This window comes from Stenella coeruleoalba (assembly GCF_951394435.1).
Source record: "Stenella coeruleoalba genome assembly, chromosome: 12".
Lineage (NCBI taxonomy): Eukaryota > Metazoa > Chordata > Mammalia > Artiodactyla > Delphinidae > Stenella > Stenella coeruleoalba.
This window is the reverse complement of record NC_137158.1, coordinates 53,831,504-54,085,778: the sequence shown is the minus strand read 5'-3', so window position 1 is coordinate 54,085,778 and position 254,275 is coordinate 53,831,504. Positions and strand designations below refer to the sequence as shown.

General features: G+C 37.2%; 1 protein-coding gene and 1 pseudogene across 4 annotated transcripts; both read right to left on the bottom strand.

Annotated features, from left to right (window-relative positions):
- Positions 1-27,419: 27,419 nt before the first annotated feature.
- Positions 27,420-158,932, bottom strand: RNF217 (ring finger protein 217). Of its 3 annotated transcripts, XM_079939171.1 has the most exons (6): positions 157,913-158,932; positions 76,218-76,451; positions 64,261-64,425; positions 38,126-38,327; positions 33,372-33,443; positions 27,420-31,977 (listed from the first exon to the last, which is right to left on the bottom strand). In XM_079939171.1, the coding sequence occupies exons 1-6, from the start codon at positions 158,786-158,788 to the stop codon at positions 31,904-31,906; spliced, it is 1,623 nt and encodes a 540-aa protein (XP_079795297.1). In that variant the 5' UTR covers positions 158,789-158,932; the 3' UTR covers positions 27,420-31,903. The 3 variants fall into 3 exon arrangements, with proteins under 3 accessions (XP_079795297.1, XP_079795298.1, XP_079795299.1); XM_079939172.1 differs by lacking the exon at positions 33,372-33,443; XM_079939173.1 differs by lacking the exon at positions 38,126-38,327 and having other exon boundaries at positions 31,905-31,977.
- An 86,341-nt stretch (positions 158,933-245,273) lies between these two features.
- On the bottom strand, positions 245,274-247,300 carry LOC307195274 (inositol-3-phosphate synthase 1-like; annotated as a pseudogene). Its single transcript has one exon. The product of its transcript is annotated as an inositol-3-phosphate synthase 1-like (transcript).
- Positions 247,301-254,275: the final 6,975 nt, after the last annotated feature.

Sequence of the window (254,275 nt, the reverse complement as noted above, 5' to 3'; positions counted from 1 at the left end):
CTACTGGGCATGTGGGATAAAAATAATGTGTACGTTTAAATCAAGGGAAGGGTATCAATCATCAACAAAAAGAAAAATTATGAATTAATATCCTAGGTGAAGAAAGTTCCACAGTTGACACTTGGTGTCAGAATACTGGAGATGAACTTTTGTGTGTGTGTGTGTTTTGTTTTTGTTTTCATGGGACAGTTTATTGTGAATGATGTTGCTAGGCCAATGGCGAGATCCATGGGCTGCAGCACAGTGGGCCAATGCCCTGGGGAGAGGAAGGGGGGTGGATTTACAGTAAGGAATCATTGCTCCTGGTAGAAATACAGAAATGCTAGGTTCCTCTGACATTCTGGACCCCAAATTTTTGTCAACTGATCAGTATATAACCGTTTTATGTGTGTTTCTGTTTAACGATACATCACTTAATACATGCTGTTAACTCATTAACATTGAGCTCCCCGGTCAACAGCCCTATTAAGCTTATTTAACTTAGGAAACCTGAATGAAACTTCTTAAGCTTATTCAATGGATGCATTTCTCCCTAAGGCACAGACTGCCATCTGGCACTTAGGATACCTGACAGCACTTCAGCACTAGGCTTGGGGATCGTTTTAAATAGCAAAATCATCCTCCATAACACACAAAAATAGCCTGTTTATAGTCTGTGAAAAGGGCACTTGTTTCTAATCTGAGTGCTGAAACAAGAAGGTGGAGCTTAGCCTTTTTAGACCTTTGCTGGGAGGTGTGCACATGTTTACCCAAGTTTTTCAGGCCTCTACCCCTGTCCGGGAGGGACCATGAAAGCACTTTATTGATTCTGGTGTCACAAATAAATTTTTGTGGGGAGGCAAATTCACAGATATGGAATCTGCAAATAAAAAGCATCAACTGTGGATATATTTTCTAATCTGAAACCCATGGGTTGTATCTGTAAGTTGATGAAGCAGTCATATTTTCAGAGAAAAGACTAGAAACTCACAGTTCTCTTCTTGGCCTGACCTGGCAATGTGACTAGAAAGCCTGGCAGGGACTAAGAAATATCACCTCCTGTCTCACCTCCTCAGGTCCTTAGCTGTCACAGATCTTCCCCTTTTCTTCCCATCTATACCATCCTCATCTGCAAAAGACAATGTAGTATTTACTTACATTTGCTCTTGAATGATTTGCTGTATTACTCAGTCTTTTTTCTCTCTTAGATGGTAAAGTCTGTCAGGGTCCAGTGTGGGTCTTATATTGAGCCTCTCATATTTCCTGCCAAAGAGCCTTATACAAATTCATAGCTAAAAAAAGATTTATTGAATAAACAATTAACTAACTAGTAGGTTCTATAGTTACTCTCAGAATATAGTCTAATAAACTTAATAGAATCTTACATTTTTGCTTGAAAGAAGGAATACTCATGATTGCCTGGCACATGTATAAACACATTAGTGTTTTTTGTTATGTTGAAGATGTCCTTGATTTGTAATCAGTGCCATTAAAATTCCTCTATAGGGCTTCCCTGGTGGCGCAGTGGTTAAGAATCCGCCTGCCAATGCAGGGGACATGGGTTCAAACCCTAGTCCAGGAAGATCCCACATGCCGCATAGCAACTAAGCCTGTGAGCCACAACTACTGAGCCTGCGCTCTAGACCCCATGAGCCACAGCTACTGAGCCCGCGTGCTGCAACTACTGAAGCCCACGTGCCCTAGAGCCCGTGCACCGCAATGAAGAGTAGCCCCTGCTCTCCACAGCTAGAGAAAGCCCGAACGCAGCAACAAAGACCCAATGCAGCCAAAAATAAATAAAGTTATATAAAAAAAATTCCTCTATAGATCACTAGGCATAGGTGATCTATAGAGGAATGGTTTTTGGTGATAGTGACCATGGATGCACAAAGTGATGAATCAGAATTGGTGATTAAATCACTTTTTAGAGTCTATTCCGTCGTTCTGGTCCTCTCTACGCTGGAAATTAAACACCAGGTTACAGCTGACTCTTAGCTGTTAAAAGGAGCTAAAAATAGTTAACGATGTTCTAGCTTGAGTCATCTAAACTTCTTCTAAACTCTGACTTATTTTTCTGATTTATGAAATTTTAAGGTCTGCCCTCTTAAACTCTTGTATCATTGTTCATAATAATGAAATATCGATATTGATTCAGAAACAGCTACTGAATATCTTCTATGTGTCAAGGACTGTGCTAGATGCTGAGGATACAGGCAGAGCCATGATCCTTTCTACCCGGGGAGTTTATGGTCTCGTGAGAAGGAGGGGTAAAGAGATGCTTTATAAAGCAGTGCAATATAATAAGTCTGTACCAGAGTTAAGTCGAGTATGCATGTGAGAAATGAGGGGGGTCTCCTAACTCAGACGGGGGAGGAGATAGCTTGCCTCACCTGAGTCTTGCAGGATGAAGGAATTAACCAGGTTTGCGGTGTTATTCCCCACATAATGGTTTAGGCCAGGAAGACTGTGCTATGTCCTTCTTTTTCCTTGCCACTTAGGATGATGAATTTCCTTCACATCTTTAAAGCTTAGGAGAACAACCATCTTCAACCTCTTGTTCTTTGTTCCTGTAGATACTCCACATGGAAAACAACGGGAGGGTGTTTGGTTAAGTCAATGAAAACCTGGTTCGCTCCTCCAGAATTGATCTTTCTACAGAGGTGGGGATGCAGTGGAAATCTTAAGTGTCCAAAGGGAAGGTGTACTCAGCAGTCTTGCCTAAACGAGTCCTGGTTACTTATAACAAAGATTAAAAAAAAAAAGTAGTAATTTTCTAAGGTCTTGATACAGAGTTTCTTAACCTCAGCACTGTTGCTATTTTTCACTTGCTAATGTTTTCTTGTGCTATAGGATGGATAGGAGCATCCCTGGCCTTTGTTCACTACATGCCAGTAGCAACTCCTCAGTTGTGACATCAAAAATGTCTCCAGACGTTGCCAAATGTCCCCTGGAGGGCCAAGTTGCCCCCTGGTGAGAACCATGACTTTAACTCTTTCCTGAAGGTCATTATGAATAGAATCATATGAATAGAAATGCTTACCGTGTGTAATATAGGGAGGCCCACAGTATACAGAGCCCTCTGCACCTAGCCAGGGAGGGATCCTTACCCAACATTTCCGCACACAGCTGCTCCGGAACTTTCCTGTCATCTTTCTTCTTCCCTTATCATCATCACTCCTCATCTGCAGACGCCTTATCCGAAAAAGGACTAAGAGGGGCTTTACCTCGTTCCTAAAGAAAGAGGGGAAGAGAAGGAGAAGGCAGAATGATCCCTGTGGTTTTTCTCTGTAACTCTGTATGAGGAAAGTGCTAGAAGTTCGTTCTCTTTTTTTTTTTTTTTTTTTTTGCAGTATGCGGGCCTCTTACTGTTGTGGCCTCTCCCATTGCGGAGAACAGGCTCCGGACGCGCAGGCTCAGCGGCCACGGCTCACGGGCCTAGCCGCTCCGCGGCATGTGGGATCTTCCCAGACCGGGGCAGGAACCCGTGTCCCCTGCATCGGCAGGCGGACTCTCAACCACTGTGCCACCAGGGAAGCCCTCGTTCTCTTTTTTGAGGTTGAACGTGTTCATATAAGTTCTGCCCAACTACACACTTGACCTTACAGTGACAGTGTTCTTAGCCCAATCTCTTTTCCTGGGAGACGGGTAACAAGGAGGATGGGGAAGACATTACTTATATGGGCCCTCAGGTTGGTTCAAAGGTGCAATTTCTTTACAAAAGGCTCCAAGATGGCTTGTTGCTGATTAGATAGCTCTTGTGGTTAGTGGCTGTGTTTCCAGTGGCCGCCTTAGCCAGGGTTTGACCTCTAGATAAATGGATATGACCACACCATTCTCGTAAAGCAAAAGTGGAAAAGCAAGTATCGGCCCCGCTTTTTCAAACACAATGTACACTTCTGGCTTTGTTGTTTACAAGTGACATTGAAAAATTAGAGAAAGGTTAAGTAGAACGTCACAGAGATTATTGATAAGGTCTTACAGGAGCCAGGAGGCTCGTTCATTTTGTTAACAGAAATCTGGGTGATATCTTAATGACAGCCCACGTCTCTCATCCACGGCCACAGGATAGACCACAGACAATGCCGCAAATGGCAAAGGATTGTTTAGTGACCACAATAGCTATTTTCTAAAACTTCAAAGTGACTTTGACACTAATCTAAACTGGGTCTTAAACAAATGTGATAGACAATACAAATTGATCATTAAAATTGCAATAAGTCAATAAGAACATGTCAACGTAAACTGTTACATCAGCTTATGTCAAATTCAAGGACCTGGGCTGGTAGGTAGGCTTGTCTCAGTTTAAGACTCAATCAGAAAATCAGCTCTGCTAGGGTTGTGAATGAGTGAATAGTATTAACTTTTCATTTTGCAAACTATAAAATGGAATAAAGCCATTTAAATTTGATTTGAAATGCTGTATATTGCCTAGTGTATATATAATATACACTGTATAGTGCCAACATATTTGTGGAAGAAGAAAAAATAAACCCCAAATTAGTAATTATTAAAAAGAATCATTTTGGAGTTGAAAACTTCTTAAAGCACTATAAACTTCAATTGATCAAATATTCTAATGATAATATTTAAACTTTTGAATAAAAATGAGCATATATGAATTGTTCAGAGGAAAACATTTTCATGAGCTCTCTCTCAGAAGTTTTTGTTTTTTGGTAGTAAGACTTCCTCATGAGTGAGGAGAAATCTGTTTCTCCAGGGAACTTTCCTATAATAAGCTGATGAAGCAAATTGTACAGGAAAAATTAGCAAGTCAAATATATCTCATATAGTATTAACTTATAATTAACTTTGGAATTAACTGCATTTTACATTCACTAATTTCAATCAAACACATAGTTTATGTAAAAAAAATCTGTAAATTTTCTTTTTTTGTTCACATATACAGTTGTTCTCAGTTAATTTCAAAACTTAAAAAAAAATCTATTATGAAAATCTGTGAAATGGTTTTACCAAGACTAAACAAAACATTTTTTGAAGTTTACTTTTAAAATGGAAAAAAATCCAAGAGTTTTTAATAGTTCTTTTAAGGTTCTGATTAGGAAGTCTGACAATTTTCAATTTATACATCACCTTATACAGGTGTATAAGGTGTATAATTTTCACCTTATACATCAAAAGTAATTCCACAGAAATTAAAATATCAAATATTTCTAAGCCATAGAAAAGCTAAAAGAAAATATAACTGAGTATTTATTAGGTTGTGCAGTTTGAGAAGTACTTTCAAAGTTTAGATATGATAGAAAGGGAAAAACGAACATATTTGGCTTCAAAAAGTAAAACTTCTATCCATCAAAAATAATCAAAATTAATAATATGGAAAATAACTTACAACACCAACAATAGGAAAAGGGATGAAATCTCTAGACTCTAAAAGACCTTGTACAGCTGTAACCTTGATACCCAAACCCAACAAAGGCAGTCCTAGGAGAGAAAATTATGAAAAATTATTACTATCAATGCAAAATTTCTAAATAAAATGAAGGCAAATAAAATACAACAGTATATTAAATGTGTGTGTGTGTGTGTGTGTGTGTGTGTGTGTGTGTGTGCTTATCACTTTATCAATCAAGGTTAAACCGAGCAATCCAGGATGGTTTGACTTTAGAAAATACAGTAATGAAACCAGTGGAGTACTGTAGCTGGCTTGTACTGACTTGTGAGATTGTCGAATCTTCAGGAAATAGGAAAGGATGTTATTCAGGAAAAAAGAAAATGAATCTAGATGTAAGGTCAGAAATGCAGAATGGAATGGAAAACAAATGGTGACTATAAGGGGTAAAGCATAAATACAATTTAAAAAAATGCTCAAGTTTAGAATAATATGGAATTTAAAGATATTGCACAATTGTGTATATATATGTGTTATATATATGTGTTTTATATATATATATACATATATATATATATACACAGAGAAAAAAATATTCACAAAAATGTATTTGTGGAAAATGATTATCATAAATTTGCAAAAATCCAAAAGATCTGAGTGAATTATTAAATAAGTTGATTTCTTTACTTAGAAAACATTAAACGTCCTTTAAAGTTATGATTCCAAAGAGTGGATGATAAAACAAAAAATATATGGTACTATGAAAAAGAATATGTTATAAGGTTCACTAAAAAAATCAAGGTATAAATTATATAGAAAAATACATTTCAACCATGTTTAAAGGCAGGGGACCTATGCTTTTAAAAGACTGAAGGAAATACGACATGTTAATAATAGTTGCTTGAGTTATGGAACTAAGAATGATTTGATTTCTGAGTTTTTCCAGTTGTGCTTTAATGAACACATATTACTTTTCCATTGAATAAAATAAACATTTAACTTTTAAAAATTATGTTAAGGAAAGGAACACATTTTTGTCGGACTAAATACATAATATAATTTATGTATCCATCTTCCCCTCAAATTTTTTGAGTCGTTTCCTTTTTTTGCTATCATAAACCAGGGCTATTATGCACATTGTTGTAAATATATTCAGGTGTAATTGTGCAACATTTTTGTTAAAGTGTATATCTAGGAGTGGAATTGCTGGCTTGAATGGTATCAAATATTCAATTTTATGATATAATTATAAATTATTTTTAAAATTGTTTCTATTTTGTCTCATACTCTCTTGGTATATAAGAATTCTTCTTGCTCTGTACCCTTGCCAACATGTAAAAATCCTTTGTAAATTTTTAGGTTATACAATGAAATGGGCTAATGTGATCAATATTAATCTTTATAATTATCTGCACAAACTTCATCAATATATGTTTTTCTTTATGAACTTTTTACTTAAATAGAATGTTTCTTAAGTGTTGCCAATCTAGTGTGTGTAAAATTGTATTTCATTGCAGTCTTCATATGCATTTCCTAGAATGACAAGATTAAGTATATTTTCATATGATTATTTACCATTCTGTTTCCTCTTTTGTAATATACATGTTTTTTCTTTTGCCCACTTCTCTACTGGGTTGTTTTGCATTATATGGTTAACATTTGGGAGCTCTATACACATTCTACATACTAGTCTTTTGTCAGTTACACATATTGCAAACATTTTCTCCCACTTTGTAGCTTCTCTTCTCACTTGTTTTCTATATTTTTTAATTGATTGGCATTCTAATTTTAATATGGTGAACTGTTCTATTTTCACTTACTTTTTGTGCTTTTCTGTTTAGTAAGAGAGAGCATTTATTGCTCTGGAATCATAAATATATTCTCCCTATATTTGCTTCTAAAGGTCTTAATATTTTGTCTTTCACATTTAAATAAAATATTCTTTCAATTTAAGTGAATTAAATTTTGCTTATAGTGTGAAGAAAGAATCCAAGTGCATTTTCCTCCATACCGTTCCAGGTCAATTATTAGTACACCTTTTTTTTTTTTCCAACAAATTTGCAATGCCAACTCTGTCATATATGACATTCCCATACATACGTGGTTTAATTTCTGGAATATCTATTCCATTCCACTGATCAATTTATCTATCCCTAGGCCGATATTACAGAATCTTAATTAATGATATTTGATACTAAATTGTAAATCTGCTCAGGAACAGCTTCTAGCTTGTACTTCTTCAAATGTGTCTTGGCTACACATAGCTCTTTATTCTTTCACAGACATTTCAGAATTAGCAAGACAAATTCTACAAAAACTGCTACTAGAATTTTGATCAAAGTATCATAGAACCTATAGATAAATTTTTAAAAATTTGAATCTCCCATCCATGATCAGAGTAACTAATTCCATTCATTTATGTCTCCTTTAATATCTTTCAATTAAGTTTTATCGTATTCTTAATACAATAAACACCTTGAACTTCTTTTGTTACATTCATTCCTAGGTTCCTTGTATTTTTTGTTGAGTCTAAACTTTATGAAGACTATTCTTGCATTTGACTCCCCATTTTTTTGTAGTTACAAGACCTTTTTTCTTATTTCTTTCTGAATGGAAATAAGAATCTGCATATGCCTCCAAGGTATCTTACTTCCCCAGATATCTGCTCATAATTCACCCCTGTCCTCATATCTCCCTTACTATTTTTTAGCCTCTTCTCTTCATTTAAAAAGTGTATTTAAAGTTTTCAATAATTTAAGAATATTTACGTTTTTATCTAGTGGGGTGGTATCAGGATCTCTGGTCTATCATATTATGAGAATTAGAGATTTGAGGTTTTCATTTGCCAAATGTAAATATACTAATGCAAGGTTTTCTCATTCCTAGTTTTCCTTACTTTCTAATCTTCGAAGGAGCAATAGACTTCACATGTAAGTATTATCCTGTTGATCTATGATGATCTTATGCATGGGCAGAGTGGACAGGCAACCACTTGGAGCTGTCAATACAGCCTTTTGCCAAAAATTACTCCTGACTCTTGATGATTGACATTCTCCCACTAGGCAGTTTTCTAGATAACTTGAAGGCAGTTGTTAAAAAGTAAACGTGTTCTGACAAATGGTTAATATACTAATTTATGATCATATATATGGATACCTTAAAAGAGAATTATGGACCTGTGCGTGTTGACTGGGAAAAGTGAAGATAGAGTGCCACCTCTAGGTGACCATCCGGTTGGAATCTCTAGAAAATAGAAGTTAGGAAGGCTGGTCAGTAAGACCAGCCACACAGGAATGGTGGGTTAGTTCTGGGAATAAGTTGTAGATAAGGTTGGATAAATCAGTGGAACCCAAGGAGAATCTGAGATGCCAAATTGTTCATACTATTAGAGGTCATGTTCTAATTTTCATTTTGAAAAATGAAACCCAAAGTAATAATATTGATTTAAGTTAATATTAACAATTTAATTTTAGACTGTGCCACAATGATAAAATAATCTCTTGCACACACATAAAGTCTCTTTGAAGAGAGGTATTTTCATTCACCTTACAGACAAAGAAGCTGAGTCTTGGGTTGTTTAACTGGCTTAGATCAGACAGCTAACAACTGTGGAGCTGAACTATGAACCCAGATTAAATTCCTCAACCTGTGTTCTTAACACAGATGCCAGACTGCCTTCAGTTTCTAATTTTCTTTCCCTCCATTCCTGGGAACAGTTAAAAAAATTACAACCACAATTCATTCTGTAATAAGATTAGGGAATATTCAGTGAAAATATAAGTTCAAAAAAATTTTAATCGATTAAATTCTCCTGAAATAAATGTTGCATAATATCAATGGAAGAATTTGAAAAAAGAAAAAAATTATGTTGACTTTCTCTTAAAAACATTGACTTACCTCTATACCAGGATGCTTCACTTTCTGCATATCCAGCAATATCTGTTACCCAATCACCTGTCTTTTTCAGAAGAGGAAGAAAAGGGCTGCTCTATTTATGAGCTGGGTCAACAGTTTAAAACATTCACTAGAAAAATGAAGAAAATTAACACAATCTGACAAGCTGAAGGAACTCTCAAGCAATGTGACATTTCAAACCAGTTCAGTAAGGAAAATGTGTAATTATTCCCCATAACTGTCAAATGAGTAGAGCAGCTGCTTTAAATGCTAGTTAATAAAATCAATTTGACAGCAAACAGGATCCATCAAACTGCTTGAATAATTCAATATCCTCTGGAAAAAAGATTTTCCTCCCTTTCTACTTCTCTTAAATATTCAAGAAGTTTTGTTTTCTACTTATGAGATTTAAAAAATAATTCCACCTCTCTTTATCTCCAGCTCACTTTTGCCAGAGTACTACCCTGTACTAACATACATATGTTCACAGTCTGGTTTTGAAAACTCATAATGCTAAGAGTCACAATTGATTTCTATTTCATAAGCTAAAGTGTTCCACCTACATCTGTCATTTTCAATAAAAGCAGCAAGAAACTTTTGAAGTACGCAATATAATTATTCAAATAGAAAGGAAGTAATTTTTTCTATAATTTGTTACTGTTGAGCATTTATCATACCTTTTATTCTATCCTCACGATTATTTTCTGTTACTCAGATTTGCCTGCCATTGTACTAATTTCTTGGCATGGGATATTCCTCTATTTTTCTAAGAATTCTCTCCTTCTGTCAGTTCTTTATGTCTCTTAGGTTTTGTCATTCCTTCCAATAAGCTCCATTACTTTATTTAATGTCTCTTTTTTTTAAGGCATAAATTACTGCTTTCAAATTTATACTGCCCTAAAATTATTTTTAGCTATTATAGTTTAAAATTCATGACATATGCAGTGATTATGTTACATTTTCTACATGTACTATGGGTGATCCAGCCATAATCTAACTCATTTGGCAGCCTCTAGTTTTTTTTTTCTTTCAAGTCCGCCACCATACTGTTACTAATGATTCTTCTAATCATGTTATCACTGTCTTTATAAAAAAAAAAGAACTCTCCATAACCCAAGGAAATTTCTTACTTGCGTTGTCTCACAAGTAAGACAACATTTAAAAAAATAAACTACTCCAAGATCAAACATGTTAGGAAATCTGCATATTATAATGTCCTCTTAGAGTTTTACAGTGCTGTGACAACCTCTGCAATAACAAAATACTGTGTAATTTGATTTAACTCAGCTTTTGGCAAACTCGACACCACATACATACACATAAACACTTTTGAGGGGTGATGAGGAGAAGTATTTACTAAAATCTCATGGAACTCAATTCTTGGGAAAACGATGACTCTACAGGAAAGGAGTCCACCGTCTTCCCCACGACCCAGGAGGCCTTCCCTGATGTGCCCACGTCCACCTCTCTCCCTGTACCGGCCAATTACTCACTTGTACTCCGGGGTCCGGCTATTTGTAACCGCTTGCAGTTTCCACCATGAGGCAAGTGCTTCCACAGCCCTCTGCATTTACATGTACTTTAATCTCTGTTGGGAAAATCCTTTGTCCTCTTGTCCATCAAACTAATGTCTCATAATTCTTTGATTCAATTTTTAAAAATTGCTTCCTCTTTTGAAAACTCTCCTAACCCTTCATATAATGAAATCTATTGATATAAAATAATGTTTCTCAAGTGCTGTATGAGGTATAATTCTGGTTGGTACCCAAAGTACAGTTTTCTATATTAACAGTTATGTATCTAACAAATGTTAAAAACATACTGGTTTAACATTTATCATAATGATACAAAATTTATCATAATGATACAAAACTGGTTTTGGAAATATATTGATTTTCCCTTAAGAAATAAGTCAAGTTAAATAAAAATATTAAGTAAGTAACAGCTCTTTTGGATTGACAAAATAGTATGTAAATGATAGTTTGAGGAAATACTGATCTAAGTTAGCTTAACACTACTAACTGATTCAAAATTGCAGTGCCCAATAGGACCACCAGAGGGCTCCAAATCATAAGCACTTTAAAACATAAGCATGTACAAGACCTTATTTCAGCGGCAACAAATCCAATGATGATAATAGCTATCATTTCTTGATTATCTATTTTGTTTTAAGCATTTTGCTAGGCAATTTACATATATAAACTGATTTATTCCTCACTATATCCCTTGAAATGAGCTATTATTATCTCCGTTTTCTAGGTGAGGTTATTTCTGATAGTAACAATGTTTTGTTTCGATTTGGTCTTTTGAATGTAACATTGTTCCATGCACTGTGCAGAGGTTTTGATATAGGTCATCTTAGTTATAATTTTCAAGAACCCTGTGAGTTAGGTTATATTGCATTCCTTGTTTATAGTTGAAGAAACTGAGGCTTAGAGTGATTAATTAATTTGCCCAAAATTACACGGTAAGGCAGTTTTTGGTGAGACACGTCTGTCTGAAACTAAAGCTTCTGATTTCATGAAGTCAAACAGCTTCTCAAGCATTTCACAGCACATCTTTCTCTTCATGTGCATTGAATACATAACGTTTAGCATATTCATTACATCACTCCCATAACAGTGTGGTATTAGGTTAAAGTGTTAAAAGCAATCATCACACAAGGTATAACAATGTTGATACAAGTGTTGGATGTTTATTACAATATTCTTATGTATATTTATCAGCAAAAATAAAGAAGCAAGGGAACGAGCAACTTAAGTAAATTCACCATTGTATACTAAATGCATTTCATGATTTAATAAAGTGACACGTATCAAGGTAAGAATAAATCCTAACCTAAAGCCATTGTTGGCTACGTGACTCTGGGTCATTTTAGAAATGCAAGGGTTATACACCTTTGTACCAGTACCAAGAGAGTTATCTATTAAAAAAGAGATAGAGACCCAAAGAGAGATTCCAGGGTAATCACTATAATGATTATGGCTTTAATAACCATGTCTTGGTTCAACAAATATTTATGCTGCTGACAGCATTTCACCAGCAGCTGAAATGCTGAACACTCACCAGAGTGTTCCCCACAAGAATCTTCTATTTTAAAGTTTATACTAAAGTGGAAGCATCATGAAAGAAATTTAAATTGTGAAATTTCAAATGCAATAGTAAGGACCTGCCTGGTTAGGAATCCACCTGCCAATGCAGGGGACACGGGTTCGAGCCCTGGTCCACGAAGATCCCCCATGCCGCTGAGCAACTAAGCCCATGTGCCACGACTACTGAGCCTGCATTTTAGAGCCCACAAGCCACAACTACTGAGCCCATGAGCCACAACTACTGAGCCCGTGTGCCACAACTACTGAAGCCCGTGTGCCCTAGAGCCCATGCTCTGCAACAAGAGAAGCCACCGCAATGAGAAGCCTGCGCACTGCAATGAAGGGTAACCTCCGCTCACTGCAACTAGAGAAAGCCCGTGCGCAGCAACGAAGACCCAATGCAGCCAAAAATACATAAATAAATAAATAAATTTATTTTTTTTTAAAGTGCAGTAGTAGTCCTACATTAGAATATTTACTTTAGTAATAAATCACCTGGGATAAATGTAAATAGAATAGCCCTGGTTCCTGACAGCAAAGATAATCACAGAACTGAAGCATTGGCTTTTGCAGAAGTTTTCCCCTTGTGTATGTTCTGGCCCTCTGAACAAATACTTCTCTGTGACAAGCTTTGTTATCTTTGGTCACCAGATTGTCCTCTAAATTGGTTGAAGCTTGTGGATCCTAAGTTATAAGTAAGATCTTTCAAACCACAAGAAGTTATAAGTAATATGATGAGTTCAATAGTTTGAATTTAGGCCCCAAATGGCTGTGTTTGAATTTTAAAACACACTTGTTTTTTAAGGGACTTTGAAATGATTGGAGGACTACTCGTGTTACGTGGCCCTGTTCTTGAATGTCTGATAAATTTCATGCATATGCTGGTCAGGTCATAACAGATTGTCATATGGCTACTATCTCAGCTAGAGGTCTTTTCTTTCTTCCGCATTTAATCTGTGGGTTGGTAGGTGGTGGCATTAACATTTTGCTCATGCTTTCAAGTTTAGTCCTTCACAGAAAGGCTCCTGTGATAGTTTCTATTTTGGAATCAAGATAGTACTATTTTTAAATTTAATTGATTTTTATTATTTCACCAAAATACAATTTACAAATAAGTTAAACCTTTGTCATGTGTGTCTCTGTATAGGCACCCACACATATATATGGGTACATACACGTAGTAGTCATGTGCTGGCAAACCAGCTCTCTGCCCCACTCCCACCAAACAAACAAACAAAAATGCTCTGGTGTGTAGAGACTGCCAATTTCTGTAGTGTAAACACACATCTTTGCTGATTTGAAACTACTAACTTGCCGTTACTGAACGTAGAGTCTGGAAGAGATGAACATAATTGATTCTTGAAATCTGATGGAAGCCAGTGTCAAGACATGCGTGCGTGCGCACGTGTGTGTGTGTATCAGAGGCTAACGTGATTAGCCTAACAAACTGTCTTATTTCTCTTCTTTGTTGGTATATTTATCCCTACAACGCTGCATTGCTACCGCTTATGCTCTCACGTCTCCTCAGCCCGGGCTTTTACTTTGGCCGCACAGAGGCAATCAGTTGCTGGCAAAGGTAACCTGGCAGCCCCTTCCTCAGATTTCCATCTTGGGAGCTCTCTGCCTCTACTTCACTGGATGCCCTGTGCAGACTTCTGAGCCCTTGAAATTCATGTACATGGAAGTATGAAGGAGTTACTGTTCCACGGAGCAACCCTCAACTAATGGGCATCAGAGCAAGTGGATAAACTTGTCCTCTTCTGTCTTTGGGGTGGGCAATTCTGAGAAACAGATTACATGGCTATTCTCAGGGACCTCGAGGATTGATTGAGGTACAGTTCCCACAGAGACAACTGTGCCTTGATAATGCATCCTTAGATAAGCCTACAGTCCTTTCCTGTTTCATTCTCCCAGCTGTTCACTTGGGTTCACTGTTTCTTGGGTTCACATCCCAAATTAAATGATTACCTTCAAGCAAGATCTTGGGCTCTGCTTTTTGGAGGGCACAGCCTGAGACTCTAGGCTTATTGCTAAGGCTGTATGATGAGAGTGAACTGATGAAATGTAATCACCACCAGCAACACCGAATAGGTGTTTTTTTGTCTACAAAAATTTTTGTCTACAAAACACTTAATTTGCTTTCTCCTTAGTTTAACTTCAAATTAAGATCATCTGGCTTAGACTGTAACTTCTAACTAGAAAAAAGACAGTTATGTGATAAAACCCAAATGGCCTTATAAAAAGGAGAAAATACTTGCAATACAATGGTTTACAAAATTGCCTTGGGCTTCTTCTATTTAAGGTTTATATGTCAGCAAACTATCAAAGAAAAAGAAATATACATTTACTCAGTAAACTATCTATTTCTCCTGCCCACATTCACAAAATATGAGTTCTTATAGTCATATACCAGAAGTAATATGTTTAAGAACGCACAAAATTCTTATGCAGGGTTTAAAATGGTTATGGAAACATTGTCATAATATAATAGCAAAACATGGTGACTATGCTGATTTTCACATCAGTAAGTAAAAAAATTAATAATGAACTCAGAAGGTAATTTTAACCCCTACACATCCTGTGTTATAAATTGGGTTATACTATTTTTAGCTTAGGTTTAAAACATTTAAGTATGGTAAGACAGCTATTTTTGATTTATACATTTCTGTGTTTTCCTTCTCTTTCAAATAACCACAAATCAAAACTTAATAGGAGGCATTCTCATTCAAATAAAATGAAAGAAGAAACACTCTAAACACACAACATATCCAAAAGATAAGACATATATAAAATTTAAATTTTCTTTAAATCTTTAATAGAAAGTACCCAAATACATAACAAGATGAGTAATACTATATTTTACCTAAGTTACTTATTTAGAAACAAATAATTTTAATTTTTCCCAATTTTAAAACATAGAACTTGAACACAAAAAAAGACGTGTATATAATGAGAATTTAGAAAATACAAAAAAGACTATTAAAAGAAAACCAAAAATCTTATTTGAGTGTAAGAACATTTCATTTTCTTTTCTTCCTTTTTATTTTGGTGTGTGTCTGTAATTAAAAATGTTAAAAACCATTTCATTGATGTACAATTGACATTAAACTTTTATATTTAAATTTAAAATGTACAATTGAATGAGTTCCCACATGTGTATAAATCATTACCACAATCAAGTTAATGAACATTTTCCAAAAAGTTTTCTTGTGTCCAATTGTAATCTATCCTCCAATCTCTTTCTTCTCTCTGTCTAGGAGTCCAAGTGCACATGCATGAGAACTTCTGATATTGTCCCACAGATTCTTAAGATTTTATTCATTTTTCTTCAATCTTTTCCTTTCTGTTCTGCAGATAGAATAATTTTTACTGATCTAGCTTCAAGTTTACTGACTCTTTACTCTGCTATCTCCATTATACTTTTGAACTCTTCCAGGGAATTTTTCCAGATATTGCATTTTTCAAGTTTAAAAAATTTCATTTGATTCTCTTTTTTTTTTTTTTGCGGTACGCGGGCCTCTCACTGTTGTGGCCTCTCCCGCTGCGGAGCACAGGCTCCGGACGCGCAGGCTCAGCGGCCATGGCTCACGGGCCCAGCCGCTCCGCGGCATGTGGGATCTTCCCGGACCGGGGCACGAATCCGTGCCCCCTGCATCGGCAGGTGGACTCTCAACCACTGCGCCACCAGGGAAGCCCTCATTTGATTCTTTTTAAAATAGTTTCTATTTCTCTGCTGAGCTTTCCTCTTTTCATTCATTTCTCCTTCTCCACTCTCTCCCCTCCACAACTCCCCTCCTGCCCTGTCTTCTTTCTGTGGTTCTGAAGGCAGGTAAAGGTAGCAGAGGGTTCTACTGGAACTTTAGCAGCTGTGTCCTCTACAATCATGCCTTTGGAGCAAAACATTAGAGGTAAACAACAGAGACATCCCACCATGGGGGTTGCTTCTCCACGTTTGATTTTCGACCACAACCTGCCTGTTCTTGTTTATTTTAACCTTTTCTGGTACATGTTTTTTGTTTTTGTTGTACTCACAGGAAAGGGTCAGCTATAGGGGGTTTATACCACCATAGCAGAACAAATGCTCCCTAGAAACATTTATTTTTGTTTTATAAAACAAATTTTAGATGAAATAAAAGCAAAGAGCTAGACTTTTATAATAAAAAATGGCTACCTGTAGTTTTAAACACATTTGTTAAGCCCCAAAGACATTTGGGGGATAAAGACTTGGAGCCTTTCTTGGCTTATTTAATAGTAATAATACCAAGTTAACATAGTTGAAATAAGTTTCAGATGGTTATTGTGCTGTACTTGATACTTCCTGGTTCTGCTCCTGAACCCATGCCTAATGAATCAGATTATTGCAATTTTCCAGGCCTTTATTAATTCATTTGTAGAGAAAATATGCAACAAGAATAGTGTTCTTAAGGGCTCTTAGCAAAGATGAGAGATGTTTGACGCTGTTTCCTAATGACCTGGTAACTGTTTAGCAATGATGTGTGAAGTGTTCCAATACAAACCTCTTACTCCCTCCAGGCTTTAAAAAATGATTCAGCTTTCTCTTCACAATTACTCTTAGTCTAATACTGAGCAAAGTTTGAATACAAAGTCATGGAAGATAAAAACTGTGGGATCATGCAATCCTGTTTTTTATGCTTTTCATTTAACAAAACACCATCAGCATTTAGTCACGTTGTAGATATTTGCTCGTCATTCTGAAGCAACTCCAAGAATAATGGAATGATTCTGAGTGCCTCTGGTGGTTACAGGAAATGTTGCAGTGATGTGTGTGGTGTTTAGCTCACAGATTTCCTCCTCAGAGGACCAAATGGTTCTAGCAATGAGCTAGCAACATGACTCCAAAAGTTCTTTGAGCAGCCTTTATTCATGCTGCTTGGGACTGGGCTTATGGCCTCCTGGAGTTAATTGCAGCTGCCAGTCTTTCCTGCAGGGCCAGCTGCTTTTTATGGTCAGAGGAGATAAACAGAGGCTCAATAGGAGATCTATTTCTGGATGTTGAAAGGGCCTCTGTGCTGCTGCTTGCAGGGGTGTGTGTGTGTGTGTGTGGGGAATCATCCAACCTCCCTCATGGAATGCCTCGATGATTTCTCGGGCTGTCCTCATGCAGGCACTTCCTGTACCCAATTTAAATAGTTGATCGGCTAAGAGAAACAAGTGTTAAAGCATCTTACAGTATGCAATGGTGTCTAACTTGGCAAGCCAATACGTTAATTCAAGGTTGAATTAATGACCAGGGTAAGAAGCTTACTAATTTGGGGTCACTATTACAACCCAGCAATTGTTAAGGACATTCTCTGGGTCAAGTGTGATTTGCTTGAGGGAAGGGAGAAGGGAGATTCCATTCATTGAACACTACTTTGAACCTCCTGCATGAACAGTATCCACAGTATGTTTATTCCCATTGTGCAGTTGTTACAGCAAATTTAACTTTATACAATTGTGAAAGAGGTTTTTAACTGCCGTAGTTTAACTTTATTACATATTACTGTTCATATAATGTGTGTGTTAGCGATCTGGTCCCCCCACATTCAAGGAAGGGAACTTGGCTACAGAAAGATGGAACACCTCCTCCAAGGCCAGGCACCCATGAGCAGGCAGTAGAAACCAGGCCTTTGGACTCAAGTCATGCTCTTTTCATTACCCCAGAGCACCTTATTCATGTGATCTAAGTTTCTTGGTTAAGAATGCAAGTCAACTGGAAGTTTATACCTCTTTGCGAACTTCTAGTTGCAAAATAAATGAGTCACAGGTACGAAATGCACAGTGTGGCATATATAGTCAATAACTGTGGAATATCCTTGTTAACATATGGTAACTAGACTTACTATGGTGATCACTTTGAAATGTATAGAAGTATGGAATTACTGTGTTGAGTAACAGGAACTAACATAGTGTTCTAGGCCAATTATCCTTCAAAAACAAACAAACAAACTCATAGAAAAAGAGATCAGATTTGTGGTCAACCAGAGGCGGGGGGTGGGGGGGAGGGGGGATTGGATGAAGTCATTCAAAAGGTACAGACTTCCAGTTATAAGATAAATAAGAACTAGGGATGTCATGTGCAATATGATAAATATAATCAACACTGCTGCATGTTATATATGAAAGTTGTTAAACACTAAATCTTAAAGTTCTCATCACAAAGAAAAATCGTTTTTTTCTATTTTTAAAAATTTTGTATCTATATGAGATGATGGGTGTTCACTAAACTTATTGTGATAATCATTTCCTGATGTACTGATATGTAAATCAAAACATTATGGGGGCTTCCCTGGTGGTGCAGTGGTTGAGAGTCCGCCTGCCGATGCAGGGGACACGGGTTCGTGCCCCGGTCCGGGAAGATCCCACATGCCGCGGAGCGGCTGGGCCCGTGAGCCATGGCCGCTGAGCCTGCGCGTCCGGAGCCTGTGCTCCGCAGCGGGAGAGGCCACAACAGTGAGAGGCCCGCGTACCGCAAAAAAACCCCAAAAAAACAAACATTATGCTGTACACCTTGAACCTTTGCCTAGCACTGTCTCCACTAGACCAGTGTTGGGGCCTGGCCTTCTCCTAAATGCATATACGCTATATTTCTTATAACATAGGAGGAGCTCAATACACGTTTACCAAAAAACTAATTAACTGAATAAAAAATATCAAATAGATTTGCAACAAATGATTAAATCAAAGAGAAAATAATTGGCAATATTCTGTGTGCTCGCAGACATGCTGTCTCATTTGATGGGAGCCTCAACTCTCTATGCGTGATTATTCCCTATTTCCCAATGTTCCTTCGTAAAAAATTGCAGATGTTGAAAGACTGCTTGGGTAACTTGCCTCGGATTCCCTGGTTAATAAGAGGAGATGGAGAAGCAATCCACTGCTGTGGCTCAAATCTCAGCTCTGTCCCTGACAGGCTGTATGACGGGGCAAGTTATTTAGACTCAGTCAATGCTAACAAATAATGTAACAGTGGTAATTCTAATGTTTGGGGGGAACCAGGACACGCTAATGTAGAGGAAAGAAAATTGCCTTTGGGACTGAAATCAGATGGGGTTTACAACTGTCTTGACTTCACTTCTCCGGCTCCTTTTCCCTATTCTAGCTTCTTAAATGTCCCTTTCTTTCCTCTTTCCTTTCCCTTCTCCCTTTCATCCCGTTCTCCTTCTGTTCCTTTTCTTTTGGGTAACGTTTTTAATGAGATGTAGAAACTTTAACAGCCAGGTTCATGAGAAGTGATCTGGCAAATGGAAGCTGCGATCAGAACACTGCAGGCAACTGTCTTCTAGCCTCCCCATAAAATTAGTTTAATTTAAAAATTCACCTCCTCAATTAAAAAACAAACAAAACAACTTTCTTCCTTTAAACATGCAGGCATGGGATGTGTTGCTGGCGCACAGACGTCGCAGCCTCGCTGTCCCTCCCCTTGTGCTCGCGGAGGGAGACTCGCTTCTCCCAGAACCCCTGTCCAGAGGAGCGGGCAACAGCTGAGGTTGGCGGGGTGAGGGAGGCGGCGAGCAGCGTCCGGGCCGCAAGCGCCCCACCCGTGTCCCCGCCAGACGCCCGGAGGCAAGGCGGTCACCGCCCGCAGCCAGTCCGACTGCCTCGCTCAGGGCAGCCGGCGGCCTTGTGCGGGGCTTGCTGGGGACCAAGATGCTCGTGGGCACTGGCTCCGCCTCCCCCTAAGGAAGGCTTTTGCAACCCCTGGATCCCAGGACTGTAGTGGTCCTTGGGGCGCCTCCCACTGGACCGGGTGTACCTGGTCCCGGCCTGCGCTGGGAGAGGATGCGCGGAGCGGGTCTCTGAGTGTAAGCTCCTGGCCGGAGACGCCCACTCTGCTTTGGACAAAGGCAACCCCAATTTGTTTTTGTTGCGGATTGGGGAGAAGGATGTTGAAACTGTGAAATGGTATTTCCCTCTCCCTTCCCCTTTCGTCCTTCCCTTCCTTCCTGCCCTCTCTTTTCTCTTCTCTTTCCGTCTCTTCTCTCTCCCTCCCTTCTTTCCTTTCTTCCTTTCCTTCTTTCTTCCCAAAAGATATCAGAATTTTCCCAGGGGAAGGAACTACCTACTTGCAGGCAACAGCCTGGAGTTTGAATGAAGGCGTTGCTGCATGACTTCAAACAGATCACTGAACTTTTGGTATTTTTAGTTTTGTTTCATTTGTAAAACTTACAAAATGGGGATAACATAACACCACAGGGTGGCTGTAAGGATTATATAAGAATACATGTGAACATACTGGATGAACAGAGATCCTGTATGAACACATAACAGGTTCATGTCAAGCATTATCCATTAAAATAATTTGCCTTTTGGCAAAACACGATGTCTAGGAATGATACCAAGCTAGCATATTCCAGTACTTGTGAGTGATATCAATGAATCATATTGTATGGGCCAATGTGTCCATAATGAAACGGTCACTAACAATAATAAGCGCTAACGTTTATTGAAAGCTTGTTAAGAGCAAGGTACTATTTTAAGTGCTTTACGTGTTTTTAAAACTCAGTTAACCCTCACAGCTCACTTGGAGGCATGTGCTGCCCTCCCCAGTACATAAGAGAAAACTGAGCCACAGAGAAGTTAAGTGACTTGGCCAAGGTTACACACCCTGCAAGAGGCAGAGTTGGGGTTTGAATACAGCAGCCTAGCCACCCAGCTGTGGTCTTAACCTCTTTGCAAACCTACTTCAATTGCGATCTGAGGATTAAAACCTGGCCTATTGTAAGTTTCATTTCTAATAATCTGGTTATTTTATATTAAATTCCTAATAGTACCTTGTCTAACACCCACATGAAGTGATACAATATTTTTTTATCATCCCTTCCTAGTCAATAACCTGCACCTCTAAAGTAACGAGCGTTGTGGCTTCTGTCACCATCGATTAGTTTTATCATCATATAAATATATCCCCTTTTGTGTCTGGCTTCATTTGCTCAACAGGTCTGTGAGATTCAACCATATTTTTGTGCACTGCTCTGTAGATTTTTAAGAATTATTTTTTCATTGTTGTTGCTCTGTAGTTTTCCATGGTATAAATCGACCCCAGTATACTTACCCACTTTACTCTTGATGGGAATCCTTATACATGTCCTTTGGTCAACAAATGCCCTTGTTTCCCTGATTACAGATCTAGGGAAAGAATTGCTAGGTTAAAGAGAAGGCATATATATTTAGCTCTAATGGTTTACTGGTTTCTACTTTCCCCACTCCAGTCCAGCCTCCTCTGTCTAAAGAGCAGTCACCACCCTAAGCCTAATTCCTAATTTCACAGTATTTGCTTCTTTATCGCACCCCATGCAGGAATTAAGCCTAATTCCTAATTTCACAGTATTTGCTTCTTGATCGTCACTGTTCTGTGCGCTTTCCTCAAAACATGCCACAGCAACACAACACAATCCACCTTCCAAAACACACACTCATGAATTTCTAGGCATTCCTGCTTCTCCATTCTTAGAATCTAGCGCAGAAATGACTTCGATAACTTTCCAAATTTACTTATGTACATGTAACTTTGGCACTGCCAAATTTTATCTTTTAATTTCTTTAAATTCCAAATCTATTGGAAAAAAACCCCAAGAGTCTTCTCTTTTAAAAACTTTTATTAGGCATTGCTAGATGACGCTGCACGATGTCTTGCACACATCATGCGAGTAAACAGCACTCCACAGGAATCCATACAACAGTTCATACAGTGACAATCAAAGTAGTTGATTCCCATCATAGTTTGCATCCAAGTAGAGTGAATGTCCTTACACCCCTCCATGAGATCTGATCTCACAATTAAGATTACCGTTCCATTCTAAAACAATCAACCAAAAACAAACAAACAAAAAAAAAATAGAAGCCCAACCACAACAAAAAGCCATAGGGATGTTACTGAAAGTCCAAAATTGGACTCCAAAATTTCACAAAGTATCAATCTTTTGAAAGACTAGCCCCTAAATTTTAGGGTAGCCCCTAAAATTTGTGTGATCTGACACTTGGGTTGCTTTTACCGCCAGCAGCAAGTGAGATTGTATTTACGAAGAAGGATCATTACACTGATATATATCCACTGAAAATTCTTGAGGTAATAGATTTTTAAATCTCATTGCATAAAAAAAAAAAAAAAAATCTGTTAATTTCCATGTCCTGTCCAGCAAGACATATCTGTTGGCAGGAAGATTCTTTTCCTCTTTTTTTCTTTGTCAAATATTTACACATATTTGCATATACAACCTGTGTCTTTGTCTTTTCTAAGCACATGATTTATTTTAATTATTCACTATACATTCATCAGGAAACATTGAATTGCATACTATAGTACATAAAGAAGACAACAAAACAAGCTTTTTGTATAACACAAAAGGCAAAGACCAAGAAGAGCAAGGTAAAATACTGTACAAAATGTCTCGATGTCGATAAAGCCCACTGTGAGTTAATAACTCTATGTAACTAGCAAACACCATCATTCTTTAGCATCTGTGTGGAAGTAGATTACAGACGAAATATTACCAAAGACAACTGGTAGTGAACTGGCCGAATTCCTGAAGTACCATATAATTTTTTATTTTTAATGCTTTTTGTAGAGTAATTTTGCCCTAATTGGAGCTATAGATAAAGACTGATAACCATTTCAACTCCTGTTTTAAACTTTAATAATCAGCATTCTTTTTGGTGGTTTAAAAATACATTTCAATTATAATGGCTTCAATTTATGGTGTTTACGATCCTTTTTAAAATACTTTAGCTTAAAAATGAGCAATGAATTTAAGAAAAATATATTGGCTAACCTGTTGTTCTAGAGATAATACAGTGAATGAAAGTAGCAAATGCAGCCTATATATATATATATTCCTAGAGATACACTGTCTCATCAGCACTTTAAATAGGACAAAAGAACACTCACAAAAAATATATGGCTCTTTAGATAAGAAATAAAGTCAAGTGAAAAAAATAAGGCACTAAGAACATATATAAATGTTTTATATTCTCATCACACAAAGCACCGTATGGAAGGTTAAAGGGACTATACATTAGTGCTATTGGAAAATGGTAATAAACCCAGTTTCCCTGACTTTTATTCACTAATTTCTTCTTTTCTTATAAGTGATTAATGTATAAACACTAAAATGGTGGGGGGAAATTATATATTCTGCTAAAAGCACAATTCATGGAACCAACAGCATGAAATAATCATTTGGAGATAAGAAGCAGATTGCTCTAAAAACGTAAGAAATTAAGGTCTTAAATACTCCTGATTTTTCAACATTTTCATCACAAAAGAATTTGTTTCCTTTCCAGTTTTCTTTTAGGAATTTCTACAAAAGAGTATTAATATTTTCTATTTTCTTATTTTATTTCTACATGCCTCTTCCTTAAAATATATTCATAATGGTTTCCTCCACATAGTTTTATGAATACCAAAGTTAACAGTATGACTAATGAAATGTAGACAAAGTTAAAAAGTAAAATTATATAAATACTTTCAATATCATTGAAAATGTAAAGAAAATCTCTTTTCAACCAGGCTCATATATAAATATGAAAAGTAGTATGACATTATTTGGAAAATGGCTACAAGTTTTACAGAAAATGAAAAACGTGTAATGTAATGAAACTATGGACAAGATCTAGTACAAACTACTAGTGAAAGTCATTCATCTTAAAATTAAGAAATTCTTCTCATTTGCCATTGTTTGTGAGGATGTAATTATTGATAAAATGGGATATATTCTGGTAATTCAAACAGGAAGTAACAATTATTCTTTAGAACTGCAATTTCTAAATATACAGTAATGACAGCGTAAACACCCAAATGTTTTTCTTTTTAGCATTTTACATTCTTTGAGTAAAAGGAGAATGTGAATACAGTAATTTAATAGGCCCACAATTTTGCAATATATATATACATATAAATAAACTTGTTTCATGAATATATCTTATAACCAATTTTGTTTACAATAGAAACAAAACAACTAACTGTTGTGGCTTCTTAATAAATAATGTGTTGTTATGTTATGTTAAAATGTGTTAACATAACAACATTTTTATGCCACTGTTTTTGTGTTCCTTCTACACAGAACTATTTCTGTTCTCTCGGAATTTACTACTTATTAAATTAATAATTTCTTTCATAAGCAACATATATATATCATATATATATACCAATTAGTGTTCTAGGTTTCATACAAAACATAAGGTTGGTTCACCTTTTTCAAGACCATCTACAGAATTTAAATTATGATGAAAATGATCAAATAACAAAATTAAGCTGTTGCCACGTGGAATAAAAAAAATAGGTCTTATGCAGACGTAGAGAATGGACATGAGGACATGGGGAGGGGGAAGGGTAAGCTGGGACGAAGTGAGAAAGTGGCATGGACATATATACACTACCACATGTAAAATAGATACCTAGTAGGAAGCAGGGGCATAGCACAGGGAGATCAGCTCGGTGCTTTGTGACCACCTAGAGGGGTGGGATAGGGAGGGTGGGAGGGAGAAGCAAGAGGGAGGAGGTATGGGGATATATGTATATGTATATGTATAGCTGATTCACTTTGCTATAAAGCAGAAACTAACACACCATTGTAAAGCAATTATACTGCAATAAAGATGTTAAAAAAATAGGTCTTAGAGAAAGGGTTTGTAATCAGTTGATAAAGTCATACTTTATCTAGAATTTTCTTTATAAAGGAACATAAAGCATGCTAATTTTGTTTAAACTGAAAAATATTCAGATATTTCTATCAAATATTTAGACAGTATTTACTCTAGGGAAACAATAAAGTTATATTTGGACATAGAGGAAGTAATATATTAATGAAAAAATATTATTTTTAAGAACTTGACTGGATTATTGACATGATTTCTCCAGCTGGGGCATGAGATGAACACCTAACTTTACAGGGAACTGATGACCGATGTGGTCTGCCAGCTACAAGGAAAAATCTGAAGTAACATCATCTCAGCAATTTGAGGGGATTTTTAACACCCAAGTTTGACTATCCCTTGAATTTTTCCATATCATGTAATAAACCTATGCTAAATATATCTTGAGTGTGGCTTATATCTAAATCATATCAATGAAAAAGTTGAACATTGGCAAATGATGCATGGTTTCTCTAGAATAGGGCTGCTATTAGTTACATGTAATACCACCCACTTTAGATTATCAGGAAGTCTAATAACATTCCCAGAACTAAGAATCCAGTCAAGTACAAATGCGACAATATATTATAAATCCAGCCCTAAGTCCAAGCTGTGCTACTTTTTGTTGAAACAAAGACCCCCAAACCACACATCTGGTCATTTTGGATGAATCAAGGACGATCTGGGGTCAGACTGGATCAATGTCCACACGTGCTTTCTGTCCAACTAATAGGCAAACACAATATTGACCTTATAATAATCATGAAACAATTTCTGAAGCTTGGTTTCAGAGTATTTCTATGCTCTCTGATTCAAATAACGTCTCATTCATTTTACTTCTTGTCAGAGGGCTGGGCAGTGTTCTCCAACTCCTATCAGGAAGAGGGACGTGTTCCAAGTATTCCTGAGATGTTTTAACTTACAGATAAAAGAAGCCAAGGTATATTATGTTTACTACCAGGGCCAGATTCTGGAGTCCTTTCAGTTTGAATTTCATTTGAGTCAAAAAAGTTAATGGTGAGAGAATTTATCGCACACTTCGTCAAGATGGGAAGGGGACTGCAGAGGGAAAAAGCAAGATAACCAGGAAATCTAAAAAGAAAACAGAAACTTGATGTTGAAGTATGTGAGTATCACTTCACAAGCAGGGAAGAAAGTCATTTAATATGATGGAACAGAGTGACAAAAATGTGGGATAGACCTGAAAAACAAAAAAAATTTTTCTATGCTAATAAGTCTGTGTAATCTAAGTAATGCAGTAAGTAAATATACCTAATGAAAGTTCTTTTATAAGCTAAAAGGAAGTGGCCAAAAAAAAAAAGGCAGTAGTAATTTTTTATGTTTTCTTTTAAATTTATTGCCTTTTAAGTCCATATTGTTATTCTCAAAAGTCACTTCTTTAGTCAAAAAAGAATATAGTTTTTAATATGCATAATTACATGCTGCTAAAATTGGCACTATGTATGAGAAAATGTAAGGTATGTGATATATGAAGACTTCAGCTAATGCCCCAAATAGACAATTACAAGTCTCACACTTCTGTGACTCTCTGCTTCTTGGATTTCGATAAAATGACTACAGTCCAGCCTCAGAACAGTGATGTACAATAAAAGCCCCACTCAACAGTTGGCTATGAAATGAGTATTAGTTCCATCCTCTAAACCAGAGTTACAAAGGAATGCCTTTCTCTTATAAAGGTTTGCATTGAAAAGGTAGCATTTCACAATCTTGAATACTCCCCAAATTTGGAACTTTGATTTTGTTCAGACCATAGTTTAATGCCTCTATAAAATTATTTCAGTTTTATTAAAGTAATAATTATAGATATTCATATTAAAATGGGACTTGCAACTTATTTTCCAGAGCAGGAAAATGTCATAATTAAAACACAATGATTTGAAAAACAAAATATGCTCAAACTGGCTGTTGATGGTAGTTTTGATTTACTATGTTACTAATCAGTGGAATTTCTTTTATAGATTTCATGAAAAATAAAAATGCTGCTAAAACTTTCAGTAGAAACTAACTTAATATTTTAAACAAACATTCCAACTAGGTTATTAGGTAACATGCATTAATTACTTGCTACGTTTGAGCTCCTAATACCAATTTCTAGGATTACTATAATTTCAGAAACTTGGCTACATCTTTTCCAGGTATGTTTTACTTGTTTTAAATTTTCAGCTTGATTCCACCCATCCCCCTCCCTGCCTCCCCCCCCGCCAAATTTAAAGAGGTGACGTATATTTGCTAATACTGTTATTCTACTGTGTCTCCATCAAAATACTGCAATTAGTTTCCTCAACTCTGTCAAATTGCTTAAATGGCACAAGTATTTTAAAGTGCATTATTGGATCTTAAGGCTATATTTATACTAAGCATTAACACAAAACAATAAAGTTGACCACAGGAAAGATTACTTTCAATAGTTGGGATAGATTTCAGCCACAAATATGAAAGGTTAAGCATACGATCCAATGGGAAGACTCACATTAAGGCATACATGCAGTCTGCATATAAAATTCACATATAAAATGGCGTTTGCCATGAATTTTTATTTTGGTACTTAGTGAAGTTACCAATGGATATTATTCAGGCCACTAACTTTTTATAATTATGAATTTAACAGAGCTCATAAAAGTCTAGTGTTAAAAACAACTGCATTGTTTAACACGGGAGAAAGCAGATCCATCTGGCGGCACGTGTACTCAATCTGACAAAGGTCTGGAAGGAATGCTAGTGCTTTGCACGTGCCTGAGTGAGTTTTTAACCCACTCCTTTCTCTCCTCCTCTTTTCTAGTGTAGAGGAGCTGGTTAGAATCTCAAAGGAGTGTAGAAAAATGAGGTTGCATTGTTTGGGGACTGGAAGAGTATTTTGAAGGTCCTTTAGGGGATCCACGGGCCATGTATTTGGGTGATAGGATTGAAAGATAAAGACTACCTGTGGCCTTGGGACTCAAGAGATGGTGGGTGACACAAGACAGGGAATTTCCTGACAGGCACCACTGAACCCTGATATTACAGCAAGGAAAGTACAATTAAAGGTACCAGGTTGTAACCCGACCAGTGTTTAATTTATCTTTGATTGTTTTCCAGTCTGTTCTACCTTTAGGATACAATAGCACTTATCAGAAAATCAAGGTTGGTGGCAACAGAATGTTGTTTGTGCCAAAAGGTTTGACCCCTCTTTTCTTAACTTCACATACAGAAGTTCTTAGGGAAATGCTGGGATTCATTGTAAAATAAAGGTTTCATGTTATTCCAAGTTTATGAGCAACCCAACAAACCACCAAACCTCACATACAGTCAAAATTATTTTTCTGTGGAGAATGTGGTCATTCATAATCACCAACATGTTGCTTCCTACTTTTCACAACGGCATAATTAAGTTCCTCTGTGGAGCAACATGCATGAACATGGAGAGTGTTTTAAAAACCGTGACAAACATGATCACTTTGGCTATTTCATGTAAATCCCTCAAGTTTTAAAACTAGGCAATCCAAATGTCAATGCATCTTTCTCACATTATCTTATAGACATCTCATTGCATTTTATTTTTATTGGAATAAGGTGAATTTTCTTTTGTAAGTGTTGGCAAGATATTTATTTGGCTAATCAAGCATGGGGGGGAATTATCCTGCAAAAGATGCTTTTCTTTAAAAATGATGCACTTTTACACAAGTCTTTCTCCAAGAAAAGGGCCTTAAGTATATCATCTCTATGATCTCATTCATTGAAAGTGCATTAAAATTTTATTACTAATATAAAAACCGAATTTAAAAACTTATGAAAATGTTCACACAGTGACAAAAATATATGTAAAGCATCTTCACTAATGCTTTGTAATAGAGAAGTGAAAACAAACTTGATGTTCATTCAGTAGGAGACTGATTAAATAAAGTATAGCCCCACAATGGAATTTGTAGTAACTGACAAAAGAATGAGGTACATCTATTTAAACTCTTATGGAAAGATGTCTACCAATTCATAGTAAAATGAAAAACAGTCACAGGACAGTAAGCATATTATTATTCTATTTATACAAAATGAATACACACACAGATACACACACACACACGCATACTTATTTGTATATTTATAGATAGTATCTGGAAAGACACATACCAAATTATTAACAGTGGTTACCCCTAGAAAATAAGGGGTGGGGAAAAGCAGAGGAAGTTGTATTTTATAATTCAATATAGTTGATATTTTTAAAAGGAGCATATATTAAATTTACAATGAAAACATATCAAAAAATGACAAGCCTTGGATAAAAAGATATTCATCTTACATGCATGCTGCTTTTGTTAAAGTCGTTTTTAGAATTTACCCCAAAAGGTGCGACTGTTTTACCTTCAAGTTAGCACTAACATATAAATGATCTTTTATTTTTCTCCCTTTTTAAGATCTTAATGATACTTAGCAAAAAAATTCACAAATAACTATTTTAAGTCACTAGCAGGGAAAGGCCTGATATATACCAACTTTGAAAGCGAAAAATGCATATGTTAATTTTTTTAAATCTATGCAATAGAAAAATGAAAATCCTGTGAGCACTGTGCACACTATCGCGAGTGCTGATGAAAGAGCCTTCACTGATAACAAACGCCGCTCTGTAAGTGGAAAATTGGAACATTTCCAAATAATATAAAAATATCTCCAAAAGATAAATTATTCAAAGAAAGGAATAAAAATCCCTGAGTAGGCCAAAGACAACAGATACAATAACCTAAGAAAATAGATTATCCAGGACCAGAGAGTATATTATTTAGCTAGATGGTATATATGTATTCATATACAGCTATGTATATGTCTAAGTATATATACATACACATACATAAACACATCCACTAGATTTAGAATTAATCATATTCACACATTGTCAAACTAACACCCAAGTCTAGGAAAGGGCAATTTACATAAATTAAGCACTTTTATAACAGAATTACACGGATTTAGGGCTAGAAATTCCCATTCTCTCAGTTTTAATACTAGAGCAAGTAGAATAGGCACTCAATAAATATTTGTTGGATGGATAGATGGTTGGATGAATGGAAAGAGGAATTTGTGAAACTAGATTCTTCTTGTATCATGTTATGCTTTAGAAACATGCTATTCCAGGCCATAAATGGCACACCCTCCTCTAACTGGAAATAGACTAGTCCAAAGTATGGCTTTTCTGAGCGTTACTCAGAAAAGGATGGAAGTGCTGGCTTGTTATCCATGAAAGCAAACTTCACTATTACAGACTTTCCAGATCAAATAAGAATGATAGATGTTCTTATACTCTGGAGCCCAACAAGACAAACTATCCATGTTAATGCATGTTTTATCACATAATCTATTTCAATTCAGAAAAGGTTGTTGAAGAATAAATGCTACATCTACGCCAACAGCTAATGTTAAGGATCTGGAGACAAGTGGAAACTTTAAGCTTCTTAGAGGTCTTTAATTCCCTTCTGCTGATGAACATTCGTGATGAAAACAAAAAAAAACACAGTTTAGTTACTTGTCCTTTCCTTATTTTTAAAGATTTCTCAGCTTGGTAAAACATCCTGAAAATATTTTTTTCATTTTTTTTTGTTTCCTTCTCCAAAAGCAGTTTATATTTTAGATAAACCCAGGAACACAAAAAGTTTTGTTTTAAATCACCCCTCCATAAGAAGATACCAACACATTATTATGCATTTGAGCAATAAACATAAGAAAAATCCTTCAAAAACAGTATTTGTTTTTATGAAAAACGAGGAGTAAAAGAGAGAGAGAGAGGGAAAGGAGAGGTGAGAGGGTGGGGTTTTAAACAATATCATATGCTTAACCTAAAGCATAATTATTGTAATCACAAGTTGGTTAAAAAATTAGCAGAATAGGGATATGTTTAAAGGCCTCAGCAGTTCTCTCTACAGCACACTTATTTAAATTAATTATAGAGTGAAGCAAGTATGCCAACATATAAGAAATCTGAAAAAGAAGACAGAACGTTCAGGTCTTGAGAATTTCCTAGAAGCAGCCTATTAGTTTTATCAGTTTATAAAGTTTGATAATCCTTGAGGTGACACTGCACAAATTTCTGTGTGTGTGTGTGTGTGTGTGTGTGTGTGTGTGTGAGAGAGAGAGAGAGAGAGAGAGAGAGAGAGAAAGAAACAGAAATGGTCAACATCAAAATAGCCTGTTGTGTACGTTGACTTTAATTCAGTACATTACCAAATTATGCCCACAAAGGAACAATCATTTTTAAATATGTCTATGAAAATGTGGAAAAATAGTGTAGGCATGGAACTTGACAAGTACAAGGTATTGGACCTAGTTTTAATACAGATATGTATATACACACACATTCACACCCCTACACATATACACTTCAGTAACTATGATTCTTCTCATTCGTTTAGTTTCATTAGTTCCCTTTTGGGCATTGAGATTTTTAACAATTATAGCATCTGAAGGATGAAGGAATTATACTGCTTGGGTCACGGATGAAAATTGGTGCATATGGTGAGCCTTCATCTTCTGAAAAGTGGCCTTGCTTGTTGGTACAGGTGGGACCTTCAGTTATTCACACCAAGTCTCAGAAGAGGGCATGGAGGGAGATTCAGGTACAAAGACGGTCCAAGCAATGCTCAGGAGATGCATGCTCAGACAGTTGTGAGGATAACTGGTTCTAATTAAAATACTTTCTTCCAAGAACCATTAAGAAGATCAGAGTTATGATATAGATGTTTATAGTCTATGAAAGTGACCATTTTGTAAAAGCAGCAATCTGTATAAGGAAAGGACAGGATACCATGTCGGGAATGCACCGGAGCTAGAGGCATTGTGGCCTGCACAGAACACAGGAGAAGAGATGGCAAAAGGGTCCTCTTGGCAGTTTTCAAGAAGTGACCCTCAGACAGGTGTATAATTCTGTGTAGCTCCTACCCGGACCAGCGTAGTCAGATGAAATCATCTGCATTTACCAGTGCATTCCTGTCCGTGATCGTTTTCTCTGTTTTTTACAAAGGCAATAGATAGGAAATACAAATAAACCTGGGGATTAAAAAAAAAAAAAAAAAGATTAACGCTAATTAAGAGGACAGGCTTTTAGTATCATAGATTTGAAAATTTTCTATTTTCAAATTTTTATTTTGCAAGCTATTTATAAATAATCATTATTTAGTAATACATGAAAATGAAAAGAGGGAAGACACCTATGCTATGAAATGTACTTAGTTCTTCAAGATTTCATTCTTTATTATTTTTCTTCAGCTCCTTCTCCCCCTTTTAATGAAGTCTGTGACACCAGTTTGGATATGAATGTTTTTTATCAAAATATCAAAACTTAAATCTTCTTTATTATCCCTAGTCATATCACTTGCACACTGATATTCATGCTTCAGTTTCAGGCCATATAGCATGTTACTTAAGAAAATGGGCAGTGGAGCAAATGTCAGCTTTGATTCCCAGTTCTACCACTTGTGAGGTCCTAGTAAAGCCTTAATTTCCTCAACTGTAAAATGCAGATAATAATAGTATTTACTTCATAAAGCCTCATTCACCGTAAGAACTTAAATGTTAGTTACCTTATAATTCTATCTGTCCTGCACATGCAAATTACTTGCTAAACAGAACTTTACATATAAAAATCAATTTACTTAGGAAACAAGAGAAATCCCATCTACTATGTGGAACAATCATCAAAGCAGCCTTTAGCTCTAGTGTTTAATTTTAAATCCTCTACAGCAATGGTTCTCAAAGTGGGATCCTTGGACCGCCTGCATCAGCATCACCTAACTTTTTAGAACTAGGTCCCTACACTGAATCAGAAACTGTGAGTAGGAACCAGGAACCTGTTTTTTAACCAACCCTCAAGGTTCTTATAAAGCACTCCAGAGTCTGAGAACCATTGCTCGAAAGTACGTATTTTAATATACTTGTATGAATAAAACTATATTTATCACTGATACATTTTCTATTTGTTAGTGCTCAAGTATATGCTGGGTACGTGTTCCTATCCACATCAAAAGCATCTTTTTGACCCAGGGAACCCTTTTACTAGAACTAACTGAAGACCCAAAGGTGTAACAGAGCCTCTTTTCTTCAATGTTCCAACCTGAACTCAGAATTGGAAAATCTGGGTTCTTGTCTACTGGAATCTTTTGCTAAGATACTAGTTACATTAACTTTTGTATTAAAAGGGGACTAATAATGCTTTATAAGAAACATGAATCAAAGTGTTCATGGACTGAGAAAGTGTCACACAAATACACCCTGTACGAAACACGCTCCTCTCAATCTATAAATCATGTGCTGATTGCTTATTTCTAGCAAGCATGGAACAGGTACCATCTACACTTAATACTGACTCACTATTACATTTACACTCATATTCTCTCTGTGGCACTCAGAGAATTCTCATCTCAGATACATTAAGTATTTCTTACCGATTACAACTGCTATGGCCCCTAGTGCTAATCCCAAGACCAGAATTAGAGGTGCAATGAATAATTTTCCAGCTGGAAAACAAAAGGCAAACCATTTAGAGAGTCTTAAACTAAAACTAAAAACAATTTCAGCAATGCTTTTTAATATCACAACGTATGTTATTTTTTAAGGAGTCATTAAAATTCAGGCAATATTTCTCTAAGGAAATGTATCAGGTGTAGAACAGATACACATATGTAAGTTCAGTAACTTCACTCAAGTCCTGGGCACACGTGTCATACATCACATAAATCATCCTTTACAAGCAAGAAAATACCAAAGCTACTGGTTCACTTTATTCCACCAGGACCATTCATCTTTGTGTTTTTCCTTTCGATCTCTTCCATTTTAAATTTTTTAAATTCTGAAAGATTAAGAAAGGAGTGACATTCTGAGCCGGCAGGAGGAAATCTAATTAGCTCACAAAATGGAGAGCTAGTAGGTGCTACAGAGGGCTGTGCCCAAGTCCACATCTGAAAATGTGATTTATTTATTTCCTGGGTCCAAAATAAACTAACTATATGAACACCTAATACACTGAATTACAAATGGGATGTTTCAATACCATTGTTAGAAAAAATTCCCAATAAACATACAATATATTGAAGGTTTTTCAAATGAATCATTTTAACAAACTTAGAAAGGAAGCACTTATAAGGATGCCAAATGGCATCAACCAGCACTTTTTTTTCTAAATGAATAACTGAGCAGTGATTACAATAAACTCTAGTTATAGCACAGAATTCACAACTGGAATCCTACTAGCGTTAAAAGGCACTAGCACAAAAATAGAGGCTAGTAGTTAATATCTTGTCATTACATAGTAATCTTGATCTTAAGACATGTGACAGCAATAGCTGTACAACCCAAACACAACAAGAGAAGAGGAAGGAATGGAGGGACTTTGCAGTAGACTCCCTTAGCTGTTGAAAATAAAGCAGCAACACCATTCTATAAATAAGGACAGTAATTTGGAATAACCAATTACATTAAAAAACAGAAACATAATGCAGCCATCTGTTGGAAATGTGTCAGAAAAATATTAACTTCTTTATTCTTAAGAAAGGGGCTTTGGAACCACAGAAAAAACATAGATTAAAAAATACAGTTTTTAATATCTAATTTTGAAAAAACTGCCATTCAATTGACACAATGTCTAACCATGGGGTTTACTTACATTTTTCACCAATGACAGAATCAATCAAGTAATACTAAATCACATTGAACAATTACATTTTGTACATTCTTAAAGCTACACTTGAGTTTATACTATATTGATTTGCATATTGTAAAAGAATCTGGTTTTTTTCCTACACACGTAGCTCAGTGAGCTCATTCATGTTTCCTTTTTAAGTAATTATCAATATATTTTCATAATAGTGATGAAACATGACTGCAAAGTAACAGCACTATTTTTTTTTATTTTCAAATATCACAGAACTCAAATAACCAGATATGTGCTCTTTCTCTTTTGGAAGTAATAAACTTATTACAATCATGCAATCAATGTTCAGTACACGTTAAGTCTACCTTTGAAACTGTCTTGAGGACATTTAAGCACAGATTCTCTAATTCCTAGCTCAATAATAATTCTTTTAAAATACCATTCTCAATAGCTGAAATAGTATTCTATTATATCCATATATTCTAGCTTATTTAAATATTTTAGTATTTATTTTTTGTTCCCTTTTCTGCTATTTAAAATTATACTTGCAAATAAACCATTGTCAACCTAGATGTTTTATCATGTTTTAAAATATCCTTCACATTATTATCAAATTTCTTTGTAAAAGAATTGCACAAAATTTCCAGTTCGTTCAATAGAGTATGGATGTCCAGCATAGAGTATTAACTCGACAAAATATTTGCTAATCAATATCCAGAAAAAAATTTCATTTTTTACATTTCTCTGACTACTAATAACACTGAATCTTTTAAAACATGTTTATTGGCTATCTGTATTTCTTCAATTCTGGTTCCAGACTTCTTTTCTTTTTTTTTTTTCTTTTCTTTTTGAAAAATGTGATATTTATTTTTGGAGGGGGGCCTCCATTGCTTTTGTTCATATAAATTATTTGCCAACTAGAAATCAGTTAAGGACCTGTATGTTCTTTATTATTATATGTTTTAATGTAATATTTTCAATAGTTGTATGGAAGTATATGAGAACAAAGCATTCTTTCTGTCACTTTTATTCCCAACACCATTCACTGAATAACCTAACTACTCCCTACCAGGGAGATACCTGCATGTCAGAGGCTGCTAATTACCCTCAAATCGCTGTTCTCCCTTATTCTCTAGAGGCAGAACCTCTGATCTATGGCTGGGCAGATGGTCACATGACCATCCTTGTTTTCCAACCTCCAGCTGTGAGAGGAGGGCAGGCCCTTTCTCTGTCTCTGTCCAAGGACATCTGCAGGCTGTGGTCCCAAACTGAGGAGCAAACTGGGTTCCATCATGCAAGGATGGAGGGCAGGAGGGCTTTGCTGTCATCCATCTACTCTCTTCCATGGCAGGGAGAAGGTAACCTTGGGACTTACAGAGTAACACCTTTTCCTACCTTTTGTAGGGATGAGATGTTTGAAATTAAATTGCTCTTTTTATTTAAAAACATTGCTTATAAAATCATTCTGTCTGATTTTGTAAAATGTAATGGGTAACATGAATTATTGTATTTTTTCCTTGTTTGTCCACAGGAAAAAAGTCCACATTTCCCTGCTATACTTGGAGTGATGGTCCAACAGCAGTTCGAGGCGGCTGTGCTGGAGGTGCAAAAATATGTGTAGGAGGGAGAGCTTATCATAGGGCCAGCTGCTCCCTCCTTTGTCAGGTTCATCCTGACACACACGAGTACACACACATACACAGAAAAGAAAATGGGCCCAAAAGAAAACCATTTATAGAAAGCTGACCATAAAATTAAAAATAAAAACAGAGAAGACTGTACAAAGAAAACACTTCCCTGCTGACAATGTTTATGGGCTGTCCATTCTACAGTCTGTTAAATATCTTGACTCTATTTTATGACCTGGAAAGAGAATTCTAGTGGCATCTAGGCAAATGGTGAAAGGACTCAAAGAGAATGCACCCAAAATATTATTGAACAAATAGGGCAGGAAATGACTTTCCTTATTTAAGAATGACTGAACAGAAAAACGAAAAGGAAAAAAAAAAGCATGGTCAAATCAAAGATTATTTAAAACAAAAATGGAAGGAAACACTTTGCCACAAAATGGCATTGAAGTAGGAAAGGAAAGGACTAACAGTGCAGGAAATGTAAGGATTTTGGTTTTTAGGTTGCTTTCTGTATGTACAGACTGACTTACAAATAGGTTACAGCTCAAAACTTAATTTTGCAGTTAGTTTTCTCATGGTAATATTGTTATAAATAGTGGTTAGATTCCCTAGCTATCCCTCTAAAGTCTGTTTAACTAGTAAGTATATATTGGTTATATAAATATAATATATACCGTTATAAGCAACTAAACAGAAAAGCACTGAAAATCATTAAAACCAATCTTGACTATATTGAATGCTGTTGGTTGTGGGAAATTATGTTTAATTAAAGCTCAGTAAGGGTGTTTTTATAGATATCATATAAGATTTTAGAAAATGATGGCACTGGTTTCCTCATGATAAAATGAAATTTAAAATATATGTTCTATTGTTTACCTGACAGAAGTATATTATTACCATCAGCTTTGTTCTGATTAGCCTGACATGATTCTAGCGAGGACAGCGGTTTACAATAGTAATGAAGTGATGGAGGGCTAAAGAGTGATATAAAGATAGGCTCACAAAGTAACCAGGCACAAGTAAGTAGAAAGCAAGAAACGTAGACAATGTTAAAAAGTATTGTGTATACATGAGAAAGACTGCCAGAGAAAGAAATAATGGAGTTCTGCATGATGAAAAAGAAAGAAATCTCACAGTAGGTATATTCCAGAGGAGTAGGGAGCCATTGGAAGAACTATTAGGCCAGAAGAACACTGCATCACTCAGAGGTGGTGACACTAGGCCAGAGCAGGAATCCGTGTTTATCTTTGCATATTTGTATATGAGACTGTGTGTTGTTGAGGACGAAGAAAGGGGTAAAAAATTCAATCCATAAAAGCATTGCACTTGGATATTTAAACTTGGGTTTGTATGCAATGAGGGCATTTGATGCTCATTTAATTAACTGTTAGCTATTAATATTAACTACTAATACAAGAGAAAATATATACAAATATATACAATGGCTTATCAACTATATAGGTACAATGGAACTCCATTACAAGACTCTGAAACATAGGGATTTTTAAAATTGCATTGTTTGTCTTCCATGGATGAATAGAGGATATGCCTAAGACCCACTGCTAGGTACTGTCACTACAAAAGAAATGTGACATTGTCCCCTTTCATCAAGTGGCTTACAATAGGTAAGTGGCTTACAGAAGACTAATGACTTCATATTTCTGCAGTGTAATAAATTATTTGTTTTTTGAACAAAATCTGCTTGCTCATGTAAGCAGTGCCCTGTTAACAAACAAGTTTTTTATTTTAAACTCAAAGGGAGAGAAAACATTCTTCCTCCTATTTTGAGCTAAAGGCTCTACTAGAATACCTGGCAGGTGCTGAGATGCGTCATGGCTATTCTATTACATTCCTAAGTTCTATCATCATCACTGCTTCCTTCCTGGGGAAGATTGTGTAAGTCACGTCAGACACTCACCACAGACTGACCCTCGCACTAGTCTCCTTAGATGAGGTCTCTCTGGGAGGTAGCGGTATTTGCATCCAAATATACTGAGGTTTGATGTGTGGTCTCCAAAGAAACGGAGCTGGCGGTATCTCTCCCCACATCGATAACAAAAATTAGTGTTACATTGTGAACAAGTCATATGGTCACACCCTTCCGTTCTCTGGATGTGGATCTGTACCAGCGAAAGAGGGAAGGAAAAAAAAGGTTACTAAATTTTTTATAAAGTAGAATCTGGCAAATGTATGGAATAACAGTTACTAGTTTCACCAAAATAAAAGCCTTACAAAGCATTCCTGAGGCTGTAAGTTTGCTTATTATCATGCTCTCCCAGGCCACCTTTGTATCAAACATTTTAAACATGTGTAAAGCTCAATAACATTTCAGGTGCTCAAGCTGTTGACTTATTTTGAATAATACAGATATAAACAAACACATCCCAAAGAAAACTCACTTATCTTTCCAGACATGCATCGAACTCAATGATTAGGAGGCAATTTAAAATGCTGTGAAGGTGAGAAATGCAAATCAAAACTACAAGGAGGTATCACCTCACACTGGTTAGAATGGGCATCATCAGAAAATCTACAAACAACAAATTCTGGAGAGGGTGTGGAGAAAAGGGAACCCTCCTGCACTGTTGGTGGGAATGTAAATTGATACAGCCACTATGGAGAACAGTATGGAGGTTCCTTAAAAAACTAAAAATAGAACTACCATACAACCCAGCAATCCCACTCCTGGGCATATACCCAGAGAAAACCATAATTCAAAAAGACACATGCACCCCAATGTTCATTGCAGCACTATTTACAACAGCCAGGTCATGGAAGCAACCTAAATGCCCACTGACAGACGAATGGATAAAGAACTTGTGGTACATATACAAAATGGAATATTACTCAGCCATAAAAAAGGAAAAAAATTGGGTCATTTGTAGAGACATGGATGGACCTAGAGACTGTCATACAGAGTGAAGTAAGTCAGAAAGAGAAAAACAAATATCATATATTAATGCATATATGTGGAATCTATAAAAAATGGTACAGGTGAACCGGTTTGCAAGGCAGAAATAGAGACACAGATGTAGAGAACAAACGTATGGACACCAAGGGGGGAAAGCCGGGGGGGGGTGGTTGGTGGTGGTGGTCGCATGAATTGGGAGATTGGGATGGACATATATACACTAATATGTATAAAATAGATAACTAATAAGAACCTGCTGTATAAAAAAATTAATAAAATTCAAATTAAAAAAATGCTGTGAAGGTATGTTTTGTTGATGCTATGATCAGCAAGAACGAGGTGGCTTGGGGAATAAGAAGAGATGAAGAGGATTCCTTAAAAGAAAAGATTATGTAAAATTTTTGTAAATAAATGTCAAGGAAAAGAAATCCTGTTGTGGAAGGAAATGATAGCAGGTGTAAGTGTATTTGCAGTACCATTTTAGTTTCCAGCTCTAATTTCATTTGCAAATGCTTGTACAGGACTGTGTATACAATGCTACCTGTGCAACTAAGCACCTCCCTCTGTTGTTGCTGTCAAGTTACAGGTAAGTACGGAGGTTACTTCTTATCTCCCAAGCTACAATTTAGATGATATTACTTACATGAGAATAAAAATGTGATAATATACATACAGTGACTAAAACATTTTGGGGGCACATATTGAGTCAGATCAGTATAATATTGGTTCCATCTATCCCTTCCCCTTCACCTACCTAAAAATGTGAGAAACTAAATACCAGGGCAATGCAACTGACACTCTCTGATTGCCAGGTGATCTCCTTTCTCACTTCTTCAATTGGGTGATTCTTAGGCTGATGCTAGACTAGAGTACCTTCCTGGATAGTTGAGGGCTAGCTTGTGGTTAAGGGCATATAAGCATCTGTGGTCAAGGGTAACTACCAATCAATATTTGGTCAGTAGAAGCAAAATTTGTTTTTTCTGCTATTGGCCACCTCATCTTTTTCAATTACGTTGAATTCTTTTACCTGACAGTCCAGTGAGAGTCCACCCAGGTTTTGTTGGGCCTGAAGGTTATCTAATTGGGGGGCCCTCTTAAAGGAGAAGCATGTAAATTACAAATGCAAATTAGATACAAGGCCTAAGGAGATCTGAGTAGGTGAAGGTCTCTGCAGCTTGAGTTCTTTAGCTTCCTGGTAATTTCTCCCTTAAGTCTCCCCATTGCACTTGTTTCTATGAATGATTCTGAAGAACAATTCCTATGACCACGTCCATTTAGCACAGCAGATGGCATTAAGGAATGAGGTAGGCTAAGGCCCTACTGAAACTTTGAACTATTTCTCATCCTTTAAACTACCTGAGCACTAGGAGAAAACGTGTTCAGAGACAGCAGCTGAGCACCCAAAATAAAGGCTACTCAATCATATGCTCAACTTTTTGACTGTATACTGTAATTGCTCTTAATATGGAGGTAATTAAAGCTTAACAGATTTCCTGGCCACATAGCATAGTGTTGTATGTGACCTGTAAAGGGAAAAGGACTAATATTTGTTTAGAGCCTATTAAATGCCAAGCACTGTACCTAGCTTAGCGCCTTTAAGCCTCATGACCACACCATGAGACTGGCATGCTTATTCATAACCAGAGCTCAGAAAAGTAATCTGCTTGAATGAATGGAGAAAGTATTTTGATTCTTGTCTGTTTCTTTATTATGCTAAGCAGCCTCTTATTATAAACTTTAAGATAAAACCAGAGGGTCAATTGTATTCTTTGCTAACTGACAGAGTAGTCATGTCTGCCCTTCTGTACGAGACATGTTCGAGTCTTTCTGCTTGTTTTAGCCGCTCGGGCCAGTGCACATTCTTCCTTTAAAATAATGTCAAAAATTTTTCTGACAAGAAACTTGCTCTAATAAGTTAAACCTGTCACTGACAGTTCATTTGCCTCAAAATTTCACATATCATTTTTACTGTCATTTTTATATCTGCTTGTAATATTGTTTCATTGTGTTCTAAAATCTTTACATGGTATACTTATTACTTCATTTAAATAGTGAAGACTGCAATTTTTAGCCTCTTTTAACAGTCTTTCCTCATTTCTAAAATAATATTTGAAACACAGCAGGCAACTAAAATACTGTTAGTCCAAAAGTATTTCTGCACAAGAAGTGATAAATTCTAAGTTCTGACAATACTCTACAGGAACCTTGTACGTTGCAGGATTATATAGTTCTATAGATTAATTTGAATATTTTACTCACATAATGGCGATGATTTAATCATGAAAATGGTTTCATAATTTCCAACTATCAAGTACACAGTGCTTCCTTTAATACTATTGCAAATATATATTGATTATGTATGAATATTTTATAACTTCATGCTAAAAGAGAAATGAATTGACATAATGCAAGTTAACTTGTAACAGAAGACATTACTTTTCACATTTGCTAAGAAGCAAGTTGTAATTTTGAACTCCTAACACCCAGAGGCTAATAAATTTCATATGATAAACGACTTCCCTGAATATATCTTTAAAGGTCACACTTTGACAATGCCATTTTTGTTTTTAAAACATAGAGCCTTAAAAAGTAGGTTTAAATTACATTTATGTAAAGTCCATTTTATTTCTCAGTGAAACTTTAAAAGTTTTTTTAATTATAGCTTCAAAACATTCATCAGATTAGCTCTGCTAAAAAACATACCAATCACCCAAGTGGCTGTAATTCAGCATCAAAATTCTGTTCTTGGGCTTCCCTGGTGGTTGAGAGTCCGCCTGCCGATGCAGGGGACGTGGGTTCGTGCCCCGGTCCGGGAAGATCCCACATGCTGCGGAGCGGCTGGGCCCGTGAGCCATGGCCGCTGAGCCTGCGCGTCCGGAGCCTGTGCTCCGCAACGGGAGAGGCCACAACAGTGAGAGGCCCACGTGCCGCAACAACAACAACAAAATTCTGTTCTTACTTAAAGGATGGAGACAGAGTAAGACAAATGAGATATCTCTAACCCATTAAACAGACGATCCATAAGCCACAAACATCATTTGATTTGTTATCACTAACAGGGTTTCTTCTCTCCATCTGCACCAAATAAGGATGGCTGATATGTAAGGAGTTGAATATTTAAGCACTAAATGTCGCTTACATAGCTCTACATTTACGAACCATGAGATAAAATGTTCAGGATATACCAGATATTTCTTTAATATGAGATTGATATTAAGTCCACATAGTAGTAGACAGAAATGACAGCACGGATCGTTTTTGGGCCTATGACATTCTTTATAGTACATATCAACACCTGTAATAAGAGAGTAATCAATATATGTATCTGCCCTCTTCAAGTTGTTTACATTTAGTTTAATAAAATGCCCACAAATTATCTTAAAAAATAGAACTAGACCATTTAGGGGGAAGATGGCGGAAGAGTAAGACGCGAAGATCACCTTCCTCCCCACCAGAAATACATCTACATGTGGAACAACTCCTACAGAACACCTACTGAACGCTGGCAGAAGACCTCAGACCTCCCAAAAGGCAAGAAACCCCCCCCCCCCCACGTACCTGGGCAGGGCAAAAGAAAAAAGAATAAACAGAGACAAAAGAATAGGGACGGGACCTGCACCAGTGGGAGGGAGCTGTGAAGGAGGAAAGGTTTCCACACACTAGGAAGCCCCTTCGCGGGCGGAGACTGCGGGTGGCGGAGGGGGGAAGCTTCGGAACCGCGGAGGAGAGCGCAGCAACAGGGGTGCGGAGGGCAAAGCAGGGAGATTCCCACACAGAGGATCGGTGCCGACCAGCACTCACCAGCCCGAGAGGCTCGTCTGCTCACCCGCCGGGGTGGGCGGGGCTGGGAGCCGAGGCTCCGGCTTCGGTCGGAGCGCAGGGAGAGGACTGGGGTTGGCGGCGGACTGGGGTTGGCGGCGTGAACACAGCCTACAGGGGGTTAGTGCACCATGGCTAGCCAGGAGGGAGTCCGGGGAAAAGTCTGGACCTGCCGAAGATGCAAGAGACTTTTTCTTCCCTCTTTGTTTCCTGGTGCGTGAGAAGAGGGGATTAAGAGCGCTGCTTAAAGGAGCTCCAGAGATGGGCGTGAGCCGCGGCTAACAGCGCAGACCCCACAGACAGGCATGAGACACTAAGGCTGCTGCTGCCGCCACCAAGAAGCCTCTGTGCGAGCACAGGTCACTATCCACACCCCCGCTTCCGGGGAGCCTGTGCAGCTCTCCACTGCCAGGGTCCCGTGATCCAGGGACAACTTCCCCGGGAAACGCACGGCGCGCCTCAGGCTGGTGCAACGTCAGTTGGCCTCTGCCGCCGCAGGCTCGCCCTGCACTCTGTGCCTCTCCCTACCCCCGGCCTGAGTGAGCCAGAGCCCCCGAATCAGCGGCTCCTTTAACCCCATCCTGTCGGAGCGAAGAACAGACGCCCTCCAGCGACCTACACGCAGAGGCGGGGCCAAATCCAAAGCTGAGCCCCTGGGAGCTGTGAGAATAAAGAAGAGAAAGGGAAATCTCTCCCAGCAGCCTCAGAAGCCGCGGATTAAAGCTCCACAATCAACTTGCTGTACCCTGCATCTGTGGAATACATGAATAGACAACGAATCATCCCAAATTAAGGAGGTGGACTTTGACAGTAAGATTTATGATTTTTTCACCTTTTCCTCTTTTTGTGAGTGTGTATGTGTATGCTTCTGTGTGAGATTTTGTCTGTATAGCTTTGCTTCCACCATTTGTCCTAGGGTTCTATCCATCCTTTTTTTTTTCTTTTTCTTCTTTTTTTAAAAAATTTTTTTCTTAATAATTATTTTTTATTTTAATAACTTTATTTTATTTTCTTACTTTATTTTATTTTATCTCCTTTCTTTCTTTCTTTCTTTCTTTCCTTCCTTCCTTCCCTCCTCCCTCCCTCCCTCCTTTCTTTCTCTCTCTCTCTCTCTCTCTCTTTCTTTCCTTCTTTCTTTCTTTCTACTTTTTCTCCCTTTTATTCTGACCATGTGGATGAAAGCCTCTTGGTGCTGCAGCCAGGAGTCAGTGCTGTGCCTCTAAGGTGGGAGAGCCAACTTCAGGACACTGGTCCACAAGAGACCTCCAAGCTCCACATAATATCAAACAGCGAAAATCTCCCAGAGACCTCCATCTCAACACCAGCACCCAGCTTCACTCAACGACCAGCAAGCTACAGTGCTGGACACCCTATGCCAAACAACTAGAAAGACAGGAACACAACCCCACCCATTAGCAGAGAGGCTGCCTAAAATCATGATAAGGCCACAGACACCCCAAAACACACCACCAGACGTGGACCTGCCCATCAGAAAGACAAGATCCAGCCTCATCCAACAGAACACAGGCACTAGTCCCCTCCACCAGGAAGCCTACACAGCCCACTGAACCAACTTTAGCCACTGGGGACAGACACCAAAAACAGGAACTATGAACCTGCAGCCTACAAAAAGGAGACCCCAAACACAGTAAGGTAAGCAAAATGAGAAGACAGAAAAACACACAGCAAATGAAGGAGCAAGATAAAAACCCATCAGACCTAACAAATGAGAAGGAAATAGGCAGTCTACCTGAAAAAGAATTCAGAATAATGATAGTAAAGATGATCCAAAATCTTGGAAATAGAATAGACAAAATGCAAGAAACATTTAACAAGGACCTAGAAGAACTAAAGATGAAACAAGCAACGATGAACAACACAATAAATGAAATTAAAAATACTCTAGATGGGATCAATAGCAGAATGACTGAGGCAGCAGAACGGATAAGTGACCTGGAAGATAAAATAACTACTGCAGAGTAGAATAAAGAAAAGGATGAAGAGAACTGAGGACAGTCTCAGAGACCTCTGGGGCAACATTAAACGCAACAACATTCTAATTATAGGGGTTCCAGAAGAAGAAGAGAAAAAGAAAGGGACTGAGAAAATATTTGAAGAGATTATAGTTGAAAACTTCTCTAATATGGGAAAGGAAATAGTTAATCAAGTCCAGGAAGCACAGAGAATCCCATACAGGATAAATCCAAGCAGAAATACGCCAAGACACATATTAATCAAACTGTCAAAAATTAAATACAAAGAAAGCATATTAAAAGCAGCAAGGGAAAAACAACAAATAACACACAAGGGAATCCCCATAAGGTTAACAGCTGATCTTTCAGCAGAAACTCTGCAAGCCAGAAGGGACTGGCAGGACATATTTAAAGTGATGAAGGAGAAAAACCTGCAACCAAGATTACTCTACCCAGCAAGGATCTCATTCAGATTTGATGGAGAAATTAAAACCTTTACAGACAAGCAAAAGCTGAGAGAGTTCAGCACCACCAAACCAGCTTTACAGCAACTGCTAAAGGAACTTCTCTAGGCAAGAAACACGAGAAGGAAAGACCTACAATAATGAACCCAAAACAACTAAGAAAATGGGAATAGGAACATACATATCGATAATTACCTTAAATGTAAATGGACTAAATGCTCCCACCAAAAGACACAGATTGGCTGAATGGATACAAAAAGAAGACCCATATATTTGCTGTCTACAAGAGACCCACTTCAGACCTAGAGACACATACAGACTGAAAGTAAGGGGATGGAAAAAGATATTCCATGCAAATGGAAACCAAAAGAAAGCTGGAGTAGCAATTCTCATATCAGACAAAAAAGACTTAAAAATAAAGACTATTAGAGGAGACAAAGAAGGACACTACATAATGATCAAGATATCGATCCAAGAAGAAGATATAACAATTGTAAATATTTATGCACCCAACATAGGAGCACCTCAATACATAAGGCAAATACTAACAGCCATAAAAGGGGAAATCGACAGTAACACATTCATAGTAGGGGACTTTAACACCCCACTTTCACCAATGGACAGAGCATCCAAAATGAAAATAAATAAGGAAACACAAGCTTTAAATGATACATTAAACAAGATGGACTTAATTGATATTTATAGGACATTCCATCCAAAAACAACAGAATACACATTTTTTTCAAGTGCTCATGGAACATTTTCCAGGATAGATCATATCTTGGGTCACAAATCAAGCCTTGGTAAATTTAAGAAAATTGAAATTGTATCAAGTATGTTTTCCGACCATAACGCTGTGAGACTAGATATCAATTACAGGAAAAGATCTGTAAAAAATACAAACACATGGAGGCTAAACAATACACTACTTAATAACGAAGTGATCACTGAAGAAATCAAAGAGGAAATTTAAAAATACCTAGAAACAAATGACAATGGAGACACGACGACCCAAAACCTATGGGATGCAGCAAAAGCAGTTCTAAGAGGGAAGTTTATAGCAATACAATCCTACTTTAAGAAACAGGAAACATCTTGAATAAACAACCTAACCTTGCACCTAAAGCAATTAGAGAAAGAAGAACAAAAAACCCCCAAAGTTAGCAGAAGGAAAGAAATCATAAAAATCAGATCAGAAATAAATGAAAAAGAAATGAAGGAAACGATAACAAAGATGAATAAAACTAAAAGCTTATTCTTTGAGAAGATAAACAAAATTGATAAACCATTAGCCAGACTCATCAAGAAGAAAAGGGAGAAGACTCAAATCAATAGAATTAGAAATGAAAAAGGAGAAGTAACAACTGACACTGCAGAAATACAAAAGATCATGAGAGATTACTACAAGCAAACCTATGCCAATAATATGGACAACCTGGAAGAAATAGACAAATTCTTAGAAATGCACAACCTGCCAAGACTGAATCAGGAAGAAATAGAAAATATGAACAGACCAATCACGAGCACTGAAATTGAAACTGTGATTAAAAATCTTCCAACAAACAAAAGCCCAGGACCAGATGGCTTCACAGGCGAATTCTATCAAACATTTAGAGAAGAGCTAACACCTATCCTTCTCAAACTCTTCCAAAATATAGCAGAGGGAGGAACACTTCCAAACTCATTCCACCAGGCCACCATCACCTTGATACCAAAATCAGACAAAGATGTCCCAAAGAAAGAAAACTGCAGGCCAATATGATTGATGAACATAGATGCAAAAATCCTCAACAAAATACTAGCAAACAGAATCCAACAGCACATTAAAAGGATCATACACCATGATCAAGTGGGGATTATTCCAGGAATGCAAGGATTCTTCAATATATGCAAATCAATCAACGTGATACACCATATTAACAAATTGAAGGAGAAAAACCATAAGATCTCAATAGATGCAGAGAAAGCTTTTGACATAATTCAACACCCATTTATGATAAAAACCCTGCAGAAAGCAGGCATAGAGGGAACTTTCCTCAACATAATAAAGGCCATATATGACAAACCCACAGCCAGTATAGTCCTCAATGGTGAAAAACTGAAAGCATTGCCACTAAGATCAGGAACAAGACAAGGTTGCCCACTCTCACCACTCTTATTCAACATAGTTTTGGAAGTTTTAGCCACAGCAATCAGAGAAGAAAAGGAAATAAAAGGAATCCAAATCGGAAAAGAAGAAGTAAAGCTGTCACTGTTTGCAGATGACATGATCCTATACATAGAGGATCCTAAAGATGCTACCAGAAAACTACCAGAGCTAATCAATGAATCTGGTAAAGTAGCAGGATACAAAATTAACGCACAGAAATCTCTGGCATTCCTATACACTAATGATGAAAAATCTGAAAGTGAAATCAAGAAAACACTCTCATTTACCACTGCAACAAAAAGAATAAAATATCTAGGAATAAACCTACCTAAGGAGACAAAAGACCTGTATGCAGAAAATTATAAGACACTGATGAAAGAAATTAAAGATGATACAAATAGATGGAGAGTTATACCATGTTCTTGGATTGGAAGAATCAACATTGTGAAAATGACTCTACTACCCAAAGAAATCTACAGATTCAATGCAATCCCTATCAAACTACCACTGGCATTTTCCACAGAACTAGAACAAAAAATTTCACAATTTGTATGGAAACACAAAAGACCCCGAATAGCCAAAGCAATCTTGAGAACGAAAAACAGAGCTGGAGAAATCAGGCTCCCCGACTTCAGACTATACTACAAAGCTACAGTAATCAAGACAGTATGGTACTGGCACAAAAACAGAAAGATAGATCAATGGAACAGGATAGAAAGCCCAGAGATAAACCCACGCACATATGGTCACCTTATCTTTGATAAGGGAGGGAGGAATGTACAGTGGAGAAAGGACAGCCTCTTCAATAAGTGGTGCTGGGAAAGCTGGACAGGTACATGTAAAAGTATGAGATTAGATCACTCCGTAACACTATACACAAAAATAAGCTCAAAATGGACTAAAGACCTAAATGTAAGGCCAGAAACTATCAACCTCTTAGAGGGAAACATAGGCAGAATACTCTATGACATATGTCACAGCAAGATCCTTTTTGACCCACCCCCTAGAGAAATGGAAATAAAAACAAAAATAAACAAATGGGACCTAATGAAACTTCAAAGCTTTTGCACAGCAAAGGAAACCATAAACAAGACCAAAAGCAACCCTCAGAATGGGAGAAAATATTTGCAAATGAAGCAACTGACAAAGGATTAATCTCCAAAATTTATAAGCAGCTCATGCAGCTCAATAACAAAAAAACAAACAACCCAATCCAAAAATGGGCAGGAGACCTAAATAGACATTTCTCCAAAAAAGATATACGGACTGCCAACAAACACATGAAAGAATACTCAACATCATTAATCATCAGAGAAATGCAAATCAAAACTACAATGAGATATCATCTCACACCAGTCAGAATGGCCATCATCAAAAAATCTAGAAACAATAAATGCTGGAGAGGGTGTGGAGAAAAGGGAACACTCGTGCACTGCTGGTGGAAATGTGAATTGGTACAGGCACTATGGAGAACGGTATGGAGGTTCCTTAAAAAGTACATATAGAACTACCATATGACCCAGCAATCCACTACTGGGCACATACCCTGAGAAAAACATAATTTAAAAAGAGTCATGTACCAAAATGTTCATTGCAGCTCTATTTACAATAGCGCGGAGATGGAAACAACCTAAGTGTCCATCATAAGATGAATGGATAAAGAAGATGTGGCACATATATACAATGGAATATTACTCAGCCATAAAAAGAAACGAAATTGAGCTATTTGTAATGAGGTAGATGGACCTAGAGTCTGTCATACAGAGTGAAGTAAGTCAGAAAGTGAAAGAGAAATACCATATGCTAACATATATATATGGAATTTAAGAAAAAAAAATGTCATGAAGAACCTAGGGGTAAGACAGGAATAAAGACACAGACCTACTAGAGAATGGACTTGAGGATATGGGGAGGGGGAAGGGTAAGCTGTGAGAAAGCGAGAGAGTGGCATGGACGTATATACACTACCAAATGTAAAATAGATAGCTAGTGGGAAGCAGCTGCATAGCACAGGGAGATCAGCTCGGTGCTTTGTGACCACCTAGATGTGTGGGATAGGGAGGGTGGGAGGGAGGGAGACGCAAGAGGGAAGAGACATGGGAACATATGTATATATGTAACTGATTCACTTCGTTATAAAGCAGAAACTAACACACCATTGTAAAGCAATTATAATCCAATAAAGATGTAAAAAACAAAAAAAACAAAAAAAATAAAACTAGAATTCAGCTTTCTATTTTCATACAGATTCTACTTAATTATAAGGTGGAAGAATAACAATAAATGAACTGCTACATATCCAACCTCTTTTATAACTAAATCAGTACACATCTGCCCACAAGTATTTATCTCCATTTTCACCAAGAATTGAAGGCTTATTTTATTCTTTAAGCAGGAAATGATAAGTAAATTAACTGTTATGTATTATTGTTCCCAACAAATAATTTACTCTATGTATAAAATTATTTTAATATATGTATTTGCCTCAATGGCTTTGATATGGGGCGAATTAATTAGAAGCAATAATTATGAGGAAAGTTTTAAAAAATCCCATGAGTAACTCTCAGTTCCTTACTTATCTCACTATACCAATTTTCCATAACACAGGGATTTTTTTTAACATCTTTATTGCAGTATAATTACTTTACAATGTGTGTTAGTTTCTGCTGTATAACTAAGTGAATCATCTATACGTATACATATATCCCCATATCCCTCCCTCTTGCATCTCCCTCTCCCCCTCGCTATCCCACCCCTCTAGGTGGTCACAAAGCACTGAACTGATCTCCCTGTGCTATGCGGCTGCTTCCCACTAGCTATCTATTTTACATTTGGTAGTGTATATATGTCCATGCCACTCTCTCACTTCGTCCCAGCTTACCCTTCCCCCTCCCCATGTCCTCAAGTCGGATTCTCTACGTCTTCGTCTTTATTCCTGTCTTGCCCCTAGGCTCTTCAACACAGGGATTTTTAAAAAGCAAACATCTACACAAAGCCTTCAAAGACCTCATTAAAAATATGAACTTAGAATTGTTGTCCAATTACAAAATAATTAATATATGGGGGTAAAAATGAAACAATTCCAGAGATGCTAAGACTCCTCTGTTCCTTTTCTGGTGCCATGACTTAAGGAACCACTTCATTAAGTGAATGCGCAAGTCAAGAAAAGACAGTGTTACCACATACCAAAAAAGTTGTAAGAAATCTCAGCAAAAGAGCTGAAAAGCAGTCAGTCCAATTTAGAACAGGAAGTCAGCTGGTTTCAAGAACATCTTCAAAAAAATAACAATGGAATATACACCAAGCAATAAAATTCCTGAGGAGCTAAATATTAAATAACATGAGAAATAAAGTGGTATTTCTATTCCCAATAAGGAAGAAAGAAAAACAGTAAGGGCTTTCAGGAAAAACAAAACAAAATGAAAGGCATGTAAGTTCCAAATATGAGGCGTAACAAACTACAGCATGATTAAGTAATTGACAGTGAGCAAAGATGCAAAAGGCATTTTTCCTAGAAGTTGTGATCTCATGGAAAAGGAAATGTAATCTTTGCTCCATAATTATATGTTCTTGATTATGTAAATACCCAATTGGTTTTCCCATTTTAGAATTATCCTTTAGAAATAACAGAAGTATTAAATATTATATTAGAATAGAATGTGAATGTTATTAAATTTGACAATATAAAAACAAAGTTACAGCTTACAGAAAATGGGAAATAGAGAAGTGGAAAGAGTTGTAGGAGGGCTAGATCCTCCTATATCACCTAAAATTGTTAGACTATTGAACCAACATTAGAGTATATTATTTAAAGGTAAAAGATAATCAAAAGAAGAGCTAAAATAATAATTATCAAAAATTAGAAGGAGAAGAAAGGGAAGGGATAGATAAGCAGAATGAATTCTCATCTTCATGTCAAACATGGTGGCCTCTATTACGGTAAACTATATTGCAAAGAATATATAAGATGATTTCAAAATCATTTGGTGTCTCCTGCTATGTTAGCTTTTTAAAGCCAATGCTCTAATTGTCCTCCAATGTCCTGGTTTTCTTAGTTATAGGAAATTTCGTACATATTTCAGTCTCATGATTGATTTATGATGACAAATTCTTTGAAGAAGTGTAGAATACTGTCAAATTCTCATTCCTCACGGTAGAGTGTACTACAAATTAGCCCCTCATTTTCTTCCTTCTTCTTTACCGTACTTCCCTTAGCCCCACACCCCATGTTCTCAGAAATCTCCAGATGTGAGTTTTCCCCTCCTTCCCGTTCATCTTTCCCCTTTCCCCTCTGTGACTGCACGACTTAGCCAGCTAATAGCTCAGGTGTCTCCCCATCCTAATAAATCCTTCCTTTAATTCCACATGACCTTCTAGCCTATGATTACTCCCACTCTTCCATTTTAACCAAGCTTCTTAAAAGAATATTTTCACTGCTTTTCTTACTCACCTCTCAATTCTTCCTCAGTTGACAGCAACCCCATGTTACTGCAGTCAAATGTTCTACTGCTGAGCTATATACCGACAACCCCATGTTACTGAAACATCCAGATCAACTGTCTTTCTCCGGGAAACATTCATTCATTCACTCAATAAATATTTATTTGTCCATTGATAAAATCTGACATGGCTTCTGCCATTAAGGAGATATTAGTCTAAGCTGTAGATAGACATAATCAATTCTGCAAATAAATAGACACTCATAAGTTATGAAGGAAAAGGATAAGGTATGAAGAGAATACTTAAGAAGCTTGATCTGGTCTAAGGGTCAGAAGAGGCTCCTCTAAGGAAGTGTCAGTTGATCTGAGAAATTAAGAGTAAGTTAAGTTCACCTGTTAAGAAGACTTGGCGGTAGGGAGACCATTCCCAGCACAGCATATTCAAGGCACTGTATCCATGAAATGAGAAGCAAGCTGTACTTGCTTGAGTGAGTATTTCTCACTCTCTATTTTCAAACTCTTTAATTATATGTCTCTGCTCAAACCCTCTCCCAGTTGATAAGATCTGAAAGGGCCCAGATCATGTACATCTTGTTTGTTATTTTATTAAAGGGAGTTGCACTGATCCTGTCACATAGCATGTTCTCAATAAATATTAAAAGAACAAATGAGTATTATCCATGACCCTCTAATTGCCAAATCCAATGAACGTGTTTTTAATTCTTATCTTATTGTATCTCTGTGTCATTTAATCAGTTGACCACTACTTTCCTCTGACCTTCCATATACTCTTGCTTCAGTGACACCTTTTTTCCAGGGGCTCCTCTTACCTCTCTTAGGTTCCTATTTCTTCACTTATCTTTTTTTTTTTTAACATCTTTATTAGAGTATAATTGCTTTACAATGGTTAGTTTCTGCTTTACAACAAAGTGAATCAGTTATACATATACATATATTCCCATATCTCCTCCCTCTTGCATCTCCCTCCCACCCTCCCTATCCCACCCCTCTAGGTGGTCAGAAAGCACCGAGCTGATCTCCCTGTGCTATGCGGCTGCTTCCCACTAGCTACCTATTTTACATTTGGTAGTGTATATATGTCCACGCCACTCTCTCACTTCATCCCACTTACCCTTCCCCCTCCCCGTTTCCTCAAGTCCATTCTCTATGTCTGCATCCTTATTCTTGTCCTGCCCCTAGGTTCTTCAGAAGAATTTTTTTTTTATTCCATATATATGTGTTAGCATACGGTATTTGTTTTTCTCTCTCTGACTTACTTCACTCTGTATGACAGACTCTAGGTCTGTCCACCTCACTACAAATAACTCAATTTCGTTTCTTCACTTACCTCTTAATCCCATCCATGAATCACCACTTTGCACATACTCTTTGGGTGATCTCTTCCATACTCAAATGGCTTCAACTTCCCTCCACTGGATCTCATTTCCTAATTTCCACTGCAGACCTGGCTCCTGAGCTGCAGAGTCATGTAGCAACTGATTGGGGGTCATATGCACCTGTATGCCTTACAGCCATTTCAAAGTCAAATAAGCAAAACCAAACTCATAACCACTCCAAGGCTCCCTAGCCCAACAACAAGAAAACTCCATCTCCATGATTTTATCACAGTTTATGGTATCACCATCTATTTAGATACTCAAGCTAAATACCCTGTTGTTATCCTCTTCTCACTTCTCACCTCCAGCCACTGAACAAAATCAGACAGTTTTAGCCACAAGATATTTATCGAATACTTCTCTTCTCCAGCCTTTGACCATTACCTTAGCTCATACAATCACCATTTCCTTCTAGATGTCTACAACCACCTTCATATAATCAACAGCAACCAACCTAAAATATAAATTGGTTACCACCATTCCCTTGTTTATAACTTTTCAGTCTGGAGGATGTAATCCAAGTTTCTTAACATTGCATGCAAAGCCCAGGCTTCTGTTTGTTTCTACAGCCCCACCTTTCACCACTTCCTTCTGTGAACCCTACCCTAAGGGAACCACAAAGTGCTTGTGGCTCTGGTACACAGCACTCATTTCCTGGCTCTGTGCCCTGTCCTTTAAGTGTAATACTCCCACTCCTGGATACCTTTCATCATGCCAAATCCACCCAACAATCCTCAACAACCTAGCTCTCCCTGCTTTCCCCGAGATGAACGGAGATATCCCCTTTACCATGAACTCTCTTATAATACTCTACGCAAAGCCCTGCTGAAGTGCAACAGTGTTTTATCGTCTTCCGTGTAACCACTGCATCTCCCCTTCTGTGGGTTTCAAGAGAAAAAGGACCATGCTGTACAGAGCACACAATGGATTCTCACTAAAAGTACATATAAGGAGGAAAGAAAAATGACATTCATTCATTCAACCATTTTCTGTTTAGTGCTAAACAGTGCCCAGAACTGCTCTAAAGGCACAAGGTACCTCAAGGATCAAAACAGATTAATATCCCCGCTCTCATGATGCAAAATATATCCACTATTTTAAATAGTGATAAGCAATATGGAGCTATGGAAAAAAATAAAGCCTATAAGGAGCATATTACCTATTGAGGTAGGGGAAAGTGATTACTGAGAAGTTGAATTTTGCTCAGACATGAAGGGAGAGAGCTGGGTGTGTAGATATCTGGGGAAAGAATATTTCAAAGGGTAGAGCAGGCATGGACACCCTGAGAAGGAAACATGCCTCATGGTTTTTTTTTTTTTTTTTGCGGTATGCGGGCCTCTGACTGTTGTGGCCTCTCCCGTTGCGGAGCACAGGCTCCAGACGCGCAGGTTCAGCGGCCATGGCTCACGGGCCCAGCCTCTCCGCGGCATGCGGGATCTTCCCGGACCGGGGCACGAACCCATGTCCCCTGCATCGGCAGGCGGACTCTCAACCACTGCGCCACCAGGGAAGCCCATGCCTCATGTTTTTAAAGCACAGCCAGGAGGGCAGTGTGGCTGGAGGAGGGTGAAGGAAGTAGGAGATAAGGTCGGAGGAATAATGGGGTGCGGGCGTGAGCAGAGTGTGATGGGGCACATGGTCACTGTAGGGACTAGCTTTTGCTTTGTGTGAGATGGGAGCCATGGAGGATTTTGAGCAGAGGGGTACGTAATCTGCCTTAGGTTTAGCAGTCTCGTTCTGGCTGCTGGGCTGCTGGGTTAGGAACATTGTGAACAGTAAGAATCCAGTCAGGAAGCTATTGCAAAAATCTTAGAGGGAGAAAGATGATGATGTCCTGTACCAGATTAGTGACAGCAAGGGTGCTGAGATGTTGTCAAATTCCACATACATTTCAATGGTACAATCTACAAAAGTTAATGACTGACAGTATGTGTGGGTGTGAGAGAAAGAGGTCAAATTCTTGACTCGAGCAGCTAGAAGGTTGCAGTTGCCATTTACTGAGATGGAGAAACTATGAGAAAGCCCATCTTGGGGACAGGAGAGTGCACTGTGCTGGAGAAGCTCACTAAGGCAAATGAAGACATTGCTTAGGAATTTGGATATAGACCTTTTCTCATAGTTCTCCAAACTTTGTTGATCTGCCTACTGATTGCTGCTACCAGCAAAACTTGTATCCTGTTTGGAATTCTAAGTTGAGTTTGCTGCAGAAAGAAAAAGCAATTCTTAAAGCGTGAAATCAAATGAAAAGAAAAATAAATGAACCATCTTAGAAAGCTTTAGATCCTTTAGCAAAACTGGCCCCATAGGTATCCAAATGGAAAATGGGCAGATTTTTACTCAATTATTCCCTGTCTACACAGCTCATTGGCCTTCATTCCTCTCAGAAGTCCTCATCTCTAACAGGGGCTCTCCACAGGATCTCTCAGGCCCCTGGAGATGCTTCAGAATTTCTTTGGTAGGGGAATGTTCAGTTGTCACAAAGGTGGCTGATACTGGCATTTCGGGCTGTTCTTCAATGTTTGGGACATCCCACACAGAAGAGATTTAGGTTCCACCCATACAATTTTCTGACACACTAGACATTCATATAGGTGAAAAGCTGTTTATAAATATCTGAACATGTTACCTAATTTCATTTTATATATAAACGCAAAATAATGTTTGTACGGTTTTACTAGATAATTTTTTAGTTACTGTATAACTACGGTGTAAACTGAGAAAGAGTGATTGTATTCAGAATCTAACTTCATTTTATATATAAGCCCCAAAGAGGTATGTATGATTTTTTTTTTAATTTTTTTTTTTTTTTTTGCGGTACGCGGGCTTCTCACTATTGTGGCCTCTCCTGTTGCGGAGCACAGGCTCCGGACGCGCAGGCTCAGCGGCCATGGCTCACGGGCCCAGCCGCTCCACGGCATGTGGGATCTTCCCGGACCGGGTCACGAACCCGTGTCCCCTGCATCGGCAGGCGGACTCCCAACCACTGCGCCACCAGGGAAGCCCCTGTATGATTTTAATGTATCTTGAATTTTCTAGCAATAAAATTGTATACATTCATATGTACATATGCATACATATATAAGCATACATATATATACACACATATATATATACATATACACTAATTTTGTCCTCATTTTAAAATGTCAGATAAAAACGATAGCTATTGATAATATTTAGGCTTCACTTCATGGTTTCTTAAATCCAAATTTATGCATTTTAAATGGGTTCAAAAATCTGCTACTTTTTGTCTTTTAATGTCATGGTACCTGAACATTTACATGTTGAAATACATATTATTTCATTATATTTGCACTTATTTTTATTCTGTATTACGAGGACAATATATTGATTTTTAATGAAATGTTATATGTACTCACATTATACATTTAATCTCAGACAGTAAACAAATATTGAAGTTATTAGTCATAAAAATGGGGCATTGGATGAAATACAGTTTATATCCTATAAAACATTTGTCACCAAACAATCAGGCTCTTCTCACAACTAAGGTCTAGGTTTTGGCACTTCAAGAAAACAGTAGCAGTGATAACCGCTGCTTCAAATTTAGTGATTTCAAGCAATCTGGAGAGTTAAAGTGGGTAATTAGTGGTCAAGGAGAAGCTATTTTATTTTCTGCAACGGGCACTATTTAAAAGCAGTCACCAGCTGCTGAACATACTTTTGCAGCGATGTGTGAAGTGCTAGAGAATTGCAGGGTTATCTATAAAATCCAACATTAATACCCTAAGTTCTTTCCTCAGTAACCATAGGCTCTATAGCTATAGCTCAGATATAAGAGCCCACAGACAGGGTTTGTGCTAATTTGATGTGAACAGGAGCAAATTAATCTTTTCTCTGAATCAATACATTTTTGCCAAAAGCATCCTATTATAGGATTTAAGAGAATAAAATATCTGAAAGGAAATCTTTTGACGAGCAAATTCCTTTAATTCCAAATTCTCAATAAATTATGAATATAATGTACTTTCCCCTGCCTGACTTTTGGTTCAGTTACTTAACCTCTCTGAAACTGTTTCTATATCTTTAAGTGGTGGTAATTACCCCTTTCTCACAACTTTCCTTTGAGATTTAAATGAGACAACAAATGTAACTCACATACTATTGAACCTATCATTTTATTATTACTGTGAAACACCTTCAAGTTTTATCAAAAGGCATTTAATAGTTAAGATTTGGAGGGCACATTGGAACTTAGCATCTTAGTATCACATCTGAGGATCTGATGAGATAATATGCGTGTGAAACTGCAACGGAGAGTAATATGTAGTAAATATCAGTACATGTAGGTAGTATTGCCATTATTATTACTGTGCTAACACTACAAAGAAAGACAGAGCGTTGTACAAAGGCATTTTTATGAATAAAATAAATCTGGCATATTAGAACTCAGCACTCCCTGCTCATATCTTGGCATTTCTTAAAAAAAAAAAAAAAAAGTGACTGTCCTGTCTCCTAAAAATAGGATATATGTTGACCTTGGAATAAAATAAATGACTTAATTACCCTTAATTCATAAATCACATTACTTATATATTAGCCTATGAAAATGTATAACTTCCTAATTAATTATCCCTATTCAATGTTTTGTAAAATGTTCTAACTAGAGATATGTTATTACTTATATAAAAGAAAAATTAAAGTGGTCAGCTGCATGTCATCTAGTTGGCTATGACTATATTTGTACCACATTATATAAATGTTTACATAAGTATTTCTCTTATCTGACATTAAGGAAGAAGGTAGTTTGGGGTAGGGATGTTTGAGGAATTCCCCTTTAATTTTCCAAATTATGAAAAGCTAACCATTTTGAGAAATATTAACACCAACTTTGCTTTAGTAAGCCCAGTATTCTTAGAAACATTGAACTTTTACCTGAGGAAGGAAAAAGAAAATGTAATAGTCAAATCCTTAGAGATTGCAGAGGCAAACAGAGATGTGTAAGCAGCTCCAGAAAGCTGTGATGTTAGAGTCCTTCTGTTCTCTTGTTAGGTTTTACTTATTTTTACTCATGAAGTATTTCCAACATTTAAGATTTAAAGATGATAGTGTAACAGACATGCATGGATTTACCACTGATATTTAATAATGTTAACATATTACAATATTTCTTTCAGAAATATTTTTGAAGAGATAAAATTTTCTTTATATACTGCCTTTTTTATAAAATTGTTTCTTAACTTTAACTTCCTGCTGGCTTTAAACTGGCTCGCCTCAAATTATTGGGTAAAAGGGCCTGAAGGTGTGTCCAGCTCTCTTTTGAAAGTACGTATGTTAAAAAAAATATACTCAGAGGGCAGAAATCTGGCCTTTGTCGAGTTTTGAATGTTAAAACCCCATTTTAAAAAACATTTTAAATAGAAAAACATGATATAGCTAAAAGATAAAACCTGGTTAACTAACACTAATTGACTAGTATTAAACCTTTTGAGGAACAATCAGAAGATTGGATCATTAACCATTCTTACAGAGTTCTCATTCACATTCCTGAAGGTTCATGATTGTTTTTATCTTTAATGATGCTTATTATAATATTAGACAATAATATTAGAGATTTCTAATTCTTCTAAAATCTAAAATTGTTCAGGCCTTTAGAATCATCCAGCTGGGGTTTGCTATGACCTAACACACATTTATTAATAAACTAAAATAAATAATAAAAAGACTTTCGGGGAGTTCCCTGGTGGCCTACTGGTTAGGATTATGGGCTTTCACTGCTGTGGCCAAGGTTCAATCCCTGATTGGGGAACTGAGATCCTGCAAGCCGCACAGTGCTGCCAAATAAAAAAAAATGACTTTTTATAAAGTATGCGTTGAACAATAAAATTATAGGTGGTCGCCATTTTCTGGAAAAAAGGAAATGATAAAATAATTTCTTTGTTTTTTGCTTTTAATTTAGTTAGTGGGGTATTACTGTACCATTTAAAGAACTATCAATGTATACTTTGGAATAGTTTAAGTATTTCAGGCTTTCAAATGATAATATATATTAAAAAAAATTTGCACTTAATATTGTTTCCAAAAGTTTTTATGAACAATTTAAATCTAAAGTATACAAATGAAACTGCTTACAACTGCTTACTTGTTTTGTATTGTATAATCTCATGTTTGTTAATTTTTAGGTGTGCATCTCACTTTTCACTTTCTTTGACAATTTTTTTTCATATTAACTCAGAGTTTAGTATCTAATCTGTGCTATAAGACACAAGTCTCAAATGAATTTTTGCATAAAACTGAACAAATATTCTAATACCTCCAACAAAATTTAAATCTGCTATTTGCTTTAAATTTAATTTAAAATTATCATGAACTAGATTTAGTCTTGTGGTAACTATTTTCCAGAGAGACATTTTAAAATTAGCATATATTTCTGGTAGGTTAAGAATTTATACAAAATAGAAGACACATTTTTAAGATAAAAATTGGTGTCTCACAAGTGACTGAAGAATACTTGAATTAAGGAAGCAATGAGACTCAAAAAAAATGGCTAAGAAAAGTTGATCTTACTATGCTACTATTAATTTTTCATAAAAATGTCCTATAAATAAATGACTTCCATAAATGCTTGTATATTTTTACACTAGTATTAAAAAAACACACTTATGAATAAGTATCTTGATTGTATATGGGAGAAAAAATGTTTTAATACTCATTCTGATTATCTGCCAAAATTCAATTATAAATAATAATTTTGATTTCTCAGCATAAGTCAAATCTCTTCATAATATTATACCATCTATTAAACTGATCTTTCCACTTGAGATAAAGATAAAAACTCATTACAGGATAAATAATAATTATAAGCTAATGAAAGAAAAGTTGGTTTATTTGGAATACTAATTGAAATAATGAATTGATTATCAAACCTTGTATGGATGGGAAAATTTTACAAAAGCATAATCATTTAACACTCACCGGTACAAGCACAGAAGTTTTTTAAAAAAATTAGCAGCTACAAGATTAGGGAGCTCAGAAAAGAGCTCTTATATATATTAATTTAACATATGTTTAGAGAAAAATTACAAATCAATGGGTAAGGGGACACATTTAGATTAGATGTTATTAATTTGGAAAAAATTAGTGTATGTATCCAATGCATAATAAACATCAAAATAAGTAATGGGTAGATCAAAGAGTTAAAATATTTAGAAATTAAATACTAAAAAGAAAGAAAGAAAATAGACCATTTATCAAGCTTCTGGATGATAGATAACTTTTTAGGCTTAGTAGTAAAATATTTATAAAAGATATATAAATATAAATATATTCACATATCATATATATGTGTGTGTTTATGTGTTCTTTCTTTCCAAAAATAAAAAGAATGATATATTTGGTCAAACACAAATTTTTAAAAATTAAAAAAATGCACACACATAAACCAATTAAGTTTAAAACAAATTATCACTGATATAAAAGAAAGTAATAAAAGATACGAAAAAATATGTCAGAAAAGGAATTAATATTTTCAAATAGAAAATAGAGAGCTCATATAGTTTGATAATAAAAAATATCCCCAACCTGACCTAAACAAGTGGGCAAAGGATATGAACAGTTAATTCAAAAAGGGGCATTTCAAACTCAAAAATACATGAATTCGTACTCAATCTAAAAGCAAACAAGACAATTCAAAATAAAAGAACAAAATATTTTTAAAGTATTAAATATGCATTTAAAAATACTTGAACTGCTAATAAGAAATGATCATACAGAAATAGGTTCTCAGATTTTTCTGGTGGAATTATAAATTGTTTCAGTCTTTTTAGAAAGCAAATTGGCACTATGTACCAAATACTGAAAACACTGATATCCTTTAACCTAGTAATTCTGTCTTCAGGAATATATGCTTTTAAGGGTCCAAAATATGGAAAAATACATATTCAAGATGAATATCAATACACTATTTATAATATATAGATATTTTTTAAAAAACCCCGAACACCAACAAAGCCAGCTTTGGTAACTAATAGCAGAAGGATATTTAAGCAAATATTACTTAGTTAATAAATGTTACGAAAACTATTTAGTAACATAAGAAAGGTTTGACATGTTAAATGGAAAAACAAAGCATATCAAATTATCCCCATACTACGATTCTATTTTTTTTAAAGCTACTTAAATAGGGGAGAGACCGAGGAGACACTAATATGTTAACAGTGAGTATATTGGAGTGGCAGGATTCTGGTGAATTCTTTCCCTCTCTTTTCCAAATTTCTATCATATGTTATATGACCTTTATGAACAAAACAAACATTTAAAAATCAAAATAGGGCTTCCCTGGTGGCGCAGTGGTTGAGAGTCCGCCTGCCGATGCAGGGGACACGGGTTCGTGCCCCGGTCCGGGAAGATCCCACATGGCACGGAGCAGCTGGGCCAGTGAGCCATGGCTGCTGAGCCTGCACGTCCGGAGCCTGTGCTCCGCAACGGGAGAGGCCACAACAGTGAGAGGCCCGCATACCACAAAAAAATAAAAAATAAAAATAAAAATAATTATTAAAATTATGAATCAATCTAAGCAAATATACCTGTGCAGGGTACATAAATATACCTTGGTCACAACAAAATTTTAAACATATTTGATCATTACTGAAAACATATTCATATGAAAATATACGATAATTCTTTTGTTCACCTGGAAGCACTGTGTGAAATTTTTTTCATAAATTCCTAGCATCTTCCTTTTTCATATTTATAAATTTTAAAAGATTATTTATAAAAATAAAGCCTTGGAATATAAAATACTAATACACTGAATAACATCTCCTTGTGGATTTCTAGTATTAGAGAGGCTTCATGGGCAAAAATATAATCTTATGGTCCAACAACAATGACAAAAAAATCACAATTAAGAAAGTGCAAAACTTTAAAGTCATATGCTTATAAAAGCCCTGAAACTATCTGTATTCAAAACGAGTCATAAAATACGACTTAAGCTGACATAAATTTTATGGAACCTGGATCTCACCAGCAAGTAGATTCTCCACTACAAGGTAGTCATGTAAACTCATTCCAGGGTTCTTTGGCTCCTTCCCCTTCAGCTATTTAAAAGGTAGTTCATTTTCAAACCCCAACCTTTTAGCTATTATTTCAAAAGAGAACCAGCATGTATGCATCCTCTTAGCTGTTTATCTATATTTGTAAAAACTGTGGGAGCTGTTAGTGCATTCAGTAAATTCCTTACAGCTGGGTGCTTTTTCTTTCAATACATCGAGTTCATTTAATGTTAGATTGAGGGATTACAGTAACAAATGTATGTTTTTATGTATTACCTCAACTCATTCAGAAAATCCCTAACATATAATGCTGCAGTAGTCCTCATTTAGCGCTCATTCTTAGAGCCAGGCCAACTGGTAATTGTTTCACAGCTTTCCAGAGGGACATAAAGTATACTTAAGAACAAAGTGTCAAGCAGAATGACTTAAACAGCGCTCCTGAATTCCTACTGGCCTTTATTTAGTTTGAAACTGAGCAGTACCTCTGAGTAAATTGGAAAGGCAACACAAAGGGGGAAAGGCCTCATCTTCCCATTGTTCTTCAATGGGTAAAAAATAAAAATCTAAGGAGCAATTGATGCAGTGATCTGAAGCAGCCTTACTAAAACACCACTGTAAAGCAATTATACTCCAATAAAGATGTTTAAAAAAAAAATCAAAGGGATAATTGTAAATGAATTTGCCTTCTACATGGAAAACAAAGAAAGCTTTAACTCAAACATCTGTAGACGTCACTTTTAAGAGAGCCAGGCCATCCAAACTATTTCAAAAATTTCTTCCAATTGCTAAGAACATAACATGTTCCAATTGATAAGAACATAACATGTTATTTCAGGCAATGCCTTACTTACTATACATATAAACTAGTATGTGAATTTGGTGTAGTGAATCTGTGCATTATATTTATTCTCATTTATAGGCTTCAGAATATACTTCTACTACTTCAAGCTTCATTCACATGATTAATTTAAAAAATTTTCCTGATAATTCAAATTTCATTTATCTTGGTGCTAAGCATCCTGGAAGGAATTGCAAAATTATTCTTGAAAGAAAATTAGGCCCGGTTTAGACATGATTATCAAAAATAAATTTGGCACAAAATGGAAACCACACGTGGTGGAGTGTACATATGCATTTACATACATATAATTTTCTAAAGTGAGCTTTAAAAAAAAAAAAAAAAAACTTCAAACTTCAACAGACCCCTATCCTGTAAGAGTCAAATCCAAAGTTTTCTGGCTGGATTTACATGCTGATTTGTCTATAGGAGATCGTTCCCTGGCTGTCTGCGTGGTTGACTTTCAACATCTAGGTCTCTGCTCAAATGCCTGCTAACTCTCGATTACTTGCATGAAAGTAAAATGGGATTCATAAAGTCCTGATTTTAGCTCTTAGCTTCTACATCACTGGATTTACAAAAAGGGAAATGACCAGTTTAATGTAATCCTAAAGTGATAAGCAATGGCAGAGGGGAAAAATCCCAAAGGATTACAAGGATTCAGAGCCTACCTAATTGAGAAGTGATTATAGTACATGTTGGCAAACTAGAAATAATACTTTATATCATTTTTATATGAGCTTTTTCCTGTACACACATCTCCATTTTTAAATGGAAAATTAGAATTTTGAAGTTTAAGATCCATATTTATACGTAGCCTCCTTAAATTCTGAAATGTAATGTAAGAATATACATTGTTTATATATAAAAATCTTCATTTTAGTTATGTAATGTAATTACTCTTCTAAAATGAAACAGCAAATATTCTTTTTCTCCACCTCTGCATTAAGAAAGTTATACAGAGACTTCACTTCAATATTGTAAATAGTATTGTTCAGCGATAGCCAGATGCACGTGTTTGTTTCCTTCCCTCCCGAAGTTTGTCTCACCTTGCACTTCGGACACTTCTGGGCGTTCCTCTGCCCATGCTCAATTTCGCTGGCCCAGTGACGCAATAATTTGTCTCCTTTTTTGTACTCCTTGCAGTTAACACCTTCATGCCAAGGAGAGTGGCACTTAAAACACCAGACGAATTGGCAAGTGGGGCACTGGATCTGCATAAGGAAAAGTAATATTAAGTACTAGTAGATATATTAAATTGTCTAAAAAGATAAGAATGGTGATGCTTAGGGAAATTAGCTAAAAGGCTATAATTGGTCCAAATTTAAAATACCTCCCCCTATACAAAACTGAAACTAGAATAAGATATGACTGTTCTGTTATTAAAGGAGGAAAGAATTGCTTTGGCATGGGTGATCTGACTGTTTGTAGACCACACTAGAATTAAACCCTTTGGATATTCTGGAAATCAATTTGACCTTAAGAAAACCCCCTAGACTGAAGCACAGAGTAAAATCTGAAGGCTCACAATGCCCCAAATCCACACTCAGGCTTCTGCCCTTGAACTCGCCTGTCCCTTGAACCAATTTTCCAGGCATTTCCATCGCTCTTCTTACCAATGGCTTCATTCACTTTTATAAAATCAAAGCTCCACAGATGCTTCATCAAATGAAAAATGCACTGGCAAATAAACTACTATACCAGCATTTGCTATGATAATGGATATCCATGGTTTGCTATTAATCTAAGGGAGGTTAATTATAAAAATAATATAAAGGATCTTATTAGAAATATATACGTATGGTGGTCCTGTGGCCTGTACCTAGGAAACCATCAGAAGATGTCTTCGTATGTTCACTATGTGGAGGTGTATGTGAAAAATGCATGTGTATGTTTTGAAAATATCTGTCTTCCACTTGACATGAAAGACACTTTATCTGACTTCCTGTATTTTGAATAACAGTGCAGCATCCCATTCTCTCACCATATTTCTGGTCCTCACTCTCTACAAACATAAGAGCATAACTTGACTTTCCCCGTTCTGTTTGATTAAAGTGAATTAATAAAATGTCTCACTATAAACAACTGACTATTCTCTGTGCTCCTGCAAATCACTGAGCATGACTGAATTTACTGACTACACTTTGAAGATTAGTTAGAATTTCTTTTGGTAAACTGTATACAATATCACTACTTTCTTTTTCGGAAAACCACTTTTTTGACAATGGTGGTTCCAATCTATAGATTAACTGAGTGGCAATTACAATCAGCTCTTATGTTTATACCTCAAAGCACGGCAGTATTCATCTATGTCAAGGATAGATAATGTTATTCCTATGCAAATATGAGTAACAAAAATACTTTCTCTTTTACTTTATATCAAAACAAAATAGTATTTTGTCATAAAATTCTAAAAATCTTCATGTTTATTTATTAAAATGCTGTTATATGGTAATGTTTATACTGCTGCATAACATGCATAATTTATCTTTATCAACGAAATAATGCTGTAAGGTCGATATGAACATCATAAGTTTACAGATGAGGAAACTAATGCTCACAGATATTAAATAACTTGCCCAAAGAAACATAGCAAGTAAAGTTCTCTGACTTCAAGGCCAGCATTGTTTTCATTGGCCAAAACAATTCCTCATACTAAACAGCATTCTTGCTTTGATGACTGAAAACCAAAGTGTAAAAGTCAAAGAAGGTCATGTGGTTAATCTATTCAGTAAATCAGAATTCTATATGACTATCAACATAAGGTGAATTTTGAAAATCCCTTTCAAGATTTTACTCCCATAAATTAGGAGACCCCTTGTTTTTTTTTTAAAGGATGATACTATTTAGTCATTTAAAATAGCCATTTTTGCCTTTTCTGATCATTAAAGTTAAAATAAGTTATTTTTAAAGTAAGAAGAATGAGTCGAAGCGGGTAAACTCCAGATAATAAAACAATGTAAAAAGATCACTTAAAACAATGAAGAATACGTGTGAATATTACATGGGGGCCTACGTGAATGTAATTTTTGAATGTAATGAATGAAACGGGGAAGTCGAAAAGACTCACTTTTCCTCCTGCTTCTGCCACTACGTCAGAAGGGCTGGAATATTTAATTCAGTTCTCTTCTATTAGACATTATACATAATTCTAAATTACTGAACTCTAGCATTGTTAAATTAAAAAAAACCAAACCTCTGGTTTTTTATCAGTCAGTCTTAGATTATACTTATGAAATGAATAGTAGAAGAATGACTGTAATGGGGGCTTTGAAACTGGGATTAACTCAAAGGATGTCAGACATTATAATGGTTCAAGGATCTCTGTGACCAAGTGCTGAACTATCGTATCTATGGATCTCTAATGAAGACAATTAGAAATGTAGGTTCTCCTAAGAATGATAGGGAATCTAATACTCGGTGTCCTTCCCAGGGACTCTGGCTCCCAACTTCACATAATAAACAACTAAGTTTCACTGCCGATCCTCACAGACAACACAGACTTGGTTGCAAACTATGAAAGGAGTTTTGCAGCAAGCTCTCAAGTGAAGATAAATAATTTAAATTCAGACTCGCCTGCTTACTGTCTCACTGAAAACATTAAAATAACTACTGCCTTGCTTTGGATTAAAATAATACAAGGACTAATCACCAATCCCAACCACCTTGTTATTCAAAGACTGCACCTGAATTGTTTAAATACTGACTTTTTGGTTTGAAGATGCCTTATTCATTCCAACCGTAACCATATTCAAAATTGTAGACATGAACACTGCATCTTCCTCCACACGAAATGCCGTCTCACAGCCACAGCCCTCCCACACAGAGTGCCTGCCTCCTGAGTCATTATATTCACACAGCGGTCACCACACTCTATGCTGGCTACTCAAAGTGTAGTTGGGGAAGCGGCAGCATCGGCAACACCTGGGAGCTTGCTGGAGACAAAGAATGCATGTCACACCCCCGACCTACTGAACCAGAGCCTGCATTTTCGTCCCCATGTTAAAGTCTGAGAGCATTGCTCTGTATCATGTGACCCCACAGCACTGGCCACAACTGATTACACCAGGGATGAGTCCCCAGGCTAAAAGCAGAGATCTACTTGTGGGCAAGAAGCCTACGAGGTGGCTGGCAGGAGCTTTGGGCAGAGCATGTTCCTTGTTGAACAGAGATTAGCCAAGACAGATTTTCTCTCTTGTGGAATGAAAAAGGGATACACGTGCACTCTACCTTGGCTGCAGAGGCAAAGACAGAGAAAAGCTAAGTGAACACAGTGCAGATCACTGGAGAAGGGAACAGCAGTCATTTTCACTTCTAGTAACACAACAGAGGGGCTCTCATGACCTCAGAGCTAGTGTCTGGTTCTCCACGAGGCCCGCCTGGGTGGCAGCTGAGACTGCTTTCTTGCCCTTCCTACTACTTCCCGTGCAACCTTATAGTAAAACGCGTTAAGTGAGGGGGCTTGAAAGACAGCAAAGCTCTGCTTCTTGTAATTGGAGAAGGTCCAATGAATACAATCTGTCTATTGAAATCTTAACCAGATGAAATGCTACTTGCTCCAAGATGTCTTCACTATTTCTCCCAACCAGATTCAGTATCTTGCAGAACTTACATTACAGCTACATTACACGTAGCTATCTAATCTCCCTAACAGCCTACAGGTTCACTGAGGGCAAAGGCTGCTTCTCATTCACTCTGTTTCCTAAGTAACACAGAACTTGTGGCACATGGTAGGCACTCAGTAAGTTCTTTGTAAAATGAATTATTTTGCACAGAGCAAGTACTGCATATTGGCTAACATTACATAAATTCCAAGAAAACCCAACATGTCTAATTTATGACCAGTGGCTGAGATGGTATCATTGCTTCTTAGATTACCAAATGATGTTTACTAAATATTTTACCCACATAACATTTTACTGAACATCATGATTAATGTGCAAACTCTTCTACAAGAGGCAAGGCTAAAAGTGTTTCAAAAATAAAGTTATCAGAGTTAGGACTCTTGGCTAACTTGTTCTATAATCCGTCAACAATAAAAGAAACTCATATTACATTTTTTTTACTTTTGAATTCCCTTAGTTTTTCTAGAATTCTGGGCTACAGTGACACTCAGATGACAAATTAAACCAACCCACTTGCCCGAAGCAAATGGTATTTTCTCTTGACAGTTCATCATGCCAATAAAGAAATAACCCACATAACAAAAACAGAATTCAAAACCAAAGAGCATCCCAAATAAGTCTTTTCTTGCCTAAATACTATACACTCCTATATTCATAATTATTTTAAATAAATCACAAAATCATTACTTATCAAACTCAAAATATTAGACAACATACTCGACAAAATCGAGTACGAATTAACTCGATTTTCCAAGAAGAATCTGCTTTATTAGAAATTCAGATTAAGACAAATACTCAAGAATGAAACGTTCATCAAATCATTTGACTATTCAACAGATACTTATTGAGCACCTTCAAGTAACAGATACTGAGTGTACTGATTTTAGGCACATCGAAAAGAATGAAAATACTGTCCTCAAAAAAATTACTGAAGGCAGACAGATATAATAAACCGCAAGAGCTATAAAACCATGTAACACCTGCTAGAGTAGACGCTTGGACAAGAGCGTGCCATGAGAAATGTGCCTCAGGGAAGGCTAAAGAGTAGAAGTCAGAGAGAATACGGCCTTGGAAGATAAGTGGGATGTCACTGGGACAAGTGACAGGATAACACTTCAGGCAGAGTCCAGCCTGAGTCACCATTGAGGCCTGAGAGCACACGGTGCATTGGGGAAATAGTAAGTGCTCCAGTGGGGCCCCAACAGAGGTGTCACCTCAGCTGGGTCAACCCTGAGCCTTGTAGACGTGCCCAAAAACAGGGTCCAATTAGTCTTACATTAAGGTTCCTATACTCCTGATGTGTCTTTCAAAACACACTGTGGTCTAGAAACTTCTTATACGAACCATATAGAACTTATGGCTGTCTGACTAGTATGTCCTAAAGAAACTGATCAATATACATGTAAATAATCACGACATCTTGTAGTTATAAAAAGTTTTGTAACAACTTAAGGAGGTTTTCTTGAAGAGAAGAATATTGTGAGGAAGTGCTGGGTGTTACAGACAGGAGAAAGAAGTCTCTTATGCGTGACTTCAAATACTTTCAAGGAAGCACGATCTGCTCCCTTATAAGATCAAATGCTAGAGCAAGAGTGGCAGTGGCGGAAGGTTCCCCAAGTGGGAAAGATGACTTAACTTCTTGCCTTGATTTTATTCCCTAAGATTTTACCTCCTACTTGGGAACCTCTCCCTGAATGTAGTGCCAATAACACATGGGCTTCATGAGGCACTGCTCCCTAAACATAGTCCAAACGTGGTCAAGTGAGCCTTCCCTTAATTTCTCACAGCATAGCTTAAACTAAACTGGAAAATGAAAGGGAAACTTTCCTAAAGGTTGGGGACCAAATAAGGACAAGAATGCATAGTAACTCATGACAAGATAACCTAAATGGAGATAGAGCGTTTATTCATATAAATAACCTTACCGACATCCCTCTTATGGTTCCCAGGCTCCTTTTACATGTGCAACACACTATTTATTGCACAATACATTCACTTCAATACTAGCTTTTATTTTCAACGGAGAGGCATGCTTTCCTAGGGCAGTATATCGGAACTTGGGAATGGGGGTTTTGTTCTTTGAAAAGGGTCCTTCCTCTCTCCCTAATTTGAGAATCACTGTTCCATACTAACCCATCTTGCTTGTATTGCCAGGAATCATCTTTAAGCATTTATAGACTCTTCCTCCAAACCTAGAGAGCAAGGCCCAGAGGAATATCTGAGTCTATTTCTTCCACCTCTTCATAGATGAATATAAAGTGTACTGGAAGATTCTGCTCTGATTTGCATAACCCAAATTCACCAGCCAGAGCAGGATGGCATCATCTGGTTTTCAAAAGGACACGCTATTCTGAACACAACACAAAAGGCTAACATCTCACAGAGATACCCACGGAAAGAAGCAAGAGGGCTAAGTACAGAGTGTACATGAGAAAATGGGAGTATTCTCTGTAGCCAATAGGTGAAGCAGAAGAAAGAGATCTCAGCCTGAAGGTAACAATGAATCTTTCAAAATGGAAGGGAATGATTTTATAAGTAGCAAGTTTCCTAACAATGGAAGTGTTCAGTGTCTGAATGGTCACCTGGTAGGCATTTAGACTAATGCATGGGGTTCCCTTACAGTTCTGAGATGGCAAATATGGAAAAGTAGAAATACAGAGTCAAGTAGGTGAGAAATGCACAGTCCTAACATCTTCCAGATCATTTTATAATGGGCGCAAGGCTTGGCTTACTTTCACCCACTATTCAGCAGGTCGTCAAAGAGAAATGATTCTTCACTTGTCTCCTGTGCTGAAGATACAAGGGATGATGTGATGAAGTGAAAAAAACAGACAGTTCTCAATCCCATGGCTGGTCAATTTATGGTAGCCATGAGCCTCTATTATTACAATTATTGTAGTTTTTTCTTTTTTAAGGTCAGATGAAGGCTAAAATTTCAAATGAATTCCAATATTTGGCTTTTGTTGCTAGAAGTTCCAAGTACAAGTAAAGACTCTATCAAATATTACGGCTAACTTATGCATCAAGACAGGAAACAAAGAACAACTTTAGCAAAGCATCTCATTAGTAACTAGAGGGAGAAACGCATCCTAATAAAACTTAGTAGGCTTGCATCATAGCTGAGTGCTATACATTTGTTTAGTGGAAACATATATAACACAGCCTTTGTTTAAGATGGCTTCTTTATTTTTTTTTAATTTTTACTTTCTATTGGAGTATAGTTGATTTACAATGTTGTGTTAGTTTCAGGTGTACAGCAAAGTGATTTAGTCATACATATATCTATTCTTTTTCAGATTCTTTTCCCACTTAGGTTATTACAGAATATTGAGTAGAGCTCCCTGTGCTATACAGTAGGTCCTTGTTGATTATCTATTGTATATACAGTCGTGTGGATATGTTAATCCCAACCTCCTAATTTATCCCTCCCCCACAAGATGGCTTCTTTAAACTGGGCTAGAGGACTTTTATCTTTATCTCCCTCACAAATCTATGCTAGCAACAATCATTTAAGAAACTACACTTGTTTTCTATCGGCTCCTGACATCAATGATGCATTACTGCCAAGAGAATTCACTGTGTGTCGTAAGCTAAACTGATCTTGCCAGGCTGATGCACAATCTGACTCCCAATTTGTAAACACTGTCAACCTAAAGTGATGGTGTCGAGGGAAAACAGAAGAGCAGAGCAGCATGCTAACTACACTTTCATGTGAAAGCTTTAAACATTTTTATAGATGGAAAAAATTCCTCACATCATGTTTACAAGAAGGAAGCTTAAGCACATTTTATTCATTTATTTTTTATCTATTTCTATATAAATGAAAATTGCTGATTGGAAGTACAACTGAAGAGGTACAGCTGGGATTTGAATAAACAAAGGACAGGCAGGCCCCCAGAAGCAGAAATAGTGGGAAACCATTGCCATCCCTAGGGCCAAAGAGACAAGGGAAGAAAGAATTTTCTGGAGCCCAGTGAGAATTAGAAACATGGGGTGGGGGACTATCTAGGGGGAAGCCACAGTCATGGAGGGACATAGCTACTGCCAGAGCTTTGGCACTGAATTAGGAAGGGAGTAAGGAAGTAATGCATCAACTATTCTCCTTTCCATCCTCCCTGCCAATGCCAACCCTTGGTTGAACCCAAATAGAGACTGAGATGGTAAGGGAGTTGGGAGAAGCAGTCCAAAGAGGTATCTTTCTGGAGTTTAGGACAGGTCATCGAGGTTTGAATAACTGACAAAGGAAGAGGGTAAGCTGGGTATTACTAGAATTCCAGCCTTTCACTTAAGCATATTTTAAAGTACACCAATTAGGAACAACAAACCCACCGACTTGATTATACTCTTAAAGACCTTAGAAAAGTTCTTTTCCGCATGAGGAAATAATGTATTTGTGCAGTTTTATAATATAAAATGTGATTTCAACCCAGAAAATTTATGATTACAAGAGAGAAAAAGTAATGCATAATATACAAGGTAAGAACATACAGGGAGTTTCCTCAGGACATTTTATTGGCTTTTTTCACCTTATGATGAGTCAAAGCACTGTTTTGTGAATTATCAAGGTTCTGCTTAATATTTGTGGGAGAAGAGTGGGGATTATTATTAGTTTTGCCTCAAGGAAACCATAAAGAGGATTATCTCCAACATGTTCCCTGTGTTGATTTATGCATGCCCTTCAACTTACTCCAAATCAATATGAAAAGGGGGATCGTTTCTTGGTCTACACTTGGAAATAAGAAGGAAACCCAGAACTGCCCCTACCTCAGTAAAACTCCTAGGAGTAAAATAAGTACATTTAAGTATCTGCAATCCTCTCCTCTCTCCCGTGAGAAACTGTAACTTTTCCCACCTCCCAAAACATATATTTCTAATTTCTGTGAATTCAGGGACCTCCTCCCCTCCTCAAATATTAATGCTTTCCATCAGATCACTCCTAGCGTTAGATCCATGCTTCTTGGATATCTCTTTGATGCCCCAAAGGGTCTTCAAAATTAACTTTATCCCACATTTCAAATGAATTAGTTTCCTATTCCCCAAACCTGCTCCTCTTTCTCAAGACACAGTCTGTTTCACCCCCCTTTACTCTGACCATCCATCAGTCACCCCAACTTTTATTCCACCTCTATTCTTTTTGACTCCTCAGTCCCTTCCCTAATAACCCAGGGTGGTTCATTCTGCTGCCTTTGCCTGATAGTGATAATAAGCATAATAATTTCTAGCATGTGTTGAGCACTTAGGATATATCAGACATGGTGCTAAGCACTTTATATGTGGGAACTTGTTTAATCCTTATTACACTCTTATGACAGGTATTATTACTACCACCAGTAAAAGATGCAGAAACTGTACTCAGAGTTACAGAGCTAGCATACGGCAGGCTGAGAATTTAAATTTGGTTTGAAGCCTGTGCTCTGACCCACCTTTTCTAGCATAGCAAATTCAACATTTCAAGGCTTAGTTTAATGTGTTTGCCCTTTACTGAAGCCTTCCCAATCTCTCCTGTCTTTTCTTCTCCTGTGCTCTCAGCATATTCCACCCACATTTATTAGGCATTGGCCCATTTATTCGTTCCCTCAAGACATATATTTTGAGAGAATACTCTACCAAAGTGCTTGACACAGGTTATCAGCAGTAAGCAAGTCTGGACCTGGTCTCCTAGAGACCAGTGGGAGAGACTTTAAGCAAATAACCACACGAATACATCATAAAATCTTAGCTGATAATTACCATGGAGAAAACCTTCAGGTGCTGGTGATGTGTCTGTCTCCAGGCATCACCTGAGAACCATTACAACCATAACTCCAACATTTTTGTTTTCTTGATGCTAACTTGTTCTCTGTATTAACATTCACTTTGAGCTGCATTAATAAATTACAGGAACTGTTTAGGTTAGAAATTAGATTTCTAAATGGAAACTGAAGTCAATCGTGTAGAAATGGAGTCGTAAAACTTTTTGGCTTCATGAGTTGCAGGGATGAGAAGGCAAATGTTACGAATGAAAAAGACTGGATTTGACCAAAGGCAAGGTTGTCTCAATGTAAATTTCTCAATTCAGGAATATGCTTGTACTATTTCATATAGTAAGAGTTTTATTGCGTTCAGAACATAATGGAAAGCTCTATTTACTAAATTTTTGCCAGAAGATGTTGAGTGAGGGAGATCAGTTTATCCTAGAAGGTTAAACTGGCACCTAAAAGGTCTTGTTACTGCTTGTTGATATATTCTGTTTATCCCTTTTCCACCAGCAGTGTACAAAAAATTTACAAAAACCTATTCAAATGAAGTACCCAAACATGATATTTTATATCTCAAATTTCATATGTGATATACTCAAAGGTATTTCCTGCTATAAAATAGCTATAATATTTTCAAGCAATTCTAACCTTGTATGTTAAGTGCTTCTGAATTGACAGCAGAAACCATAATAAATGCTCAAAGAAGGACATCTTGGACCAGGACATTATAACTCGACTCACAAAGAATAATACTGAAATATACATTACAAGGGCTTTATTAATAGATACAAAACACAATTTAGGCTCTAAGCAATATTATGAAGAGAGTTTAAATTGCTCAGACATGTTAGACATTAGCAGTAAACTTTTTTTCTATTTCTGTTGCCTTATGACTCAATTTATTTTATTCAAGTACTTGAATTCACTGCTCTTAACGTTATGACAAACTATACCAATTTGGAAGTGGGTTCTGTTATTAGGAAAACTGAATTTTAAAAAATACAGCAAACCTAAAAAATATCCATTGCTTAGCCCCAAAGAATGATGATATTAGTCTCAGTTTAGGGTGCTATACTGTAATCATGAATATCACAGTGGCTTTGCTGGAGTATCCATGCCTGCGCTCCCTTTACTCATAATATCCAGACAGGTATGGGCATGTGAATCAGGTAGTTAATACTAATCTGAGAACTTGGAGTTTAATGATGAAAATGCTATAGAAACATTAAACTAAACATATAAACTAAACACTAAAAATCATTGCTTCAGGAATTGTGTAGAACTATGTAGAATATAGAACAGGGGGATGGATAATTTACCTCTTCTGTTATAGATCATCTTTTCTGTAAGAGTAAATAAGAGTAACAACAATAATCATCCCCAAGTTCTGCAGTAGCTTTATTTTTCTTGAGAGCTGCTTAATAGTTTCACTTTAGGTTGAGATTTTTCATCCCTCACCTATTACCAACGATTTTAATTGCTTCATGATCAACAACATCTAGTTTGTATTGATTTCTGCTTCATTTACTGCAAAGGTTCCCAATTCTGCTACATATTAGAGTCAACTGGTAAGGTTCAAATAGTTGCAAGACAGTTCTGGGGTGAGAGGGCTGTGGGCTGGAGACCAGGCACTGGTGTGTCTAAAAGCTCGCCAGGTGATTCTAATGTACAGTTAGGGCTGTGAATCAAGGATTTGCTCCCACAGTTGTTGCCATGGTTGCCATGCCTTCAGTCTTGCCCTCCTCTGACATCCTCTATATGCTGCCAGAATGATCTTCCTGCAATGCCCACAGAATTAAACTCAAGCCTGAGCACAGTGTAAAAGACTCAACATGATCTGCTCTTAAATACCTGACCAGCTGCCTCCCCGCTACTCTCTCTCCCTAGCTCTATCAAGCACTCATTTCCAACACGCCTGCCTCAGCCTCCAGGCCTGACGCTTACTCATCCCTTGCTCTGAAATGCTCTCCACTGTTTATCTGCCTGGAGAACTGCATCTTCTCCATGAAGCCTTTCCTGACACGCTAGCCCCCCTCCTCGGTCAGTGTTCTCAAAGCACGAGTGTATTGGGTTTCACGTTTTTGTTTTTTGACTACTCATATTGAACTGTCATTTTAGAACATGTCTCTCTCACCTTCATTAGACATTTTTATGAGCAAGGACTGTGTCACATTTGCCACTGTATCCCCAAAACTTAGCACACTGCCTAGCATATACTGGCATTTTGTATTTGCTGAATAAATGAATAAACAGCATATTATACTATTTTCACTTATTATAGACAGAACCGGAGGAGGACTCACATTGGGTTCACTGAAAAATTTAAGCTTGTACTAAATTTTTTTAAAAGACTTAGTATTTAATATTTAGTAATAGCAATGATAATTACTTTAAAGATTAGTCTTTCAGTTAGTGAATTTTACACAGGTTAAAGCCAAAGAAGTTTAATTAAATCCTCAATAGTGCTCTAACGATGATAATCATAGCATCCCCAAACCATACATTTTCAGAATCATCGCCATTGTATACTCACCTTGGACTCGATAAGGGAAGGAAGCCCACTTAATGCCTACCACAAGTTGGCCTAATTTGGCTGTTCCCACCATGTGCCATCTAACCCACAACTCTGGTGAACATGCTTACTTTGTATTTGCTTTCTGATCTGGAAGGGGTGGGAATATGTCCTTTTTTCTTGAAGGTTGTAAAGTGCTTGCACTGAGGACATGGCTTGGTGCTGGAATCAATACGGCCAAGTTCCAAGAAGTACTTGTATTTGATGGAGTCTTCATGCGTTAAGTTATAGATAACCGTTGTTTCTTCCAAGAATTCAAAACATTCTGTGATAGGGCATTTGATTTCCACTTGGCCAAGTTGTACCTGTGTGAAAGAGCAAATGGGAGAGAAAAAAGGTGCCAGTTACTAAGCTTCTCTTCTTTTTTCTTTTTCTGTTTTCATACCGTACTGCTTATTTCATGATTACTGTAAAGGATTATCTGTCATTTTTCATGATTCCTAACATAATAAATGATAATCACTTTGGTACCTATATCAGACAGTACCAAATAAATAATACTATATAATGTTTCCAAAATGATTGATAGCGTGTTTAAGCATTCTCTATCATTAAATATAATGATAATCAAATATGAGAACTTAAATGGGCCTAAGCCACAGGCTCACCTAGAAAGCAAATTCTCATTCCATCCTCTGGAAACTGCAGGATGAGATAGCATTCAGACAATGAGCCAACTAAAGGAACAGCTAGGATGAAAATGTGTTTCAGATTTTTCAACCTTACTACAAAGTTTCCTTACTACAACCTTACTCAGCAGTAAACCTAGGGCACATTTAACTACTTTAAAAAGACAAAAAAAGAGGATTTTGAAAGTACGTATATATACTACATCTAGTAGTTTAAAAACATTGCTAGAGGGCTTCCCTGGTGGCGCAGTGGTTGGGAGTCCGCCTGCCGATGCAGGGGACACGGGTTCGTGCCCTGGTCCGGGAAGATGCCACATGCCGCGGAGCGGCTGGGCCCGTGAGCCATGGCCGCTGGGCCTGCGCGTCCGGAGCCTGTGCTCCGCAACGGGAGAGGCCACAATGGTGAGAGGCCCGCGTATCGCAAAAAAAAAAAAAAAAAAAAAAAAAATTGCTAGAAAAACCCTCTATTTTCCCTGACTCTTCCAGGCAAAGAACATATAACTGTTCCCATGTCCTCAGAATCATAGGAACAAGTAAGAAAACTAAACCAATCCTAATGCTTTAAAAAAATCCCTATGAGATCTGGCTACTACTGAGGTAATTTATAAAATGAATTTCTTCAAAGAACTGCAGAGTTAGATTAGGAGAGAGGAGAAGGAATATACTGGAATGCTGCATTTACCATTTATTTGGTAGGGGATTCTACAAACGGTTAGCATTAAAAATTACAGTATAAGATTCAAGTACAAAGTGTGGCCACAATTCAATTTTAAAAGATGAAGAAAATAAGCTACTTTGAAAGGAGGAGGACATGGAATTGTTTTCCACAAGTAGTGAGCAAGAACTCTTTATATTCATAGCATCATAATCTCTTTTTGCTCATCTTAGGGTAGCAGAGGGAGGTAGTGAAAGCTCCAAAAGGCAAACAACACTAAACCATTTCTTTTTCACTTGGGTGAACCTGACATTCTGAGAAGGCAAAACACATTGGCCTTAATGAGAAAAGCGTGCTATGAAAATGGAGGGAGGAATGAGGAAAAGCCACGTGATCCAGGGAAAGAAAATCTCTGCAGTGAGCAATTAACAAAACCCCTAAATTCATAGTAACTTTTCTTTTAACTTTGCTGTGTATCTGGCACAGACTTGAGGAAAGGTAGAGAAGAAGCTACAGGCTGAAGGATGCCTGGGAACAATATATTTAATACTAGTAAAAAACATGAACCAGAAGGATAATGAAATGAAAACATCTGGCTTTGGGTAAACCATTTTATTAGTACTGACCTGCTGAAATGTAAGTTGCTCTATCATCTTATGCTACAATTGTACAAAACATAGTCCAGAGAGGTCTTTCAAATATTAGCCCAAAGCAATTTTTTCTACTTTTTTTGATGAGTCTGCTTATAGTTACAATCAGATTTTATTTTTATACTTGTTACAGAGTTATTATAACCCAAATTATGTTTTGTAATAAATTATTTTCAGTTACGGCTGAAGGCAGAGGCTGTACAGATGAACTGGGCTCAGAGCAGGAGAGCAGAGCATGCAGCCATGTTAGGAGTCTGAAGTAGACACCTAAGAAAAGAGAAAACTTCCGTTTTCAGCATGTGAAAGACAAGTTCTTTTCACTCCATATAGAAGGAGTCCACTTGGATCATCTCAAGGGACTCTCGCTTATTGAAGAGCTGCATACTTTGGGGAGTAAGAGCTGGAATATTTTACTCCCAGGTCAATGTTTTAACCTGGCCTCCCTTGCCTCTAAGTTTATTTATTTTAAGTATATAAATAATAACAATGGAAGCAGTAATTTCACAACCACCCAGAGAGTCGGGTCGTATAGAAATGGACCGTGGTATAGGGACCAGAACCATCCAAGGCAGCTCAAGGGAGAGAGTAATCTGGTTACTCTTCCTGCAGTGGGTGTTCATTACCACACCACACTGGGACACCTACCATCTAACGTCCAACCAAGTGCCTTTTCTTCTTCAGTGTCTCTCAAATCTGCCTGTAAGTCTATTCTATTTCCATAGCACACACAATTTCCTTATGCTTCACACCCTCTGCATTTTGCGTATTCCATACCTTCTCTTCTCTCTGAAAGCTCCAAAATCCCTACCCCACTACACTGAGCCAAATGATCTCGTATTTTATTAAACAGACAGAAGCAATATGATCACATTCCTTTATCTTCCCACTACAAACTCTCCCAATCTATGTCTGTCTCCATCTTTTCTGTCTTCCCTCCTTTTTTTTGTATTCTTCCCTGTTATTTTTTTTAAGGATCATACAGCTTGATCTATTCTCTTCATCAGATTTTTTTACAGCTTTTTAAAAAAAATTTATTTATTTATTTATTTATTTGGCTGCTTAGGGTCTTGGTGGCAGTACTCGGGATCTTCGTTGTGGCCTGAGGGATCTTTAGTTGCAGCATGTGAACTCTTCGCTGCAGCATGTGGAATTTAGTTCCCTGACCAGGGATCAAACCCAGGCCCCCTGTATTAGGAGCGTGGAGTTTTAGCCACTGGACCACCAGAGAAGTCCCAAGTCTTCCCTTTTTTTCAGCTTTTATGTTTTTCTTTCTTTGTTTTTAATTTTTATTTTATATTGGAATATAGTTGATTTACAATATTGTGTTAGTTTTAGGTGTACAGCAAAGTGATTTAGTCATACAGATACATATATCTATTCTTTTTCAGATTCTTTTCCCATATAGGTTATTACAGAGTATTCAGTGGAGTTCCCTGTGCTATACAGTAGGTCCTTGCTGATTATTTTGTATATAGTAGTGTGTATATGTTAATCCCAACCTCCTAGCTTATTTCTGTCTTCCCTCCTTTTACAGCATAAGGCCTGAATCTACTTCCAGGACAACTGCATGAGTCTCTTGAAGTGTTTGTTGAGAATTCAAATTTCCTGGCCCACCTACGGCTTATACAATTTGAATTATTGCTGGTAAGCTAATATTTGGCAGTTTGGAACAATTACTCATACAATCCTTTGAATTACTCATACTTCTTCATACTAACAATATCCCCTTTTTCATAATAAAATGCTACTCATGACCTATGCAATCTCTTGGCCTCTACATGTCTATCTTTTCCAAATAATTTCCTCAATTTCCGAATAACTTCCTCAAAAGATCACTAAAAACCAATAATCATGATTAAGCAAAGTGCATTCATTTATTTATTCAACAAGGTACATATTTCATCAATTCATAAGTATTTCAGTATGGGTCTAAAGAAAATAAGAAATCTTTAAAAAACATAATCACGATACTAAATATTTCCTAAAATGACAATAATTCTTTAATTTCAATTTAACAGTTTCAATAACATCATCTAACTTCTATTTATAGGATTTTATGTACTTAACATCCTTAAAACAAAGGTCTAAATTTCTGTTGCGGTCAATGCTAATACTACTATTTATATCACTGAAAAATATGCTCTCTAATTCTGAACAAAAACATGTCCATTCTTGTAAGACAAAATTACTTAATTCTAAAACAATCTCCAAGGGTGTTAGTAAGAGACACAATTATCCACTAGATAATTATCCACTACCTCAAGCTAGATGGCTAATTTGTCACTTGGGAGAACTCAAAAGTAATTTAATGCCACAGCCACAGGTGAGAGAAACCACTGGAAAAGTGACAGATTAATTAATGAACTCTTTCAAAAAACAAAAAAAGAGAGAAAATATAAACCTTGGATTCGAAGCTCAGTTTATCAAGTGCATGGTTTATGAATTTGATCTTGGTTTTAAGTGTTGATCATGATAGTTTACAGTGTGCCTTGGCCTTTTGTTCACTTAATACCAAGGGATTTCAGATTTCCTCTATCATTAAAAAGGAACATATTAGTATGGCAGAGGAGAAGAGAATACCACAACAAAAGCAATAACAATAGTCATGAAATGTATGCAGCACCTCCTCCATGCCAGGCACTGTTAGAAGCACTTTCTGTGCATTAATTACTTTGTGGCAGAGAGGCACAGTCATTTTTAGGTTCTACATTTCTCCATAAGGCTGCTTTACTGATAAATATGCTTCTTTGTTTACTCAGCAGGTATTACAGAGCATTGTGCTGGATGCCTTTGATTTTTTTAAAAAACTAATGAAAACCATCAAGTCAAATATCCCAGAAGTTCTCTCAACCCCAAGCAAGAAAAATGTAAGGAAAATCCACTTAGGCACATCAAGTAAAAGTGCCAAGTACCAAATACAAAGGAAGTATCTTAAAAGCAACAGAGGAAAAAGACATTCCCACATAGAACACTTCAGCCCCAGGTCCCTTGCTGGTAAATTCTACTGAGAATTTAAGGATGAAATAACACTGATATTACAAAACTAGTCTTAGTGAATAGTGATAAAAAGGGGGGAAAAAAAAGGGGGGGGATCACTATTCAGGTTGTTTTATGAGGCCAGCATAATCATGATACCAAAACCTGATAAGGACATTTCAAGAAAGGAAAACTACCGACTAATCTCTTCGTAAACACAAATGCAAAAATCCTAAACAAAACATTAACAAACCAATCTAGACAATACATGAAAAAGATAATATATCATAATCAAAGTGGGCTTATTCCAAAAATGCAAGATTGGTTTAACATTCAAAAATCAATTGCTATAACTCACACATTAATAAAATAAAGGAGAAACATCATATGATTATCTCAATAGAAAGAGGAAAGGTTATCTGATAAATTCAACATTCATGCATGTTAAAATCTTAGCAAACTAGGATGAAAATTCCTTAATCTAATAACGAGTATATATAAGAAAATCTACAGTAAACCTAACACTCAATGGTGAAATATTGAAAGCTTTTTTCTTAAGACTGGAAATTGGGTGAGTACGCACTGCCACCATTACTAAATATTGACTAGAGCTAGCCAATGCAAGAAGAGAAAAAGAAAAATGAAAATAAAATAATTAGAAATGAAGATATAAAATCCCCCATTTTTTGCAGATTGCATAATTGTATATGCAGAAAATCCAACATAATCTACAGATAAACTATTAGGATAAACAAGTGAATTTAGAAAATTTGCTGAATAGGTCAATACACAAAAATCAAACTTACTTCCATACACTAGTAACAAGCAATTTCAAAATAATATTTAAGCAATAGTATCACTTATAACATTAAAAACATCAAATATGAATAAATGCAACAAACAATGTTCAATACCCCTGTACAGAAATATCTGAAATATTTTTGGGAAAATGGAAAGAAGCAAATTAATGGAGAAATATATCAAGTTCTTGAACTGGAAGATTCATTAAAGATGTAAATATGGTCCATATTGACCTACAGATGCCAAGCCATCTTAATAAAATTCCCAGCAATTTTCTCTCTCTCTTTCTCACTCTCCCTCTTGCTCTCTCTCTCTCTTTTTCGAGGGGAATCATCTTCTAATTCAAAATTAGAAGATGATTCTAAAACTATATTAATTACAATAGTGTGATGCTGGCACAAGGATAGATAAGGATAAATATCAGAAAAATAGAACAGAAAAAGAGTACAGAACAGAACCACTTACATACGAACACTTGATGTTTCGAAATTATAGAGCAGTGGGGACAATGTTATTCTTCAATAAAGTGTGCTGGGTCACTTAAATATCTATTAAAAAAATATGTTTGATTCCTACCCCAAACCAGGTAGACTGTAGCTATAATTATAAAAGGTGAAACAATAAAATTTCTAAAGATGGTCAAGAAGAATATCTTCATGTCCTTAGGGAAGGGAAAGATTGCTTACACATGACACTAAAAAAACTCACCATTTAAAAAAAGTGATAAATTTGACTAAGTAAAATTTAAAACTTCTGTTCATCAATAGATACTGTTAAGAGAATGAAAATGCAAATAAGAATTGGAAAAGATACTTGCAATATGTAAAGAATAAGGTTTTGCTTATCCAGAATACATAAAGAGCCCTTCCAAATCAGTAAAAAAAGGCAGACAACCAACCCAACAGATAAATGGTCAAGAGGATGTTCAAGTGACCAATAAACATATGAAAATACGTTTAACTTCATGAGTTGTCAGGGAAATGAACATTAAAACCAAAATGACATGGAATTTTGAAGGAATTAATTAATTGAGCTCTCATAACTCTCAAAGATTCAGCAAAATAATGTTTAAATAGTTAAAACAATAACTATACAATTAGTACAGTATTAATTTTCTATTCAATCATGCCAAATGTATTTTTCTATAGACAGTCCTCCTTTATGTTACTTAAACTTCTTTCTTCTTTCCTCACTACCCAAACTTTCATGCTCCCTTATCCACTTAAGTAAAATTTTATCCAATAGGTGAATTGCACGTTCAGATTTGGGAACTCAAGCAGTAAAAACTGTTTCTTAATATGTGGAAAGAATTATAAACTTAATCCAATTTTTCTCCTTGAAAAGCACACTGAGATATATTATTAGGTTTAAGCAAACAATTTTTTAGGATTCTATAGCTTATCTTGATTCTTTAAGAAGATAACACCCAAATTATAATCCATCCTCAAAGAATATTAATAAGGAGGGCTTTTTCAATGCAAATCACTGAGTAAGTATTTAGACTGAGAGAGAAATGCATAGTGTGTGCTCAGATAAACAGAATGTGTACATATTCATTTAACTATAATCAATTTTACCTTTTGAAAGGTAGAAATTTTAGAACAGGCTAGATATTTGGATACACTAGAGAGGGAAATATTTCTATAAGAAAAAAATTTGAGCTTACTTTGTTTAAATGTTGTCCACTCTTTTTCATCATTACACTCATTTAAATCAGATATTCCAATTTATTACAATCAGAAAATAAAGATACTACATAGGTAATTTATGAAAAGAACCCTGGAATGGAAATCAGATATAGGATTCTGGTGTTATTAGTATTTATGTGGCTGCATGTCCTTGAGTTCCAGGGACACACACAACCAAATCTCTTAGAGATGGACTGATTCACCTTTAGGATTCCCTACTGGCGCTAAAATTGTATAATTATAATATATGCTCTAACTGACAAAAAGTGTATGTAAGCTCTAAAGCTTTAGCTCTAGCTTAAAAAGTTGTAGAGGTTAATAGTTAAAAGAGTAGATTCCAGACTCAAATTGGCTCTGCTCCTTACTACTGGTTGCTAAATCTTTCTCTTGCCCAGCATCTGTATCTGTAAAAATCGGAATTTACCAATCAAATTTGGTTGTTTAGAGGATTGTACGAGTTGACTTACATAAAATACCTGGAACAGTACCTGATAGGGATACTCAATAAAAGTTTGCTAATATTTACCTTTGTTGATATTCAGAAAGCATTATTTCACAAAATTAATTTCAGAAATTAGAAACTCTTTTATGCTTATTTCTTATACAAGGAGAACATTTTAAATTCTGTAATCATCCGTAATTCATAATTCAGTACTCTCATTCATAATTCAGTGTTCTTCCTCCAAAAGCGTATATGTAAAGGAAGATAACTAAAAGTACAAATTACATGAATATACTGTAGAACTGAATGCTGAGATACAAAAGAAAAACAAATCATATACATTTACATCAAAGGTGTCCCCATTTTAAAAATAAATTTAACCAAGAATGGAAATACAGATGCATAATTATGGAAATGTACATATATAGTTCACATTAATAGACATAAAATAGCTTTGGAAATATTTTAGTCAATCCAGTACCACAGATTAATAATCAGTATTACTCTAGTGGGAGAGGGAAACCTTAAATTTTGTTTTACTCAGAGGTTTAATTTCAGTTAAAAGTGGCAAGTGAAAATTTCAGAGACTAGAAACAACTTTGGAAGCTTTAAAAAAATATATTACAAAGCTCACAAGAGACCTTTTATAACTTCTCTCTCCCCCTCTTCATTGGTGTCTTTCCCTTGGCTTTCAAACTATGCTTAAATATCCTAAAAATGCCAAAAGCAAACAAAAGCAAAAGCCATCGGTGGTTTAGTTATGGAAAAGTATTTTGCCCTTCCACAAATCATACTAAATTCGTTTAACAAGTCTGAAAAGTGACATAAGAAAGCAAAATTTTGCAGATACAGGTGATTTTGAGGATTTACGAGTATTAGTGCCCAGTTAGAGCCACTGACTCAAGTGTGGGTATATTTAAGGTACTGGATTCAAGGAAAATTATTGCAAAACAGACATGTCAGCCCAGACATGGGTAATGTAGTAGCTCCTCCAGTTTTTTCCCCTGTACACACCAAGGTAATTTTAAGTCTCTCTTGGGTCTTGTAGCATGTTTACCCACTGTTCTTGGTAAGGGACTGTTAAATGCTCGAAGATAGCTGTCGTGTCCCTTCAGTCTTTTTTCTCAGGAAAACATCCCACTTCTTTAACTATTCCTCACCTATTGTTTGAAGATTTTCCTTCTTCCTACGTTGTTGGTTTGTAAAAGTGTGATACCCAGAAACCAAAGCCATCATGCAGGTGTGGTCTGGCTACTGGGGAAACAGGATTATCCTCAACCACAGTAAACTGAAAGAAAGGAAAAGGAAAAGAAAAAAGTCCTCAGGAATTATAAGTTACCAAAATGAACCCAAGAAGAAGTAGAAAATGTGAATGGGCCAAGTATAATAGAAGACATGAGGGTATGTCTTCTTCTAGGAAGGCCATCTATTTCCTAGATTTTCACCTTTGTTGCAATTGAATATTCTCTCACTGAGAATATTCTTGATGAAAAATAATATTCTCTTTCTCTCTGTGGTTTTTATTTCTTTCCTTATCTTGTCTCTTTCTCATTTTCATTACTTTTACTTTGGTCCCTAAATCAGGCTCCCCAAACAATTAATCTTTTGTTTCTTAAAATATTAGCTTTGGGCTTGCTTATCCTTCATATTGCTTTTCTCTCTTTTAGTTTTCCTTTCTTTTGATTTTTACATTTAGTATTATGCTCTCCCTGATTCTGTCTCATTTTGTTACTCTTTTTCTAGTTTCTTATGATCACTTTGTTTTCTGCTTTCTCTTTAGTAATGAATACAGTTTTTGCTACGTTCCAAAAATTTTGGTATGAAATGTTCTCTCTTCATTATTTTCTAGGCAGTTTATAGTCTGTTTTTACTTCCTATTTAAGTGTTTCTTAATTTCTATGCAGTTAAAACTTTCTTTGGTAACTTTTTTTCTAAAATTTACTTGATTATAAATAGAGTAGGTAGACTGTAAAAACTATTAATTTTGATGTATTAAGGTTCTTTTCTAGCCAATTACATAATCTTTTAAAAGTGTTTTTTGGATATTAAAAATATTTAATCAAGAGAAGTAAGATTCTATATAGATTTCTATTAAATCACAGCTTTGATGATTTAAGTCAACTTCTCTATAGGCTCATTAATTTATCTACTCAATCTGATTCTGAAAGAGGAATATTGAAATTGCTTACTATAATTTTTTTCAAATTATCTTTGCACTTCTAGTTTTTATATTTTTGGTTTATATGTTTGACTGCAGTGTTTCTTGGTGCATACAGGCTTGTGACATATCTTCATAAATAGTCTTCTCTCTATCTGGTGTTTTTACATTTAAATTCTACCTCAACCTCATCAGAAATTAATACTACCACTTCCTCTTTTTACTGTCATTTTCCTCCTATGGCTCTGCTCATTTCTTCTCACCTCAACTTCATTTTAAATCACTTTGCTGGAAATGATTCTATGGATTAATTAAATACTCAAATATTTATTCAGTGTCAACCATGGACAAGACACTCTACTAGCTACTGGGGGGAATTTAAAAATGAATAAACTACCTTCAAGCAATTTTCAGTTTATTAGGGGAGAGAGACTTGGGCATAAATAACCACGGTTCAGGCGGAGAAGCACAAAGGAGAATTGGGTTTGACTGCTCATGGAGAAGAAGGTATTTTAGTTAAACTATGAAGAATGAAAAGGATCGCAATGAGTAGATTTGACTATGTCTTATTTCCTAAATAGAAAAAAAATGAAAAATAATATGAAATACATATCTGATAATGTTAGGTCAGAAAACATAATAAACATTGCATTTGTATATTATAAATATGTAAAAGCATATATGAAAAAACATATAAACTGAGAGGGAAGAAGAAAGAATTACTAAAACGATTTTTCAGGTTGTGGAATTATTTTTTTCTTATTTAATGTTCTAGTATTGGTTTTTTTTTAATAAATTTATTTATTTTTGGGGGGCGTGTTGGGTCTTCGTTGCTGTGCGCGGGCTTTCTCTAGTTGCAGTGAGCGGGGGCTACTCTTTGTTGCGGTGCACGGGCTTCTCATTATCGTGGCTTCTTTTGTTGCGGAGCATGGGCTCTAGGCGCGCAGTCTTCAGTAGTTGTGGCATGTGGGCTCAGTAGTTGTGGCTTGCGGGCTCTAGAGTGCAGGCTCAGTAGTTGTGGCACACGGGCTTAGTTGCTCCGCGGCATGTGGGATCTTCCGGGGCCAGGGCTCAAACCTGTGTTCCTTGCATTGGCAGGCAGATTCTTAACCACTGCGCCACCAGGGAAGCCCAATGTTCTAGTATTTTTGTTACAATTTTTATCATTCAGTAATTTTTTTTTGCATCAGTGTTTTCTGACTCTTAATAGGTGACAGATACAGAATAGATAGCAACACCAGTAAACCAAAACTTTGCACTGGTCTTGAAAACAAGAGAGAATACTGAGAATTATGGGTCCAGGATTTTACTTATCAAAACTAAATTATGAACATTATTTAAGTTTGTTTCTGAACACACTTGGTGGTCTAAGTTTATAGCCTCTACCATTGCACTGATGGATTCTGGGCTCTGTCCTAACCCTCTGCAGGGTGCAGTGGAGAAAGCAGACATTTCGTAAGTCAACTAAACCCTGTGGGAATCTCATTCCACACAGTCCTGCCATCATCACAGCTACTTCACAAAAAGCAACATTCCTTTCACGGAGCTCATGTCAAAATAGTTTGTTTTTTGTTTTTTTTAAAAAAAAATAATATCCAGAAACCTTTCTTCTTGAAACTTGTTTAACAAATAGAACAACAAAATCACTCCTTACGATACTACTTGTAAACCTGGAGGTAGTCCAAGTTTGACAAACTTTAAAAATACATGTTCTGTATTTTTATTCACAGCCATTTCAATATTTGGTGGGGGTTTTTTTCCCCTACAGGTTTTGGTCTTTCAATACTGGCAAGCATCAGTGCTTTCCTAGACTTTAACCCAAGTTAACATCATTTTTTAACTTAAAAAGAGCAATTTCAACAGAGCCTTTTCATGCCAAAAACAAAGTATCTTTGTGCACCATGCACCCAATTCTAGGAATAGTCTGTTCATTACCTGGAGTTTTTAGATTCGAGAAAGAAAAATATAATTCCATTCTTGGCTTCTATTCATTATTTCCAGATACAAAACACTGTTTAGTGTAGAGTGACCAAATTTTCCTTTCTGTCTCCCAGGAATAAAGTTAAAATGTATATGAATATGAAAAGAGGAAAAAAATGTGTTTTTTTTAATAAAAAGTGTCTTCTCTTTCGATGTTTGAATTTTAATACCTCCAAAGTAGGGAGAAATCTTTGCCTAGGAGTACAGAAATCTCTTTTAAAAATATGATTGAGCTAGAGAGGTATCCTAAAAGGCTAGCCTGGTGAATGAAAAGTTTTGTGGTTAGAGTGAAAAAGGGTTGGAATACCTGGTATACCCACAGTGTTAAATGTCTTGATTTACTGCACATACACTTGAGAAAACCCCATCCTGCTTCAGCTGAGCTTCTTTTCTTTAGGAGACTACAGTACAATGATGAAAACCTCTTGACTTTGCTGCTGGCCAACGAGGTAAATATTGCTCTTGCATTAGAACGGAGACTGCTCAAATGAGATTGTTTTCATTGAAATAACAAATCACTTAAGAAAATTAGCTAAGATAAAGTATAGAGGAAGATGGTAAAACAGAGACCACAACAGAAGACTGTGAGCTATACGGAAAGAGTAGAACACATCACCATATTCTAACAGAGAAAATAATCATAAGTAAAAATGAAATTCAAGTTGTTTTTAAAAACCCTTATACTTGGGCTTCCCTGGTGGCGCAGTGGTTGAGAGTCCGCCTTCCGATACAGGGGACGCGGGTTCATGCCCCGCGGAGTGGCTGGGCCCGTGAGCCATGGCCGCTGAGCCTGCGCGTCCGGAGCCTGTGCTCCACAACGGGAGAGGCCACAACAATGAGAGGCCCACATACCGCAAAAAAAAAAAAAAAAAAAAAAAAAGGAAAAATTGTAAAGGGAGAAAAATAATTTAGAAGTTTTTTATAAAGCACTTATGAATACTATATAAAAATACTTTATATATATACTAATACTGTTTTGTATTAGTACTATTTCCAGTTTTATTATATGTTCTTACCTCATTTTTATATTGAATTACAATAAATTTTGCCATTATATTCCAGAAGTTAAATCCTCTTAGAACTACTCAGAGTGTATATATATATATATATATGTATATCAGGGGATCCTAACCTGGGATCCTGAAATTATCTTTTACTATTACTATTACTCTACTGTTACTCTTTGCATGTGAAAAAAATGCTACTGTACTATGAGTACATTGTGGTTCTTTTGTATTTGTTTTAATTTTTTTCATCTAGTAAGGGAGACAGATTTGGGCAGTTAAATCATTTACATACCCACCTGTTCTTCCATGAAATCAAGGGTCATCCAGGAAAGCAATGCGATTCTTAGAGAGTTTAGGGATTGCATACGGAAACCTGCCTACTAAAAAGACTCAACTGATAAACATCTAACTTTGATTCTTTTTTTGTGAGAAAGGTTTTTAATATTTGTTTTAGTTTTGTCCTCTCAAAACAGGAATGCCCAGTGCCTTTTGTCATTCTTTCTACCACAGAAAAGTGGAGCTCTGATGACATGTTCGTGCTCTATAGTAAAGGCTTAAATTGTAAACCTTCCTGAAACTTCTGGTATTGTCACAGTGAACTGAATGATGGTGATGATGACAGCAGCAGCTAATACTTATTGAAGCTTTAATCCAAACCCAGTCACTGCCAGAGCCTGGACACATTGTCACTAAGCAAGCCCCTGCAGACGCCTCTCCAGACTTGGCAAAATTAGTCACCTGGAATAATAATGCCATGTCGCTAGAGGCCACCCAGAATTCTTAAATGCCTAATGAAAAGCAGTACATGCCTTTCGAAACATGATACTTGGATGAGCATAAGCAGTCTGTAGACAAGCAGATGGTCCCAAGCGCATCTGGGCTGTCATCATTGAGCAGCAGCCTTTCTCTGGGTCCCTCTAGGTCACTCCTTCTTTACCTATGAAACAGTTTCTAATTTCCACCTCCTCCTCAAGTCCTCACCCCAACCTTTCCTTTCAGGTGACTGATACACACGCAATCAACAACCTCACTCCCACTTGACACGGTAAAATATAATGTGTTCAGCTGAGAACCCCTTCAACTTTCTGTTCCCCATACATTCTCTTCCACCCTTCCTTCCTCTTTGGTAGAAAGCAAGGCCTTCCAAGCTTCCCAAGATGAATATTTCTACCTGCCTTGTCAGGAATCTCAACTCTCTCTGGTAACTTCAGACAATCAAGCATGTGATTCAAGCATGTGAATCAAGATGTGCTCAAGTTTCTCCCATCAAAAAAGCAAAATGAAATAAAAACTCATTAGGACCCCTATATGCCTTAGTCTCTACATCTTAGTTTCCCTCCATTTTTCAGCCAAGCTAACTGAAAGATTATTTAATGTTCTTGTCTCTGTGTCCACATTTAAAAACCCACTACAATCTGTCTCACCCCTCCACTTTAAGTCACTCTCTACAAAATTACCAATGACCTCCTCCTTCCTAACTGCCCTCATGAATCCTTATCTTACTTGCCTCCTCTGCAGCACTGACCCTGCTGACCTCTGCTCCTTTCTTGACCCCTAGGACATCACATTCTCTTGGTTCTCAGTACTTCCTTCTGTCCCTTTTGTGAATTCTTCCTATGTCTATCTCTTAAAACTTCCGGGGTTTCCAAGGCTCTGTTTATTACAGATTGTTCTCTGAGAGTTATTCCTTCACCCCTATGGTTTCAAGTCCACACATATGCAGAAGGCTTCCCCACGTAAACCTCCAGCCCAAATCTCTCTACTGAGCTTCTGATATCTACATGCAATTACTTACTTGATGTCTTCAGTCACATACCTCAAACTCAGCCTAAAACCAAACTCATCACCTCCCCATCTCTCCCTGACAGCTCACTGTCCTTCATGTTCCTTATTCCTGTGAGTGGCACAGAAACCAGAAAACAAGGTATTCTCCCTCCTGACTTTTCTTTGCCTGTCGCTCCCTCAACCAATCAATCAACAAAATTCCATTTTATTCATACTTCAAAGAACCATTTATATCTTTTGATCTCCACTGCCATGAAGTTAGCCCAGGCTCTGGAGTACTCTTTCTAAAACACAAATCTGGTCATGATACTCCACTAATTAAAATTTCAATGATGATAACTTTGTGCTTCAGGATTAAGTGAAAACCCCTTTGTATATGAAATAAAGATCCAATTAATGATTTGATGGCTTTTCTGGATTCCCTATTGCCATTGCCCCATCGCAAGCTATGCCCCAGTCATACACTAGTTTGCCTCTAGAACCTGCTGTTCCTTCTACCTGGGACATGATTCATGCACATGCGTCTTGCCTAAATTCTGCAGGTCTTAGCTTAGACGTCAAATCTGTAGCAGCCTGTGCTCATTCCTGTCATTTTATTTATCCTATTACAGACTGATTGCTTGTATTTTCCATTATCCTATAAATTTTTTTGAGGGCAGAAACTCTGCCTTGTTTATTCTTGCATTTCATATACCTGACTCACTACCTGGCACAGGATAGGTGCTTAATGAATATTTGCTGAAATTCCAAAAGAGGTTAACATAACTAGTGTTGGTTTTCCAGGTAGTTTTCAGGTAATGGATCTCTAGCCACAGAAGGCTAAGGGTCAAGCAGGGAGCACAGATAGAGATGATAAAGGGGAGCACGGGGCCACTAGCCCAGGGGAAGCACTAATTATACGGGAGGAAATGTGATTTTATTTGTTTTGTCTAGTGTATACTGTAGGCTTGTAGGAAGAATAATTAATGTGCTGTTCTGGATCATTCTAAGGGGTTCTGGGAGGGAGGGGGGTGACAGTCAAATTAGCCTTGATCAATAGCTCTAAGAAGATAAAAAGATCAGTTATAACTACCAGGGCAGAGAACTCACATGGGCTGGAAGCCCAGCCTTCCTTAAGGGGAAGAGACACATCCTTGACTGGACACAGGCTCAACTACTGTACCCAACATGTTAATGGAAAGAAAAAAGGCTGGGAGGTAGGAAAGGAAACACTTCTGGGCCTCTCTAATGGTCAGCCCATCCTTCCTAGTCCAACTCCTCTAAAGTGTCCCTAGGCTGCTCCGATTAAGGGGCACTGATTTTTTTTTTTTTGCTTTTGTTTGAATGCGCTAGCTGCCAGCAGTGTTACTGGCTGACCAAAATTTCACTAGATCCTTACTATATACAATGGAACCATGTAAGTTTTGTTAACTGTTGAATAATATCATCATTTTGAGGAAGAACAGAAACATATTTTTTCTCCCTAAACGAAATAGGTCTGGTAGACCTATTTCTCACTTGCTAGAACTAACTGGAAATCAGATATCAATCATACTGGGGCCCTGGAGTGTAGGGAAGTGTTTGATAATAGTCTTGGGGTCTCTTGTGTTTGTGCATAAATGATTTTATAAAGGAAATGTGGAAAACAGAAAAAGGGGAAAAATTAGGTTTTGTCTTATCATCCAAATGTGAACAATATTAACACCTTCATATATATCCTTCTAGAATATACTGTATTTATTCTACACGCACACTAAATTCAATTTGGCATCCTGCCTTTCCATATAACACAACATGAGCATTTTCCATGTTATTACCACTTATAATCATCATTTCAGAATGTTGTATAATATTTCAGAAAGTAGAGGACCCACAGTTAACCTGTGGAGACTCCTTCCAATTTTATGCTATTATAAATAATGTGGTGATGAATAACTTCATGCATGAAGCTTCTTCTGTATTTCAGATTATTTCCTTAGGATAGATTCCCAGAATTGGAATTATTGGGTCAAAGAACATGATTATTATTAAGACTCCTGACACATACTGCCAAACTGCTCTCCAAAAGCCGTATTTATTTACAGTCCATGATAGTAACCATTTCACCACAACTTGCTCTGATTAGTACCATCATTAAAAAAACAAGCATGCAAAGTAAAACAACCAAAGAAAACCTCTGATACTTTTGCCTTTAATGTGATAAGCAAAAATGGCAATATTTTTCTTTTTTATATGTGTGGTTTAAACATCTTTTTTTACTAATTGTAAGCTTTCGTATATACGTCAGTATATTTATTTGTTGTTTTCTCCTTTCCTGTGAATCTTCTAGCTATGTGCTGACTTGAAACAGTTTGATGACCTATACATACTATTCAGTATTCATGAAGATTATATAATACTCCATGTGAAGAAAGAATAGTTTCCAGCAAGATGAGCCAAAGCAACAAGCCTGCATCCAGAATCCAACCCTGAACAGATGTTTGCTTGGCAGCCTAGCTGCAATAATTAACATCAGAAAGCAGGGCAATTAAAAAAAAATACAACCAGATCTCACATCTATGAATCATGGTTCTGTAAATGTCCCAAACCATCTGGATGACTGGGCTCCAATGCTCCATTTTGAGAAAGACCTGAACGATAGTACTAAAGACAAGGGACCTCTGAATACCAAATGCTCATAGGATATTGTTTGTTGCCTCTTAAATCACTTCTCATCCCCTACCTTTTAATAACGGATATTGATGTAACTGTCTCAAGCCCTCTTTCCCTGGATTATATACTTCTCTTAGGCACATACCACATGTGATTTATCTTTATATCCTAGGGAGCACCAGGACCCTGCCCTGCATACAGTAAGCACTTTGTATTTGTTTGTTGAAGTAAATTGAAATAGAATAATCAAAGCCTTGGCAGATGTCTGACCCCAAGCCAGAGGGTGTCTCTTAATTGCACTGGTAGTTGTTTACCATTACGATAAACAGCTCTGTCTAAAGCCCCGCTGATGGTGGGAAGTCGGCACAGGAAAGCACAGCAGTGCTGCGGTGAAAAGCAATGTAAAGACAGAACAGCCCTTGGCTTCTGAGGCAGGTGGAGCGCCTTCACAGCACGTATGGTGCTTGCCCAGGTTTGCTGTGTGGTTCTTCACAAAGCTGACTGAGCTAGGAGGCAAACAGTGATTCAATTTCATGTGCAAAATGGAAATATACTATTATTTTAATATACATTATTTTAGCTAAGGATTATTCATTTTCCCAATAAACAGATGGTGACAGGCAATTCTCAAAGGGAAAGAGAGGATTGCCCACCTGAATTACCAACTTAGAGAGATTTTCATTTAAATTTCTCAGTATTATTTGATCGAATATTTTCAAAACATTTAACTAACATCTCTCCCGCATTTTAGGAAACATGCTAATTGCCTCCAATCCACATCATTTCTTTTGCAATATTAAAATCTTCACTAAATCTGTTCTGGCAAAGAATTTACTAAAGCACTTTTTAAAAAAAGAATGCATGGCATAATCTGTTTCTCAAATTATTTCCTTCCAGCTTTCAATTAATGAAACATTTCAAGTCTCTGCCTCTCTCTCTCTCTCTCTCTCTCTCTCACACACACACACACACACACACACACACACACACACACACCTCTTACTTTTTTCTTCTTTTTTGCTTAACCACTTAAGAGAATAGGGGCATTATTTTACTTAATCATGATATAATCATCTGATCAGGAAACAGCACAGGTAAAATATTCCTACCCAATACACATTCTATATTCATATTTCCCTAATTGTCCCCAAAATGTTCTTCATAGCTGATTTTTAAAAATCACTCAGGATCCAGTCAAGGATCATATAGTACATTTTGTTGTCATTTCTCTTTCATCTGTTTTAATCTTTTAGTTTTTTAAATAAAATAATTTGTTACTAACATTTTAAGAATCAGGCGAGTTGTTTTGTAGAATGTCTCACAATCTGGAATTGTTTGCTATTTCCCCATAAACGAATCTGACTTAAACATTTTGGGTGGTGTGTGCTTCCCATGGTGTCAGATCAAGAAGCTTGTACTTTCAGTTTTCTCCATTGTTGACGGTGACAGTTTTGATCACTTGGTTATGGTGATGCCTGTGCCAGCTCTCTCTATTTTAAAAGTACTTTTCCCTCGTAATTAATCAATAATCTGATTGATACTTGACTATGGGACTATATTTTATTCCCCCAAAACACTTTACTCAGTAGTTTTACCACTGAGTATCAAAAACCACTGAGCATCATTGTCTCTAGGCCCTTTCAGTCATCAGACTTATTAAATATATATATAATTTTATACATGTATATATTATAAATTTAATGTATTTTAAATACATATATTATTAATTTTTTTTCCTTTATTTTAAATCAGCATTTCATACTGATGCTTCCACTTATAACCCAATGCTACAAGGGTTCTTTCTCACTTTCCCTCATTCCGTACTTATAACTCTCTTCTGCCATGGTTAGAAAACTGATATCAACATATTTATTTATTTGCTTTATCTTCCAGTAAAGAATTTCCTAATTACCGTATCAACAAATTAACAACAATAAACCACTACAGAAAGATAAAGATTTGTCTGAAATTCTCTTTCTGCTCATAATATATCCTACTAAGCATACACTCAGAGTACTGTGTTTAAAGTTGCCTGAACTCATTCTTCTGTGTCTATGCAATTTGATAAATAGTTATACCCTTTGCTTCTGTTCATACTCTATCTTCAGGCTTACTTCTTTAAAAAATTTTTTTTAAAGTTCTTTTTGACTGAATTTTATTTTTGATAAGTAGAACATTAACATGGTTCAAAAGTCAAAACTACATTGAAAGGCATACTCAGAGTATGCCTACTCTAGCTTCCACCCCATTCCCACCGCCTCTATAGGTAACCATTTCACTGTCTTGTGTATCCCTCCTATGCTTCTTTTTGCAAAAATAGGCAGATATATTCATATATTCACATTTTTTTTGTATTTTGCCCTAAAGTGTTTTCAGTCTAGTTGAAGAGATACAGCATTCCCAAGTAAAAAGTTAACTAAAGAATACAAGGCAGAATATTAGTGACAAAATAGTCCAGAAAATACATGCGCTAGTACTAAATGCTCTGGAGGTTTTCTTCAGTACATCTTCAGAGACAGGTTTTAATAACCTGTTTATTCATGCACAGGATTAAAAAAGCTATAAACATCCAGAGCTTTGCATTGCCAAAGATATAATACAGTAAGAATAACATTTTCAAAATTAGCTAAAGCAAGCTGTAGTCATTATTTGCACTCATTCTTCACCATCAAATGAGCATTCACAATCTGTCACGTACATGACAAGAAGGAATAGTTATCATTATACAAAAGACAGCGGAAATCATGAAAGTCCACCTTAGAATTTTTAAACATTTAGCAATAGAAGTCGATATACGCTAAAAGCTTTTTATTTTTTCTATTTTAAAACAGAATACACAAGCTAATTCTTCACTTTAAAACAGCAAACTTAAAGAGTTCTCATAAATAACTCTAACTGGCCTTAGAAGTAAAAACTTTATTAGTGATAGGACCTTTGGCTAGAAATTGATTAAATATCCAGACATGATCATTTCTGGTTTTAAAGGTTAATTAAGTAACTATTCAGTTAAGTGCTATTCAGATGTAATCTGCTTTCCCATAGCTTATCAAAAACTTAATGGATTAGAGAGGCAAATACATCTGTATTAAAGTAGTATTAATAATACCCAACATGGACAATACGTACCAAGCACTATACCAAATGCTTTGTATGCGTCATTCTCTTCTCTCTTTATAACATTCATATGAGGTTATTTTTATTGTTATAATCATCGTCATCATCTCCATTTTGCAAATGAGGAAACTAAGGCTTCTCAAAAGTTAAGTAGCTTTCCCAGGGTCATAGAGCGATACAATACTGTCTATGCAACTGAAAAATTAGAGTTAGGTAAGTCACCTATATGTGATTGTTCACTCTATTTTTATCAATATCATACTTGCCTGTTATTTTAAAAAGTCAAATGATTCTTACAAGGTAGGTAATAACAACAGAAACCCAACTCTAACCCCTATTCTGAGAGGGAAACAGTTTTTAACATAACTTTCTTCTGTTACCTTTTTGTTTCTAGAGAATATGCTTATGCTCCTAATATTCGAAGATTAGAATTTAGAACTCTCCCACTTTTCTCATCATTTTACTTATTTCCATCCTCTCTGTAGTTGTAACACACGTTTTTGTTAATTAAAAACTCATTTTAAAATATTGTGACTACGTAAGTGATACTTACTATTTACTAGTGAGCCTAATATTATATTCAATGTCATTTCATTTCTCACATAAGTCTTTTTTTTTTTTGTAGTACGTGGGCCTCTCACTGTTGTGGCCTCTCCCGTTGCGGAGCACAGGCTCCGGACGCGCAGGCTCAGCAGCCATGGCTCACGGGCCCAGCCGCTCCGCGGCATGTGGGATCTTCCCGGACCAGGGCACGAACCCGTGTCCCCTGCATCGGCAGGCGGACTCTCAACCACTGCGCCACCAGGGAAGCCCTCTCACATAACTCTTTAACATTTCTAGGGCTTATAATTTTTATTTTTATTTTTTAGCTTTTTATATCCCTATTACTAATATTTCTTAAAACTCTGCAACTGAATTACAAACTTCTCTTGAAGATTATTTTGCACATAATCAGATGAACTAGTTTATCAAATTCCATTTCTTCTTTCTCAGAGCATACTTTCTGGAGCCCTCTGTCCTGCTCCAGTATGGACTGTTGCTAAGCCTAATACTTTTGCCTTCTGTTGGAGCCCATAGCTTCCTGGAGTTCATGTTAACCACTATCTTGCTTCATTTCTCCTGTTTCGCTGAAGAACATCTCCATGGGGGAGTCATGCAATCCACATTTCAGAGTGAGAGAGCAAGAAGCTGATGGGAACATCTGTGAGCCAGCCTCACTGGCTGACTGCACTGCTAAAATCAGGTGGCAAGCTGGCCTTTTTGCTGGGAAATCACCAAGTACCAGTAAGCTTAGGTATTTTCCCTGGAGCTATACACATTCTCCAGGGAAGAATCCTCTGGCTTTATGCCTGGAAGCGTATGTCCAACAGCCAGTGCCAGAGCATGTGGCCAAACCGGGTGTGGGGGATTTGTTGCCTTTTGTGTGGACTTGCCCAGATCCCTACTGTCAGTGCAGAGCCTCTATCTCATCACACTGGGCCTGCAGCATCCCTGCTAGAAATCTTATTACTCTGGAGGAGGGGCAATCACCTTGCTGTGTAAAGTTCAGAAAGGTGAGGGGGGTGGAGTTCCTACTCTTCATTCAGATTTTCAACTAATCCTGCTACCTTCAGCCCCACAATACACCACCATCTTAAAAATATTCTGAGACTTCCCGTTCCAAAGACTTTCTGAGATTCACTGGTGCAGACTAACCTCTTTCCTTTTTTTAGTCATCCAAGTTTCAACTAGCTCTAAGTCAGTTATCCCTCCATCCATTTTGTCCTTCTGAAAATGGGTCTGGATTTCTGGTCCACTGTTGTCTTCTCCCTAGTTCTCATTGTCTTTCTGAGTTGAAATCCAAGCTTTGTGAATGCTAATGTGTTTGGAAAGCCTTCAACTAAAACAAACAAGATGTTATGTTTTCAATGAAAATTCTTCTACTCAAGGAGATTTGTCCTTGAAATAATACAATGAGCTCATTCTGTTGTATCAAAATGAGGTATGAATTAGACCAAGTTTTGGAAAAAAAGGGTAAATAATTCTAATTTTTAACACAATACCAGTGACCCCTGCATTTCCAGTAAGTCACTTGATCTTATGAAAATAAAGATAATTGTAACTTTCCTCAAGTGTAAAATGGAAGGCTTGAGTAAGAAATTATTAAAAACGCTGTACAAAAACAGATATAATGCAGTAGCATTTTTCGGTTCTGTTCTTCATTAACTGATGCTAATGCCAAAGAAAGGAGCCAATTTACCATGCTTCTATAAAGAATATAAAGCTTTTCTTTAATACTTACAAGTTACTCTATCGTAAACTTTTGAATAGCCAGCATTAGAAATGACTAGTGGTTACACTTATAAAAACTCTAATTCTACTGTGTACTATTAGAAGATTGCGTGTAAACATATCTTTAAATGCATCAGAAAATTTGATTAAAAGAAATAAGTGGTAACCTCTTTTGTAAAGTGAATAAATGCTTCTCTGTATCACTGGCTTTGTAATTCTACATGTTTTATCTTAACCTTTTACCACTGAATGTGTTAATCTATTTATAATGCTTTGCTTGTGCCAAAATAACCACTGAATACAATTTGAATAGAAAGATTAATGTGACTGATGCCCACACTGTAAAAATATACACTCAGCTAAAATTTAATAATAACTTCCCAAAAAGTCAATGACATTCATATATACATAACTAAGGAAAGAATTTAATCCCTATTTCAATCATAGGATTATATACACTTGAGCTTAAAGGTCTACAAAACACATGATCGTAGTATCAAGTAGAGGGAAATGTGTACACTCCCTAAAGCAACATTACTTACCCAGAAATCTCTTTACTCCATGTAGGTTATTTTTATCCTTTTATGCCTCCATGTACATGTTTTCTATACCTAACTTATAGCTTATGGTAAGACATACAAATAAAATAAAGCTGCAAAATAAAGGCAAAAGAACCCCTGTCTATGGGCTTCCCTGGTGGCTCAGTGATTGAGAGTCCGCCTGCCGATGCAGGGACACAGGTTCGTGCCCGGTCTGGGAAGATCCCACACGCCGCGGAGCGGCTGGGCCCGTGAGCCATGGCCGCTGAGCCTGCGCTCCGCAACGGGAAAGGCCAAAACAGGGAGAGGCCCGAGTACAGCAAAAAAAAAAAAAAAAAAAAAAAAAAAAAGAACCCCAGTCTAATCTTGCTCAGGACAACTCCAATTAATCCCGAAATTTAACTCCGTGTTTCCCAGTGCAAAGACAAATGTGAAAAGCAGTGGGGTGAACGTCTGTTAGTGTTCAGTAAAGAAAAGCATACCAACTCACTGAAACATTTTTTTCTACATGAAATTCTAAGAAAACCTGTATGACTCTTCATATAAAACACTGAATACCATGAAAGGCAGAGTCACCAAAGATATTTTTTGAAAGATGTTTTCACGTGGCCATGTCTTTTTTTCTCTTTAGTTGTATTCACAGCTAAGACTTATTTCAGTAAAAGGGAAAATAAACAAAGGGAAAAGGCACATGGAGTGAAGTCCAGAGGAAAACAGGTGCAAGTTTCCAAAAGTGCTCTCGCAGTGGAGTCACACAGAGGGCAAGTAATTCTGCCAGTAACAGACAATGCATGTGAAGTCTCACAGTCCATTAGAGATTCAGGGCCCAAGGTTTTACTGGGGACTGCTCATGTTAGCTGCCTCTGCCTAGCACAAACCTAAATTCCAGACTCCCAGAAGACAGGCAGGCTTTCAGGATAAATTGTACTCTGTGCACAAACAGTTTAGGGACAGTGACCCAACCTTACCATTTGGGCAAGGTTTTACTTCAGTGTAGGAAAATGTTTCCCACTCAAGTTCCCATATGTCAGCCAAGGGTCCAACTTGCAAGTCGGACTTTCTAAGGATGGTGGGCTCAAGCCTGCTATGTTAACTCCTTTCTGCACAGACTCCATGAAAATGAGGCACTAATGACCCACTAAACTGACCTACAACCTATTAATGAGTCATGCCAGTTTGAAAACACAGTTTTAATATTTCCCATCTTAAACAAAGAAACAAACAAAAAATCCCTTTCTTGACACCCCATTCCCCGAAACCTTACAATTTTTTTCTTCACTTTCCTTCACTGTAAAATTTTTAAAATCTAGAAAAGTAAAAGAATAATGAATGAAACATATTCCTGTCATCTAGTAATAATAATTATTAAGATGTTGTATTTGCTTAGACTTTCATTTATGTGTGTGTATATGATTTATTTAGTTAGCTATTTATTTATTTAAAGAAAAAAAATAGTACAAATACTGAAGTCGCCTTTAACTAGCCCCATTTTCTTATTTCTTCTCCCAGTAGCATCAACAGTCATTAGATTGGCAGGCCTCCTTCTAGTCCTGTTTACACTATTAGGTAAAAGTGTTTTATTTGCCTATATAGTCAACATGTATTGTTCTATATTGTGCCTTTTTCCACTCAGCATTTTTTGAGACCTACTTATGTTGGTAGATAAAGATTTAATTTTTTGGCTGAAATGCTATATATAATGTTTTATCATACGATATGTCATATTTTATTAATCCAATATGTTTTTAGCAGACTCAAGGTTGTTTCCAAAGTTAGTTCTTAGAAATAGTATAGCAGTGAAAATGCCTGTACATGTTAATATATCTGTGAATGAGTATCTTCAGAATTAAAATTCTTGGGTCTTGGAGGAACTATGGCTTTTTTTACATTACTATTTTTTTTAAGATAATGTGAAAATATGGAAAATACAAAAAAAAGATATATAGTAGTATCTATAATTTTATAGCATTCATATTTATAACTCTATATGATTATATGCATATATATTTTAAATAAAATACAGATCATACTATATACACTATTATGACTTGCTTTTATACTTATTATATCATATTTCCTAAAATATTTTAAGTGTCTGCATATATGGGTGTCCCATTATTTAACCAACATCTACGATTCAGCATTTAGAGTTTTCCACGCTTTCTCTATTATATAATATAGTGATGAATATCCTAGTGATAAGTATTGGTGTGTGTGTGCATTTCTGACTGTTTTCTTACAAAAAATCATAAAATTCCTGACTTTAAAAGTATGAATTTTGAGGTCCTGGGATCAAGATGGCGGAGTAGAAGGACGTACTCTCATTCCCTCTTGCAAGAACACCAGAATCACAACTGGATGCTGGACAATCATCGACAGGAAGACCTGGAACTCACCAAAAAAGACACCCCACATCCAAAGACAAAGAGGAAGCCACAATGAGATGGTACGAGGGGCGCAATCACAGCAAAATCAAATCCCATAACTGCTGGGTGGGTGACTCACAGACTGGAGAACACTTATACCACAGAAGTCCACCCACTGGAGTGATGGTTCTGAGCCCCACGTCAGCCTTCCCAAGCTGGGGGTCCAGCAACTGGAGGAGGAATTCCTAGAGAATCAGACTTTGAAGGCTAGTGGGATTTGATTTCAGAACTTCAACAGAACTGGGGAAAACAGAGACTCCACTCTTGGAGGGCACACACAAAGTAGTGTGCCCATCAGGACCCAGGGAAGGAGCAGTGACACCAGGGGAGACTGAACCAGACCGACCTGCTACTGTTGGAGGGTCCCCTGCAGAGGCGGGCGGTGGCTGTGGCTCACCATAAGGATGAGGACACTGGCAGCAGAAGTTCTGGGAAGTCCTCCTTGGCGTGAGCCCTCCCAGAGTCCGCCATTAGCTCCACCAAAGAGCCCAGATAGGCTCCAGTGTTGGGTTGCCAAAGGCCAAACAACCAACACGGAGGGAACCCAGCCCCACCCATCAGCAGTCAAGGGGATTATAGTTTTACTCAGCTCTGCCCACCAAAGCAACAGTCAGCTCTACCCACCACCAGTTCCTCCCATCAGGAAACATGCACAAGCCTCTTAGACAGCCTCATCCACCAGAAGGCAGACAGGAGAACCAAGAAGAACTACAATCCTGCAGCCTGTGGAACAAAAACCACATTCACAGAAAGAGAGACAAGATGAAAAGGCAGAGGGCTATGTACCAGATGAAGGAACAAGATACAACCCAGGAAAAACAACTAAATGAAGTGGACATAGGCAACCTTCCAGAAAAAGAATTCAGAATAATGATAGTGAAGATGATCCAGGACCTCGGAAAAAGAATGGAGGCAAAGGTCGACAAAATGCAAGAAATGTTTAACAAAGACCTAGAAGAATTAAAAAACAAACAAACAGAGATGAACAATACAATAACTGAAATGAAAGCTACACTAGAAGGAATCAATAGGAAAATAACTGAGGCAGAAGAACGGATAAGTGACCTGGAAGACAGAATGGTGGACTTCACTGCTGAGGAACAGAATAAAGAAAAAAGAATGAAAAGAAACGAAGACAGCCTAAGAGACCTCTGGGACAACATTAAACACAACAACATTCGTATTATAGGGGTCCCAGAAGAAGAAGAGAGAGAGAAAGGACCTGGGAAAATATTTGAAGAAATTATAGTCGAAAACTTCCCTAACATGGGAAAGGAAATAGCCACCCAAGTCCAGAAAGCGCAGAGAGTCCCATACAGGATAACCCAAGAAGAAACACGCCGAGACACATAGTAATCAAACTGGCAATAATTAAAGACAAAGAAAAATTATTAAAGCAGCAAGGGAAAAATGACAAATAACATACAAGGGAACTCCCGTAAGGTTAACAGCTGATTTCTCAGCAGAAACTCTACAAGCCAGAAGGGAGTGGCATGATATACTTAAACTGATGAAAGGGAAGAACCTACAGCCAAGATTACTCTACCCAGCAAGGATCTCATTCAGATTCGATGGAGAAATCAAAAGCTTTACAGACAAGCAAAAGCTAAGAGAATTCAGCACCACCAAACCAGCTCTACAACAAATGCTAAAGGAAATTCTCTAAGTGGAAACACAAGAGAAGAAAAGGACCTACAAAAACAAACCCAAAACAATTAAGAAAATGGTCATAGGAACATACATATCGATAATCACCTTAAAGGTGAATGGATTAAATGCTCCAACCAAAAGATACAGGCTTGCTGAATGGATACAAAAACAAGACCCATCTATATGCTGTCTACAAGAGATCCACTTCAGACTTAGGGCCACATATAGACTGAAAGTGAGGGGATGGAAAAGATATTCCATGCAAATGGAAGTCAAAAGAGAGCTGGAGTAGCAATACTCATATCAGATAAAATAGATTTTAAAATAAAGAATGTTACAAGAGACAAGAAAGTACACTACATAATGATCAAGGGATCAATCCAAGAAGAAGATATAACAATTATAAATATATATGCACCCAACATAGGAGCACCTCAATACATAAGGCAACTGCTAACAGCTATAAAAGAGGAAATTGACAGTAACACAATAGTGGGGGACTTTAACATCTCACTTATACCAATTGACAGATCATCCAAAATGAAAATAAATGAGGAAACAGAAGCTTTAAATGACAAAATACACCAGATAGATTTAATTGATATTTATAGGACATTCCATCCAAAAACAGCAGATTACACTTTCTTCTCAAGTGCGCATGGAACATTCTCCAGGATAGATCACACCTTGGGTCACAAATCAAGCCACAGTATATTTAAGAAAATTGAAATCACATCAAGCATCTTTTCTGACCACAACGCTATGAGATTAGAAATCAATTACAGGGAAAAATACGTAAAAAACACAAACACACGGAGGCTAAACAATACATTACTAAATAACCAAGAGATCACTGAAGAAATCATAGAGGAAATCAAAAATTACCTCGAGACAAATGACAATGGAAACACGACAATCCAAAACCTATGGGATGCAGCAAAGGCAGTTCTAAGAGGGAAGTTTATAGCTATACAAGCCTACCTCAAAAAACAAGAAAAATATCAAATAAATAATCTAACCTTACACCTAAAGGAACTAGAGAAAGAAGAATAAACAAAACCCAAAGTTAGCAGAAGGAAAGAAATCATAAAGATCAGAGCAGAAATAAATGAAATAGAAACAAAGTAAACAATAACAAAGATCAATAAAACTAAAAGCTGGTTCTTTGAGAAGATAAACAAAATTGATAAACCATTAGCCAGATTCATCAAGAAAAAGAGGGAGAGGACTCAAATCAATAAAATTAGAAATGAAAAAGGAGAAGTTACAACAGACACCACAGAAATACAAAGCATCCTAAGAGACTACTACAAGTAACTCTATGCTAATAAAATGGACAACCTGGAAGAAATGGCCAAATTCTTAGACAGGTATAACCTTCCAAGACTGAACCAGGAAGAAATAGAAAATATGAACAGACCAATCACAAGTAATGAAATTGAAACTGTGATTAAAAATCTTCCGACAAAAGTCCAGGACCACATGGCTTCAAAGGTGAATTCTATCAAACATTTACAGAACAGCTAACACCCATCCTTCTCAAACTCTTCCAAAAAATTTCAGAGAAAGGAACACTCCCAAACTCATTCTATGAGGCCACCAACACACTGATACCAAAACTAGACAAAGATACTATGAAAAAAGAAAATTACAGACCAATATCACTGATGAATATAGATGCAAAAATCCTCAACAAAATACTAGCAAACAGAATCCAACAACACATTAAAAGGATCATACACCATGATAAAGTGGGATTTATCCCAGGGATGCAAAGTTTCTTCAGTATATGTTAATCAATCAGCGTGATAAACCATATTAACAAATTGAAGAATAAAAACCATATGATCATCTCAAGAGATGCAGAAAAAGCTTTTGACAAAATTCAACACCGATTTATGATAAAAACTCTCCAGAAAGTGGGCATAGAGGGAACCTACCTCAACATAATAAAGGCCATATACGAACAACCCACAGCAAACATCATTCTCAATGGTGAAAAACTGAAAGCATTTCCTCTAAGATCAGGAACACGACAAGGATGTCCACTCTCACCACTATTATTCAACATAGTTTTGGAAGTCCTAGCCATGGCAATCAGAGAAGAAAAAGAAATAAAAGGAATACAAATTGGAAAAGAAGTAGTAAAACTGTCACTGTTTGCAGATGACATGATACGATACATAAAGAATCCTAAAGATGCCACCAGAAAACTACTAGAGCTAATCAATGAATTTGGTAAAGTTGCAGGATACAAAATTAATGCACAGAAATCTCTTGCATTCCTATATACTAATGATGAAAAATCTGAAAGAGAAATTAAGGGAACACTCCCAGTTACCACTGCAAGAAGAAGAATAAAATAGCTAGGAATAAACCTACCGAGGGAGACAAAAGACCTGTGTGCAGACAACTATAAGCACTGATGAAAGAAATTAAAGATGATACAAACAGATGGAAAGATATACCATGTTCTTGGATTGGAAGAATCAATATTGTGAAAATGACTATACTACCCAAAGCAATCTACAGATTCAATGCAATCCCTATCAAATTACCAATGGCATTTTTTACAGAATTAGAACAAAAAATCTTAAAATCTGTATGGAGACACAAAAGACCCCGAAGAGCGAAAGCAGTCTTGAGGGAAAAAAAAGGAGCTGGAGGAATCAGGCTCCCTGACTTCAGACTATACTACAAAGCTACACTAATCAAGAAAATATGGTACTGGCACAAAAACAGAAACATAGATCAATGGAACAAGATAGAAAGCCCAGAGATAAACCCACACACCTATGGTCAACTAATCTATGACAAAGGAGGCAAGGATATACAATGGAGAAAAGACAGTCTCTTCAATAAGTGGTGCTGGGAAAACTGGACAGCTACATGTAAAAGAATGAAATTAGAACACTCCCTAACACCATACACAAAAATAAACTCAAAATGGATTCGAGATCTAAATGTAAGACCGGACACCATAAACTTCTTAGGGGAAAACACAGGAAGAACACTCTTTGACATAAATCACAGCAAGACCTTTTTTGATCTACCTTCTAGGGTAATGGAAATAAAAACAAAAATAAACAAATGGGACCTAATGAAACTTCAAAGCTTTTGCACAGCAAAGGAAACCACAAACAAGACGAAAAGGCAACCCTCAGAACGGGAGACTATACTTGCAAATGAATCAATGGACAAAGGATAAATCTCCAAATATATAAACAGCTTATGCAGCTCAATATTAAAACACAAACAAACCAGTGCAAAAATGGGCAGAAGACCTAAATAGACATTTCTCCCAAGAAGACATACAGATGGCCAAGAAGCACATGAAAAGCTGCTCAACATCACTAATTATTAGAGAAATGCAAATGAAAACTACAATGAGGTATCACGTCACACCAGTTAGAATGGGCATGATCAGAAAATCTACAAACAACAAATGCTGGAGAGGGTGTGGAGAAAAGGGAACCCTCTTGCACTGTTGGTGGGAATGTAAACTGATACAGCCACTATGGAGAACAGTATGGAGGTTCCTTAAAAAACTAAAAATAGAATTACCATATGATCCAGCAATCCCACTACTGGGCATATACCCAGAAAACCATAATTCAAAAAGACACATGCACCCCAATGTTCAATGCAGCACTATTTACAATAGCCAGGTCATGGAAGCAACCTAGATGCCCATCAACAGACGAATGGATAAAGAAGATGTGGTACATGTATACAATGGAATATTTCTCAGGCATAAAAAGGAACAAAATCAGGTCATTTGTAGAGATGTGGATGGATCTAGAGACTGTCGGAGTGAAGTAAGTCAGAAAGAGAAAAACAAATATCGTATATTAACACATATATGTGGAACCTAGAAAAATGGTACAGATCAACAGGTTTGCAGGGCAGAAATTGAGACACAGATGTAGAGAACAAATGTATGGACACCAAGGGGGGAAAGCAGCCAGGGGTGGGGATGGTAGTGTGATGAATTGGGAGATTGGGATTGACATGTATACACTGATATGTATAAAATTGATGACTGATAAGGACCTGCTGTATAAAAAAATAAATAAAAATTAAAAATTTAAAAATAAGTATGAATTTTCTAAAACATCTCATACATCTAGTATATGGCTATTTTAAAAATCAACACTAATTGTATGAAGAGATTTTTTACAAGGACATAAAGTAATGCAGTCCAGGTTTGTATCTTTCTGAAGATGTGACTTCAGACAGGACACTTAATGTGTCCCTTTGTTTCCTTTTCTGGAATATCAACATATTTTGCTGACCTTCTAATAACTAGCTAGCATACACATTGATATCAAGAAAACTGCTATGTGGCCATTAAGTGTTAGGTGAAAGTCTGTAAATTTGGACACTAGGATTTAAATGGTAATTTTGATGGCTTTCTGTGAGAATAAAAACACACTACTAATAAACATATATAGTTGCAGGGCCAGTCCACCTTAGGCCACAGGTGGCCTAAACAATATCATGAGCAGGGTTATGATTATATGATTCATCAGGAAGCAGCTCTGGATTTGCTCAAAAGTTCAATCAAGCAAATGACTAAGTTCCCATCAATACTATACTATAACATACGTCAACAGATGACCTTAATCTGAAATAGTATTAGTTTTTAATTAAAAAGTAATTTCCCTTCATTACAAAAATGATTCTTCAGAAAATTGTACCCTAGGTAAATGAAAGATTCATTGGAGGAATGAAGTCTTTGTTACTGTCCATCAGAATGCCAAGCATCTAACCAACATGAAAAGCTTAGTTTTGGTGTGTTTGATTTTTGAACTGTTTCTGACAATAATTGACTGAAAGATTGAGTTATCTTTCAAGACTAATTATTCTACCTATAGTTGGATGATGGAATCTGTGTAGAGAAGAATTCATATCCTGTTTCCATCATCAGAAAGGATACTGTTCAATTAATAGCTATATCAAATAATTTAATCCTAATATTAACTAGTGAAAAGTAGAGCTTTATAGCAATTATAATTTTATTTTTCTATCTGTTCCTTAGTTTCCTCATCTGTACATACGTCACAGAGTTTTTCCAAGGATTTTGTGAGCTAATCCATGCAAGGCATTTCGAGTACAGCCTGGAATGCAGTATAAACTCAACTAAGTGTTAGTGATTATCATCATTATTCAAAATCTTTTCCTATCTACTCTACAGCGGTATTTTGTTAAAAGCACAGAAGAGATTCCAATCTATTCGGGGATCACCTAGTTTAGTCAGGGCAATCCATTTTGCCCAAAGCCAGGGAATATGTTATAAATGTACTACCTGGGGCTGTCTACCTAAATAGCACTCTCTGGAGTTGTGTAACACATTAGCCTTGAATTTGGTCCAGAGACAGTTCCTATTTAGAAAATAACAAGATGATGAGTAAAAAGGGTTGGCTGACTTAGTATAACTTGCATATGTAGCTTGGAGGGCATTATATCTCTAGGATTTATCCTAACATTTCACAAATGAATTTTCTATCTTACAGCAACAAATAATAACTGCTTTTACTTCTTGGTGCTGTTTTGTGTCATTTATCTTATAAACATTATCCAGTAGGTAAATAACAGCCAAGTAGTGATTTGAACCTTGACCTGCTAGGTGAAAAATACTGTGCTCTCTTCCAGTTGCCACTCAGTGAGATGACACACGGAATTATTAAAATACAGTGAGTATACATGGAGTATTCTTGTTATGTCCTTTCTTTCAGAATCCATATACTTCTCTTTTACTATATTATTTAATATGAATTAGATATGGTAGATGAATAAGAACTGTGCAATGAATAAATTGGCATTAAACATAGCCAAAGCTTTTAGACTTTTTCTTTTTTTTTTAGCACAAATATACTCTGGCCTCAGCACTTTTGTGCCTGCTCACCCTTCTCCCTGGGGAAGAGTGAGGTCTCCTCCTCTGGGTGTTCACATGCCTCATTCGCCTGCTTCACTCAGGGCTCTTCTGAACCATCCCATCACGCACAAAGCCTTCCAAAAACAGCACATGAGCTCACACGTGTGCGCGCGCGCGCGCACACACACACATTACCTACATCTACCTATCTACCTTTCCTCTTACCTTGGTTCTGTTCTTCTGGCAATAACCATTATCACCACTGTCCTGCTACGTATATTTATTTATTATCTGTTGCTTCCTATGAGAATGTAAGCTCCAAAAACTGCTATATCCCTAGAACCATGACCAGTCTATGCTATATATAGTAGGTGCTCAGTAATATAATAATGCTGAATCAGTAAAAACATCAAAATTAAATATCAGTTATTTAAAATATTTTTCTTTTTTTCCCCAATTGGCTTTGAAGAATAATTTTTAAGAAATGGTAACTTTCAGGAAACAAACATTTAATATTCTATATCTGAAAAACCACCATGACAAATGAATGTGTTGCTCAAAGATATTTTACTCAAAGCTCTGAAAAGATACTTTCAACTTGAGGTATGAAATAGGCATTTAAAAAGGACATGGAATACAGTCATCAAAATATAATGAACATTGAATGAGAAATTCAATGATCAGTGATTAGTCAATAAAGCCAAAAATCAAATTAAACTAAATCATTATTTCTAATTTATTCAAATATTAATGACACAAGCACATTACAAAAGTCAAATATAACTTGAAATCTCACAGGCTGTCTGCTACCATAGTTTTGCTAAGGAGCACCAAAGGAAAACATGGGACAAATTCTTGGAAAATTTCAAATAGAAAAAATTTCTGTAAAACACAAAACTAATGCTTTCTAAGAATATAAAATACTTGAGTTATAAATCTACCTTTATCAATAAAGCTCATGTTAAATTACAGTAATTATCAAAATATATTTTAAATGGAAGCCCAAAAGCAGTGTATACAATTGTGAACCACTAGGCAAAATGGATATATGCAGTGTTAATACAATTAATATATGAAAACACACTGCAGAGATGATGGAGTACACTTAAAATGTTATATTCATTATAGATACCTTATATTTATCAGTGAATGTTAAGTTACAAAAATTTCCCGAATTCTGTCAGGTGAGCTATTCAAACTTAAAAGTCCTCAATCTGTTCTGTTTACCAGGATAGGTCTTTATAATGCTTTCTATTTTAGTATTATATATATTTAAATATATTTTAAATATTTAGAAACATCTAGAATGCCTAATTCCTTTCTATTCTTTGGAAGTTTCTTATTGCTTCTTTTTAAGGATGCTTTAAAGAACTAGATGCCAAACTACCTTTGATTACCTCTTTTGTTTAATCAAGGCCTTTAATCAAATTCAATATCTATTTGTTCAATAAGTGTCCTTTTAAAAGGAGAAAGTGGCTTGATTTAAAATTGACCTCTGGCCAGCACCTCCTGATGTGACCCTTTCAGCTCCCACTAAAATGCATATGAAGACAAAGGAAAAAGACAAGAACTCAGTAGCAAAAGCTAGGGCTGGCAGTTAACACCCTACCAGGAAGAATTTCTTTAAACACCAGGGTTGAGGAAGGAGATACAGAGGAGGAGGAGTAAAGAAAAAACAAAACGCAAGGACAAATAGAGAACTAAGTGGAAAATACCATGAAAGAAATAATATTCGTTCCGATTAAACGCTCATTTTTAAATTAAAAGTGACTTTTTCATAACCTAACATTTCCTTGTTCTCTCATGTAAAACTTTTGGATCTAATTCAATGGAAGACGCATCCACACTAATGAATGTTGGCAGATGCTTTAAGACATTACCTAACCAAGTGATTTTTGAGTAATTACATGAAGAAAATTGTTAACAAGGCTAAGATAATCAGATCAAGAAACTGAAAATCATAGACAATGGCATCTGACAGACACAGTAGATACTCAATAAACAGTGGCTATTATTATTACCTGTATCATTGAAGGTGACAGGCCATTTAACACTCAGGATTTGCTTTTAGTCTTTAGCAGTAGTCTACTGTCCCTGAAGATTAAAGTTTTTGTGGAGCAAAACCTAGGCAAACTTTAAAAGAAGAAAAGTTTGTCTTATGTGTTCTGCCTCCTTCCCTTTTATCTTCCCCTTGTCATTTCTTGAATTCTTGGTTCCCTTTTATCACCACCATAAGTATACCTTCAAAGTTATTGCTTTCCAGAGTGATTTAAGTCTAAAGAGCCTGTGCTAATGTGTCTGAGATGCCAGTAGCTTAGTGTGTTAACCTTGCCAGGTTTTTACTGAATTTCACCCCCTGTCTTTTTGGAGACACATCTTAATTGAAATCATGAATCTAACAGCAAAACTTTAGGTTCCATGGCAGACCAGGGAGGGGCAGACGTGGGAGCTGGCAGATCTTAGATCATTTCTCAGATCTCTTTTCTGCTGCACCCAAACATAGCAGGCTAGGGAGACTACTAAAGGCACTTGGACCCCAGAGTCTCTGGCTTAACTGGGATGTCATGGGGTGGCCAGGAGCAAAGAAGCAAAATGCACTCTTTCTGTAAATTTTGCCTAAGATATTAAATAGTTGGGGTAAAGAGCCAGTATATATTTAAACAAAAGCAGTTGCTGTTTTCCTTAAATTCTAAAAGGTACACTATTTTTTACACAGCAAACTTTTTATTGAGTTAAAAAAAACCCCTCAATTGAAGCATTTTTGAACATTTCCTAGAGATTCAATGTGAAATAGTTTGTGCCAGAAGAACAGAAATTGGTACAGGCATTCAAATCTGCAAAATGCAATTCTCCCTTGAGCTACTTTGTGAACTGCTTATTTAGAGGGCAGTTATAGTAATGTAGACATTCAATTAAATATTAAATATCAAATCGGTTCATACATTAGACTTCATTAGCACACTCCAACAAGGAAGCTCAACTGAAACTAAAGTTAAACATATACGATTACTAATAAACCAAGAATAATATAAACAAAAACTTGGTAAATCATTATGTTCTGGCAGTTCCTATCTTAAGAGAAAATAATTTCTAGTCATACTAGTAGTTTTGTGCCTGTTACTTAAACACCATCCTCATTCATTTAGAGCAAACACTCAAGAATAATAATTCAAGAAAATGCTTTTCATTTCAATTATGTGAAATGTATGAGATGCAAAGAAGACAGTACACCCGGAGGGCAACTGCTGTCCTTTCTTCTTTTCTCTGTGAAAGCCACACCTATCAGTCTGAAAACCTGTCTGACCCTTAGATTGCATAAAAAAAAAAAATTGCTAAGCTGTTTTTGCATCAGCAAACAGAGGTGGAGGAAGACAAGCATGAACCAAAAAAGCTATTTACTGAAACTAGTCTAAAATAACTGGAGCAATAGAGAAATCTGATCATTTTTAAAGATTCTATAACAAGGGTAAGATCAACTGGAAATAAAATTGCAAGGATATAAACAGTTTTTTCAGAAATTTCTCCCAATGAGTATGCATGGAGAGACTGCAGCTTGTAGCAGTTTATGTCTACTAGTTAGGAAGACAAAGGCTTTTATATTTGTCTATATCTTTCAGGGGAATAACACAATAGAAATGATAGAAAAAAAGGGAAGGAGGGAAGGAGGGAGGAAGGGAGCGATGGAAGAAAGGAAGGAAGGAGGGAGAGAGAGAGAGGAGAAATAAAAGAGAGAGTAAGAAAAGAGAGAGAAAGACAGTCAATATCAAATTATTATGCCAGGAGAACAGTCAGCTGCCATGAACCAAAGTCCTGTGGCATCATGATGCATTATTACATGGATATAGCTCTCCATGGCATATATTCATATTCATTCTCTCTCTCTCTCTTTCTCTACCTCCCTCTCTCTCTGTCTCTTGCCTCCTTATTCTTTCTAGAAAGACATGGCATCATTTGAAAGACAATCACCTCTGCTTCTAAGAACGTGAAAAAAATTTACTGTCCATGTCTGTGAGAGGGCTTGACAGGAGATGTTTTGAAGAAATCACAAGGGCTCCTGCAGCACAATTAAATGTGCCCTTTGTCTACATAACCTACCTTTATCCCTTTCTTGGACTGGCTTGTGAAGGTGGATGAGAAGAGAAAAAAAACTAGTTACGCAAGAGCCTTGATTTTCATCCTATGCCTTTACCCAAGTTCTGGCAACAGACCCATGAATACAAATAGAGAAAAAAAATGGTTCAAGGTCAAAGAACATATCCTCTTATATGTACATTTTGGACACCTCTGCTCAGGGAAGCCCACTCTACCTACTTTTTTATTCTCTGTGAACTAATTATATAAAATTACATGCAATGTGGTATAAAAGTACATATAATAAGGTATCATTTTCAACCATTAAATCAAGTAAAAACATTTTAATTGATAACAGTGAATGTTAATATCAGTATGAAGAAACTAATAGTCTCATGTATTGCTAACGGCATAGTAAATTATAAACCATTTTTGCAAATAATTTAGTGACTCCCGTTCAATATGATGAACTCAGTTGATATGCAAAATTTATCATACACAAACACATAAAAAATACTGAATGAAATGAAATATTTTTGCTGTCTAATTAAGCTTGAAACCAAGAGAGGGAAGTCACCAGGATCCAGAGAAAGAGGGGTCTCCAAGGAAGGGGCCAGATACAGGCTATAGCTGAGGGCAATCGAGGGAGGGGAAAGGATCCAATCACAAGGAGATCTTGATCTGAGCTAAATGCACAAGGCCACAGAGGGCTGCTCCATTTGCAGGACTAAACAATACCCCACCAAAGGTAAGAGGGGAAGCCATCAGCCTTGATGGATGGTAGAAAGAGAATCATTCCAAAAAGTTGGAAACCAAGGCTTAAACTGTGCTCAGGACGGGGATGTCCAGACTCATAGCACTCTGTGATTCGTGGACCCCGAGCAAAAACTGGATATGATGACTGGTCTGGGATTAGGTAATGCTTAGCTTCTTTGTAAGTATGGCTCTCTAACCTGGAGCACAAGGGATGTTTGTGGAACACAATCCCAGTAAGGATGCATGTAACCATAAGAAAGTGCAAGGTTAAGAACAAGGAAACATACATGCACGAAACAAGTCACCACAAATGAGATTTCTGCAGCCCAAGCAATGGACACAGCTGAATACATGAAAAAAGACTTTAAGGTAAGTAGGTTTAAAACCTTCAAATTTAGTCAGGGAAGAGTAGAAACTATTAGGCAAGGATAAGGTTGCTGCAGGAAAAAAAAAGTAAAAGAGGTCAAAATGTAGTAGATAGAAATTCTAGATGAAAAGCACAATCACTGAATAACTCAACCAACAAGTGGATTTCTAGGCTCAACAGAGTTGAAGACAAAATTAAAGAATTAGATGATAGATCTCAGAAAATTATCTAGAATTTAATTTTATATATATGTTGAATATACATATATTAAATATATGTATATATTCAATAATTGTATTTATCGAACAAAATAATTGTAACATACACTGATAAGACTACGAAGTTGTTATAAATCCATTTAGTGGAATAGTATGCTTTCTTTAAAATTAATTACAACGTCTGTGGAGCAAATTGGTAAATCCATAAAAAAGAAATCTAAGTGAAAGAAAGGATAGTAATTTCTATGCAATAATTATGAGTATATAACATATATAGAAATATATATAGCAATACAACATCGTACTAGTGACTGTGCTAGGGAAGTGAGGTTATATACTTTAATCTCTTCTATAGCCCTGTAGTTAGGAGTTGAGTATTACTAATCACCTGTATTAGATAAGTCCTCTAAAATTTCTCAACTCCCAACATCACAGTTACAATGTAAATTTTGGAATCTAGAGAAAAAAGTTCAGGCCTCTTTTCTCTTCATTAAATACGACTTAACATCTCCAACAAAAGGGGTACTCTACTTCTATGCCCCATTCTTCATTCACACTTTAAATGACACTGTTATGGGAAAATGGCCTCTATAAAGAAGCAGGAGCTCTCTGGGAAGTGTGCTCAGACCTCTGGTCCTTTGCAGGAACTGCCAGAGATGATGCAGACTTTGACAGCTCTTTCCTGGACCTGGCAGAGTGCCTCAGAAAATATCTGTTGAATCAATAGACCATTATTGAGTCCTTAGAAATGGACACATTTTCTTACTGATTTTTCAAGGCTGTAGGACAGAGTAGAAATCTTCTTTACCTGCAGTTTAAATATTACTCCTAGAAAGTGTGATATAAATCAAGCCTGAATTTGCTACATAAATAACAATTTCCCATAATTCCTAATTATGCTCCAATGCCTTATGCTCTAGAGAAAACCATATTTAATTAATTAGCAACCTATACTTGAAAGCTTTCTACTGCATACAGTTCAAGGAGAATAGCATAAATTCGTATTTTTAGAATATAACATGACACATGAATTTCTAGCATTACATCCTAAAAATTCTTAAAGGTTAAATGTCTCTTCAAGATTGCAAAGATTTGGATTTAAGAAAAAAATTCTTTCAAAAGATTTTCAAAGGAAGCTTTGAAGATCTGTTATTGGAAGCTTAGGCAATGACCGCTTGATGACTGAAAATCCTATCCAGATATCTGCTTTTATCAAGAAAGATTTTCCTGCAAAGATCAAGTTTCTCATTCTGTTGCCTGCAAAACAGAAAGTCTTTCTGCTTTCTCATCATCTTTAAGAAGTTTCACCTTATACCCTTATGTTATGCAAGATCTATCTGTCTTTAAATTGCAGAGTCAACATTCTTGCATGGAATTTTTTATCCTTTGATGTCTCAATATGCTGATATTTCAATGTCAAAAAGCTTCAGATACTTCCCTGAATGACCTGAGGCACCAGGTTTGAGGCTGAGTTTACAAAATCAATCCTTTCCTTTGTGGCTATAAATCCTACATACAAGCCCTTAGAAAATACCTTTTATTTTTCTTCCTTTTGTCAACTACTGAAAAAAACCTGAATATTCATGTGACTATAGAGTAGTGAGATCACTGTAGTATATACAGAAGTCGAAATATAATACTGTACACATAATCATAACAAAATTTCATTTAAAAAAACAAACAGGGAAAGTCTGAAAAACTGTCACAGCCAAGAGGAGCTGAGACATGATGACTAAATGTAAGGTGGTAACCTGGATGGGATCCTGGAAGAGAAAAAGGACATTAGGGAAAAACTGAGGAAATCTGAATAAGGTATGTACTTTGGTAAATAACAATGTATCAATATCGGTTCATGTGACAAATGCACCATACTAATGTAAGATGCTAATAATAGGGGGTACTGGGTATGGGTTATACAGAAACCGTACTATCTTTGTAATAATTCTGTAAATCTACAACTGTCCTAAAATAAAAGCTTATTTAAAAAAATAAAAAAGAGACTAACTTTCACAGGAACAAGTCAGAATTAACATTTCAAAATGAGTGTGGCTCTTGTCCTTTGTGTATATAGTTTGCATTTATAATTTTACCTTTCCCTTTACACAAAAGGCTTGTAATCAACACAACAGAGGATCATAAAAAAGATTCAGACCCTCACAGAACCTCACTAAGAGCTTTATTCTTCTTCTACCGATGCTATCATGGCTCAGAACACTTCTGTACCTGCCTTTGGGGACAATTTCCTAGCCAGGCAAGAAAATCATTCTCATTATCTTGACTCTGCCAGGCATTTATTCTCCCCAGGGCTAGGGCCTTGACTGCACTGCTTATCTCCCCTCAACTTCCACCCCCATACCTCTTGCCTGTGATTCACCAGCCACAGGAAAACTATCCTATCTGAATGCTGGTGGGTGTGGTTTGAGGGTGAAGGCAGAGGAAAAGGCTAGGATGCAGGCTAGAATTGCAGTGTGATGACAGCCATTCCTACACCAGCAGCCTCCCACTCTTAGGCACACAACTGGACCTTAGTAACAGGGTTAAGACAGGATGTAGACCGTAAGTCAAAAGAGAAATACTATCATTGGTATATCTTGTTTCTTTTAATAATTGGTTTTAGATCTTATTTATACATTTCTCTAGAACTTTCCTACTGGATTTTTTCTAAAACTACCTCTGAGAAAGGTAACCTTATCTGATTGCTGAATTCTAAAGAAAAAAATTTTAACTCACCATTAAAGAAAAAAGATCAGAAGCAATTTTAAAACATGCATTTCACGTGCAGAGTTTTGCAGAGCTTGAAGTCATTTGGCTGCTGGACAATGAAACTAAACATAGATGTTGGGATCAGTTAGTTCTAAGTTGCCATCACGGGCCTTCCCTAACTTCTCTGACTGAACCTCAGTTTCTTCCTCCCAAACCATTTACCTCACAAGGAGATTTCAGGACTAAAAAGGACAGCATAAGTGAAGGGGCACAGTGTGAGATCTGACAACAGCTACTCACAAACAATAAACATTTAGCTTTTCCTTTACTACAATTACCTTTCATAACGATGATGATGACATTGCTGTCTACCAATCCTCGAGTGTTCATTATGTACTAGCTACTGTATCTCCATTATAACATGAGGACCAGGAGACTTGGGGAAGTTAAATACCTTTTCCAAGGTCACAAGTCCACAAGCAGCAGTGCTGGGAGTTTACCCCATATCTGCCTTAATCCGGAGCCAGTCCTGTTCGCACTACGATGCTTACTCCCTCTTCTTAACAGTTGCTGTAGAAACATGTAGGCTCTCCACTCTGCTTCTTACTGACCCCGCCTTGAATAAACCTATCGTATGTAACGATGTATTTTAGTTTGATTTTAAAAGAATAAATCCTGGATTGCCAATCACAGCTATGTATGCCACATTTTGGTAACAAATACAGAAAAATATTAAAATAAGAGGAAATGATGAAAAATGAGAAATCTGTTTCATTCCACTCAATTCATTCTAGACTAAACACCAATGCTAATTGCTAAATCATATGATCTCAACACTGCAAGTCAAGACTTTAAACATCACCTCCTATACCCACATATCTGATTCTTAGCCACCTTTACCTGTCTAACCACATGTGCATATGTGTGTGTGTGTATAAAATGATAGGAAGCTCACTAGTAAGGCAGGCCACTCAGTCTTTGGCCACCGCTGTTACTAAATCAATCTTTCCAATATACAACCAATTTTTTTCACTTTCTCCTTATCCTACAGTAAGGTTCCCAGACTCCATGGCATGCTGGTTGCTCTTATTCATCTGACATATCTGCCTTATACCATGACTCCAGAACTATAACAATATAACGAGTAGCCTCTTCTGACCAACAGAGTCCTCAAAACGCCTCTACATATAATAGAACAAAATAGATTCTACAATATACATCAAAGTACTCAGTTACAAAATAACATAATAGGGAAGATTCTACTATAATGAGGGATATGAAGCCTCATAAGCCAACACAAAAGTCACATGGACACTGGCAGAAAGTAGAGAGGAGGAGGGAGACTGCCAACAGGAAAGCGTAGGGCCAGGGTTAAAATGACAACAGAAAGCAACAAAGGAAAATAGGGGGCAGCAGTAGGTAGGAGTCAATAACAGGGTCAAAAGAAATAATAACTTTCGGGATGAAAGTCAGGGAAGGGATCCAGATTGGAAGTAAATGAGGAAATGCAACCAAAACAAAGCACAGAGAAGCAAGCAATTCTTCTAAGTCCCATAGGGAGGTGAGGAGTGGCCAGGAGAGCATTTAAATATTGAGATGGAGGCAAAAGTAGGACAGTAATTCAAAGAGACCTGGGCCAGTTAGAAACCTCATCACCTCCAGTGAAGAGGAGGATTAGAAGACTTAAGGTCATCGATTACTTAATCCACAAATGAGCACATTGTTGCAGTGCCTGGAAAGTGGCAGCTAAATTCCTCAGCAGCCAAGCAAGCTTCCTCACACTCAATAGTGACAGACCAGACAGAAGGACACTTCATTTAGAAGCTAACAACTAGACAAAGACGTTCCAATTGGGATAATCAAAGTAGGCCACTGTAAGGATTGTTATTCTTTTCAGTATTTTACTCTCTGACAATACCAAAATAATTCAACCCTTAGAAGTTTGGAGTTTATAAAAACTTGTCATTAAAGATCCTATTTCATATTTAGAATACAAAAGCACTTAAAATATACCTGCACAAATCATTTTAGTATGCCCTGCCTAGCTGGAAACACGGGAATTCTAGAGGTCGGCTTCAGATACTCCCTCATCTGTCAGAGATAATTGATGGCAGTAACATTTGTTCTTCAGCTGCTGTGCATTTTTTCACTTATCGTTGCTTTGAATCACACCACTGAGGATTAAAAGATAATCACGTCGTTTCCCTCTCTCAGCACAAATAATAAGGAATCCATGCAGTGATGCATGGAGGATTCCGTTACAATGTATTCCTATCACACGAGGAAGAAATCCTATGCTTCATTCAAAATTGTAAAATTAAAGGAGAAAACCAAGACAAGTGTGTGAATTCTGGACTAGTAAGTAAATAATCCCTAAATTTAATGACTGTGATTCAATTTTAACTGCACATTTTAACACTAAAAAAGTGTATTTATAATTAGGAAGAAACTAACTTATTTCAATTTATTTTTATTGTCATATTTAATTACTAGTTGAAAATGTATTAGTACATCTTTATCATAAGATACTAACAGGTGGTAACATTAATATGGGATTCTGTGTACCTCAGCTGTCACTAGATCCTTCATTCTATAGTTCTTAAATTAAGTCCAACAAGCTTAAAAGCACAGTTCTATTTATTGCTGACCTCAAAGGCATAGCCTCTAAAAATAAATGGTAGCAAGAATGGAGTATAGTAGAAGAATAAACACACAGGAAGACCAATAACAAGAAAAAAACACAGTGAGAATACTAGAAAATTTATTTAAAATTTCACATCAATACTAGACTCAGCATTCCTTAACAGAACTCTAATCTTCAGAATACTTTTGCCTTCTTTTATTTTCCTCATGAGAAAAATCTCATAAATAAGCAGTAGGTGCATATTAATTAATAAGGAAATCAAAGGACAATTTAAAAATTAATAGTCTGCAAAATGCCAAATCAATAAGTAAAAGGTAATCTCTGAGTTGACGATTGAAAATTTGAGACTCTATATTCCAAGGTCTTTTTGGAATTTTTAAATTATGTGTAACTGAAGTATAGTTCTCATACATCATATTTTTATACATATGAAACGCCTTATAACATTAAAAGTAAAAGGAAGAACAAAAAATGCTTAGCAAAAGCATGTTACTGTTTAAGTTTACCCTATTTTTAGAAAATCTTTTTACATAGTAATCCGTTCAGGACTCTCTCTTCCCATTAGTGGAGCATGTTGCTGGACTACAAAGCCCGATTCAAACTAGAATATGAAAAACTTCCTCAAAATGTATTGGGTCACAAAATTATTTCCATTCCCTTTAAAACATACTTCAGTCAATATATTTAGATAAAATATATTCTAGAGTGTCTATTTCTCTAATGAATACAAATCTGAAATGCACCAGGTTTTCCTAGAATATTTGATTAACATGAGGACCAAAATTTTCTTAGGAAATCAAGACAGAATAATATTTAAGGGTAAAAGAATCAATAGTTGTGTTTTTCAAAAAATAAGAAAACGTTTTCTTTACAGCATTTACATTCATATAAAATGACAGCGAACAAATTGTAACTGTTGTCGGATACCTCTAATACCCACCCCTTGCATTTATACATTATGTGTTATATATAACACCTCATATATTATAACATTATGTGTTAGTGTTTCTGAAACTGGAATCCAGTACACAGTGATCATCACTATACTCGGAGTTTTTTTAAAACCCGGTTTTAAAGACAAAATTCCTTTTTGAGTGATTATCCATGTCTTACACCATTTAATAGAATATGTCTAGCTTCTAGATTCTTAAATAAATTAAAACACTGCTTTAAGATCAAGATAATGGTACAACATGGCAAGGTTTTGTACTACCAATTGCCAAGGGCTAAAGGGAAAGGAACAGAGATGTTAATGTAGAAAGTAAATATTAAATGATGAAACCCCATTATATAACCAGGGTTTCTCAGTAGTCTGAATGGAGAAAGGCTTGAGAGAATTGAGTCATCACATGACCAATGGCAGACTAACAAGGATAACATTCATCTACACTGATTTAGTTTCAGGAAAAAAAAATATTCATTGCATTAAACTGATCTTGTAAATTTGTAGTTAAGTTACTGGTTGTGTAACTGTGTTGGGACCTATGTTAAAATTTGTTTCTGTTTTATAGCTGTAGAACTGCATGAGGGGAATACGTGTAAAGCATGTGGAAAGTATAACTGCGTGTTTATGTATATTATAACGTTAAGTCAACAGCAGGGAGTCCATGACAATTTTCTCCTTTCAAGGTGGTCTGAGTATTTCTCAATTTTAAGAAATACTGCTGCATACTTTCCTAAGCAGTCTTTATCATTTCATCTGATCCTCAGAGCAGCCCTGCAGGGCTTATCTCAACATTTTCAAGATTAGGCAAATGCGGCACAGTTGGCTTACCTGTCCTGCCTGCAGTTATACTTTCGGCTTTGGCTAAGTACAGTGCTTTCTCCATAATACCACAAACATATCAGTGAGTGTGAACTACAATTTTAAACCTTGGGAGGAAAAAAAAAGTTTGTATTTGCTATTTTTCTAAGAGAAGTGGGAGAGATGAAAGAAGAGATACACTTATAGGTATTCACAAGGCAGAAAGCATCCAGTGAAACCGAAGAAGAGCTCTGCTGGGCCTGTCAGCTGAGGAAGCAATGAATCCCTGCCAGCGCCAAGCACCAACTTCCCTGTGCACCTGCGGTTAGCCACTGATATCACGAGCAGGCTAAAAATGGAATGGCGTTTCTACAAGAGGAAATTTAAAATAAAATATCCCAAGACCAACCACTCTCAGGACTCGAATAGGAGACTCAGAACCAGAGCTAATAGGAGCTAGCAGGCCCTGCTTGCCCTCATCGTCCTATGCGCTGTGTTTTTCCTTGTTCATTCATCAGAGGATCCAAGTCACCCTGAAACAGGAAGGTGTGTTTGATGTCAAATTCTGCTATACACCAACTGCAGGTTCTAGACCATAGGTAAAGGTGTAAGAAGACATGTTTACACTTGAAAACAAAAAGTGGCAGCAAAAAGCACTTTTGAAGGACTCAATTCAACATCTACTTATTTAGTGCCTGCTATATGCAAGGCATTGTTCTTCACCAAAATGAGAATATAGATTCCTTGTCAACTACAAGTTTATAATCTCATAGGCGTTTATAATCTTATGTTGACAAATAATTACTATAAATTTGATAAGGGCTATGACCAATATAAACATAATATGTATGGAAAATGGTATTTAGAGAATTTAGAATTTTGAGATGTTGGGCAAACTGAAGATTTAGGTAAGCTAATGGATTTACATGAGCATTTAGGAAACCTCCTGTCAAATGAGACTTCACTCCCCCTTGTCTATACCCCATGGCAGTTCTTTTCCTCAGCTCCTTTCCCCTGTTTCAGACTGAGGAAGAAAAGGCAGATGTAGGTGACACATAAGGTGTCATCCACAGAGTGGGATAACAAAGGTGCAAAGGGGAAAGTGACGTGCGAAAAACTGAGGTAATAGTCAGAGATGACCAAGATTTGAGGCTAAGCAACTAGGAGGATAGAGATGACAGTAACTGAGAAAGGAACATAGGAAGATGAAGTGGTGAATGTTCTGGAGAAAACATAAAAACTTTCTTTTTGGACATATTTAATTTGAGGTATGTCAGAAGCAATGTCTCTTAGGAGATGCCCCCAGCTCACAATCAGAAAAGGGACTCTGGAGCCTGCAAGAGAGATCAGGGTTAAACACAGAAATTCTGGAGTCACTCCTGCATAAGGGCAGCTGAAGGGATGGGAACAATGAGGTCAAAGGAGTACGTACAGGGTGGAAAAGTGTGAAGGCAGATCATGGAGAAATACACTAACTGAGAAGACAGGGTCCAGAGATGCCATCAAGGGCGAGACAGCAATAAAGCTAAAGGTAGAGAGAATGGAAAGACAGCAGGGACAGCAGTGTTCAGGGCTGTAGAGGGTGAACAGATAGAAGGCAGAGCATTACCTTGAAAACAATGTCAGGGTTTCTCATGTGCACTGGCTCCCTTCAAGGTCCTAGGAATGTACTCAAAGGGTCACGTTTTTGCAGAAATAAGATATTTCAACTGCAACTGGTTAACACCACTTTCTCCTTCCACTCTGACCTCTCCCCATCACTGGGTCAGCTATTGTTATTGCAGCTATGAGTGAACATTTTTCAGATCTGAGAATTTGAGTTGGTGATATAAGAAGTGAGAGTTTGGGGGGATATGTCGATGAGATTTACCGTCACTTTTGAGTATAGTTAACTAATTGGTAGGGCCCCAGGGTAGGAACAACTTCCAGGAATGTCTTACTTCCTCCTGAAATGACTCACCTGGATCATGACATAAGGTACAAGGATTGTATCACACAGCGTCATGTCCTACAGAGCTCAGGGTGGGAAATATGCATGCCATGCAAGAGAAAACAGGTTTGAAATGTAGGGAGGCAGACATTTATCTGTAGAAAACTCCTTCTCATCATCAAACACAAAGCATTTAAACAGGGATTTTATTCGCTATGCTTAGGTCAAAACGGAAGTTCTCTTCAATCAGTTTAACAATTAAAGACACATCATACTTTTTTTTTATAGAAATATGACATAGAATTTATCAGCATGCCTTTGTCTATAGGACACAAATTTGTAGGAGTGCTACAGGCAAGTTTGTATGAGAGACATGTTTCACACATCCCAACTATCAATACTAAAAACATATTACAGATGTATGAAGCAGTTAATACCATATTATATTTTAAAATTGTGTGACTTTGTAGTGTTTTTCAGCTTTCTAAATTTGTAATTTGTTTTGATTTTTCTAACCATTTTCTTTTGCACCTAATTTTATATCCACAATTTATGGTTCTTTGTCTTAAAGACTACACCCACATGGCATAAGCTTCAGAGTCCAAAAACCTAGGTCTACCCCTGATTACAGATCTTACTTTCAAGACAGCTGTATCAGTAGAATGGTGGGGGCAGAACTCAGATTGCAATGGATTAAAGAGATTTAAAACTCTTCATAAAAAGAACATCATAAAAATAACAAAAGGAAAACCATGAACTGGGGAAAGATATTGGCAACACTCATAACTAACAAAGGATTAGTACTGTGAGTATAAAACTACAACTTCCATGAATCAATAAGGAAGAGACAAGTAACCCAAGAGACAAAGAGAAAAAATGTGCTAGACCTGAAAAGGCACTTCAAAGAAAACATGAATGAACCATAATGTAAAAAAAAAAAAATGTTCAACCTCATGCACACATTAAATTACGAGATTTTTTTTCATACCCACCAGATTGGTCAAACACTTAAAGTACTACAAAGTGCTCTTGAGGTTATGGAGCAACAAGGACTTTCATCAGTTGTGAGAGCAAGTATAAACTGGCACAATGACTTTGGAAAACAATTTGGCAACACCAAGCCAAGCTAAAGATGCACATTCTTATGAAGCATCATACCTTCCTGGATATAAACCCTGGAGAAATTCCAGTACCTGTGTGTTGTAATAGAAACAGTAAACAACAACATCAGAAACAATGCAAATGTTTATCAATAGTATAATGTCTGAGTAAATTGGGGTTTATTCATACAATGAACTACAAAACAGCAATGAGAATGAGCAAATTGCTGTCATGCACTTCAATATGGATGAATCTCAGGAATTTAACTTTGAATTTAAAAAGCATGGCATAAAAGAATATACAACAGGGGCTTCCCTGGCAGCGCAGTGGTTGAGAGTCTGCCTGCCAATGCAGGAGACACAGGTTCCAGCCCTGGTCTGGGAGGATCCCACATGCCGTGGAGCAACTGGGGCCGTGAGCCACAACTACTGAGCCTGCGTGTCTGGAGCCTGTGCTCCGCAACAAGAGACGCCGCGATAGTGAGAGGCCCGCGCACCGCGATGAAGAGTGGCCCCCGCTTGCCGCAACTGGAGAAAGCCCTCACACAGAAACGAAGACCCAACACAGCCATAAATAAATAATAAAAAAATAAATTAATTAAAAATTGCAACCTCCCTTTAAAAAAAAAAAGAATATACAACATATGTTTTCATTTATATAAAGGTGAAATTAGGCAAAAATAATCAATACTGTTTAGGGATACATATATTTGTGGTGAAAATATATTAATAAATGATTCAATAAAATCTGAGATATTAATTATCTCTCAAGGAAAGAGCACAGGAATGTTTTGGATGGGTATCACGAGGCAATAAAACAATATTAACTTAAAAAATTGTGTCAAGAAGATAAAGGTATAAATAACAAGTCCCAAACATCTCCCTATTCAGGGTTCTAAATACCATCAAGAATTAGCAGTAATCTTGTTTCAATTCTTTCTTAATGGATATATAAGTTTTCCATAGGTAATATTTGAGTACCTAGCATCACGGTTTTGCATAATACTAGCAGCCGGGATTTACAAATGATATTTTATACACCTATACCATCAGAAATTCTTGTACTATATCCTTGACTATCTCAGTGCTCTCTCAGACAGTGAGCTCCAAATCCCTGAGGCTGTCAATAGTCAGCCACAGAGCTATAAAATTCAGAGTCAAGTAGAAGATGTAAATTTTCAAGGATAATTCTTACTCCTAAAAAGATGAAAGCATACTTAGAAATATAATGCCACACAACTGCCTACTGTAGCACTGTGAGCACTGAAGGAAACACAGGGCAGCTCAGGATACATTAGTTTCAAAATACATTTAAAAGTTGGTTGTAGAAATTTTTGTTACCTACTTAAAGTCATGCTAGTAACTATCTTCTTTCTCCAAATTGGAAGCAGCAATTGCAACTGAGGGAGGTTTGGAGTCAGAAGTCTGGGTAATCTTGGTTATTTCACTTACAAGCTTGTGAACTATGGCACTTATGAGGCAATTGGAAATTTTAACACTGACTAGATATATGGTGATATTAAGAAATTATTGTTAATTGTTTAGGTGCAATAATATATTCTGGTTATGTTTAAAAGAAAATCTTTATAGAGATACATACTGAGGTATTTGAAGATGAAATTATGTCAGGAATTTGCTTCAAAATAATAAAGAGAAGGGAAATTAGTGAGAATAAAGATGGAACAAAATTGGTCACAGGTCACTGACTATTGGTAGTTCCGTGATGGGCATGAGGGGATTACACTACTCTGTCCATTATTTTATGTTTGAATTTTTCCATAATAAAAAGATGCATACACATATTTATAACACACACATATCCCTTACATACTTTTTTCTCTAGGCTAACACTTAAAAATTACCATTTCTTCTAGTCTCACTTTTTCCTCCTCCTCCCATGATGATCCCCTCCCCTTCTCCAACCTTTACACTCAAGGAGAGCAATTCATTTTCTAAAATGTAAAAACATTGTTGCTTCAATGACTCCTCACTGCCTGCAGGATAAAGGCCCAAATTCCCTGCCCTTGATTACAGATGCAGAGCTTTGTGGCTGAGTCCTCTTCACGGATCAATTGTGTCTTCTGCTTCTACTAAAGTCACTTCGATTCAATGGAAGAGCTATGTTTTTGCAGTCGTGGTTCTCTCAGGCCTGGAAACTCTTCAGTAGCCCCTTCCACATCTGGCTAATTCCTTCTTACCCTCAGATCTCACCTGAAGCCTGACTGGGTTCTTAATAAAACCCTTCCTAACAAATAGCCTACCTATCCCTCCTGTGTGCTGTCCCAGCACCTGCACCCACCTCTAATGTAGCAACTACTACACTGCAAGACAAGGGCTTTTACTTATATGCCTATCTGTCTAGTCTGTAATTCCTTGACTTAAAAACATCGTATGTTTGCTTTGCGTCCCCAGGACCTGGAATAGTACGTGTAGTATCTAGAAAGCACTCAGTGAATATTTGTGCAATTAGGGAATAATCTTATTCTCTCATAGTTCCTTAGCCTTTTCATCAAAAAAAAAAAGGAGAGCTAAGCAAATAGTGGTCAAGATGGGCTAAGGATAATAGTTTTAATTATAACAATAGAAAGGTGGGAGAGAAGACGAGCTAATATGTATTAGTGCTTACTACCTGCCAGTTATTGTTCTAAGCATTCTATTTATATTAATTCATTTAACCAGAAAACCCAAGCCTCTTGTTAAAAATTCAGATTCCTGGGACCATCCCAGAATTACTGAATTACTGAATCAGAATTCCTTAGGGGCTGGACTCAGGAATCTATTTTTAATAGGTGCCTCATACATTTCTGATGTTAAGTCAGCTTTAGGAATAACTAGCAGTACAGAGCCAAAGAAAGTTCGTATGATAGCATGTACACTTTTCATTTTGAAGTTCACTGTTACATAATATTTATTATTCCATGATATTCTATAAATTTGTGAATAATCCTAGTGTAGGCAGAGTCAATGACATTGGTTTCTCAGCCTGTAAAATGGACAAATATTCTGTTAAATTGGAGACTTTAAGAGGCTTCACAGCAGTGTCTTTTTCTGATCTCTAATTATGACATCATCAAGGAAACAAATTGTTTTAGGTAAGTGATGGCTGGTCGTTTAGCAAGTAAGGATAAGATTAATAAACTTCCAATTGCTTTAAAGTTAGAATTTGACAACAAATTATATTATAACAAAGAATAATATCCTGCTGAATAATTTACAAAGACTTGGAATAGAAATCCCGTGTTTTATCCTTCAAAAGTTAATTTCCAACTTCCTAAAACCAAATACAAATTCTGAACAAAAACAAAAACCATGCCAATTTCAACGAGAAAATTCTTCTCTCCTCCTACTATTCTAAACTTTCATTATTTTGCTCTAGGAATCAGCAAACTGGCCATTACTTTACATCTACACACCATTAGAAATATAAAGCAGCACAAAGCATCCTATGGCAAGTCCATTCTTAAAATGAATATTCTACAGCTTCTCAGTTTCTTGCTTGTTCCTGCTTGACTATGTATTATTTATGAAGCTTTCATCTGAGAACAGGGAACACATTTTAATATATGTAGCTGTCTGTGAGACCAGTATTTAAGATACCAGCTCGTTTTATTTAAGAAACATCCTAATTACAAAAGTACACCTTTGTGATAATAATAAGTGTTCTACTAAAATAATATTAAAAGGAAGTATTTCTTCACATGTAGAGGGTACTCTCTAGCCTTACTACTGAATATGTGATGTTCCACACCAGCAGCACTGGCGTTCCCTTGGAGTTTGGTAGAAATGCAGAACTTGAGCCCCATCCCAGACCTACTGAATCAGAATCTGCAATGTTAACAAGATGCCCTGGGCCTTGAAAGTGTTGTTTTATAGTTTTCATAAATCATTTGAGTCCCCTGAGTTCCATCTCAATTCTGGCAACCTGTGTGGCCTTGGAGGAACCCACCTGACTCTGAGCTGTGCTATCCAATAGAGCTTTCTGTGAACTTTCTGTGATGATGGAAATGTTCTATCCCTGGGCTGTCAAACACAGTAGCCACTGGTCACACGAGCACTTGAAATGTTGCTATTGAGACTGAGGAACTGAATCTTCAATTTTATTTAATTTTCAATTTATATTTAAATAGTGCCATGTAGCTATTAGTACAAATCTAGAAAGTACCGATAGTATAAAATCCCTTCCAGCTCTAACTTCTTACAAACTAGATCCAGAAAAATGATTTACAAAATCATATTCAGGACTGTATTTAAAACAAATATCTGTTGAGTTCCTACTATGTGTCAAGCACTCAGGCTTCATTAATGAACAAATGGAACAAAATCCTTGTCCTCATGGCTTACAACCTTGCAGGGAGAGAAAGACAATAAAATAAATACAATAAATAAAATGTAACATTATTAGAAGATAATAAGGCTATGGGAAATAGAGGAGAAAAGAAAGGATGAAGAATGGTGGTGCAGGGATGAGAGCTGGTAGCATTTCATGAGGTGCTTGCAGAGAGGAGGCCACCAGGAGAAGCTGACATTGGAGCACAGCCTGGAAGCAGACAGGAGTTAAACATGTAAATATCAGGAGGAAGAATGCACCCATAGAGAGTAAGAAGCTACTGCAAAGGTCACAATGTGAGTAAGGGCCTGATGTGAATGAGAAACAGTAAAGAGTCTCCGGAAGCTGGACCTGAGTGAGCCATGGCAGGAGTAATGGGAGATGGATCAGAGAGGTAACAGCAGGGAGGAGAGGGTCATGGGTCATGCAGGGGCTTCAGGCGACTATAAGTCTTTTAACTTTTATTCTGAGGAGCCACTATAAAAGAGTAATGTGTCAGATCACAGTTTTTAAAATGATCTCTCTGGCTTCATTCTTGAGATCATTCCACAAAGGCTCCAGGGCAGAAGCAGGAGGAATCGTTAGGCTATTATTGCTGGATTCCTGGTCAGAAATGATAGTGGCTTGGTTCACAGCAGTAGCAGGAGAAATGGTGAGAAATGGCTGGATTCTGGATATATTTTAAAGGTAGAACTAACAATAGTGCATGAAAATTAAGAATGTAGTATGATAGAAAGAGAAGAGTCAAAGTTGTTTCCAAAGTTTTTGTCTAAACAACTGGAAGAATGGAATGGCCATCAACTGAGATGGGAAAAACTATGGGTGGAACACATTTAGAGGGAAATATAAAGAGTGGAGTATTTGACATGCCTATTATACATCCAAGTAGAGAAGTATTACGCAGAAGGATAAACCAGTCTGGATTTCAATGGAACAGCCAGAGCAGGTGATATAAATTAGAGAATCCATGGTATGTAGAGAATATTTGCTAGAAATTGAATAAGATGACAAGAGCAGTGAACATAAACAGAGAAGAGAAGAGGACCAAGGCCGTTCAGAGTTAAAACAAAAGTTAAGAAGTAACTCAAAAAAGGAGGAATTAAGAAAGAATCATACAAGAAATATCCAGAGTAGAAAGGAAAAAAATCAAGAGACCATGGTGTCCTTGAAGTAAAGTGAAGAAAGTGTTTCAAAAGGGAGTGATCGATTATGTCAAATACTGTTAAGAAATTAAGTAATGTGAGAGTGAAAAAATTACCGTTAGATGAAGCAATATCAAGGCCAATGGTGACCTTTATAAGAACAGTTATAATGAAGAGGTAGAGGGAAAGCTTGACTGAAGTGTGTTCAAGAGACAATGAAAAGAAAGGAAATAAGAAATGGGGAATATAGACAACTTTTGCAAAGAACTGGACTGTAAGGAGACTGGAGGAAAGGAATGCTAACTACAATGGAAAATGGGGCCATATGAGGGTTTTTGTATTTATTTTGTTGTTGTTGTTGTTTTTAAAGAAAAGAGCAATAACAGAGAGTTTGTATGCTGATGAGAAAGATCCAGGAAGGGGAAAAATCAATGATGTGGGACAGTGTTCAGCTAACTATTTGACACGTGGGCCAAATTTGGCCCATTGACTATTTTTACAGCCCATGAGCTGAGTGATTTCTACATTTCTAAATGTTTGAAAAGAAAAATCCAAAGAAGAATAATATTTCATGAAATAAGAAAGTCACTTCAAATTCAAATTTCATTGTCTACAAATAAAGCTTTATTGGAACACAGCCATGTCATCATTTACGCATTGTGTATGACTGCTTTTGCTCATTATGGCTGAGTTGAGTTGTTGTGATAAGGGATTATATGTGACATTTTCATTGATTCCCACTGTTGCACAGAGCTCGATGAATCACAATGATAGTTACTGTTATAACTTAACAGTATTTCAAGTGTCATATATATCGCCATACCGTGCACTTTATTTTCTTATTATGAATGCAAAAAGAGATAAAATGAACTTGGAATGTCATGCTTGGAAGGCACAGTGCAGTGTGGATTATTTTGCTATTGAATTAGATGGCAAAGCATTTTGTTATGTAGTAACATGATAGCTATGCTAAAAGAATACAGTATATGTCAACATTACCAGCCTATGCACTTATCACAATACTCCCAACTCATAGGAAAGCAATAGTCAGTCAAATTAGAAGATTTAAAACAGAATATCCCATTACAGCAGAATTTCTTCACAAATGTAAAAAGTAAAATGAGGCTGCAACAAAACTTAATTTTGCAAATGGCATATTTGTTAGACAAGCCAAGAAAGCTGTTTACCAATTGCATATTAATTAAATTATATTATACTGCAGTTGCCAAAGATATGTTTCTAGAGAGAATAAGCTTATTTAAGACTAAGCCTTTTGGTAAGAACACTGCTCCAAAGAGTTGAAGAAATTGGAAGCAACATCAACAGTCAATTAATTTAAAAACAAGGCAAATGATTTCAAGTCATTTTCCTTAGCTCTTTACATGTCAATAGATGTACAGATACTAATTAATTGTTGTTATTTTTTTGAGGAGTCAATGCTATTTGAAGTGATAGGAAAATTAGCCTCATATGAATAGTCTGCATGAAATAAACTACAGGCAAGAATATTTTTAAAGACGTTGAGAAAACATAAATTCAGTATAACCTGAAGTGGAATCTGTTAAGATATATTACAATGGATTTGTGGTAAAAATATACGTAGAATAGAAAAAGGTTTAGTTTGTCAAATTCACAAAGCTAGTGAAAATTTAATGTGTTTAAAGGTTAGGATTACTCACTGTTTTATTCATTAACAGGTACTTTATGAAAAATATTCAAATCTATCATGTTATTGAACGAGTAGTGTTAACAGTGGAATTAATTTGCTTTCATGCAGTGAATTATGATTAGCTCTGTGCATTTTGTCAGCAATAGAAGTTGAATATACTGACTTACCTTACCACACAGTACACAGTAGTGTGATGGGCTATTAGTGGTAAAATTTAATTGCAATTTTTTTAGCTCAGATCAGTTTGAAATTTTTCTGAATGACAAGAACCACCTTTAACCACCTTTGGAAATTAGATTTTGCTGAAAACCTTATGTTTATTAATGAATTCAACCTAAAATCACAGACAAGACAGCACTTGTATTCAAGAGTTATACTATAGTAAAATCATTTTGACAACTACCATTTGAATCACAAGTAACGTCAAGCTGCTCTATAAATTTCTTGAACTGTTAAAAATTAAAACTAGAAGTAAAATATCCATTCCCACACAAATTTGAAGCTGATATTCTTTCTGAGCTCAAACTGCAATTCAGTCAGCATTATTTTTGGACCCTGATTGCAATGCAACAGAAATTTCATATTTCAAAATTCATTTCAGTCAGTCACAAAGGACCACATATTGTATGATTCTATTTACATGAAATATCCAGAATAAGCAAATCTATACAGGCAGAAAGTAGATTAATGGTTTCTTAGAACAGGGAGCGATGTCGAGGGGGCAGGGAGTGACTGCTAATGGGTGTGGGATTTCTTTAAGAGAGAACTAAAATGTTCTAAAATTAGATAGTAGTAATGGTTTTACAACCCTGTGAATATACTAAATAACATTTAATTATACACTTTAAATAGGTGAACTGTATGATATGTGAAGTACATTTCAATAAAAATGTTTTTAAAAATCCATTTAATTGTGCATCAAGGAGCTTCCACCCAACCTTTGATTGGAAGTAATCAATTTGCAACGTAATGACATTCCAAATGCAAATAAAGAGAAAAATCTACTAAATCCTATAAAGGACTTCCAAAGATAAATAGAATATATATACAGGCCAGTAGCTTGATACCAGTGTTTGACAATGCCTATCTGTGTGAAAAGACATTTTAAAGATGAAATATGTAAAATCTCAAGACAGATCAACATTGACAGAAGACTTATTTGCAATTAATACTGATGATAGGGGACACTAACTTTGAACCCCAATTAAGCAAACTGTTATCCCAAAAGAAAAATTCTATTCTTTTTTTTTTTTTTTTGCAGTACACAGGCCTCTCACCATTGTGGCCTCTCCCATTGCGGAGCACAGGCTCCGGACACACAGGCTCAGCGGCCATGGCTCACGGGCCCAGCCGCTTCGTGACATGTGGGATCTTCCTGGACCGGGGCACGTGCATCGGCAGGCAGACTCTCAACCACTTCACTACCAGGGAAGCCCCAAAAATTCTACTCTTATTAGTAGATCTGTATGACATATAAAAAATCCTCTATTATTTTTATTTTTAAGTTTGTCAATAAAAATGTGGAAATTTGTTTTATATTCTTGGAAGTTCTTACATAATATTCTTGAATTTGTCTCTTGGCCTGCAAAACCTAAAATATTTACTATGTAGCCCTTTACTGAAAATATTTGTCAACTAATGATATGGAAGAAAGAAGATACAGATGTTGGAAAATCGTTTTGAGAAAGCAAAAAAGGGGAGTTCTTATACCACTGGAGAGACTTAATTCAGCCTTTAAAAAAATCTATTAGAAATGATTAGGTACAATGACCTAGCATGAAGGTAGGACTTACAATAATCAAAACAGATTACAGCAAAGGTCAAAGACAACTGGGGGAAGAAATCAATGGTGGAAGCCATGCATACAATATCTTTGTAAAATTCGAAGGATATGTGAGATCAGTAGTTGAAAATAATATCAAAGAAAGTTTGTGGTCTGATGGCTGTCCCCCTTTTCTGCTAACCACAAAACTGTATCTTTCTAAATGTGAAAAAAATATGCCAACATGGCAATACCCAGAAACAAGGTCAAAAAAGAAGGTAAGGCATTTATAGAAGTAGTGATCTTCAGCTTTATAAAAAGAGATAGTTTAAGATTAAGAATAATGTCAACTTGGCAGTGAAGACAGATGTGTACTTCCACTTAGACGAGAAATTGAGAATTATGCTCCTTTAATGGAGATGATTATTTCTACTTTTGTAACCTATCTAGAATTCATTTTAAAAAATGAAAGAACTGAAAGCAGAGAAGAGTGGAAGATACAGTTTTCATTAAAAACATGGTGAATAATTATGGACTATCATCCATAACTTCTATCAGAGAGGTCTCCAGAGCTTTTGCAAATGCACAGTCGACAGTGGTAGGGCAAGAGACCCAAGAGGGTGAGTTTAAACCCAATTATCTCTATGGTGATACCCTACACTGTATTTTGTAGATGTGTGCTATCTACTAAAAAAGTGCTAGTTTGGTCCCTGCAGTGAGCCACAGCCACCCACCACCTCTGCAGGATACCCTCCAATACTAGCAGCCGTGTGGCCGACAGGGTCTTGGTGCTCCAGCCTGGGGTCAGGCCTGAGCCTCTGAGGAGAGAGAGCTGAGTTCAGGACATTTGACTGCCAGAGACCTCCCGGCCTCACATAATATCAATCGGTGAGAGCTCTCCCAAGATTTCCATCTCAATGTTAACAAGCTATGCATCAATGCTAGTAATGGATTAAATGCTCCAGCCAAAAGACAGAGACGGGCTGAACGGCTATGAAAACAAGACCTGCATATATGCTGTCCACAAGAGACCCACTTCAGACCTAGGGACACATACAGACTAAAAGTGAGGATATGGAAAAAGATATTCCATGCACATGGGTATCAAAAGAAAGCTGGAGTAGCAATTCTCATATCAGACAAAATAGACTTTAAAATAAAGTCTATTATAAAAGACAAAGAAGGACACTACATTATGATCTAGGGATCAATCCAAGAAGAAGATATAACAATTGTAAATATTTATGCACCCAATACAGGAGCACCTCAATACGTAAGGCAAATGCTAACAAGCCATAAAAGGAGAAATCGACAGTAACACAATCATAGTAGGGGACATTAACACCCTACTTTTACCAATGGACAGATCATCCAAAATGAAAATAAAAAAGGAAACACAAGCTTTAAATGATATGTTAAACTAGATGGACTTAATTGATTTTTATAGGACATTCCATCCAAAAACAACAGAATACACTTTCTTCTCAAGTGCTCATGGAACATTCTCCAGAATAGATCATATCCTGGGTCACAAATTAAGCCTTGGTAAATTTAAAAAATTGAAATAGTATCAAGTATCTTTCTGACCACGCTATGAGAGTAGACATCAATTACAGGAAAAAAACTGTAAAAAATACAAACACATGGAGGCTAAACAATATGCTACTAAATAACCAAGAGATCACTGAAGAAATCAAAGAGGAAATCAAAAAACACCTAGAAACAAATGACAATGAAAACACGATGACCCAATACCTCTGGGATGCAGCAAAAGCAGTTCTAAGAGGGAAGTTTATAGCAATACAATCCTATCTCAAGGAACAAGGAAAATCTCAAATAAACAACCTAACCTTACACTTAAAGCAATTAGAGAAAGAAAAACAATAAAAACCCGCAAGTTAGCAAAAGGAAAGAAATCATAAAGATCAGATCAGAAATAAGTGAAAAAGAAATGAAGGAAATGATAATAAAGATCAATAAAAATAAAAGCTGGTTCTTTGAGAAGATAAACAAAATTGATAAACCACTAGTCAGACTCATCAAGAAAAAAAGGGAGAAGACTCAAATCAACAGAATTAGAAATGAAAAAGCAGAAGTAACAACTGACCCTGCAGAAATACAAAGGATCATGAGAGATTACTAAGCAACGATATGCCAATAAAATGGACAACCTGGAAGAAATGGACAAATTCTTAGAAAAGCACAACCCTCTGAGACTGAACCAGGAAGAAATAGAAAATATAAACAAACCAATCACAAGCACTGAAATTGAAACTGTGATCAAAAATCTTCCAACAAACAAAAGCCCAGGACCAGACGGATTCACAGGTGAATTCTATCAAACATTTAGAGAAGCGCTAACACCTATCCTTCTCAGAATCTTCCAAAATATAGCAGAGGGAGGAACACTCCCAAACTCATTCTACAAGGCCACCATAACCCTGATACCAAAACCAGACAAAGATGTCACAAAAAAAGGAAATTATAGGCCAATGTCACTGATGAATACAGATGCAAAAATCCTCAATAAAATACTAGCAAACAGAATCCAAAAGCACATTAAAAGGATCATACACGATGATCAAGTGGGGTTTATCCTGGGAATGCAAGGATTCTTCAATATTTGCAAATCAATCAATGTGATATACCATATTAACAAACTGAAGGATAAAAACCATATGATCATTTCAGTAGATGCAGAAAAAGCTTTTGACAAAATTCAACACCCATTTATGATAAAAACTCTCCAGAAAATAGGCATAGAGGGAACTTATCTCAACATAATCAAGGCCGCGTATGACAAACCAACAGCGAACATCATTCTCAATAGTGAAAAACTGAAGCCATTCCCTCTAAAATCAGGTACAAGACAAGGATGCCCACTCTCACCACTATTATTCAACATAGTTTTGGAAGTTTTAGCCACAGCCATCAGAGAAGAAAAAGAAATAACAGGAATCCAAATTGGGAAAAGGAAAAGTAATGCTGTCACTGTTTGCAGATGACATGATACTATACATAGAGAATCCTAAAGATGCTATCAGAAAACTACTAGAGCTAATCAATGAATCTGGCAAAGTTGCAGGATACAAAATTAATGCACAGAAATCTCTGGCATTCCTATACACTAATGATGAAAAATCTGAAAGAGAAATTAAGGAAACACTCCCATTTACCATTGCAACAAACAGAATAAAATACCTAGGAATAAACCTAAGGAGACAAAAGACCTGTATGCAGATAACTATAAGACACTGATGATAGAAATTAAAGATAATACAAACAGATGGAGCAATATACCATGCTCTTCATTTGGAAGAATCAACATTGCAAAAATGACTATACTACCCAAAGCAAACTACAGCTTCAGTGCACTGCCTATCAAACTACCAATGGCATTTTTCACAGAACTAGAACAACAAGTTTCACCATTTGTATGGAAACACAAAAGACCCTGAGTAGGCAAAGCAACCTTGAGAAAGAAAAATGGAGCTGGAGGAATCAGGCTCCCTGACTTCAGACTATACTACAAAGCTACAGTAATCAATATGGTACTGGCACAAAAACAGAAATATAGATCAATGGGACAGGACAGAAAGCCCAGAGATAAACCCATGCACATATGGTCACCTCATCTTTGATAAAGGAGGCAAGAATGTACAATGGAGAATAGACAGCCTGTTTAATAAGCAGTGCTGGGAAAACTGGACAGCTACATGTAAAAAAATGAAATTAGAACACTCCCTAACACCATACACAAAAATAAACTCAAAATGGATTAAAGACGTAAATTAAGTCCAGACACTATAAAACTCTTAAAAGAAAACATAGGAAGAACACTCTTTGACATAAATCACAGCAAGATCCTTTTTGACCCACCCCCTAGAGAAATGGAAATACAAACAAAAATAAACAAATGGGACCTAATGAAACTTAAGAGCTTTTGCACAGCAAAGGAAACCATAAACAAGATGAAAAGACACCTCTCAGAATGGGAGAAGATATTTGCAAACGAAGCAACTGCCAAAGGATTAATCTCCAAAATATACAAGCAGCCCATGCAGCTCCATATCAAAAAAAAAACAACCCAATCCAAAAATGGGCAGAAGACCTAAATAGACATTTCTCCAAAGAAGATATACAGATTGCCAACAAACACTTGAAAGGATGTTCAACATCACTAATCATTAGAGAAATGCCAATCCAAACTACAATGAGGTATCACCTCACACCATCAGAATGGCCATCAACAAAAAATCTACAAACAATAAATGCTGGGGAGGGTGTGGAGAAAAGGGAACCCTCTTGCACTGTTGGTGGGAATGTAATTTGATACAGCCACTATGGAGAACATTATGGAGGTTCCTTAAAAAACTAAAAACAGAACTACCATATGACCCAGCAATCCCTGTACTGGGCATATACCCTGAGAAAACCATAATTCAAAAAGAGTTATGTACCACAATGTTCATTACAGCACTATTTACAATAGCCTGGACATGGAAGCAACCTCTGTGTCCATTGACAGATGAACGGATAAAGAAGATGTGGCATATATATACAATGGAATATTACTCAGCCATAAAGAGAAACAAAATTGAGTTATTTGTAGTGAGGTGGATGGACCTAGAGACTGTCATACAGAGTGAAGTAAGTCAGAAAGAGAAAAACAAATACCTTATGCTAACACACATATATGGGCTATAAAGAAAAAAATGCTTCTGATGAACCTAGGGGCAGGACAGGAATAAAGACGCAGACGCAGAGAATGCACTTGAGGACATGGGGAGGGGGAAGGGTAAGTTGGGACGAAGTGAGAGAGTAGCACTGACATATATACACTACCAAATGTAAAATAGATAGCTAGTGGGAAGCAGCTTCATTGCACAGGGAGATCACCTCGGTGGTTTGTGACCATCTAGAGGGGTGGGATAGGGAGGGCGAGAGGTAGATGCAAGAGGGAGGGGATATATGTATGTGTATAGTTGATTCACTTTGTTATACAGCAGTAACTAACACAACAATGTAAAGCAATTATACTCTAATAAAGATGTTAAAAAACAAATTATCACAATAAAAGAAAAGTGCTAGTTTACTTACAAAATAAACCTATTTTACCTGTCACCAGGGATGCCATAAGAGGACAATGATTACAGAATACTAGAGCTAGAAGAAATCTTGGCAATTATAGTATTCATATTCCTGAGTGTTTAAAATGAACTTAAAAAATAAAAAATATCAACCAAATTTTATAAAGTAGATTAATGTAACATACATGTTTTCACAACACCCATTATTAACAAATGCTAACATTTTATCATTCTGCTTCCTATTTTTTATACAAAAAGATAGAACATTACAGATAAAAAGTACTTACCATTCTTCTCTCCTGCTGCAGAATTATGCACTCTTATAAATCTGGCTTATGTTTATTTTTTAATACTACACTAAAAACATATCTTTGAACAACATATCATGACTTTATATGTTTTTTAAAATTTCATTGCATTGAAACTGCTTGAATTCTGAAATTTGGTTGGTTTTTACTTAATATTGCATTTTCAGTATCTATATTTATGTTAATACATATAGAGAGATTTAGTTGATCAAGTTTAAGTGCAGTTGAATAGTGTACTTATGAATATACTAGAATTCACTCATCCATTTCCTAATGATAGAAATTTGCTTCCAATTTTTCAACTATTATAAATAATGTTGCAATACATACCTTGTACATACCTCTCACATATGTGCAAGAGTTTTTTGGGGAACAAGCAATGTCTAAACGTCCCTTTGCCCCATATCCTAACCAGCACTTGGTTTGCATCAGACCTTCTGATCTTGCCATTTTTAAGATCAAAATGTTATCTTGTTTTGTTGTTGCTAATTTGTGTTTTCCTCATTAGTATAAATTGTAATGCGTCTTAATAATGAGTATGAACTTTTTTGTATACATTTACTGGCCATTTATGTCATTAAACTTTGCATTTTCCAAGAGTAACTAGTCTTTTTCTTATTGATTTCTAAGAGTTCTTCTGTATAAAGGATAATAATTCTTTATGACTTGTATATTTTATTTTATTTTATTTTATTTTTATTTATTTTTTTTTTTGCGGTACGCGGGCCTCTCACTGTTGTGGCCTCTCCCGTTGCGGAGCACAGGCTCTGGATGCGCAGGCTCAGCGGCCATGCCTCACAGGCCTAGCCGCTTCATGGCATGTGGGATCTTCCCGGACCTAGGCACGAACCCGTGTCCCCTGCATCGGCAGGCAGACTCTCAACCACTGCGCCACCAGGGAAGCCCTATGACTTGTATATTTTAGAAAATGATATTTGCAGGATGTGAATTGACTTTAACCCTAATTTATAGTATCATTTTCCTCCCTCAGAGATTTTTCACTTAGATTGAAACTTCTTACTTTTAATTTTAATGAATGTATTTTCCTCACCTATTGAAATTATTGTATGGTTTCTCTCCTTCAATCTATTAATGTGATAAATAATATGAAATAGATCTCTCAATGTTAAATAAAGCATTTTGCATTCCTGAGATAATTGATCATGATGTAATTGTGGTTTTTAAAAATGCATTTGCTGGATTTTATTTGCTAGCATTTAGTTAGGATTTTAAAAATTAATGTAAATGATGTAAATGGGACTACAATCTCCTTTTTCTTACTCTTATATTTGTATTCTCCCAGTCTGCCTTTATTTATCAAGCTCATATGAGCTTCATAATATAAACATTTTACAATGTGTAAAGGTTTCACATACATCATCCCATTAATTGACTTTTCTAATAGTCATAGGCTTATAATATAGCAAAGATTGAAACTCAAATATTCTAACTCTAGACTTCCTTTTTACTGGTCCAGTAAGAAGCACTACATTTGAAATAGGTCCACAAAGCACTGCAGGAGATTAATTAATTAATTAATCGGTTTACTAGGGGTGAAAGGTCACTATTATGTTCACCCACACACACACAAAAGTGAGGGTTAGTATTTTTTACTGGTCATCTCTGTTCACATAAGTGTATGACTGAAAAGAAGGTAGCTTTGATACATAGATATCTACCTCGAATTAGATGACCTCTAAGGTTCTTTCCAGTAGTGAGAGGTTAGGACATAAATCCATTAAACCACCAGTCAGGCTCTAAATTTACACTTGTCCTGCTCATATTCCATCCACTACCTCAATCTTCTACTTATTGTGCCTTCCTCTGTACACTAAATAGACTGAATATTCCACATATTCATATCTAGCCCATATCTTGGTTATCATAAATACGAACACCAGAATTTGTCTTTAGCTCCCAAGATGTGAAAATCTTTCAAAGTTAGTAGCTCTAAAACCTTTTTTGGGTAATGGTCTAAAAACCAGTAAATGTTATTAACCTAATCACAAGAGAAAATGGATTTTGCATAGGATCTCAAGGCATGTATAACCCTTCTGAAGACAATCCATGAACTATTATGACTACCAAGTTAAGAACCCCTATTTGGAAAAAGGGATGCTGAAGTGATGTTGAACAGAAAATACATAGAAAGCTTTTCTTTTCCTTTAAAACAAAGTACTCTCTAAAGTGGCCCTTCCACTCTGACAGTTATATCTGTTTCTTCCCTTTTCTCACCAGACAACAAACCTGCAAGCCAAGGAAGGATGAATGACTTCCCTTTACAGTTCTTCAATCTTATTCAAAGAAAACATTTGAGTAATACAAACCCATTTTCATTCTTCTCACCAGAAACTGAGTAAATAACTTTCACATACTATAAAGTCATCAACTTTTGACACTTTCTCTTTAAAAATTTATCAATGGTATACCCAAGGTGACCTGGTAAACAAGTGTTTGCATACCATATAGAAATTTTTAAAGTCTTGAGAGAGTAGGTATGTAGGTAAAACAATTTTTTGTTTTCAGGTAGAATCTACCATAGCATCATATATAAATAGATTATTAATGATAAATAGTCTACAAGATGGCAATGGTTATAAATTATTATGTGAAATGTGTTTATACAAAACGCAATGCAGGAATATATATATTTTGGTGGTTGGGGATAGGGTTTTGACTATGGAATTTTTGAAATATCAACCACATTTTTTGCTATGGAAAATATCAAAGTATCTATAAAGTGAGATAAACATTGAAAAAATATCTTATATCACCTCATGAACTAGCTTTTATTTTTTAATAAAATCGATACTTCTGGGACCTCCCTGGTGGTGCAGTGGTTAAGAACCCACCTGCCAATGCAGGGGACACAGGTTCGATCTCTGGCCCGTGAAGATCCCACATGCCGCAGAGCAACTAAGCTCGTGCACCACAACTACTCAAGCCCGCACGCCTAGAACCTGTGCTCCACAACAAGAGAAGCCACCGCAGTGAGAAACCCGCGCACCGCAACAAAGAATAGCCCCCATTCTTCACAACTAGAGAAAGGCTGCCGCAGCAACGAAGACCCAATGCAGCCAAAAATAAATAAATAAAAATTTTAAAAACACAAATTAATTGTTTAAAAAAATAAATAAAATAGGTACTTCCAAGAAAATATGTTAAAGTGTTGGGATACAAAATTAAATCCCATTCACATTTATAGAGGAAAAATAATGAACTGACTTTGAAATGAGCTGTTCTTGACAAGAAGATTAATACAGAGGGAAAAAAAGAGCTAAATTCTTTGCAAACAATTTAAATGAAGTATTACAAACGTAATGGATGTTCTAAACATAAACTATAAAGTCCAACTTTTCTAGCTACTTAAATTTTTCTCAAATTGTTTTATAAACAAAGTACTCCTAGATGCTACCCAGTATCTGTGATTGCTCACACTACCTAATTTGAAAATATTTTAAATTTAGTAAACACTACTGGTCTTTAAATCACTTTTATCCAGCGGTGTTACATGGCAAGACAACTGAAAAACCTGTCATGATACAAATGCATAAGGTTTATATTCTTCTAAAATTTACACAACCCACACATGGAACAAATCTATTTTAAAGATAAATACTTGAGGTTTTCTCATAAATACTTTAAAAAATCGATATTTTATTACCTCCAACTGAAATATTACTGGTTCTATGATGAATAATAGAATGTAATTAGAGGAAACACTTCAGGACTCTGAAATAAACAAAGGACGGTTCATAGGAGAGAGGGGAAACTCAGTTACTCAGCATAAAATCAACAAAGCAAATCTTTGTTTAAGTAATTACTTTATCAGTGTACCCTTACTAAAAACAAAGAAAAGGACAACCACAGTCAAAATAAAACAGCCACTGTACAGTTAAGCCATGACCCCAGGGCCTTTCCCATTAAAGGTAGAGGAAGTGGAACTGACACCCAAATAGAATACTGTTACAAAAACAAGAATTAGGAGTAAGAGAGTGTAATAAAGTAAGAATTAATTGAGGAAGCAAAGGACAATCATTCAAAACAATGCAAAACCATAAGGACAAGAAATGAATAGAGTTATGAAATAATCCTAACTTCCTCTCAGAACTTACTGGTGGACCAGTGAGACCTTCGCCATCTGTGAGAAGGGGAGGGTGGGAGTTCCTATTTGTTTTAAGTAATGACATAAGCAAACTGTTGAGCATAAAATGAGGAAAGACTAAGAACGGCAAATTGCAAAAAAGTAGGTAGCAGAAAATAGCTCAACTTCTTTGATAAATTGATTCTGACAATCAGTAAAATAACAACTATGGACACCTATTCAAAAGATGTTTTCATATTTTTCGGTCAGTGATTTTCTACATGGTGTCTCTGGAACCAAACAATTAAAACCAAACAAACAAACCCATTGCAGACAGACAAAATGCAAGAGGGAATCAAGCTGAACAGAGGTTGATCATACACTGCTTGAAAGATAAAGACGGCAGCTGGTCCAGAGTTATACAACGTGGACCTCTGAACATTAAAGGCTGCAAGAACTGGCAGGACATTCTGCTAGACCAAAGGTAAAGCACTCCCTGCACCTTTTAAAACCAAAAGCCCAATAAGTGATAGGACAGGAGACAGAACCATTTCCACACTAGCGCAGACCACTGTCATCTCTGCCCTGGACTGCTGCAGACGCCTCCTAACCCTTTTCCCTGCTTCTCTTCCTGCCACCTCACCCCTCAAACACAGTTTATTCTCCACACTGAAGCCAGGCTCTTTTCGGAGCATTAATTATCGTTTGACAGCTCTACTAAATTTTCCAATGGCTTATTATTACAGTTGGAATAAAGTACCAGTTCCACAGAGGGGCATCACAGCTGTACGTGATCTGACCCACATCTCCCTCAATAAGCCATCTCCGACCAGGCTCCCTCCGTTCCCTGTTCTTGAGACACAGCACACCCGTGGGTCTAGCTTTGCAGAGTGATGCTCTGTCCAGCTGCCTGTGGTGCTCTGCTCTGTACTGAGGCCTCTGTTCCACAGACTCCTGCTCACCATTCAGCTCTCACCTCTTTACCTGTATTTGCATACTGTCCTTCCCAGCCCCTCTCTCTAGCCATGGTGGCTTGCACGCCCTCCCTCTCTATTTCCACAAATGTAATTTTTTTTTTTTCTTTTTGCGGTACGCAGCCTCTCACCGTTGTGGCCTCTCCGGTTGCGGAGCACAGGCTCCAGATGTGCAGGCTCAGTGGCCATGGCTCACGGGCTTAGCCACTCCGCGGCATGTGGGATCTTCCCGGACCAGGGCACGAACCCCTGTCCCCTGCATCGGCAGACAGACTCTCAACCACTGCACCACCAGGGAAGCCCCACAAATGTAATTTTGAGTGTGTATGTGTGCTTGCTCACCCCACCTCACTTGGAGACACGCCCCACCCCTAACTCCCTTCTCCTACTCCCCCTGTACATCAACAACCACTTTTTAGATACTAGCCAAGTTCCAGCTTTTTCTACTCCGATAAACACAGCTTTCTCTTCCCAGAGCCACTTAAGTCAACAATCAGCATCACACAATGTAATTATAAACTTTCCCTAATATTTGCTGGACAGCTTACTTTTCACCTATTGAATTTCTAAACTCGCTGAGGATGGATCATAGACTACACTGTCTCTTATCATAGTGATCAGCATAGCTCTAAACAAATATTTTGTGCTCTGTAAATGTTTTTAAGAGAATAAGAATGCTCTAGTTCCCCCTCCCCTTTGATTCCCTTAAACCTACTGAGTACTAGAGAACAGATCTTCTACAGTGTGACTACAGTGAAAGAAAGGAAAGCCTTGTCCACTTGAAAAGATTTCTCTATATAAAGGTCTCTGCAACTCACTAATTATCTAGTAGAACTTTTTTGGTCGTGTGTTTTTCCAGAAGTGGTGATGAGATGATTAATAGTAATCCTTCCATCTTGTCTCAGCTACAGTCTTATGAGCAGAAGCATACACTTTATATGTGACTGTGCAGGGTTAAGGGTAGGGTTATGGTCCCAGATCAGTGTCCTTAACCAGCCTGTGATGAGACCTCCTGCTTTACCTTGACCCCTGAGCAAACCAACAAGGTTTTGTCCAATCCATCTAGACTATAACAAGCCAAAAGAATCCAAAAGTTGCAGTGATTTTTTTAACATCTGAATCTTATTGTATTAATGATACAAAACATCTAATCATCACTAATAGAATGAATAATAATTGTGAAAGCAATGTGTTAGAACCAGCTTTCTTATTTTTAAAAATCTTTGTTCAGCATTTAGTGACACTGAGTCTCTAAGGTCTATGTTCAATTTATTTTGATATATTGCTTGAAAAAGCACCACACATAGACACAAGAGAGGCAAAACAAAACAAAACAAAACAAAAAAACCCTGTTGCCTGGGCTTACTAAATCATTATACTTATTTTTGCATCTCATCTACCAAGTATTCAAAGATTGTTGATGAAATTCAGCTAGTAGATGTACATCTTCCCTAATGTCAATCAACTATTCTTGCAGCTGATCATAAAGTGCTATTTTTTAAACAAGTGGGTCAAAACTCTCTGAAGCAATTCATTTGCGTAATTTTCAAGCAAGATTGAAAATTCTATTTCCAAATTTTGTAAGTTTGTAGTGATTTTTAAAGAGAAAAGTATATCTGGACAAACAGTATTTTTCAGAAATCCTAAAACCTAAAAAAAAAAAAAAAAGGAAGCAAACTCTTGGGAAAAGAATTACTATTGTTTCAAATATTTTCTTTTCAAGCATTCCTCTAAACTCTCCCTTTATCCTAAGGGTGAAGCCCTCAGTGACTCACAAAGTGACATATTAAAAACTAACAACAGAAAAAAGGTAAGCTCAAGGGACATCTATTTTAGGTTGATTCAAACTAAACCTGAAATACATGAATTTACCTGAATGACTATACTCAGATTTTTACAAATCAAGATCAGCAAATAATCTTCTTGTAACACACAAATAAACTTGAGACGTTCACTCACACACACACACACACACACAGGGTTTTAACGTAAAGCACCAGCACACTGAACACACAGAGTATTTCTTTTACTTTTAGGAGCCTATTATTTTCAAAATGTTTCTTTCACAAACAAACAATCTTGAGGAGGAAAAATGGTAATATAAGAAAAAAAAACACTAAAGTTAATAGTAAGACTAGTTAAAAGCAGGATTAAATTAGAACTCTTGGGATTGCACCTATCATTTCCCACCAAGGGCATCTCTAGCAGAAGAATAAAAACCCCCCTACTTTCTACGGAACTAATGAAAGAAACTCACTTTCCCTACCGAGGTCATATGCTCATACAAACATGGTACACTAAGATCTAGCCATATCCAAGTCATTTCTGATTTGACCCAACAGCTCTACTTAGACTTAAACTAATAATAAACTAAACTGTAAACATTAGGAAAAATGGCATTATCAAAGGAAACAAAACACTAGTGAAACACTATGATCAATTGTTTTATTTTACCTGCTGTTTTAAATTGTTAAGCAACCAGAGGAAAAAGCTGCGGTGATCTAACTTGCGTCTTACATCTTGGAGATTCAGGAACACTGAATATGTCCAATAATCAAGTGAGGAAATAAGGCAAGAATCAACACCACAAAAAGGGAAGTAATTTGCTAGGTAGCCTATAATTAGCCTCTGAATCTTACAGTAGAGAATATCATTGAGGCAAACAGCTTAGAAAGATTTAAAACGGGATCAGTCATTCACATGAATGCATAAGCACAGAATTTAGTTACCTCAGCTGGGGGAAAAGAAAAAGACCCATCATAAAAGCAATACACCTCCTTTGTTTCAGGGTGCACATATCCTCAACAAGGAAGAGATTTCTGAGCACAACACATTTGGTTCTGGAAACGCAAGGCTTACCTATTTGAGAGGACGCTAATCAAATGATAAAATCAGCCAAACTGGAATATCATAAACAATAAAAAACCAACAGTGCATCAATTTAACAAAGGTTAACTAGGGTGGTTAATTCTTAGGTATCATTAAATATAATATAATTTCTGTATAGAATATCCCTGGACTACAAAAACTATCTGTTACATCAACTCTCTTTATTCAGCAAGGTATTCAATCTTTTCAAATAATATTTTAACCTCTAATGAAGCTAAAGTTTTGATATAATGTAAATTACATTATGTAGAATAATTTTAAGTGGTGTTAATAATTAGAAGCTGACCCTGATCTCAAGATATTTCAGTTACAATGGAATTATCTAAAATATTTAATTTTAAAAGGGAACAACTTTTATGTAAGCTTTACTTAAAACTAAATGAAGCTTTATTGTTAAATTATTCAAGGATAAAGCATAAAAAAACCCCACAACACCAAAGTAGAAAATCAATATAGTGATATGAATAGGAAATATATAATTAAATGATTGAAAAGACATGAAATTTAAAAAAAAAAACAAATTAAAATTCAGGCTCAAAACCTTTATTACCTAAATTCACAACATTCCTGATTTTTGTCTGAAGTAGTGTGGTGGATTAAAAATATGGCCCCAAATTCTTTTACATGTTCACAAAAAAAGTTGAGGTCTAAGTCTCTTCCCCCTGAATCTAGGCAGCCTATGACTGCTTTGCCCAGGTGATGCTGAGTGACTTCCAAAGTTAAGACAGAAAAGATCACGCAGCTTCCACTTGGCTTACTTGAGACTCTTGCCCCAGAGGAAGCCAGCCTCCATGTAAGAAGCCCACTTCCCTGAGACTATCTTGCTGTCAAGGCCACATGTAGGCACTTCTGTACACAGCTGCAGCTGAGTATCCTGACAAAGGCCAGCCAGCATCAGCTGACAGCCAAGTGAGCAAGCTGACATCTGACTACAACTGCATGAGAAGCCCCAAGTGTGAACTGACCAGCTGAGCCCTTCCCAAATTCCTGACCCACATGCCATGATCAAAAAAAAAAAAAAAAATGGTTGTCTTAAGTTCCCAGGTTCCGGAGGAATTTGTTAAGCAGAAGACATAGTAACCAGAATAGGTTTTATAATTAAAGAAGCATTTCAGTGATAGGTGGGATGCCAGGATAAAGACTCAGGCCATAGCATTCTGTTGCATTAAAAATTTAAATCTATTGTGAAATAAAATATCAAAAATTCAGCTTCAAAATCCTACCTTATTTTTCCTACCAACCTAAACTTACTATAATTTACAGTCAATCATTCACTCAGTCTTTTAACAAATACTTATTGAGCACCTATTCCATTCTGGGCTTCATGCTAAATGCTAGTTATAAAAGCAGCTCAAATAATAGTGGGGAAGGGGAGATAATTAATCAAACATCAAATGATCACACAAACATATAATTACAAAAGGGGATAAAGATACAATGGCTGCAGAGTAAAAAGGACTCTAAAAGCATAAATGGCAGGAATGATTCAGTCTGGAGACTCAAGGATGGCTGACATCTGAAAGAAGAGGAAAATTAACAGAGAGAAGGCTACACGCCTGATACACGTCTGATATAGAGCTGGAGGGACAAAGAGACTGAAGAGAGTAGAGGCCAAACCTCATCATCAGTGTTATGAACTGGAATCTTTTTGTGCAATGGGAAGGTCTTGTAGGTGTTTAAGCAAGATAATGAAATGTTGAGATTTTCATTTTAAATACCACCTTGGCTATCTATTCTCATACTCTGTATATTGACAACTAGCATCTGATTTATTAATTATTTATAGACTACGTAAGTCCACTACACAAATACTCATTTCATGTGTACAATATGCCAAGAGCTAAGAAATCAATCCAAAAAAATGAATAAGATTTCTGCATGCATCAAGCTTTACAGTCTAATGGGAGCATAGAGCAGGAAACAGGTGATTTAAATATAGTGAAATGAGAAGAATCTTATAGTGAGTCAAAGCGTTGTCACAGAATATAGAAAGGACGCTTAATCCAGATATAGGGGGTCAAGAAGAATTCTCAAAGGAAGATATGTCTAAGCTAAGACTAGAAGAATGAATCAGTGTGAAAGAGGCAAACAGAGGTTGGGGGAGTGTGGGAAAAAAAGTAGCCCCCCCCCCAAGACAGAACCTAATGTCACTAAACTAAAGGATCATAATTAAGAGAGTCATAGAGTGCTCAAGGAACAAAAAGAAGTTTAATATGGCTAAAGGCTTAGGGGGGCACTTGATGAGAAACAAAGTTAAGAGTGGTAAACAGGAGTTAGATCACTCAGGCACATGTAAATCATGTTTAGATTCTATTCTACAGCAACAGCAGACTGAAAGGCAAAGAAGGGGAACGCTAAGACCAGTCGTGCATTTTATAAGACAATGCTGACTGTAGTGTGAAGGACAGACTGGAAATGGTCAAGATTGGAGCACTAGGACCAAGCAGGAAGCTGTGGCTGGAATCCAGGAGAGAAATGGTGGAGGCCTCAGCAAATGCCAGTAGAAATGAAGAAAAGTAGAGTTGAGAAAATATAAAAATAATTTCAGGAGGTAGAACTGAAAGAACTAGGTGATTAGTTAGATCTGGGGGGTGAGGGAGAGGAAGAATTCAGGGACGATGCCCAAGTTTCTGGCCTGGGTATAACTGATGGAAACACGGAAGCCCAAAGGAAGGGCAAAGCTTTAGGGGTGTGGGAAGGAAGAGGAGGAAAGGGAGATTTCATCCCGAGAGGTTTAAGGTGGCTGTGGGTAGTACATGCAGGTGGCAATGTCGAGGAGACAAACAGCTACCTGGTACTGCAGGTGAGAAGAGTCATCCAGGCTAGAGACAAAGATTTGGAAGTCAAGAGCATATAGGTGTTACCTAAAACCATGGGAGTGGACGACATGACCCCACTACTAGTACACAGTGTGAGGAGAGGAGAGAGAGGGTTTAATATAGGACCATGTAGACACCAACATTAAGAGATGGTAACATAAGAAAAAGCTCAAACGGAAACAAAAGGAATGGCCAAGAGAATCAGGAAGAAAACGTCCCGTTTTCTGCCATTAAAACTTAATAGTAAGTCAAATCATAGCTCCTCTACACTCCTCTTGATTTTCGTACACGACGATGAGGCTGACTTTGGTAGAAATCTTCCTCTGGATCTAAATCTGGGCAAGAGACTTCCACTTCCTCAAAACATGTAATTAAGTTTCTTCTTGGACTGGAAGACTTGTGATTCTGTACAATATGGATATAAACTTAAAAGAAAAATGAAATAAATATATATTTAACCTATAAATAAGATAATAAATGCAAAGACTGTAGAAAGACCTTGGGTTTTAGAGCCAAATCCTGAATTGAAATCCCACCTTTGCCATTTCCTAGCTGTGTGATTTAGGGCGAGTTATTTAATCTCTCTAACCTTGAGTTTCCTCACATAACATTCTGCTACCTATAGTACAGAAATTGAGCTGTTCCTGTTTTCTTGAACCCATTCTAATCAGAAAGCCAACCCCACCAGTGCCAATGAAAACAGCACTGTTCACACTTACAAATAATCTCCTTGTTGGGAAATCCAGTGGTCAATTTTAATCTTTATCCTGCTGAAACTATCGGAAGCATTAGACAAAAATGATTACTCTTTCCTTTTTAAAACATCACCTTTGTTTGGCCTTTGGGTAACTACTCTGCCTTGGTTTTCTTCTTGCCTATCTGGCCCTCTCCCTTTCAGACTTTTTGCTGGTTCTTTCATACATCCCAGACTTTATATATCAGCAAACACTGGTAGGCCCAGACTCAGTCCTCAATCCTTCCCTATCAACTATCATGCCCCAGGTGACCTCATCTGGTCTCATGGCTTTAAATATCACCTATATGTCAAAAATATTCAAATTTACATCTTCTGTTAAGATCGCTCTGCTGAATGCCACACACCAACTGCCTATTCAACATCCTTTCATGAATGTCTAAATACCTTTTCAAACTTAGCATGAACTCCTGATTCTCCTTAAAACTAGTCCTCCTACAGTATTAGTATTCCTCACCTTATTAAATGACAAACCCATTCTTCTAATTGCTTGGGCTCAAAACCTGAGTCATCCTGGACTCTTTTTTCTCTCATCCCACACCCAATCATCAGCACATTCTGCCAGCTCTATTGTCACAATATATTCAAAATTCCACCAGTGCAAACCATATTCACCTCTATCACCCTAGTCTGAACTGTCACACCTCCCCTCTGGCTTACTGCCATCGTCTTCTAACTGGTCTTTTTACTTCCATTCTTGACTCCCATAGTATATTGTCCACAGAGAGCCAGAGTACTTTCTCATAAAGGTAAAGTCATATCTGATTAGCTTAAAATCATCTTACAGCTTCCGATCTCATTCAGAGGAAACGCAAATTCTCTATGGCCTTAAAGCCCTTTCCGATCAGCTTTTCCCACTCTTCCTGCTGGTTTCTTCTTATCGCTCACCACCTCATTCCCTATGCTTCAGCCGCATGGATCTTTTTGCCATTCCTGGAACCCCCCCAAGTATGCTCCTGTCTCTGGAACTTTATACTTGCTGTTCCCTTAGATATCCTCATGGTTTGCTCTCTCACGGCCGTCAGAAAGATCTCTGCTCAAAAGTCACCTTGTAAAATAAACCCTCCCTGACAACTCCTAAAAACACTATAAATATATAAAGAAAAACCTCCTCCCCAATATTTCTTATCACCCGTCCCTTGTTTTTCTTTCTCTATAGCCCTTATTATCTCCTAATATACTAAATAATTTACTTATTTTATTATCAACCTCTCCCCAGCCTAGTATATAAACTCCATGGAGTAAGGGGCTTTATCTGTTACTGTTCTCTGTATCCCCAACACCTCCAACAGCGTTTCACATGTAATAAGTATTTAATATGTAAAGGAATTAAAATTAAATAATGAAACGTGTAAAAATGCTTGGAATATAGATGTTCAATTAATGGTTGTTATTATTTGTGGAAACTCAAGTGTAATTACCCAAAATTGATAGGGCAAATAGTACTGATAACATTGAAAGAGAATATTATTCTAGGAATTTATTGTCCTGCAGACACTGAATTTTTGTTTTAAGACAGAACTTGATTTGGGAAGGTTCATTTCGTTTATCACATAAAACCCTTCTGACACTGAATTTAAACCAAAAAAACCAATTCTCTGAAAGTATCATAACTTTCAAGATTTGCCACATTGTCATGAATGATCCAAAACAAACAGCAAAATTATGTTTTCTTTTAAGCAAAGGTAATAAATATTTTGAAAGAAGCAAAGTATTAACTAATATTCTATTTATCACAATTACAAAGAACTCTGAGAAATATGTTTATTAAGAAACAAGTAATGAGTGGATTTATTACTTTGAAATAAACATAATAGGAGAAATAGTAATATGCTTACTAAAAGGTTAACTGGTATTCCAGAATCGGCTTAAGAAAATCCTCCCAGAAAGGAAGCAGAAGAGGGGAGACCCACAGCTGTCTGAGAACTTAAAGAAAAGCTTACTTATGCTTGGAAGACAAAGCTTGGAAGAAACACTGCCAACTAGTCTCTAAGATGGCTCCTTGGGGGCACTTAATACATTTAAAGATTATCTCATGGTCCTTGCCACACAGGTACTCAGTAAATGTTTGTTAAATGCGTAAATGGTATATTAACAAATGAAAAAGTTAATTATAGGAAATTATGACTCAAGTATCTGTCTACAACCCCATCACAAACTCTTAATGAAAAGCTGGGAGCTGAAGTCCTAACGTTCTCCTTTTGCCGTCTCTCATATGAGGAGTAAGGAAGAGCCTTCAAGTGTAAACGCTGAGCTCTATCTACTCTAGGAGAAAAAAGAAAAAATCACCACTGTAAAGGTTTCAGTTGACGCATGAGGTAAGTAGTACTAGTCATGTTATTTGAGATCTTGTAGGCAATGGAGCACAATGCAGGGTTTCTCCACGTGGCGTCGTCATCTCCAGATGCTGGAAGCGACGGGAAGGAAGACACTCAGGCAGTGCCTGGACCAGGTCCTGCTGGCCCAGAGATGAGCCCCTGATAGGGGATTGATTCCTCTGTAGAAATAAAGTGCTACTTAAAATCAAATTTTGAAAAGTAAGAGAAAAAAGAAATTATTAAAGAGAAATGAAGAAATTATTAAACGAGATATCATTAAAGAGTCAGAAGAGGAAAATAAGTAAGTGCATGAGTCAGGAAGGTATAAAAGCAAATGTTACCACAGCCCCCCAATACACATACACACACACACACACACACACACACACACACACACACACACTCATTCTGTACACACACAAAAAGCTTACATATGCCTGAATTCTCACTTTTCAAATTCCCAGAGTGATTTAACAGAGTTCAGTCTCTTTTATTCTTCACATTTTTAAGACTACCAAAATCACACCTGGCATGATAGGATCTGTAAATCACCTGTGTGAAGACGGCTGCATGCAAACTCCATATTGAACAGGACAGATTCTAAAACTACCCAGGTTGTTTTAAGGTTTAAAGGGAAAAAGTAGGTTACACTTTTACCCATAAAAGTCTGGATGACTCAGAGTTTAATAATAGGATACAGAAGCTTTCATCCCTAGGTCACTGATTCGAGGGTGACTATGGTAGACAGTCATTCTAGGACATTACCATCTAGCAGCTGTTTTGTTCACAAACTGCAGAAGTAATGTGTTGCTTGTCTCTATTAATACTCATTTGACAGGTGTATACATTCCAAGTCATGCATCTGCCAATCGCGAGCACTTTGAAGCAGAGTGATGAAAGCGGCAACAGCCCTTACCTTTAGAAAGCCCTTAGGATGCCCAATTCTCTTCTTTCTTTACGTAAAGGACTAAATATTAATATTTCACATCATAACAGATTTTACTGTCTCAAAGCAAAATCATAAAAGAAAGATACCTGTGGAGGATTTTTTGAAATGAGCGCAATATCATTCTATGAAACAAGGAAAGCAACAATCTTTCCTCCTAGAAAACGTGGTAAAGGCCAAACCAGCTGAGGTCAGTACTCAGAATGGCCCTGTGACCTGCAGGAGACTGCAGACATCCCTGGGACTGTGCGCTCTAAGCCACGGTCATACGCGCACACACAGCTTGCTAGGAAACGTACTTCTAAAATTTATGTACCAAAGATTTATGTACCCAGGCAACACAAACCAGTTAAACTCCCACTATCTCCGTCATGGTACTCTACAGCCTTTAAGTAACTCCCCTATGTAAGTGCCAAAGATGATAATGTATCAGTTCAGTCCTTCACCATGGCAACTGGAAACTGGATGGTACCTATCGGCCAGTAAAGTCATTCTACTAAGAAGGATTCTCCAACAGCCCCAGTCACAGTGATAACTGAAGAAGAATTATGTTTTGAAAACCTAAAACTATCATTTTTAAAACACAGTATGGAAGTATTTAAGTCACCACCCTGCTATGTCTGCACTGAAATAATGAAGACACCTATATCTATCAGCCTTTGCCACATATTCAGTCCACGGCACTAATGGAAATAAGATTTATGATCTAAAAACCTGCATTCCTGTCTTCCAACTTTGTACCTTCTTTGAAAGAACTCAGCATCTCCTTTTAGAAGAATATTAATTTAACCAGGCAATATTCCAACTCACATTTAGTATGCATTTTTAATGTCTGCATAAAATGCTTAACAGGGACTCTGCTTTGTTTTCTTAAATGATGTTAAATAATACACTAACTATTTGGCACAGATCCAAAAGATGAAGAAGTCACTAATAACTTTTTATTTCAAATATATCATTTTACTTTAAAAGGTCTTAAAAGAGTCTTGCACGTTCAAGCTTGACAGATTTACTTCTGTCAAAACCAAAATGCCTTATAAAATGAGAAAGAGGGCACTCTCCATGCCCTTTGACCTGGTTCAGTAATGCAACAAAACAGTTGATTTGTTGTCAAACTAGGCCTGCAGTTTGATTTTGTTTTGCTTTAGAATTGGTGTGTCATTACAGATCATGGTCTGCAATCCCATTTCATTGATGAGGAAATTAAGACACAGAGAGGTTAAGTGATGTGGAAACACAGACTCTAAGTAGAAGGGACCTAATCATTAACACAGACCAGAATTATAACCACAGGCCTAGTTTTATCCAAGTGAAAGAAATGCCATTTTTGTATAAGCTGAAAGTTTGTTTAAAAACTCTTTAATTCTAAGTTTAATAACAAACTTAGCAAAGCTATTATTTTTGTCTACTTTAAGTCTTTGTCTTTTGTCTTAAACATCGAGAATCTCAGAGTAGAATTCAGTGCTCAAGCAGATCACCTCCTTCTAGCCGTGGTTTCTGGGGGCAGTTTCACCCTCTCTTTGTCGCTCAGCTCTTCATAAACTCAATAACTAATTAGTTGAGCATCTGTATGTGTCAGACAACATTCTAGGTGCTAAAGCCACAGTAGAGAATAAATCATGTGAAAACTCCTGTCTTCATGGAAATCAACTGCATAAGTACAAGGCAGAATATTTTTATCACTAGGGAGAAAATAAATAGCTGGAAAGGAGATCTAGAGTGGGGGGTGAGGCTCAACTTTGGGTGACCACCAAACAGGTGGACAGTGAAGGTCACACAGGTGACATCTGCATACAGACCTGAGAGGGAGAAGGGGAAGGAGTAAGCAAGGGAATGGGGGGTGGGGGGGACTCCAGAGGGATAGTCCAGGCTCAAGGAACAACACACACAAAGCCCTGAAGTGGAAGCATGCCTGGCCTGCATGATTCATCTTTTTGTTGTTGTTTATTATTTCAAATAAAGTGTATTTTTTCTTTATTGAAATTCTGCCAAATACTTCAGAAGAAGGTCAGGAACATACATACAATCCTAAATACTGCCGACAACCTTCAGATACTACGTTCCTTCAGAGGAGCTTTTCCCAGTTGTGCATGGCAATGATTCTTCACTCACCTTGCCACCCTCCACTCCCCACCCCCATTCCTTCTCTTTCTCCACTGGAGATCAAAACACTGACTTCCTAAAACTAACTTATGGTGGCAAAAAAAATTTTGCTTTGGGGAAAGGGCCCACCTTAAAGGAATCAAACTGCAGAGTACCCCAACCTATAATGACCAGCTCCCTTGAACTTCTAAACCCACTGCATCTGTATCCAGCCCTTAAGAGGAAGTGCTACATGATATTGTTACTCCGCTTACATCTTATTATATGCTACCTTGCATTGTTCTTGTGTACACATCTTGTATACACACCAGGGGACTTCCTTGGAGCAGGGCCCATACCTTGGGAATGTCTGAATCCCACCACAGGGCTTTGCACATGGATGGCACCGGTATCTGTTGGGCTGTTTGACAGTGATGTTGTAGAAACTGACACGATGGGCAGCAGGCTTTCCTCCTTTTTCAAGCATCTGTCTGCCGATAACGCATGAAAGAGACATCATAGTCTCTCACAGGCGTTTGGATAATCTCAGCCATCTTGGCCAAGTCACTGTTTGTGTAACATTCCATTCTGTCTAAATTCCCCTTTGCGTTTGCCGTTGAGCAGGTTACACACTTTCAGTCTAGACACAAGCATGGATTAGCCACAATACACAGAGCAACTGCACCATGTGAAATCCTCTTCAGTTCGCTTCAGCCAATGTTATTCAACACTATTATGGGAAAGGATACCAACATGAAACTACCAGACACAGGGGCTATAAAACCCTGTCCATACAGTCTAGCCGGACAAACAGACACATATGGAACAACCTCAGCGCATGCAAGACATGCAGAAGTATTTTGAAAGTATACAAGCAGTGGCCTGGAGGGTGAGGTAAGGCTTCACGGAAAAGTTGGCACCTGAACAGCCAGAGTTTTGAAAGATGAATAGGCGTCGGACAATCAGACATGGGATCAAAGGGCATTCCGGATTGTGCAAAACACTGGCAGAAACATAACAGACTGAAAACTGCGGGAAGGACGCATTCACCACCAGGGAAGGAAAGCCGGTCTACTGCACTCTTAAACTTTCCAAGAAAAAAAACAAGTTTTCAAATAAGGAGCTGAGGAGGAAAGTTTCACCAGCACTTGTTTTGTTAAGCCTCTTAGCCTTGCTTTGCTTTGTTTCGCTCTTTCTGTTTTGTTCCCTCTCAGAGAAATAAAGCACTCTGCTGGCATAAAACTTCAGTGAGAAAAAGTACTTCAACTTAACTGAGAAAAAGGAAACTGAAAAGCGGACCAGGGCCAAGGAATAAATAAATTAGTAACACTTTTTCTGGATTATCTAAATGGAGCAAAATTTCAAATTCGGTATCATTCATTGCAACTCTTCTCTCCACCAACTCAATACATATTTATTTTCTGCCCACTATTTGTTAGTTTCTGGGATACCAGGCCTCTGAGGCACTCTCATTGCCCTCCTCTTTGAGCAAGCTCCTTGCTTGCAATCTAATAAAAGAAATAGCAGAAGGCAATTCACTTGTACCCTGTTCCTTCTATGGTTGCCAATCAAAGCTCGAAGCTCAAGCAGAGTTAAATTCCAGTCAAGTTAACCAGCGAAGACAAACACACTTAAACCAACAACCGAGATGTAAGAAACTGACAGAGGTCCTCCATAAGGGTGTTCATCACCTCTTCCTGTGAGCAGGGAGCTGGCGAGCTGTACTTCCTGGCCAGTGATTTGGAATGCTGAATGGGGGACAGGGGAGGGACAGAGGGGCTGAGGTTACCTGGGAGCTCAGGTAGACTTTGAGGCACTCCTCGCACACGGCCTTCTTGCAGCAGGGCAAGGGCTTGATGGGCTTGTCTTCCAGGCACACCCGGCACATCAGCACCATGAGGGGCGCATAGGGATCCCCGACCCCACCCAGGCCAGAGTAGGGTGGAGCTCCCAGCAGGCTGGGCACGGAGAACGGCTCGGGCGCCAGGTAGAACTCCAGCTCGATGCTGCCGCCGTCGGGGGACAGGGTGTCCGCTGGGAGCGACAGCCGGGGGCTGGGGAAGGAGGAGGGGGTGCTGGGAGGGTTGGTCACCGGCGGAGCCCGGGGTGGCGACGCGGGCAGCGAGAGCCGCTCCGCCGAGGGGACCTCGGGCAGGTCGTTCTCCACGCAGAACACGGAGCAGAAGACTTGTCTCTTGGCGGGGGGCGGGCGCCGCTGGCCCAGCACGTCCAGGACCAGTCCGTCTGGGGCCCCGACGCGGGTCCGGGGCTCCGGCTGCTCGCCGGGGGGCGCCTCCTGCTGTTCATCCCCTCTCTCGCTTCGGTCCCTCGCTTCCTCCTCCTCCTTTGCCAGCTGCTGTTGCAAAGCCTGGGGGTTGAGGGGCCCGGTGTAGGCCAGTCCTGCGGGCTGCGCCGGTGCCTGGTTCTTCTTCCAGCTCGGGGCCCCCCGGCTTCTCGCGGGCTCCGGGACGCTCGTGTCCGCGCAGCCCGAGTCGCTTCCGCAGCTGTCGCCGCTCGGCTCGGCGGAGGAGGCGCGCGGCCCGGGCGCCCCGGTGCTGTCCCCCGGCGGCCTCGGGGGCTCGGGGTGGCCCGTGGCGCCGCCAGGGGGGGTCCGCGCCTCCAGGGGCCCGCCGCTGCCGCTCACCGTGCTCTGCTCCTCGCCCATAGCCGCCCGCGGCCGAAGCCGCCGCCGCCCATCCAGCCGCCGGGACCCCCACCCGGCGCCGGCGGGCAGCGGGGGCAGCGGCTCGGCTCGACTCGCGGCTCCGCTTCTGCTTCCGGGTCCCTCCTCCGGGGCTGGGACGCCCCGAGCTCCCTCAGGGGAGCCCGTGCTCCCGGGCGGCGGCGCGCGGGGAGCCCGGCCCGGCCCGCTGCTCCTCCTCCTCCTCCTCGTCCTCCTGGTTCTCCCGCGCGGCCGGGCACCGCCTCGGGGGCGCCGAGGGCCGCTCGCTCTGGCCGCCGGCGCGCCCGCCCCACATGCAGGTCGGGGCGGCGCCGCGGCCCCCGGGAGCCCCTGGAGGGACAGAAGGGTCCGGAGGGAGGAGGCCGTCAGTCCCGCGCCATCGCCGGTCCCCGCTGGGGGCCGGGCGGCCGGAGGGTGGTGGTCAAAGGGTCGAGGGGCCTGTGGCGCCGCCGCGGCGCGCACCAGGAGGGGCAGCCGGAGCGCGAGCCAGCCGCCGCGGCCCCTGGGGGAGAGGCCGGAGCGCGCGACCTCCCGCTCCCGCTCCTCGCGCTTCACCTAGCGCCCTCCTCACCGCCCCTCACCCCACCCCTTTGGCACACACCTCCCCACACGTACACACGCGCGCGGACACCGCGCACTCACTCACGCACACACCGAGTGGGTGTGATCTCAGACCAGGATGCGCTCTCGCCCCCAGGGTTCACGCTCGGCCTCCACTAAACCCTCCAGAGCCGGCAGGCTGCCCTTCGGGCTACGCTTTGAGCAGAACTTCCTACAAAACTCCTCTTTACTGAAAGCTAGAACTAGAAAACCCTGGCTAGTTAGGATTTTGGTTTCGCTTGTTTCTCTTGCGTTCGTCCAATTTTAAATCCTCCAGAGAGGGAGTTCAGAGAATTAACGCTAGGAATCATTAGTTCAAAATGCTGTGTATACAACTCTCTGCTCTCTGCTTAATGAGGTAGGAAGGATGTTTGAAACCCACAAAAGTGCCAAAAAGCACGTTTAACCTACTCATTTAACTAGAATCCTTATGAGAGCTGGTAAATAATGAATTTAAGATTTATCCCCCTTTCCTCCTTTTCGATGTCCTCATAGGAACTTTTTTTTTGTTTTAACCCTTTGAATATTCCAAAATGGGTAGCATTAAGGTAGTAAGATGGTCTGGCCTAATTAATAAATCGGATCGTTGGAAATCATGAAAAGTTTCATTAGCACAACCATATTTATCCCCAAAACCGTTTCCAAGACAACAATTATAGTTGAGCCAGAGCTTAATTATGTGTTGATCTATCTTTATTTTCCAGGAAGTATTAGTCACCCAGACTGGTGCATGTTAGTTCCCTAAAGCCAATGAAAACATTTTTGGGAAGCCAACCTTTGTTTTTTTCATCGAGAGGGAATTCAATTTACACATTCATGTAATAGGAAGGAGCTGTGAAGTGTGTAGAAATTTTTATCTTGAAGTTGATATTGGGTTGTTCTAAAATATTTTCCGAATCAGATAACAAATGCTAGAAAGATGACTATGCAGTACGAAGAAAGGAGGGTAACACCAAAGAACATGTCCATCATGTATGTCTGATGTTCAGCGGCACCACAAATGGATGAATCTAATCAATTAGTCTAAATGCCCACCTCATTGATCAGTCTGACCCAAGAATGAAGAATTCTTACTTGGAAGATTAAATGCTATTTAGGGATTTTCTTTTTTCACCTTGGCTAATTGATTTCCTAGTAACTTATTTTTTTTCCAAATGATCCTAGTGTTTATTGTTTTAAAGGCAGGGACAAGAAGCCTACATGTTTGTGTCTTTTTTTTTTTTTTTTTTTTGCTGTACACGGGCCTCTCACCGTTGTGGCCTCTCCCGTTGCGGAGCACAGGCTCTGGACGCACAGGCTCAGCGGCCATGGCTCACGGGCCCAGCCGCTCCATGGCACGTGGGATCTTCCCAGACCGGGGCACGAACCCGTGTCCCCTGCATCGGCAGGTGGACTCTCAACCACTGCGCCACCAGGGAAGCCCTGTGTCTTTTTTTGTATGCCATCTGTTAACTACTTTTCTATTCTTTCTAAAGGGATATAAAAATAATCCGTGTTTTCTGGGTGACAACAGTGAGAGTAAGACTAGAGTAACCATAATGGATACAAAAAAGTATATCTCCACAGTGTCTGTAGGAATCAAACCCCTCAACGTCTTCCCATAGTTTGGGGACTCCCTCCTCCACACATATTTGCCATAGGTGTTCCAAGAACTTGTTCTTGCAGTGCCCACCATTTTGTTCCTTATCCCTCAGATTTGGTTCACTGAAAGTGGCTTTCCTCGACACTGAATCAAGTCACTGGTGGGATTTTTGAAGGCTGCCCTATAGCTCTGCAGCTGCCCTATAGCTTTTTTTTGAAGGCTGCCCTATAGCTCTGCAGCCCTTCTCCTTACCATGACTTCCTCCCCATGGGATTCATCTGGTGTTTGTGAAAATAGAACCATGGCATGCCATATCTCCAGCCTCCAGACAGACTCAGACTTGCCTCAATCCTGGGCCCAGCACCCCTGGTGTTCAATCTGGGACCCATGGGACACCAGTAACATGGAATTAAAATGCAAAGTTAATATGGTGATCCTACTATCAATTTCCCCTAAAATGAAACACATGAAGCACCTATGATAGTTGTACTGATAGGATTCATTAAAAAAAAATTGGTTGAAAATATAGTTACTGTAGCAAAAAATTTCACTTATCCGACACAAGCTTAATATTCTCAAAACTCAGACCATCTGCTCCATGTCAGGCTGTATACAGTTGTTAGTACAGTATAAACGCTATCACCAATATTCTGTCACTACCAGTTTCAACTTTCAATGTTTTGTAATTTGCAATGGGCTGTGCACATTCCCTAAAACCAAGACGCGAATACTGAAGACAATGTCAAGTTTGAGAATTGTCATAGTCAATTACTTTTGGTCATTACTGAACGTTATTTTTTCTATTACCAACTTTCCTATCCTGGCGTCCTGGCGTTTAAGCATGACTTGTTTTTGCTTCCCTGGAAAATTTTTATTCAGACTTTAATTCGATAATTAAAGAGCCTAGATTTATTAATTTATTTAAAAGTGTTAATGAAAACTCAGAAAAGCTGTGAATAATTTTAATTTTACATACTAAAGGTAAAGCGGATTTCTTCATAACTGTTGTGGAGAAAAAATACATAATGTTTAAATACCATGAAATAATTATACAGCAAATACCTGACTTGTTTTCCTATCAGTCCTTCAACTATCAAATATATATGTGTGTGTATATATATATATATATATTTTTTTTTTTTAATTCATTTCCTGAAGAGGAATGAAAACAGTGGAATGAATTTCTAGGTCTGCTTCTGAAAGACACAGTGGAATGTTGGTCCTCACTCTCCTATTTTCTCTCCTCTTCACCCATGGAGGGAGAGAACCTGGAATCATTAAGGAAAAGGGGCATTAGTACAACACAATTGTTTCGCTTATTTTTCCACCCAAATTTCCTAAGGAAAATCCAAATGAGATAAGGTTAAAAATAAAATGAAACAGTATATTCCTTCAAATTATAAAATTAAAGCCCAAATGCTTTGAAAACAGAGGAAACCAAGAATAAAAAGGAAGATGAGGAAGGAAAATGAAGACAAATGGAAGGGAGGAAGGGAAAAAAAAAAAGGAAGGAGAGAAGGAGAGAGGGAAGGAGGGAAGGAAGAAAGGAAGGGAAGAACTTTATTATCCACTACCCAAAATAACCACTTAAACTACTTTAACATATTGATAAACTTCATTCTACTGTTTACATCTGTGTGTATAAAAAAATATCAAATGATACATGCTCCTTTTCCTACATTTTTAAAATTAGTAATATATCCTGACCATTTTTCACACTATTAAGATATCTGTATATCATCATGATTTGTGACAATATAGAACTTTACTATATAGATGCATCACAATTTATTTAACTAATTCCATTTTATTTTAAAAAAGTAGATTATTTATGATTTTAAGAAAACATACATTTAATATATATGAATATGTATTATAACCTTTGTGTACATTCCTAATATACCATAGCATAAAGTCCTAAAAATTAAATAGCTGCTCAAAAGAGTAGATGTAATTTTGAGGTTTTGGCACACATATCAGAGAAACTTAGCACCAGTTTATAACCCCATTAACAGTGAGGGTATGAGAGAGTCTACATCCCTAATCCTTCTAAGGAGATTTTTAAAAATTAAAAATGCTGTAAATAACATGTTACTTTTAAATTAATGAGCACATTCTTTTAGATAAAAAGGGGAAAATCAAATATTAACTGTCAATTCCCTTTGGATATATATAATTTAGCATCGCATGTTATGGTTCTCTATTCCTGAGGTTATGGTTCTAACAGCTTTCCTTCCTCATCTTTTTAAAAAATTTCCTCATTACCTCTTCTAGTGACAGTAATGCTCTAAAAATACTCGAAGGTAACCTCAGTCATAGGTAATACTTCTAAGTCTATGATACCAATTCCTCATTTCCTAAATACAGGTGCACCTAAATACAGGTGCACTTATTTGAGTGCCCCAGACTCATTCCCAAATGAATACGGTGCCAAGGAAACCCCATCTTTCAGCCCTCACTGTGGAAGCTCTTTGAATTAAGACAAGAAGAGATCCACTAATAGTGCAAGATCGACTCTTCTTGACCTGAGAAAAGCCCGTTCCCTCCCCACAGAAAAAGTCACCTTGGAGTTTAAAGGCAACTTAGAGTTTCTACTATGGTGGCTTTGGTTTACCAGAAAGATGTCAACCCTGGCTCTGCATCTAGAAATCCCTGGTCTCCTCTTCCCAAGGTACAGAGTGACACAAAGAGAGAGATGCATTCTTTTCTCTCTGTTTCCCCGCTTCCCTTTCTGAAGGGGGTGTCAAGTCACAGCCTCCTCCTGACAGGCTTTGTTTATAGCAGGAGTCAGAAAAATTTACAGCCTGGCTCCTCCCTGGCCCTGAGACTGGAATGCCTCGTTGGTTCGGTAAGCAAGAGCAAGATAAATCTCTTCTTATACAACTCTCAGTACCCAGTACCTCCTTGCTGAGTAATTCACAGTAAAGGAAATCATTTTGTCCAAACTAAAGGGTAATCAAACATCAATGTAACAGAACTGAAGATGCACTTTTACAAAATGACACTTTAATTCTGAAAAGAGTAGAGATTTTCTTAGCAAAAGGAAAAGCAAATCTCTTCCAAATTAGGGAAGAAGTAAGAGGCAATTTAGAGAAAATTTATTTAGAACAATGGCAAAGTGCTTACAAAACTATGTTAAATGAAAAAAGACAAGAAAAATCTAATATATATGATTACAGCTGTGTTGGGATGTGTATGATAAAATAAGGACAAAAGTAATAGGAGTTATTGTATAAGGGTGATGTGGTTATGATTTTTTTTCATTTCCTAAAATTTCTAAAATATTATGTTGCTTTTATAATGGACAAAAGAGAAAAACAAGATTTTTTTTTTAAAGAGTGAAACAGTTTCATCCTAATGAACAGGGAAATAGATTTGGTGTTAATAGATGTTATTTGTATGTACACTCGTGATAGTTAAGGTAAGCAATTCCTCCCATTTGTGTTACAATTCAGTCCAACAACCATTTCCTGAAAGTCTATTAGATCCTGTGTCAAACTTTGGAAAATTCAATTTACTAATTTGTTCCCCAAAATTTCCTTCAGTTTTAACTTCATAACATCTATGAAACACTTTAAGCTGTCCAGAGCCAGAGCATATCTTGGCTATATGTGGAAGCCCAGTTCCTAGCATTCTACACATATTTAGTTCTCAACAAAACATTTTTAAAGGAAAGAAACCATGAAAAAATGATCTTCTGTAGTGACTTAATTGTTATATAGAACTATGGTTCTCAAATTGTGTGCCAAGGGGCCTTGAGGCACAGCAGTAAACTCCTAGTTTCTAATTTATTAAAACTCTTAGGATATTTAGAATTCTTCAGGGAATCATGGCATTACCTGTTGGACACCATGTAAACTACTGCTATTGAGTTGTCTGAACCTAATTACTATTAGGAATTTCTTTTTGCCTAAATTAAAGGGCACCATGAAAAATAACTGAGACACGAGAGTGCCACAATCTGAGAAAGTTTGGAACCTCAGGGTGGAAACCACTGGTATAGAGCAGAAACAACAGGATCAAGATGCTAACCTCTTAGAGATTTATATTTTAAATGTATGAGACACCTATGTCATAAAGGATTAACCTCGCCTAAGAAAAGTTTTGGTCTTTGCTGCCAGCTCCTGGAAGGTAAGTATAGGCCCTGACTACAGGAATGAGTCTCTCTGTTTATGTGAGGACCTTAGACCTCACATAAACCATGCCACAGAGTCTTTGCTAACAATGTCATGTATGGGGTGGCGGAGGGTGTCCTTGGGTCACGTGGTATCAGCTTGACCTCTGGAGGGGCTGGGAACTAAGCTGAGCCACTTGCGTGGTCTGCCATGTCTACATCACTGACTTCCCATAAAAAGCCTGGATAGCAAGGTTTGATGAGCTTCTGTGGTTGGCAAAATTCCGTGCATGTTGTCACACATCATTGCTGGGAGAAATAAGCACTGTCCACACAACTCCACCGGAAGGAGACAACTGGTGGCCCCATGACCAGCCTCTCCTGGACCCTGCCCGTACCTTTGCCTGTTACTGATTTGAATCCGTGTCCTTTCATTGTAATAAACCATAGCTGTGAGTAGACATTTTTGCTGAGTTCTGAAAGTCCTTCTAGAGAATTATTCAATCTGAGGGTGGTCATGGGAACTTCCTGAAATACACCACTGCAAAAATGGAAATCGACTAACTTTTGTGAGTTTCCATTTCCCCAAGCAGAAAGATGTCATTGAGAAGGTACGGTATCCACTAAGGCAAGAATAAGACAAGTTTAATATAAAAACAGAATAAGAGAAAATTCATGACCTTGTTCTTGGCACACAAGAAAGTTGATTGTCTCAGAAAATATAGATAATTAAGTGACCCTTTTAATTTATGAGGTGCTTGAACTTCATTTTGACATTTCACTTGACAAAATCTAGGAATATATTAAATGATTCTGAAATGTTCTAAGCTGACAGTTTAAGCCATTCAGTTACATTTATTTTTAAATTATGGCAAATAATTTTATCTATTTATCCCTTAACACACTTGCTACCAAGTTGGAATGGGAGAACCCAGCTGCCTTTGGAGGATGTTAAATACCACAAGCTGTTTCTCAAACACTGTGGAATCAATAAAGCACAAAATATTTTCTCAAATACTTTTAAAAAATTTCTCAGCATGTATCTTAAAAAGCTTTTTATTCACAAATTCCTAACTCATTTATATTTTATTTTTTCTTATATTTATAAGACTTTGGAGTTGTTATTATAAGCCTTATGAGAATAATGCTTTATTCCATAATTATATAATAGAAAAAGCACAAGACTGGGTAATTTAATATCTGTATCGTAGTCGTATTTTGCCATTGTCTATTTCCGGGCCTCAGTTTTTACTTCTGTAAAATGGGCAGATTGAACTGGATGACTCTAAGTTTCATTTCAATACTAAAATTATCATTTTCAATTTAACCAATAGACATTAATCCCTATTTTGTGTACACAGTTGTGAAATATATAAGGTGTATAAATGGTGACTGTAACTCAATCCATGCCTGGATGGTATAGAACCGTAAATTCAGGATTATGGGAGTTGCAATGCAGGGGGGATTTCTGCCTTGGTGGATCATAGAAAGTTTTATGAAGAGCCTGGAAGATAAATTAGATTCTTACAGATGGAGAAGTTAGTGAGGATAGTAAACATTTCAGTAGGAGGACTAGATGAGCAAACATGATGGCAGATCACATATGGTGCCTTGGGTGGCAGCTTGTGGTCCTGGGTGTCTGATCATATGTGATGCATGGAGAAAGGACAGGAGGGGAGGCAAGAAAGATAAGCTGACACAAAATTATTTAGGGATTTGTACTGGATAGTTCTATTTGTCCTTTAGATCCACTCTCTGCTGTTGTCTACCCTCTCTGCCTCTGGAGGCTGAGGCATAGGGGCACACATCAATGTCCTCAACCACCCTCTGCCTTCCAAAGCTGCTCAGCCAGGGGAAGGCACTGGCAGGTGACCAGAGAGTTGGTGTGTTTATTTTTCTAGCTCTCCATCTGCCAGTTCCCTGCATGCTGCATGCTGTCTGTGCCCCTCTATCAAAGGCCATAGGTGCCATCATCTCTGGGTTCTGAGAATTTCTTCCTTCAGATCAAGAGGAGGTGTGTTAGTTTCCCAGGGCTGCTATAACAAAATACTGCAAACAGGAAGTCTTAAAATAACAATAATTTATTGTCTCATAGTTCTGGAGACTAGAAGTCTGAACTAAAGCTGTCAGCAGGGCCACGCTCCCTCTGAAATCTGTAAGGGAGAATCCTTCTTCGCCTCTTCTAGCTCTTTGCGTTTGCTAGCAATCTTTGGCATTCCTTGGCTTGTAGAAGCATCACTGAAATCTTTGCCTCTGTTATAAGAAGATGACATTCTGAAGTCCAGGGGGTTAGTACTTCACATATCTGTTTGAGGGACACAATTCAACTTATAACAGGAGATAAGGCTCCCCGCAGCTGCTAATACCGAGGTACTGTGCTATCTCTTATGCAAGTCCTAAACCCTATCCACACCTTTGTAATTGGTCCCAGGACTAAGCTCTACTATGTTACCCAGTTTGTTTGTACAGTCTGTTTTCTTCAGGGATTCTGATTGTATAGATTCGAGTTCCCTGACAATGATTGGACAAAGAATTTTGTTTTGCTTTAGACAGTGGGATATATTTAATAGTTTAAGTTCTGGGTTTAAAAAAAGATAGATACTGTAGCAAAGTAAATATGCAATAGAGGAAGGAGAGCCAGGGGACAAGACATGAGGTAGTAGCTTATTGGTATGTTGCCATGTTGGGTTCCGATGGGGTCTGAAGTGGGAAGGGGCACCAAAGGCTTCCTGCATCCCAGAGTAAAATCCGAAGTCTTCCTTAAGGCCTTTCATATGGTTTCACCTCTTCCTACCCATGACCCTCATCTCCCCCTCATTCATCACACAGACTCTCACTGGCCCTTTGCTTTTCCTCAAATGTCCCAGTCATACTCTTAGCCCAGAGCCTTGATCCATATTCCCTCTGCCAGGAGTGCTTTTGCTCCCTGGCACAGGCATGACCCCCTCTCACTTCCTTCTGGTCTCTGCTCAAAATGTTCCTCTCCCAATAGAGACCTTCAATAACGGACTTTGGTAAAATACAGTCACCTTCATATACCTCAACCCCAGTCGTCTCCAACCCTTTATTTATTTTTCCTTACTGTGATCACCAAGTGAGGTAGTATTTATTTCTTTATTTGTTAATTATCTCTCCCTCCTTAGAATTTAAGCTCCGTGAGAAAAGGGATATTTTCCGTTTGTCTCCTATTCTGCCCTAGTGGATAGAACTGTACCTGGCACAACAACACTCATTAAATGGCAGTCACCATTAGAGGCAGAATCTGTGGGATATGGTATAGATGTAACGTGGTGAAAAGGATGACCGAAAGGAACTGAATATGGCTCCAAAGGGTGTTTTTTCCTCTTAGGTAGACCTGATTTCACACAAGTTAATTTTAATGCCTTTCAAAGACGGGAGTGTGTGGTAACCCAGTTTAGTTATTTTTTCATTTTACATTAAAAAAAAAGTTTCTTTTATTTTCAATGTCATTTTAAAAGTTCTAACGTTAGTCATTGAAATCAGTAATTCTTACGAGAAATGTGAGTAAGTTGTGACTCATAAATACATTTTTAAGATTGTGCTTCCGATTTGTACGCTGTTATTCTATTATCAGATTCTATTGATACGATTCTGTCTGTGGGTTGTGGCGGAAAGTTCTAGTGCTTTTTTTCCCCTTTCCTTTAACTTCATGTAACAGTCTTACTATGCCTATGCCTCACCAGCTGACTCAATGCTCCCTTCTTTACATCAAATAGTCAAGTTAAAGAATTCGTCAATATGTTTAACATGATTATCCAGCTTGCTCTGTGATGCATGACATTTGTTACTTAATTACTTGCTTCCAGATTTAGGCATGACTAAGAGATATTGTGAAATTACAACTCAACAATGCTTTATGGGACAGGTGTTCCCACACCTAAGAGACTATCCAGCATTGAGCCAGCACCTCGCAAAATGGCGTCAAGCCAGCACTTCTCAAAATGGCGTCAGTGGATGAAATTCTGCAGGCAGATGGAGACGCGATCTGTCGACCTCTAATTGTCTCAGTGAGTCACGAATCTGCAAAACCTCTCAGACGCTGGGCTCTAGAGACTATTTATGCTATTATTTTAAGAATCCTTTTAAATTCATAGGGACTATGAAGTAATAAAATTTGGGTAATTTTAAATTTACTAGTGATAAATAACTGTCAATGAACTTGAATCAAACAAGACTTAAGGGCTTCCCTGGTGGCGCAGTGGTTGAGAGTCTGCTTACTAATGCAGGGGACACGGGTTTGAGCCATGGTCTGGGAAGATCCCACATGCCGCAGAGCAACGGGGCCCGTGAGCCACAACTACTGAGCCTGAGCATCTGGAGTCTGCGCTCCACAACAAGAGAGGCTGTGACAGTGAGAGGCCCGCGCACCGTGATGATGAGTGGCCCCCGCTTGCCACAACTAGAGAAAGCCCTTGCACAGAAACGAAGACCCAACACAGCCAAAAATAAAAAAATAAATAAATTAAAAGAAGGCTCAACATTAAAAAAAAATAAGACTTAAGTCAGGGAAAAGACCTTCTTTTTTTCCCACTAGAAAATATTATGATTAATAAAGTATTTTAAAGTCTAGATATAATTCCTACTTTTTATGTTCACTAAAATGCAGCAGTGAAGACTCAGAGTATATAATCATTCACTTTTTAATGTATAATATTCATTTGAAAGACAAATAAAAGTTAAAACTAGGAACTTGGAAATTCAAGTTTACTTCAATTGTTTACTGAACAGTTATGTTAAAATCAGATTATGAAGAAGTCAAAGTATATCACCATCCTGGCTACGGAGGATTATGACTGTTGATTTTATGCCATTTTTCTCTAATTCCAAAGCAGCCAGATTATTCTTGCTAAGGTTAGATTTGGAAAAATATTGTGAAGTGAACAATGTGTGTGTTGGTGTACCTTGCCTTGCTCATGGTGTAAGTGGTAGGGTCTTATGCTGGTAGTACCTGGAAAATAATGTTGCCTGCCAAATTCATCTGGCAAGACTCAAAACATTCCTTTATCATTCCCTTCATCAAAACTTAACCTTACCTATGTCCAGTTCCCTCAGACCTTTGTGTTGCCCTCAAAATGACAAGGGGTAATTATTATCATTAATAATAATATCACTTATCTATAGCATGATTCACAACATATTTTCACATGCATTATCTCATCCGATTCTTCAACATTGTACAATAGGAATGTCTAATACACATAAACCAGCAAACTACCGTCCGCCACTTGTACAGCTTTCAAGCTAAGAATGGTTTTAATATTTTTAAGGAGCTATAGAAAAAAATAAAAGGGGCCATGAAGCAGAATGTTGCCACAAAGTCTACAATATTTACAGTCACTTTACAGGTAAAGTTTCCCTATCTCTGGATCAGCATTATAACATTCATTAAGAGATGACTAAACAGAGACAAAGCTGCATATAGGTTAAAAGCTAGAAGCCTTTGATTTTAAATCTATTTTTAACAATGCCAAGAAACTAGTGTGCTCTGTCTCTCCTTTTCTTTTTAAATTTTATTTATTTATTTATTTTTGGTTGAACACAGGCAAATTTATTTTGTTTTGATAGCTATCCCTTTTAATATGTATTAGAAAATGCATACTTAGCACATCAAACCCATGGTTTCACAGTAATCGCTACTCAGGATGAAACTGAAGTAGATAACTATATTAGACCTAAGACAACCTCAAGAAAAATATTGAGTAAATAGTACAGGAAGGAAATTTGGAAGTATCTGTTGAAAACAAAAATATAAATAACCTACGATTCTGCAATTCAACTTGTAGGAATCAACCCTCAGTAAATTTTCACACACACACACACACACACACACACACACACACACACATGACGCTCCTGCGAAGTATCCTATAACAACAAAAACAGAAAAGTCTATCACATGAGAAATGGGTAAATAAAATGTGGCAGAGTCACATCATGGCAACCTACATAACAATTACAAAGGATGAACTGCATCTAGCAACATGCTAGATCTCAAAAACATTGCTAAGCAAAGAAAGAAAACTGCAGAATGATTCAATATACCATCTGCATTAAACACAGTATTTTCAATAAACTCCCTTTCTTTCTCTCTCTCTCTCTCAATTTATTTTGCTTAGAAAGGAGTGAGAACAAGTACTCCCTTCTCACTAACCACAGCCTGAGACCCTGCTGACCTCATCCTCCTTACTTATCTGTCTCTTTGAATCTGTAGTACGGTGAAGACAATGAAATAGTAGGGATAAACAAGACAAGGAGAGAAGAAAGGATGGGCATATGGGAGAGTTGCATTATTTTAGAACAGGAATAAAATAAAAATTCCAAATAATAATAAGAGCGCTACTTTCCCTTGCTCTCCCTGAATTCAAATGTATCACGAGGGCATGGGCAATTAATAAGAAAGATGAGAAGTAGAAAGATGAAGAATGAGTACTTACTGACACTTATTTTGTACCAAGAACTTATGATGTGTTTTTCTTTTTTTAACACCATCTAACTTAATTCTTAATTTATCCACTATTATCCTATGTATAACAACTACTCAGGAATCCTCTCTGATTCTTAGCAGCTCAGGAAATAACACAGCCCTAAGGACATCCAACAGAGGGATAGAGTAGATAGAGTTAAGAATATGTAGTGACATACCACAGAAGTATAATCCCTAGGGTATGATACAAATAGCTCTTATTGGACATGCAACATCAGGAAACTTTGTCTAATGCCCATTTGTGTTAATGTTTAAATCACGTAATCATTTGGTCTTCAATTTCTAATCTGCAAAATTAGAGGGTTTATCTGGATACTTGAATCTGTTCCATCTCTAAGGCCTGCAAGTCTGAAATGCCTCCACTGGCTAAACTGTAGAGAATTACATCCTTCCAAGTCCAAAATATACCATTAGTTAAAACAATAAAATGTTGCAAGGGAATTGTATCATTGTATCAATTGTATATCAATTGTATCTCCTGAAGGCTCTGAAAATAAACTGAGATTGAGTTCAATAGGAAATAAAACTTTTTGAAATACCTACTTTCTTTGACATTTTAGACACTATTATTGGACTTTTTCTCCTAGAGACTTAATAGTTCTATATGATTTTAAAATTTCAAAAACTGACAATCAAGTTCTGCTTCTATAGTCATGTAAGTGCTTAGGGGACTGACTCTCCCTCATATAGCAGATATAAACTCTGAATCAAAACCAAAAATAAAACAAACAACAACACACAGACCAAAAAACAAAAACAATTACTGAAAGCTCTGGACAGTGAGCAAAAGCAGGCAGATTCTGGAGGAGAGTCAACCTTGAAAGAAGGAATTGGCTCAGGATGAGACTCCTGTTTCTATAGCATTATCCATAGGACAGACCATGGTCTGCGCTGCACAGGGTGGTAGGAAACATGTTAGAAAACTCAGAAGTTTGAATGAAACTCAGAGGTTTGAATGACTGGAGGAGAGTTTGGACAACATCAGCTGCCAGAAAGTAAGGGGGGAATCTCATAAAGAGAGAGGCAATAGGCTAAGACACAGACTCTATGTATTAGTTCTGCCAGAATCTCTGGCTGACTCTGAAACACACATGAATGGGGCACACTGTAAGCAGTCCAGCTAAGGATAAAATAGTTACAATGAGATGAAAGCTGCTACAAAGAGACAACATTTGTAGTTTAAATCCAGCCAAGTTAATTGCGTGTTCAAACAAAATGAATAAGCAGTTAATAAATAGCTAAATCCAAATATCATTAAATATCAACAATTTGGAGAAATATAGAGAACTGATAATCCTACAACACATCATTCCCAATGTCCAGCATACAATCCAAAATTATTTGACATGAACAACAAGGAAAATATGACCCATTTGCATAAGACAAAACATCAACAGAGAGCAAACACAAAATAACCCAGATGTTGGAATTAGCAGACAAGGACATTTAAAGCAGATATTATAATTATGCTCAATGAGGTAAAGGAAAATCTTCTCATAATGAATTTTAAACTCTCAGCAAATGTACAGAAACTACAAAATAGAACCAAATGGAGATTTGTTCAAGATGGCGGAGTAGAAGGAGTGCTCTCACTCCCTCTTGCAAGAACACCAGAATCATAACTAACTGCTGAACAATCATTGACAAGAAGACACTGGAAATCACCAAAAATGATACCCAACATCCAAAGTCAAAGGAGAAGCCACAATGAGACGGTAGGAGGGGCGCAATCACAATTAAATCAAATTCCATAACTGCCAGTTGGGTGACTCACAAACTAGAGAACACTTATACCACAGAAGTTCAACCACAGGAGTGAAGGTTCTGAGCCCCATGTCAGGCTTCCCAATCTGGGGGTCCAGCAATGGGAGGAGAAATTCCTAGAGAATCGGACTTTAAAGCCTAGTGGGATTTGACTGCAGGACTTCGACAGGAATGGGGAAAACAGAGACTCCGCTCTTGGAGGGAAAGCACAAAGTGGTGTGCGCATCAGGACCCAGGGGACAGAGAAGTTACCCCATAGAAAACTGAACCAGACCTACTTGCTAGTGTTGGAGGGTCTCCTGCAGAGGCAGGGGGTGGCTGTGTATCACTGTAAGGACATGGTCACTGGCAGCAGAAGTTCTGAGAAGTACTCCTTGGTATGAGCCCTCCCAGACTCTGCCATCAGTCCCATCAAAGAGCCCAGTTAGGCTTCAGTGTTGGGTCGCCTCAGGCCAAACAACCAACAGGGAGGGAACCCAGTCCCACCCATCAGCAGGCAAGTGGATTACAGGTTTACTGAGCTCTGCCCACCAAATCAACAGCCAACTCTACACAACACTAGTCCCTCCCATCAGGAAATTTGCACAAGCCTCTTAGACAGCCTCATCCACCAGAGGGCAGACAGAGAACCAAGAAGAACTACAATCCTGCAGCCTGTGGAACAAAAACCACATTCACAGAAAGAGAGACAAGATGAAAAGGCAGAGGGCTATGTACCAGATGAAGGAAGAAGATAAAACCCCAGAGAAACAACTAAATGAAGTGGAGATAGGCAACCTTCCAGAAAAAGAATTCAGAATAATGATAGTGAAGATGATTCAGGACCTCGGGAAAAGAATGGAGGCAAAGATCGAGAAGATGCAAAAAATGTTTAACAAAGATCTAGAAGAATTAAAGAACAAACAAACAGAGATGAACAATACAATAACTGAAGTGTAAACTACACTAGAAGGAATCAATAGCAGAATAACTGAGGCAGAAGAATGGATAACTGACTGAGAAGACAGAACGGTGGACTTCACTGCTGAGGAACAGAATAAAGAAAAAAGAATGAAAAGAAATAAAGACAGCCTAAGAGACTTCTGGGACAACATTAAACACAACAACATTTGCATTATAGGGGTCCCAGAAGGAGAAGAGAGAGAGAAAGGATCCAAGAAAATATTTGAAGAGATTATAGTCGAAAAGTTCCCTAACATGGGAAAGGAAATAGTAACCTAAGTCCAGGAAGCACAGAGAGTCCCATACAGGATAAACCCAAGGAGAAACACACCAAGACACATAGTAATCAAATTGGCAAAATTAAAGACAAAGAAAAATTATTGAAAGCAGCAAGGGAAAAATGACAAATAACAACAAGGGAACTCCCATAAGGTTAACAGCTGATTTTTCAGCAAAAACTCTACAAGCAAAAAGGGAGTGGTATGAAATACTTAAAGTGACGGAAGGGAAGAACCAACAACCAAGATTACTCTACCCGGCAAGGATCTCATTCAGATTCGAGAGAGAAATCAAAAGCTTTACAGACAAGAAAAAGCTAAGAGAATTCAGCACCACCAAACCAGCTCTACAACAAATGCTAAAGGAACTACTCTAAGTGGGAAAGAGAAGGGAAGAAAAGGACCTACAAAAACAAACTCAAAGCAATTAAGAAAATGGTCATAGGAACATACATATCAATAATTAACCTAAACATGAATGGATTAAGTGCTCCAACCAAAAGACACAGGCTTGCTGAATGGATACAAAAACAAGAACCATATATATGCTGTCTACAAGAGACCCACTTCAGACCTAGGGAAACATACAGACTGAAAGTGAGGGGAGGAAAAAAGATATTCCATGCAAACGGAAATCAAAAGAAATCTGGAGTAGCAATACTCATATCAGATAAAATAGACTTTAAAATAAAGACTGTTCCAAGAGACAAGGAAGGACACTACATAATGATCAAGGGATCAATCCAAGAAGAAGATATAACAATTGTAAATATTTATGCACCCAACATAGGAGCACCTCAATACATAAGGCAACTGCTAACAGGTAAAAAAGAGGAAATCGACAGTAACACAATAATAGTGGGGGATTTTTACACCACACTTACATCAATGGACAGATCATGCAAAATGAAAATAAATGAGGAAACAGAAGCTTTAAATGACACAATAGACCAGATAGGTTTAATTGATATTTATAGGACATTGCATCCAAAAACAGCAGATTACACTTTATTCTCAAGTGTGCATGGAACATTCTCCAGGATAGATCACATCTTGGGTCACAAATCAAGCCACAGTAAATTTAAGAAAACTGAAATCATATCAAGCATCTTTTTTGACCAAAATGCTATGAGATTAGAAATGAATTACAGGGAGAAAAACGTAAAAAACACAAACACATGAGGGTTAACAATACGTTAGTAAATGACCAAGAGATCACTGAAGAAACCAAAGAGGAAATCAAAAAATACCTAGAGACAAATGACAGTGAAAACACGATGATCCAAAACCTATGGGATGCAGCAAAGGCAGTTCTAAGAGAGAAGTTTATAGCTATAGAAGCCTACCTCAGGAAACAAGAGAAATCTCAAATAAATAATCTAACCTTACACCTAAAGGAACTAGAGAAAGAAGAACAAACAAGACCCAAAGTTAGCAGAAGGAAAGAAATCATAAAGATCAGAGCAGAAATAAATGAAATAGAAACAAAGAAACAATAGCAAAGACCAATAAAACTAAAAGCTGGTTCTTTGAGAAGATAAACAAAATTGATAAACCATTAGCCAGATTCATCAAGAAAAAGAGGGAGAGGACTCAAATCAATAAAATTAGAAATGAAAAAGGAGAAGTTACAATAGACACCACAGAAATACAAAGCATCCTAAAAGACTACTACAAGCAACTCTATGCCAATAAAATGGACAGCCTGGAAGAAATGGACAAATTCTTAGACAGGTATAACCAAGTTCCAAGTTCCAAGAACCAAGTTCCAAGACTGAACCAGGAAGAAATAGAAAATATGAACAGATCAATCACAAGTAATGTAATTGAAACTGTGATTAAAAATCTTCCAACAAACAGAAGTCCAGGACCAGATGGCTTCACAGGTGAATTCTATCAAACATTTAGAGAAGAGCTAACACCTATCCTTCTCAAAGTCTTCCAAAAAATTGCAGAGGAAGGAATACTCCCAAACTCATTCTATGAGGCCACCATCACCCTGATACCAAAACCAGACAAAGATACTACAAAAATAGAAAATTACAGACCAATATCACTGATAAATATAGATGCAAAAATCCTCAACAAAATACTAGCAAACAGAATCCAACAACACATTAAAAGGATCATACACCATGATCAAGTGGGATTTATCCCAGGGATGCAAGGATTCTTCAGTATATGTAAATCAATCAATGTGATAAACCATATTAACAACATTGAAGAATAAAAACCATATGATCATCTCAATAGATGCAGAAAAACCTTTTGACAAAATTCAACACCCATTTATGTAAAAAACACTTCAGAAATTGGGCATAGAGGGAACCTACCTCAACATAATAAAGGCTATATACGACAAACTCACAGCAAACCTCATTCTCAATGGTGAAAAACTGAAAGCATTTCCTCTAAGATCAGGAACAAGACAAGGATGTCCACTCTCACCACTATTATTCAACATAGTTTTGGAAGTCCTAGCCACGGCAATCAGAGAAGGAAAAGAAGTAAAAGGAATACAAATTGGAAAAGAAGAAGTATAACCTTTACTGTTTGCAGGTGACATGATAGTATACACAGAGAATCCTAAAGATGCCAGCAGAAAACTACTAGAGCTAATCAATGAATTTCATAAAGTTCCAGATACAAAATTAATGCACAGAAATCTCTTGTATTCCTACACACTAATGATGAAATATCTGAAAGTGAAATTAAGGAACCACTCCCATTTATCACTGCAAGAAAAAGAATAAAATAGCTAGGAATAAACCTACCTAGGGAGACAAAAGACCTGTGTGCAGAAAACTATAAGACACTGATGAAAGAAATTAAAGATGATACAAACAGATGGAGAGATATACCATGTTCCTGGATTTGAAGAATCAATATTGTGAAAATGACTATACTACCCAAAGCAATCTACAGATTCAATGCAATCCCTATCAAATTACCAATGGCATTTTTTATGGAACTAGAACAAAAAATCTTAAAATTTGTGTGGAGACACAAAATACCCCGAATAGCCAAAGCAGTCTTGAGGGAAAAAAACGGAGATGGAGGAATCAGACTCCCTGACTTCAGACTATACTACAAAGCTATAGTAATCAAAACAGTATGGTACTGGCACAAAACCAGAAACATAGATCAATGGAACAAGGTAGAAAGCCTAGAGACAAACCCACGCACCTATGGTCAACTAATCTAGGACAAAGGAGGCAAGGATATACAATGGAGAAAAGACAGTCTCTTCAATAAGTGGTGCTGGGTAAACTGGACAGCTACATGTAAAAGAACGAAATTAGAACACTCTGTAACACCACACACAAAAATAAACTCAAAATGGATTTGAGACCTAAATGTAAGAGCGGACACTATAAAACTTTTCGAGGAAAACATAGAAGAACACTCTGACATAAATCACAGCAAGATCTTTTTTGAACCACCTCCTAGAGTAATGGAAATAAAAACAAAAATAAACAAATGGGACTTAATGAAACTTTAAAGCTTTTACAAAGCAAAGGAAACTACAAACAAGACGACAAGACTACCCTCAGAATGGGAGAAAATATTTGCAAATGAATCAATGGACAAAGGATTAATCTCCAAAATATATAAACAGCTTATGCAGCTCAATATTAAAAAAACAAATAACCCAATCCAAAAATGGGCAGAAGACCTAAATAGACATTTCTCCCAAGAAGACATACAGATGACCAAGAAGCACGTGAAAAGCTGCTCAGCATCACTAATTATTAGAGAAATGCAAATCAAAACTACAGTGAGGTATCACCTCACACCAGTCAGCATGGCCATCAACAAAAAATCTACAAACAACAAATGCTGGAGAGGGTGTGGAGAAAATGGAACCCTCTTGCACTGTTGGTGGGAACATAAGTTGATACAGCCACTATGGAGAACAGTATGGAGGTTCCTTAAAACACTAAAAATAGAATTTCCATGTGACCCAGCAATCTCACTACTGGGCACATACACAGAGAAAACCATAATTCAAAAAGACACATGCACCCCAATGTTCATTGCCCCTCTATTTACAATACAGGTCATGGAAGCAACTTAAATGTCCATCAACAGATGAATGGATAAAGAAGATGTGGTACATATATACAATGGAGTATTACTCAGCCATAAAAAGGAATGAAATTGGGTCATTTGTAGAGACGTGGATGGATCTAGAGACTGTCAGAGTGAAGTAAGCCAGAAAAAGAACAACAAATATCGTATGTTAATGCATATATGTGGAACCTAGAAAAATGGTAGAGGTGAACCGGTCTGCAGGGCAGAAATTGAGACACAGATGTAGAGAACAAACGTATGGACACCAAGGGGGGAAAGTGGCAGGGGGTGGGGGTGGGGGTGGGATGAATTGGGAGAATTGGATTGACATGTATACATTAAGGTGTATAAAGTGGGTGACTAATAAGAACCTGCTATGTAAAAAAATCAATAAAATAAAATTCAAAAAAAAAAAAAAGAACCAAATGAAAATTCTACCTGAAAAATACAATATCTGAAATTTAAAAATTCACTGTATTGGCAGAATAACAGAATGGAGATGATAGAGGAAACAGTCAGTAAAACTTGAAGATAGATAAAATTTTTTAATCTGAAAAAGAGGAAAAAAAGTTTTTAAATAGCAAGAGCCTCAGGTATCTATGAGACAATACCAAAATACCTAATCTGCAAGTAACTTAAGTCTCAGAAGGAGAAGAGAGGTTTGGTGAAACCTCTCTCTTAAGAGAAAATTACTTAAGGAAATAATATCCAAAAATTTCCCCAATTTAGTAATCAACTATTTCAGCAGTCGTCAAGCAGGGTAAATAAGAACCTTGGCTCATTATAGTCAAATTGCTGAAAGCCAAATATAAGAGAAAAAATTTCAAGCAACCAGAGAAAAATGACATGTTATATACAGAAAAACATGGCTTCCATTGATCACTGACTTATCTGAAACTAAGGAGGCCAAAAGGTACTGGAACAACAGTACCTTTAACCTTTGAAGTGTTAAAACAACAATAACAACAATAAAACAAAACTGTCAACCTAGGATTGTATAACCAGTGAAAAGATCCTTCAAGAATAAAGGTGAGGGTTTCCCTGGTGGCGCAGTGTTGAGAGTCCGCCTGCCGATGCAGGAGACATGGGTTCGTGCCCCGGTCTGGGAAGATCCCACATGCCGCGGAGCGGCTGGGCCCGTGAGCCATGGCCGCTGAGCCTGCACGTCCGGAGCCTGTGCTCCGCAACGGGAGAGGCCACAACAGTGAGAGGCCCGTGTACCGCAAAAAAAAAAAAAAAAAAAAAGGTGAAATAAAGACATTTCAGAGAAAAGAAAAAAGAGAAATAGTTACTAGCAAATAGTTACTAGTTACTTCCTGTACTATGAGTAGTGCTAAAGAAAGTTCCTCAGACTGAAAGTTCCTCAGGCTGAAGGGAAATGCTACTAGAACAAAATCTCTATACTAGTGAAGAAATTAAGAGCAGCAAAAATGTGAAGTATTATGTAAATTAAGTACAAAATAGTCTTTCTTTTTAACTTCGTTAAACTACATATGAATATTTAAAGCAAAAATATAACATTGCTTTCTGAGAAATATCTTTTGTTTTGAGCCCTTTTTCATTTTTGGTTTTAAAGTGTCCTATATTATAAGGTAAAAGTGTCCACCTTTACTATTTCTATTCATCATTAGATAGGAAATCCCAGTTAGTTCAATAAGAAAATGAGGGATATTAGGGGGAAAGAAGAAATTAGTTTGCCTTTATTCACAGATGACAAAATTTTTACAAAGAAAATTCTACAGAATCTAAAAAAAAGTTTTTAGAGGTAATGAGCATATGTAGCAATGTCATAAGATACAAGGTTACTATATAAAATGTTGTTGTATTTTTATGTATTAGCAGCAAACAATTAGAAAATGAAATTAAAAATCATTTTAAATAGTGTCAACATAAAATACTTGGCAGTGAATTTAACAAAAAATGTCAAAGACCTCTACATTGAAAATTACAGAATATTACTGAGGGAAATTAAAGAAAAGCTGAATAAATGGAGAGATAAAACATGTTCATGAATTGGAAGACTCAGTATTATTAAGAAGTTAATTCTCCTCAATAGATCTATAGACAATACAATTCCAATCATAAACCCAAAGTCTTTGTTTTGACTAAAAATTAACAAATTGATTTAAAAATTTATATGTAAATGCAAAGGATATGAATATCTAAAGCAATCTTGGAAAAGAGAAACAAAATTGGAGGACACATATTGCCTGACTTCATGACTCACATAACTTCATGACCCTTCATAAATCAAGATGGTGTGGTATCGGCATAAGGATAAACCAACAGAGTAAATGAACAGAACGAACACCTCAGAAATAAGCCCATGATTTATACAGTCACTTGATTTTTTACAAAATCCCCAAAGCAATATACTGAAGAAAAGACGGTATTTTCAATAAATTGTGCTGGAATAACTAGATATACATTTGGAAAAAATGAAATTTGACCCCTAATCTCACATCATACACGACAATTAATTGGAAATGGCTCTTAGACCTGAGTGCAAAAGCCTTAATCATTGGGCTTTTAAGGAAATCATAGGAGAATATTTTTGTCACTTGAACATAGGCAAAGATTTCTTAGATTATGAAAAAACAATAACTATAAAAAATGAATTGCTAACTATCAATTTATCAAACTTAAGACTTCTCATTGAAAGACACACATGAGCCATCAAATTGAAGTCTGGGAGAAAATATTTTAAAAACATGTATCTGATAATAATAGACTGGTATCCAAGTTGTAAAAATAACTCCTATGACTTGATAATAAGAAAGTCAAACAATCCAATAAAAAGTGGGCAAAGAATTTGAAGAGAAAATTTCACAAAAGAGATATATGAATGACCAATAAGCACAGGAAAAAGTGTGTGCATCATTAGTTGTCAGGGAAATGCAGATTAAAACTTCACGGAGATACCTCTACATAACCATGAGAGTGGCTAGAATTATAAAGACTAATAATAGTAAATGTTGGTGAGGAAGTTGCATGACTGCAATTCTCATACATACTTGCTGGTAATGTACAAAGGTATAACTACTTCATAAAAAGTTATGTCAATTTACTATAAAGATAAACATTTTCCTATTTTATGACCCAGTACTTCCAATCTTAGATATTTACCCAAGAGAAACAGAAACAAATGTCTAGATAAGGACTAGCACAAGAGTGATCATAAGAGCTCCATTCATAATAGTCAAAAACTTGAAATAAAAAAGATTGTATTTTAAAATCTATGGCATATTTATATAAATTAAAAAAACATAAAGAATGAACTATTGATACACACATTAACATAGATAATTTTTTAATATGCTAAGTGAGAGACACTTTACACAAAAAAGTACCTACTGTATTATTTCATTTACATGAAGTTCTACAACAGGCAAATCTAATACATAGTAGAAAACAAATCCGAACACTAGTTGCCTTTTGGGATAGAGGAAGAGATTGCTTGGGAAGAAGCATGAGGAAATTTTCTAAGGGGGTGGTAATGTCTTGGTAAAGGGTTGGATTATACCAATATATACATTTGTCAAAGCTCATAAATAAAAAAGTGACTGTAAATAAATTTTGAACTCTAAATATGCAAGCTTAAGTATTAGAGGGAAACGTATAAATGTCAGTAATTTACTTTGAATTGCATCAGGAACATAAGAACAATTAACAAATGGATAGAAAGGTGGCTAGATAAACAGGTATGTGATAAAGCAAGCATAATAAAATGTCAACGGTAGAATCTAGGTGGTGGGTACTGTTATATTCTTTCAAATTAGAAAAGTTTCATAATAAAATGTTAGAAAAAAAATCATAACCAGGAATTATACTGTGGGAATGACCAAGAGTTCATCTTATTTAAAATTCTTGAGTTTACTTAGAGGCACTTTGGAAAGTCTCTTTATATACCAGGCATCTACTTGAGGGAAAATTAAATTCCATATTAATCTACAGAATCTTAAAGTTAATTCTAATGGTTTTGTTCTAAAATTATTAACAAACTCCTCAGTAATTTACAGGTAAAAACAGAATGAATGTTTTATAAAAGGGAGAGGAAAGTGCAAACAAGATGCTATAGACTGCATGTTTGTGTCTCTTCAAAATTCACATGCTGAAATCTATTCTCCCAGTGTGATAGTATTTGGAGGTGGGGCCTTTGGGAGCCCTCATGAATGGGATTATGAAAGAGACCCTAGAGAGCTGTCTTGCCCTTTCTACCACCTGAGGTTATAGTGAGAAGACAACCATGTATAAACCAGGAAACAGGCTCTCACCAGACACAGAATCTGCAGGTGCCTTGATCTTGGACTTCTCAGTCTCTGGAAATGTGAGAAATAAATTCCCATTGTTTATAATCTATGATATTCTGTTATGGTAGCCTGAATGGACTAAGACACTAGGCCTAATTGCTTTGTATAGAAATTTAGACTTAATCCAGAAATTTAAGAAAACTTGAGAAGATGGGCTCTGGGAGAAGTGTGTCCAGACAGGCTCCCATAAGAAGAGAAAGCACAGAGCCCCTGATAGGCATTGTCCAGTAACAAATGTCTTCTTGCTGTATTTGGCTAGCTACAGGAATTTAGACATGAAAGATATTCTGTAGTTTTTAAATATAAATGTTTTAATATTTGCATCTGTGCAGCTCCTTTGACCACTTTCCAGGAAAAAGGAATTTTCCAGCTATTACTAAACTATCTTACTATTAGCCTTGAATCAGAAGACAATGAATGATCTACTAAACAGATGGCATAGGCCCACAGCACATCTCCAATGCCTGAGCAGTCACAGGAGCATTTTCAGTGGAATCAAACCAACATTCACCATGGTGCTGCTACTGACTTTAGATACATTTTTTTCTCCAAATACATATTTCCTGGAAATTGTTTAACTGTATTACATTGCATTTTAGTATTTATCAATAGCATCCTATTGTTAGTTTTAAGGAAAGAAAATTTTCATGAGTTGGAATAATTGTGTTTTTGGCTAAGCAAAGAGTCCCCTTATTTTTCCTGTCCTCTCTAGCTTGATTTGAAGTTATTCTTGGGTTGTATTAATATTCGCTTTCACAGCAAAAAGATTACAACTTGCTGAAGACTCAGATGATGGTTAGCATTTTTAGCAACAAAGTATTTTTAAATTTAGGCACATACATTAATTTTTTTAGACATAAAGCCATTGCACACTCTAGACTACAGTATAGTGTAAACATAACTTTTATATGTACTAAGAAGCCAAAAAATTAGTAGATTCTCTTAATTGCTATATTTGCTTTATTGTGGTGGTCTGGAACTGAGTCGGCAATATCTCTGACATACGCCTGTATTGCCCTCTCAGTAGTGAATGTGTGTTGACTGTTTGATGGTGGTCCATGCAAGGGGAGATGCCCTCTAGACAGCTGGAAATATGGAGCTACTCTGCTCTGAGGAACAGGGCATTCAGATTGGGATGATCACATAGGGATGAAGCTATGGGGAAAAACTCTCATGGACAGTTGGGTGCGGAGAGAAAAGAGCAAAGAGGCCTAGTCAGGAACTCTGTGGAGGTAAAGTAAGAGAGGTAAGAAGCAGAATAGGAGCAAACTCACTTGGTATAAGAGAGCTGTTGGGAAGGGGGAAGTAGGATATAAAGAGGCTAGGATTTTACAGAGTAATTAATAGTGAATTGGCCAGAAGAAATAGTTTCACTAAAGCTGTGGGATCAAATCATGATTACAAAGAGTCTGGAACAGGGAGAGTGTTTAGCCATATTTTTGGCATTAAAAATTCCTTCTTTACTTCCTTAGCAAGCAAAATATTGAATAAATTATTGTGATTTAATGGACTAAGTTGTCTGACCTGGTTTTCCAGAAGGAACATCCACACAAATGTATTTCTATTTCCTTAGATTTATTGGTTCCAACTGTAATTGTATCTGGATGTTCTCCATTTATCTGTGCTTTATTCATTTCCTTTCTTGATAGCCTCATACTTTTTACTGCCTTTCCTTTTGCCTCTAGACCACTCCTGAAGTCATTTTAAAATGCCAAGTGAGGACACCCTACAGAATGGGAGAAAATATTTGCAAATGATGCAACAGACAAAGAATTAATCTACAAAACATACAAACAGCTCATATAGCTCAATATTAAAAAAAAATAAACCAATCAAAAAATGGGCAGAAGATCTAAATAGACATTTCTCCAAAGAAGACATACAGATGGCCAATAGGCACATGAAAAGATGCTCAACATGACTAATTATTAGGGAAATGTGAATTATATTAGAGAAATGTGAATCAGAATGGCCATCATCAAAAAATCTGCAAATAAGAAATGCTGGAGAGAATATGGAGAAGAAACCCTACTACACTGTTGGTGGGAATGTAAATTGGTGCAGCCACTATGGAGAACAGTATGGAGTTTCCTTAAAAAACTAAAAATAGAGCTACCATATGATCCTAGTAGATCTGTTATAAATACATAACCAACAAGGGCCTACTGTATAGCACAGGGAACTATACTCAGTATTTTTTAATAAGCTTTAAGGGAAAAGAATATGAAAAATAATATATATATATATAAAATAACTTTGCTGTGCACCTGAAACTAACCTGAAATTAACACAACATTGTAAATCAAGTATACGTCAATAAAAAAAAATAAAATGACAAGTGGGATTGATACTTAATGTAGATAGAAAAGGAGGTAAGATATAGTAGATAACATAGCTCCACCGTCACCTTAAGAAGGGGAGTGGGATGTGTCTACTGAAGAGCTACTCAACATATGTTGGGATGCCCTTGAGAAAGTGACTAGGAGGAGAGCAAAGCTTTCCGGGAATATTAGACCCTTGGAATGAGTGTGAAAAAACTTTGTACCTCTCTTTGAAGCAATTAATTTATCAGTCCAATCAAGTTGGGGTTCTAGTGCCAAGTCTGTCATGAACTGGTTAGATGAATTAGACCAGTCATTAAGCTTTCACTTCTTCAGTTCTCACGTTTGAGTGAAGAGGGGTTGGACAATGTGACCTCTAAGGTCTCACTGAGATCTAACATTTGATGATTCCTTGGGGAAGAAAGCTGGAATATGCCAAAATAAATAATAAAATAAGTAAGTGGAAAGATCAGCCTGCTAGCTTTCCTATGTAGATATAGAGCTCACTGAATAATCTTTCTTTTTTTGGTTTCCACATTTCTAGATCACTTAATAATTTCTTAATTACTCAATTATTTTCATTGAGAAATTTCATATTTCTTCTCTTTTCTCCCAGATAAATAAAACATATAGCACACTAAAAAGAATCCTCAAAAACAAAAGGATAAGATAAATGCCTAATAAAATTTCCCAAGTTTATTTGTAAGTTTATTTATTGTTTAAGACCAAAACTTCATAGTCAAAAGAAAAGGGAGAATTGAGACAAGAACTGATTTTGGTTCCTATAAGGATAAGAGGAAAAAAGATTCCACAACTGATGTGACATAGTATAGAGAGACACTTGTTTCTTCTGTCTAAGCCCACAAACAAACTGTGAGAGAAAGACCTGCCTCCCTTTTTAATTTACGAAACCCCTCCTCCCTTTCCTAAATAGCTTGTAATTCTTTGATTACTAGTAACATTGAAAGTCTTAGCATATCTTTATTCACTATCTGTAGTTCTCCTATCATAATCTTTGGTTATTTTTCTATTTATTGACATGTATTTTAAAGATATTAAACTGTTTTCTACTATAAATATACTAATTTGCATTGTAGATCAGCAATGTAATGATAGCTAATCACATTTTATTTTATTCAAAAATTATTTCTTATAGGCACCCATGATTTTATTGGTGCAACAAATCAGATATCAGCCTATAGGTCAGTATTCATAGGAAATATCTCTAAAGGTCTCATACACATTGTGTAGCAAGTTACAGTTTTCAAAGCCTTCAATTACTAACTTGAACCAGTAGGATTATAGCACAGTATTTTCACTGCAAATCCAGTTAAGCTGGCCTCTTCTGTCTCCATATACCTCATAGCATCTTCCCAAATAATCATGTTTAATGTGTTATACTTACTCTGTGAAAGCTTTCCAGCATGCAGAACTTTATTCTTCAAGAATTTAGAAATACTAAGAGTGCCAGAATTTCAACAGGAACCTGAGAAAAGTAAATGAAAGAGAGGAACCATCGCAGGCAATGAGGGCAAAGAAATGGAAAACATTTCTACAGATGCGTTGTCTTGACTTTCTGTCAACTCTAAAATAGTCCAATAAAATGAGAGCATAGTTTTAGAACTAGAATTGTAAAATCAGAATGAATAGACTTTGCTTAGTTTTATGTTCTTTGTAAAAGCTTTTGGAGAAATCTAAAATGATAATCTAATTTATTGAGAGTTGCAATCACATAAGAAGAGGAGGCATACTAAGAGGAATTTTTTGTTTCATAAACACTGGGCAATATATTTTTTATGCTATAATGAAATTAAGAAATATTTTCATAGTATTACATGACAAACAAGAGGCAGATGAAAACTATAACCAAGAAACAAATGAATTATAGCAGAAATCATTAAATTAACCAGCTGTTCATTCTAATATACCAGTGAATGTTGGAATAAATTAAGACTAAGTCACTGTATTACCCAATTAGATTATGTATAATTCTCAACAGAACAGCTTATCATTTCCCTCTTTTCTTTTTTTCTTACTTGAAACCTTATTAAGCATTGAACATTGGTAAGAAAATAGACTGGTGATATTACAAGGTCCATTAAGAATATGAGTTTCACAATGTTAATAATTTTAAAATATTCTAGAAGTAATCAAATTAAGCAATTAAATACGATCGATCTATATGGATACATGAAATGGCTCAGATTTTCCATGTAATTGCATTTCTCTTTTCTTCCAGGCAAAAATTTGAGAATTAGATTTTTTTTTTTAAAGCCTTTAAGGCTTCCGGGAAGATGGCGGAAGAGTAAGACGCGGAGATCACCTTCCTCCCCACAGATACTCCAGAAATACATCTACACGTGGAACAACTCCTACAGAACACCTACTGAACGCTGGCAGAAGACCTCAGACCTCCCAAAAGGCAAGAAACCCCCCACGTACCTGGGTAGGGCAAAAGAAAAAAGAATAAACAGAGACAAAAGGATAGGGACGGGACCTGCCCCAGTGGGAGGCAGCTGTGAAGGATGAAATGTTTCCACACACTAGGAAGCCCCTTCGCGGGCGGAGACTGGGGGTGGCGGAGCGGGGAAGCTTCAGGGCCACAGAGGAGAGCGCAGCAACAGGGGTGCGGAGGGCAAAGCGGAGAGATTCCCGCACAGAGAATCAGGGCCGACCGGCACTCACCAGTTTGAGAGGCTTGTCTGCTCACCCGCCGGGGCGGGCGGGGCTGGGAGTTGAGGCTTGGGCCTCGGTCAGAGCGCCGGGAGAGGACTGGGGTTGGCGGCGTGAACACAGCCTACAGGGGGTTAGTGCGCCACGGCTAGCCGGGAGGGAGTCCGGGGAAGAGTCTGGACCTGCCAAAGAGGCAAGAGACTTTTTCTTGCCTCTTTGTTTCCTGGTGCGCGAGGAGAGGGGATTAAGAGCGCTGCTTAAAGGAGCTCCAGAGACGGGCGTGAGCCGCAGCTAAAAGCGCGGACCCCAGAGACAGGCATGAGACACTAAGGCTGCTGCTGCCGCCACCCAGAAGCCTGTTTGCGAGCACAGGTCACTCTCCACACCCCCCTTCCGGGGAGCCTGTGCAGCCTGCCACTGCCAGGGTCCCGGGATCCAGGGACAACTCCCCTGGGAGAACGCACGGCGCGCCTCAGGCTGGTGCAACGTCATGCCGGCCTCTGGCGCCGCAGGCCCGCCCCGCCCTCCGTGCCCCTCCCTCCCCGCCCCTCCCTCCTCACTCCCCGCCTGAGTGAGCCAGAGCCCTCGAATCAGCTGCTCCTTTAACCCCGTCTGAGTGAAGAACAGACTCCCTCCGGCGACATACACGCAGAGGCGGGGCCAAATCCAAAGCTGAGCCTCTGGGAGCTGTGAGAACAAAGAGAAAGGGAAATCTCTCCAGCAGCCTCAGAAGCAGTGGATTAAATCTCCACAATCAACTTGCTGTACCCTGCATCTGTGGAATACATGAATAGGCAACGAATCATCCCAAGTTAAGGAGGTGGACTTTGAGAGAAAGATTTATGATTTTTTCCCCTTTTCCTCTTTTTGTGAGTGTGTATGTGTATGCTTCTGTGTGAGATTTTTGTCTGTATAGCTTTGCTTCCACCATTTCTCCTAGGGTTCTATCCGTCCTTTTTTTTTCTGTTTTTAAAAAAACTTTTTTTCTCTTAATAATTATTATTTTTTAATAACTTTATTATATTTTATCTTACTTTATTTTATTTCACTTTATCTTCTTTCTTTCTTTATTTCCTTCCTTCCCTCCTTCCTTCCTTCCTCCCTCCCTCCCTCCTTTCTTCCTTTCTTTCTTTCTACTTCTACTAATTCTTTCTTTCTACTTTTTCTCCCTTTTATTCTGAGCCGTGTGGACGAAAGGCTCTTGGTGCTGAAGCCAGGAGTCAGTGCTGTGCCTCTGAGGTGGGAGAGCCAACTTCAGGACACTGGTCCACAAGAGACCTCCCAGCTCCACATAATATCAAACGGCGAAAATCTCCCACAGATCTCCATCTCAACACCAGCACCCAGCTTCACTCAACGACCAGCAAGCTACAGTGCTGGACACCCTATGCCAAACAACTATCAAGACAGGAACACAACCCCACCCATTAGCAGAGAGGCTGCCTAAAATCATAATAAGTCCACAGACACCCCAAAACACACCACCAGACGTGGACCTGCCCACCAGAAAGACAAAATCCAGCCTCATCCACCAGAACACAGGCACTAGTCCCCTCCACCAGGAAGCCTACACAACCCACTGAACCAACCTTAGCCACTGGGGGCAGACACCAAAAACAATGGGAACTACAAACCTGCAGCCTGCGAAAAGGAGACCCCAAACACAGTAAGATAAGAAAAATGAGAAGACACACAGCAGATGAAGGAGCAAGGTAAAAACCCACCAGACCTATCAGATGAAGAGGAAATAGGCAGTCTACCTGATAAAGAATTCAGAATAATGATAGTAAAGATGATCCAAAATCTTGGAAATAGAATAGACAAAATGCAAGCAACATTTAACAAGGACCTAGAAGAACTAAAGATGAAAAAAACAACAATGAACAACACAATAAATGAAATTAAAAATACTCTAGATGGGATCAATAGCAGAATAACTGAGGCAGAAGAATGGATAAGTGACCTGGAAGATAAAATAGTGGAAATAACTACTGCAGAGCAGAATAAAGAAAAAAGAATGAAAAGAACTGAGGACAGTCTCAGAGACCTCTGACACAACATTAAATGCACCAACATTCTAATTATAGGGGTTCTAGAAGAAGAAGAGAAAAAGAAAGGGACTGAGAAAATATTTGAAGAGATTATAGTTGAAAACTTCTCTAATATGGGAAAGGAAATAGTTAATCAAGTCCAGGAAGCACAGAAAGTCCCATACAGCATAAATCCAGGGAGAAATACACCAAGACACATATTAATCAAATTGTCAAAAATTAAATACAAAGAAAACATATTAAAAGCAGCAAGGGAAAGACAACAAATAACACACAAGGGAATCCCCATAAGGTTAACAGCTGATCTCTCAGCAGAAACTCTGCAAGCCAGAAGGGACTGGCAGGACATATTTAAAGTGATGAAGGAGAAAAACCTGCAACCAAGATTACTCTACCCAGCAAGGATCTCATTCAGATTTGATGGAGAAACTAAAACCTTTACAGACAAGCAAAAGCTGAGAGAGTTCAGCACCACCAAACCAGCTTTACAGCAACTGCTAAAGGAACGTCTCTAGGCAAGAAACACAAGAGAAGGAAAAGACCTACAATAATGAACCCAAAACAATTAAGAAAATGGGAATAGGAATATACATATCGATAAATACCTTAGATGTAAATGGACTAAATGCTCCCACCAAAAGACACAGGTTGGCTGAATGGATACAAAAAGAAGACCCATATATTTGCTGTCTACAAGAGACCCACTTCAGACCTAGAGACACATACAGACTGAAAGTAAGGAGATGGAAAAAGATATTCCATGCAAGTGGAAACCAAAAGAAAGCTGGAGTAGCAATTCTCATATCAGACAAAAAAGACTTAAAAATAAAGACTATTAGAGGAGACAAAGAAGGACACTACATAATGATCAAGATATCGATCCAAGAAGAAGATATAACAATTGTAAATATTTATGCACCCAACATAGGAGCACCTCAATACATAAGGCAAATACTAACAGCCATAAAAGGGGAAATCGACAGTAACACATTCATAGTAGGGGACTTTAACACCCCACTTTCACCAATGGACAGAGCATCCAAAATGAAAATAAATAAGGAAACACAAGCTTTAAATGATACATTAGACAAGATGGACTTAATTGATATTTATAGGACATTCCATCCAAAAACAACAGAATACACATTTTTTTCAAGTGCTCATGGAACATTCTCCAGGATAGATCATATCTTGGGTCACAAATCAAGCCTTGGTAAATTTAAGAAAATTGAAATTGTATCAAGTATGTTTTCCGACCATAACGCTGTGAGACTAGATATCAATTACAGGAAACGATCTGTAAAAAATACAAACACATGGAGGCTAAACAATACACTACTTAATAACGAAGTGATCACTGAAGAAATCAAAGAGGAAATTTAAAAATACCTAGAAACAAATGACAATGGAGACAGGACGACGCAAAACCTATGGGATGCAGCAAAAGCAGTTCTAAGAGGGACGTTTATAGCAATACAATCCTACCTTAAGAAACAGGAAACATCTTGAATAAACAACCTAACCTTGCACCTAAAGCAATTAGAGAAAGAAGAACAAAAAAAAAAAAACCCCAAAGTTAGCAGAAGGAAAGAAATCATAAAAATCAGATCAGAAATAAATGAAAAAGAAATGAAGGAAATGATAGCAAAGATGAATAAATCTAAAAGCTTGTTCTTTGAGAAGATAAACAAAATTGATAAACCATTAGCCAGACTCATCAAGAAGAAAAGGGAGAAGACTCAAATCAATAGAATTAGAAATGAAAAAGGAGAAGTAACAACTGACACTGCAGAAATACAAAAGATCATGAGAGATTACTACAAGCAACTCTATGCCAATAAAATGGACAACCTGGAAGAAATGGACAAATTCTTAGAAATGCACAACCTGCCAAGACTGAATCAGGAAGAAATAGAAAATATGAACAGACCAAACACGAACACTGAAATGAAACTGTGATTGAAAATCTTCCAACAAACAAAAGTCCAGGACCAGATGGCTTCACAGGCGAATTCTATCAAACATTTAGAGAAGAGCTAACACCTATCCTTCTCAAACTCTTCCAAAATATAGCAGAGGGAAGAACGCTCCCAAACTCATTCTATGAGGCCACCATCACCCTGATTCCAAAACCACACAACAATGTCCCAAAGAGAGAAAGCTACAGGCCTATATCACTGATGAACATAGATGCAAAAATCCTCAACAAAATACTAGAAAACAATCCAACAGCACATTAAATGGATCATACACCATGATTAAGTGGGGTTTATTCCAGGAATGCAAGGATTTTTCAATATAGGCAAATCAATCAATGTGATACACCATATTAACAAATTGAAGGAGAAAAACCATATGATCATCTCAATAGATGCAGAGAAAGCTTATGACAAAATTCAACACCCATTTATGATAAAAACCCTCCAGAAAGTAGGCATAGAGGGAACTTTCCTCAACATAATAAAGGCCGCGTATGACAAACCCACAGCCAACGTCGTCCTCAATGGTGAAAAGCTGAAAGCATTTCCACTAAGATCAGGAAAAAGACAAGGTTGCCCACTCTCACAACTCTTATTCAACATAGTTTTGGAAGTTTAGCCACAGCAATCAGAGAAGAAAAGGAAATAAAAGGAATCCAAATCGGAAAAGAAGAAGTAAAGCTGTCACTGCTTGCAGATGACATGATACTATACATAGAGAATCCTAAAGATGCTACCAGAAAACTGCTAGAGCTAATCAATGAATTTGGTAAAGTAGCAGGATACAAAATTAATGCACAGAAATCTCTGGCATTCCTATACACTAATGGTGAAAAATCTGAAAGTGAAAACACTCCCATTTACCACTGCAAGAAGAAGAATAAAATAGCTAGGAATAAACCTACCTAAGGAGACAAAAGACCTGTATGCAGAAAATTATAAGACACTGATGAAAGAAAATAAATATGATACAAATAGATGGAGAGATATACCATGTTCTTGGATTGGAAGAATCAATATTGTGAAAGTGACTCTACTACTACCCAAAGCAATCTATAGATTCAATGCAATCCCTATCAAACTACCACTGGCATTTTTCACAGAACTAGAACAAAAAATTTCACAATTTTATGGAAACACAAAAGACCCCAAATAGCCAAAGCAATCTTGAGAACGAAAAACAGAGCTTGAGGAATCAGGCTCCCTGACTTCAGACTATACTACAAAGGCTACTATAATCAAGACAGTATGGTACTGGCACAAAAACAGAAAGATCAATGGAACAGGATAGAAAGCCCAGAGATAAACCCAGGCACATATGGTCACCTTATCTTTGATAAAGGAGGCAGGAATGTACAGTGGAGAAAGGACAGCCTCTTCAATAAGTGGTGCTGGGCAAACTGGACAGGTACATGTGAAAGTATGATATTAGATCACTCCCTAACACCCTACACAAAAATAGGTCGAAATGGATTAAGGACCTAAATGTAAGGCCAGAAACTATCTAACTCTTAGAGAAAAACATAGGCAGAACACTCTATGACATAAATCACAGCAAGATCCTTTTTGACCCACCTCCTAGAGAAATGGAAATAAAAACAAAAATAAACAAATGGGACCTAATGAAACTTCAAAGGTTTTGCACAGCAAAGGAAACCATAAACAAGACCAAAAGACAACCCTCAGAGTGGGAGAAAACATTTGCAAATGAAGCAACTGACAAAGGATTAATCTCCAAAATTTATAAGCAGCTCATGCAGCTCAATAACAAAAAAACAAACAACCCAATCCAAAAATGGGCAGAAGACCTAAATAGACATTTCTCTAGAGAAGATATACAGACTGCCAACAAACACATGAAAGAATGCTCAACATCATTAATCATCAGAGAAATGCAAATGAAAACTACAATGAGATATCATCTCACACCAGTCAGAATGGCCATCATCAAAAAATCTAGAAACAATAAATGCTGGAGAGGGTGTGGAGTAAAGGGAACCCTCTTGAACTGTTGGTGGGAATGTAAACTGATAGAGCCATTGTGGAGAACAGTATGGAGGTTCCTTAAAAAACTACAAATAGAACTACAATATGACCCAGCAATCCTACTACTGGGCATATACCCTGAGAAAACCATAATTTAAAAAGAGTCATGTACCAGAATGTTCATTGCAGCTCTATTTACAATAGCGCAGAGATGGAAACAACCTAAGTGTCCATCATCAGATGAATGGATAAAGAAGATGTGGCACATATATACAATGGAATATTACTCAGCCATAAAAAGAAACGAAATTGAGCTATTTGTAATGAGGTGGATAGACCTAGAGTCTGTCATACAGAGTGAAGTAAGTCAGAAAGAGAAAGACAAATACCGTATGCTAACACATACATATGGAATTTAAGAAAAAAAAATGTCATGAAGAACCTAGGGGTAAGACAGGAATAAAGACACAGACCTACTAGAAAATGGACATGAGGATATGGGGAGCGGGAAGGGTAAGCTGTGACAAAGCGAGAGAGTGGCATGGACATATATACAGTACCAAACGTAAGGTAGACAGCTAGTGGGAAGCAGCCGCATTGCACAGGGAGATGAGCTCGGTGCTTTGTGACCGTCTGGAGGGGTGGGATAGGGAGTGTGGGAGGGAGGGAGACGCAAGAGGGAAGAGATATGGGAACATATGTGTATGTATAACTGATTCACTTTGTTATAAAGCAGAAGCTAACACACCATTGTAAAACAATTATACTCCAATAAAGATGTTAAAAAAAAAAACCCACATTGTAAATCAACTACACTTGAAAATATTTTTTAAGTGCAAAAATTTTTTTAATTAATTTTATTGTGTGTGCGTACCACAGTTTCAGTATATAAATTATGTCAAATTGATTTCATTGTTTTTCAAAATAAAGAATTTTTGATATTTAGGGAAAAAAAAAGCCTTTATACTTACATGAGTAGATGAAATAAAATTTCCTTTGTTGCCTGACTTCATATAATCTATTTGTTTCCTAAAGAATTTCACTTTATTCTCCAAAGCTTTTCTGTTAATTATGGTACAAATCTTCAAATAAGGTAGTAGCTAAGCTTCAATAAATTTGAAATTAATTCCTCATGTAATACAAATCCAAAAATAAAATTATATTTGAATAATAAGGAAAAAATTGTAATTTATGGACTCACTCCTATTTCTTATGAAGAGTTTAATCCCCAGGACATATTGTCAATGTACCTTTTATATTTCATTTAAAATAATCCAGTGATATCTTTAAAACTGGCCAGATAATTACAGTTATATTAATCTCAATGTTAGAAATAATTTTTTTTTAAACATCTTTATTGGAGTATAATTGCTTTACAATGATATGTTAGTTTCAGCTTCACAACAAAATGAATCAGTTATATATACACATATGTTCCCATACCTCCTCCCTCTTGCTTCTCCCTCCCACCCTCCCTATCCCACCCCTCCAGGCGGTCACAAAGCACCGAGCTGATCTCCCTGTGCTATGCGGCTGCTTCCCACTAGCTATCTACCTTACGTTTAGTAGTGTATATATGTCCATGCCTCTTTATCGCTTTGTCACCGTTTACCCTTCCCCCTCCCCATAGCCTCAAGTCCATTCTCTAGTAAGTCTGTGTCTTTATTCCTGTTTCACCCCTAGGTTTTTCATGACATTTTTTTTTTCTTAAATTCCATATATATGTGTTAGCATACGGTATTTGTCTCTCTCTTTCTGACTTACTTCACTCTGTATGACAGACTCTAGGTCTATCCACCTCATTACAAATAGCTCAATTTCATCTCTTTTTATGGCTGAGTAATATTCCATTGTATATATGTGCCACATCTTCTTTATCCATTCATCCGATGATGGACACTTAGGTTGTTTCCATCTCTGGGCTATTGTAAATAGAGCTGCAATGAACATTTTGGTACATGACTCTTTTTGAATTATGGTTTTCTCAGGGTATATGCCCAGTAGTGGGATTGCTGGGTCATATGGTAGTTCTATTTGTAGCTTTTTAAGGAACCTCCATACTGTTCTCCACAGTGGCTGTATCAATTTACATTCCCACCAACAGTGTAAGAGGGTTCCCTTTTCTCCACACCCTCTCCAGCATTTGTTGTTTCTAGATTTTTTGATGATGGCCATTCTGACTGGTGTGAGATGATATCTCATTGTCGTTTTGATTTGCATTTCTCTAATGATTAGTGATGTTGAGCATTCTTTCATGTGTTTGTTGGCACTCTGTAGAAATAATTTTTAGATAATATTTTCTCAAAAAAAAATTTTTTTTTCTCCAGCACATGTAAACAATTCTGGGAGGGTCTTGGTGGTCAGTTCTGCTGGGGAATGTATCAGAAACAGGGCCTAGAGTGATGCTTATCTCCTTCACCTCAAATTAAAATAACTCTTCTTGGTCATTGCTTCAGAAACTTTTTTGTATTTGAGACACCCTTTTGAATACAAAATGTTCAAAATTTGGAACAATTAAAATTCTCGAAACAAATCTGCAAAATTTACAATAAAGCAACCTGTGTGTAACAAGATCCCACAGAGTTTAGAAAAGCATCTATAGAACTACATTACGTCTTTGAGAGCTGACTGAAATATGCCTTTGAGAAAAATTCTTTACTGCTCTAAGCTCTGTCATATACTCACAAAGCAAATTTCATGGATATCCTTGTAAATATATGATTTTTCCTTAAAACCAGTTGGATATTATAATATGCTTTCTTCCTTAGAGCCAGCTTTATATCATTTTGTCAAACTTACTCATCTAAATGTTCACACGGTAATATATGTAGTTTCATTTCTAACAGAAGTGATTTTCCACACTATAAAAAATTTCACAGCACTCTATAAAGCACTGTGAAGTTCCAGTAACTCCATGGAACACAGCGTGTATGGTTGAGAAATACGCTTCTAAAATCTTGTCTGCTATGAGTCCATTTCCTTTTCTCCTGATTTATGCTTTTATACGCCATCTAAATTTCCTATTGTTCTGCATCATTTAATATTTTCCAGGCATGTAGTGAACTTTGCTTCATTTCCTCTTTTTTGTTGCCGTTGAGCAGTAGCCTTTTTAATTCTTTTTTCTAAATCCACTACCAATGATTACTTTTCTTTGGACTAACTCCAACTCTTGTAGCTGGTTTATAATAGATGTAGAAGGGAAATCAAGAAATCCTTGAAATCTAGGCTCCTAGAATAGAGGCAGAGAAACATAGCAGTGTTTGGGCTAAGGTTTTCTCTCCCATTCTTGACAGAGTCTAAAATCTAGACCATTCGAGTGGCTCTGGAGGGAGTACCATTTTGGGGCTGAGAGACTTGGCGGACATCCAAAACCACAGTGTTTAGGAGCATCCTGAGTCATGAGCATGACCCATCTTGACAATGAAACTGTTCCACTATACAAATACCAGCAGTGTCTGGGCTCTAATCCTTTCACTCAAGCAAGGGCCATAGTGTATCTTGCTTGCACTGACTGGAAAAAAAAACTGTGAACAGCTTGAGGTCTGGATGATAGTCAACCTACAACCTTTCTAAAACTGCCAACGAGCTCACTGTTTTTGCAGAATTGTGTCTGTGGACCCACAATTCCATTAGACTGGAGGACCTCCAGGTGTTTGCTTAAGGAAGTCATTGAAATTCAATGCAAATTAAGGCCAGATTTCCAGAAGAAGAAATTCAGCAGTAAGAATTTTTCAAGCACAAGATTTCAAGACACTATTTAGGTGTTCAATATGTGCTTATAATATGAGGAGTTAAAATAAGTTTTAACTTTTAAAAATACAAGCTACTTTGCAGTTTGGTATAAGGAACATTAGGTTGGAATATACAGAAAATTTTAGGTTCAGGCGAAATTTGTTGATTTAATGGTAATAAGATACCATTACATCATTTCCCAGGAGCTTGTTCAAGATATAATTTTCCACTGAGAATTTAAAAGCAACATATTATCATATAGAAAAATCAAGAAATATTAATTTGTGTGGAATGTAATAAAGATCAATAAACAAATAATTTTAATTTTAAAAATTCATTTTCACTCTACATGGAGCTAGTCAGATGTTACCTAAGAAAGAAGCCCCTATATAAAAAGTTAAAAAAACCCTTTAAGTTAAGGGATACATTGGAAAATCAGACTAAATGAGAAGATTAAATAATAAACGACATGCTGTACATGCTAAGTTGAATGTTTACAACTTGCCTAGATATAACATTCATAGAAAAAAACCTATCATCTTCTATCTAGCATCCTCATTTTGAAGATGAGAAAACCCAGGTAGTAAGTGGGTAAGAGATTCACTTGCTGTCACACAGCTCGTATGGTTGAATGGTTGAATTGATTTCTTGGTCCCTGATCTAATGCTAACTAGAGCAGATAATAAAACAGTATTGTAATGTCGGATCTTAACAAACGGCACCGCAAAACAGAGGAAAGTTTCAAGTGAGCTTTATTAGGGAGCGCTCCCGGGCGAGGTTCACTGGTCCGAGTGAAAGGGGCCAGAGAAGTCGCACCCGGGCGAGGGTTGGGTGTGGTGAATCTGGGAGGGCGCAGGGTATTCCTTATTTGGTGGTCTTTTCGGGTATCCTGGGGGACCGTTAGTCCCGCCCCTCGAAAGGTGGGAAGGCTGGGCTGGGTTCAAAGTCCCCAGGTCAGTTCCTGGAACTGGGTGGTCCGGAATGTCTCCAGGGCAGTTTCTGGAACTGGGTGGTCCGGAGAATTTTGGTCTGATGCAACCTGCGAATCTGATTGTGTTCCCCTGCCTCGGGCCAGTTGGCCTTACAAGTATATATTAAAAAACAAATTCTTTAACCAATAATGTTAAAAAACAGTTATAAGAGTTATAAATTTGCAGCATTTTGATTAGAGAACATGTTTTTTACATGTAGGATTATAGTAATTAGCTTCCAATAACATCCTAATTAATATATTCATATGAGTATTTGAGCAAACTTGTAAATATTAGTAATAATGTAGAGAAAACACATAAAAAAACTTTATTAGGATAACTAAAATGATCGGTTTCATTTAAAAATGTTAATGTAGCATATTCGATGGCAAAAAAATGCCACTTCTTCCCAAGACATACCGAAGCCAAGACTATTTCCCCATCTGAAATATGAGTTTATTTTCTCTTGAAGTTATTTTGAGATAGAAACAGGAGTCTTTTGAGAAAGAAAATAGGTGCTCAGGAAAAGGCTCATAAAGGCACGGGAAAGATCTAAAGAAAACAGAAAAACATTCAGTTATCCTTTGTAATTGACTAGTTTAAGGAAGCCACTAGAGTGATTTTAAAAAATAAATCAAATCAAGTCTTGCTTTTGCTCAAGAATGTTCGTTCATTGGCTTTTTGAAGCCAAATAAACAAAAAGTCCTCGCCATGGCCAACGAGGTCAACCTGCCTCCTCTAAGATGACCTTTCTCTCCCCCTCCTCCACTGCGGACACCTTGTCTCTTTTTCCCAAAGTCATTTCCTCCTCGGGGCCTATTTTCTTTGCTTCCTGCTGCCTTTCTTGCTGTGCCCCTAGATAACAGCATGGCTGACTCTTGCATGCCATTTAGATCTCTCGACAGATGTCACCCTTGCAGAGCAGACTTTCCTACTATCTAAAACATCCTCCCACACAACTTTGATATCTTTATCCTATTTTATTTTCTACCCAGCACTTATCACTATCTGGAATTAAGTTATCTATTGCCTGTCTCTCCCATGAGAATATAACCTTCATAAAGGCAGAAACGAACACTTATGAGAATATATATGTTTCCACTTACGAAAGAAGAGTAAGATTTCTTTTGCATTTACTGAAATCCCTGCATTATAAGTGCTTTACATTCATTGTCTCATTTTATCTTCAAAATAACCACACTAGAAAAATACTGTTATCATCATCATTTCCAGGTGGGGAAGTCAAAGCTTGTAGACATTAAATAATTTGCCTTAAGTCACGTAAGTATTAAATATTTGGTACGGGATTCAAACTTTGGTCTTTTTGGCTTTAGATCCTGAGCTGAAAACAATATGAGAAATGGAGTTTCAAGGCAGATAAGTGACATAATCATTCTTGTATATACAAAGTGATAGAATTAAAGCAGAATGTAGGTAGCGTGGCTCTCAGGGAATAGAATCACAAAGAAATTTTGCACAGACCAGGGGAAAAAAAATATTACAAGGTCTATGATAAGCAAAGCTGAAAACATAGTAAGCTCTTAAAAATATTTGCTAACTTGATGCAAAAAATAGTTCCTGCTACTATCAAGTCAATTATACTACCATGTCTGAATATAGAATTATAGATTCTTAGAAGTGGACAATGTTTTAAGATCTCCTCATGCCCGGGGTTCCTGCCTCATTGAGGCTAGTATCTAAAATATGAGAAAGAGACTCTCTTCATATATTAAAGATTCCTGGAGTGGATTTTTCTTTTTTTTCTTTTTATCAAATAGATTCTTCCCTCTTTTTACCTGTACTTAATTTTTCTGAACAAAGTTTCTTTTTTTTGGTGTTTTTGTGGAGTTGGGAGAACAATAGGTCTGTGTTTCCTCATCATAACGCATCTTGGTTATAAATGTCCTTCTACCTGCTAGAACTTCTATCCAGTTCTATTGACAGTAAAGAGACCCTTTGATTACTTAGTAACCAATTCCTCCCTTTACATGAACCATGAAGGCTTAAGAGCTGGCTGCAAAGTGTTAGAGAATTTCTCTTATCTCTGGAGCAGTTGGGAATTGCTAACTGGTTTCTGGAGTGAGCACGTTTTCTCGATTATCCCTTCGGGATCCTCACGTATTCTGGGATACATCTTCAGAAGACTAAGTCCTGGCAACACAGGACTGCAGTATCAGCTACCAAAGTCACCAAATTATAAGACTAGGATGGAAGTTGAATCCATTTTGGTTGAATAAGTCTGATCAAAGCTAGTCCCACCAAGTCAGCCTTCTGTGTAAATGCACAGATTATAAGCTAATTATTCTACATGAAACACAATTGGCTCACTTGCCTTTTGATGCTTAAAAAGAAAATCAATAGTGTAGACTGGCTCAAATTAACTTCGGTGAACCGGGCTTCCTATGGAATTAATCAAACAACTGTATCTTGCTGTGGCCCAGACATGCTCTCAGGGATTTTTGGATAGATGATGTAGTGATTAAGAGTGGGAGTGAAAAAAAAAAAAAAAAAAAAAAAAAAAAAAGAGTGGGAGTGATAGAGCCAAACTATGCAGGCACATCTATGCTAACCACAAATATTTCTTTTCGTAAGGCACAGAGTAATTTTTGTCTTTAAAATCTCTAATGAAATCCCTAAGAGCATGGCATATAATTAAATTCAGAGTTTTTCAGGTGATGGAGGGTGTCTGTGTGAATAAACATGCGGTTCAGCTGGACCCGCTTAAAAATTCCTTGGTTGGCTTGTCTGTATTTGCTTTTACTGCTCGCAGTGCTTTAAAACGGTCCAGTTAAATCAGACTGTCAAAATGGTGAGGTTCCCTGTTCGACTTACCCATGCCACACAAACCCACGCAGACTGTTATGAATACGCCACATTTGAGAAAACCTCCCGTTTGTGAAAACATATTGGGTCACATTAAAAAGGAGTTAAATGAATCCCTTTTTCAAAAAGTTTTTGGTAGGTAGAAAGGAATGCTGAGGTGACGCCTGTGTAATGGCAGAACTGCAGATGTCTCTTTCTCGTGGAAATATGCTCTGTGGGCTAAATTTCATCATATTGGGGGAGGGGAGAGCTATAAGAAGCATGTTTCAAATTACCCTGAAATGGAAGGCTGGCAACTTAAATCCTGACCTTCTGCAGGGTATTTAGAGTGCAGAGCAAGAAGCAGCCCACACATTTTCAAAAGGAACCCCGTTGTGAGCTGTGCTATACCTCAGCACTGCCAGGAATGCCTCCTTCACCGCTCTGCACTGTAGAATGCTGGCGGTCATGTGTGTGACCCATTTATTTTACTGCTACAGCATTTACTGCAGGCACACTTTGTTTAAAAGGTCTCAATTCTGTTGCTTTTTTTTTACACATTTATTGGAGTATAATTGCTTTACAATGGCGTGTTAGTTTCTGCTTTATAACAAAGTGAATCAGTTATACATACACATATGTTCCCATATCTCTTCCCTCTTACGTCTCCCTCCCTCCCACCTTCCCTATTCCACCCCTCCAGGCGGTCACAAAGCACCGAGCTGATCTCCCTGTGCTATGCGGCTGCTTCCCACCAGCTATCCACCTTACATTTGGTAGTGTATATATGTCCCTGCCTCTCTCTCGCTTTGTCACAGCTCACCCTTCCCCCTCCCCATATCCTCAAGTCCATGCTCTAGTAGGTCTGTGTCTTCATTCCCGTCTTACCCCTAGGTTCTTCATGACATATTTTTTTTTCTTAAATTCCATATATATGTGTTAGCATACGGTATTGGTCTTTCTCTTTCTGACTTACTTCACTCTGTATGACAGACTCTGGGTCTATCCACCTCATTACAAATAGCTCAATTTCATTTCTTTTTATGGCTGAGTAATATTCCATTGTATATATGTGCCACATCTTCTTTATCCATTCATCTGATGATGGACACTTAGGTTGTTTCCATCTCCAGGCTATTGTTCTGTTGCTTTTAAATGGAATTATATAAGCCAGTGGATTTAAATGCATATGTAGGTGCATTATATAGATGTGTCCTAAATTAGATAAGATGGGGTTTTACAGAAGCTGGAGTGTCTTCCAGAGTGGAGTGTGCACCAATGTCCAGCAAGATGCATGTGAGAGGATAGGATGACTAATGACTCCTCCCGGGGGCCTTGATTCATGGGGAGCAATGAGGATGAGAAAAGGGATGGGTGACTAACCACACCCTTCAATTTAATGACCCTCCATGTAGGACTAGAGTCGGGCCCATAAGGAATGAATCTCAACACTACTAGCTCTGCTCTAAGTAAAATGATAATGATTGGAGAAATAGCTTCAGTTCTCTTGAAATAATTGCTTATAATCCTGAAGCTGAAGGATTTTAGGTTGAAAGATAATTAACAGAAGGGTGAACAAAATTGCCATGTATTTTTGGTTATAATTTCACTGCTTCTGGACAAATTTCACAAACAATGAAAAGGTTTAAAAGAATGCACCATTTACTAAAGTCATTCCTTTGCGTCCTTTAACATAATTTGCTTATCAGTTGAGTCCTATTGGAGTCATATCACAACTGCAGTTCCCAACCATCACCACAATCACTGTATTGATGGAATTTAATGGGATAAGATGTCCACGTTGCTCTTTAGGAGCTCTGTTTGGTAACCCCTCACACTTAATTTGGCTTCTGCCCCTTTAATATTACAAATCAAGCTATTTTTCCATCTGGTCTAACATGTCATTTAAGGCTGATATCTTCTTATTGATTTTCTGTCTGGATGATCTACCCATTGACATAAGTCAGGTATTAAAGTCCCCTACTATTATTGTATGGCTGCCTATTTCTTCCTTTAAGTCTACTAATATTTGCTTTATAGGTGTTCCTATGTTGGGTGCATAAATATTTACAAGATATATCCTCTTGTTGGACTGACCCCTTTATCATTATGTAATGCCCTTATTTGTCTGTTATTACAGTCTTTGTTTTAAAGTCTATTCTGTCTGACGTAAGTATAGCTACTCCAGCTTTCTTTGGGTTTTCATTTGCATGGAATATTTTTTTCCACCCCTTCACTTCCAGTCTGCCTGTGTCCTTACATCTAAAGTCTCTTGTAAGCAGCATATAGATAGGTCTTGCTTGTTTTTCCATTCAGCCACTCTATGGATTTTGACTGGAGAATTTAGTCCATTTACATTTGAAGTAATTTACATTTAAAGAAATAGCAAGGTGTGTACACATTGCCATTTTGTTAATTGATTTCTGACTGTTCTGTAGTTTCTCTGTTCCTTTCTTCTTCTCTTGCTCTCTTCCTTTGTGGTTTGATGATTTTCTTCAGTGGTATGCTTAGATTTATTTTTCATTATCTTTTGTGTATCTAGGTTTTTGCTTTGTGGTTACTATGAGGGTTACATATAACAACTTATATTTGTAACAGTTTATTTTAAGTTGATAACAACTTAAGTTTGAACACATTCTAAAACTCTGCATTTTTACTCTCTCTACCATGCTTTAAAATGCTGTCCTATTTTACATCTTTTTATCTTGTGTATCTCTTAGCTAATTATTGTAGTTTCAGCTTTTTTACCACTTTTGTCTTTTAACCTTCACACTAGCTTTAAGTGATTAATCTACTAAATTTACTATATATTTACCTTTACCAGTGAGACTTAGACTTTCATATGCTTTCTTGTTACTAATTAACATTCTTTCTTTTCAGCTTAAAAAAAAATCCCTTTAACATTTCTTGCGAGGTTGGCTTAGTGGTGCTCAACTCCTTTAGCTTTCACTTGTCTGGAAAACTTTTAATCTCTCCTTCAGTTCTGAATGATACCTTTGCTTGGTAGAGTACAAGAGTCCTCCCTTATGCACAGGGGATACATTCTAAGACCCCCGGTGGATGCCTGGAACTGCAGAGAGTACTGAACCTTGTATATACTGTGTTTTTCCCTTAATACATCCCAATGATAAAGTTTAATTTATAAATTAGGCACAGTAAGAATTAATGATAATGAGCAAAAATAAAATAGAACAATTATAACAGTATATTGTAATAAAAGTTATGTGGATGTGGTTTTCTCTTTCTCTCTCTCAAAATATCTTATTGTACGTACTCACCTTTCTTCTTGTGATGATGTGAGATGATAAAACGCCTACATGATGAGATGAAGGGAGGTGAAAGAGAGATGCTAGTGCTCTGGATATGACAGAGGGAGAGTGTAAAGATAGTGCCCATCCTCCCAGGTCTCAGAGAAGGTTTACAGTCAGTCCTTAGATATGTGTTTAATTAGAATCCTGCCCCTCAGGCTGCAGTTATGATAATAAGCTAATAGGCTTCTTCCACAGAAAGACTGAGCTCCTGGATTGGTTGCCTCTAGTGCACTAGGGGAGGTAGCTGTTTAAGAACACTTTCTTCACTGGATACAGCCCTGTAGGACCCATGAGCATAAGCCCCGCTGGCCACCAGAGCCAGGCAAAGTAGAGGTGGTCCCGGCAGCAGCTGCTTTGTTGTGATTTCCCTTTTGTTTGCCCAATGCGAAGGGGTCGCTCTGCCAGTTTTAAGGTTTTTTTCTAGAGGAAATTGTTCCATAGATAGCTGTTGATTCAGGGTTTCTGTGGAAGGAGGCAAGTTCAGGTTCTTTCCAAATTGCCATCTTGAACCAGAATGATCAAGTTATTTTCAAACCCAAATACTTAGTGTTCAAAGCACTAGTTTCATAGAATAAAAAAGACCTAAGTGAAAAGAACAAGCTAACTTTGTTTATTGCTATTTTCCCTCTCAGACAGGAAGAGAATAGAAGACTGTACTTAGAACTGGAACGAAAACAGTTCTACCTGATCCATTTGTAAAATCCTTTGCACTCAACTTGTTTTAGAGCCTAGGTGAGTTGAAAATCCAATATATATGAAGGCTATGTTTCATTTGTTGAGTCTCTGGGATTGTGTCTGCAGGTCCCTAAACATGTAAAAAAACATATGTGATTGAGAGTAAACATAGAACATTGGAAGGTGTGTCTGGAGGGTGGCCAAACATAGCAAAAACATGATTGGCCAGGGGCTGCTTTAACAGTAAGGGCTGCTAGCCAGGTAGATTCCCTTAATAGGGCTATGAACTTGGCCAACATGGGGACTGTCTGGAGCTCAGCATTGTATTTCTAAAGGCGATCAGGACCTTGTGATGACACTCCTTCCTACAGAATAGACTTTGGTTTCATTCCAATCAATATTGAGCCTTATCCAGGAAAGTACTATGTAGATTTATCAAAGAGATTAATTTGGTTTTTAAGTGATTTCTCCCAAACGGGAGACATGTTGCAAAGATTTAAAGATCAGCATAATTACAAGTCTACTATTTTGTTTTGTTATTTGGGAATGTATAGTTTAGCTCTATAACCAGCTCGCCATAATGAGACTATATTTTAAGTATTAATTTAACATCTTTGAAAAGTGGTGAAAGACTTTATACCAAGAGAAGATTTTGGTGAGTTCTTGGCATACGAGGGTACAGAAGATAATAATTTATCTTATTTTCAAGTTCCAAGATCATAACCATATTTTTTTCCCAAACAGATGGGGCCTAATACACTGTTCCTTAAAGGTTACATAACTTTAAAAACAGACAAACAGAATATCTTGGCAAAAGAACATATAACAGAGGCAGAACTTACTAAATTATACTTTCTCATGATAGCACAATGACTTAAACATACTGAAGAATATATTTAGTGAAACAAATTTTTAAGTTTACCGTATCAGTTATAAATAGCATTTGAAAAATAATAGGAGAAACGTTCAAAGGAATTTCTATTAATGTATGCTTCACTTAGAGTTTACAAGCATGAACTCAAAATTTTATTTAAAATATCAGGACTTAGAGACAACTTAGCAAAAAATCATCCATATGCAATCAATCTTCCATCTATACATAGAGGATTTGAAGATGTGCATAAATTAATTGTTTCAAAAGTGACAATGTTTAGACAAATGAACTTACAAGAGCTATTGTTCTGTGTGGTCTTTTTTTTTTTTTTGCAGTATGCGGGCCTCTCACTGTTGTGGCCTCTCCCGCTGCGGAGCACAGGCTCCGGACACGCAGGCTCAGCGGCCATGGCTCACGGGCCCAGCCGCTCCGCGGCATGTGGGATCCTCCCAGACCGGGTCACGAACCCACGTCCCCTGCATCGGCAGGCGGACCCTCAACCACTGCGCCACCAGGGAAGCCCGTGTGGTCATTTTTTTTAAGCGAAGCTAATAAATACTCTTTGAATGCATGGGCAAAATTTGATAATACATGATAGGCAGATGGGCCAATTTTTTTTTTTCTTTTTAAGGAACTAACGATTCTTAATAATATGGCACAATATGCTTTAGGAGTCAAAAAAGTGGAAGATGTGAGAGATGTTTCAGGGGTTCAGTAGGAGGAAGGGTCTAGTTTTAGAACAGTCAGGAAAAACTTCTGAAATGAATTAGGATTCCAGTTGGATCTTGAGACGATTGAGGGGCCTTCCTAGTGAAGGAATTTAAGTGAGATACTCGGACAAGAGAAGACTTTGCATAGGAACTGCAAAAAAGAAACAAGAGAGTTAGAGAAGATGATTTCTGCCTTCCTAGAATTTACATATAAATGAAGGACTATCTACACAGGAAAAACAAAATCCCATGAAATATTTAAGAGTCGTATTTTATGGACAATTCAAATTAACATTATGGACTATATACAATGTTGAGGAAGCATTAGAATGGCAGTATTATTCTGGGCTAAATTAGGGGAGGATTGTGGAGAAAATGGGTTTAGAGTTACAGTATAAAGAGAGCCTTTGGCATGAATTACTTAGACTTAATTCAACATTCTCACTGAGTATTTGATCGTCCAGTAAATATATCTTGACTGCTCGTTCTGTTGCAGGTTTCCAAAGCCTAATAAACTGAATTTGAAAGGTTTTTTCCCCTTTATTGTTCCTTATAAATGTAACTTGTAATTGCTACAATGAACCATAATTACCTAAAGTCAGATTAGATGAAATCTAAGTGCCATTACTATCTCCCTTAATTAGGGAAGGCAAACTCAAGGGAAAAAGAAAATGGATCCAGTGATGCTGGCTTTTACTTAAGCGGAGCAAGGACACTCAAGGGAAGTTAGACTACACCATTCTAATTCTAAGCTTATTAATGCATTACCAAGTTTACCATTTAAAAACTATTTTTGTTGCTATTTCAAAGTCATATCTTAATTTCCTGAAACCTCTAGTTTGACTTTTTCTGTTAAAAAGCCTTTCTTATGTGTGTGCAATGAAAATAAATAGAAAGAGAATGACTTTATGGTTGGAACCAATGACAGGACTTCCCAAATTTAATATTTATGTAGTTATTGTTCTCTTTAATTATATGCCAATTGTTTAATTTTTTCCGGTATTTTGTTTTATAAGGGAAGATAATCCTAACCCAGCTTAGATGGAGGAGGCTGCAGAAATAGCCTTCTGTTTTTGTGCAGAGAAAAATAATTCTGCAAATGTAAAGACTTGCCACATCTGTTTCCTTTTCTTCTAGGTCTCTTTTATTACTGAAATGGTGGTAAATAAATCTCAGAGAATTATATAGATAAACTGCTTCCACCTATCAAGAAAATAAATCCAAAAGCAAACAAACAACCAAAGAGATGCAGACCTTCTGCTTGTGTACTCTCAGAGCATAATTTCCCCACTGTGTCTTGTCACGAGGCAAGATCTTCCTATGCAACCCAGGGCTCCTGAGGGACTGCTAGCGCCAGTCTCAGAAAGCTCGGGACGAGCATTTGAGCGTGTTTTAATATCACTGGGCACTTTTACATTTCTTTCAGTGAACAGGATTTCATTATGGTCAAACAGGGGCTCAAGAACTTTTTCTGATGAATTACTTAAAAGGGGGTAGAGGGAGCAAAGACTTGTCATCTACATATTTTATACTGGAGGTGGGACACAAAGCAATATGATGCCTAAAGGTATAACATTTGCAGTAAGAGAACTCAGAGTTTGAATTATTCTTGCTGCGTGACCTTGGAGAATTACTTGTTTTTTGTTTTTTAAGCAAAACTTTTTTTTTTTTTTTTTTTTTTTTTGCGGTACGTGGGCCTCTCACTGTTGTGGCCTCTCCCGTTGCGGAGCACAGGCTCCGGACGCGCAGGCTCAGCGGCCATGGCGCACGGGCCCAGCCGCTCCGCGGCATGTGGGATCCTCCCGGACCAGGGCACGAACCCATGTCCCCTTCATCGGCAGGCGGACTCTGAACCACTGCACCACCAGGGAAGCCCTAAGCAAAACATTTGTGATACAAAACAATGCATGGCAGTTGTAATAAAAATATTCAAACTATATCTAACAAATACAGGATAAAAATGGATAATTTCTTTTTCTCTTTTACACTGACTGCCCAGAGGAAATCATATATGCAGTATGTCCACAGGGACCTTTTCCTATACATTATACCGTTTTTCCATCATGTGGATGCTATTTATTTTAAGCAACAACAAAAAAATGATTTAATTTATTAGACAGAAATACTTCTACTGAAAATTATGTAATTAGATGGGTGGATTACTTAACCTTTTGCCTTAAGAGTCCTCCACTTTAAAATGAGGATGTTAATTCCTATTTCAAAGAAGTTTGATAAGGATTCAATGAGTTAACAGAAGCCAAATGACTGGGGGAGAGACTGAAATATGGAAAGGGCTCAGTAATGCTGAATGTTTTACACAGATGTGCTCACTTTCTCTCGTCTGGTTGTACTTCACTTCCAGGGTTCCACAGTGGCACAAACCATGTTACTTATTTATACCTTTCCAAATCCTAGAACAAGTCATGGTTCACAGAATGTGCTTAATCCGTGATCACCGAGTGAATGAAAACACCACAAGTTTAATACATATTGAGATGCTTTGCAATGATTGAGTACATCAAGTTCTTTTTATGCTGAAAGCTCCTCGAAGACACTGTTCTATCCATTTTCTTCTCTTCAGCACATTAAGTGGGTCTTAACCGATACCTGGTTAGCATGCTCCTAATCTAGTCAAGCCCAGAGCTAACCTTTACTTCAGTGGAAAGTAATATGAAGGAGCAACTTCTTTAAAAAAATATTTTGTTTAAATGTATTTATTTTATTTAAGTTTATTTTTAGAGGTTTATTGAAGAATTATTGGCATACGTTAAACCTCACATGCTTAAGTAGAACAATTTGATGACAACTGACATATGTAGATATCCTTGAAATCATCACTTAATCAGATTAGTGAATATAACCATCATGCTCCACATCTCCTTTTTTGACGCTTTGTAATATTTCCCCTCCTCCACTGCCTGGCCCCTGAACTAGCAAATACTGAAGGCCCACTATGGGTAGAATGAGAAGCTCACAGCCTCATTTCTCTCAGGCAGGCTGTTATCATTTTAAAACACCAAAATAATCCTCTAGCTCCTCGTGAAATTGCAGATGTAGAATGTTTGTTCGAGGACTACTAAGGAAGGGGGAGCTGAAGCCCGGACCCATGACTCATCTTTGAGAGAAGCCTCAAGGGAGGGAGGATCCACTGACAGTTAAGAGAAAGCCTTTGGGGTCCTTTCTAGTTGGTCCTCAGGATTGAGTTCTCTCTTCTACTCCTCTGGATTCTTGGAGAAAAAAAAATCTTAACTAAGCACAAATTTCTATATCTTTATTTTCATGTCAAAAATTGTTTCATCTATCTAGTCTGGGTATTTATCCGCTGGGATTTACCCTGAGGAATTAGATAATCATCTTCCTCTTTAATTGCTTTTAAACATATCATTTAAATTAAAATCTTCTAGTAAACTTACCAGAATTTCCTGGCAACCTTTTTGTTTCTTTGAATGAAACAAAGAAATATCAGTTTACCTGCCCAGGAGCATAAAGTCAGTCATATAAGCAGCAGTTACCAAGTCTACTAAGTCCACTATCATATCTTTTATATTTCCCACAGGTCCTCAATTACATGCAATAATTTTTTATTCTGTACAACATGTGTAGAAAGTTTCCATTTAGCAAAATATTATTATATCCGAGACAATATCAGGACTTAAAAAACAATGCTAAATATACATAACATCAATTTTGGCATTTTAACCATTTTTAAGTGTATAATACAGTGGTATTAAGTACACTCATAATGTCATATAACCATCATCACTGTCTATTTCCAGAACTTTTTTGTCATCTTAAACAGAAACTTAAAGCAGGCCTTTATTTTTTTAAAAAAAAATAGACTTTATTTTGTAGAGTAGTTTTAGGTTCACAGCAAAATTGTGTAGAAAGTACAGAGATTTCCCATATACCTACATATACTCCCACATATGCATAGCCTCCCCCATTATTAACATTTCTCACCAGAGAGGTACATTTTTTATAACTGATGAACCTACATTGGTACATCATAATTACCCAAAGTCCGTAGTTTACATTAGGGTTCACCCTTGTTATTGTATATTGTATGGGTTTGGACAAAAGTATAATAACATGTATCCATCTTTATAATATCATGTAGAGTATTTTCACTCTCCTGAAAATTCTCTGTGTTTTACCTTTTCATTCTTCCTTCCCCCCAGTCCCTAGCAACCACTGTTCTTTTCACTCCATAGGTTTGCCTCTTCCAGAGTGTCATATAGTGTCATATGACTCCAACTATGTAGGCTTTTCCGATTAGCTTCTTCAGATTTATTTCTTTTTAGGGCTGAATAATATCCCATTGTCTGGATATACCACAGTTTATCTATCCACTCACCTACCAAAAGACATCTTGATTGCTTCCAAGTTTTGGTAATTATGAATCCACTCATACTCATAGCAGTATTATTCACAGTAGCCCAAAATTAGAAGCAACCCAAGTGTTCATCGATAAATGAATGGATAAAAAAAATGTGGTATATGCATACAGTAGAATATTATTCAGTCTTAAAATGGAAGGAGATTCTGACTCATCCTACAACATGGATGAACCTTGAAAATGTTATAAGTGATATAGTCAATAACTAAAAGACATAATGTATCATTTCACTCATATAAGCTTCCTAGAGTAGTCATTCATAGAAACAGAAAGAAGAATGATGGTTGCCAGGGGCTGGGGAAAAGAGGAATGATGAGTTAATGTTTAAAGAGCTTCCGCTGGGGAAGAAGATAGGTGGTGATGGTGATTGCACGACTGTGTGAATATACTGAATGCCACAGACCTGTATACTTAAAAACGGTCAGAATTTAAATGTTATGTGTATTTTACCACAAAATTTAAATTTTTGCTGTTCAGCCTTATATTCTTTCTTTTTCTAGCTGTTTAAAAGTAGACAGTATTTTTAGATGATGAGAAATAAAGAGAAATTTTTTCTTATTTTTTTGTTTACTAGCATCTTTCTGGACCTTATTCTTGAACAAAAATGATCTAGTGAGATTTAATCAATTATACTCTGGAAACATCTGTGACGTCTATAATTTTTCCCAGAATGGAAAATCAACAACAGAACCCTTGAGCTCAAAAATAATCTAATCTAACTCCTGAGTTTTACAGACAAGGATGCTGACACCTGGGGGAATTTCGTGACTTGGGGAGATAACATAGATGCTCTCTGACGCTGTGGGTCCACTGGCATTACTGTTCTAACAGAAAACAGGTTTCCAGGCTGTGTACTTCTTGTGGTGCAAATCATATTAGCCAGGAAAACAAAGTACTGACAAATTCAGTAAACAAAACAGCCATTAGGAAAACAGGATTAGGGAAGGGCTCAAAGAAGCCTCCGGGCAGTACATTTTGCATGTTAGAGGCTGTTAAGGCCTTTGATCCCCTGTCACAATACTCAAGGGCACTCAACTAACTGCTCACTTCCCTCTGCTGCAAATTGAGCATAATTGCATGGCATCCATCGTAGAGCTCCTGTGAGATTAAATGAGATGGTGCGTTTAGATGATCGGGTACTTTCAGATGGCTCTGTGGAATGGTCTATTCTTGTTGTTTCTGATTCTTTTAGTCTAAAAATGAGCAACCCAGATTCATAGAATGGCTATGATATCACAAACCCCAAACTGTAAAATTATTGTGCTATAACCTTGGGGGTTTTCCCCTTATATATGAATTCTGTTCACCAATTTTCTGCCTTAAATGTCTGGGAAATTGTGCTAAGACATATTATTCTTAGATATTCATTACTTTATTTGAAAGACTTAAGAAGCATTAAACAGTAAACTTATTCAAAATGATTTATGCTTATTAGAAACTTATTAAATTTATTAGCTATGGTAACTTGAGGTTTGCAGGTACAACCAGGTAGTAGACTGTAAAGTCTTTAAGGGAAAAAACATTGTCCCATCTATGCTTCTCTTAACAAGTAGTTGTAGGCGTATGATAGATGGTTGTTGGATAAGTAATGGAATGAATAGAGAAATAATGAACTACCTGTTCATTGCTCATTAATATTGGTATAGCCTTGATTATGTTTTCTAGTGTGTATTTCCCATTCATCTTTTATGTACTATCATTTTAAGTTCTTTCATTAAAAAATTAGTTAAGGCAATAATGCCACAATGCTGGACAGTCTTTAACCGTGGGCTCAATATGTCTGTTCTACCAGAGTAGATTTTATCCTGACCACAATCCTGTATCCTGTGTTGATTAAGAACATGGGTCATCCCAGGCACTGGAGTTGGGGAAAAAAGCAGCTTAGGGACATCCCAGAGTGAGTTGAAACAATGAACTTGCAAAGTATGTAGGACTAGGTCTTAGGTTTAAGGTGACATCAGTGAGTATCAGACTCCTGTGTGGACTGATCTGAAAAAGCTGCCAACTGGTTTTCTTTCTATTGTGAACTTGCTTTCTTTTTATCTGTAGCCATCTTAATTAATACACTTTTTTACATTAATTTATATTTGTCGGAATATTGATTTTTTCCTTTTGCCCCTCACTTTCTGTTTTGGGTCTTTTCCTTTATCATAAATAAGATAAAAGTTTCTTCCAGCTTTGCTTTCTGTCCCTCAAAGCCTGTAAGAATATTCACAGAGTACAATTACTTTGTGAAAGAAATGTTGCAGAAATCGGATGTGGTTTACAATCATTTTGGAGCTGGAGTAGGACCAAGAGTTAGTCATGTATAGAAAAAAATTTTATTTGCTGCTATCTGGGAAATAGCTGCTAAGTCTACTGTTCTCTGTGACTTTTCCAAGAAAGGGATTACAATTACTACAGAAATGAAGTGTATGGTCATATATTACTTCTAGAAAAAATAATTACTACCTACATTTGACAGACAGCCCTGTGTATGTTCAGAAAACATAGAAGCATAATGAAATTAAAAATTTCTAAAAGCCTAGTTGGTCAAACAATTTAACATCTAAACTCTTACGTCATTTTAAAAATAAGAACCTTAAGAATTTGGTTGAGGTTAAGGAAACGGTGTAGAGTCGGCACCTCTGTGACCCTTGTCACATGTCTTGTCACTTCATTGATAAACTCATAGCTCTCTCTTAATTAAGACATGGATTAATTTACTGAAATTATTTCCTTAACATGTCTATTTATATTTCTGTTTTCTAACTTTCCTATTGTCTAGTTTAGAACTGGTCCATCTGAAGAATTTTGTTTTTTATTCCAGAAAATGTTATTTGAATTATTATTGAGTTTCACATTACCTCAGTTAAGCTTCCCTTTGGTTTATGTTGACATCTGATTTATGGGCGATAGCCAGATGCAAGGGCTGCTAATTTCTCAACAGCTTTCTGCCAAGCTCTCATTAGCATTTAGTTAAGGTAATTCAGTGACATACATGTGTATTATCATTTACACAGCACTAAGAAGATAAGTGCAATTGGCAATGTAGGCAATTCAAGGGAATAGTGGAAGAACTCATCCAAAGATATGGAAAATGTAATGTAGGGAAGCGAGTGGCAAAAGGAGGGGGTGCTAACTGATTGTCTTTGATGCAAATGGAGAATTTATGTTGATGGAATCTAGGTCCTAGTGAGAGGCCGGCATGTTCTAAGAATAAGGAGGAGGCCAGGGTAGCTGGAGGGGAAAGAGCAAAGGGAGAGAATAATAGGAGTTGATGTTGGAGATAGGTAACAGGATCACTGTAACGTCTGTATGAAAAATAGACTATTGGCAACAAAGTTGAATCAAGATGAACAAGAGGTGGAACCTAGAAAAATGGTACAGATGAACCGGTTTGCAGGGCAGAAGTTGAGACACAGATGTAGAGAACAAATGTATGGACACCAAGGGGGGAAAACCGCGGTGGGGTGGGGATGGTGGTGTGCTGAATTGGGCGATTGGGATTGACATGTATACACTGATGTGTATAAAATTGATGACTAATAAGAACCCGCAGTATAAACAAACAAACAAAAGAAAACAACTAATACTAAACTTTCTTTGGGTTATTTGTATGGAAATATGTTAATATAAATGTTTCAGACATTACGTGAAATTTCTAAAAATCTTACATGTTCTAGTATAATGTTATAAGTCATAATTCTAGTTATTACTTTAAAATGTATATCTCAGGGCTTCCCTTGTGGCGCAGTGATTGAGAGTCCGCCTGCCGATGCAGGGGATGCAGGATCGTGCCCCGATCCAGGAAGATCCCACATGCCGCGGAGCGGCTGGACCCGTGAGCTGTGGCCACTGAGCCTGTGCGTCCGGAGCCTGTGCTCCGCAACGGGAGAGGCCACAACAGTGAGAGGCCCGTGTACCGCAAAAAAAAAAAAAAGATAAAAAATGTATATCTCAGAAATAACTAAATTTCCTTGTCAATTGCATTATTATGAACTTTCATCAAATCTTTAACCGTGGTCATTTTTAAGTCTTTTGTCATTTACAGAGAGTTCTGGGTGTACTCTGATGCTTTTGCAAAAATGTTCCTATAAAAGGATTTCATCTTCAAGGAATTCATGGAAAAGACTCTGACAAGTACGGGTTTCTGGTAACTGACTATACTGCTGAACTGAATGAATAAGCATTTTCAGAACTCTAATGGAAAACTGATGAATTCATAAAAGTGCTAACAAAAGATCAAGATGAAAAAAAAATTAATTACATGGGACTGAGTGAACTGATGAGGTTGATTATAATTTTTGTGACTTTCTGTTTGAATAAAAAAAAAAATCCCACAAGGACTCAGAGGCAAAAAATATACAAATCAATTTTCACTACAAAGTAAAGGAGCTGTTACAGTGGAGGATTCCTGGACTGAATGTCAATATTATGACATAGTATGAGTGTGTTTTGTGTTTGGTAATTGCAATCATTGTTACTTTTGTTGTGGCCATCCATTTACAATGCTTGGTGTCAGTTTATTTATCTTTTGTAAAAATAAAATACAGTGTGTGTGTGTGTGTGTGTGTGTGTGTGTGTGAAAAAAAAAAGATGAACAGGAGGCCATTACAATAATACAGGGTAGAAATGAGAGTGGCATGGATTTACTGGTAAGTGGTCAGATACTAGGTAGGGTTTCAAGGCAGAGCCAACAGGATTTGCTGATACATAAGATGTGGAAATTGAGAGAAAGAGAGGATCCCTTTTATATTTATTGAGTCAGTATATGTGTCAAACATTGTGCTAAGTATCTTGGCCTAGAAAGATAAAAAAGCACAGTCCCTGCTCTTAAGAAGCAGATAACCTAGTACATTTTTTCCCCGAAACATTTTGATAACAACAGTAAAAAAAATAAATTTTATCCTGTGACCCAGTATGCATGTACATATATCTGCACAACTGAAATGGAGGTTTCAAGAAACTATATTTATCCATGTGATGTAAAACTTTAATTTAAAATATAATTTTAGTAATATAAAAATATAGTGTTCTTTTATATTGTATTTCATTAAAAAAATGCTGGTCACAATCCATTAAATCAGTGGTTCTCAAACATTTGGTCTCAGGAACATTTTACACTCTTAAACATTAACAAGACCCTAAAAAGCTTTCGTTTATATGGCTATATCTTTTGATTTGCCACATTGTAAATTAAAATAGATAACTAAAAAATATTTAATTGATGTAAAAATGACAATAATAAACCTATTATAGGTTAACATAACATTTTTAATGAAAAATATTCTTAAGGAAACACGCAAAAATTAGTGAAAAGACACATTGTGTTACATTTTTGAAAATCTCTTTAATGTATAAGACAGCTAGATTTTCATATCTGCTTCTGTGTTCAGCTGGTTGAGATGTATTGTTTAAATCGAAGTACAGGTGACCCTCGAACAACGCAGAGGTTAATCTGAATTTAACTTACACTCCTTATGCGCAGTTCCTCTGCGTCCATAGATTCAACCATCCATGGACCGTGTAGTATTGTAGTCTTTATTATCGAAAAATATCTGTGTATAAGTGGATCCTCAAAGTTCAAACTTTTGTTGTTCAAGGTTGACTATATATGAAGAAAATCTGGCGTTATACAGATGCATAGAAGAGGGAGGAGCATTTTAATGGCCTTTTGAAGGTAATCATGGATATGCTTTGTTACACAAAATTCAACGAGTGGTAGTTTCTAAAACGTTATTTGCATCTTGAAATCTGAAACTGTGTCAATGAACTTTTAGTACATTTTCATTTAAATCCATTGGCTTGTCTTGTAATTTAAATAGATCTTTTACCAGTGCATGATTTTGGAATGTCATGCATTGGTCATTTGGAAAATATTGGTTCACCGAGTTACGAAGATTTCCCAGATGGTTTAGACATTTCATTATATAATATCAAAGAATTGCATTTGTTAATATCACCATCCATTTCATCAGTAAAGTAGTTTTGGCCTTGTGAATCCCTGAAAATATCTTGGGACCTCTCTTCTGTCAGGGTTCCACAGATCACGCTTTGGGAACTGCAATGTTAAATTGGTTTGGCAACCCACTAACAGGTGGCAAACCACAGTTTGACACAGAGAACATTCTAAGGCAGGAAAATTTAAAAAGAAAGAAATTTGAAGGAAATGAAAGAAGTATCATTGAACTAGATTTTAGTTTTATCCCCACCAACCAAGGTCATGGCTAATAATTGGATGAGAGGGAATTCAATTTAAGTTTATACAATTTCAAAACCGTGTTTTTTCCAATATAAATGCTGTCCTTTTACAGGAAATTGTTGTGAAAAACATTATTTATTTTTCAACAAATATTTATTTAGTATCTACTATAAGCCAGAAGCTATTTTATTATCGGGATTCCTATTATTCTAGGTATTATAACAGGCAAAATCTGCTGTTAGTCCCGTGGTAGCAATATTTTTTTAAAGTATATTAAAAAAACAAATAAAATAATATTTCAGATAGTATTAAAGTCTATGATGAGAGTATGGAAAAGTAAGAGCAGTACTATCCAGGCCCAATGCTTTAAAGGTCTCCACTTGAAAATAAAGGCCCTTTTGCCATACCTCTGCCCACCAAACAAAGAATCCACAGGACCAAGGTTCATGGTCACCCTAAATCACAATCTCCAAACTCCTCATTCTCAGCGCCTCCTAATGGTGTTTGTATTCTAAGGGGAAGAATGAGCCACAGGTGTGGACATTCCTAGGACAATTTCTGGAAACAAGGAGGCTGGACTGAGCTGTCCATAAGAGCATGAGGTCTTTCTTGGTGCAGGATGAAGTGGAATGGGGAGGAAGGTAGGCATGTGGCAAGAGAATCCATTTATGCTCTGCTTTGTCCTATAAATGTTGAGGATGGGCCTGGATAAAGGGGTAGAGAGACTGGGTGAATGGTTCGGAAACTACTTGTACTTAGGCAGGTCAGTAGGTTACTTTTCAACGTGGACTAGACACACTTGTAGAGGCCCTATCTCATATCATATCAAACATATTTTAAAAGTACATATTAAATATTAATTGTTGCCGTAAAAATTTTAGGTTTTTATAGTTTTGTTTTTCATAGAATTTGGCCATGAGAAACTCATTTAATTTGCAACTGGCTATGGTTTGATTTCTTGGTGATTATTATGTATACTTGGAATTCTTGTGAAGAGGAAAAAATAAACAAATTATTGTGGAAACACAATGCAATTTTCTTGAGTCCTTAAATGATTTTTTAAAACCGACACAATATGTTTTGCAATATTTAATATTTTTATATTTAATATTTTTCAAAATTTATTAATTTTGAATTTGAGGTTTATTTTTATTTTGTAATAATATTTTCAAGTCTCATGTATTTTCCCAGGTCCTTGAGGAAGCTTATTGTGTTTAATGGATTGAACTCTCATAGTATCATTTGATAGCTGAGGGCCTAGAATTAGGCTGTGTTGTCCAGTAGAGTAGCCACTAGCCACACATGCTATTTAAATTAAAAACAAGCTAAAATTTAAAATTCAGGTCCTCAGATGCACTAGCCATATTTCTGGTGTCCAGTAGTCTTACATGTGTTTAATGGCTACCATATTGAAGAATGCAGGTATAGAACATATCCATCATCATAGAAAGTTTTTTTGGACGATGCTGATCTGGGCTAATCGTAGCCCTGGAAGTGTGGACACTGATGCTATCTGCAGACTACAAATCAAGTGAGTTATGAAGTACTGAAAAGTCTTTCAACTGGGTTGTAAAGGAAAGGAGTGTAAAGAAGACAGATAACATTTGCAGAATGTTTTGGAGGAAGGTCTCCAAACCAAGTACAAATGAAATAGAACTGAGTACAGAATGAAAAGAAAGCCTGGAGGAAAATGTGAACAAATAAATGGGTGAAAAGGTGATACTAACTGATAATCAAAAACAATTCAAGACTTTGAAAATGAGAACTTGTGGCACGTAGGAAAATGAGAGCCAACGTAGTCAAGGACAAGAAAATCTGATTCAGGTATCTGCTGCATTTAGAGGAAGCAGCAGATTTCCAAGATAATACAGAGGAAATAACAGCAGAATCTGGCAACTGGTTAAGTGTGATAGGGGGGAAAAAAAGCTTCTAGGAGACAGAAGAGAATGAAGAGATGATTCTACAGAGTTAGTGCAATTGAGAAGGGTCCTGTTTGTGAGACTGGATAAAACTTGGGAGGAAATGGAGACTTGAGTGTTTATTCTTTTCAATTGAGAGGGTAGGCAGAGGGTGTTACCATCAGAAAACAGGAAGAAATGTGGGACTTGATGGGGTCATGGGTCAGCGGGTAAATCATTCACACAAAAAAGCGATGGCTACAGACCTGAAACAGATGGGCTTTCTCAAGGAAGGAAGAAAATAACCAGCAGTCCTTGTTTGGAGGGCACTCAGCTCAGTGAAAGGAAGGAAAAGCTATGCCCAAAGGAATGCATAAGAAATAGTCAAAAAGGGTGAACAGTCCAGAAGAAGAACAGTTCTAAAAGCCAGTAGGAACTTCTTAAGGTAAAGGAATAACAGAGAGAACTACAGGTAGAAAAAACTTTGAGATTAGAATAGAAAATGAATTGACTTACACCTATAACTACATCACTGAAAGCCTTTCTTATAGTGCTTGAATATGAGGGCAAGGAAATGCCTTGACCCTAGGGCATGAAGGACCACATAGAAAATTCTGGAATCAGGACTTCTCATTGCAGAAAGGATGCGCACACTGATTAATGGGTGACAGCAAAGGGGATATGATTCTGTAAGCCAGTGTTTAAAAGGCAGAGGCATATGTTTACAGTTAGTAAGAACAACTAAAATTTGTAGAACATGGTCTTGTTTCCAGAGCACACTTCTTGAGCACACTACCTCATTTAAGCTCTGATGTGTGTCATGTAAAGGCGACTCTGCTCTTACTTTCACTTCATGCATTGATAATGAAGTAACTGAGGTAAGAAGATGATTATTTGTCTGGGATAATCAGTTCCATCTACTGTGGCCCTACTACTAGTTCTTTCCACATTCCTAAGGCTGCATGCAAGGCTTTGCAACCTATTTCCCTTCCAATTATAACCAGGTTTCACCTGTCTGGTTTTCTTTTTCAACGCACATTCAACTTTTGCTGAATTGAATCTAATCGCCCTAGGACTATGTAATGCTTTAAAAGTTCACCCTTGGCCAGAAAAGAATAAAAGGAAAAGTTTTCAAAGGTGGTTTTCTGACTGTTCCCAAGTCAGAAAATTATATTCTGGGTCAAACCTTATGCCTTATTCCTAGTGTAGATTTTGTGTCTCTCTCATCTTAAAGAAGCTGTTTTGTCACAGAAGGAGAGGGAGAGTATGGACTCCTATTGATAGCAGCAGACTTTGGAGTAATAAGGGAAGCTTACATGTGGTTGAAGCTACACCTTACTAGTAGCTTCCACATAAAAACTGTTGAGAAAAGCATATTTCTTTTTTATTAAGGTATAGTCGATTTACAACATTATATTAATTTCAGGTATACAACATAGTGATTCAATATTTTTATGAATATACTCCATTTAAAGTTATTATAAAATATTGGTTTTATTCCCTATGTTGTACAATATATCCTTGTACCTTATTTATTTTCTACATTGTAGTTTGTGCCTCTTAATCTCCTGTCCTGATCTTACCCCTCCCTTCACTGCTCTCCCCACTGGTAACCACTAGTTTTCCCAAAGAGTGTTTCATTTAACAGTAGGACTCCCTAGATATATTGAGAGAGATGGAGAGAGAGAGAGAGAGAGAGAGAGAGAGAAGACATTTGCCTAACAAAGCAGTGAACAACTGAAAAATTGTAAGGAATTTTTGAGCGAGGGAAATACCAAGAACACCTCAAGTGGCAGAAATGGCTGAGACCTTCAGGCTACTGCTTAAAGGATTTGAATGGCGCTAACATGGAAGTATTAAATGTTGTAAGTTCAAGATAGAGAGAGAGAGAAGGAGAGAGAGAATCATCTAGATAAGAAGAAAAATGATCCATCTGGTTCCATGCGTTTATTTTTTTTTTTTTTCTGTTTTTGTGTGGAAAAACATTTTGGAATATTTTTCTGTCTTAAACTAAATGCCCACATCTGTGTCAGCTGAAGATTTCCTACTTTCACAATGAACCAAACAAAAGGTGGGAATAAGAATGGAGAGAGAGAAAGTGTTTTTAACAATAAATCACCCTGGGCCTGATATAAAGCCTAAACCTTTTAAGAAGTGAAATTTATTTTGAGCAATGCTTATAAGATGGAAATACCAGTGTATTATAATGTAAGTAGTGTGTTTGACCAAAAGAACAATACAAAACAAAATGCAACAAAGCAAAAGCAACCAAGTTAAGAACAAATTATAGAATAATGCTTGTCTCTCTCAACAAATTTTCCTGATTCAATTTTGTATGATAATTTGTACCTTTCTATTTTTGGCTGTTTAGGGGGTCTGGTCTTTTTTCTTCCTTGAAAGAACCTGACAGGAAATGATTCTTACCACTAAGTCAAAGGAGGCATATTTACATAGTTCCTCATAATGTGACCAGGAAATCCTGTTGTAGAAAAAACGTTGCAGAAAAAGGAGGAAAAAAAAAATGTAGTCTGCTCATGTTTTCTTAAACTTCTCCTGCTCCACCCCTGGAGCCATTTAAAATACGGTCTCACTTTTTTTTTTAACCATAGATGTCAGCACCAAAGTTCATATTTTTGGGTTTGCTTGCCTCTTGTTGAAAAACTAAGAAGGCGGAGGTTTCAGATACATTTTCCCATCATTTCTAGGTCTGCCCAGTCTCAACAGGGATGGTTGAATGTCCATGTGCAGGAGAAGGCATTCCAGCTTTGCAGGTTTCTAATCTCTTGCCTGACATGCCATCAGGTCTCCTGCTGACGTCTGTGAACTGTGCATCAAAGGCAGAAAGGATCCAGGCTCTGTGATCTCTCTCCTGAATGACAGCAACACTGCCAGCCAGGAGGGGGCTGTCACTTCAGATTCCACAGCGACTTGAGCAGCTGCAGCTGCTGCCTGAGGGAAAACCAGATGCACCAAGATTTTGAATGTGCTGTCAGGTTTGCTAGGAATGTACAGACTTGTTGCAGTTGTTGTGCAGGATTCTGGTATTTGAAATCTGTCACAAAGCCAATTCCAATTTGGGTAATAATATGGTAACTCTGAGCACTGGGCGCCATGCACTAAATTTCACTTGAGGGTTCACACATTCTTACTGGCAAGTTCTATGAACCCCATGTTATAAATAGGGAAACTCCCCAGCATGTCTAAGGACACATGGTGAGTCAGTTCTATAAATGGTACTCTGGCGGCACATCTATTCTCCAGTAACTTTCAACCATTTGTGTTCTACGTATAACATATTCTATCCTGGGAGGGATGGAGACCATTTGTTACCACCTGGGAATGAAGAATTAGCTAGGTAAATCAATTGCTCTAAGTACATTTTATTTGGAAGGAAACATTATTATTGTAATTCAGAGACAAAACCACACCTTTTATATTATATGTATTTGTCTATGATCCTTATTGGGTATTCAAATGGCACTCATTCTCAAATTCCCTTTCTTTGTAAAGAAGGCAGACTTCTCACTCTCCTAATCAGATTTTCTCTTTCTATAGCTGTTTCCCCAAATTTGCTGTTTTTGTCACTTCAGAAAGTGTGAGCATGACAACTTAACATTATATCAGAGTTCACAGTTTTAAAAGCCACAGTTTTTAAAAAAAGTCCTTGCTCTATTCACTATCTTGATTCTCAACTTAAATGTTATTTGATTTTTTCGGAACTTAGTTGAATGCTTTGATCATTAAGGATTTTCATTAAGCAAGGGCACAAGTAGGAGAAATTAAAGTTCTAATGCGATTGTGATGAACTTCCACTACAGGAGGTTTTACCTCTAAAGAAGAGGACATGGGCCTGTCGCATAAGCAAGGATGCTGTTTGCCTCATTTTCCCTGTGTCTCTGGCATATAGAACAGTGCCTGGCATGAAGTAGGGACTATATAATATTTATCAAAGGAAAGCATGAATGAATGAATAAATTGCAGACTTTCAAGAGGAGCTTTTGATGTTATTCTGGGAAGAAAAAAGAACACTCGGCAAACTCTTCCAGCGATTTCTTTTTTCCTCACCTTTATTAATGTCAATGTATATTGCATGTGCAGAGGGGTTAAGATAAGGCCTCTGCCCTCAAGCCACTTTCGTAACAGCTACTGATTCTGGTAAAACAGCTAGCTTCAGGTCCTCAGTCCTTGTAATGTCAGAGATATACCATTATTCCCCAGTAAATATTCTTGTATGCTCATCCCAAGATTCAGAAAACAGGAACTTTGTGGTTTGCATCATAATTTTTATTTGGAGTTTCCTTCTGCTCTAATTCCTTATACCTACTTGGTGTTCTATTAGTATTATTGTTGAACTGAATTATTAAATTTCAAAAGCATATTGTAAAAGACAGTTTCAATAATATTTCCAGATTATAAATAGATTTTTCATTACTTTTTGCTAAGTACGGATGCTTAGAGAATTCCCAAAATTTCCTTATCACTGAACTCTTTTGCATGGACATTAATAACTTTTTCCCCATCTGTATATTTATTTTGTCTCTCCAGCTTAATTGTTGTGTGTCTTTTTCTGACCCTCAGCTTTCTCATGTAGAAAATAGGGATAATATTTACCTTCTGAAGAGTTAGTAATATTCAAAAGAGCCCATATAAAAACCCTGAAAATTTCTTCACGTTGTAAGTACTCTGCTCAAAGTTGCCGATTATTAGTATTGTATGGGATTATGACAGAGACACTATAAAGGAATAATACATTGACTTTACTCTCAAGTAGCAACAGTCCCAGCACGTAAATAAACAGATCATAATGCAACTGGGTGATAACAATAAATGAATGAAGTGCTTAAGAACATGGTGATTAACTTCATCCAAGGATACTCCATGAAGACTTCCTAGAGAATGGAATTTTGATTTCAGACTTGAAGAATGGGTATAAATGTACCAGTCAAAGAAAATTAAGAGGGTCATTTTAGGCAGTGGTTATTCATGAAATAGAAGTTCATAGTGACCAGAACCTTCAGTGACGGTTCAGCCAAAGTGGAGGTGGGAGAGAGGTGGATGAAGAAGCGGGTAAAGTTTGTTGAAGACAAATGTGAAGGAATTTGTATGGTAAGCCAAGGAATTAAATTTAATTTTCTGTAATTAGATCTATGTTTTGGAAAATTAATTCAAGAGGTAATGTGTATGAGAGAATAGTGGTTAAAAGGATGGAGCCTAGAGCTTGCCCTATGACTTTAGGGCAAGTAATTCAACTCTGTGCCTCAGTTTTCCCAGCTGTAAAATGGGGATACTAAAAATACATACTTCACAAAGTTATTGTGAAGTTTAAGTGAGTTAACCTCTGATTAGAATAGTGCCTGGCACATAATAAGTGTTATAAATAAGTGTTGGTTAAATAACCATATAAAATAGAAAGTGGATAGCATGGAGGCAAAACCCAGATGGGAGGCAAGTGAGGATCAGGTCTCAGACTTAGACAATCATTTTAGTGGACTGCATAATGCAGAAAGAAATTTGTCTGGTTCAAAACACAGAGAAATCTGAATAAAATGACAATATTTCTTGAAACATAGGTGAGCTTGAACTATCAGTGATGGGGGCAAATGCACAAAAACACATAGTAGTATGTAAACCAGATCTAGTCCTATTGCTGGGGACTGGGACCAGCAAGAGGCGGAAAGGGCAAGTTTCTGGGCATAAGCACACAGAGAGCTGAAATTAAGCTATCTGTGTAAAGCTAGAAACATTGAAGAGCCGATCAAGCTATGAAAATGGGGCCAGAAAAATCTATCTCTTGGCCTGGGAGATGTGAGAAGGACATTTTTATTCTACGTATTCAGTTCCATAGATGGAAAAAGTGTCATGTGCAAAACAAATAGGTATGCAAAGCAATGTGGGGTCCTAATGAATATTGCCTACAAGTTATGGAGATTTTACACTGATGAAATGAACATAAAAAGTGTTCATGAACAACCCAACTATGTGCTATATAGGAAACACACTTCAAATTCAACTCCACGGGTAGGCTGAAAATAAAAAGATAGAAAAAGATATACCATGCCAATATTCATTGTTTAAAAAGGAGTGGCTCTTTTCATATCTGATAAAGTAGACTTCAGAACAATAAAAATTGCTAGAGAATAGGAGTGACATTACATAATGATAAAAGGACTAATTCACCAGGAAGACATAACAAACCTAACTGTATACATACCAAACAACATACATGAAGAAAAAAATCATGAAGCAAAAATAAATAGAGCTGAAAAGGAAAGTAGACGAATCCAAAATTATAGTTATCTAGGATATAGATGATCTGAACAATACAATCAACCAGAAGCTCTAAATGACATATATAGAGCATTTAACTCAACAACAGCAGAATATATATTTATTTATTATTTTTAAAATATTTATTTATTTATTTATTTTTGGCTGTGTTGGGCCTTTGTTGCTGTTCACGGGCTTTCTCTAGTTGTGGTGAGCAGGGGCTATTCTTTGTTGTGGTGTGCAGGCTTCTCATTGCAGCGGCTTCTCTTGTTGCGGAGCACGGGCTCTAAGTGCGTGGACTTCAGTAGTTGTGGCATGTGGGCTCAGTAGTTGCGGCGCATGGGCTTAGTTACTCCATGGCATGTGGGATCTTCCTGGACCAGGGCTCAAAACCCATGTCCCCTGCATTGGCAGGTGGATTCTTAACCACTGCCCCACCAGGGATGTTGCAGAATATTTAGATTTTGAAAGCTTCCATGGAAGAGTAGCCAAGATAGACCATATAAGACAACAAATTGAAATCATATAGAGTATATTTTCTGATCATAATAAAATCAAACTAGAGAACAACAATAGAAAGACAATAGGAATATCTTCAAACACATGTGAATTAAAGAACACACTTCTAAAAATTCATGGGCCAAAGAGCAAGTTTAGACAGAAACAAAAACAAAAAAGAACAGAATGAAAATGAAAATGCAGCATATCAAAATGCTATATGAGATGTTGTTAAAGCTGTTCCGAAAAGAAATTTATAGCATTAAATGCTTATGTGAGAAATGAAGAGAGTTTTAAAATTAGTAATTTAAGTTTCTACATCAAGAAACTAGAAAAAGAGCAAAATAAATCCAAAGCAGCATAAGAAATAATACGGATCAGAAATCAATAAAATTGAAAACAGGAAAACAATAGAGAAAATTAATGAACCAAAAAGCTTGTTGTTCAAAAAAAAACCAATAAAACTGATAAAACTCTAGTAAGACTGATAAAAATAGAAAGTGAAAAATAGTGATCAACAATATCAAGAATGAGTTAGATGACATCACTCCTTATGCAGCAGCCCTTTAAAAGGATAATAAGAGAATATTACAGACAATATTATGCTCATAAATTTGACAGTTTGGAAGAAACTGACTCATTCTTTGAAAAACTCAAAGTAGTACAACTCAGCCATAAAGAGATAGTTAATCTGAACAGTCATATAACCAGTAAAGAAGTGAAATTCATAATTAAAAAGCTCTTTAAAAAAGATCTCTAGGCCCAGATGGTTTCACTGGTGAATTCTACCAAATGTCTAAAGAAGAATTAACGCCAATTTTACATAATCTCTCTCAGAAAGTAGAAGAGGGGAAAACTTTATAATTCATTTTATGAGGCTAATATTACTCTGATACCAAAACAAGTCAAATATAGTACAAAAAAAAAAGCTACAATTTCTCTTTTGAACCTAGATGCAAAAACTTCAGTAAAATAGTAGCAAATGAAATCTAACAATGTATAAAAAATAATAAACTGTGACCGAGTGGGATTTGTTCCAGGTGTGCAAGGCTAGTTTAACATTTGAAAATCAATCCATGTAACCTACCATATTAACATGTTAGAGAAGAAAACCATATGATCACATCACTTGACACAGAAAAAACATTTGACAAAGTCTAACACCCATTCATGGTAAGTAAAAGCAAACAAACAAACAAAAACTTAACTCATTAGGAATAGATGGAAATTACCTAACTTGTTAAAGAACAAATAAAAAAACAATCCACACCTAATTTTATACGTGGTTTGAAAAACTGAGCAAGATAGGAAATAAGGCAGGGATGTCTGCTCTCACCACTCTGAATTCAAGATAGTACTGAAAGTACAATATAGTACTGAGAGCAATAATGCAAGAAAAAGAAATAAAATACATACGGGTTAGAAATGAAGAAATAAAATTGTCCCTATTTGAAGATAAAATTATTGTCTATGTAGAAAATGCCAAGGAAACCCCACACACCAAAACCCCTCCTGTAACTAATAAGCAAGTTCAGTAAGGTTGTACAATATAGGAATAACACAGAAAAATTAATGGTATTTCTATATCCTAACAATGAAGATGTAGAAGCATAAATTAAAGACATAATAACATTTATAAACATTCAAAAGAAAATTAAATACTTAAATATATACTTAAAACAGGTACAGTCTCTGTATGTTGAAAATCTTTAAATGCTGATGAAAGAAATCAAAGAAGACCTAAATAAGTGGACATATCCTAGTTGGATTGAAAAGCTCAACATGGTAAAGATATAAATTCTCCTCAGATTGATGTATTGATTCAATAGAATTTCAATCAAAATCCTAATAGTATTATTCATTAGACATAGACCAGTTTATGTTTAAAATTATGTGGGAAGATATAGGACTTAGAATAGCTAAAGCAGTGATTACAAAGAAGAATGACATGAGAGGAATGACTCAACCTAATGATAAGGCTCACCATAGTAATCAAGACAGTATGGTTGGCAGAGGGACAGACACAGATCTATATGACAAAATAGAGAAACCAGAAACCGACTCACTCAAATATGCTCAACTGATTTTTGACAAAGGTGAAAAACAATTCACGGGAGAAAGGATAGCCTTTTCAAAAAATGGTGCTGGAGCATTTGAACATCAATAAGCACAGAAATGAACCTCTACCTACACCTCAAACATATAAAATGTAACTCAAAACCAATATAAATATAAATGATGAAACCGTAAAACTAAGTACATATTTTATATATGCATGTATATGTAAATAATATACCAAGCACATAGCTGAGTACAGCAACTAGGGGAAATCTCAATAAACTTGGTGAATTGTATCAATGTCAATATTTTGGTTGTGATACTCTATTATCATTCTGCAAGTTGTTACCTTTAAGAGAAACTGAGTAAACGGTGCATGAGATCTCTCAGTATTATTTCTTACAACTGCATGTGAATGTATATGTATAACGATCTCCAAAAACCAGTCCTGAAATGGTGAAGCCACAAGGGCCTTGGCAGAGAAAAGAGAGTTGTGATTCCATAGAAATGTTTCCACAAAGTAGGCCCGTTGAGACTCTTGGTTCATGAAAACAGCACTGTTGAAGAGGAGCTTACAGTCAGAAAACTCCAATCACATGAGAAAATGAACTACTATGAAAAGGTCAGCAGATGTAATAAATGTAAGATTCACATCTAACAATTTGAGACAGAACAACCTGGAAAAAAAAGTTTAAAATTAGCTTGTTCAAAATTTTCTAGGAAATCTTGGAAGGGAAGAAAAAACTATGAATCAAGAACAGAATGATAGGGCTTCCCTGGTGGTGCAGGGGTTAAGAATCTGCCTGCCAATGCAGGGGACATGGGTTTGAGCCCTGGTCAGGGAAGATTCTGCATGCCACAGAGCAACTAAGCCCTTGTGCCACAACTACTAAGCCTGCACTCTAGGGCCTGTGAGCCACAACTACTGAGCCCGTGTGCTGCAACTACTGAAGCCCGTGCACCTAGAGCCCGTGCTCTGCAACAAGGGAAGCCACTGCAATGAGAAGCCCATGCACCGCTACGAAGAGTATCCCTTGCTCGCTGCAACTAGAGAAAAGCCAGTGTGCAGCAATGAAGACCCAAAGCACCAAAAATAAATAAACAAAATAAATAAATATATAAGAAAAAAAAAAGAACAGAATGACAAGGGGGCTTCCCTGGTGGTCCAGTGGTTAAGACTTTACCTTCCAATGTAGGGGGTGCAGGTTTGATCCCTGATTGGGGAGTTAAGATCCCACACGCCTCGCGGCCAAAAAACCAAAACATAAAAAAACAGAAGCAATATTGTAACAAATTCAATAAAGACTTAAAAAGAAAACAGACTGAATGATATTCTGGAAAAAATTCAGGAGGATTGAAAAATAAAACCAAATGGCCAGTACAGACATAAAAGTATATTTAGTAAAATAACTCTGTGAATAAGCTAAATAGAAGGTTAGACATAACTGAAGAGGAATTTAATGAACCAGAAGAGAGATCTGAGGAAAATAGAAAAGAACAGTTCCGAGATGATGAAGGCTGAAATTAAGGAACATAAAGAAAATAGGCTCAAAAAACAGACTCTGCAGGATTCGATTATAAAAGGTACGTGGGAAGTGAGAGAGGGGGTTAGTATTGAAGACGCGTCTGAGATCTCTATCTTGGAAGACAGTGGAAATTGGAACTACCTGCAGAATATTTAAGTCGGATGCCCAGCTTTCAGTTACGGGTAAGAGCCAGGGCCTCAGGAGCAAGCAACATGCTGGAAGGACCTTGTTTTACAGAGGAGAACACTAAAGCCCATAAATGTGGTAGACATTTTCCAAAAGTGGAAAAGCAGAAATTTTGATCTACATGTCAGAAGGATTGATTGCCAGCTAATTTGAGCTTAGTGTGGAATAGATGAAGACCAATATTAAGAATTCAAAGCATTTGTTTTTGCCCAAACTCCTATAGGATCATATGATAAGGTGTGGCATGATGGTTCGGTCTCGTAAAAGCTCTTGACCACACTGCAACAAGTGAGTATTTTATCCTGACAAGTAGCTCATTAAAGAGAAATTATTTTTAGAGAATAAGTGAAATAAGTTAGTTGCTTTTGGGTAGCTACTAACTTATTCTTGATAGAGCAGAGCACATCACTAGAGTTAATAATGGTTGATGGCAGGGGAGCATTCACTGCTCAACATAGTTTCCTTTTCAGTATTATTCAAACAAAATGGGCTATTTTTGCAAATAATTCTACTGAATTTTAACCAGTAATGAATGAAGGGGATGCCCTCACTTATTTATACATGAATATATTGTGTCAGTGTCAATAAGTTTATAAATTTACTATTAGTTTACTTATTTACTAGATCTTCTATTTTCTAGGACAACATTGTAATGATAATATAGAAACCTCTGTCTGAAATAATAGGGTTGGAAATCGTGATGCTTAGCTTAGTGAAATTAACAGAGGTGGCATGTATATAAAATCAATTCGTTTACCAATTTGTTAAAATGTACTGAGAGCTGGAACTCTACTGCCAATAATGTTTAAGCAAACTTTCTGTTTCATAATATACTTGAGCAGTAAAGGGCAATGGTTAAAGAATTCCGGCTTTTGTGGTCAAACACATCTGCTCTGTTGATCACTAGTTGTGTGGTTTTGAGTCAATTAAAGTAGCCTTTTCATGCCTTCATGGGTGGCAGTAGGAGGACTTTATCTCAAAAAATTCTGCTGATTGAATTAACTCCAGCTTGAGATGCACAATTCCTGATAAACTGCTCAAAATAGTGTTAGGTTTTAATAGAATTTGTCATTGCTTCAGTGCTATCATGATATAGGCAACTATCAATTCTACTTATGAGACAGCTTTGATATGGAAATCTGATAGAGTTTTCTGTATGTGGTTGTTACGAAAATGCAAACTTTAATGATGAGGTTCTTATAAAATTAGAAAATAAGAAAGCCATTTATATTGAGCTGCTGTGTTACAGGACTGTGTAAAGAAATTTCACGTATTTTATCTCATATATTATTTCATATTTCACATATATTATTTCACTTTATGTGCACAAAAGTCCCATAGGACAGTAATATTCTTTTCATTTCAGAATTGAGATAAGAGAAATCCTGTTTCAAGAGCCACACAGATACTTAGTGGCAGAATCATATTCAAATGCCCTCAAGTCCCTATTTTTACTTTCTTGTAGAAAATATGATTAAGCTATAATATTGATTGAATGGAGATTAACTTTTCCTCATTTTGTTGCTTCCACTAAGTTAACTGCTTGAAGCCGGTCATGATGTAATCTTTTATTCCTGCTGTTGTGTATGTAACTATGCTGGAAATAAGTCATGAAACAATGATTGTTTTCGTAGTTTCTGGTTGATCTCTGATAAACCACCAATATATAGGTTACAAGGTCTGACTGATAAGATTATAGTTAGATGGATAGATAGATAGATGGATAGATAGGTAGATGATAGATAGATAGATAGACAGATATAGCTACTAGGAAAAACAAGGGCCAGTCTGGCTTGACCACAAATGGGTAAAAGACTAATTCTGATGAGAATCTAGAAACTTGGGCATTTGTAAAGTCTTAGGAATGTGCGCTTAAACCTTAGCAGCCAGGAGAAGTTAAACTAGCAGGAGGATGTAACAGAGGGGAAAATGACTCCACCCTCCACAATTCTCAAACATAGTTAAACATCAAAAAATGACATATAATAATACATTGGTAAACCTTTTAAATACTTGTATATTCAAGTATATGAGTGGACATGCTGTTTTATAAACATGCATAGAAAGAAAGAATTTCATGTTAATAAAATTAGAGTTTGCATTGCATTTGAAAAAAATAAATTATTCCATATTTAAATATTTGGATTGAGATCCAGATTTTTTTTTAACTTTTTCTGGATTTATTATATAATTAGGTATTTTGGGTTCAGCGTTTGCTTATATTGAAAATTTGATAGTTTTAGCTTTGTGAAGGCCGGAGTTTATATTCCAATCTTAGTCCGCCCTCTCCTGGTTACTGATAAGTATAAAAGATTCTGAATTTTCTCAATGGATTCCAAGATTTGTGTCAACATTTCTATTTCTGTATTTTTATAATTAAATTTCTGAAACGTGACTGTAAATCACCACATTTGATAGTTGACGACTGACCAGTTTACCTGAAGTACAGTGTGTGATGATCAGGAACCCATCTGTATGCACCAGGAACCTCTAAGAAGTTTCCTTTTGGGAGTCAAGATGCTTTGAATCTCAGGGGTCAAATGGAAACACCATAAGGGAAGAAGAAAGAAGGAAGAAAATGGAGGTAATTCAGTAGTTGCTATATGTCAAATGAAGTACTAGGTATTTCCCAGCCATCATCTCAAAGAGATCAGTGGTTGCTGATTTGACAAAAAAGGAAATTGAGGTTCAAAGAGCTTAAGTGACTTTCTCAGTATCACATAACTGGTAGAGCCAGGCATATGATGCTTTGTTGACTCCAAATCCTGTCCTCTCTTCACTAATACATAATAAAAGGTAGAGAAGCAGAAAAAGAGTGACCTACGGCAGAGAAGAGTTAGTGATTTATTTATTCACTTACGCATTTAATGAGCACGATTCAATTTGTGGATTGTGGAGTATATATTGTTAAAATAATTTAAACATATTCTAATTTACAATATTTTAGTGGGCAGTTAGATTGAGCTATAAATAGTGTCAGATGTCAGATAATCTCTTCATTACATAGTAATAACACAAAGTAACAAGTAAGAGCAAGTCAGAACAAATTGCATTCTTCTAATTCTTCATTTTAACACACACACACAAATTGTGTTTTTCTTATCCCCCAGAGGAAGGGGAAGGAAAGAGACAGGATAGAAAGAGGCTAATTTTTACCTAGTGCCGACTACCTGTAAGTGTTTTATGTATTTTGTTTTTATTAATTGTCTCATCAACCCCGTGGTGTGAGGCATTGATTTTTAATTATCCTGATAAGATAACCACACATCCTGGCTTGCTGGATAGTCCTGGTTTACTCTTGTTGTCCTGAGATAACTATTACTAGCGCCTCCTTTCACTCTTAAAAATATCCCAATTTGGACAACGTACTATATGTCCTTCTGATTATCTCTGTTCTGTACTTGTAGAAACCAAGACCCAGAGAAGTTAAGCAACTTGGCCAAGGTGATCAGTTTGTAAGTTGCCACGTAAGGACTGGGAGAAAACTCTGCCTGACCCTAAAACCCATACTCTTCTTACTGTGCCAAGGTTGTGTCTGTCACAACATCTTCAGAATTTCTTCATAGCCTTTTTGACTCTCTCTTGCCTATTGAGACATATGATTTACTGCTTATCTTGTAGGCTTTATAGGATAAGTCCTTTAAACTTGCCATTAAACTTTCTACATAAAATATAATTTCATTTTCAAAAAGAAAAACAGATCTTGTTGATAGGACCACTCATGAATGCTAACAGCCTTTTTAAACTGCTTCCTCCAGTTGCTTTGTAAAGCCATCCTCATATAGTGCTTAGCTAGGTCATATCAGAAGCTTCTTGTGGTATTGAAAGACTGTATTATCTTTATTTAATATTCTGCCCTTTCTCTAGTGCTCTATCAGATCAAAGTGTTAACCTTGTTGAGTAATAATTTTGCTAATGGGTTCCTGGTAAAATTGTGTCATTATTAGAGAAGAGAGAATCATTTGAATTAAAACTGTCAATGCTGGGGTCAAATGTCAAGTAAACCAGATCCTTGAAATTTATCCTCAGGAAAGCTGTCCACGGGTGAAGCATGCTGTATGAATATAGGGTGAGGGGTGGAGGGTAGGGAGTAAGTTGAAGCCAAAATGTGAAATGCACAGCAAGAATGCCCTTGGGGGAAAAACGTACAAAAAGTCAGCTTCGGGGCTGTATCGGAGGTGTGTACCTAAAGGGAAGTGGTTTTACCCCCTTTTGCTTAAAGGTAGTTGAGGGTGGGGGAACTGAGCAGCCAGATAGTAAAATATTATGCTTGATACAACTCATTAACTTTAATGTGACATAACACATTTCTTCTCCCAGGAGTATTTTGTTTTCTCTTCTTTCTCCCAGATATTTAAAACATGAGAATATAGACAGAAATTTCAACATAGGTTGACAGCCTAGACACCCTTCCATGAGGGGTCTGCCTGCAAAGTCTCAATGCAGAGGTGAATGCTATTTTACCTGGCAGTTGGTGGGGCGTCTCTCAGGACTTAAAGAAATATTATGAATGACGATTTTAGAAAGCTGCTCCCTTTCTGGGCTCTGTTCTTGACATAAAATTCCCAATTATATACTATATTTTTCTCTCTCTCTCTCTCTGCTTAAAATAACATATACATAATACAAGTGTTATCATAAACGTTCTCACATTTGTGTGAGAAACACTTTTGTGTTTTATGTGGGGAGAAAAGGAATTTTTGGTGCATAATGAGGGAGAAGGAGAGAGAAATGTTTCAAAATCTACACTTTGTACCGAGAAAAACCATCCTGGATTTTGCAAAAGCACTTCTACAAAGTCAGCAAGCTGAGAAGCTCTCGAATTTTTGCAAAGTCCACCTGGAAGAATTATTTACCATTTTATCAGCATCTTCTTTCTCATCTTGGCTTATTAGGGATTGCCAAAATGTATTACAAAGTACGTTAAAAGAAGCCTCCCTTTCTTTTTCTACTCACATATCCTTGTGTCTAGCCTCTTAATAGCCCATAATCAGGTGAGTTGTTTATGCTGCTGTTAAGTGAAGACGGCCTTATACTGGAGGTAACCTGGTGTGTTGCCATGGAGATGACATGAGCACTGATTGAGCATGAGGATTTTTGGCCACACTGTGGAAATAAGCATAGAGAGAAGACAAGTTGAGATTTTCTTTAAAAGGATCCAAAATAACATCAGTTATACTCATACCTTTCTTATGCAACAGATACTTCCTTTAAAGAGTTTATTTTTCATAAAAAAAAAATCCTGTTATAGATACATTAAAGAAGCCTGATAGTTATTGTTGGCTAATCTGGAAACAAAGAAAATGAGGATTTTTGTTGTTGCAATTGTTGTTAGTGATAACAATACCTACTCCCTGGTTATATTATTTTAGTATAATTAAATACTATAATATATGTCAAGCATTCAGCACGGCTTTTAACAAGGAGGCAGATTCCTAAAGCTGCCCCTTAAGACTCCCATTCCCTGGTTATTCAACCAAAGACTAATCTAGACATTGCTCTATAGAGCAATCTAGGAGAGACTCTGCAAATGTAATTAAGGTTACTAATCAGCTGACCCTAAAATAAATTGTCTTGGGTTACCTGGATGGACCCTGAGAAGCAGAAGAGAAAGGTAGAAATATCAGTTACATCAGTTACAGGGATGTGACAGAAGAAGTCAGAGATACCTGAAATGTAAGAAAAATTCAGTCCAACATTTATGAGCCAAGGAATGTGGCAGCCTCCAGAAGCTTCCCCTGGACAACAGCTACCATGGAGACAGTTACTCCAGTCCTACAACTGTGTGGAGCTGAATTCCAATAACAACCAAGTGAGCTTGGAAACAGACTTCTTTCCAGAGCTTCCAGAAAGGAATACAGCCCTGCTAATGCCTTGATTTCAGCACTGTGGGACCCAGAGAAGCTATCTGACTCCCAGAACTCTGAGATAATCAATCTGTGTTGTTTTAAGCAGCTAGATTTATGGTAATTTGTTATGGCATCAATAGAAAACTAATACAGGCACAAAGGAATGAGCAATGCATGTCTTTCCTTTTCTTCCTCTTTCCGCACTGCCCCCATCTTCCAATTAACATTGCTCTCTTCCTCCATTATTGGCAATTTGTTGTTATTACATACTGTACTTGCAATCAGAAGGAGTAAGAGAAAAAGAATGCTGCTCTCTCTCTCTCCCCTTGTCTTGTTCATCCTCATCTCCTCTTCCTCCAGCAGGTTCAAAGTGATAGATATGCTGTAGTGGCCAGAAGTATGACCAAGATTATTTAGGGCATGGGGGAAGAAACATTTCACTGTTTCTTTACATAACCCTCCCCACCCCCGTACCCTGTTCTTAGGTTAAAGCAAATTTCATGAATTAAAACAAAGAAAGAAAAAGGTGAAAGTGTCTTAGGAATAGGCTTATTTCTAATGTAGTACTTGTTTATTTTTGTAAAACATAGTGGAGGTGATTGAGAAAGTAGCAATCATGAGTTTGTAAGAAGGATAGAAATCTATGAACATCCTCATCAAGGTCAGAGTCACTAGTGCCCAATGTCTGTCTTACCATCAAGATTTCCTCCTCTTAATGGGTTGATATTCAACATGTGAAGTGCCCAGCTCCACTATAGCATCATATAATAGATGACATCCTCCCAAGCCAAATGCATCCCTTAGATAAAAACAGTTGATGATAGAAGGTTGTGATGTGTTTAAGTGGGAAGTGAAATGGATCTGGAAAGTTAAACCACATCCTGTACGACCTTAGTGGAGGTCTCTACGTTAGGGCCTCCCTAGAAACCAGTCTGTCTTGGTTGGGTGCTCTCTTCAGCATATTCAGCATCTCAGGTTTAAATGAGTAGAGTTTTTTCCAGATGAACATCTTGGAAATAGAGGATATTTGCAAAATAGCAAGCATAATTTTGCACCATAAAGTCTAAGCTGGTCATAGAGGAAAGTAGACTCCCAGGCTGAAAGTGATCACTTTGGGGTAATGAAAGTTTACACTTGACATATGGAAGGTGATCAGAAGATATCAATGTATAATGTGAGAATGTACAGCTTAGAATAAAGTCAAGAATTTCCTGGAACTGAACTTTTTATCATCATCATTAATTATGATATTAAAAATACTTCGTGATTGTGGGGAGTTTTAGAATTTATTTTAAAAATTCTCTCTTACAAAACCTTCTCACAGGAGCACTGTGAGGTAGATATCATTATTATTTCCACATTACATATTAAAAGAAGCAAAGTCTCAAATAGTTACAGCACTCCAAAGGTCATTTATTAAGAAGTGGTGAAGATGAGATTCACATTAATGCTTTCTAATCCCTACCTTCTCCACAAAGGTAATTGGAGAAGACTAGTATACAGTTCTTTTTCCTCCTCCATTTAAAAAAATTGTTGTAAAATATACATAACATAGGGCTTCCCTGGTGGCGCAGTGGTTGAGAGTCCGCCTGCCAATGCAGGGGACACGGGTTCATGCCCCGGTCCTGGAAGATCCCACATGCCGCGGAGCGGCTAGGCCCGTGAGCCATGGCCGCTGAGCCTGCACGTCCGGAGCCTGTGCTTCGCAATGGGAGAGGCCACAACAGTGAGAGGCACGCGTACCGCAAAAAAAAAAAAAAAAAAAAAAAAAAATATATATATATATATACATATATATATACATAACATAAAATTTGCCTCTTAACCATTTTCAATTGTACAGTTCAGTGGTATTAAGTACATTGATATTCTTGTGCAACCATTATCATCATCCATCTCTAGAACCCTTTTCATCTTCCAAAACTGAAATGCTGCACCCATTAAATAGTAACTCCCCATTGTCCCCCTTCCCCCAGCTCCTGGCAACCACCATTCTACTTTTTGTCTCTAAGAATTTGAGGTACCACATATAAGTGGAATTATATGATGATTTATCTTTTTGTTACTGAACAGTCCTTTTTAATTCAAAATAAGAATTCTAGGACTCTTGCAGGTCAAGATAAGCTAAGAAATGTTTTTTGTTTTTTGTTTTTCAGGATTCTTGACTTGCCAAGTGATGTTCTCCCATCACTTCCAGTGAATCATTTGCAGACTTCATGTTTCTCATTCCTGTGGGCTCTGATAGGCTGGAGATCCTGGTTCCTGGGGGATGGAGTGTGAGGAGGGTTTCCTACAAAAGATACAGTAAGTGACCCATTGATCCTGAAACTGTAAACTGCCGCCTGGTCACTTAGGGGTTCTCATGCTAAGGGACCAGGAGGCATAGAAAGGAGTACTACAATTGGCAGGGAAAATTGATCTGTCCTCTTTCAAGAGGCAATGGAATTGTTGTTACATATGGAAACAGGGAAAATTATGTCTAGAACTTGGATTCACTGGAGTGTTTCTTGGTACTGCCAGGCATGGTAATAACTTGATGGACAATTGCAAAAACCAATGCCTGGCAAAGAACAAAGAACCAAGGGCATAGACTCCTCAGTGGTGAAGGTCTGGGTCATCCCACCAGATAAGCACCCTAGGCCAGCTGAAGATGAGGCAGAAGTGAGGGAAATCTAGAACAGACTAGAGAATAGGGAGATGATGAATACTAATTACAGCCTGATTACCAGTTAGTATTTCTCAGCTACCTCTCAAGAAATCTGTGACAGAGTGGGGCTCAGTGTGAGGTATGAGCAGATCTGAGAGGTGCAAGGAGTATTACAGCAGACGCCTTTATTGGCCCCCGCCTTGTCTCCTTGGTCTACCTCCAATCTCAGCCATTGCCCAGGTGGGTAGTTTTGTATGAGCTCATGTTCAACTTGTGCTGGCAGCTGTTCCATCTTAAGAGTATACTGTATACGTTTGCACTTTCAGGGTCTTCTCTAATGCCATGGCATCCTACTTGGCCCTTGGGTAAGGGTAGCTCAGAAGTGCAGGGGGAGTTAGAGTGCCCCCAGGGACAGCTCTCATCCAAAAGGTGATGATGGGAACCAGTAGATGAATGCTCCAGATTCCAGTTCTCTGAGTAGTAATTCCAGGGAGGCATTTTCTACCCCTCTCAGAGTATCAGTGACAACAAAGTCTCTATAGCCATTTTTTTCTTTTCTTTTTTTTTTTCCTACTTCCTTGGAACAACTCCCCAGTTAATGACCTACTTCCAAGTCCTTGAATTCTTCCAGAAAGCAAATGAGCAGAAAGGTGTTTGCAGAAATGACATTAACATTAGGATCCATCAGAAGATGAACTTGAAGGATAGCTCCCATTAGCATATTTAAGTTTAAGCATGTATCTTTCAAAATGTATGGCTAAATAATCTATTTTTTGGGAAGGATTTTTGCACAAAAACAATTTGACTTTCGTTGTCTTAATACTAATTATTATCATTTGTAGTTGCAGATGGTAAATCTGTACAATTCTTTTATAAATTTTTTGGTGACACAATGAAATTTAAAAGCATATCTGTATATGTGACTCAAGATAAGGTGTTACTTATCACTTGTTAAGCAACTACTTTTTACTGGGTATTTTTTCATAACTACCTTATGAACTGGGTGGACATTATTAACTTCTAGATTTATACCTTATGAAGATAATATGCCTTAGAAAAAGTAAGTTTCTTTCCCAAGATCACACAGATGTTGAATGGCTCAAACAGGATTTAAATCTAGGAATTTCTGTCTCCAAGGTCCATGTTCTTACTATCATATCTTAAAAGAGGTCATTAGGAAACCCTAAAATGAATTTTCATAATGCCTGGAACAGTTATAATCAGACCTTGTATTTTCTAACATAATCAGAGCAATTATAAAAACAAAATTTTGGATATGCATAAGAAATAAGAGATCATTAAACAGTTTAATCTTTATCAGGTAGTTGAAGGTATTAAAATATTAATAACCAGATATTAGCTAATAAAACTGTATACTAATATGTTTAGTAGCATTAAAATTTTACATAGAGTCACTCAGTGAGATAAAAGTATATTGCAAATATGATAACTAAGATAGAGAAATGGTAAATGTTTGGTAGACTTTCACCCAAAGAAAGTCATAGATCTTGGGCAATAGGTCACCTGGGATTGTCACTCACATTTAAATAATAAAAAAACTCAACATCTTGCTTTGTGATTATATTTGATTTAAGGAATCAAATCAAAAGATGGAAACTAGTGGGCAAAAGATAGACTCACCATACTTAAGAATCTAAAATAATCACAAAAATAAACATAAAATTTTCCTTTGAGAGAGAGGTATATAGAGTTCACAAGAAGGTTCTGCCCCAGCTAGAGGAGGCTTCCTTTGAGGTAGCTCGAAGGAACTTTGAGTGAGATCTCTTTCAGTTATCCACTGTTAGGTAAAAAATTGGCCCAATTTGGTGGCATGAAACAACCATTTATCTTGCTCATAAGTTCTGGGGATGATGAATTTGGTCAGGACATAGCAGATATATTTTTTTGTTTCTGCTCCATGGTGTCTGGCAGCTTAAATGGAAGATCCAAAGGCCCAGTGTGTGTGTTGGTGGGGGGGTCGGGGGTGGGGGAGGGTGGGAGGTGGATTCTAAGGCTGGGAATCAGAGCCTTCTAAGTGCTTAGTCACCCAGCTGGCTGTAGCTTGGGACTTCTTTTGGGACTTTTGACCAGAGCACCCACACGTGGCCTCTCCATAAAGTCTGGACTTCCCCACACATAATGGCGGGTTCTAGTTCCAAGCTTGCTGAGAAAGAGAGAGCTAGACAGAAGTTATATGATGGTGTTGCTTCTACTACATTCTGTTCTCAAGGCAGCCACAAAAGCCAGCCCAGGTTCAAGGGAAGGGGAAATAGACTCTTCCTCTTTATGGAGAAAGGCAAGATTCTGGAAAAGCTCATAGGGGACAGGAAGTATTGTTAAGACCATTTTTGGTGAAGGCTAACGTATCACAGATCTGAAGAATGAGTAGAAATTAACTGAGCTAAGGAGTGGGTGTGAGATAGGACGAAGAGGAAGAGCGTTCTAACAGAAGGAAAGAGGACCACAGAGGACTTGCACAGCTGGAGAGAGGAGTGGTACTATTTAATGAGACAGGAAACACCAGTTCTGATGGAAGATCAAGTGTAGAGTTTTGCTTTGAGATGATTTTAAACACTCAAATTCAAATGTCAGTTCGCAGGGCTAGGAACTCAAAGTATTTCATCAGACTATATCAAATAGATTTTCCCATGGTTCAGTCTCCACTTATAAGCTGAAAACTCCAACCTTCCTTAAATTACTCTGGCATATCAAAAGTTTCTCATTTAGTCCTTCCTTTAACCAATAAGTAAATATTGAGCACCATAAGTACCAATTACTGTTTGAAGTACAAGTGATACCGTTGGGAAGAAATCAGAGTTCCTGTCCACATGGAATTTATATTCCAGTGAAATAAGTTCAACCCATAGGCAGTCAACTCACAGAGAGATAACTATAGTCATCGCTTGGTATCTGCAGGGAATTTGTTCCAGGACCCCCCTGAGATACTAATATCCTCAGGTGCTCATCCCTTACATAAGATGGTATAGTATTTGTATATAACTTATGCACATCCTTCCATATACTTTAAATCATCTCTAGATTATTTATAATACCCAATACAATGTAAATGCTATGTAAACAGTTGTCACCATGCTACAAATTCAAGTTTTGCTTTTTGGAATGTTCTATAATCTTTTCAGAATATTTTTTTTTTCTCCCGTTGCAGAGCACAGGCTCCGGACGCACAGGCTCAGCGGCCATGGCTCACGGGCCCAGCCGCTCCGTGGCATATGGGATCTTCCCAGACCGGGACACGAACCCATGTCCCCTGCATCGGCAGGCAGACTCTCAACGATTGCGCCTCCAGGGAAGCCCTTTTCGGAATATTTTTGATCCACATTGGTTGAATCCTTGGATGCAGAGCCTATAGATAAGGAAAGCTGGCTGTATAAATAACTGTAAGTGCTATGAGGAGAAAAGGCAAGGCATATATGGTACTAGAGAGTGACAGGTGGCAGTCATTTTAGACTTTAAAGGGAAGACACCTTTAATAAAATGATCTTTAATAGCGGCCTGCTGGTGGGGATGGTGGGGGAAAGGCTATCTTTGACCAACTGAGCTGCTATATTGATCCACCTGAGCAGGATTCTGACTTGGAAGTGTTCAGTCATGTTCAGTCCGTAGACAAGAGCTTCATCCTATTAGTTCCTCAGCCAAGCACATACTCCAAATGTCTCCAAATGTCTGATGACTTGATTGAAATGGAGTGCCAGCATGCAAGTACCAGTGGGAAGAATGTTTGAAGCAAAGGGAGAGGCAGTTGTAAAAGCCCAAGTTAGGTGTGCTCCTGATACATCTGAGAAAGAACAAGGTAGCCAGTTTGACTGGAGAGAAAGTGGTAGATGAGGTTGCTGATGTATCCAGGGAGCAGCTCATGGAGGGCCACTTAGTCATGGTAAGGAAGGTTGACATGGTAAGGAAGGCTGCTGTGTGAAAACAAGCAGGAGGGGTTAAGAGTGGGAGCAAGGAAGCTAGGAAGGAGGTTATTGCAGAGATCCAGAAAAAGAAAACAGTGCTTAGGTCAGGCCGATGGAGGCAGAGATACTGAGAACAAACAGATTTGGGATAGAGATTGAAGGTGAAGCCTACAAGAAACCTCTTCTCTTCCAGGTCATCTTATAGCATTGCGGTTTCCATCCACCCTGCCACATTCACCACCTGGAATGAGCTGGTTTGATTCACTTCCCAGGCTACTGTGCTCCTATAGCTCACCTGGTCCATAAAATGCCCTCTCCTATCATATCATGTGTTGCCTCACCAAAGGGGAGAGAACATGCTTCCTGCATCTCTGACGTGACTCACCGTGCTTGGTCCCAGCATGTGTGCCTTGTCTCTCTGTTTCTCAAGTGATTTTTTTTTTCCCCCATGATGCTTCTTGATCTCTTAAGCAAAAGGACGCTGTTGACCCCATCCCTCTGCTATCCAGGCAGTACTGGATATGTTGTGTTGAGGCACTACCCAATGACAGCCCATTCCCCAAGAGTCCCTGAGGTAGTGTGGGCAACAGAACATTGAGAATCTGTGTGGTACGGTTATCTTTAAGCTCTGGTACATCAGTTAATGATTTTCACCATTGTAGGAATGTTAGAACTTTAAAAAATGAAACCAGCTTATGGTGAATTGTACAATAAGATTCACTGTCTTATATCCGAAGGCATTTGTTCTTCCTTTTATAATGACACTCATTTATTTAATACTTAAATATTTACTTGCCTTTGCCTTCCTTTGTTCTTTATCCTGAAAATTGTCTTTTAAATCTGTAAAATGCCTCAAGCTTTTTTGGAATCAAGAAAGGATTCCAATATTAAATGAACAAATGAATGAATATTTAAGTAAATAAAATACTTTGTCTCAGCTTAAAATGAAGACCTAGAAAAAAGAAACAATTATTTACCTTACAGAGGAAAGCTTCATGAGGCATCTTAAAGCTTATTTTCATGTGTATGAAAGGGAATGATGAACAAATATTGAATTTCTTTAAATATAGGACCTCAGAAAATGATCTTGGGTATTTTTTTCAAACTGAAATATATTTGACATATAACACTGTGTAAATTTAAAGCGTACAACATGTTAATTTGACACATTTAAATATTATAATGTGATTGCCATGGTAGTGATAATTAGCACCTGTATGACCTTGAGTATATATCATATATATCCAAGAATAGAATATGTACTTATTAGGAAGAATTTCTGTACAAAGACAATTGTGAAATATTGGGAAGAATTAATGAAGGTAGATGTGGCTGGGACTTCTTAGATGATTCTTTAAAATAACTTGTTTTCTTCTGCGTGAGACTACTTGCAATTCTACGTGGAAAAGAAGATAGAATAGATGAGTTAAATAAAAATAATTTTTACAAATAAAATATACACTTAATATGTGACTTTCCAATAAATTTATTTTTGGAAAAAATTTTAAAAATAACGTGTAGTTTTAAAATGTTTTAACGATAAAACTTTTGGTTATATAATGCATTGCATCTCATTTGAAGCAATTTTAAATGGGATATTTAAAGGAAAAAAATGATAAATTATGGGCAAAACACAACAGCAAGTCAAATTTATGATCTCTTTTTCTTGTTTTTGTCTCTACAGTCAGTTTGACGACTAGTGCTCTAATTGATTGTTAGAAGTGCCAGACCAGATTCAACCATTCACTTAAACCAGAATACATATTAGGGTTAAGGATGAATAATTCAAGAAATATTTTGGTGGAGCTCTTTTCACATTGCAACTCTAATCAGCAGATGGAATTTAATAGCACCTGGATTAGGCAGAAACTAGTGAGGTAAAAATTTCTTCCTCTATACCTACAAAAAAATGTTCTCATTTGCACTAGGAATTTTTAAAGGGAGAAATCATTCAGATTATATCTTTTGAGTACAGAGAAGGTATAGCAAGTTAGTTGAGAGCCTCCCACATGAGACAAAAGATATATGCTTTTGGATCAGAGATGAATTCACAGCAAATGTACTCTATTGGGCTACTAGCCAAAGAGGCTTATCTGTGTTGCTTGTCACTTAATACACACAGATTCTCACATACACCCATATGCAACTACTGCTACTGCTGCTCTCCAAAATTCAACTTTAACCAAGGGAATTTCCAGACAGGCACTACTCACTTGCCTTTCACCTCCTGTTCTCTCTCCTCCCTTCTGATTGACTGGTCTTCAGTATGTCACACTGTTGATTGATAACTTCTTGAAATAACTTCTATTTCCATAACTTCCTGGGGGACCGTAAAGATTTAGTCCTATAATACCTGGTATAGTGGTTCCTGGCCTGTGCAGGCTTGGACTAGACTGTGCATTCTGGGGGTGGCTGCCTCTGCAGACACAGGCAAACCGAGACGTGGGTGACTCTGTGTCTGAGTCTCCTACGACTAAAGAGGAAGTATTCACTTCCGCTAAAAAGCACCAACTGCTGTCCAGTGAGAGTTGTCGCTGGGTGGCATTGCTGCCTCCTTACAAATGCCTTTATGAGCCTAAGGGAGTGCAGCTTGCTACTCTGAATTTTTTAAAAAATTAGCCTAGGGTAAAATTATGATGATATTTTCTGGATCTTGTGGCATTTGTAGTGTGTATCACTTTTAATAATTTGTAACTTGTTTTGACTTTCTCAGTCTAATCCTTTGGTTCTAAGAGCAATATGAATTTAATAGCATGTAAATTCAGCTGTTTTAGATGGTCAGTGAATTAATAGTAAAAGAGGAGAAAGAACGAATCTGTTGCCTATCCCTTGTTTCTCATGGTGACCGCAAAATTTTGTTTTTTTTAGTTTTATGTTTCACACATAACAATAACATAGTTTAAATAAACTTCTGTTTTGTTAACCTAGTATTGTTTGTTATAGGATAAAAATAGTAAAACCAAGAAAGCTGTGTTGTTTTGATTGAAGAATTTAGTTTGGTTTTGGTGATGGTGATCGTAAATCTACTGATTTGCTGTATAAAACTTTTTTTTTTTTTGATAGTGGCACTAGCTTTATTATCTTTGGGGGCCTGGAAGGGTTGGGTTCTGAGGAGCAATGGGGACAGGAGTTATGGCGGAGCTGTATGGCCATGGCCTTAGGTGGTGGGCATCTGGGGTGACTCGGCCTACAAGTGCCCATTGACGTCACCAGTATAGCCACTGGGGGCGGTGGGCACTGGTCCTTTCTTGCAAGGCACAGGTGGCAGCCACAAGCCCAACTCCCTTGAGACCAGGGCACTCCATCTTGCGCTCCAGAAGCTTGTGGTTCTGCGGCCAGAGTCCCACGCAGGCCGTGAGGATATTCTCCGTGAAGCTGCGGGGGCAGAAGGACACGTTGACCACCTGGCTGCCTGGCGGCGCAAGCGGCACCTGGAAGAGGATGCCAAGTTGAGCAGCGACAGCACGGGGTGGAAGCTCTGCGGCTGTGGGTCGACGTCGGTGCAGAAGCTCACACGCTGGCACAGTTCTGTCAGCAGCGCCAGGTCCAGCATGATGGGCCCGGCCAGGAGCGAGTCCTCGCACGTGTTGAGCAGCACCAGCGTGTTGGTACCGCCCAGCATCAGCTCTGATTGCTCATCCAGGGCACGCTTGCTGTCGCCCACGTATGGCACATACTTGATGATGACACAGTGACCGGGCTCCACAACCGGCTAGTAGAGCGCTGGGTTGCTGTGCACTGTGTCGTCCACCACGCTGCTCTTGGACACCTCCTTGGAGCAGAACTGTGGCGGCGTCGACAGGTTCTGCCGGTCATTGTTGCCAAAGTGGTTGTACCTCACGATGGACGTGGTCTCGTGGCCAGAGCAGATAAGCAAACCGACGAGCACGGACTTGACCTTGGTCCGGCCCGACCTTAAGTCGTCTCCACCCACAAAGAGGCTGCACTGCCACTTGAACTCGAGGGCACCAGGCACCAGCATGGTCAGTAGGGACCCACCGAGTAAGGAGCAGCCCTCCAAGATGCTGGCCACCACAAACAGCATGGAGGGCGACACTTCCAGGCCCAGCTGGATGGTGCTCAGCAGGTTTTCAGCGGTGTCATTGAGGCCCGGGATCACTTCGGAAAAGTGCTCCGTATTCGCTGTCTTCCGCACGATGACTTCAGCCAGCCCGGCGCGCCGGACTGGAAGCTGCAGAAATCGGTACAGATCAGCTCCAGCTGCTGGGCGCGCGTGCCCAGGATGACGTAGTCGGCCCGCGCGCGCTGGTTATTTAGCCGCGAGGAACTCTGGGAGGTAGACGGAGGGCCGCAGAAGCAGAGCCTCCAGGTGCGGCCACGGTTTTTCCTGTGGCTCCTGTGTGCACTGCATCGCTTCCGCCAGGTTCAGAGACGATTATGGCCCAGACGTCGAATGTGAGGTCGTCGGGCGCCACCATGGGCAGCAGCGAGCTGAAGGGCACGAATACCTCCTGGCTTTCTTTGACCAGGCCCAGGTTAACGGGGCCGCCTGCGTCAGCGAGACTCTGTAGTTGGCCTCCTTCTGGCAGGTGCGCGTGGGCCAGGACAGGTGCAGTCGGTGGGCCCGCACTGCAGCAGTCTGGAGCCTTTGTTCGCGCCCCAGCCCACAAGCACGACCGCGAGCCCGGGCACCTGCCGGGCGGTCCGGAAGGTGAAGCCCGTGGACCTAGGGTGCATCTTGAGGATGGCGGCTTCGCAGCTGATGCACGTCATCCGGTACTTACTGCACCTCGCTGGCCTTGGACTGTAGACCATGTTGGACTCTGGACCACAAACTCGGTGGCGACCTCCATCGCGACGAGCGGCACGGAGTCAGCTGGGACAGCGGCGGACAGCTAAGTAAAACTTTAGAAAGCTTTTAATAGAGCTATAAAGTGAGTCATAAAATAAATTTTTATATAAAAAGATATCACATAACAGTTTAAATTCAGCTTGGTTTGAATCAAACATATCCTCAGAGACCGAAGACTCTATGAAAATATTTATCTGGTTGGGCATTTCAATGAGAACTAGTCCCTTTGTTTTATGGTAGCTGAGGTCCTGACTGACATCTCCTGTAAAATAGTGAAGGGATGACTTAATTCCTTTTATTTCATAATAATTTAATTTCTAGAAGCCCACATAACCTTACAATCAATTATTTTATTGTCAGTATTTAATGCAAAACCTTAGATGGTATGACTGGGATGTAGAATCAAAGAATATATGTTGAAAAAAATTTTAAAACTAAATTGTTTGCATATTTATTTACTCTATGAAGTCTTTTAAACACTAGATGGCGCTAAAAATATATCATGATAAATTTTGTTATTCATCAAGAGGTTATATTAATTTTATGACCTCGTTAGTTGGTGCATTCTTTGTTTATATTTTTTAAACATTTAAAACAACTTAAGTGCTGCTAGTGTAATTGATTATTGAAATAGGTAATAAAATCACCAAACTGTAGAAATACAGAATTTGTAATTAAAATTATTCAAAGTGTTATTTTGGTGGCCCACAGATATTGCCTTATGCAGGCTTTCTCATCATATAAGGTTCCTCTCCTCTAAATTCACTAAGAGGAAGAAATACTTTGCAAATGGACATAATGAATAGGTTCATGAACTGTTTGATAATCTGATTAATGATGAGGTGTGACGTATGAACACATTGATAAAAGATTTAAATTCTTGACCCGTGATACTTCCTCCAACAAAGATAACATAAAACTAATGATAGGCCACTACATGAGGACATCAGTGATTCAGGATTGATTTGTTGTCATTTCAAGGAATATGTACAATTAGTGCACAGAATGCTTTGAAATCACCCACAATGTCACACAATTTAAAGGGTTTCCTCAATTTTACACTAGTCCTAAAATTTTACCCATTATTAATAGATATTTTGTGAAGTTGAAAGAAACTTTTATATACTATTGCTAGTAAACACATTATGATCAGCTGTGCTAGAGGAAAGCCTGAGTTATCTTCCTTGTCCTAAGGAGACAGGATAGAAGAGTATAGCCAGTCCCTGGAGAGAGGTGTGTTAGATAGTAACATAATTCAAGTGTTCCATAGTGTCTGGATCTTGTGATATTTGTGGTATTTGCTGCTTTTAAAAGTTTCTCATTTGTTGTGACTTCTTTTCTCATGACAAATACATATTCATTTTTGTATGTAATTTTGTATTCTTTTTCTTAAATTGGGCTCAAAAAACTGTATAAGCTTCAAATTGCACAAATTATTCATTTTTATTCCATACAGTCTATGCTTCTTTTTTTCACTATTGGACTTTTGTTTATGTTGTTTTCTTTGTTTTTTTATGCCCTTTCTCTCAGTATTGCCTTTCTAATTTCTACTTGCCTAGGTCTACAAGACCTGGTACATATATCATATTTCCTTCATGAAAAGGGCTCTGATCTCTTTCCCAAAACTCTGCACTTCAAGTCAGTCAAGAGTAATTTCTCCCTCATCTAGAAAAATGTATTTCTATTTCTTTTGTGACCCATTTCTTTGTATATCTTGTATTATATATATTTATGAATGTGTTATTTTCCCCTATTGGGGTCTTAACTTCCTGATGAAAGAGTCTCAATCTTACCCATATTTGCATCCCATGTAGTACCTAGCACAGTAATTTATATATTATAGGCAACCCACAAATATGTGTAAAATAAATTAATGAGGGCATGAAAATTGTTTGATCTGAGGGTCACAGCATATGTTCTTCTCTGCCTGTTTATTTGAACTCTGAATATTTTGGTCTTAGGTATATGCTTATATTTAAAATACAATATGCATCAACCAGACTCTTGGAGAAAATAAAGGAGTGTATTCTACATTTACAAGAAATCGTGGTCCTATCTCGATATAGGCAACATTACAATACCATAGATTCCTCTTCCAGCATATATTTAGTCTACATCAGAAGGCATCAAACTATAGCCATTGGCTAAATCCAGCCAGCTGCCTGTTTTTGTAAGTAAAGTTTTATTGAAACACAGCTTATTCATTTTTATCATGTCTGTGGTTGTTTTCAAGCCACAAAAGCAAAGTTGAGTAGTTTCGACAGAGACTGTTATAGTGAGCAAAGCCTAAAATCTTTACCATCTGGTGCTTTATTTATTTTTTAACATCTTTATTGGAGTTATAGTTGCTTTACAATGGTATGTTAGTTTCTGCTGTATAACAAAGTGAATCAGCTATACATAAACATATATCCCCATATTTCCTCCCTCTTGCATCTCCCTCCCACCCTCCCTATCCCACTATTCTAGGTGGACACAAAGCACCGAGCTGATCTCCCTGTGCTATGTGGCTGCTTCCCACTAGCTATCTGTTTTACATTTGGCAGTGTATATATGTCCATGCCACTCTATCACTTTGACCCAGCTTAGCCTTCCTCTTCCCCTTGTCCTCAGTTCCATTCTCTATGGCTACGTTTTTATTCTTGTCCTGCCCCTAGGTTCTTCAGAACCATTTTTCTTTTTCTTTTTTTTTTTTTTACATTCCGTATATATATGTTAGCATATGGTACTTGTTTTCCTACTTCTGACTTACTTCACTCTGTATGAAGACTCTGAGTCCATCCACCTCACTACAAATAACTCAATTTTGTTTCTTTTTATGGCTGAGTAATATTCCTTTGTATAAATGTGCCACATCTTCTTTATCCATTCATCTGTTGATGGACACTTAGGTTGCTTCCATGTGCTGGCTATTGTAAATAGAACTGCAATGAACATTGTGGTACATGACTCTTTTTGAATTATGGTTTTCTCAGGGTATATGCCCAGTAGTGGGATTGCTGGGTTGTATGGTAGTTCTATTTTTAGTTTTTTAAGGAACCTCCATAATGTTCTCCGTAGTGGCTGTATCAATTTACATTCCCACCAACAGTGCAAGAGGGTTCCCTTTTCTCCACACCCTCTCCAGCATTTATTGTTTGTAGATTTTTTGATGATGGCCATTCTGACTGGTGTGAGGTGATACCTCATTGTAGTTTTGATTGGCATTTCTCTAATGATCAGTGATGTTGAGCATCCTTTCATGTGTTTGTTGGAAATCTGTATATCTTCATTGGAGAAATGTCTATTTAGGTCTTCTAAATCCATTTTTGGATTGGGTTGTTTGTTTTTTGATATTGAGCTGCATGAGCTGTTTATATATTTTGGAGATTAATCCTTTGTTGGTTGATTCGTTTGCAAATATTTTCCCCCATTCTGAGGGTTGTCTTTTGGTCTTGTTAATGGTTTCCTTTGCTGTGCAAAAGCTTTGAAGTTTCATTAGTTCCTATTTGTTTATTTTTGGTTTTATTTCCATTTCTCTAGGAGGTGGGTCAAAAAGGATCTTGCCATGATATATGTCATAGAGTGTTCTGCCTAAGTTTTCCTCTAAGAATTTTATAGCGCCTGGCCTTACATTTGGGTCTTTAATCCATTTTGAGTTCATTTTTGTGTAGGGTGTTAGGGAGTGTTCTAATTTCATTCTTTCACATGTAGTTGTCCAGTTTTCTCAGCACCACTTCTTGAAGAGGCTGTCTTTTCTCCATTGTGTATTCTTGCCCCCCTTATCAAAGATAAGGTGACCATATGTGTGTGGGTTTATTTCTGGGCTTTCTATCCTGTTCCATTGATCTATATTTCTGTTTTTGTGCCAGTACCATACTGTCTTGATTACTGTAGCTTTGTAGCATAGTCCAAAGTCTGGGAGCCTGATTCCTCCAGCTCCGTTTTTCTTTCTCAAGATTGCTTTGGCTATTCGGGGTGTTTTGTGTTTCCATACAGATTGTGAAATTTTTTGTTCTAGTTCTATGAAAAGTGCCATTGGTAATTGGATAGGGATTGCATTGAATCTGTAGATTGCTTTAGGTACTATACTCATTTTCACAATGTTGATTCTTCCAATCCAAGAACATGGTATATCTCTCCATCTGTTTGTATCATCTTTAATTTCTTTCATCAGTGTCTTACAGTTTTCTGCACACAGGTCTTTTGTCTCCTTAGGTAGGTTTATTCCTAGGTATTTTATTCTTTTTGTTGCAGTGGTAAATGGGAGTGTTTCCTTAATTTCTCTTTCAGATTTTTCATCATTAGTGTGTAGGACTGCAAGAGATTTCTGTGCATTAATTTTATATCCTGCTGCTTTAGCAAATTCATTGCTTAGCTCTAGTAGTTTTCTGGTAGCATCTTTGGGGTTCTCTATCATGTCATCTGCAAACAGTGACAGTTTTACTTCTTCTTTTCTGATTTGGATTCCTTTTATTTCTTTTTTTTCTCTGATGGCTGTGACTAAAACTTCCAAAACTATGTTGAATAATATGTGGTGAGTGTGGACAACCTTGTCTTGTTCCTGATCTTAGTGGAAATGGTTTCAGTTTTTCACCATTGAGAACAATGTTGGCTGTGGGTTTGTCATATATGGCCTTTATTATGTTGAGGTAAGTTCCCTCTATGCCTACTTTCTGGAGAGTTTTTATCAAAAATTGGTACTGAATTTTGTCAAAAGCTTTTTCTGCATCTACTGAGATGATCATATGTTTTTTCTCCTTCAGTTTGTTAATATGGTTTATCACGTTGATTGATTTGCATATATTGAAGAATCCTTGAATTCCTGGGATAAACCCCACTTGATCATGGTATATGATCCTTTTAATGTGCTGTTGGATTCTGTTTGCTAGTCTTTAGTTGAGGATTTTTGCATCTATGTTCATCAGTGATATTGGCCTGTAGTTTTCTTTTTTGTGACATCTTTGTCTGATTTTGGTATCAGGGTTATGGTGGCCTTGTAGAATGAATTTGGGAGTGTTCCTCCCTCTGCTATATTTTGAAAGAGTTTGAGAAGGATAGGTGTTAGCTCTTCTCTAAATTTTTGATAGAATTTGTCTCTGAATCCATCTGGTCCTGGGATTTTGTTTGTTGGAAGATTTTTAATCACAGTTTCAATTTCAGTGCTAGTGATTTGTCTGTTTATATTTTCTGTTTCTTCCTGGTTCAGTTTCGGGAGGTTGTGCTTTTCTAAGAATTTGTCCATTTCTTCCAGGTTGTCCATTTTATTGGCATATAGTTGCTTGTAGTGATCTCTCATGATCCTTTGTATTTCTGCAGTCTCAGTTGTTACTTCTTTTTCATTTCTAATTCTATTGATTTGAGTCTTCTCCCTTTTTTTCTTGATGAGTCTGGCTACAGGTTTATCAATTTTCTTTATCTTCTCAAAGAACCAACTTTTAGTTTTATTCATCTTTGCTATTGTTTTCTTCATCTGTATTTCATTTATTTCTGATCTGATCTTTATGATTTCTTTCCTTCTGCTAACTTTGGGGGTTTTTTGTTTTTCTTTCTCTAACTGCTTTAGATGTAAAGTTAGGTTGTTTATTTTAGATGTTTCTTGTTTCTTGTGGTAGGATTGTATTGCTATAAACGTCCCTCTTAGAACTGCTTTTGCCGCATCCCATAGGTTTTAGATCATCGTGTTTTCATTGTCATTTGTTTCTAGGTATTTTTTGATTTCTTCTTTGATTTCTTCAGTGATCTTTTGGTTATTTAGTAGTGTATTGTTTAGCCTCCATATGTTTGTATTTTTCACAGATTTTTTTTTTCCTGTAATTGATATCTAGTCTTAGAGCGTTGTGGTCAGAAAAGATACTTGGTACGATTTCAATTTTCTTAAATTTACCAAGGCTTGATTTGTGACCCAAGATATGATCTATCCTGGAGAATGTTCCATGAGCACTTGAGAAGAAAGTGTATTCTGTTGTGTTTGGATGGAATGTCCTATAAATATCAACTAAGTCCATCTTGTTTAATGTATAATTTAAAGCTTGTGTTTCCTTATTCATTTATATTTTGGATGATCTGTCCATTGTTGAAAGTGGGGTGTTAAAGTCCCCTACTAAGATTGTGTTACTGTCGATTTCCCCTTTATGGCTGTTAGCATTTGCCTTATGTATTGAGGTGCTGCTGTGTTGGGTACATAAATATTGTTATATCTTGTTATATATTGTTATATCTTCTTCTTGGGTCGGTCCCTTGATCATTATGTAGTGTCCTTCTTTGTCTCTTGTAATAGTCTTTATTTTAAAGTCTGTTTTGTGAGATATGAGACATGCTACTGCAGCTTTCTTTTGATTTCCATTTGCATGGAATATCTTTTTCCATCCCCTCACTTTCAGTCTGTATGTGTCCCTAGGTCTGAAGTAGGTCTCTTGTAGACAGTATATATATGGGTCTTTTTTTTGTATCCATTTAGCCAGTCTGTGTCTTTTAGTTGGAGCATTTAATCCATTTACATTTAAGGTAGTTATTGATATGTGTGTTCCTATTATCATTTTCTTAATTGTTTCAGGTTTGTTATTTCAGGTGTTTTCCTTCCCTTTGTTTCCTGCCTAGAGAAGTTCCTTTAGCATTTGTTGTAAAGCTGGTTTGGTGATGCTGAATTCTCTTGGCTTTTGCTTCTCATTAAAGGTTTTAATTTCTCTGTCGAATCTGAATGAGATCCTTGCTGGGTAGAGTAATCTTCGTTGTAGGTTTTTCTCTTTCATCACTTTAAATATGTCCTGCCACTCCCTTCTGGTTTGCAGAGTTTCTGCTGATAGATCATCTGTTAATCTTATGGGGATTCCCTTGTATGTTATTTGTTGCTTTTCCCTTGCTGCTTTTAATATTTTTTCTTTATATTTAATTTTTGATCATTTGATTAATATGTGTCTTGACATGTTTCTCCTTGGATTTAACCTGTATGGGACTCTCTGTGCTTCCTGAACTTGACTATTTCCTTTCCCATGTT

Bases quoted from the DNA above. Each gene is read 5' to 3' on its own strand.
- RNF217 (XM_079939171.1), bottom strand. From the start codon at position 158,788: ATGGGCGAGGAGCAGAGCACGGTGAGCGGCAGCGGCGGGCCCCTGGAG. The intron at 76,452-157,912 runs GTAACCTCAGCC...TCTTTCACACAG, and splicing joins AAGTCTACCTGAGCTCCCAG to GTACAACTTGGCCAAGTGGA. The intron at 33,444-38,125 runs GTGAGTGTCTGA...TTTGTTTTCCAG, and splicing joins AGTGCGAGGGTCAGTCTGTG to CTGGAAAATTATTCATTGCA.